This window comes from Engystomops pustulosus, chromosome 3, assembly GCF_040894005.1.
Source record: "Engystomops pustulosus chromosome 3, aEngPut4.maternal, whole genome shotgun sequence".
Classification (NCBI taxonomy): Eukaryota; Metazoa; Chordata; class Amphibia; order Anura; family Leptodactylidae; genus Engystomops; species Engystomops pustulosus.
This window is the reverse complement of record NC_092413.1, coordinates 42,359,384-42,632,993: the sequence shown is the minus strand read 5'-3', so window position 1 is coordinate 42,632,993 and position 273,610 is coordinate 42,359,384. Positions and strand designations below refer to the sequence as shown.

The window sequence follows — 273,610 nt, the reverse complement described above, 5'->3', positions numbered from 1 at the left end:
ATGAGGATGAGGAGATGACACAAGAGCTTACAGTCTATGAGGATGATGGGGGTGACACAAGAGCTTACAGTCTATGAGGATGAGGGGGTGACACAAGAGCTTACAGTCTATGAGGATGAGGGGTAACACAAGTGCTTACAGTCTATGAGGATGAGGGGGTGACACAAGAGCTTACAGTCTATGAAGATGAGGGGATTACACAAGAGTTTACAGTCTATGAGGATGAGGGGGGTGACACAAGAGCTTACAGTCTATGAGGATGAGAGGATGACACAAGAGCTTACAGTCTATGAGGATGAGGGGGTGACACAAGAGCTTACAGTCTATGAAGATGAGGGGATTACACAAGAGTTTACAGTCTATGAGGATGAGGGGGGTGACACAAGAGCTTACAGTCTATGAGGATGAGGGGTGATACAAGAGCTTACAGTCTATGAGGATGAGGGGGTGACACAAGAGCTTACAGTCTATGAGGATAAGGGGGTGACAAGAGCTTACAGTCTATGAGGATGAGGGGGTAACACAAGAGCTTACAGTCTATGAGGATGAGGGGGAGACACAAGAGCTTACAGTCTATGAGGATGAGGGGGTGACACAAGAGCTTACAGTCTATGAAGATGAGGGGATTACACAAGAGTTTACAGTCTATGAGGATGAGGGGGGTGACACAAGAGCTTACAGTCTATGAGGATGAGGGGGTGACACAAGAGCTTACAGTCTATGAGGATAAGGGGGTGACAAGAGCTTACAGTCTATGAGGATGTGGGGGTAACACAAGAGCTTACAGTCTATGAGGATGAGGGGGTGACACAAGAGCTTACAGTCTATGCGGATGATGAGAGACAAAAGAGCTTACAGTCTATGAGGATGAGAGGATGACACAAGAGCTTACAGTCTATGAGGATGAGGAGGTGACACAAGAGCTTACAGTCTATGAGGATGATGGGGGTAACACAAGAGCTGACAGTCTATGAGGATGAGGGGGTGACACAAGAGCGTAAAGTCTATGAGCATGAGGCGGATGACACAAGAGCTTACAGTCTATGAGGATGAGGGTGATGACACAAGAGCTTACAGTCTATGAGGATGAGGGGGTGACACAAGAGCTTACAGTCTATGAGAATGAGGGGGTAACACAAGAGCTTACAGTCTATGAGGATGATGGGGGTGACACAAGAGCTTACAGTCTATGAGGATGATGGGAGACACAAGAGCTTACAGTCTATGAGGATGAGAGGATGACATAAGAGCTTACAGTCTATGAGGATGAGGAAGTGACACAAGAGCTTACAGTCTATGAGGATGACGGGGTGACACAAGAGAGTAAAGTCTATGAGGATGAGGCGGACGACACAAGAGCTTACAATCTATGAGGATGAGGGTGATGAAACAAGAGCTTACAGTCTAGGAGGATGAGGGGGTGACACAAGAGCTTACAGTCTATGAGGATGAGGGGGTAACACAAGAGCTTACAGTCTATGAGGATGAGGGAGTGACACAAGAGCTTACAGTCTATGAGGATGAGGGGGTGACACAATAGCTTACAATCTATAAGGATATGGGGGAAACACAAGAGCTTACAGTCCATGAGGATGAGGGGGTGACACAAGAGCTTAAAGTCTATGAGGACGAGGGGGGTCACACAAGAGCTTACAGTCTATGAGGATGAGGGAGTGACACAAGAGATTACAGTCTATGAGGATGAGAGGGTGACACAAGAGCTTACAGTCTATGAGGATGAGAAGGTGACACAAGAGCTTACAGTCTATGAGGATGAGGGGGTAACACAAGAGCTTACAGTCTATGAGGATGAGGGGGTGACACAAGAGCGTTAAGTCTATGAGGATGAGGCGGATGACACAAGAGCTTACAGTCTATGAGGATGAGGGTGATGACACAAGAGCTTACAGTCTATGAGGATGAGGGGGTGACACAAGAGCTTACAGTCTATGAGGATGAGGGGGTGACACAAGAGCTTACAGTCTATGAGGATGAGGGGGTGACACAAGAGCTTACAGTCTATGAGGATGAGGGGGTGACACAAGAGCTTACAGTCTATGAGGATGAGGGGGTGACACAAGAGCTTGCAGTCTATGAGAATGAGGGGGTAACACAAGAGCTTACAGTCTATGAGGATGATGGGAGACAAAAGAACTTACAGTCTATGAGGATGAGAGGATGACACAAGAGCTTACAGTCTATGAGGATGAGGAAGTGACACAAGAGCTTACAGTCTATGAGGATGAGGGGGTGACACAATAGCTTACAATCTATAAGGATAAGGGGGGAACACAAGAGCTTACAGTCCATGAGGATGAGGGGGTGACACAAGAGCTTACAGTCTATGAGGATGAGGGGGGTCACACAAGAGCTTACAGTCTAGGAGGATGAGGGGCTGACACAAGAGCTTACAGTCTATGAGGATGAGGGGGGTGACACAAGAGCTTACAGTCTATGAGGATGAGGGGGTGACACAAGAGCTTACAGTCTATGAGGATGAGGGGGTGACACAAGAGCTTACAGTCTATGAGGATGAGGGGGTGACACAAGAGCTTACAGTCTATGAGGATGAGGGGGTGACACAAGAGCTTACAGTCTATGAGGATGAGGGGGTGACACAAGAGCTTGCAGTCTATGAGAATGAGGGGGTAACACAAGAGCTTACAGTCTATGAGGATGATGGGAGACAAAAGAGCTTACAGTCTATGAGGATGAGAGGATGACACAAGAGCTTACAGTCTATGAGGATGAGGAAGTGACACAAGAGCTTACAGTCTATGAGGATGAGGGGGTGACACAATAGCTTACAATCTATAAGGATAAGGGGGGAACACAAGAGCTTACAGTCCATGAGGATGAGGGGGTGACACAAGAGCTTACAGTCTATGAGGATGAGGGGGGTCACACAAGAGCTTACAGTCTAGGAGGATGAGGGGCTGACACAAGAGCTTACAGTCTATGAGGATGAGGGGGGTGACACAAGAGCTTACAGTCTATGAGGATGAGGGAGTGACACAAGAGCTTACAGTCTATGAGGATGAGGGGCTGACACAAAAGCTTACAATCTATAAGGATGAGGGGGAAACACAAGAGCTTACAGTCCATGAGGATGAGGGGATGATACAAGAGCTTAAAGTCTATGAGGATGAGGGGGAGACACAAGAGCTTACAGTCTATGAGGATGAGAGGGTGACACAAGAGCTTACAGTCTATAAGGATGAGGGGTAACACAAGAGATTACAGTCTATGAGGATGAGGGGGTGACACAAGAGCTTACAGTCTATGAGGATGAGGGGGTGACACAAGAGCTAACAGTCTATAAGGATGAGGGGGTAACACAAGAGCTTACAGTCTATGAGGATGAGACACAAGAGCTTACAGTTTATGAGGATGAGGGGGTGACACAAGAGCTTACAGTCTATTAGGATGAGGGGTTGACACAAGAGCTTACAGTCTATGGGGTTGAGGGGGTGACACAAGAGGTATAAGAGCTATATTGGTCCAGCCATTCTTTATAATGGAACAGAATAAAATAATTTAATAAATAAAAATTCTACTGCTTGAACCAGCCATCAGCCGTTATCTTATATACAGAGTACAAAGTCAGTGGGACTGCAGAGAAGTCTGGAGCTTGGTATCTATGTGTTGTTTGTAGGATAACAGGAGGAGGACACAGGATGGGTTAGTAAAGAGAGTAAAATTTTTTTCATTTAGCGAGTGTCATAGATGTGCCTAAAGAGATGGGTTTTAAGGTTTTAAGAGCATGTTTGACACTTTGGAGGTTGGGTATTAGTGTGGGAAGAATTGTTGCAGCCCGAGATAAGTCCTGGAGATGTGCGTGAGAGGTTCGAGATTAATATAACATCACTGGTATTTGTATGGATACATTTAATATAGATACCAACAGTGCTACGTGGAATGTGATTTTCATTCATTCATATCAAAATAGGCTTTTGCAAAAATATAATATGTTATATTGAGAAAACATTTGGCAAAATTTTATATTTATTCAGCATTTAGCTGAAAAAAATCAAAACACAGAAAAATGGCTGTAGTCACATCTGACATCAGATGCATAATGGGGTACTCATAACTGTACATCATGGTAGGCCTATTGTTACAGGGGTCATCCACTTTCAGAAAATAATTGATTTTATTTGTGTAATGAAAGTGTATACAATTTTCCAGAATATATTTCTGCATCAATTCCTCATGGTTTTCTAGATCCCTGCTTGTTGTCATTCAACAGGAAGCTTCACTGTTTACTTCCTGTGGATAAATACTATTTTCAGTATTTTGTTCTCTTAACTCTTAACTCAAAATGCTATTCATATATTACTTTATAATTAGAGATGAGCGAGTATACTCGTCCGAGCTTGATGCTCGTTCGAGTATTAAGGTACTCGAAATGGCTCGTTGCTTGGACGAGTATTTCCCCTGCTCAAGATCGAGCATTTAATTAAAAAAACACAGTGAAGAACAGTGAAGAATAGAATAAAAACAGTGAACACAGGATCATTTAAGTGAAAAACACAGTGAACAATAGATTACAGAAGTTCGGCACATCTGCTTACTTGTCGGAAGATACACGCGAAACGGTGCGAACAAAATAGTATGTGGAGAACAATATATATGTGTGAAGAACACATTGAAGAACACGGTGAGCAGGACAGAGACACAGTGGAGCAGCACAGAGACATCGGGGCAGCGGCAGCATGGAGACATCGGGGCAGCGACAGCACGGAGACATCGGGGCAGCGACAGCACGGAGACATCGGGGCAGCGACAGCATGGAGACATCGGGGCAGCGGCAGCATGGAGGCATCGGGGCAGCAGGGGCACAGAGACATCGGGGAAGCGGCAGCACGGAGGCATCGGGGCAGCGGCAGCACGGAGGCATCAGGGCAGCGGCAGCATGGAGACATCGGGGCAGCTGGAGCGCGGAGACATCGGGGCAGCGGCAGCATGGAGACATCGGGGCAGCGGCAGCATGGAGACATTGGGACAGCGGCAGCACGGAGACATCGGGGCAGCTGGAGTGCGGAGACATCGGGGCAGCGGCAGCATGGAGGCATCAGGGCAGCGGCAACACGGAGCCATCGGGCCAGCGGCAACACGGAGACATCGGGGCAGCGGGAGCACGGAGACATCGGGGCAGCGCCAGCACGGAAGCATCGGGACAGGGGAGCAGCACAGAGACATCGGGGCAGCAGGAGCACGGAGACATCCGGGCAGCGGCAGCATGGAGACATCGGGACAGCGGCAGCATGGAGACATCGGGACAGCGGCAGCACGAAGACATCTGGGCAGCTGGAGTGCGGAGACATCGGGGCAGCGGCAGCATGGAGGCATCGGGGCAGCGGCAGCACGGAGACATCGGGGCAGCGGCAGCACGGAGGCATCAGGGCAGCAGGAGCACGGAGACATCGGGGCAGCGGCAGCACGGAGGCATCAGGGCAGCGGCAGCACGGAGGCATCGGGCCAGCGGCAGCACGGGGGCATCGGGCCAGCGGCAGCACGGAGGCATCGGGCCAGCGGCAGCACGCTGGCATCGGGGCAGCGGGAGCACAGAGACATCGGGGCAGCGCCAGCAAGGACGCATCGGGACAGGGGAGCAGCACAGAGACATCGGGGCAGCGGCAGTACGGAGACATCGGGGCAGCAGGAGCACGGAGACATCGGGGCAGCAGCAGCACGGAGGCATCGGGGCAGCAGGAGCACGGAGACATCGGGGCAGCAGGAGCACAGAGGCAACGGGGCAGCGACAGCACGGAGGCATCGGGGCCGCGGCAGCACGGAGACATCGGGGCAGCAGGAGCGCAGAGACATCGGGGCAGCGGCAGCACGGAGGCATCAGGACAGCAGGAGCACGGAGACATCGGGGCAGCGGCAGCACGGAGGCATCAGGGCAGCGGCAGCACGGAGGCATCGGGCCAGCGGCAGCACGGAGACATCGGGGCAGCAGGAGCACGGAGACATCGGGGCAGCGCCAGCACGGAAGCATCGGGGCAGCGGCAGCACGGAGGCATCGGGGCAGCGGCAGCACGGAGACATCGGGGCAGCAGGAGCACGGAGACATCGGGGCAGCGGTAGCACGGAGACATCGGGACAGCTGCACAGAGACATCGGGACAGCTGCACAGAGACATCGGGAAGGGCAGAGAGATCGGGGAGACTTCAGTGGAAGAAGAGAAGCGGATCCAGGGGTATCTCCCGACAAGTAAGCAGATGTGCCGAACATCTGCAATCTATTCTTCACTGTGTTTTTCACTTCGATTTTTACTTAAATGATCTTGTGTTCACTGTGTTCACTGTTTTTATTCTATTCTTCACTGTTCTTCACATCTGCTAACTTGTCGGGAGATAATATACGCGCGGAACAGTGAAGAATAGATTGCAGATGTTGCATACATCTGCTAACTTATCAGAAGACATTCTTTTTCAATTAAATAAAACATTTTATTCCCGAACCATGGTCCCTTTGAAAAATGCTTGAGTCTCCCATTGACTTCAATGGGGCTCGTTATTCGGTACGAGCACTCGAGCATCGGGAAAAGTTTGTCTCGAATAATGAGCACCCGAGCATTTTAGTGCTTGCTCATCTCTATTTATAATCTATGTATGGAGATCTACAGGCTGATGCCATTGGGGTGTAGTGTCCATCAGTTGCTGTGACAGCCTGGAGCCCCTGAGAGGCTTTTTTGGCTATTATATGGCTATCACTATAAATTTCTTCCACCTACTGCTAGTAACATCCAGCAAAGGAAAAGCACAAAATGAAGAAGTGAAGAAAAGAAGAAGAGAGGAAAAGAACTGCTAAATATATCCCATAGAAAGTCTATTTCTCCATTACTATGCTCCGTCCTTCCCTCTTCATCTGCTTTTCACTCAGAAATCTCTACTGAATTCCCTCTTGCTATTAAGACAGACAGAGGCTCCCTAAATTGTTAGAATACAGTTCATAAAAGTGTAAGGAGAAGGAGGGTGTAGGAGTGAATGGGATCTGAACCCCAGGAGAGACAATTTGGTGCAGACAGCAGAGAGAAAAGCTGTATATTTATGAAGCTAATACTCTTTTAATGACTGCAGTATCGATTTTTTTATGGTGATCATTAAGGAGACTTAATGTCAGTAGCAGAATAATGTTCTGCACTACATACTATGCATTATAATAGAGATCAAGTATAGGATAGGTTCTGTAGGTTTGTTCTTAAGTTGAATTTGTATGTAAGTCAGAACTGTAGATTTTATAATTGTAGCTCCAGGCAGAATTTTTTTGGTCTCTGTGACAGTTTGATTTAAAAAAAGTTGAATTCTCATAAGAACCAGGATTAACACTAAAGCTTCATTGCAGACACCTTTGATAACTGTTATAGCTGATCATTGTAGCCTAAGGCTAAATGACAGTAAATTACCAACATCCAGAGGGCCGTTTGTAACTAGGGGTCATCTGTAAGTCCGGTGTTCTTAAGTAGGGGACCGCCTGTAATCTCTTGTTAGTGCCCCCTTGTGGGGCAATGAAATAAAAAAAATGTTAAAAAAAAAAAAGTTATATAAAAAAAGGAAAAAAAAACACCAGCACACAAAAATCCTGCATAGAAAAAACACCATCAAATCACACAAATTTTGTACTACCACAACCGTTCCAACCAATGCAAAAAACTAGAATATTATTTCTTCCTTATGACAAAAAACTTTTATAAAAAAATGAATGAAAAAATGTAGCCTAAATTTTTTAATCATCCAACAAACAAAAAAATTACATTAAATGCAATCAAACAGCAAATGCAAAATTTTGCAAAGTTATGGCACTTGAAAGGCAATGATGGAAAAATCACAGTTTCTATTAATTATTTGCATTCCCTTATCTCCGCGCCTATTTCCTATTTTAATGCCCAAGCTAAAATTTTGGTTGTTTTTTTTTAAATAAAGTCTAGCTATAAACTAGCTATACCTTTTAATTTAGTGGTCACCATAGCTATAGGGGTTCTTGATTTTTTGGGGCCGAAAAGTAGTTATATACACTCACCGGCCACTTTATTAGGTACACCTGTCCAACTGCTCGTCAACACTTAATTTCTAATCAGCCAATCACATGGCGGCAACTCAGTGCATTTAGGCATGTAGATATGGTCAAGATAATCTCCTGCAGTTCAAACCGAGCATCAGTATGTGGAAGAAAGGTGATTTGAGTGCCTTTGAACGTGGCATGGTTGTTGGTGCCAGAAGGGCTGGTCTGAGTATTTCTGAAACCGCTGATTTACTGGGATTTTCACGCACAACCATCTCTAGGGTTTACAGAGAATGGTCCGAAAAAGAAAAAACATCCAGTGAGCGGCAGTTCTGTGGGCGGAAATGCCTTGTTGATGCCAGAGGTCAGAGGAGAATGGGCAGACTGGTTCGAGCTGATAGAAAGGTAACAGTGACTCAAATCGCCACCTGTTACAACCAAGGTATGCAGAAGAGCATCTCTGAACGCACAGTACGTCGAACTTTGAGGCAGATGGGCTACAGCAGCAGAAGACCACACCGGGTGCCACTCCTTTCAGCTAAGAACAGGAAACTGAGGCTACAATTTGCACAAGCTCATCGAAATTGGACAGTAGAAGATTGGAAAAACGTTGCCTGGTCTGATGAGTCTCGATTTCTGCTGCGACATTCGGATGGTAGGGTCAGAATTTGGCGTCAACAACATGAAAGCATGGATCCATCCTGCCTTGTATCAACGGTTCAGGCTGGTGGTGGTGGTGTCATGGTGTGGGGAATATTTTCTTGGCACTCTTTGGGCCCCTTGGTACCAATTGAGCATCGTTGCAATGCCACAGCCTACCTGAGTATTGTTGCTGACCATGTCCATCCCTTTATGACCACAATGTACCCAACATCTGATGGCTACTTTCAGCAGTATAATGCGCCATGTCATAAAGCTGGAATCATCTCAGACTGGTTTCTTGAACATGACAATGAGTTCACTGTACTCAAATGGCCTCCACAGTCACCAGATCTCAATCCAATAGAGCATCTTTGGGATGTGGTGGAACGGGAGATTCGCATCATGGATGTTCAGCCGACAAATCTGCGGCAACTGTGTGATGCCATCATGTCAATATGGACCAAAATCTCTGAGGAATGCTTCCAGCACCTTGTTGAATCTATGCCACGAAGAATTGAGGCAGTTCTGAAGGCAAAAGGGGTCCAACCCGTTACTAGCATGGTGTACTTAATAAAGTGGCCAGTGAGTGTATATCCCACTGTTTAACTTTTACTAACCCTTTCTGTGCAGTATATTTTAAAACAGAACTCAAATCTGTCATTGTTTTTACTAATAAAAATTTTAGCGCTTATTCTGTAACCTAAATATTTTCTCTGGATCAATATGCAAGCAGCAATATCAAATCTATATACAGGCTTAAGTAGGGAACCTACTTAAGAACACCTGACTTACATACGACCCCTTGTTACAAACGGACCTCTGGATTTTGGTAATTTACTGTACTTTAGTCCTAGGCTATAATAAACAGCTATAACAGTTATCAATGGTGCCTGTAATTAAGATTTATTATTAATCCTGGTTCTTATGACAATCTAACATTTTTAAAATGCCTGTATATATATTTTATAAAGTGCCTTCATTTGCATAATGAAATCCTATTGGGGAAATACAACCTTTCCTCATGTACATACTCTCAACTTCTAATCAAACTGTTCAAGTTTGTTGAAAATTAAGAAAGCCTTTAAGAAAAAACTGGCCAAGAAAAGATAATCCAGCTTTTGACAATTTCTATAAATCTCTATAACATTTTTTACTTACCGTATTGATTTTCTCAGAAATCAAAGGAGCGCCTTATAGTCCCCAGCGCCTTATATATGAACCGTACTTACAGACGACAGCTGCCTTGAACTGTGCACAGGTCTGCCACCTGCTGGTCATTCATCCTTATTATCCGGTGCGCCTTATAATCAGGAGCACCTTATATATGAACCTAGATATTTTAGCAGGCATTTATTGATGGTGCACCTTATTATCCGGTGTGCCTTATAGTCCGAAAAATACTGTAACTAAGATACAATAATAAGTAAAAGAAAAGAAATACAAGCAACGCGTTTCAAATCAAACATGGTTCTTAGTCGTAGCATAAAAGAACATGGCATGTAATAACAATGTATAACAATGTGGTCACATGGAATACCTTAAAAAGGAGACATATACCTCTGCACAAAACCACATATGAATACATAATGAGAAACATAATAAGGACTACCTATGTATACACAGAAATCAATAGAATAACATGAGGTGATATTTGTGATTCATACCAATTGGATTGTTGATGCAAAGTGTCAAAATCCAATATGCTTCATGATTACAGACCTTTCTGGTCCAATCCCCACTGCAAGGGGCTGACATACACTCTCTATGGGAATTAAGGTCAGACATGGCGTGTTACCTCACTGTACATACCATAAGTATCTGAAAACTTCTGAGATGTTACATAGTTACATAGTTTATATGGTTGAAAAAAGACACATGCCCATTAAGTTCAACAAAGGAAGGGAAGAGATTGGATGAAGAAGGGATTTAAGGGAAACAATTCTATATAACATAACCATCAATGTTATTTAGCAGTAAAAAGGCATCTAGACCCTTCTTGAAGCTTTCTGCTGTCCCTGCTGTGACCAGCGCCTGAGGCAGACTATTCCAAAGATTGACAGTTCTCATAGTAAAAAAAAGTCCTGGTACCTCTAGTGATTAAACCTTGTTCTCTCCAGAGGGAGACAGTGTCCCCTTGACTTTTGATTTGATTTAACCTGCAACAACTTTCCACCATATTTTTGAATGGACCATTCATATATTTATATACATTAATGTCCCCTCTCAGTCCTCTTTTTTCCAGACTAAGACAGATTAATCATTCCTCATAACTGAGACCCTCTATGTCCCTTATCTTTTTTTGGCTTTTCATTGCATCCTCCCCAGCTCCAGGGCATCCTTTTTATGGACTGGTGCCCAGAACTGGATGGCATATTCCAGGTGAGGCGAACCAATGCCTGTACAGTGGTAATATGTACAGGCATTGCAAAGTCGAAGAACATCCACAGCAGCTCCTCCATCCAGGCATCTGCTTGCCTCTTCATAGGAGCAGATCAGGTTAGTCTGACAACTTCTATCCTTAATAATCCAATGATGGCTGTCACTTATTATGCTACGTGATGTCACATATTCCTGCATGCAATCTTTTAGTAACCCTTCAAATATTTTCCTCACATTTAAAGTTAAGCTTACAGACCAGTAATTGCCTGGCAAAATTCTAGACAAAATGCTAACTTTGGGTGTATAGGTGTGGAGATCCACGGTTGTGCACCAATATTGCCAAAAAGAGAGAGGAGACAAAAAGCGCAAGAGATTCAAGTGTATTCTACTGGGAGTGAGATATGTGTAAAAGAGTGACTCTCACCTTATCCACTAGAAAATGGAGCATGTCATAGGTTAATTAAAGAAGAGGAGCTGCTGCCGACGGGTGCCGAAGATCCACGAGGTACTCGAGGTACTGTCCCGCTCCTGTGGGCGCTGCTACACTCAGTGAGTAGATAGACTTATAGTCATAAATAGAGATGAGCGAGCACTAAAATGCTCGGGTACTCGTTATTCGAGACGAACTTTTCCCGATGCTCGAGTGCTCGTTTCGAGTAACGAGCCCCATTGAAGTCAATGGGAGACTCGAGCATTTTTCAAGGGGACCAAGGCTCTGCACAGGGAAGCTTGGCCAAACTCCTGGGAACCTCAGAAAAGGATGGAAACACCACGGAAATGGACAGGAAACATCAGGGGCAGCATGCATGGATGCCTCTGAGGCTGCTTAATCGCACCATTATGCCAAAATTATGGGCAACAGCATGGCCATGACAGAGTGACCGAATGAGGCTAGATAGCATCTAAAACATCCAATAATTGACCCTGACACTATAGGGGATGGCATGCAGAGGCAGCGGCAGCGGCAGCAGCGGCAGGCTAGAGAGTGTCATGGCAACATACCTTAAATGGACTCAGGCTTCAAACCAATGGGAACCAAAGGAACCAAAGGAACCAAAGGAGGTGAGCAAGAAGCGCTCAAATAATATCGGTACATGATAAAAGTTTGCCAGTATATTTTGTGGATTACACAGCAGGGTGGCGACAAAGTTAACATGGAAGCCATGAAAACAATCCAAAATTCTGCCTGACACAGCTCGTTTGATAAGGGGACCATGTATGGAGGCAGTGAACTAGTAGTAGATTAAAGGTGCTGCAGTTAAAACTATGTTAGTTGGACCTTGGCATGGAGCTGGCGCTCCGCTGCCAGGCAAGCTTTCGCCAATCCAAGCCCCTGTCTCTAGGCTACTCCCCAAACAGCACTTCTAAGAACCTTTTGTATAAGATCAAGTGTAGTAGCGTTCTTATAAGTTTGGGATATGGCGGGTGAGGGGAATGTAAACAGATGCGCAAGAAGCGCTGAAATAATATCCGTAAATGATAAAAGTTTGCCAGTATATTTTGTGGATTACACAGCAGGGTGGCGACAAAGTTAACAAGTTTGATGTGGAATGCCCTGTAATAGCTCTTGGGCGGTGTGCCTTTTATCGCCTAGGCTCAGCAGTTTGAGCACCGCCTGCTGTCGCTTAGCGACGGCACTGCTGCTGTGCCTAGAGCTACCGACTGATGGCGCCATGCCCACGGATGGTAATTCGGAGGAGGAGGTGGAGGAGGGGTGGGAGGAGGAAGAGGTATAGTAGGCCTTTTTTAGACCTGGACCGAGGTAGGCCCCGCAATCCTCTGCGTCGGCAGTATATGACCAGCCCCAGGGTCAGACTCGGTCCCAGCCTGCACCAAGTTAAGTGTAGTAGCGTTCTTATAAGTTTGGGATATGGCGGGTGAAGGGAATGTAAACAGATGCGCAAGAAGCGCATGATGCGCATGGAGCTGGCGCTCCGCTGCCAGGCGAGCTTTCGCCAATCCAAGCCCCTGTCTCTAGGCTACTCCCCAAACAGCACTCCTAAGAACCTTTTGTATAAGATCAAGTGTAGTAGCGTTCTTATAAGTTTGGGATATGGCGGGTGAGGGGAATGTAAACAGATGCGCAAGAAGCGCATGATGCGCATGGAGCTGGCGCTCCGCTGCCAGGCGAGCTTTCGCCAATCCAAGCCCCTGTCTCTAGGCCACTCCCCAAACAGCACTTCTAAGAACCTTTTGTATAAGATCAAGTGTAGTAGCGTTCTTATAAGTTTGGGATATGGCGGGTGAGGGGAATGTAAACAGATGCGCAAGAAGCGCATGATGCGCATGGAGCTGGCGCTCCGCTGCCAGGCGAGCTTTCGCCAATCCAAGCCCCTGTCTCTAGGCTACTCCCCAAACAGCACTTCTAAGAACCTTTTGTATAAGATCAAGTGTAGTAGCGTTCTTATAAGTTTAGGATATGGCGGGTGAGGGGAATGTAAACAGATGCGCAAGAAGCGCTGAAATAATATCCGTAAATGGTAAAAGTTTGCCAGTGTATTTTGTGGATAACACAGCAGGGTGGCGACAAGGTTAACAACTTTGATGTGGAATCCATGAAAACAACCCAAATTTCGGCCTGACACACCTCGTTTGATAAAGGGACGATGTATGGAGGCAGCTATATAAACGACTTTTGGAGGTAGCAATGGAGACAACGTGTGGAGGCTGCTATGGAGACAATTCAATTTGGATAGTGCCTGTATGTGGCAGTCCAAAAAAGTTTTCAAACCAGAGGAGCAGGTAGGTGGCCCTCCAGAAAAATGGAATAGATTGAGTGCCTGTATGTGGCAGTCCAAAAAAGTTTTCAAACCAGAGGAGCAGGTAGGTGGCCCTCCAGAAAAATGGAATAGATTGAGTGCCTGTATGTGGCAGTCCAAAAAAGTTTTCAAACCAGAGGAGCAGGTAGGTGGCCCTCCAGAAAAATGGAATAGATTGAGTGCCTGTATGTGGCAGTCCAAAAAAGTTTTCAAACCAGAGGAGCAGGTAGGTGGCCCTCCAGAAAAATGGAATAGATTGAGTGCCTGTATGTGGCAGTCCAAAAAAGTTTTCAAACCAGAGGAGCAGGTAGGTGGCCCTCCAGAAAAATGGAATAGATTGAGTGCCTGTATGTGGCAGTCCAAAAAAGTTTTCAAACCAGAGGAGCAGGTAGGTGGCCCTCCAGAAAAATGGAATAGATTGAGTGCCTGTATGTGGCAGTCCAAAAAAGTTTTCAAACCAGAGGAGCAGGTAGGTGGTCCTCCAGAAAAATTGAATAGATTGAGTGCCTGTATGTGGCACTCCCAAAAATTGTTGAAAACAGAGGACCGGGTCGGTGGCCCTCCAGAAAAATTACATGCATAAAGTACTATAGCTAGAGCCAGTGGGCCCTGTCAAAAAATAGCCAGTTTCCTCTGCTTTACTGTACAAAGAGGAGGAGAAGGAGGAAAATGAGGAGGAGGAGGAGTGGATAAATTATTCAGGTTGAGCTTCCTTCACCTGGTGGAGATTGGAAATTATGAGAAATCCAGGCTTTATTCATTTTGATAAGCGTCAGCCTGTCAGCGCTGTCAGTCGACAGGCGTGTACGCTTATCGGTGATGATGCCACCAGCTGCACTGAAAACCCGCTCGGACAAGACGCTAGCGGCAGGGCAGGCAAGAACCTCCAAGGCGTACAGCGCCAGTTCGTGCCACATGTCCAGCTTTGAAACCCAGTAGTTGTAGGGAGCTGTGTGATCATTTAGGACGATGGTATGGTCAGCTACGTACTCCCTCACCATCTTTCTGTAAAGATCAGCCCTACTCTGCCGAGACTGGGGACAGGTGACAGTGTCTTGCTGGGGTGACATAAAGCTGGCAAAAGCCTTGTAAAGCGTACCCTTGCCAGTGCTGGACAAGCTGCCTGCTCGCCTACTCTCCCTCGCTACTTGTCCCGCAGAACTACGCACTCTGCCGCTAGCGCTGTCAGAAGGGAAATACTGTTTCAGCTTGTGCACCAGGGCCTGCTGGTATTCATGCATTCTCACACTCCTTTCCTCTCCAGGGATGAGAGTGGAAAGATTTTGCTTGTACCGTGGGTCCAGGAGAGTGAACACCCAGTAATCGGTGCTGGAATAAATTCTTTGAACGCGAGGGTCACGGGATAGGCAGCCTAGCATGAAATCTGCCATATGCGCCAGAGTCCCAACTCTCAAGAATTCACTCCCCTCACTGGCCTGACTGTCCATCTCCTCCTCCTCCAACTCCTCCAACTCCTCTTCTTCTGCCCATACACGCTGAACAGTGAAGGTCTGAGCAATGGTCCCCTCTTGTGTCTCGCCAACATTCTCCTCCTCTTCCTCCTCATCCTCCTCCACCTCCTCCGATATGCGCTGAGAAACAGACCTAAGGGTGCTTTGGCTATCAACAAGGGAATCTTCTTCCCCCGTCTCTTGTGAGGAGCGCAAAGCTTCCGACTTCATGCTGACCAGAGAGTTTTTCAACAGGCCAAGCAGCGGGATGGTGAGGCTGATGATGGCGGCATCGCCACTGACCATCTGTGTTGACTCCTCAAAGTTACTCAGCACCTGACAGATATCAGACATCCACGTCCACTCCTCATTGTAGACTTGAGGAAGCTGACTGACCTGACTACCAGTTCTGGTGGAAGTTGACATCTGGCAGTCTACAATCGCTCGGCGCTGCTGGTAAACTCTGGATAACATGGTCAGTGTTGAATTCCACCTCGTGGGCACGTCGCACAACAGTCGGTGAGCGGGCAGTTGGAGGCGGCGCTGCGCTGCCCTGAGAGTGGCAGCATCTGTGCTGGACTTCCTGAAATGCGCACAGATGCGGCGCACCTTCGTGAGCAAATCAGACAGATTGGGGTATGTCTTGAGGAAACGCTGAACTATCAGATTTAACACATGGGCCAGGCATGGCACATGTGTCAGTCTGCCGAGTTGCAGAGCCGCCACCAGGTTACGGCCGTTGTCACACACAACCATGCCTGGCTTCAGGTTCAGCGGTGCCAGCCACAGATCAGTCTGCGCCGTGATGCCCTGTAATAGTTCTTGGGCGGTGTGCCTTTTATCGCCTAGGCTCAGCAGTTTCAGCACCGCCTGCTGTCGCTTAGCGACGGCACTGCTGCTGTGCCTAGAGCTAGCGACTGATGGCGCCATGCCCACGGATGGTCGTTCGGAGGAGGAGGTGGAGGAGGGGTGGGAGGAGGAGGAGGCATAGTAGGCCTGAAACACCTGGACCGAGGTAGGCCCCGCAATCCTCGGCGTCGGCAGTATATGACCAGCCGCAGGGTCAGACTCGGTCCCAGCCTCCACCAAGTTAACCCAATGTGCCGTCAGCGATATATAGTGGCCCTGCCCGGCAGCACTCGTCCACGTGTCCGTGGTCAGGTGGACCTTGTCAGAAACGGCGTTGGTCAGGGCACGGATTATGTTGTCTGACACGTGCTGGTGCAGGGCTGGGACGGCACATCGGGAAAAGTAGTGGCGGCTGGGGACCGAATACCGAGGGGCGGCCGCCGCCATGAGGCTGCGAAAGGCCTCGGTCTCTACTAGCCTATAGGGCAGCATCTCCAGGCTTAGCAATCTTGAGATGTGCACATTAAGGGCTTGGGCGTGCGGGTGGGTTGCACTATATTTGCGTTTCCGCTCCAGCGTCTGGGGTATGGAGAGCTGAACGCTGGTGGATGCTGTGGAGGATCGTGGAGGCGACGATGGGGTTTTTGTGGCAGGGTCCTGGGCAGGGGGCTGACTATCAGCTGACACAGGGGAAGGAGCAGTGGTGTGCACGGCCGGAGGTGAACGCGCTTGTTGCCACTGAGTGGGGTGTTTAGCATTCATATGCCTGCGCATACTGGTGGTAGTTAAGCTATTAGTGGTGGAACCCCTGCTGATCCTGGTTTGGCAAATTTGGCACACCACAGTCCGTCGGTCATCCGGTGTTTCCTTAAAGAACCTCCAGACTTCTGAAAATCTAGCCCTCGCCGCAGGAGCCCTCGCCACGGGAGCTTCACTAGTTGACACATTTGGCGCTGATGCACCAGCTCTGGCCCTGCCTCTCCGTCTGGCCCCACCACTGCCTCTTCCAACCTGTTCTGGTCGAGGACTCTCCTCCGTCTCAGAAGCACTGTGTTCACCCGGCCTCTCAACCCAGCTTGGGTCTGTCACCTCATCATCCTCCGATCCCTCAGTCTGCTCCCCCCTCGGACTTCCTGCCCTGACAACAACTTCCCCACTGTCTGACAACCGTGTCTCATCATCGTCGGACACCTCTTTACACACTTCTTCCACTACGTCAAGAAGGTCATCATCACCCACAGACTGCGACTGGTGGAAAACCTGGGCATCGGAAAATTGCTCAGCAGCAGCAGGACAAGTGGTTTGTGACTGTGGGAAGGGTCCAGAAAACAGTTCCTCAGAGTATGCCGGTTCAAATGGCAAATTTTGCTGGGAGGGGGCAGACTGGGGGGGAGGAGGCTGAGGTGCAGGAGCTGGAGGAGTGCCGATTTCGGTGACATGGGTGGACTGCGTGGAAGACTGACTGGTGGACAAATTGCTCGAAGCATTGTCGGCAATCCACGACATCACCTGTTCGCACTGTTCTGGCCTCAACAGTGCTCTACCACGAGTCCCAGTAACTTCAGACATGAACCTAGGGAGTGTAGCTCTGCGGCGTTCCCCTGCTCCTTCATCATCAGCAGGTGGTGTCTCACCCCGCCCAGGACCACGGCCTCTGACCCCTGCAGTAGTTGGACGCCCACGTCCCCGCCCTCGTCCTCTACCCCTAGCCCTCGGGTTAAACATTTTGAAAATGAGAGTTATAACTTTAATTTTTTTTTTAACGTTTTTTTGTTTTTGTTTTTTTTTATTTGTGTGTTTTTTAGTTTTTAAAACCAAACGATGCTATCCTATTGCTATGGCTATTTTCTAGCCAAGTATAAAAGCACACTGCTATGCCAGATGAGATGACGCTGAGTTATGAAAAAAATAAACGTAAAATAAAAAAGGAAATGGCAGACTGTGCCTAATTGAAATCCAACCCCGGGCCCTAATAAATTTTCCCACTTCGGTCTTTGCGATGGATATGTGCGTCACTAAGCGCAAAACACAGTGGTCGCAAGTCTCACTCCAAATTGCTCACAATTTGCTAGTAGATGCACTGCAACAACTACAGCCACCAGCAGATCAACCAGAAATCAAATATATGTAACGCTATTGTAGACGTAAGTAAGCCTTTTGGATTCTCCTATGGCTATTTTCTAGCCAAGTATGAAAGCACACTACTATGCCAGATGAGATGACGCTGAGTTATGAAAAAAATAAACGTAAAATAAAAAAGGAAATGGCAGACTGTGCCTAATTGAAATCCAACCCCGGGCCCTAATAAATTTTCCCACTTCGGTCTTTGCGATGGATATGTGCGTCACTAAGCGCAAAACACAGTGGTCGCAAGTCTCACTCCAAATTGCTCACAATTTGCTAGTAGATGCACTGCAACAACTACAGCCACCAGCAGATCAACCAGAAATCAAATATATGTAACGCTATTGTAGACGTAAGTAAGCCTTTTGGATTCTCCTATGGCTATTTTCTAGCCAAGTATGAAAGCACACTACTATGCCAGATGAGATGACGCTGAGTTATGAAAAAAATAAACGTAAAATAAAAAAGGAAATGGCAGACTGTGCCTAATTGAAATACAACCCCGGGCCCTAATAAATTTTCCCACTTCGGTCTTTGCGATGGATATGTGCGTCACTAAGCGCAAAACACAGTGGTCGCAAGTCTCACTCCAAATTGCTCACAATTTGCTAGTAGATGCACTGCAACAACTACAGCCACCAGCAGATCAACCAGAAATCAAATATATGTAACGCTATTGTAGACGTAAGTAAGCCTATTGGATTCTCCTATGGCTATTTTCTAGCCAAGTATTACAGCACACTACTATGCCAGATGAGATGACGCTGAGTTATGAAAAAAATAAACGTAAAATAAAAAAGGAAATGGCAGACTGTGCCTAATTGAAATACAACCCCGGGCCCTAATAAATTTTCCCACTTCGGTCTTTGCGATGGATATGTGCGTCACTAAGCGCAAAACACAGTGGTCGCAAGTCTCACTCCAAATTGCTCACAATTTGCTAGTAGATGCACTGCAACAACTACAGCCACCAGCAGATCAACCAGAAATCAAATATATGTAACGCTATTGTAGACGTAAGTAAGCCTTTTGGATTCTCCTATGGCTATTTTCTAGCCAAGTATGAAAGCACACTACTATGCCAGATGAGATGACGCTGAGTTATGAAAAAAATAAACGTAAAATAAAAAAGGAAATGGCAGACTGTGCCTAATTGAAATACAACCCCGGGCCCTAATAAATTTTCCCACTTCGGTCTTTGCGATGGATATGTGCGTCACTAAGCGCAAAACACAGTGGTCGCAAGTCTCACTCCAAATTGCTCACAATTTGCTAGTAGATGCACTGCAACAACTACAGCCACCAGCAGATCAACCAGAAATCAAATATATGTAACGCTATTGTAGACGTAAGTAAGCCTTTTGGATTCTCCTATGGCTATTTTCTAGCCAAGTATGAAAGCACACTACTATGCCAGATGAGATGACGCTGAGTTATGAAAAAAATAAACGTAAAATAAAAAAGGAAATGGCAGACTGTGCCTAATTGAAATACAACCCCGGGCCCTAATAAATTTTCCCACTTCGGTCTTTGCGATGGATATGTGCGTCACTAAGCGCAAAACACAGTGGTCGCAAGTCTCACTCCAAATTGCTCACAATTTGCTAGTAGATGCACTGCAACAACTACAGCCACCAGCAGATCAACCAGAAATCAAATATATATAACGCTATTGTAGACGTAAGTAAGCCTTTTGGATTCTCCTATGGCTATTTTCTAGCCAAGTATGAAAGCACACTACTATGCCAGATGAGATGACGCTGAGTTATGAAAAAATAAATGTAAAATAAAAAGAAACTGCCAGACTGTGCCTAATTGAAATCAAACCCCTAATAAATTTTCCCACTTTGGTGTTTGAGGTGGATATGTGTGTCACTAAGAGCTAAACACAACGGTAGCAAGTCCCCCTGCTAATTCCTCACAATATGGTACTAGCTGCACTACTAGTGCCAGCAAGCCCAGCCACAAGCAAATAAAAAAAAAAGGATAACGTTATTGTAGCCCTAAGAAGGGCTGTTGGGTTGTTGTAGAATCACTCCTGCCTAACAGTAAGCTAATAGAACACCCTAACGCTTTCCCTGACCAGCAGCAGCTCTCTCCCTAGCGGCATCCAGACAGAGAATGATCCGAGCAGCGCGGGCAGCGGCTAGTCTATCCCAGGGTCACCTGATCTGGCCAGCCAACCACTGCTATCGACGTGTGAGGGTACCACGTCATGCTGGGTGGAGTGCAGAGTCTCCTGGCTTGTGATTGGCTCTGTTTCTGGCCGCCAAAAAGCAAAACGGCGGGAGCTGCCATTTTCTCGAGCAGGCGAAATACTCGTCCGAGCAACGAGCAGTTTCGAGTACGCTAATGCTCGAACGAGCATCAAGCTCGGACGAGTATGTTCGCTCATCTCTAGTCATAAAATATTTTTTAATAGGAAACACTACGCGTTTCGGCTCCGGTCCGGAGCCTTCGTCAGCACCCTTCTCAAGAAATCCCTCTGTTCTGCACCAGGATCTGAGCCATGCATTTCTTCAGGCTTCTCCACCTACCATCTATTATGTCATTGGTTCCAACATGGATCACGACAGCTGGGTCATCCACAGCCCCTCCCAGTAATTTATGGTTGAGGCAGTCTTGACGACAAATAGAGTCCCTACAACCACTAGCTGTCTTAGCTTTCCCTTATTACCCCCCCCCCACACACACACACACTAAACCAACAAAAGAAACAAAAATGAGGTAATTCCCGTAAAAAATCTGACAATCTTTATTAAATACAAAATAAAATTTTTTATTTACAATTTACAAGTGAAATCACAATATATTAATAATAAAAACATTCAAGGTGAATAACCACATGAAGGACAACTATAGCAGCTGGACAATAATACATATACCCGGTAAGCTATTTTGTCCTGTACTAAAGTGCTGTTGTATATCAAATGACTATGTAGTGTAAGTACATTGGGTAAGTACCCACCAGCAAAGTCACAGCAGCCCCACATCCACCCCAACACATGTTTCAGCAAACAAACCTTTCTCAAGAGGTTTCTTGCATGCATGATAATGGAGGATGTTGTCAAGGCGGTGTTGCAAGCCATTGCATCTCAACAGGAGGCTACCAGAGTGCATCAGGAGGCTACCAGAGTGCAGCAAATGGCGCTGGAGGAAACAAGCAGCAGGCTGTTGGCCCAACTTCAGGCTACACAGATGAAGCAAAGAAAAGACCGGGTGGTCTTAAAGGATGTTATGCAACCACTGACCAGGGTTGCTGGATGGGTCCCTGTGCTTATGCTACTCACACCTCCACAAGGGCTAGCCATTTTCTCCGAAAGATGACAGTGGCAGATGATGTGGAAGCCATTTAAAAGAACGGCTGAGCGAGAGGAATGGCCAAAAAAAGTGGGCAGGACTTTTGGCACTTTTTCTTGCAGGTAAACCTCAAAAGGCATACTTTGACCTGGAGAATCAGGATTCAATGGACTATATTAAGCTCAAAATAGAGATCCTAACTCATCTCAGAGTTACCGCCTCTGTCCGTGCACAATGTGTACCAAGAAGTAGTTACAGCTGGAGATTCTGACAGGCCCTCAGATTGTGGAGTGGGTTGTAATGGACCAATACTTGAAGTCCTTGCCCATTTTCTTGCTCAGTTGCTGGCAGTTATGGGAACACAAACTTTCTAATGCCAAGCCTGCAGGTGATAACCTAAAGCCTGATATTGAAGGGTGAATGCCTTTAATGGAAGCTGCTGATGATTTTCATGGCTGGGGACTCTGAGGACACTGACCATAGTGGGGTCTTAGACGAGGGTCACAGTAGTCCGGAGGGAGGAGACTTTCGCAGTGACAATTGGCCTGATCTTGAAATAAGGAAAGATGAGTTTGTTGCTGAACAATGAAAAGATCCCACCCTTACTAAAGCCAGTGAAAATGTGAAGATTATTGATGGTACACTGGTTGAGCCTGACACCAGACTCTGCTTTTCTCACCTGGCAATAAAACAGGACTTGTATCAAGTGGTAAAAAGGGGTGAGGATCTTGTGGGACAATTAGTGGCACCTAAGGTGTATAGGAGAACAGTACTGGACCTTGCTCATGGTCATCTTATGGTTAGACATTTGGGAGTTGAAAAGACTATAGACAGAGTTATTATTGTTATTCCTGTACAGAGTGCCAGTTGTCGGCACCCAGATGTTCCTATCGAAGTCCCCTGGTACCCCATCCTATAATTGAGGTACTGTTTGAAAGAATAGCTATGGATCTGGTGGGGCCTGTTGTAAAGTCTGCTCGAGGCCACCCGCATATACTTGTAATCTTAGATTTTGCTACACCTTACCCTGAAGCCATACCCTTGCGAAATACCTCATCCAAGACAATAGCTAAAGAGTAAGTCCATACGTTCAGTCGTGTGGGACTACCAAAAGAGATCCTTACAGATCAGGGTACTCCCTTTATGGTAAGAGTCATGAAGGAAATGTGTAAATTGTTTCAGGTAAAACAGCTGCGTACATCTGTCTACCATCCACAGACTGATGGACTGGTATTATTTGATTGGCCGTCACTTTGAATTATTGACCGACCATGCTCCCCTGAAGTAGATGTGTGAATAGAGACAGACGAATAGTAGGATGACAAGATGGTTCCTAGCCATATAGGAATAAAGGTTTACAGTAAAGCACAGACCCAAATGGGAAATACAGATGCATTATCCCGAGTGCATTGTCTTCTGTCCAGATGTGATCCAGCCCCCAGTCTGAAACAGGGGGGGGGGGATGTGACAGAGTGTCTGGAGAAGTGGTAGATAGGGTGTTTACCCAAGGTATATCAATTCTACATGTTACTAAAAGCAACCAGAAAGTCTTTGTTCTTTTGCAGACACCTCTGCATTGGTTTTCTGAGACCTACTAGGGACCTGTGGGGAAGTGAGGGTGGGCCCCACTCCATCTGGACAGTATGGGTTTTGGGTTGTCCGTACTATCAGTCTACAGTTGTGCTGGGCTGATATAAGCTGAGCAGTGCTGACCCACAGGGCTCACTCTGCACCTGGGGAATACAACTGTGAGTTTGCTGCTGTGTGTTGTTTGGAATATTTTGTTTATACTTTGTTTTGCTGCCTTTAAGTTTTTTTTTAAATAAAACTGGTTGCGGCCAGTTGAATCAAACAAACTGTGTCATTGCTGTGTCTCGCAAGAGTGCCTGTCTACCCCAGAAGATGACTACCCAGCTACCTAATCCCTTACACTACCTTTGAAGTTAAGCCATGTTTGCTGCGGACTAGTGAATGTGAAGAGATTCGGAGAGAGAATCATGCCCAAAGAAGAAGAAATCTTTGTTAGAAAGTGACACATGTCGCCCTACAACCTATTTTTTCAATTCACTACATATTTTAGATGATATTTTGTGGTCTGCACCTTTATGTTTATCAGTAAATATTTTTTTTTACTATACATCATGTTTTTCATTTTTCCCGCCAACCGTGTTTGGTCTAAAATCTACTTTCTACTTAAAAGAAACCTACCACCAAGGATCTACTATTAAAAGTGCCTCTAATGTATGTAAAGATAGCTCTTTTAAGGGCAAATCCTTCAGTCCCCTTCATCTTTTTTAATCTATAATTGATGTAATATGCTAATTTACCAAAGAAGCTAATGGGGCGTGGAGTAGCCGGATCTGAGGCTACATGGCGCGACTACTCCATGCCCCAGTAGCCTCCTTGATCCTCCTACCTAGACATCTTCCTCGTAGCTGCGCTCCCTCGTCTGCAAAGCCAGCATTCTGCGCATGTGCAGAATGCAGGCGTCCGGGTGTGTGGCGTGAGGAAATTTGCCTGTTTAAAGGACACTTTACAAGGGTACATGTCAGAAATGAAAGAATCTTTACTCTGGTATCCTTTTCAAAACACTTTTCCACTTTCCAACACAATTTCCATCTGGACATTCTTCAATTGGACATTATTAAAAAATGTTCCTGTGGGAAGGCAATTTCCCATAAATGTAGCCATGTTGTCTACAATTCTTAACACACCATATCCAAGTACTGAAAAATAACTTTTAATTCATCATTTTAAAATGGACTACATTAGCTGTGAAATACACAAACTTTAAAAGCACAGAAACATCAATGTTGTGCATTGCCTATTATATCCATCCCCAGGAAACACCCCCATTGGGAGGATTGTATCTAATGGTAAGTAACTATGCGGGATAATGAAGATACAGTGATATGGAGATAACAGTGGGGTCGCAGTGGCAGGATTTCACAATACAGGACTTTATTGATCACAGCGTGTAATGATAGATCAATGTCTTCATTAGTAGGGGTAACACGGTAGTGGTAGTGTGAGCTTGATCAGAATATATGATACTAGACTGTAAAAATGGTGTCATGTTTTCCAATCTTATGCAAATACACTGTTGGTCTTTAGCCTCTGAATGCTAAGTTTAGCTCAAAATTACAATGAGAATTGGGCTTTACAAATGTCCTCATAATGATGAACTAAATGGAGCAACAGGAGTGTAACTAGTAGAGGCAGGGCCCTATAGCAGACTTCTAAATGGGGACCCCTTTCCTCTTAAAAAATATACATATTTTTATATTCACAAATGTGAGTTACAATCACACAGTATATACACAACATATATACATACATACAGAATATACACCTCACATATACACACATCAAATACACACGTACATACAATACCACTGCGTAAACACACATATACAAATACCGTATATACACACCTCACATACATCATATTCCCACCCAATACCCTTGATGCCGTGGGCCCCCTGACACTGTGGGTCCCATAGCAGCTGCTATAGTTATGCGCATGTGGAGCAATTACACTCATTAGATGCCCTCCTAAACCATATTACACAATTGAATATATGTCATAGTCGTTGCTGTCTGTTTGTTTATTCCAGTTTCTTCCAGAAAAATATCTTCATCGAGAGGAATTCTAAATATAATTCTGCATCAACACCCAAAAGCTTCATGTCAACCGATTTAACGAACAATGTCATCTTGTGTAATGAATAGCACAAACTCGACTTTTCTATTGCTTTCACAGTGCAACTTATCTGAACATTGCTTAGCAACCAATATTCTGCCTCTCTATAATTATTTTCTGCTAGTTACCTAGTAACTGTCTATAAAAATTACCACTGAGATAGTCCACAAATCCATGCACCCATTTCCAGGAGGTTGATGAAAGATGCACATGTTACATGACAGATAAAGACTGGCGACAAATGTCTATATTTTATTCAGCAGCTGAAGGATATTACAGATGTAAGTGTCACATGTAAGACTAACCATTGATCCCCGGTGACATCCACAGGATAAATGCCAGCAGTGGAATAGCTTACAAACCTCTGATAAATAATACAAGCTTGTACATAGCTCCAGGAAAAATAACTATATGTTGTTTATTATGACATTTATTATATTTCTTTAGGAAATGTGTTGTTTTCAATCCCACATTATTCTTGTATTCATTATAGGGTGTCATTTCCCTTCACTGCTTCTCTCTGGTGCAAGAATCTATTGTATGAAAATTAAGGATGCACATGTACATGAGATACCCAGAAGTGCAGGGCTCCATATTACACTGATTCCTCTAACCCAGTAATGGCTGCTCGCAAATTGTAATGAAATGGTTAAAATGAGATCGCGACCGATCGCCGATCCCCGATGACCATTAACTTAAAGCTGAAAGGCCCCTGTGCAAAGTCTGTGCCAGGCCCCCTGACTATTGTATGTTTTATAGTACTAGTCTTCCGTGACACCTTATGGGCCCCTAAGAATCCTGGGCCCGGTTGCAATCACAACCTCTGCACCCCCTCAAGTTACGCCCCTGCCGATGACCTGTGTAAAACACAGGACCTTCATAATTTCCAACTCGTTGCAACTCCTAATAGGCTCCACACCACTAATTCAGGCTTAGAAGTCTTTTTCTCTCCAGTCCCAACTAATTAATGGTCATCATTTATAAAAAGTTTTAAATGACTCCCTGCTTCCCTCTTTTAATCCCTTAATGATGTGTGCCGTAAAAGTACTGGCTGAGCCCTCTCGATAGCCGGTATGTCTTTGCTACATATTACGATCGTCGCTCCCAGTGATGTCATCGGCAGGCGCGTAACTTGAGGGGGTGCAGAGGTTGCGATTGCAACCGGGCCCAGGATGCTTAGGGGCCCATAAGGTGTCACTGAAGACTAGTACTATAAAACATACAATATAGTCAGGGGGCCTGGCACAGACTTTGCACTGGGGCCCATCAGCTTCAAGTTACTGGTCATCGGGGAGCGGCGATCGGTCGCAATCTCGTTTTAACTATTTCATTACAATTTGCGAGTTGCACATTGTAATGAATTAGGAGGAAAATCCCCATATACTGCCATACTGTAGTATGGAGAACATTTTTGGAGATCATCTATCCCTTACGTCTCCAGGAGTGGTGAGAAAAGACCTCTAACGGAACCGACAGCTGCTTTTAAGCTTGAAGGAGTTGAACATTGTTTGTTTTTCATGCCTTTATTGGTTTTAGAGCAGTTTTGAGAGCAGGCTCCTCCGAAAAATACCACTTCCTTTGAGGACTAAATTTTGAATGAATCAGATCTCTAGTACCTACTAAATAGCATTAGATTCACTCTATATTAATCTGGTGGAATCTAAAGATCTTGTTGGATCTATGTGGGTGCGGAAAAATGTGGATTTAGATTTGCAAAACTGAATCAGCTTTACATTGCACATAATAAACTCGCTCAAAAGCAAATAAACTAAATGCACATATAAAAAATACTGCTATTAAAAAACATAAACAAAATGAAAACCCTCCCGCCGCTCCTCCAGAGTTAATAACAATAAAATCATTAGTTGATCGTAATATTCTGTTTAATTTTAGTTTAAATTAGCGGGAAAATAAATCCTTACCATCTGCTGTAAGAGGTGGATTTTATTGGAGAGGGTTTCAAATGTGCCGCATGAAAACTGTAAGCTAAGTCAGTGAAAATTAGATTGGACCCCTGCAGACTAATCCCTCGTAACCCATCATTTCTTCCTGCTTTTTTGTAAGATTGATTAGTCCTAGTGTAATTAGAGAACTTGCTAAACAGACAGAATCCATCTGGGTGGACTTTGATTAAGATATTTTGCACAGTATATACTTTTCTTACATAAAATATGATTATGAATGCACTGTGCTAGAGTAAAACAAAAAGTATATACACATATAATTTATGCTAGTAATTTTATTCCAATTTAGAACAGTTTCTAATTTATTTAGTCACTCATAAATTAGAGGTAGAAATGCAATAACAAAGTCATGCAGAATGGAAAAATGTAATTAAAACTATATTTCTTGTATAAAAACTAGTGCAAAAGAATCATTATACAATCTCCTTAAGTTTCTTTGTAAAAAAGAGTACTTTTTTAATAATTACATCTGACTGTAGTTATATTTAAATTTTGCCCAATTATGCAAGGATAAAACTAACCAAAAATCCTTGATATACTAGTTAAAACATTTCCAGTCCAAAGTAAAACTTGGCTATACTGTAAAGACAGGGAAGAGGTTTGAGCACCAAGCTTCCCAAAGTCCCTGTGCTAAACTGCAGGGGACCACTTGCCAGCAGTCCCTACTATAGATAATTGTATAGTACAGAAGGACAAACAGATAAGAGAAAGACAACTAGACAGAGTCAGACAAACAGGTTTAAACCAACATGGTGAGGAGGTACAAAATTGTAAGACAGGTGAATAGTCAATGCTAGTGGAAAAGGTCAGGATTATAGCAAATAGCAGCAGAATAACAAAGAAACAAATGCAATTGCCGGCCTTGAGTGAACACAATGGGGGTCATTTACAAAGGGCCCGATTCGCATTTTACCGACGTGTTACCCGAATATTTCCGATTTGCGCCGATTTCCCCTGAATTGCCCCGGGATTTTGGTGCACGTGGTGATGGAAATCGGGGGGCGTGGCCGAACTGAAACACGACGAATTCGGAAAAACCGTGCATTTAAAAAAAAATGTGTTGCGAAGCCTGCACTTACCTTCACTAGGAATAGGCCGGTGAACTTGAGTGCGTTCCGATGCTCTTCAACGCAACAGCGCCACCTGGTGGACGTTGGAGGAACTGCCTTGATGAATCCCGGCCGGACCCGAATCCACCGCAGAGAACGCGCCGCTGGATCGCGAATGGACCGGGTAAGTAAATCTGCCCCACTGAGTATTTATGGAGTGCCTGGAGGCCACCCCTGCAACTGATTCATTTGACTGAATGTTACTCCAAAAGGCACCTGTGAAACATTAATGGCTCAGATAGGAATATAGCTGACAATCATAGCCTCGAGCACTGCATGGCCCAGGGTGTGGTCACTAATAGAACACCACAGAGAGAATCGGTTCAGAGAGTTCTGACATACACATAAAAAATATTTGCTGTTCTGATATTTTTTTTTTAAAGTTGCCCTTCATTCTGAGATTTATTAGATTTGAAGGTCAAAGACACTCCCTCTTGATAGATGCAATATCTTTTGATGATATCATGAGTATTTTGTCAATCTCATGTGTTGGAGGCTCATCAAATATTAGGACATCGTTAAAGGTTTTTAGTAAAAAAAAAATCTAGCATCCAGAGTGTCTAGAACTTTCACACCGAGCATATTCTGAAATGGTGGCAGCCCGTTTGTGACATGTAAACAGGACTTGTTAAAGTGAACCTATTTAAAATTATTCTTGACTTTCTACCAAAGATGAGGCCAAGTCTTGGGGTGGTGCACTGGCAATGTGAGTCATGCTCTTCTCTCCTAGTAGCCGCTCCCTCTTCTCCCCCTCCCTTCCAATGATGCTCTCAGCAAACACAGTACAAATTGCCGGGCAGACGCAGTGTGCAATGCAGGCTATACCTTCTCACCTGCACACAGAGACAGTGAAGTCAACATCAGTGGAAGGGACACTGGGTATGTTCAATTTAGACTTAAGGACCATGAGCCATCGTCTATGCCTCTTTTAGTAGTGTTCATGCCACTCCTTACAGTTAGCTGTAGTGAATTGCTTTTGAAGCCTTCTCAAAATGTAACCAGCAAGATGCTTTGCCCTGTGGCCACCAAGTTCTCCATGTTGTGGTTCACTCAAATGAATTCTTGTTAGAAAGTAACACAATAACATTACCTGTAAATTGTAGTGCAGGTAATGTTATTGATGCTTGTTTTTTTTGGAGGGGGTTTATCCCCTTCCTTCTGGTCCTCTACTGTGTCTACTGTGTGAGAAACCAACCACAGCACAGCTTTAATTTCTTTTGAGGCTTTGGAGAAATGAAAGCAGTTTTGGTATTGGTTGCTATGTACAGGTTAACTTTTAGTCAATTACCATATGTTGGTTTATAAAGAATGAACATATTATAGTTGTCACTGTTTTTAATTTAGCTCACAATCTAAATTCCATTATCAAAGCAAACACGCATGTAAAATTTCAAGGGATGTAAACCTAACCTAAAAACCTTACACATTCAATAGTAGTTCACATAGTAATCTAAATAGATCTAATCTATATATTCCCAGGTGAAGTTTAGGAACAAATATAAAAATGATTTCACACTCAAACCTTTAGGAACCTTTATGGGCACCATTTTGTACATACATCATGTTACCCTATAGTAGGGCACCATCTTGTGGTAGTAGAGGAATGACTGCGTTCGGTTTGAGGCATCTATCTCTCATCTTGAAAAGTAAAACAATTGTACTGTGGAGATCAAGCAACAAACATAAATATGATAAATGTTTATATTCACACACTGTGGTTTCCCATGGTAACGAGTTAGATGTGGAAATAGCAGATAATACAATTTATTCAGATTTGTTTTTGTCTTTGCTGATATTTAATGATCTAGAAAGCAGATAAAGAATAGGGGGCAGCACACTAGACATGTCAGAATCAATCATGCACTAGACTCCGTGAACATTACTAGATATTTTTTGAGTGGTAATAAATGCTAAATAAATTCAATGTAATGTTACATGTCTATAGCAAAAACACCATCTGCTCATAAAAGATAGATATAAATTAAGTAATGGGCTTCTGCTTGTACTTATTGTTAAATAAGTTAATACAAACTTAAGTAAGTAGAACAAATAGACATAAATGTAAATATTAAGTTGACATATTTGATATAAGTAACATACTTGATTTTCTTCAAGTGATCACCCATAGCAAGTCCCTGATTTATGTTTAAAGGACCTTATGGCACAGATTGTTTGGTGTTTTATTCACTGTGTAAATGAGTTGTCATTATTTATTCACCTTTTATACTGTAACATGACTGAGTTTTACTGGAAGTATTAAAGACTGTTGACATGTTATGTACTTGGTTTGCAAGGCAGAACTACACATAATGGTTGACAATTAATGCTTCCCCCTATGAAATCACAACACATCCCCATGGTTGGGGTCAAGCATCTCATAGTCACTGATCAAAATGGGAAGAACTCCATCTCCCCCACATGTAACGCCCGGGCCTACAAGCATGGATCCTTGCTCCAGCCAATGGGATATCAGCATATACTTCCAAAAGATCCAGCTACAGACCTCTCGGATGACAATTCTTAATAAAAAACTCAGCTTTTATTCAGCCATATTGAAAACAGCAACATCCTTATAGTATATTTCCAACGCGTTTCAGACACAATACCGTCCTTACTCATGGATATAACGCACAGGTAACATCATTAAATAAAAACATGTATGTCACGTAATCATTGTGGAGTCAGATTGAAGGTAAGCATAATTAACCCTCGATTAGCCCTCAAGGTACATAGCGTGTTTGAAACAGACACAAATATTTTCCAAATCTATATTTGACGTACCACTTACCTTCAATATGATTCCACCTGCTGTATGACGTAATTAACACTTGGCATGCTCATTTTTATGTAATCATGTTACCTGTGTGTTATGTTAATGTTATATAAACGAGTAAGGACAGTATTGTGTCTGAAATGCATTGGAAATAAACTGTAATGATGTTTCTGTTTTAAATATGACTGAATAAAAGCTGAGATTTTTTTATCAAGCGTAATCATCTGAGAGGTCTGTAGCTGTTTGGAAAGGGATTAGCCCATGAGCCCTCGTGATAGACCTTTTATGGCTCCATAATGTACAGTTACATCATTGTGTGTTAAAGGGAGCCCGTCATTAAGAACAGGCACAATGACCCTTACTCACCCCTACTGTGCCCTTGTTGAAAAGTGCAGCGCCGACAATCCCAGCATACATCTGCCTCCCCCCACCAAATAATTTCCCAAATGTTTTCTGAATTTGTCTATGTTGGCTCCATCTACAGGTAGTTTCCCATACAGTGCTCATTGCTTAACAAAACATGCAGTGAGACGGACAGCATTCTGGTAAGTAAAGGAAGGGGACTTCCTGTCTGCTCAGGCTGAGATTTGAAGACAGAAAGAGCTGTCAATCAAAAGAAGGAGGCATGGTTCACTAGCAGCCTTGAGAAACCCGACTCTTCTCTTCAGAAGGTTACTCATATCATAAAAATGGCTGTAATTAAGGGACAGTGCTTCAGTGGCAGACAATTTAAGGTGATATGAGGAGGACTTTTAACCTTTTACCAGCTGATATTACTGTTGTGAGGGGTAAAATTCTGCTGACAGTTCTTCTTTGAGGGGTTTCACACATGAAGTAGAATGAGGTTGTCAATTGGGCTGCCTCCATCTTCGAATCATCGAAGCTGTGGGCTTTCTTTTTGGATTACCTCTACTAAATCTCCTGCTCATAATTCTTAACATAATAGGCTACTACAGAGACTACAGCATAAAATCTGGCCAAAGGGTATCCATCAATCCTAAAGCCAACACAAGCAGTTCATAGCAACAAAGAACTGGACCTACCTGCTGACCATAGTGAAACTATAGCTAGTATTTTCAGCAGCTCAGAAATGTCCCCAGTTGAAAGCCCCCTCGTTCTCTTTGGGCCACAACATCATCCTTTAACCTTCTCATGGGTTTCAGCCTGCTGTCTCAGTTCAAGTTGTTTTTTGCACTTTGATAACACAGAGGAGCATTTCTTTTTACACTACATTCTCAGGTGCTTTTATGGCTCTTCAATTTTAAAATGTGTGAATATTTTAAAAAAAAAATAGTTATGACAATCCAATTATTATTTATGACAATTATTTATTTATAATTTTTTCATTATGAAATATTGATATCCCTTTTAATTCTTAAACCTGCACATAGAGTCATTTTTAATTATTTTGTTTTCACACTAATTAAAATGATCACTTCTGATACACCAAAGCCAGCATGAACAGCCAGGTAATGCTGTGAGAAGTATCATCTGCTAATACAGTATTTTTTTGAAGTTTTAGGAACAGATACCTTACCTGAATGCAAGACTCACCAGGGGTGTAACTACCACTGCAGCTTCTATGGGACCTGCAGTGTTACGGATCCAAATCACCGACCTTTCACACAAGCTAAAGAATGGAGGATGTGCAGCATTATATACATATTCCACTGCACATCCTCCAAAGTTGACAATCATACTGTCAACCCCTAGGAGACTGTTTAGCCAAGTGGGCATGACAGGGTGAGGCATAGGGTGGGCTGATGATGCCCTGACCCACCCAATTTACTGTAGCCAGACTCCTGGAATGGGTAGGACCTTGTGTACAATTCAACTGGATCGTTTTTGTTTATCCAATGTGTCACAGCAGTGGGAAGGTCAAGACTGGTGCACGATGTGCCTAGTCTTCATAAAATTCCTCCTTTGAATACCTTCCTAACCATTGGTAAGTGGAGTGGTGCACTTTCACAAACTTTCAAGTATCATAGTTGCTAGAAACCCTGCAAAGAATCACAACTTCCGTTGCATGGGGACATGCAACCAGGCTCGGACTAGGTCCTGACACCTTTTGATCCCACCTCCGCTTTCACTGACCTCACCCCTGCCCCAATTGTACTAGGGCTTCAATTCTATCTGCATTCTCCGGACACAGATAAAGTCGAATAAGATGATGGTGCAGAGAGCTGCTTCAGCTGTGTAGAGAGGCCTGCACACAGCAGCAGAGGAAGAAGAGAAGAGGAAAGCTTTTGGGGAACAGGGAAAGATCATTTGGTTTTTATTATTAAGTTATTATTATATTATTATTATTATTATTATCATCGAAAGTTGAAGTTGAAACTAGGAAAGGATGAAGAGACGGTGCACATAGAATATGGAAAGATGAGGGACCACAATAGGGAGGGTAAAGGTAACACAATATTGGGTGATAAGGGTGGCCTAATATGAGGGGAAGATGATGGGCCACACTATGAGGTGGAAAAAAGGGTGAGGGGAGATAAGAGGCCACAATATAAGGGGGTGAGAGGCCTACAATATGGGTGGAGATGAGAGGGCACATTACAACAGGCAGGGACAACAGGGCCAAAATATGAGGAGGAGATGAAGGGTTTCAGAATATGAGCGGGAGCCACAATATGAGGGGGAAATGAGGGGACACAATATGAGGGATAGATGATGTGGACCACAGGATGAGAAGGAGATGAGAGGTAACAATATAAAAGGGAAATGAGAGGTTACAATATAAGGAAGAGATGAGAGGTCACAATATAATAGGGAGATGAGGGGCCACAATATGAGGGGGAGATAAGAAGCCACAATATTAGGGGCACTGGCACAGATGGATTTTATTAACAGGTCCTACCTATGTTCACACCATGTGATTGAAATGTTTATTAAAATGCATTTCGAGTGCAACAAATGATTTTTTTCATACCTCAAAACACATGTTACCATTTACCAAAAGCAAGTACCCGAATATTGGCTCCAGTCAACACTAGTCCTGCAATAAACATAAACAATATAATTTTTGGATAATCCATCACAAAAGAAGGCAGGCATGGGGCGGGAACGTGCTCATTGTGTCATGTATGTTATTTTAGATTTTAGTTACATGTGTCCTATAATTACGATCAAGCCTATTAAAGTAAGCAGTTTCTAATTTAACACTTCAAAAAAATGAACAGATCTATTACACTTTAATTAGTACTGATTTCATTCACTGGATATTTACAAGAGATTCTTATTCTTTAAGAACTATCAGCACAATGACTGACTCCGATGCCAGTAATAACATTTTAATCTAATGAAAAACCCATTGTACCTTTAGCCCTCAATTGCTTAATAGTTTCATTTCTTTAAAGATGTGATATTGCATCGAGCTAATTCTTCCATTACAGATTTGCCCTCTACATTTTAATGTTTTATTAAAATTTTCCTGTACCTCTCAGATAATGATAAAATAGCACAGCTTGAGGTACATATGTTTCAACGCCATGAAATTAGGACTTAAAGCAAGTGTCTACTTTGCAAAATATTTTATAGTTACATAAAAATTAATCTACATAAAAACTTGAATATGCTTGCAAATTCACAGCATGTAGTCCATTGAATTATGCTCAGTCAGTATTTCTGATAGGCAGCCTATCAGACCCTGCCTTTGTCTTGGTGTAATAGGATAATTATGAGGACAGAGCTGGAATCCTTTCTTAGGCTCACAGCTCTACTCAAGCTCTAGACTTAAGCTAAGGTAGATCTGTCTCAAGTTTAACTAATTTAGCATCTCATTTTAAGACATCTTTAGAGTAAACCACTGTCGTGGGCGGTTTTCCAACCCAGCTCGCTGAGGTCAGTACTAGCAGTGGGCATGGAACTGATTTGGAGATGATTCAGTCCAGGATTGTGATCTTGGCATGAATCCTGCACTGCCTATTGTGCCAACATATTAGGATGTGGTTAGGCAAAGCAGTGGGGGCAAAGCAGTAAAGCAGGTAGGACCTCTATGGGTAAACAACTTTTTAAATTTTACATTTATAATAATTGTATCTTATGACCATTAAAATCCAACATGGTAAATCCTGTTTGTCCACGCCTGTCATTTTTTCACAAAACTCATTGGGGGGAATTCATCATTGTCTTTTTTGTCTATGTTTGGCGCTGTTTTGGCTTGCGACATTGTGCCAAATGAACATAGGACAGTGCAAAGTCACCCCTTCAGGTCTAAGCCATTTAGGGCCTTAGGACCAGGCCTGATTTTTAAAATTTTCCCCCGTGTCATTATAGGAGGCTATAACTTTCTAATGCTTTAACATATCCAGGGGATTTTGAGATTGTTTTCTCATCACAAATTGTACTTCAAAGTAATAGAAAAATTTTAATGATATCTTTTGTGTTTAGTTTATAAACATTTCTAAAAAATATTCAATTTCAAAGTTCAAAATGTTCTGTTTTTCAGGCAGATAGTCATAGCCCCCAAGTAACTTTATAACTAACTTTTTATGCACCCTTTCTCTATTTTAGGTTGTTAGGAGGTTCAGAATTTTAGGTGCAATTTTTCTCATTTTTATGAAAATTGCAAAAACCCTTTTTTATGCCGGGCATAGAAGGGAAGGATCACCATTAAGAGCAGATATCTCATCTGAGATGTTCACTGTTCTTACTTTATTGGACCTGCACGTAATTATAGGACACATGTAACTATAATCATGGCAAAGCGGGTGCGACTTTGTCCACAGTGGCAGCCAAGGTGAGATACAGAAATGGAAGGCAGGTTCATGGTCGGGGACAGGCAGCAGGTCAGGAAAGGCGGCACAGGATCAATGTCAGAGGCTAAGCAGAAGGTCAGGGCAGGCAGTGGAGGAGCGTAAACAGTAACAGGTCTGAGGGTCACAATGGGAAATCAATACATGAGTACAGGGCAACAATACCAGCTTTCTACAAGGTATATAGAACAAAGATCTGGCAGGGAATGCTAACAATTTTCTGGCAATGGGCAGCACCAATCAGCGCTGTGCTGTCCCTTTAAATCTTTGATAGGTGGAGCGTGCATGCCCTAGGAATTGGGGACGCTCGAACAAAGCCAAGGGAGCCGGAATGCGGACAGGTGAGTGGCGCACGCACTGGGGGGCACAAGGGGCACGGGTGAGCCTGCGACCAGCAGTATGGGTCGCGGGAGCACCCGTGACATTGGCTATAGAGTTCTTTCTATTTGGCTTCATACTTTGCTTGTTGATCTGTTCATTGTTTTCTGGTATCTTTGACTGTTGTCCAGACTACTCTACCATTTAGTAAATTTGTACTTGTTTTATCAGTTTGTACTATTTTGAGTATGTCTCCCTGTTTTGCACTTTGATACAGGGAAAGATCATTGATCAGTTAATGGTCAACCCAAAGGGTGGTTTCATCTACAGGTAGGGTGACATTTGTGGATTCAGAATTAAGGCTCATTGTCCATTTTCTGTACCTAGTCTCCGCATTACACCCTATACACATAGTGAATATGAATTAATAAAGTATTTATGTACATATAATCAGAAGCAAAGCATTTCATGGTCCAGAGGAAGACAAAATAATTCTAGCATTTGTTTCATGATTCACAATGTCATATATCTGAAAAATGGATGCTCATAAAAAAGGAAGAAAACAATGACTAATAGTTATGACTATACTTATTATTAGAGATGAGCGAACACTAAAATGCTCGGGTACTCGTTATTCGAGACGAACTTTTCCCGATGCTCGAGTGCTCGTCTCGAATAACGAACCCCATTGAAGTCAATGGGAGACTCGAGCATTTTTCAAGGGGACCAAGGCTCTGCACAGGGAAGCTTGGCCAAACACCTGGGAACCTCAGAAAAGGATGGAAACACCACGGAAATGGACAGGAAACAGCAGGGGCAGCATGCATGGATGCCTCTGAGGCTGCATAATCGCACCATTATGCCAAAATTATGGGCAACAGCATGGCCATGACAGAGTGACAGAATGAAGCTAGATAGCATCTAAAACATCCAATAATTGACCCTGACACTATAGGGGACGGCATGCAGAGGCAGCGGCAGCAGCGGCAGGCATGGCAACATACCCTAAATGGACTCAGGCTTCAAACCAATGGGTAGCAGAGAGGAACCAAAGGAGGTGAGCAAGAAGCGCTCAAATAATATCGGTACATGATAAAAGTTTGCCAGTATATTTTGTGGATTACACAGCAGGGTGGCGACAAAGTTAACATGGAAGCCATGAAAACAACCCAAAATTCTGCCTGACACAGCTCGTTTGATAAGGGGACCATGTATGGAGGCAGTGAACTAGTAGTAGATTAAAGGTGCTGCAGTTAAAACTATGTTAGTTGGATCTTGGCATGGAGCTGGCGCTCCGCTGCCAGGCGAGCTTTCGCCAATCCAAGCCCCTGTCTCTAGGCTACTCCCCAAACAGCACTTCTAAGAACCTTTTGTATAAGATCAAGTGTAGTAGCGTTCTTATAAGTTTAGGATATGCCGGGTGAGGGGAATGTAAACAGATGCGCAAGAAGCGCTGAAATAATATCCCTAAATGGTAAAAGTTTGCAAGTATATTTTGGGGATTACACAGCAGGGTGGCGACAAAGTTAACAACTTTGATGTGGAATGCCCTGTAATAGCTCTTGGGCGGTGTGCCTTTTATCGCCTAGGCTCAGCAGTTTCAGCACCGCCTGCTGTCGCTTAGCGATGGCACTGCTGCTGTGCCTAGAGCTACCGACTGATGGCGCCATGCCCACGGATGGTAATTCGGAGGAGGAGGAGGGGTGGGAGGAGGTATAGTAGGCCTTTGAGACCTGGACCGAGGTAGGCCCCGCAATTCTCTGCGTCGGCAGTATATGACCAGCCCCAGGGTCAGACTCGGTCCCAGCCTGCACCAAGTTAAGTGTAGTAGCGTTCTTATAAGTTTGGGATATGGCGGGTGAGGGGAATGTAAACAGATGCGCAAGAAGCGCATGATGCGCATGGAGCTGGCGTTCCGCTGCCAGGCGAGCTTTCGCCAATCCAAGCCCCTGTCTCTAGGCTACTCCCCAAACAGCACTTCTAAGAACCTTTTGTATAAGATCAAGTGTAGTAGCGTTCTTATAAGTTTAGGATATGCCGGGTGAGGGGAATGTAAACAGATGCGCAAGAAGCGCTGAAATAATATCCCTAAATGGTAAAAGTTTGCAAGTATATTTTGGGGATTACACAGCAGGGTGGCGACAAAGTTAACAACTTTGATGTGGAATGCCCTGTAATAGCTCTTGGGCGGTGTGCCTTTTATCGCCTAGGCTCAGCAGTTTCAGCACCGCCTGCTGTCGCTTAGCGATGGCACTGCTGCTGTGCCTAGAGCTACCGACTGATGGCGCCATGCCCACGGATGGTAATTCGGAGGAGGAGGAGGGGTGGGAGGAGGTATAGTAGGCCTTTGAGACCTGGACCGAGGTAGGCCCCGCAATTCTCTGCGTCGGCAGTATATGACCAGCCCCAGGGTCAGACTCGGTCCCAGCCTGCACCAAGTTAAGTGTAGTAGCGTTCTTATAAGTTTGGGATATGGCGGGTGAGGGGAATGTAAACAGATGCGCAAGAAGCGCATGATGCGCATGGAGCTGGCGTTCCGCTGCCAGGCGAGCTTTCGCCAATCCAAGCCCCTGTCTCTAGGCTACTCCCCAAACAGCACTTCTAAGAACCTTTTGTATAAGATCAAGTGTAGTAGCGTTCTTATAAGTTTAGGATATGCCGGGTGAGGGGAATGTAAACAGATGCGCAAGAAGCGCTGAAATAATATCCCTAAATGGTAAAAGTTTGCAAGTATATTTTGGGGATTACACAGCAGGGTGGCGACAAAGTTAACAACTTTGATGTGGAATGCCCTGTAATAGCTCTTGGGCGGTGTGCCTTTTATCGCCTAGGCTCAGCAGTTTCAGCACCGCCTGCTGTCGCTTAGCGATGGCACTGCTGCTGTGCCTAGAGCTACCGACTGATGGCGCCATGCCCACGGATGGTAATTCGGAGGAGGAGGAGGGGTGGGAGGAGGTATAGTAGGCCTTTGAGACCTGGACCGAGGTAGGCCCCGCAATTCTCTGCGTCGGCAGTATATGACCAGCCCCAGGGTCAGACTCGGTCCCAGCCTGCACCAAGTTAAGTGTAGTAGCGTTCTTATAAGTTTGGGATATGGCGGGTGAGGGGAATGTAAACAGATGCGCAAGAAGCGCATGATGCGCATGGAGCTGGCGTTCCGCTGCCAGGCGAGCTTTCGCCAATCCAAGCCCCTGTCTCTAGGCTACTCCCCAAACAGCACTTCTAAGAACCTTTTGTATAAGATCAAGTGTAGTAGCGTTCTTATAAGTTTAGGATATGCCGGGTGAGGGGAATGTAAACAGATGCGCAAGAAGCGCTGAAATAATATCCCTAAATGGTAAAAGTTTGCCAGTATATTTTGGGGATTACACAGCAGGGTGGCGACAAAGTTAACAACTTTGATGTGGAATCCATGAAAACAACCCAAATTTCTGCCTGACACACCTCGTTTGATAAAGGGACGATGTATGGAGGCAGCTATATGGACGACTTTTGGAGGTAGCAATGGAGACAACGTGTGGAGGCTGCTATGGAGACAATTTAATTTGGATAGTGCCTGTATGTGGCAGTCCCAAACATTTTTCAAACCAGAGGAGCAGGTAGGTGGCCCTCCAGTAAAATGGGATAGATTGAGTGCCTGTATGTGGCAGTCCCAAAAATGTTTCAAACCAGAGGAGCAGGTAGGTGGCCCTCCAGTAAAATGGAATAGATTGAGTGCCTGTATGTGGCAGTCCCAAAAATTGTTCAAACCAGAGGAGCAGGTAGGTGGCCCTCCAGTAAAATGGAATAGATTGAGTGCCTGTATGTGGCAGTCCCAAAAATTGTTCAAACCAGAGGAGCAGGTAGGTGGCCCTGCAGTAAAATGGAATAGATTGAGTGCCTGTATGTGGCAGTCCCAAAAATTGTTCAAACCAGAGGAGCAGGTAGGTGGCCCTGCAGTAAAATGGAATAGATTGAGTGCCTGTATGTGGCAGTCCCAAAAATGTTTCAAACCAGAGGAGCAGGTAGGTGGCCCTCCAGTAAAATGGAATAGATTGAGTGCCTGTATGTGGCAGTCCCAAAAATGTTTCAAACCAGAGGAGCAGGTAGGTGGCCCTGCAGTAAAATGGAATAGATTGAGTGCCTGTATGTGGCAGTCCCAAAAATGTTTCAAACCAGAGGAGCAGGTAGGTGGCCCTCCAGTAAAATGGAATAGATTGAGTGCCTGTATGTGGCAGTCCCAAAAATTGTTCAAACCAGAGGAGCAGGTAGGTGGCCCTGCAGTAAAATGGAATAGATTGAGTGCCTGTATGTGGCAGTCCCAAAAATGTTTCAAACCAGAGGAGCAGGTAGGTGGCCCTCCAGTAAAATGGAATAGATTGAGTGCCTGTATGTGGCAGTCCCAAAAATGTTTCAAACCAGAGGAGCAGGTAGGTGGCCCTGCAGTAAAATGGAATAGATTGAGTGCCTGTATGTGGCAGTCCCAAAAATGTTTCAAACCAGAGGAGCAGGTAGGTGGCCCTCCAGTAAAATGGAATAGATTGAGTGCCTGTATGTGGCAGTCCCAAAAATTGTTCAAACCAGAGGAGCAGGTAGGTGGCCCTGCAGTAAAATGGAATAGATTGAGTGCCTGTATGTGGCAGTCCCAAAAATTTTTTAAAACAGAGGACCGGGTAGGTGGCCCTCCAGAAAAATGGAATAGATTGAGTGCCTGTATGTGGCACTCACAAAAATTGTTTCAAACAGAGGACCGGGTAGGTGGCCCTCCAGAAAAATTAAATGCATGAAGTACTATAGCAAGAGCCAGTGGGCCCTGTCAAAAAATAGCCATTTTCCTCTGCTTTACTGTACAAAGAGGAGGAGAAGGAGGAAAATGAGGAGGAGGAGGAGGAGTGGATCAATTATTCAGGTTGAGCTTCCTTCACCTGGTGGAGATTGGAAATTCTGAGAAATCCAGCCTTTATTCATTTTAATAAGCGTCAGCCTGTCAGCGCTGTCAGTCGACAGGCGTGTACGCTTATCGGTGATGATGCCACCAGCTGCACTGAAAACCCGCTCGGACAAGACGCTAGCGGCAGGGCAGGCAAGAACCTCCAAGGCGTACAGCGCCAGTTCGTGCCACATGTCCAGCTTTGAAACCCAGTAGTTGTAGGGAGCTGTGTGATCATTTAGGACGATGGTATGGTCAGCTACGTACTCCCTCACCATCTTTCTGTAAAGATCAGCCCTACTCTGCCGAGACTGGGGACAGGTGACAGTGTCTTGCTGGGGTGACATAAAGCTGGCAAAAGCCTTGTAAAGCGTACCCTTGCCAGTGCTGGACAAGCTGCCTGCTCGCCTACTCTCCCTCGCTACTTGTCCCGCAGAACTACGCACTCTGCCGCTAGCGCTGTCAGAAGGGAAATACTGTTTCAGCTTGTGCACCAGGGCCTGCTGGTATTCATGCATTCTCACACTCCTTTCCTCTCCAGGGATGAGAGTGGGAAGATTTTGCTTGTACCGTGGGTCCAGGAGAGTGAACACCCAGTAATCGGTGCTGGAATAAATTCTTTGAACGCGAGGGTCACGGGATAGGCAGCCTAGCATGAAATCTGCCATATGCGCCAGAGTACCAACGCGTAAGAATTCACTCCCCTCACTGGCCTGACTGTCCATTTCCTCCTCCTCCAACTCCTCCAACTCCTCTTCTTCTGCCCATACACGCTGAACAGTGAAGGACTCAACAATGGTCCCCTCTTGTGTCTCGCCAACATTCTCCTCCTCATCCTCCTCCACCTCCACCTCCTCCGATATGCGCTGAGAAACAGACCTCAGGGTGCTTTGGCTATCAACAAGGGAATATTCTTCCCCCGTCTCTTGTGACGAGCGCAAAGCTTCCGACTTCATGCTGACCAGAGAGTTTTTCAACAGGCCAAGCAGCGGGATGGTGAGGCTGATGATGGCGGCATCGCCACTGACCATCTGTGTTGACTCCTCAAAGTTACTCAGCACCTGACAGATATCAGACATCCACGTCCACTCCTCATTGTAGACTTGAGGAAGCTGACTGACCTGACTACCAGTTCTGGTGGAAGTTGACATCTGGCAGTCTACAATCGCTCTGCGCTGCTGGTAAACTCTGGATAACATGGTCAGTGTTGAATTCCACCTCGTGGGCACGTCGCACAACAGTCGGTGAGCGGGCAGTTGGAGGCGGCGCTGCGCTGCCCTGAGAGTGGCAGCATCTGGGCTGGACTTCCTGAAATGCGCACAGATGCGGCGCACCTTCGTGAGCAAATCAGACAGATTGGGGTATGTCTTGAGGAAACGCTGCACTATCAGATTTAACACATGGGCCAGGCATGGCACATGTGTCAGTCTGCCGAGTTGCAGAGCCGCCACCAGGTTACGGCCGTTGTCACACACAACCATTCCCGGCTTGAGGTTCAGCGGTGCCAGCCACAGATCAGTCTGCGCCGTGATGCCCTGTAATAGCTCTTGGGCGGTGTGCCTTTTGTCGCCTAGGCTCAGCAGTTTGAGCACCGCCTGCTGTCGCTTAGCGACGGCACTGCTGCTGTGCCTAGAGCTACCGACTGATGGCGCCGTGCCCACGGATGGTAGTTCGGAGGAGGAGGTGGAGGAGGGGTGGGAGGAGGAGGAGGCATAGTAGGCCTGAAACACCTGGACCGAGGTAGGCCCCGCAATCCTCGGCGTCGGCAGTATATGAGCAGCCCCAGGGTCAGACTCGGTCCCAGCCTCCACCAAGTTAACCCAATGTGCCGTCAGCGATATATAGTGGCCCTGCCCGGCAGCACTCGTCCACGTGTCCGTGGTCAGGTGGACCTTGTCAGAAACGGCGTTGGTCAGGGCACGGATGATGTTGTCTGACACGTGCTGGTGCAGGGCTGGGACGGCACATCGGGAAAAGTAGTGGCGGCTGGGGACCGAATACCGAGGGGCGGCCGCCGCCATGAGGTTGCGAAAGGCCTCGGTCTCTACTAGCCTATAGGGCAGCATCTCCAGGCTAAGCAATCTGGAGATGTGCACATTAAGGGCTTGGGCGTGCGGGTGGGTTGCACTATATTTGCGTTTCCGCTCCAGCGTCTGGGGTATGGAGAGCTGAACGCTGGTGGATGCTGTGGAGGATCGTGGAGGCGACGATGGGGTTTTTGTGGCAGGGTCCTGGGCAGGGGGCTGACTAGCAGCTGACACAGGGGAAGGAGCAGTGGTGTGCACGGCCGGAGGTGAACGGGCTTGTTGCCACTGAGTGGTGTGCTTAGCATTCATATGCCTGCGCATACTGGTGGTAGTTAAGCTAGTAGTGGTGGAACCCCTGCTGAGCCTGGTTTGGCAAATGTTGCACACCACAGTCCGTCGGTCATCCGGTGTTTCCTTAAAGAACCTCCACACTTCTGAAGATCTAGCCCTCGCCGCAAGAGCCCTCACCACGGGAGCTTCACTAGTTGACAGTGGCGCTGATGCACCAGCTCTGGCCCTGCCTCTCCGTCTGGCCCCACCACTGCCTCTTCCAACCTGTTCAGGTCGAGGACTCTCCTCCGTCTCAGAAGCACTGTGTTCACCCGGCCTCTCAACCCAGCTTGGGTCTGTCACCTCATCATCCTCCGATCCCTCAGTCTGCTCCCCCCTCGGACTTCCTGCCCTGACAACAACTTCCCCACTGTCTGACAACCGTGTCTCCTCATCGTCGGACACCTCTTTACACACTTCCACTACGTCAAGAAGGTCATCATCACCCACAGACTGTGACTGGTGGAAAACCTGGGCATCGGAAAATTGCTCAGCAGCAACCGGACAAGTGGTTTGTGACTGTGGGAAGGGTCCAGAAAACAGTTCCTCAGAGTATGCCGGTTCAAATGCCAAATTTTCCTGGGAGGGGGCAGACTGGGGGGGAGGAGGCTGAGGTGCAGGAGCTGGAGGAGTGGCGATTTCGGTGACATGGGTGGACTGCGTGGAAGACTGACTGGTGGTGGACAAATTGCTCGAAGCATTGTCAGCAATCCACGACATCACCTGTTCGCACTGTTCTGGCCTCAACAGTGCTCTACCACGAGTCCCAGTAACTTCAGACATGAACCTAGGGAGTGTAGCTCTGCGGCGTTCCCCTGCTCCCTCATCAGCAGGTGGTGTCTCACCCCGCCCAGGACCACGGCCTCTGACCCCTGCAGTAGTTGGACGCCCACGTCCCCGCCCTCGTCCTCTACCCCTAGCCCTCGGGTTAAACATTTTTAAAATGAGAGTTATAACTTTATTTTTTTTTTTACTTTTTTTTGTTTTTTTTTGTGTTTTTTTTTTTTTTTTTGTGTTTTTTGTTTTTTTTTGAGTTTTTAAAACCAAACAATGCTATCCTATTGCTATGGCTATTTTCTAGCCAAGTATCAAAGGAAGCACAGTACTATGCCAGATGAGATGACACTGAGTTATTGCCTAATAGAAATCCAACCCCTACTGAATTTTGCCACTTCAGCCTTTGCTATGGATATGTGCGCCACTAAGCGCAGAACACAGCGGTCGCAAGTCTCACTACAAATTGCTCAGAATTGGCAAGTACATGCACTGCAGAAACTACAGTCACCAGCAGATCAACCAGAAATCAAATATATAGAACGCTACTGTAGGCTTCAAGAAGCTGTTTGTATTCTCCTATGGCTATTTTCTAGCCAAGTATCAAAGGAAGCACAGTACTATGCCAGATGAGATGACACTGAGTTATTGCCTAATAGAAATCCAACCCCTACTGAATTTTGCCACTTCAGCCTTTGCTATGGATATGTGCGCCACTAAGCGCAGAACACAGCGGTCGCAAGTCCCACTACAAATTGCTCAGAATTGGCAAGTACATGCACTGCAGAAACTACAGTCACCAGCAGATCAACCAGAAATCAAATATATAGAACGCTACTGTAGGCTTCAAGAAGCTGTTTGTAACTATTCTCCTATGGCTATTTTCTAGCCAAGTATCAAAGGAAGCACAGTACTATGCCAGATGAGATGACACTGAGTTATTGCCTAATAGAAATCCAACCCCTACTGAATTTTCCCACTTCGGTCTTTGCTATGGATATGTGTGCCACTAAGAGCTAAACACAACGGTAGCAAGTCCCCCTGCTAATTCCTCACAAAATGGTAAAAGATGCAAATTAAAATAAAAAAAGTAGAACGTTATTGTAGCCCTAAGAAGGGCTGTTGGGTTCTTTGAGAATCACTCCTGCCTAACAGTAAGCTAATAGAACACCCTAACGCTTTCCCTGAGCAGCAGCAGCTCTCTCCCTAGCGGCATCCAGAGACAGAATGATCCGAGCAGCGCGGCCAGCGGCTAGTCTATCCCAGGGTCACCTGATCTGGCCAGCCAACCACTGCTATCGACGTGTAAGGGTACCACGTCATGCTGGGTGGAGTGCAGAGTCTCCTGGCTTGTGATTGGCTCTGTTTCTGGCCGCCAAAAAGCAAAACGGCGGGAGCTGCCATTTTCTCGAGCGGGCGAAGTATTCGTCCGAGTAACGAGCAGTTTCGAGTACCCTAATGCTCGACCGAGCATCAAGCTCGGACGAGCATGTTCGCTCATCTCTACTTATTATACATTTTGGGGGATTAGTTAATTCAATATTTATTTAGTGGTGAAATTATTTGTCATACTGCACCTATTCTGCAAATATCTGGTGGATAAGAAGCTTTTATGTAAAGTTCATGTTCTTGTTTTTTTTTAGTTTTTCCTGCTTGCTTTTTGGTTCTGTATTTCTGATCCTGAAACATTCAAACCTCCTGTAATCATAACTTTTCCTTGCAAATACAGAACATATAATCCCCCAAGGGTGACCAGTAAACTAAATTAACCTAAAAAATAAGAGCACCACAGTCTGATCAATGTGTGTTTTTTCAGGCCTATTCCTGGAGCTTTGCAGATAAAAACAAATTGGAAAAGATAGTTTTGTGTCTGGAGAATAGAGTTTCAGTTTAATTAATTTTCTTTAAGTAGTTTACTTCGTAGACTTTTCCAGTATTATTTTTATTTAAATAATTGGATAGCAATAGGGGAATTTAATGGGGTGTTATACGACGTAAATAAACCCGCAAATAAAAGACTCTGGAAAGCAAGAGATGTTTTAAGGGAATTTGCTTACGATGGAAGGATCTCTCGGGTGATTGCTGAATGCAACAAGGCTCAATTTTCTACAATTATGTTGTACTACTCTATCAGGATACTGTCAATCAGGCCTGATTTACATGCTGGCGTGTATATAAAGTAAAAAGTAGAGAATGTAAAAGGCACCTGAAAAGACAAGTTGATGTGGGAAACCTATACATTCTCGCTCACAGATAATTATGGTGTAGAAGACATAACTTTCAGCAACTGGAGTGTTATCATTTCTGCTTCTGTTAATGTCTTTTTTGCACGTTGAAAAATATTTTCTTTTTTACACAAATTTCCCTTATTAAAGTTGTAGAATAAATGACAAAACTAAGAAATTATTTGTAGCAACAAGTATAGCAAAAGTACTAATTAGGATGCAAAGCAGTTTCGGTGTCTAAATCAACTACCCATGTGCCGTTTTCTGACCACACACCTCCCAATAATGACATCTGGTTATCGTCAGATGTAAAGTTGTGAACATGACCGGCTTAACACATTAATCAGGCATAAAACTCAGTCTGTTGTGTTAGATAATACAGGGGATAGTCCTTTGTGTGAGTTGCCTTACATGATAACCACTACTGTATCTATAGATGAAAGGTTGAGAGAGGTAAATTGTGCAGTACTTATTTGTTGGGTACCATTAACTCCTCACAGACGTGAGACGTAGCTGTACATAACACGTTAGCTGCGGCTATACGGAGACAGCTCAAGGGCTGAGTCCTCTCCATACAAGGTGGGTGTTTTCCATCTTGGCTGAGATCAACGCTCCCAGTTACAATCTGTTGCCATGACAGCCTTGAGTCTTTATAACACCAGAGGCTGTATATTTTCTGAGGATCTGTTACGATGTATTATGTAATGTCTTTGAGACAGTGAATGCACAATGACCACTGTACATCCTGGAAAACGTATTTTCATATTTCTCGGAATCCCCTAATAGAGCATCAATTTCTATAAATCTACCTATGCCTACAAGGTGGCCTAAAATGGCAAAGTCTCTTTAAGGAGAGCTCTTACTTCCTGATCCTAGTCAATAGCCTCTCTCTCACCCAAACCAGTTCCCTACGCTGTACTGAAGAGACACAACCACATTGAAACATTGCTGTCTACAGCTGGGAATCTGTTCTTTCTGGAATAGATATACTGGTTTGGCTTTAATCCCACGTCATGTCATTAGGTAGCAAAAAAAGGCATTGTTTTCCTTGTCCCATCCTAGAAAACATATTTGCACATTACCCAGAACCCTGTAGTGTCCACATGCATACAAGGCGGCCTTAATTGGCAAAGTCTCCATAAGTAGAACTTTTACTTCTTAACACTGTACAACCTGAATTCATGACGGCTGGTAACTACAAAATACCTGGAATACTTTTGGACAACACCTTACAGTAGTGAATACAAAAATATTTGTGAAATAATTAATAAGTACATCCCAATATTAAACAAGGACAGTGTTCTAAGAAATATCTTAAGCGAAGGTTTTCAGTGTGTGGCAAGAAGAGGAAGATCTTTGGGGTCTATTTTGTCTCCTAGCTATTATAGCGATAAAAACTACCAGAAAAACAAAACCTGGCTATCAACCAAGGGCTTTCATGCTTGTGGAGGTAGCCGGTGTAATATATGCCAATACACAGAGAAAAAGAAAAACTTCCCTAGCGAGGAAAAAACATACAACATTAAGTCTTTCATTAATTGTGACACCTGCTATATTGTCTATATCATAGAGTGTACAAGCTGCAATAAAATATATGTTGGCAGCAGCATTCGAAAAATGAAAGCAAGAATAGCAGAGCATTTGTCTGATATTGATAAAAAAAACTACTGGTATATCAGGTGCTGCAAAGCATTTTATTGAAGTCCACAACAGACAGGTAAATTCCTTCTCCTGCTATGGCATTGAAAAGGTGTATTTCCCGAGGAGGGGGGGGGGGGACTGGGAGAGCATTCTCAGAAAGAGAGAAGCTTTCTGGATTTTGGAATGAAAAACTCGATTTCCCCTTGGTTTAAATAAAAAATACGATTCTTGATGTTAACAGATTTGCACGTAATTTAACTATAAAAAAACACTTTGCTGATAAAGATATCGTGTGTGATGTTGATAAGAATTGTTTAGATGAAAGAGAGGAGCAATTAGATTCTGCTATTCGATTAGACAATTTTTGTGATAACTATAATGAACAGCGTTCACTGCTAACTCTTAGACAGCTAGAAACTGAATCTAAACCAGTTTCCAACCAGGCCCCCAAGCCTTTCCAGCTGGTCAATCCTGAATATTATCCATTAATGTCTAGAACATCCGAGCTGGATAGGTTCCAGGAGCTGGTGGAACATGAACTTACATCTCTAAAAAATTCCATACATAATACCTCTAAATATTCCAACTTATCACACAAGGAACAAAGAGCACTCTTAGCTCTGAAGGAAAATAAAGACCTATTAATAAGGCCTGCAGATAAGGGGGGCTCCATTATAGCAATGAATGCCACACTCTATAGAACACTCAATCAGAAATTATTAGATGATACCTCTACTTATTGCAAACTTCCCAATGATCCCACCTCTGACTATAAAGTCGCATTAAAACAACTTCTGGAAGAAGGTTTCCAGACAGGAGCAATTAGTATGAAGCTTAGGGATTCACTATATGTAGAACATCCAATAGTCCCCATTTTTCATTCCTTCCCAAAAATCCATAAGGGCTGTTTCCCCCCACCCCTACGACCTATAGTAGCAGGAATTGGATCTTTAGGGGAAAAATTAGGAGAGTGGTTAGATTCATACTTGCAGCCTCTGACAAAAATTACTCCCAGTTTTCTTAGAGACACACCCCACCTTTTACAAATCCTCAACAACATGAAAAGTCTTGAGGAGTGTAGCTTGGCTACAAGTGATGTTGTGGCCCTCTATCCCTCCCTTCCCCACCACCTCAGTATTAGGATATTAGAAAAACATTTAGAAACGTACAGTACCTATAGTACACCACTGATAACATTTATCATTATGGTTACTGCATTTCTTCTGAATAACAATTATTTCCTATTCGATGGTGAGTTCTATTTGCAAGTGAGGGGGGCCCCTATGGGAGCCAGATTTTCCCCCTCACTTGCAAATATTTACATGATAACTTGGGAAGAACGTTTTGTGTTTTCTTCGTCAAACCCCTATAAGGACAATATCAGATGGATGGGCAGATTTATTGACGATCTCATATGGCTATGGCAGGGTACCCCAGAAACATTTCGAGATATGCTAACCTGGATTAATTCAAACAACATGAACCTCAAATTTACTTTTGATATGGGGAATCCATGCATCGCCTTTCTTGATGTAAAACTATGTATAGATGAAGGTAATATTGTTGTATCACCATATAGGAAACCTACAGCGGGCAACTCAATCTTATTGTCTTCGTCTAGTCATCCAAAACATGTTACTAATAACATCCCATATGGCGAATTTGTCAGACTCAAAAGAAATTGCTCTAACGATGACATCTTCACAAGGGAAGCAGCCCTTGTTGTAGAGAGATTGAAGGAGAGAGGATATAGTAATCACTTGATTACAACATCTCTCAATAGAGTAAAGAATAAACCCAGATCCCAACTTTTACATAAAAAACATGATAATTCTGTAACAGATTCGAAACCGCAACAAATTACCTTCTCCACACAATATAGTAACCAATTTCATAAGATCAAACAGATAGTTAAAAAGTACTTACCTGTACTCCTTTCTGAAAAGGACCATCATGATACTATTAGTCGGGGAGTTAGATTTGTAGCCAAAAAGGGCAAAACTATAGGTTCCACTCTATCTCCTAGCCTGTTCATCAGTGACAAAATAGAGAAAGATAGAAGAACTTGGCTAGACTATCCAGGGTGCCACAAATGTGGACATAAACGCTGCAAAGCATGTGAATTTATCATGAAAGGGGACTCTTTTACCTCCTATAGAACTCTGCATATCTACCCTATAAAAACCTACATTAATTGTAATACCTCTAATATCATCTATTTGGCTTCCTGCACTTTGTGCAGAATACAATATGTAGGCTGCACAACCTGTCCGGCAAAAGTTCGCATCAGACGACATATGTCAGATGTAACAAATAACTCATTTAATGTCTCTTCTCTTACCAAGCACTTTAGAGATGTGCATGAAGGGGACTTATCCAGTTTCAAATGGACAGGCATCGAAAAAGTCTCCAAGCCCGCTAGAGGCGGAGATTTACAAAAGAAACTTTTGAACAGAGAATCGTACTGGATTTTCGTTTTAGAAACCAGACAACCAAAAGGAATTAATCATAGACATGATCTGATAACAGTTTATTAATAGAAATATGTACCTTTTAATATGTATTTTGTCACCTATGTTTCTCCTAATGGTATATATTCATTTAGACCATGGATTACATCTAGCCTAGCATTTGCAGTATGTCTCTTTTTCTGTGAGAAGGGTTAAATTTATTTTCCCCTCCCTCCTTGTTTGCGAATTTGGTCATGTGACCGTCTTCGCTAGTTTTATATAAAGAGTCACAAGTTTATGTGTTATATGAGATCAGGACTAAGGCTGCACAGCCGAAACGCGTCGATCACTTATTTCTTCATTGTGAACATATCCGATGTTTTGTTGCACCAATAAAGCAAGATTTTAACCGGACAAGAGTGTGCGCTGGAAATCCTTTCTTCAAATAAAAAAGATGATCTATTTTACATTTACTAGAGACAGAAAAAAATCTATACTGAATACAAGTGTGTGTTTTTTCTATCTGTGACATCATCAGCCTCTCTTTGGTTCCAATTTTGTTTTAAATACGACATTAGCAATAGTACATGTTAGCCATGATGAAGAGTTTTTTTTACTCGAAACGCGTAGCTGTTTGTGGATACCACTATGTGCTGATCGATTTTATATGATGATTCAATAAAGAAGCAAGAATTTTTTCATAAAAAAGTGCTGGATCGTTTGAACCTTTTTCAATGTCTGCAAAAACCTGCAACCAGAGAGTGTATCCTTTTGCACTTTCAAGAGGACGGGGAGGATCAACAAATGCTCACAGGTGTAAGGATTTGCTTCAAAACACACTTGCCGCATGGACTTTTCTTATGTTAAAACAGGGTCCATCCTTCCTCTGCACCTGCCCTGGACAAGGTGCAGATTTGCGCTTAAAAAGTCGCAAAGATAAGCAAAAAAAAAAAAGGTAATACATAAGTGAAAAGTCGCACACAACGAAAATAAGATACTGCACAAGGTGCAGACCGAGAGACGACAGCAAAAGTCGCAGTGAAAAGTCGCAAAAAATGAGACAATTTAAATAAAGATACGTGCCCCCATTATGTTTTTACAAACTAATTTTAACTATGTTTAAAAATGCAGGTACATGAACAATTGCTGCACAGCACATGTTGCACTTGGAGCAGCCAAGGCCACACAGCTGAGGAAATGTAGTATCATCTTTATTCTCTACATCCAAATGCCCTGACATAGAATACTTACACAACCTTTTCTTTTTGTAGTTTTGTAGTTTTTGTATGTATATAGTATTGTACTGCTGCACTACTATACTCCCTGTATTATCACCAAATGTACCTTCAAGTGATTTGGGGAAAATTTAACTAGTAACTTTATATTTTTTATATTAGTTTGCTGCAATATTTAAAGGTGTTGTCCACCTTCAGTAAATAATGGCTATTATTTATGTAATGAAATGTTACCCAATTTTCTAATTTGTTTTCTGTATCAATTCCTCACGGCTTTCTAGATCTCTGATTGCTGTCATTTAACAGGAAGCTTCATTGTTTGCTTCCTGTAGATGAATACTGGTCCAAGGTCATGTGATGTCGCACAGGTGTACGGCTCAATAGTGTCAGAGAGTAATCAGAGCCGTAAATATGTGTGACATCACATGACCATAGAACGTTTTTTATCAACAGGAAGTAAACATTGAAGCTTCCTGTAGAATGACAGCAAGCAGAGATCTAGAAAACCATGACTAAATGATACAGAAAGTATATTGGGAAATTGTATAACTTTTCATTACACAAACAATATCAATTATGTTCTGAAAGTGGACAAAAGTACGGCTATGCCCATTAATTGGTTAAATGACTGGCTGTAACATTTTAACGGCCACTGAAGGCCTTTGATGTTTGTCTAGAAAATACAGTATAATGAATGCATTTGATGAATTAATATGGAGGAACAAATGTACCTTACTTGAGAGTTCACAAATGATATTAAAGTAAAGTAACATTCCAAAAATAAAATAATAGAAAGCAATGCATAAATGCGCTGCCTAAGAACGCTCCTGGCGCTAATCTGAAATAGTCCTGACCCTATTTGGCTGGAAAACTGAAAGGCAGCATATTTCTGAATACTGCAGTAGTCGGTGTCTTTGAAGTGACTCAGTCACTGGAGGATCAATGAAGACTATGGAGGGAGTAGTGTGGAGCATTACTCCGCATGGCATTATCATGGAAATACTGGGGCCTTATATCAGATGCTGCCAGATATTAAACTAACACTTTGCAGAAGAGTAGAAATATTCCAGTTTTTATCTTACAGGCAGTGGTGTAACTAGAGTCCACTGGGCCCCATGTCAAAAGTCCTAATGGGGCCCCCCTCATAACAAACCGTGACCACCGCCATTACTACTACAGCTTTGTCCTCCGTCAGCGATAATGAAATACAGATGGCATTTTTATTGTGCAGGGACAAGGATGAAAAGGTTGGTAATATTATTTTTACCGTTTTTCTTCCTCAACACAATAAAAATGCCCACCTTAGAGCTGATGTAGGTAAAACATTATATGTATAGTGTAAAAATCCTCTGCTACTGTCAGTCCCTTCACTTTTTTAGATGTACCCCCTGGCTATGCAAAATTTGACAGATGCTGGTACACATGCCACATACAAATGCCTGGGGTGGGGCTCGGCCCGATCGCAACTGCGAATTCAGTAAAATGCATGCAATCGGCAACAAGCACCTGGTGTGCATGCGAATTCACCGGAAATGCATATATATACGATTAGGCCAAGCCCATCACTGAGTGTTTGCATTGCTTTTCTACACAATGCAAATGCCACATATGAATGTACCCTCAATATCCTGATTGTTGCCTCTTCCTAATTATGTCTACTAAAACAAGCCCCACCCAAAAATTCCACCATACTAGATAATATCCCCACAGTAATAATATATCCACACCCACTCAGATCACGTGAGTTAATCCCTGAACACTAAATAATTTCCCCAAAAATCAGTATTAGTCTTTCCCCTGCACAAACACACTTAGATAGAGTACACACTCTTAAGAGTCCCCCAACACTTACTTTACCCCCTTCACTCAATTATAGCCTAAATACTCAATAATAGGCCCCAATACACACTAATAACCCCCAACACTCACTAATAGCCCCCCAATACTCACTAATTACCCACTGCACTCACTAATAGCCATCTCTCCGTACCCACACACATTGTATATAAACATAATTATTATTATAATTATTATTATTAATACTTACCTGCTTCCCTCCTAATTTTCCTCTTCTTCTCCGTCTGCAGGGTGAGCTGTGATGATGTCACTGCATAGCGTCTGAAAGCAGGAGATGCGATTTAGAGATGTCATCGCCTCTTGATGCTTCGGCTTTGTAGTGGAGCATCATACTAACTGCACGGTGCTCCACCACAGTAATCTGAAGGACATAAAGAAAAATTGTTCTGACTGGAGCTCCAAATCTTCCAACTATTTCCTTTTTTCTTTTTGGTATAATGTTCCACAAACTTCCTTTCAATATACTTCTCTCCACAAACTGGCACAATCCTGTAGATCCTCCAATAAGAATAAGCCCCTATTCAGACCAGGATCTTGCATTTTTATCTTCTCTCATTGCTACCATTCACCATAGAAGTTCGCTGGAAGAAACATGCACACAGAATAGCATTGTATGTTCTTTAAATTGAGATTTTAATGTAAGATATATTCACAAAACATGTAGTTAAAATGTGCATATAAAATTATAATTGGGATGCCAGCTTCACATGTTCGCCCGAACCTGGGTTTGGCAAACCACAGCACTTCCAGCACCGAATATGCAGCAAACGCCCACCTCGTATGGATAGGGCTCAGCCTGTGAGCCCTCTACATACACTCGCAGCCGGCATGTGATGTACTAGCAAGTCACATGTCGGTAAGGGGTTAAGACTACCATGGGCCCTGGGCTGTAATGAATATTATAGTCTCTACAAGTCTGGAATCACTTCCTAAATATAGTAGTAGAAACAAGCTTCAACTGCTGTTCAGTTGAACAGGGTCCTGTTCAGGACCTTCAAGGGTCTTGAAATGGCTCTTGTGTACATGTGTACATGAAGGTCCTTCTCAGTATAAAATTTGGTGCAGAGTTTGGGTGGCCATGGGCCCCCTAGAAGCCTTGGGCCCCGGTCTACCGCCCAAACCGCCTAAATTACAGTATAAACCACTACTGACTTTCGTGAACAACCCTCATAGCATTAGAATACTGCCAGCAGATTTATCAAGAGCCAAAGCCACTTCAATCAACAGTGGAGCTCCAAAGACAGACATAGAGGGGCTCATTTACTATAGGTCGCTGATCGCACTTTCTTCGGACAGTTCGCCTTTTCAGGATTTGCACAGATGTGACAGGCATTTAACAGGAGTTTGCACTGGGATTGTGTTGCACACAATCGGATATTGACGCAGCTGCGGTGGTTTCCATGAGACAGAAATCTGGGGGCGGATAAATTATATAAATATATAAAATTATATCGGATAAATTACCCAATTGTTTCTGATCTCATCTTGTGCTATCAAAAACTATAAAGTTTTAGTCATTTTTAATGTATCCTGTCCCTCTTTGTTGTCTTTTTATATGATTCTTTTTGTAATTGGTTATAACTAAAAAATCTTTATGCACATGATTATTTCGCTCTTCATTGCCCTGTTATAGCTCAATTCAACATTGCTTTATCTGTTGCTTTTACAGTAAGTTGTTAAGTTTGTCGAGTTAACGCTTGTGTCAGTCGGATTGGTAAAGAATTCAGAAAAAACACATATTTTACACAAATACAATTTTAAGTACTTACTGAAAGTTCTATGCGCATTTCTACTATACATAAAAATGACAGGGGCAAATTTACTTGCTTAAAATGGAAAAAGTAATTTCTGGCAAATGTATTTTTCTTTTCACAAAAATATGTAGTTGTTTGTTTCTCCCATATAATTACATAACGCCTTAGAAATTGTGTCTAGCTGTAATTGCATCCCTTAAAAATTTGTAATGGCCATATTATTACGGTATATCTAAAGCAATCATATATCAATATTGTAAATCAATGGTCTAAATGGATCAATCTAGAAGAATTTGTACATAAGAGTCAGGCGGGGGATGTGTTCTGTGTATTGATGCCTGTCTTCTCCTATTCTGCAGAGCACTACTACTGCAAGGCTATATGTATTCCGCATATACGTCCCCCAGAGACGGCAATGAGCACACGGCGCAATACAGGAGCGGTACAGTGCCGTACAAGTGCAGCACCGTCCCATGGCTGGGAGAAAGATAGGACAATAGGAGTTGTGCTTATACATCGCTATGGAGAGGGGTGGGGGCGAGCAGCGCTCACTCCGTCATTCCTCTCTCCTCGCTGATATGTGCCTGTCATGCTACGACACAGCGGGCACACGTTGTGTGAATGTAGCCTCATCCTGTATGCATGGGTACTGGTACTCCTATTCTGCACATATTTGAAATGCACACTACTACTCCTATAATATGTATATGGACACAGCACATTACTATATCTCTTCTGTATATACACAGTAGTACTGATCTTATCCTCTCTAGATACTCCTATAATGCATATGAAAATAAAGCACAGTTCTGTTGCTCATAGCATGCACTGTACATATATGGCAAAGCAAAGTACAACTATTCTTATTTTGTATCTTTCAGCACAGCATAATACCATTTATCATATTTTGTACATAATTGAACTGCACAGAACTACTCCTAACATATCAGGGCCGCATCTGCCATGAAGTGGGATTTAGTTCTGCCTCAGGCGGCAAATGACGGACCCTTTTTAGGGGTGGCAGATTGCCAATATCTGGCAAGTCCTAATATCTGAAACATCACCTGTGTGCACTGCTCTGCTGGACACAGGCCGGCATGTGTGATGATGGTGTGAGGGGAGCGCTGGGGCTGGAGCCCAAAGGTGAATACAAGATTATTTGTTTTTTTGGAGTGTCATGGCTGTGTATACAAGGGAGGATGTGCATACAGGGGAGGCTGTGCATACTGGGGAGGCTGTGCATACTGGGGAGGCTGTATATACTGGGGAGGCTGTGTATACTGGGGAGGCTGTGTATACTTGGGAGGTTGTTTATACTGGGGGAGGCTGTGTATACAGGGGGAAGCTATGCATACTGGGGGAGGGCTGTGTATACAGGGGGAAGAAGAAGAGTGAAGAAACCAGGCGATACCTTTTAGAGGCTAGCTGAGTATATTTGATGGTGAGCTTTCAAAGATACTGGTTCCCTTCTTCAGTCATGATGTTATGCATGAAACAGAAAATTCACAGCATTTTATACACACTAAACAGTGATCATCAAAGGAAATTAATAAAACTCAACAGTTACAAATACAAATACAGCGATATCTTATTTACGACGGCAATAAAAACATTAAAAACCTGTGAGGCAAGACATAAGAGCCCTGGCTCTTATCTGCTTGTGGCCTCCAGGTCAAATCTACACTACTATACAGGGGGGAGCCTGTGTATACTGGGGGGAGGCTGTGTATGCTGGGAAGGCTGTGTATACAGGGGGGGTTGTGTATATTGGGGGAGGCTGTGTATACTGGGGAGACTGTGCATACAGGGAGAGGCTGTGTATACTGGGGAAGGCTGTGTATACTGGGGAAGATGTGTATACTGGGGGAGGCCATGTATACAGGGGGAGGCTGTGTATAAAGGGGGAGGTTAAGTACTACTGGGGGAGGCTGTATAGATGTCAATAATGTCAGTGTCACTGACTGACCACTAGTGTGAAAGTAAGGTAGCATCACCGGGTGCGCGTGGGGTGGAGTGCAACATTTTCATGTTTTGCCTCAGACAGCAAAAAGGCTAGAATTGGCCCTGTATCATAAATATATATATATATATATATATATATATATGGGCACTGCACTGTTCTACTCCTCTCCTGCATATTGTACAAAGGCACTCCAATGTTGCATATATGAATAAAGCACAGTTCAACTGCTCCTAGCCTGCTCTGTATATATGGGCACAGCAAAGTACAACTATTCTAATTTTGCCTCTCTCAGCTCGGCACAGTATGAGTACTCTTATATACAGCATAGGTTGACATAGCACAGTACTTATCTGTTATATTTGGTCACAGCATTGCACTACTACTGTTCTCCTGTATATATATTTTTTCTTTAAAGTGTCTCTTCACAGTCCCCATCCCTCAAAATCCCAACATTTACTCTATGGGGTTTTCAAGAGAACTTTCACTCGTGGGATATAGAGAAAATTCTATTTAGTATATTCTTTGTAGAAAATCAAGTTTTTGACAAATAAATGTCAGCACAGAGTCTGAAGAAAGAGGCAATAGCTTCCAAAGAAGTGGACAAGAAACAAAAGATAATGAACCAGCTACAGCTAAAGATAAGTCCAAGATTTGTCTACAATTTTTCTTAGATTGTCTTAGATTTGTCTTCAGATTTCTATGTCTACAAAGACAGATCGTAGTGCAGTAGATATTGTGGAAAAGACAGAGAATGAGTGTGTGTTCATATAAATGGTGTAAAGTGCAGGTTATTCATTCGTCAGTGTTAGGAAAATAGCAGAAAACACGTTAACTGCAATATGTGATATCACATTCTTCAGTTTCTTGTGTGTCCATCCCATCCCTTTATTAAAAGCTTCAATTATGTTTTGGTAAAAATTCTTTTAGTTTTATAAGAAACTGACTGTAGCCCCCATGGTTGCCCGGGAGGGTAAATAACCGTTTATAGCAATAACAAAGTAGAATAAGTTAACAAAAAATATGATATACCGTATATACTCATGTATGAGCCGAGTGTTTCAGTACAAAATATGTGCTGAAAAACTGCACTTCGGCTTATACACGAGTCAATGAAAAAAATAAACGTAATACTCACCCTTTGTCGTCCCCGTCGTCCATGCGATCTGCCAGACGGCGCACAGTATGATGCGGCGTTGTCGCAGTTGATGACGCTATCAGCGGCGACACTGCTGCAACATAGTGTGGATCCACCGGGAGCCGGGGGCCGCGACAGGGATCGAGAGCCGCGATGAACATCGGGGACGATGGAGGGTGAGCATTAAGTTTATTTGTTTTATCTGTTTGGCAAACTGCGGGGGGCAGGCTGTATGCTATGTGGGGCAGGCTGTATACTACATGGGGTAGGCTGTATACTACGTGGGGCAGGCTGTATACTACATGGGGGCTGGCTGTAAACAACATGGGGGCAGGCTGGCTGTAAACTACATGGGGGCTGGCTATAAACTATATGGGACTGGCTGTAAACTACATGGGGGCTGGCTGTATACTACATGGGGACTGTCTGTATACTACATGGGGGCTGACTGTATACTACATGGGGGCTGGCTGTATACTACAGGGGGCTGGCTGTATACTACTGGGGGCTGGCTGTATACTACATGGGGGCTGGCTGTATACTACATGGGGCTGGCTGTATACTAATGGGGGCTGGCTGGCTGTATACTACATGGGGGCTGGCTGGCTGTATACTACTGACCAATGCATTTCCCACCCTCAGCTTATACTTGAGTCAATAGGTTTTCCCAGTTTTTGGTGGTAAAATTAGGGGTCTCGGCTTCAGTGAAGAGATCACACAGGAGTGCACCCCACTGCTGCAAGTCCAGCTACTATCCTGGAATATAAATGCATTTTTCAAAGTCCTGCTGTTATTAACAACAACAGTTTTGCTTGGTGATGTGATTGCATATCTCTATGTATATGTATGTATCTCATATATATCTATCTCTATATCTATCTTTCTGTCTCTCTCTATCTTACTCTCTCTTTCTCTCGATTTCTGTCTGTCTCGCGCTATATGTCTATTTCTGTATGTATGTCTGCCTCTTTTTGTCTACCTCTCTTTGTCTTTCTGTCTCTCTGCCAGTCTCTTTATCTCTCTCTGTTGTATCTATCTATCTATCTATCTATCTATCTATCTGTATATCTATCTATCTATCTATCTCTCTCTCTCTGTCTCTCTCTGTCTTTCTCTCTGTCTGTCTCGGGCTATCTGTCTATTTCTGTCTGTCACTCTGTGTCTGTCTCTCCATCTCTGTCTACCTCTCTCTCTCTGGGTATCTCTCTCTCTCTCTCTGCCTGTCTGTCTCTCTGTATGGTTCTCTCTGTCTTTCTCTCTCTGTCTAGATAGATTTGGAGGTGCCGTGCACTCTGTTATTGGTGGTGCTCGTGTAGGATTCTTGGTCCAGTCTAACAAGGTATAGGAGATGGCACATACAACTTTAAGCATTAGGTATTAGGTAGAGATGAGCGAGCACTAAAATGCTCGGGTACTCGTTACTCGAGACGAACTTTTCCCGATGCTCGAGTGCTCGTTTCGAGTAACGAGCCCCATTGAAGTCAATGGGAGACTCGAGCATTTTTTAAGGGGACCAAGGCTCTGCACAGGGAAGCTTGGCCAAACACCTGGGAACCTCAGAAAAGGATGGAAACACCACGGAAATGGACAGGAAACAGCAGGGGCAGCATGCATGGATGCCTCTGAGGCTGCTTAATCGCACCATTATGCCAAAATTATGGGCAACAGCATGGCCATGACAGAGTGACAGAATGAAGCTAGATAGCATGTAAAACATCCAATAATTGACCCTGACACTATAGGGGACGGCATGCAGAGGCAGAGGCAGCGGCAGCAGGCTAGAGAGTGGCATGGCGACATACCCTAATTGGACTCAGGCTTCAAACCAATGGGTGTCAGAGAGGAACCAAAGGAGGTGAGCAAGAAGCGCTCAAATAATATCGGTACATGATAAAAGTTTGCCAGTATATTTTGTGGATTACACAGCAGGGTGGCGACAAAGTTAACATGGAAGCCATGAAAACAACCCAAAATTCTGCCTGACACAGCTCGTTTGATAAGGGGACCATGTATGCTTACAGTTCATGCCAGTCGCTGCACTGGCTGCCAGTCTCCTTTCGAATACAGTTTAAAATAATAATAACCCTCATCCATAAAGCTCTGTATAATGCTGCACCCCCCTACCTCTCCTCTCTTATCTCAGTCTATCGGCCAACCCGTGCTCTTAGATCCACCAGTGATCTTAGATTAACCTCTACCCTAGTGCGGACCTCCCACTCGCGTCTCCAAGACTTCTCTAGAGCTGCACCAATTCTATGGAATGCTCTGCCCTGGACTATCAGACTAATACCTAACCTCCAAAGTTTCAAACGTGCTCTTAAAACCCATTTCTTTAGGCAAGCCTATAACACTCATTAACTGCATGAAGTTTTAACTCTTCTACTAACCCGTCCTGTGTCGTCCTCCCATCTGTTATCCAGCAACCAACAGGCACCAGACTTCTCTGCAGTCCCATTCACCCTGGACCTGGTATATAAGATGACGGCTGAGTGGTTCAAGCGACAGCAATTCCATTTATTATATTTTTTTCTATTCCCTAAGAAGAATGGCTTGACCATTAAATATTCTTTTACCTCGTGTTACCCCATCATCTTCATAAACCGTAAGCTCTGGCGAGCAGGGACCTCACTCCTGTTGTTCCATACAAATGTTGTGCTCTGTTACATTACATTTGTATTTGTTTCCTATGATTTGTAAAGCGCTACAGAATATGATGACGCTATATAAATAAAGATTATTATTATTATTATTATGGAGGCAGTGAACTAGTAGTAGATTAAAGGTGCTGCAACTATGTTAGTTGGATCTTGGGATGGAGCTGGCGCTCTGCAGCCAGGCGAGCTTTTGCCAATCCAAGCCCCTGTCTCTAGGCTACTCCCCAAACAGCACTTCTAAGAACCTTTTGTATAAGATCAAGTGTAGTAGCGTTCTTATAAGTTTGGGATATGGCGGGTGAGGGGAATGTAAACAGATGCGCAAGAAGCGCTGAAATAATATCCCTAAATGGTAAAAGTTTGCAAGTATATTTTGTGGATTACACAGCAGGGTGGCGACAAAGTTAACAACTTTGATGTGGAATGCCCTGTAATAGCTCTTGGGCGGTGTGCCTTTTATCGCCTAGGCTCAGCAGTTTCAGCACCGCCTGCTGTCGCTTAGCGACGGCACTGCTGCTGTGCCTAGAGCTACCGACTGATGGCGCCATGCCCACGGATGGTAATTCGGAGGAGGAGGAGGTGGAGGAGGGGTGGGAGGAGGTATAGTAGGCCTTTGAGACCTGGACCGAGGTAGGCCCCGCAATTCTCTGCGTCGGCAGTATATGACCAGCCCCAGGGTCAGACTCGGTCCCAGCCTGCACCAAGTTAAGTGTAGTAGCGTTCTTATAAGTTTGGGATATGGCGGGTGAGGGGAATGTAAACAGATGCGCAAGAAGCGCATGATGCGCATGGAGCTGGCGCTCCGCTGCCAGGCGAGCTTTCGCCAATTCAAGCCCCTGTCTCTAGGCTACTCCCCAAACAGCACTTCTAAGAACCTTTTGTATAAGATCAAGTGTAGTAGCGTTCTTATAAGTTTAGGATATGCCGGGTGAGGGGAATGTAAACAGATGCGCAAGAAGCGCATGATGCGCATGGAGCTGGCGCTCCGCTGCCAGGCGAGCTTTCGCCAATTCAAGCCCCTGTCTCTAGGCTACTCCCCAAACAGCACTTCTAAGAACCTTTGGTATAAGATCAAGTGTAGTAGCGTTCTTATAAGTTTAGGATATGCCGGGTGAGGGGAATGTAAACAGATGCGCAAGAAGCGCATGATGCGCATGGAGCTGGCGCTCCGCTGCCAGGCGAGCTTTCGCCAATTCAAGCCCCTGTCTCTAGGCTACTCCCCAAACAGCACTTCTAAGAACCTTTTGTATAAGATCAAGTGTAGTAGCGTTCTTATAAGTTTAGGATATGCCGGGTGAGGGGAATGTAAACAGATGCGCAAGAAGCGCATGATGCGCATGGAGCTGGCGCTCCGCTGCCAGGCGAGCTTTCGCCAATTCAAGCCCCTGTCTCTAGGCTACTCCCCAAACAGCACTTCTAAGAACCTTTTGTATAAGATCAAGTGTAGTAGCGTTCTTATAAGTTTAGGATATGCCGGGTGAGGGGAATGTAAACAGATGCGCAAGAAGCGCATGATGCGCATGGAGCTGGCGCTCCGCTGCCAGGCGAGCTTTCGCCAATTCAAGCCCCTGTCTCTAGGCTACTCCCCAAACAGCACTTCTAAGAACCTTTTGTATAAGATCAAGTGTAGTAGCGTTCTTATAAGTTTAGGATATGCCGGGTGAGGGGAATGTAAACAGATGCGCAAGAAGCGCTGAAATAATATCCCTAAATGGTAAAAGTTTGCCAGTATATTTTGTGGATAACACAGCAGGGTGGCGACAAAGTTAACAACTTTGATGTGGAATCCATGAAAACAACCCAAATTTCTGCCTGACACACCTCGTTTGATAAAGGGACGATGTATGGAGGCAGCTATATGGACGACTTTTGGAGGTAGCAATGGAGACAACGTGTGGAGGCTGCTATGGAGACAATTTAATTTGGATAGTGCCTGTATGTGGCAGTCCCAAACATTTTTCAAACCAGAGGAGCAGGTAGGTGGCCCTCCAGTAAAATGGAATAGATTGAGTGCCTGTATGTGGCAGTCCCAAAAATGTTTCAAACCAGAGGAGCAGGTAGGTGGCCCTGCAGTAAAATGGAATAGATTGAGTGCCTGTATGTGGCAGTCCCAAAAATTTTTCAAACCAGAGGAGCAGGTAGGTGGCCCTCCAGTAAAATGGAATAGATTGAGTGCCTGTATGTGGCAGTCCCAAAAATGTTTCAAACCAGAGGAGCAGGTAGGTGGCCCTGCAGTAAAATGGAATAGATTGAGTGCCTGTATGTGGCACTCACAAAAATTGTTTCAAACAGAGGACCGGGTAGGTGGCCCTCCAGAAAAATTAAATGCATGAAGTACTATAGCAAGAGCCAGTGGGCCCTGTCAAAAAATAGCCATTTTCCTCTGCTTTACTGTACAAAGAGGAGGAGAAGGAGGAAAATGAGGAGGAGGAGGAGTGGATCAATTATTCAGGTTGAGCTTCCTTCACCTGGTGGAGATTGGAAATTCTGAGAAATCCAGCCTTTATTCATTTTAATAAGCGTCAGCCTGTCAGCGCTGTCAGTCGACAGGCGTGTACGCTTATCGGTGATGATGCCACCAGCTGCACTGAAAACCCGCTCGGACAAGACGCTAGCGGCAGGGCAGGCAAGAACCTCCAAGGCGTACAGCGCCAGTTCGTGCCACATGTCCAGCTTTGAAACCCAGTAGTTGTAGGGAGCTGTGTGATCATTTAGGACGATGGTATGGTCAGCTACGTACTCCCTCACCATCTTTCTGTAAAGATCAGCCCTACTCTGCCGAGACTGGGGACAGGTGACAGTGTCTTGCTGGGGTGACATAAAGCTGGCAAAAGCCTTGTAAAGCGTACCCTTGCCAGTGCTGGACAAGCTGCCTGCTCGCCTACTCTCCCTCGCTACTTGTCCCGCAGAACTACGCACTCTGCCGCTAGCGCTGTCAGAAGGGAAATACTGTTTCAGCTTGTGCACCAGGGCCTGCTGGTATTCATGCATTCTCACACTCCTTTCCTCTGCAGGGATGAGAGTGGAAAGATTTTGCTTGTACCGTGGGTCCAGGAGAGTGAACACCCAGTAATCGGTGCTGGAATAAATTCTTTGAACGCGAGGGTCACGGGATAGGCAGCCTAGCATGAAATCTGCCATATGCGCCAGAGTACCAACGCGTAAGAATTCACTCCCCTCACTGGCCTGACTGTCCATTTCCTCCTCCTCCAACTCCTCCAACTCCTCTTCTTCTGCCCATACACGCTGAACAGTAAAGGACTCAACAATGGTCCCCTCTTGTGTCTCGCCAACATTCTCCTCCTCTTCCTCCTCATCCTCCTCCACCTCCTCCGATATGCGCTGAGAAACAGACCTGAGGGTGCTTTGGCTATCAACAAGGGAATATTCTTCCCCTGTCTCATGTGACGAGCGCAAAGCTTCCGACTTCATGCTGACCAGAGAGTTTTTCAACAGGCCAAGCAGCGGGATGGTGAGGCTGATGATGGCGGCATCGCCACTGACCATCTGTGTTGACTCCTCAAAGTTACTCAGCACCTGACAGATATCAGACATCCACGTCCACTCCTCATTGTAGACTTGAGGAAGCTGACTGACCTGACTACCAGTTCTGGTGGAAGTTGACATCTGGCAGTCTACAATCGCTCTGCGCTGCTGGTAAACTCTGGATAACATGGTCAGTGTTGAATTCCACCTCGTGGGCACGTCGCACAACAGTCGGTGAGCGGGCAGTTGGAGACGGCGCTGCGCTGCCCTGAGAGTGGCAGCATCTGGGCTGGACTTCCTGAAATGCGCACAGATGCGGCGCACCTTCGTGAGCAAATCAGACAGATTGGGGTATGTCTTGAGGAAACGCTGAACTATCAGATTTAACACATGGGCCAGGCATGGCACATGTGTCAGTCTGCCGAGTTGCAGAGCCGCCACCAGGTTACGGCCGTTGTCACACACAACCATTCCCGGCTTGAGGTTCAGCGGTGCCAGCCACAGATCAGTCTGCGCCGTGATGCCCTGTAATAGCTCTTGGGCGGTGTGCCTTTTGTCGCCTAGGCTCAGCAGTTTGAGCACCGCCTGCTGTCGCTTAGCGACGGCACTGCTGCTGTGCCTAGAGCTACCGACTGATGGCGCCGTGCCCACGGATGGTAGTTCGGAGGAGGAGGTGGAGGAGGGGTGGGAGGAGGAGGAGGCATAGTAGGCCTGAAACACCTGGACCGAGGTAGGCCCCGCAATCCTCGGCGTCGGCAGTATATGAGCAGCCCCAGGGTCAGACTCGGTCCCAGCCTCCACCAAGTTAACCCAATGTGCCGTCAGCGATATATAGTGGCCCTGCCCGGCAGCACTCGTCCACGTGTCCGTGGTCAGGTGGACCTTGTCAGAAACGGCGTTGGTCAGGGCACGGATGATGTTGTCTGACACGTGCTGGTGCAGGGCTGGGACGGCACATCGGGAAAAGTAGTGGCGGCTGGGGACCGAATACCGAGGGGCGGCCGCCGCCATGAGGTTGCGAAAGGCCTCGGTCTCTACTAGCCTATAGGGCAGCATCTCCAGGCTAAGCAATCTGGAGATGTGCACATTAAGGGCTTGGGCGTGCGGGTGGGTTGCACTATATTTGCGTTTCCGCTCCAGCGTCTGGGGTATGGAGAGCTGAACGCTGGTGGATGCTGTGGAGGATCGTGGAGGCGACGATGGGGTTTTTGTGGCAGGGTCCTGGGCAGGGGGCTGACTATCAGCTGACACAGGGGAAGGAGCAGTGGTGTGCACGGCCGGAGGTGAACGGGCTTGGTGCCACTGATTCGGGTGTTTAGCATTCATATGCCTGCGCATACTGGTGGTAGTTAAGCTATTAGTGGTGGAACCCCTGCTGATCCTGGTTTGGCAAATGTGGCACACCACAGTCCGTCGGTCATCCGGTGTTTCCTTAAAGAACCTCCAGACGTCTGAAAATCTAGCCCTCGCCGCAGGAGCCCTCGCCACGGGAGCTTCACTAGTTGACACATTTGGCGCTGATGCACCAGCTCTGGCCCTGCCTCTCCGTCTGGCCCCACCACTGCCTCTTCCAACCTGTTCTGGTCGAGGACTCTCCTCCGTCTCAGAAGCACTGTGTTCACCCGGCCTCTCAACCCAGCTTGGGTCTGTCACCTCATCATCCTCCGATCCCTCAGTCTGCTCCCCCCTCGGACTTCCTGCCCTGACAACAACTTCCCCACTGTCTGACAACCGTGTCTCCTCATCGTCGGACACCTCTTTACACACTTCCACTACGTCAAGAAGGTCATCATCACCCACAGACTGTGACTGGTGGAAAACCTGGGCATCGGAAAATTGCTCAGCAGCAACCGGACAAGTGGTTTGTGACTGTGGGAAGGGTCCAGAAAACAGTTCCTCAGAGTATGCCGGTTCAAATGCCAAATTTTCCTGGGAGGGGGCAGACTGGGGGGGAGGAGGCTGAGGTGCAGGAGCTGGAGGAGTGGCGATTTCGGTGACATGGGTGGACTGCGTGGAAGACTGACTGGTGGTGGACAAATTGCTCGAAGCATTGTCAGCAATCCACGACATCACCTGTTCGCACTGTTCTGGCCTCAACAGTGCTCTACCACGAGTCCCAGTAACTTCAGACATGAACCTAGGGAGTGTAGCTCTGCGGCGTTCCCCTGCTCCCTCATCAGCAGGTGGTGTCTCACCCCGCCCAGGACCACGGCCTCTGACCCCTGCAGTAGTTGGACGCCCACGTCCCCGCCCTCGTCCTCTACCCCTAGCCCTCGGGTTAAACATTTTTAAAATGAGAGTTATAACTTTATTTTTTTTTTAACTTTTTTTTGTTTTTTTTTGTGTTTTTTTTTTTTTTTGTGTTTTTTGTTTTTTTTTGAGTTTTTAAAACCAAACAATGCTATTCTATTGCTATGGCTATTTTCTAGCCAAGTATCAAAGCACACTACTATGCCAGATGAGATGACACTGAGTTAGTGCCTAATTGAAATCCAACCCCTACTAAATTTTCCCACTTCGGTCTTTGCTATGGATATGTGCGTCACTAAGCGCAGAACACAGCGGTCGCAAGTCTCACTACAAATTGCTCAGAATTGGCTAGTACATGCACTGCAGAAAGTACAGCCACCAGCAGATCAACCAGAAATCAAATATATAGAACGCTACTGTATGCGTAAGTAAGCTCTTTGTATTCTCCTATGGCTATTTTCTAGCCAAGTATCAAAGCACACTACTATGCCAGATGAGATGACACTGAGTTAGTGCCTAATTGAAATCCAACCCCTACTAAATTTTCCCACTTCGGTCTTTGCTATGGATATGTGCGTCACTAAGCGCAGAACACAGCGGTCGCAAGTCTCACTACAAATTGCTCAGAATTGGCTAGTACATGCACTGCAGAAAGTACAGCCACCAGCAGATCAACCAGAAATCAAATATATAGAACGCTACTGTATGCGTAAGTAAGCTCTTTGTATTCTCCTATGGCTATTTTCTAGCCAAGTATCAAAGCACACTACTATGCCAGATGAGATGACACTGAGTTAGTGCCTAATTGAAATCCAACCCCTACTAAATTTTCCCACTTCGGTCTTTGCTATGGATATGTGCGTCACTAAGCGCAGAACACAGCGGTCGCAAGTCTCACTACAAATTGCTCAGAATTGGCTAGTACATGCACTGCAGAAAGTACAGCCACCAGCAGATCAACCAGAAATCAAATATATAGAACGCTACTGTATGCGTAAGTAAGCTCTTTGTATTCTCCTATGGCTATTTTCTAGCCAAGTATCAAAGCACACTACTATGCCAGATGAGATGACACTGAGTTAGTGCCTAATTGAAATCCAACCCCTACTAAATTTTCCCACTTCGGTCTTTGCTATGGATATGTGCGTCACTAAGCGCAGAACACAGCGGTCGCAAGTCTCACTACAAATTGCTCAGAATTGGCTAGTACATGCACTGCAGAAAGTACAGCCACCAGCAGATCAACCAGAAATCAAATATATAGAACGCTACTGTATGCGTAAGTAAGCTCTTTGTATTCTCCTATGGCTATTTTCTAGCCAAGTATCAAAGCACACTACTATGCCAGATGAGATGACACTGAGTTAGTGCCTAATTGAAATCCAACCCCTACTAAATTTTCCCACTTCGGTCTTTGCTATGGATATGTGCGTCACTAAGCGCAGAACACAGCGGTCGCAAGTCTCACTACAAATTGCTCAGAATTGGCAAGTACATGCACTGCAGAAAGTACAGCCACCAGCAGATCAACCAGAAATCAAATATATAGAACGCTACTGTATGCGTAAGTAAGCTCTTTGTATTCTCCTATGGCTATTTTCTAGCCAAGTATCAAAGCACACTACTATGCCAGATGAGATGACACTGAGTTAGTGCCTAATTGAAATCCAACCCCTACTAAATTTTCCCACTTCGGTCTTTGCTATGGATATGTGCGTCACTAAGCGCAGAACACAGCGGTCGCAAGTCTCACTACAAATTGCTCAGAATTGGCTAGTACATGCACTGCAGAAAGTACAGCCACCAGCAGATCAACCAGAAATCAAATATATAGAACGCTACTGTATGCGTAAGTAAGCTCTTTGTATTCTCCTATGGCTATTTTCTAGCCAAGTATCAAAGCACACTACTATGCCAGATGAGATGACACTGAGTTAGTGCCTAATTGAAATCCAACCCCTACTAAATTTTCCCACTTCGGTCTTTGCTATGGATATGTGTGCCACAACGGTAGCAAGTCCCCCTGCTAATTCCTCACAAAATGGTACTAGATGCAAATTAAAATAAAAAAAGTAGAACGTTATTGTAGCCCTAAGAAGGGCTGTTGGGTTCTTTGAGAATCACTCCTGCCTAACAGTAAGCTAATAGAACAGCCTAACGCTTTCCCTGACCAGCAGCAGCTCTCTCCCTAGCGGCATCCAGACACAGAATGATCCGAGCAGCGCGGGCAGCGGCTAGTCTATCCCAGGGTCACCTGATCTGGCCAGCCAACCACTGCTATCGACGTGTAAGGGTACCACGTCATGCTGGGTGGAGTGCAGAGTCTCCTGGCTTGTGATTGGCTCTGTTTCTGGCCGCCAAAAAGCAAAACGGCGGGAGCTGCCATTTTCTCGAGCGGGCGAAGTATTCGTCCGAGCAACGAGCAGTTTCGAGTACCCTAATGCTCGACCGAGCATCAAGCTCGGACGAGCATGTTCGCTCATCTCTAGTATTAGGCCATCACCAAAATAAACTCATAACATTTGAACAATGTTGTACAGATCATGGAGATGACATTTCATTCAGCACAACCTTTGTCAGGCGGATTTGACTCTAGGAAATAAAATAAGAAAAAGGCCTAACAACAGCAACAACTATTTTACAAACAAAAAAATATGGGATACGGAATTAAAGAAAGAGTGATTATGTCAAGAGGAGAATAAATGAGGTAAAGAATGAGGTAAAAATATTGGAGTATAACATGATGTCATAAGGGGACAGGGGAAGGCCAGAGAGAAGAAAGGGAACTGGGAGGGGGAGCTATGTGTGGGGTATAAATCCGGCAAGAGGAAACCCGAACATCTGTATGCTTACATTGCAAATGGAGTCTTAGTGGATGTGGGGAGTACTGGGTAAGCTGGTATATTTATGCTGAGGGCGTCTAATATTGAATTTTCTACTATTCATCATGGCTTGCATTTAACATTCAGTATGCATATGATTTCACACATAGCTCTATATATCAACGGTTTACATACATAACATACATATTGGTCATCATTTATGTACTGCTATCTTATGCTAATTGTGAAGAAACACAAGGTCAACTAATTACCATTCATAGACACTACCAAACCGCTCGTGTTCAGAGAGGCGCAGGAAGTGCTTTAGAGATGTCCACACAACATCCGGATATGGCACAACAATTACAACCCTTATTATCAAACCAATAAGCTGCCACCAGCTCTCCTTTAATATAAGCCCGGTCTTTAATATAAGCCCAGTCTTTAATATAAGCCCGGTCTTTAATTATATAGGGTAAGGAACACAGGTTAAATTTTATATTTATTTACACACAATACTATATATACAGTTAAACAGAGTACAAATACACGTGAATGACTACAAGTATCAGAATGCAGTATGTTAGGTTACCTTGTGTGGGCCTATTGGGGCTCATATGCCACACTTAAAGGGAACCTGTCATCAGAAGTTCCCCATAAAGAAACACTATCAGAATATTGCCAAGCAGCATGACACCTTCTAGATTTTGTTGATCCAATGTGATGGCATCATCCTGAAAATTAACTTTGAAGTGAGATGTAAATTGCTTGTATAAAGTCAAGGAGGAGGAGAGTTTAACACTGAAATCAAGGTGGGGAGCTGTGAACCCCTCCTCCTTTGTGATTTACATCATGCATTGGACTTCAGGAGATCTGGTTATTGGTGTCTCTATATGCAGGACCACCAATTATAGTGTTCGGGGCTTTCTGAGGAAGAGAGACCTTGATTTCCACTTTAAAATCCCCACCTCCTTGACTTTATACAACCAACTAGCATCTCACTTCAAAGTAGATTTTCTGGATGCTGCCACCATCCTGCGTCATAAAAGAAACATTGTCTAGAAGGTGTTGAGCTGCTTGACAACATACTGGTAGTGGTTTATGTAGCTCAATTTCTGCTGACAGGTTCCCTTTAATGATCCTTCTTGCCATGGTGATGGAAACAGATTTCCTAAGAAAGACATTGGGGCACATTTACTTACCCGGTCCTTGCGCGATCCCCAATTCGGACTGTCCGACGAGGATGCACCCTGTCGCGATTCATGAAGAACGATATCCTGAATGTGTCGCTTCCCCCCTCAGGTCCGCCGGAGTTCACCTTATTCTTCCCAGTACATGTAAGTGCTTTGCTTGCCACACAGTTTTTAAGCTAAATCCCGCGGTTTGTCCGAATCCGTCGGATCGTTCGTCAACCCACCCACCGACTCGCGTCGAATGAAAGCCAGTGCGATTGCGCCAAATTCCAATCATGTGCGCCAGAAACCCCTTTTAAATCCCTGTCCCAGCAGCGCAAAACGGAAATCGTTTTGTAAATAAGTCCCATTATATTAGGTGCAGACACACCCCTGCACACTCACAGGAGGGCTTTGTGGACCCTCCTACCTGGTAATAAATCCAGAACCTTGGAGAAGGTTGTCAAGGGGAAGTCATTGGGTTAGGGTTCTGGTATCATTGCATCCAGGTGAATGCCTGGATCACATTGATACCAAACCTGACCCATTTGTTATGGTTCCATTCAGAGATATTTGTATCTTGGTGTACAAGAATGCTAGAATCTAGAGAGACATAGCTATGTAATAGCCTGGCGATAAATATTCAAAAAAATATATTTGGAATTTGGAAGAATTCCATTATTATCATGAATACAAGATTACAAATGTAGAGTCTTGTGATGCTTAATAGCTGTGATTGTAATAACTAACCCCCTTGTCTGTTTCCTTATAAGTTTCTTACAACTTCCTTGTTATATGATTTAACCCTAACAACTTCCATCGTCTCATTCTCCTGTCATATGGTCCAGATCATCTTATATTCTCTGGAGCAAAACAATGTTGATGTTTTGACCTCCAACATCCCCGCCAGGAGGCAGACAGTATAGGGAAGTTGTTAAGAGTGGCTGTTTTGATGGCAGGTAGGCTGCAAGTGTCATGGTAGCCTTGCCGTAGCGGAGTCCTCTCCCACACCAGTCAGGGGCAGCAGGTCGGGAGGGGGAGGCTGAAGAGGGGGAGGCTGCATGACAGTTAAGTTTCTTCATGGGGCCTCACGGTATAGGTGGCAGATCTCCATCAGATGGTAAGTTGGAGGCCCATAGTGGCAGCAGATGGTCAGGGACACACACAAAGAAGAGATCTTGTAAACTTATAGTTTCTTTATTAGAAGAACTCCAACATCAGCAAATAACAGCCTGGTAACAATTTCAGTCAGTCAGTCAGTTACACAGTTACATAGTTTATATGGTTGAAAAAACCTAGGAAGGGAAGCAAATGGATGGGGAAGGGATTTAAGGGAGAAAAAATCTATATAACATAACCATCAATGTTATTTCGATGTAAAAAGGCATCTAGACCCTTCTTGAAGCTCTCTGCTGTCCCTGCTGTGACCAGCGCCTGAGGCAGGCTATTCCACAGATTGACAGTTCTCATGGTAAAAATGCCCTGTTGTCTCTGGTAATTAAACCTTGTTTTGTAAAGATGGAGACTGTGTCCTCTCTTTTCTTTTCTTTTGATTTGATTTAACCTGGAACAACTTTACACATTTTAATATTGCATGTGAAAGGTTTCAAACAACAGCATCGGGGGGCAGGGAGGCGACGGAGATCCAGGAGGCAGGGCAGGTATCGGCTGGACGGAGGGAAGGAAGCAGAGTTTACATGATAATGTGGCCTGGAGGGTGGGTGAGCGCTTGGCTCCTATACCCTGAACCCCAGCCCCCGACTGGTACCTCTCTATGCATATAACTTTATTTTTCAGGATAATGGCAGGTTTGGACTGGTTTAAGCATATGCCTAGGGAACACTTAACAGCCACCATAAGGTATGTTTGTGAATTTAAGAGCCGTGCGGCTGGTGACAGGTTCCCTTTAATTTGGTGCACTAAAGAAATGAGTAAGGACCCCCCTGTGGGTCCTTACAGATGTAGCGTGCGCAGTGAATGCAGGATTTATCTTAACCTAATGTTGGACACCTTCCTAGATACAAGGCTATGGATGTGAGGCCATTCATATAGTGCTTAGGGAGAAAAGTACACTTTGCCTGCATTCAGCGACTTCTAATGGAGATGAAAAGACAGAAGACAAGTTATGTACAGGGTACAGAAAGAGACGTTTTTTGGGGGAAAATACTTCAAAGAGATATTTGAAAGAAAGATAATAAGAAAAAATGGAAGCCGAGTCACAGTGGTAATGTGACAGGACGGCGTGGAGTAAGTGTATAGCTCCGGCTGCTGGGACATTGCTCCGCAACATTGTAATTAAAGTAAAGATTGAGTTCCTGCTTGGACTCATTGAAGCCAATTTGCAGAGATTTGTTACAGTAGCATCTACTTTCTGTCCTTCACTAACCTTAAGAAGTTGATTTCCAAGGTTGGCATAAACTACCTCATAAAGAATCAAGTTAGTGTCAACATTTTCATCTATCAGCAAATTTGTTTGATATTTTGCCATCTTGTCCCAAATGAATGCTGACAAATGAATGTTTATTTGGCCGAAGATATTGGCAAGAACAAATGTGTATTTTAATGTTATCCTCCACAGTAAATCCTGTCCATAAATTGTAACATTGTTTAATGGCTGGAGAGTAATTTATTTTTGGGTTGCAGCAATGTTATATAACATATAAGGGATAAATGAAGTTGACAGTTAAAGTGAAGATATGATATTCTTATTACATTTATAGCATAGTCTCACATCCATGACAACAAGGAGCGCATCATACAATGTTGTTTTCACATGAAAACAATTAATGGATCATGGTATCTTATGTTAGGATTGATATTAATTATTTTTTGTGGCTCCAATTGTACTGATTTTCAGTAAATTTTTACTTAAAAGTAACTTGTCATCACAAAATTGCAATCCTACCTGCATGCAATATGTTACAGAGCAGGAGGAGCTGAGAATATTTTACTCACTCACTTTTAGGCACTCGCTATTTTAGAGAGTGGGAGATGATGAGCATATTGTAAGTTGTGTCCAATTTGCAGACAGCATGTTATAGAGCAGGAGAAGTTAAGCAAATTGTATATAGTGTCCTATTTGAAGGCAGCATGTAATAGAGCAGTAGGAGCTTAGCACATTGTAGACAGTGTCCTATCTGCAGGCAGCATGTTATAGAGTGGGAGGAGCTGAGCAGATTGGACATGATGGGGCACATTAACTAAGGGTCCAAACACCGCATTTTCATCGGGTATCCCGATTTTTTACCGTTTTACCCTGAATTGCCCCGGGTTATTGGCGCACGAGATCGGATTGTGCCGCATCGGCGACAGCTTGCATGCAACACAAATCGGGGGGCGTGGACGTCTGACAACCCGACTGATTCGGACAAACCGAGGAATTTAAAAACGAAATTGTGATCGCAAGATCAGCACTCACATACACCAGGAAGAAGAAGGTAAATTCCAGAGGACCTCAGCGGGGGAAGGAAGACACGCAGGAAATTGGACGCACGATCTTATTTAGTTGTGGCAGCTCCAAATCCTCGTTGGACAATGTACCTCGGCGATAGCGACGGGACGGGTAATTATATGTGCCCCACTATGCACAATCTGCTCATCTCTTTCTTCTTTATAACATACTGCCTGCAGATAGGACACTGGGGCACATTTACTTACCCGGTCCATGGGAGTTCCCGAAAGTGCATTGTCCGACGATAAAGCACTGTGCCGCGATTCACTAAGATCATGCGCCCGATTTCCTGAATGTGTCGGACCCTTTGTAAATGTGCACAGTGTCTTATTTGCATGCAGTATGTTATAGAGCAGGAAGAGCTATCTAGATTGATACTGTAAATAGTTTAGTGGGAAATATTCAGTATAACTTGTCATATATTCATTTATATCTTTTTTTATGACTCTTTTTATGACTGGGAACAACAATTGAGTCAGGGGGGAAGTACCAGCTTTGATTGACAGCCCTCCATAAATGACTGCATACTGGAAGAACTGTTACACCTGCCTCTTAACTCTGCTTCTAACCATGGAAAGAACAGAGGCATACATGGAAAAATAACAAGTTATATTGAATTTACTTTCACAAAACCATTTATCAGTCTACTCATTTCCTGCTGCTGAGGATATGTAATATGTAAATATATAAATGCATTTATATTCCAGCATTGTAACTTGTAACCTTGTTATGGTACATTTATTATTTATTAGAAAGATAAATTAAAGAAGAATTTGCGCTCCCCACTGCCATATACAGTGGACATTATTGTCATAAAAGTTCAAGAGGGATAACAATGATGTGATATTATAAGAAGTTCTATGATACTAGATTTTGTTACCAGGATTCAATTATACTCAGAATCAGAAAGGGATTATAAGGGATTATATATCAGAAAGGGATATATTTACTAATATGTGATAATTGGCAATTTTGTCATATATTTGTCATGGTTTTTCTCTTCCAAGGGATATATATATAGGGAGTGGTTGTGCTAAAAAATATTTTATATCTATCTTTATATTTACCTAAAAAAACGAAAGATGAGCAGCACTCCAGATGTCAAACGTGGAAAATTGTGGTCTCTTTAATTTCATGTGTAGCAGGTGCTAGTTGTACACATGAAATAAAAAAGACCACAATTTTTCACGTTTGACGTCTGGAGTGCTGCTCATCTTTCGTTTTTTCCCTATGGAGGATCTTTGACCCAATCCTACACAGCGTGCACCCATTCTACTTGATTACAGCGTGCTGCCTGGACTGTATGTTTCTATCTATCTTTCTATCTTCTATCTATCACCGTCTGTCTCTCTTTCTGTTCGCCTCTTTGTCTCTGTCTCTCTGTCTCTGTCTGTCTGTCTCTTTCTCTGTGTCTGTCTCCCTTTCTGTGTCTGTCGCTGCCTGCCTCTCTCTGTCTGTCTGTCTTTCTCTAACTGTCTGTCTCTCTGTTTGTTTCTCTGTCTGTCTGTATCCCTGTCTGTCTGTCTGTCTCTCTCTGTCTGCCTCTCTCTCACTGTCTACCAGTCTCTGTCTTCCTGTCTGTTTTTGTCTCTGTCTGTTTCTCTCTCTGTGTCTGCCCCTCCTCCTTTCTGTCTCTCAGTCTGTCTTTCCCTCTCTCTGTCTTTCTGTCTCTCTTTATCTTTCTGTCTCTCCCTCTGTCTGTCTCTGTCTGTCTCTGTCTCACTGTCTTTCCCTTTCTCTGTCTGTCTGTCTCTGTTTGTTTGTCTGTCTGTCTCTGTTTGTCTGTCTCTCCCTATCTACATGTCTCTCTCTGTCTGCCCCCCCCCCCTCTCCATCTGTCTCTCCTTGTCTGGTTCTCTCTGTTTGTATCTGTCTGTCTCCCTGTCTATCTCTCTCTGTCTGGCTTTGTCTCACTGTCTATCTCTATATGACTATTTGTCTGTCTGTCTCTCTGTCTGTCTCTTTCTGTCTTTCTCTATCTGTCTGTCTGTCAGTATGTCTCTCTGCCTGCCACAGCAGCTGGCAGACGATCGCTTCTGTAGATGGTGGTTAACCCCTTTGTGTTTCAGCATTTTTTTTTTTGCTACCCACATTCAAAAATCCATAACTTTTTCAAATTTCTCTGTATAGAGCTGTGTGAGAGATTATTTTCTGCGAAACAAATTTTACTTCTCAGTGATGCTATCTATTATTCCAGGCTGTGTATTGGGAAGCTGGAAAAAAATCCAAATGTGGTGAAATTAGCAAAAAAAAAAACACATTTATGTCACGAAGATACCTTAATACACTTTAAAAAATGAGAACAATGTCGATGAAAAAAAAATTAGGTACGCCATCTTCCAACGCTAATAACTGTTTCATATTCATGAAATATGTGTATGGAGCTGTGCAAGATGTTATTTTTTGCAAGATGAACTGACGTTTTCACTGATGCCATTTTGAGGACTGTGCAACCCTTTGATCACTTTTGATCACATTTTTTATGTGATGTAAAATGGTGTAAAAGTGGCGTTTGCGATATTTTGGTGCTATTTTCTGTTATGTGGTTCACTGTTGGGAAGAACTGTTTTCATATTTTTATAGATCGGGCATTTTGGGATGTGGAGATATCTTACATGATATGATTTTTACTGTTTATTTAGATTTATGTCAGTTCTAGGGAAAAGGGGGTGATCAAAATGTTTAGTTTTTTAACTTTTTTTTATATGGGCTGATTGTTCCTACCACAGTATATTGTTCCTACCACAGTATATGGGGTTTTTAAACAGCATCCATTACAATGTGCCACTGGTAGTAGCCGTGGGTGTTTGCTGCATTATGCAGCAAACCCCACCTCTGTATGACGAGGACTCCCTCTATGAGCCATTCTCATACACTACAGTACTAGCAGCTCTGCGTTAAGGAGTCAATAAATGTTTTTTTGGAAAGAGCAGAGTTAAAAATTCTATTCAAAACCTAGTCTATGACATTCCCTGAGTCACAGAGAACGGCTGTGCAAAATTTAGTGATTGTAAACACAATGCTACAGATTCCTTTATCGGACATACATACATACACACGTACACTCATACATACACTAAGCTTTATATATTGGATATATATGATATGGGATAATTAGTTAGACTTAACGTTATGATATTCTCTTAACCTTCTATCAATATGCAATGACCAATTTCCCAATCTGACATTGCTAAAAATGTACAAATGTTGCAAATTCCAGACAAAAAAATAATCCCCAAACTTTTAATCCTTTTCAAGAGATGAAATTACACTTTTTATTATTGAAACCAGAAACACATCAGAGAAAATATAACGTTAATAAAAGTGACTATGTTTTAATGCTGTTTTTAATTTGATTGTCTTAGTCTATGATAATTTCCCTCGAGTCAAATTCATTGAATTTTCAGAGAAATGCGCAAAAGCTGCCAGCAGGTGGCGCAAATCAACCTATATCCGGGAATAGTCTGCACATTTGTCAGCAAAGAAGAAGAAAGGGAAAGGGTCAGCTCACTTGGGCTGTATTATCAGCATCAGCAACAGCAGCCAGAGTGTCTTGTGTCTGCTGCAGGAAATGGAACTCTTTTCCAAGTCCAGAGCATTCCCACTGCATCCCGGCGGAGAGGATCCACACAGACATGCCGGTAGCTGCCTCTGCATGCCCTCATTCATTCTACTGCATTAAAGCTATAGCCATGAGGACATGAGAGGAGCCTGCAGATGCTTTGAAGTAGAGTAATTGATTCCTACAAGCTGCTTTTCAGATCACTATGGTGTTTTTAATATAGGATTTCCCTCCGCTGGTTCACGGATTTATCTTTTTTCCCAGGAGAAGAATTATTGATGGCCGACAAACATCGGATGAATAGAATGGCTTGGAAAAAGGTTGACTTTCTAAAGGGGATCCTTTATTTCTTGCAAGATCTAGAAGTCGCCCAGGGATCAGCTTGTATTTGTTGAGGGACAATCTTTGGTTCTTTTAGTAGCACAGGATTGGGAGATTGTGTCAGAGCGTAGGGATTGTTCCAAAAAGTGGAGAAAAAGTGCAACGCCAAAATGTCCAAGGTTGTTGGGGAAAGTTCGGTGGAAGACCTTGCGAAGGTTTCTGATGAGGAGCTGATGAAGTGGACTAAGGAGGAGCTGATTGTCCGGCTCCGAAGAGCAGAGGCTGATAAGATGAGTGCTATGCTGGACCACAGCAATTTAATCCGGGAGGTGAATAGGAGACTGCAGCTACATCTAGGGGAGATCAGAGGGCTCAAGGTAAGGGCTGTCCCCTAAAATCCCTTATATGTGTACATTTGGTACAACGCCACTAATAATGTTGGTGTTACTGAGCGCCGGATATAATCTTGGATAGAATTGAAACACCGGGTTTGAGATTCACAGCCAAAGGTCAAAGCTGTCTCTTTAAGAATCAATTGAATAATTTTTTTTCAAGGTTCCAATGAGTCTTTTGACATCTATGAGATTTCAGTCTTAAAATACTTCAAAGCAATCTCCTTTCTATATAAGGCATCTTTGCTTTAAGCAGCCAGAAATTCAATTCTCTAAAGCCTCTAAAGAGTTAAAAGGATTTACTTGCAGTCTAAAAATACAGCATCTCAGTGACTCTCACACCTTGCAGTCCAGTCTAATCATTACGTCATGTGCCAGGAGCTGCACATAGGTACAGTACAGTGTGGAAGGGTGATGGGGCTTTCTTCTGAAACCAATGACATCTGTGGCTGAATGTAAGAATTATTCCGAGTTACTGGTGTGAAGGTGTTTGTGCTGCCAGAGAATCCTCACAGCAAACAAATAAGATGCTATAGAAGCCCGCCGCAAAGTGAAATGTTCACCTCTTATCTTCAGAGAATAAAATAAATCTATATCCTTGGGTGGCAGGCTGTCATTGCTAACCTCTGATGTGGATTTACTGTATATTGGCTCAATCAGATTAGTTTCATGATGGTAACATTAGCCAGGGTTGAGTGGTAGCTTCCTAGCAGCTATTGCAGTGATGTAATGAGTCACAGTGTAACTGTTTCAGTGCTACAATGTGCTCCACTATCTTCTATCAGTATCTCTGGGTGATTTGGTTTTAACTGAAACGAGGTCATCTGAATAATTGGGGTATTCATTTATATTTAGAATTGTTATGAAAACGCGGAAACAATGTATTCAAATGGAATATAAAACAAATATGATAATAATAATAAACAATGATAAAAACAGATACATGGCAAGACAACATCATCTTTAGAACTATTAAAATATGTCATAAAAAAAAGCTTCAGAAAAAACAGCGCTGGCTAAATCTCTGCCATCTAATGATATCCTTCACCTACCACACCTCTCCGAGGTGATAACCCAGATTAAGTAGATATCATGTATTCTACAATACTCTGGAGATCAGGGGTTACGTCCACCACAAAGATACAGGATTTCATGTTTAGCCAAGTTCACTTATTAGATCTTGGCCAATTATTCCATATATCACTGTATGTCAGATTGGACTTGGTAGTGGTAAGGCATCTACACAACGTATTTTTCTACACTATATAAACCCATTGTATAGGATAAAGTGAGCAGTAATATATGATATGAATATATTGTTGGAATGAATTCAGCAAAGCGCATGAAAGCTACTCAGGGATTTCTTTTGGGCAATGCACTATGACTCTGAAGATGTTCTGCCAGTTAGGAACAGCTGGAGAGCAGCAGGTTGCCCACTGGTACTCATCATCGGCTCAGACTGTACGGCACGTTGCGATGAGTGGAACCGGCTTGCCTGTAGTAATTACAAAGAGGAGGTTTCGACATTTGATTCTGTAGAAGATAAAGATAAGGGGGTGTCAGATTTATGTAGGTCATGTACAATATCTAATAGCTTAGAGCCATATTTCCTTTTTAATCCCAATCCAAGTGCTTCCTACTAAAACAAATTAGTTTCAAGTACTCCCTAGGCTATTATACACTGTGTTGCATGAAAAACGTAGAATGGCTACAGAGTAAGTACCTCCTAGAGACGTGATATAGTTTGCATGTAAAAACAGGTTGCTGTTTGCGGATCAGTTATATTTCAATTACAAATTAACAGTGGTGTTATCTGGTTCAGAAAAGTTACATTAGCTTTCCTTGTTAATTAAGAGTTAAAAGATGTGGGTAACCCTTTTTAGTATTCTCCTCTGATTTTTGAAGGATCTCGATGACTCTGCATTTATGGATTTCCCACCAATTTTGATTTCAGCCCAGTGCAGTGCCTTATCTCCCCAGTGGTGGCGCTGTATAGGTATAAAACACTTGCTACTTCAGATACATGATGAAGAACATCCAGTGATTATTTTCAGGAGATTCTTCTAACAAGAGATAATGCCCATAATTTTACCAATTGCTAAAGTGTAAATAAACTTCATATATGAAAAACCTCCTTAAGTTTATGATATACCAGTTGTTTTTGTATTATTTACAATCTTTATCTCAATAGTTCTTCTGTCTATAATACCTTGTATATTTATGGATCCATGCTGGACTATTATTGCCGATCAACTGAAATGTAAAATATTCAACCCATTATTTGGTTGACACTTTCCTAATACTTTTAAGTTTTTATAATTTATATTTATATTTTAATCATGTATACTGAAATCATGAATATTCAGTCATAATGGTCAAAAGCGCCATAATAAAAATGAAAAATTGAAAAAAAAGACATTAAAATAATAAAGAGGTTGTCCACTTACATTGTTTGTATAATAAAAAGTTTTAACAATTTCCAATATACTTTCTGCATTAATTCTTCAATTTTTTCTAGACCTCTGCTTGCTGTCATGCAACAGGAAGCTTCATTGTTAACTCTCTGTAGTTGTGTGATGCCAAATAGGTGCACGGCTTGCTATAACACACAGGGGCTTATTTACTAAGGGACCGTGCAAAGACTTTTGTCAGGCTTTCATACAACAGAAATCGGTGGGGGGGGGCTGGAGTGGGGAGTTAAATGGGGTGCCATCAGACGATCAAACTGATTCGGACTGAGTGCAGGATTTAACTTTCAAATTGTGTCGCAAGACAATGCACTTACATGCACCAGGAAGAAGAAGATGAACTCCGGTGGACCTGAGCGGGGAAGCGACACATGCAGGATATCGGGCGCATGATCTTCGTGAATCGTGGCACAGCGCATTATTGGCGGAAAAATGCACTTTCGGTGAACTCCGCGGACGGGAAAGTAAATGTGTCCCACAGTGTAATCAGAGCTGTGTGATACTAACAATCCGTGCACCTGTGTGACATCACATGACCATGAACCCATGTTTATCTACAGGAAGTTAACAATAAAGCTTCCTGTTTCATGGCGGCAAGAAGAGATCTAGAAAACTGTGTGTTATTGATATAGAACGTACACTGGAAAATTTTAGAACTTTTGTTACACAAACCATATAAATTATTGGCTGTACTGTGCTAAAAGTGGGAAATTTATTCTGATTACATTTTACAATAAACATTTGTTGATTTCAATATATGTTCTTTTTTAGATAAAGATGCTTGTTTAGCCATGTCATATTTCCTATCAGTGATTGGCTAGTCTAGAAATGGGCCATTTGCTTGCATTACTATATGGGTTTTGTAAAAACTTAGGTACTACAAACTTGAGCTCCTAAAAGTCTACAAGTAAAGTAGAGAACCAAAATGTCCTATGCAGACTCCAGTAGGATGATACCTTTTATTGTTGCACTTGCTGTAAGGTGCATGTAAGGTGAAACGCGTACAGCTTGAAAATAACCATAAATCCGCTCCAGCTTGTGGGTTGTGGCATTTTATTGATTGGGAATATCAATGACTGCACAATAATATGGACATTCCTTATCCTATGCAAATCCATCCGTAATATGCCATATCAATGGTGACCAATGGCTTTATTGACTTGAGAACATGACTAGATTAAAGGGGTTGGCCACTTGTCAATAAATCACTTCTATTAGACATGTCTCTGAAAACTGCAGCTACCTTGTCTTAGCATGTTGGCCTCTGCATACACACACAGCTACAGTCTCTCTCACTGCTCCAGGATGTCTATGTGGCACCGACCTCTCTTTCTCAGTCCACCCACACTCATAGAGACTGGGAGAAACAGGGTAGAGGAGGAGCAGGATGAGTGATAACTCTGCTGCTGCAGCTCTTCCTATTCAGCAAATCTCAGAGGTGTAGGAAAAGAAGCATGGGGGGTCTGCACACAGTACGGTAGCAAGTATTTGCAGTATTTGCAGCTTTGCTGCTGTAAAACTGTGTAAATAAAATAATACAGTTATTGTAGCAAATGTTTCACTTTTTCTTGGTTTGACTGTAAAATAGGTGACAGTTCTTTAGAACTGAGTATGTGAAACCTTAAATTCGTAAGACATAATAGTTGACTGCTTTTTGACCTTCACTATTTGCTTTATTAGATGAAGCCTTCTTTAGAAAAACAAATTCTGAAAGAAATATCTAAGAGATATCTAACCGTACACTGAAGAGGTAGCAATGGAGCTTTCAACTACAGTATAGTGTTCTTCAAGTAGTATACTCCTACACCCAAATAAGTTTACCAAACTGATAAGCATCAAGATCATTGACAAAGAATATGTTTAAATACCCAAAAATGGTAATTAAAGTTTCCTGTAATCAAAAAGATATCACATAGATGCACATACTGTGAAGAACTATAAAAACGCTCAAATTCTACTGCCTTGTCTAACAGTCTTCCACACTAATATGTTCTACAAAAACAGCAAAGACACATAGAAAGCAGGTCAGATGAGTCTAAGGTTTAATCTCCTGGACTCATTTGCCTCATTAAAATAATTGGATCCGCTGCAGGACCCTTTGAATACTATTTTTGGGAATTCTCAGCAGAAACATAGACATTGTGAACTCATCCACATTTATCTCTGTACCAAAGACTCTGTAGATGCAGGAACAAAACATTTCCTTTTCTAAATTGCTGAATAAATAAAGATTTGATTATATTAAAGGGAACCTGTCACCACATTTTTAACAAATGCAGTGACAAGTTCCCATAAAGCCCTATTAACTAAATGCCCCCCCTTTTTTTTGCTATATTTTCCCCCCACAATCCCATAAAATCAACTTTGCTAACTTAGCTGGCATACATTCAGATCCTCAGCGAGTCATAGAGGGTGCCTCCTCTAGTACTTATTCATTTCTACTTCTCCCAGTACCTTACCATGCATCACTTTATGTCATGTGACCAGAGTGATTTTATCTTAGGTCCTTCTCCCACTAAAACCTACCCCATGTGTGTATCTCATCACATGAAAATGCAGCTTGCTACCATGGACTTCTGCTTCTTCCTATCCTCGTTGGAGGCATGCTATGATTTCATGTGATCAAATATAAACATGGGGTATATTTTGGAAATGTTACTAAGCGTAGGACGTTAGATGACATCACCCTAGTAACATGAAATGAAGTCTCAGAATCTGGATGATGCCAGCTAAGATGACAAAGTTTGTGAGGGAAACAATTTTTTGCTAAAAGGATAATAACAACCTTTATTTATATAAGGCCATCATATTCCATAGCGCTTTAAATATCATAGAGGACATATACAAATAAAATAAAACATGACAGAGCACAAACGTTCATGTAGAACAATAGGAGTGAGGGCCCTGCTCACAAGAGCTTATAGTCTATGAGAATGAGGGGGTGACAAAAGAGGTACAAAGCTTATACAATGGTCCAGCCATTCTTTATAAGGGAAAAGAACAAAATAAAATAATATAATATAATAAATAAAGGTGCTGCTTGAACCAGCCATCAACCATCTTATATACAAAGTCCTAGGTCAATAGGACTGCAGAGAAGCCGGCACTGCTGTTTGCCAGATAACAGCCATAAGGAGGATGCAGGATGGGTTAGTGAAGAGAATTGAAAATTCATGCAGTTAGAGGGTGTGATAGGCCTGCCGAAAGAGATGTGTTTTAAGAACACGTTTTAAACTTTGGAGATTGGGTGTCCATCAGTTGATAGGGCTCTATGGGAACCTGTCACTAGCTGTGTTTGTGAAAAATGTGCTGACAGGTTCCCATTAATTTCTTGAGATAATAATTATTATTAATGATATTCATGTACTGTAGCATTGTATCATACAACAGTTTATAATATTAACTCATACAAGTATAACATTGGTAATGTGAATATAAAATTGAACTTACACAGTAGTTATATATATGGGGGGGGGGGGGCATTTATTTCCAAAGCTTTACATTGCATGTCACAAATCTCTGTATTTCTTTAGTCAAGGGACGAAACATCTGAACTTTATATTTTAAGGAGATATTCAGCTGTGTCACCATCAGGAAACATTTGAAATGTAAGTAAGGGCAATATTTGAGGGCGAATGACTGTGCACACCATGAATTTTAATAGGATAAAATAAATGCTTTGCAGGACCAAGTTTTTTAAAGTTATATTTGTACAAGGCATAATTTAAGCAGAAAATGTTGAGCAGCATAAAGCAAGATACTTTATGAAGGAAAGAAAGACCCAGCACTTCCAAGTCTAGTCGAACCATGAATAAGGTGAATAGCTGAAGCATGTTGGTCTCTGAGACTGTGTCCCTCTAATATACCTTCATTTTAATATGACTTGAGAAATAAAGTTTTCATGTTTAAATTCCCAAGACTTGGAAGTGCCAGTTGATCTTTGTCTGCATATGCTACCTGGTCCCTGATCTTCGGACTTGCCTCCACCAAACCCGTAGCAGATTGCTATAAGCTGCAAGTGGTAAGCTGGCCATCCATCCATTTTCTAACATATTTTATGGTTATGAAGGCCATATATGACAGTCCATGCATATGCTCAGCTGTTATATCCATGTTCCTTTACCGCCTTAATAATAATCCCTGAATGTTCATCAAGTTATTCAGCAGTCCTGCTACTTACTTTTGTGCTGTATGCAGACTCCCCATGATTATTTGTTACATTGTCTGATCTCTGGTGAATAGGAAGAGCTGCAACAGCAGAACATGTCTGTCAGTGAGACGGACTGCGAGAGAAATACACACAGTGTATAATGTCGGCTTAGAGCAGTGAGAGACATTTCTGTATATATGCAGAGGGCAGCATGGAGAGCACAGGAAAAGGCTGAAGCTCTCAATGAAGGCAAAGACACAGGTGCCTATATATGCAGAGACATGTGTCATGGCACAGATTTATTGATAATTGACCAACCTCTTTAAAGTCTTGAGTATTGCTCGCCTAGATAGTGTAACCCATTCTCCCTATCAGCCTCCTATATTCATCTTCAAATGTTGAACCACGATCAATAGAAAATTCTATAAATGACATGAAATCGCAAATCAGCTTATCTTGTGGTATGATGGTGCAATGCTTCCTGTACTTCCTGATGTGCCAATTATCGACATGAGTCGTAAAATGAGAACAAATTATAGAAAGCCTTGAGAGACCTTGGTTTAACACTGTATCATTTCAAACACCTACCCAAGATGGTCAATCCCAGTTTTCGGGAGAATACCAATGTACTCAAAGAACAGAACGAAGGGCACAGAAATTTAAAAGAATGGTGCACAATAATTCATTCCATTAGGCAGAGGTCCCACAGTGATAATCGGACATTGGTCTGCAGATCACATGGGCAATGCTATATATGAGGCTCATGGAAAAAAATAGGTGACTGCTCAAGACTTTAACCCTTTAAAAGCAGCTTTGACAACAGGGAAAGTGACACTAGTCCTGCCGCCCCATAATATTAATGATTAATCCAAAGCATTAGAACATTTGTGGTATGCACCTACATAACCCTATGAATTTTAAAGGGGTTGACCAATCAACAAAAAAAAATAGTAATTGCTATCAACATCCCTGAATTCACTGATGCAACCAGTGATCTGGCACATGTTAGATCCCATGCACATGACCATATCGGGGCCGTGATCTAGTCGCTTAAATTGTGCGAAAGGTCATGACCCCCATAGAGGTCTTTAGTACCCAGTGAGAGTGAGCACACAGGGTCTCACCATACCATTGCTTCAGGTGCGCTGTAAAAGATAGAGCATATCCTATTTTTGGGCGGATTGGCACAGCCTCTCAGCTTCCTATGGAGCTTCTTCACTTCTCCACATGACCTTGTGCTTCATCCAGGTGTCGGCAAGGGTGAAGCACAAGGATGTGCACATGAGGCCTTATAGTGAGAAGTCCTCTCTGGAGACCAAGATACAAACTGGGAAAACCTAATTGTGTAAGTCATACATCTGGAAATACATATACTATAATACTTTCTCACCTCTGCATTCTTCTTTTCTCAGCTAACCCCAAATATATGCCATGTGTACAAATTCAGAATACAAACCTAAACCCTGTTAGCATATTCATATACTCATTTTTGAAGCTTGTACAGTATCAAGTGAGAAATTCAAATTGTGGTTGGTTTATTATAGATCCAGAACTCTCACCTTTAACATTAATATAGCGATTTCTACTAAAACAGACATAAAATGTCAAATCCTACCATACTATTCTTCATGTAGGCAATAGCATTTTTAACTAATAAATATATCAAGCCAACCTTTAAATCCGTCATCCTGACATTTTCCAGATATCAATAAATCTGGTGGACTTGGCTAGAACCACAGAACCGAGGCAGTAAAACCTTTAATATGACCCAGAGAATAGAGAAATGATAAAAAATCATCCTTGGAACAGGTTGTACCTTGTAAACCTTAGGTTAGTAATCACGATATATGGCGAAACAAGAAATAGCATTAAACTAAAGAGGTCTATTTTCAGGGCACCATAAAAACGACACTCGCCTTGTGTTGCTTGTATCTGTACTAGTAAATTCATTTAGCGATTTAGAATATCAGAAGACATTAATGCAGCTGAATAATTCATAATGATAGTTTGAATAACATTATATTTCGCTCTCAGTGCATTATTGTATACGAAAATGCTTCCTTAATGTAGCCAAATTTTAAATAGCAGCTACCCGCTCCCACATAAGCAGGCGGTCATATTGCCCAAATAGGCTGGTGTTATGAATGCAGGTGAATTGGAACATGCAATCATAGAACATTACTGAACCAATTTACAATACAATGCCGCTTCTAGGGAAAATGTACTTCTAGAATGGAAAGGCGAACAAACAATTGTCAACAGCTTTCGTGCCCTTTTCTGCATTAGATTGAAAGCGCCTAAATATGATAATTTCTTCTCGAAAGATGTTTCTGATAGAGCATATGCAAGTGTTTTCTTCTCTTTACTGCCCCGTGTTTGATCCTCAATCACTCCGTGAGGCATCGTCTCATGTCACATAAATAAGAGGCTGCAAACAGAAGGAGACGCATTAAATGGGCCGCTTGTTTTGTTTGGTCCGGCCTTCTTTAAATTCCTCCCTGGTGCTGTGAAAGGTTTACTGAAAGGCACTTAAATAAATCAAGTGTGAAAAGCCTATGGAATGATCATATATGTGGCAGCGCTGTCTTCTGCAGCTAAAGAGTCAAGCTCGGTTAGGTCTCAAACAGAACAGTTGGAACTGGGTGAAGCGACTTTGTCTGAGATGTATCTAATTCTGGGAGGAAATAATGCCAGAATTTCTAATACTTATAGGGGTTTTCCAAGATAATATAATATTAGTGACCCATCAATAGAATCGGTCATGAATATCAGATTGGAGGAGAACAATTAGGGGGATATTGCTCATGCGCTGGCGTATGATATGCCTGCAGCTGCATTTTTGCAGCAGGATACATCAAGAGGCTTTCGCCTGCTGATGTATTGGGTACGCTGCCACGCAGCGTTTATTTTACACCAGGCAGGGCCTGGTGTAGAAATAAACACAGCCGCCGACTTTTCACATGTGAAAAGTCACCAGTGGCAGCAAATGTGCCCGCACAGGGACACTCCTGCTAAACAGCTAAGACATCAGAGTCCATCCTATAGTCCAACCTACACAGGATTTTGCGTTGGTCCACAAGAAGGCAAGAAGCTGATGCCAATCGAATAACTCCCTGAATCAACAGAAACTACTAACAAAAAGTTTTATTCCCATAAGATGTGATATTATTGCTCTCCAGAAAGGCATCCAGACCTCTCTTGAACATGTTCAATAAATCATGGCATTGGAGATCTAAGCCAAGGGCCTATCTCCACATTCTGGCCAACATCAGGCACATCTGGCATCAGCCAAAAAGTGGAAGAAGAGGTTAAAATTCTGACTTTGGTCTCTGTTGAGAGCTAATTGGTAGGGATCCTAAATCTATGTATATTGGTAAATTACCTAATATCCTGTCCCCCCTACACTTATACACACATTACAAAAACATGAGGTAAAGTGGTTCACCCATTTAACTCATTACTATGCCTACTAACAGTACTGAGTTTGCCAATTTCTTCTTTCCAGTATTAGATTTACCAGACTTAATTGTAAATCTGGCATTATGTTCCTAGTGGAGTAAACAATATTACAAAAATTGTCCAGTTTTTCTAGTTTAAAGGACATCTACCATCAGGAATTCTGATGCCTACTATTCCCCCATCCCCCGTACCATGCAGATTTTTAGTAAGCTTATTTTAGTATATACGGTATAAGTGCAGTGTTTGCTAGAAATAAAGCATTTAAAAATATGTAAATTAGCCAAGTACCTCTTGGCTCCTCCGATTAGTAGTTATCTAACTCCTTGACAACAAGAATTGCAGAGGGAGAGACGTTGGCGTCACATCGGCTCTCTGACCGCTGTGTAGGTGGAGCCAGCTGGCCCAGGAGCCATTAATAATTACTAATCGGGGGAGCAAAGAGGCACTCGGCAGAGCACCTCAGGTTAATTTACATATTTTTCAAAGTTTTATTTCTAGCAAATACTGCACTTCTAAGATGGGATGGAGGGTGAGTAGTAGAATTTCTGATGGTAGATTGATGTCCTTTGACTTCCCAATTCTATGAATTAAACAGAACTTTACTTTGCACTTCTCCACTGACATCAGTGGGAACTCCATAGGCTCTATTTTTAGCTGGAGAAGTTGGTTAGAGCAGATAATAGATTACAGATACTGCTTGAAAATAAAATTTCAACAACCATTTCTCCTGGGTATCATTTTAGTCAAACACAACGTAGCCTTACTTATTTGGTTCATCCATTTGTCAAAATGAAATGATGCCATGGATGAAAAGTTATCTATGTATCCGTGGTAATACAGTAGACATGTATAGAACATGGACACATTTGTAAGAGTAGATTTCCTCTCTGCTTGTAACATCGAAAAACGTACCCATTTCTTCTGAATTGTTTTCTTTACCGAAAAACTCCATCATTATTGTGTTACTATAAAACTATCATGGGAGAGTCTCTGGTAAGTAGTCATTAGCATATGATTCCCAGGACATATTGCCTTGTTTAGCTACCTTCATCCTTAAAGAAGTCCCTAGGGAGGTTTGTGTTCAGTGTATGGACAGAAAAAAGAAATGCCTTGGGATTCTGCCATTCACAAGGAATGAATACAATGAATAGTTTCTTTATGTAAAGATGAATAACATTACAGAAGAAAGACAAATTGTAACATGTTTTTATGGGGGGGAACAAGATTATGTTTTCGTTGATACACTTTTTGGGACTGTAAAACATTTTGTAGGGGCATGGACAGCAGTGCATTTGGCTGACCTGGTGGATTCCTGCCCCACATCTGCGCATGTGCCATAGCCTGCAAACATTTAGGCCTGAAAAATCGAATGCTGAAGCACAATTCTACTCCAGGCAGGACCTGGCGCAGAATTTTTCCCCGCTGCAGCTGCTGGTAAATAGATCAGGAGGCCACAGCGTTCTCATGTATCTGGTGGTGACAGAGGGACGGGAACCTCATCATTTTTATGAGCGCTATTGTATTATGTAATGTCCCCCAATGACTGTGGGATACCTAGGTCCCGTCATAGCAAAACAAGATAAAAGGAAAAAATGTTTGCAGCTCACCATGTACAGGCAGTCCCAGGGTTACATACAAGATAGGTTCTGGAGGTTTGTTCTTAAGTTGAATTTGTATGTAAGTCGGAACTGTATACTTTATAATTGTAGCCCCAGCCAAATTTTTTTCGGTCTCTGTGACAATTGGATTTTAAAAATATTAGATTGTCATCAGAACCAGGATTAACTATAAAGCATAATAGCAGACACTTTTAATAACTGTTATAGCTGTTTATTATAGCCTAAGGCTAAAGTACAGTAAATTCGGGTGTTCTTAAGTAGGGGACCGCCTGATTTGTATAGCTGGTGCACGGACATGCTGTGTGGGGGCCAATCCTAACTCCAGAAATCCAATAGGTGAAAAGTCCAGCATCCAGGCAAAAAAGATGTTTAAATCAGATAAAAATCCACTTTATTTAGAAAAATAAGTTAAAAACAATAAGTTAAATAAATAAATAAAGTGGATTTTTATCTGATTTAAACATCTTTTTTGTCTGGATGCTGGACATTTCACCTATTTCACCTGGATTCATAGCAAAACAAGCCCTGAGCATTACACACCTACCACTCTGCTCAACAGTTGCTATGAGATGCTTGTGCTGATATGCTGAGATGGCTTTCACCAAATGGGACTGGTCACATCATGACCAGACTTCTTTTGTGCCCAACTCTGCAAACGTAAGCTATACTGCCATATTCTTATGTGAAAGACAATACTTTCTACTACCAATTCTTCCAAATAACCCATACAGTACTTGTTTGGCTTATTGTAATGTCATGAACTTGAACATTTAGCATTTAGCTGGACCTCCTGAGTTGAAATGTTTTCATCTTAAGAATAATCTTTCTTGCTCTAGAATGGTGAACTTCAGTAGCTTGGAAAATACCTTTTAAATCTTCCCACATTGACAGGCAGCATTAATTTTTTTCTGTAAATTATTACTGGTATATTTTTCTCCTTGCCATTTTGGAAAACTTGGCTAGATGGTTCAGTTGACATGAAAATGTCAATGGGGGTCATTTACTAAGGGCCCAATTCGCGTTTTCCCGACGTGTTACCCGAATATTTCCGATTTGCGCCGATTTTCCCTGTATCGCCCCGGGTTTTTGGCGCACGCGATTGTATTTTGGCACATCAGCGCTGGCATGCACGTGACGGAAATCGGGGGCGTTGCCGAACAAAAACCCGACGGATTTAAAAAAACGAAAGTGTCGCAGAGCTTGCACTTACCTTCATCCTGGATAGGCCGGTGTATTTGAGTGCGTTCCGATGCTCTTCAACGCAGCAGCGCCACCTGGTGGACGTCAGAGGAACTACCTTAATGAATCCCGGCCTGACCCGAATCCACCGCAGAGAACGCGCAGCTGGATCGCGAACGGACCGGGTAAGTAAATCTGCCCCAATATGTCTGCTTTTATTAAGGTGGTTCCACTTGCTGTTGATTAATGTAACAACTTCACTAGCTTAGCTGCACCTTCCTGCCGCCACTGCTGCTACTTACTCAATTATTCTGGAAGCAGAAATGGTGGACTTAATTTTTGTTCCCTTCTCCTGCATTTTGAGTATATAGGAAATGTCCCACAATAATGACAATAAATTATTATTGAAAAGGCAACTAATAGATCTATTCACCTGAAAAAGCGAATAACTCATATGAAAATTTATGAATAGAAAGTGACTAATCTATATCTCTCTACAGTCTACAGTTTTCAGTCTACAATTTGATCTTCAGTGTACAATAAGTATTCACTCTTCAGTCTACTATTTGATCAATTTTCAGATAAGGCATTTTCCTCATATATGTACCTACAAGTATGCTAGATTTTTATAGATATAGTTGCCTCATGTCCGTGTTTGGATCTGAGCCTTTTGAATCCATTGGGATTTCACTGGCAAAGGTTCATCAGCTTCTTATCGATCGCAAAGAGGATCTTGTAAACAAGAAATTAACTGGTGTCTGATACTCGGCTCAAACTGCATTGCACGGATGATGGTCAGGGATTTCCTGTTGGAGAGTGTATGTATCTAGGGACTGAACGAGATGCAGAATCGTTATCTGGATGATGAATTCACATAGGTTCAAAAAGTTCATTACAAGTTTTTTTCTCGCAGAATTATATTATATTTATCAGTCTTTTTAGTGTCTCCTGCTCTATAATAAGTATTGTTTGCTTTATAATAGATTCTATCTTCTGTATATTTACCTGGCATTTATGGGTAGTATGTGTAAACAATTACCCTCTATCATAAAAAAACATTTTTTTTTTCATTTCTTTAATTGATCTCTGATTTCCACAGTTAGACAGTCACAATGGACTACACAAAATTATAACTATATAAAACATACATCTTCATACCTGCTTTATACAAGTGTATACATAATTATACAATCACATTGACTCGTTTCACATGTACAAAATATACACATACAATAAATAGTTGAAAATATTGATTTGTATGAGGATAAGAAAAAAATCGGTTCCAGCACCGGCAAAGACAGTCTGACGAGCTGTAGGAGTTTTTTCTTTTTGAAAATATGGATGTCCGGTGTACTTAATTTCAGGTTTATAGAAGTCAAAATCCCAGCAAAATCCAGCATCAAGATCAACTAAAACAGACAGCTTATCTGCAGTAACCTTCCTCCTAAACATGTATAGGCTGCTGGAAAACATTTCGAAGGAGTCAGTAGAATCACCATGGCCATCAATTAAGTTTTAACTTCTTGTTCATGTAGCTTATTATCCGCATTGATACTTTTTAATTTTCTTCCAAAGAGCCATCATTTAGAACTGTGTTTTCTGAGATATGTCAAAAAAGTGAATGTTAACAAAAGCTATAAAATATTTAATAAAGATAAAAGGCTGTCAACAAAATAAGATGAATTGAGTCCCTAGGCATTGTGTGTTAGGTTAATAGATTGAGGCTAGAAGTTGGGCCCACAGCATAGATAAGGTTTGAAGGGTTAAAAAAAGTTGTGTACCTTGCCTTTTTAAAATAAAGATTTACCTGTTTTGATCAACCCTTCCATCCTGTCCTATGGTGTGTGGCCTACTCCTATTACATCAATTCTGACTATTGTGGCAACCGGGGTTCAAGGATTATCCAGTAGACACCACCCTCAAAGGTTCTCACACATATTAAATTTGTACAACCCCTCCGGTGAATTCCTTTACTTATGCTCCTTCTGAACCTTATCTTAGGGTTCATTCACTTGCGGTCACATATTCAAAGCCAGCACATGTAAATTATAATGACATACAAAAGGAGAAGAAAGACGCTTAAAAAGCCAGCTAAATATAAACAACTTATCCAAATTAATTATCCAAAATGTATCAATCACAAACAACCTAAACCATAATAAAAACACTTAAAAGTTAAAAAAAATTGAAAACAAATAAACTGTTGTTTGTAGGGGTAAAGTGGCCTCACCAACATGGTAACAAATACTACATGGTGTAGAAGAATCATAAAGCAGTAACAAACAATAAAGAAAAGTCACCTCAAAATCTACCCCTGGGGAAGTCACCCATAAGCAACAAAAAAAACATTTTTAGCTCCCCATCTGCAAAGATCCACACGTTTTTTTTTTCTGTGTACAAAGCTATATGAGGGCTGGATTTCTGTATCAGTACTTCCTAGTGACAGTATTTAATATTCCATGCTATGTATTGGGAAGTTGAAATTCCCAAAAAATATTCCAAATGTTGCGAAATTGATGAACATATAATATAATATGTTAGATTATGTTTTAATAGGTTTTAAAAAATCATTATTTATGTGCGTTTGCAGTGGGTTTTTGCTGCATAATGCAGCAAACACCCACCATGCATGTACAGGGCTTAGCCTGTGAGCTTTCATTTTATGCCTTTAATGGCACTGTGATGTACACCTAATCACATGTCATTATGGAGCTGTTTTATTCCTAAGTGTCTCCATAGACCACCAGGTTGTACCTGTAATTCAGGAGTGGGCATTTAATTCCTCCATGGGGCCAAATGAGAAATTGGAATAGTTTTAGAAGGCCAGACTAATATACCTAATTCCATTCTACTCGATACCTAATGCCCCCTGTCATTACACCCACATTCGTAATGTCCCCTTCATAATGCCCTCTTTTAAAATGCTCCCTGCATTATGCCCCTATTTATAATGTCCCACCTCCTAATACCCACTTTTTTAAAATGCTCCCTCCATTATGTCCCCATTTATAGTGCCCCCTTGCATTATGTCCCTTTTTATAATGCCCCCTCTCATTATGCCCCCTTTATAGTATCCCCTTTTAAAGTTCACCCTCTCATTATGCCCTTTCTCATTATGCCTCCCCCTATACCATCCTCCCCTTCCCTGAAAGTAAAAAAAAAGACAATACTCACCTTTTCCTGGTTAGTAAGGTGCTCAGTGCCAGTGACACAGGGACTCCATTACATTACTGGCACTGGGTTCCGTGCTGTGCATAGTGGCTGAACAAGGAGTGTATTACTCCCTGCTCTGCCACTGTACAAGCAGTGAGTGGTAGCAGCGTGTGAGCCAGCAGCGTGACTCCTGTATCTGGCTCCTGGACTGCCCTGGCCACGCTCTGCTGGAGTGCCAGCTAAGTATCTTTGACTGGCCCCCATGACGGCCAAACGTGATCTGCCAGGTGCTCATGTGGGCAGGATGTGGCATGCTGGACATACAAGTATAATACCCAACCCTGCTGTAATTGATTTGTTGCACCTGTAAGTAACAATAATGACATGAGTTTAAATGGCTGGTTTGGACTTTGTGAGCTAAAAGGTTCAGCCATGGGTTGAAACATATGGGTACTATCTTCCATAAACACATGGGTACTATCTTCCATAAACACATGGGTACTATCTTCCATAAACACATGGGTACTATCTTCCATAAACACATGGGTACTATCTTCCATAAACACATGGGTACTATCTTCCATAAACACATGGGTACTGTCTTCCTATAATTTGTGCCAGTATTGCTCCTCAGCTGCATAGAAATTGATGTAGGTTGCAATTGCATGAAATTCAGATGTTTTTTTTTTACTGCTCTTCATCCTAAAACGCTAAGAACATGGCTGCTGACTTTTCTTTATAAGCCAGCCACATGATAAAGCACATAACAAGATATCAACACATCAAATTGTTTTATGTGCAATTATTTGCATTTCACTCAAAAGTGAAAAGGAGGTCTAGCTCTGTTATGAATATCCAGAACAATGTCCCCTTCCGCAGTGTTATTGCTATATGCAAGGTTATACTTACATTTTCCCCATTTTCCTGCCAAGGTATTTTGAGTCTACTGTTTGGTATTCAGGTCCTTGTTACATCTGTTGCATATTCATTTTACCCCTTCCTGCATTTGGACATGTTTGCTGCATAATGTAGATTGTAGGCCCTAATGTGCCAATTCCTCCTTCCTTTTGTTTAACATCTGTGTAGATTTGATATTTGCATTTGTTCTTGTCTTAATGCATGTGAACCCCTTTTGATAGTACAGTATTATTATGATAATAATAGAAAGTGGCCAACAGAAGAGGGGTGAGGCTTTGCTTAAAGTCAACATGTTCCTAGTTCCTTTGCCTTGCAAATCCAGTAACAAACTAAACCAACTAAAAGTGTAAACCTTGTAAAACTTTTAATTAAACTTATCAGCTACTGGGGTAATGTTCAGGCATTCAGTGCTTTTTAGAAAAGTTTTAGGCTCTTTAAGATTCTGCTTTACTCTGCTGTGTTTTCCCCCCTGCTATATGGATCTTGAGCCTATAGCAAAACGATTCTTCTGCCTCAAAATTCTGTACCTCGCCTTCACCTTGGTTTGACACAGCTTGTCTGACTTTGCATAGTTGTATGCTTTGTGTCTCTTTCCTTGTGTGTCTTGCTGTTTTCTGCATGAACCCATGATAGGGACTGTCGCCCAGTTGTCACTTACAGTTTAGCACATGAATGGCAGCTGCACATGATTTTGAGTATGATTTTGTCATTATTAGTGCAGCCTGTTGATTTTATTAGCTGCTTTGTAATACTCTGTATGCAGATATGTACTTTATGTGCAAACTTTTACTCACGAAATGGTTACACACTGTTACATAGCGATTGATAATAAACAGTCATCATCATAGAAGTAAAGAAAAATAAAATATAATAAATAGAAATAAAGTAATTAGCAAGGACATAATAGCTCCCACTTATAATTATATGCAAAGCTTTGAATAGTATCATAGAAACGCACTGAGATATCTCCTCATGCATTAACTCATTATAAATGACTGATAATTCGGATCCCTCTTGATAATTAGTCACTTTCTTGTGAACAGAGCTGATAGTCAAGTAAGTTTTGAAAGATAATTATTTGCAATGGATATTTTAGAATGTGAACATTTTAATCTAGTGAATTCCTTTGAGCGGTTTAACGTGCTTTCATTTGTTTCAGAAAGAATATAAAGATAAAAATAAAATATTATTCCCACTGAATCGTTTAATATAAATCTGTCTGTGCCTCAATGTATGGTATTACCCTTTCATCTAAATTTATATTCTTTTTTTTGTGTCTTTCAGTGTTGGAAGTTTTCCATCAGTATTATTAAAGCCCTTAAGTCTTTTATGATGCAGCTCATTCACTCCTGAAAAATGTTTTCCAACTGTGTTTTTTATTATATGCAGTAAATTTGTGCAAAGCAACCATCTTCTTAGTATTTTTCTTATACCCACTGAACCATTGAGTCTAAACATATTGTGGTCTGCAGTTTAGCTGATGTTATTTATACGAATGGCATTCAAGTTACAGTTTGCTATTATTCTCTGTTTGTATCTACATTTCAGGTGTTTTTTTTAAATTTTGGTATGCATTTAAGGTACCTAAATAAATTACTCTATATCAGATTGGTGATACACCCTACACCCACAAAGATCAGATCTTCTCAGCAGCTTATTAAAAGAACAGGAAGCAGAGAGCACTGTTCTCTGTTTAGTGGTCACACAATGTTACTGCACATCAGCTCTGATTCAATTGAATGGTAGCTAATCTGCAGTGATTCAATTCAGCCACTACAATGACAATGACCCTCTCTTCTTCTCAAAACAGCTAATCTATGTGGGGGATGGATGTGGAATCTGCATCATTATCAAATAGATGACCAATCCTTTGGACGCTGTGGTCATTAACCAGTTATTTACTTCAATGCAATGTATATGGAATGTACAGCAGTAAGGGCTGTATTCAGTGGGCTCACGGGCTGAGCACTCCCCATATGCAATGGGTGTTATATGTATTATACAGCTGACACTTGCTTCTGACTGGCGTGGTTAGTGCTAGAACCTAACATGGCTTTATGTTTGTGCTGCTGTCTTGGGTGTCCAATTGGTGCCCCTGTGACATCATTGGAGTGCTCCAGTTGCCATGACATCTGGAAGCCTGTCCCATAGCTGTCATTTGGAATTCTGTATTACATTCTACTGAGGGAAGCATATTGTAAGAGCGGTCAGAACCCCTTGGGTTAAAGTACCTTAGGGGAACCTTAAATTATGGTAAAAAGATTATTAGAAAATATTAAAAAGTGTATAAAAATTCAAATCAACCTTCTTTCTCTAGAACACATATAAAATAAATATCTAAAATCATAAACAAGTTAGATTTTGCTGCATCCCAAAATGACCAATCTATAAAAAATATAAAAACGATTTGTGGTGGTGAACTCCATGACAGTAAATAGCACCCAAATAGCCACTTTCTTGTAATTCTTGTCATAAAAATCCCCAGAATATGCCAAAATTAGGAATTTTTTTCCTACAAAAGATTTGTTAAATCTGTGTCAGGCTTTTGCAGTTTCTTCTGTAAGGCTGAGAAGACAACAAATTTCATATGATTCAGTTTGCAGTCTAACAAGTGCTCTAGTGTCTGACTGCTGGTTAAAACTACCTCACCTGGGGGCTCTGAGAACCTTTCATCAACCCTGAACCAGAAACGCTTAACATGCTCGCATTCTCAGAGCTTTGTCCATCTTACCTGGAGCATATCATATTTTAATAAAAATGCTGTGTGTTCTATACTCTTTGCTGTGTTGCTACTTTTTTATTTCTGTGTCTCCAATATTTGGCACTTGACTATGGTACCTGACTATTCTTTGTATCTGTGATTTTGTGTCTGATTAGCTACCTCTGCTGTTACCCGGATTGGTGACCTCCCCTTTGTGTTATTTGCTTGTCTATTTTATTTCATGTCCAAACTACCATCTTTGTAGTTGTCCCATATGACATAGGATACACTGAGACAAGCAGGGAGGGCTGTTAGTGGCAGACGTTTTAGGATGAACCCACATTTTAAAATCCTGTTTGGGTCCATGTTCAGTTACTTCATTGGCAGTGAAAATCCTCCCCAACCTGTGGCACTCTGCCACAGGTTGGTTAGTGCTGGCACATACCCACTATGATTTATATTTTGGCCAGAGGCACTTAAAGAGTTGACGCTGGCATTAATGGTGGTGTGTGTGTGTGTGGTGGGGGGGATTGTTGAATTGAGATTTTGAATTGAGAGTTATAACCATTGTGGACTTCTGTTTTCATACTCAATCTATGGAGCAGTCTAATGCACAGAGAAATGTAACAGTATTAAGAATTGACCCCAGTGATCTTGGAACTATTATCCTGGGATTAAAAATATCACAGTCCTGCAACTACCAACTACCATAAGGTGTGGATACATAGCTATCCAGGGCTGTTTACTCACACTGTTTGAGGTTTGCACAGTAAAAACAGTGGAACAATGCTGAAGTGAATGTTTGTCAAGTTTAAAATTAACAACATGTGGGCATCTTAAAATCAAACTAAAAATGGTGATATTTTAATTTATTAAACTGTTTATACAAACAAATAGCAACCTTAATTCTAATAATTCTCTATTCAGTAAGCTGTTATCTATGGATCCCATAAAGACATTGGGGCATATTTATCAGGACCTTTGCGCCACGCCAGCTAGCTTATTGATAGCTCTTGCGATTATTTGCCAGAGGGGCGTGAAGGGGGGCGCGGCCGGCCGAGCAGAGGGCGCGGCCGGTTGGGAGTGGGCCGGTGCTGGGCGTTACTGTCCATGCGACACTCACTGCCTCACTGCATACGTGAAAAGTCGCCTGGCATACTATAAACGCTGCGCTGCCGGCAGCCCCGATACATCAAGAGGCGGAAGCGCCAGCGTATCATAAATATCCCCCATACTGTTTTCCATTAAAATATTTTTGTATAAGGTATTGTTATACTGGTTATACAGGTTATAGTATGCAATGCCAAATCAGGAAACATGTACTAAAGAGCAAATCGAAACGTGTAACAAGCCAGAAGCAGATAGCCCCCTTAGTCCCTGTGTAGTGACGATTGCTTAGCTTCTGTTAAAGTGAATGAGAAATGTGTTGCAACACATCTTTATGGCCAGTATGAAGTGTATGGCTACAAAGCATCTGATCAGTGTGATAGTTGGTTGTCAGACCTCTATTGGTCTCATATTCATGATTTATTTTAATGATAAACCATGAAGGGATGGATGAAAAAACAAGAGCTATTACTATTCTTAAAAGTTTCTTGTCCTTGATATCAATATTTAATAGGAACAGCAAAGTAAACAAATACGGCAATCAAAAATGAAGATGATATCCTATGGGTAAAATAACTTTAATGGTGAATATTAATTTTAAAATAAGTAACCAACTTGCATAGTAAATATTTAGTGGTTGAGTCATGTTCCTTTGCCATAATTTCTTCGCTCAAGAGCTTTACGTCCCAATGACATGAGTAGTGTTGAGAAGACCTTTACAGGTATGTACAGGGCAAATAGACGGTGTACATAGAGAGCTGGGAAGAGTCATAGTCCATGGGGGAGGAAGGGGGGCTGGAATGAGATTGGGGAATAAGGACAAAAGGAATACGGACAGGGAAAATCATATAAAGTGTATGTACACAAATGCCAGAAGCCTCACAAACAAAATGGAGGAACTGGAACTCTTGATGTTGGAACGGAAATATGATATAGTGGGTATCAGCGAGACATGGCTGGACAGTAGCTATGACTGGGCTGTTGCTATAGATGGTTATAGTCTTTTTAGAAAGGATCGTATAAATAAAAAAGGGGGAGGGGTTTGTTTATATGTGAATTCTTGCCTCAAGCCTGTCCTGCGAGATGACATCAGTAACGCAAATGTGGAGTCCCTATGGGTGGAGATAAGAGGAGGGAAAAAGAATAATAAAATATTACTAGGGGTTTGTTATAAGGCTCCAAATGTAATGGAGGCAGCAGAGGAAATGCTGATAAGAGAAATGGATGCGGCTTCAAAGCATGGTGAAGTTCTTATCATGGGGGACTTCAATTACCCAGATATTGACTGGGGGGCAGAAACCTGCAGGTCCTTCAAAGGTAGCAGGTTCTTGTCAACAACAAAAGACAATTACCTGTCGCAACTAGTCCTGGAGCCAACAAGAGGGGGGGCACTGCTGGACCTTATCCTTACCAACAGACCTGATAGGGTATCAAAACTACAGGTTGGGGGGAACCTGGGGAATAGTGATCATAATATCATTGATTTTGTATTACGCTTTACTAAGCATGTTAGTGAAGGGACAACCAACACTCTAAACTTCAGGAGGGCAAATTTTCATCAACTAAGGGAAGACCTTAAAGGCATAGACTGGGATAATGCTCTCATGGACAAAAGCCCCCCCCCCAAAAATGGGACTTTTTCTCATATATTCTGAAAAAGTCCTGTGAGAAACACATACCTTATGGGAAAAAGCATAAAAGGAACAAGAAAAACCCTATGTGGCTAACTAGTCTTGTAAGGAAAGCAATAAGCGAGAAAGATAACGCGTTTAAGGTGCTAAAACGTGAAGGGAGCGATGAGGCATTACAGGATTATAGAGAGAAAAATAAATCCTGTAAAAAGCAGATAAAGGCCGCAAAAATAGAGACTGAGAAAAATATTGCCAGGGAGAGCAAAAATAATCCCAAATTATTTTTCAAGTATATAAATGATAAGAAACTAAAAACAGAGAGCGTGGGTCCCCTTAGAAATAACATGGGGGTCATGGTGGAAGGAGATGAGGAAAGGGCCAATCTACTGAATGTCGCCTTCTCAACTGTCTTTACCCAGGAAAATCCCCTGGTGGAAGACACAATGAGGAATAATGTAAATTCTTTTTATAATGTCAACAGTTTAACCCAGGAAGAGGTACGGCGCCGCCTCGCAACCACTAAGATAGATAAATCACCTGGGCCAGATGGCATACACCCCCGGGTTCTGCATGAATTATGTACCGTGATAGACAGACCGTTATTTTTAATATTTGAAGATTCACTGAGGACTGGTTATGTTCCACAGGAATGGCGCATAGCAAATGTGGTACCAATATACAAAAAAGGATTAAATAGCGATCCTGGAAACTACAGACCCGTAAGTCTAACTGCTGTGGTGGGGAAAATATTTGAGGGGTTTATTAGAGATGCTATCCTGGAGTATCTCACTGTGCACAACCTTATAACCCAGCGTCAGCATGGGTTTATGAGAGATCGGTCCTGTCAGACTAATCTGATTGGTTTCTACGAGGAGGTAAGTTCAAGACTGGGTCTGGGGGACACTGTGGATGTTGTATATCTGGACTTCTCAAAGGCATTTGACACCGTGCCACATAAAAGGTTGGTATATAAAATGAGACTGCTGGGAATAGGAGAAAATCTGTGTATCTGGGTAAGTAATTGGCTTAGTGATAGAAAACAGAGGGTGGTCATTAATGGCACATTCTCAGATTGGGTTGATGTTACCAGTGGAGTGCCACAGGGGTCAGTATTGGGGCCACTTGTTTTTAATATTTTTATTAATATCCTTGTAGTGGGTTTACACAGTCAAGTTTCAATATTTGCAGATGATACTAAGCTGTGTAAAGTAATAAATACTGAGGTCGATAGTTTAGCATTACAGAGGGATTTGTGGAAGCTTGAGGGATGGGCAGAGAAATGGTTGATGAGGTTTAATGTAGATAAATGTAAAGTTATGCACTTGGGCCATGGAAACAAAAAGTATAATTATGTTCTAAACGGTCAATTACTTAGTAAAACTGAAGCTGAAAAGGACTTGGGCGTATTGGTGGAAGATAAACTTAATTTTAGTGACCAGAGCCAGTCGGCTGCTGCTAAAGCAAATAAAATAATGGGATGTATCAAGAGAGGAATAGATTCTCATGATAAAGACATAGTTTTGCCCTTATACAAATCCCTGGTCAGACCACACATGGAATATTGTGTACAGTTTTGGGCACCAGTGTATAAAAAGGATATAGTAGAGCTGGAACGGGTGCAGAGGAGAGCAACCAGGATTATTAGGGGAATGGGGGGATTAGAGTACACTGACAGATTACAAAATTTGGGATTATTCAGTTTAGAAAAAAGACGACTGAGGGGAGACCTCATTACAATGTACAAATACCTGAACGGACAGTACAAGGATCTCTCCAAAGATCTTTTTATACCTAGGCCTGTGACCAGGTCAAGGGGGCATCCTCTACGCCTAGAGGAGAGGCGATTCTACCATCACCATAGACAAAGGTTCTTTACTGTAAGAGCAGTGAGACTATGGAACTCTCTGCCGCAGGAGGTTGTTATGGACGACTCTATGTACATGTTCAAGAGAGGCCTGGATGACTTTCTGGAGAGGAAAAATATCACGGGTTATGGGGATAAAACATTTATTTAATTCTTGAAGGTTGGACTTGATGGACTTGCGTCTCCTTCCAGCCTTATATACTATGATAGGTTGGGGTTTATCGATATCTGGCTGAAGTCAAGGTTCAGGTTTGGGGGATCCAACCCACAATGTTCAACATGGACCCAAACATTCAGGATAGCTCCATGCTAGACATGAGTAAATTTGGTCTATTGAGGGCTGGGTGACCCTCTATTTTTTAAAGGATTAAGTCAAAATTAAGAAATAATATTTTTCATCTGCAGTATAGACATGTAAGTATTAGTTAATTAACAGGTTGTATTATGTGTTGTAATAGAGGTAGTTGGGTAGTTGGCTTAGAATGTGGATTCAATAGGTAATTTGCCACTTTGGTTTATTTTCTAATCTATTCCTACCGATCTTTGCATGCATTGCTATAGTGGCTGAGGGTACAATTAATTGTGTCATGTATAAGTGTTAGGACAACCCAATACAGCTTGAGAAACTAGCAGCATAAAAGATAGAAACAGAGATAGACAGATAGATAGAAGATATATAGATTAGTTTGACTTTTTGTAAGTGATTGGTGATAACTTTTAATCTTATATTCTACTTAAAATACAACTATGAAAAACAGGCTGCCACTACTGATTCCAAATCAGGGGCCGAATTCAATATTAGGTTTTAATTTATTTAATGCAAATTGGTGTGATTTGGATCTCCAGTATTCTAGAACAATGTCAAATTAAAGCTGCCGATTTCTGCCAGTACCCCCAACTATTTAATGTGTATGGTGATGTCTTCCAAAATCAGAAATTTTGTATTTAACATGTCTGATCCTTTAGTTATCATATAATTTAAGCCACAGAAGTGTTCTGCAGATTGTACCCTTTCCCTGTTGAGAGGGACACCCAAGAGCCGAGTGGGATTACAGATGTCAGCTATGTAAATCTATGGTTCAGATTGCTAAAGCGTGTGCTAACCTATCTTGGATTTTACATTTTGCACATTATACTGGTGTTATAAATGGAGATGACATATTTCATATTGATTTAATTTCAGATTTATACGTCAAGTTATAAAATATTATATCTGATTAAACGTGTGGGCATTTATTTTCACATCGCTGATGATACTGGAAGTTTTATTTCATCCAAGTGTTAGAGCAGCTGGCAGATTGTCATCTAAATAATATGCAAGTAATATTCTATGCATGACTCTTAACTCAATCACATACTAATACAAAATATCCTTTTGTTTAAGGATGTAAATCAGAAGCTGCAAGAAGACAACCAAGAACTCCGAGACCTATGTTGCTTCTTGGATGATGACAGACAAAAGGGAAAACGGATTTCAAGAGAATGGCAGAGATTGGGAAGATTTACTTCTGGCATAATGCAAAAAGAAGTTACTATATACCTGCAAAAATTAAAGGAGCTTGAAGTTAGACAAGAAGAAGTGGTAAAAGAAAACCTTGAATTGAAAGAACTTTGTTTTTTGTTAGATGATGACAAAATTGTAGTTGCTGGTAGTCGCAGTTCTATCGACAGTCAAAATAGCCTCTGTCAGTTGCATACAACAACCAGTACTTTCCTACGAGATGTTGGTGATGGAAGCAGCACATCCAGTGCAGGTAGTACGGATAGTCCAGACCATCATAAGCAAAACTCTACCAACAGTCCGGAACACCTTCAAAAAGGCAAAAGTGAAGGAAGTCCTGAACACCAGAAACATGGAAGTGCCAGCCCGGAACATCTTCAAAAGCCTAGGAGTTCAGCAAGCCCTGACCATCAGAAACATCTGAAAAGTGCCAGTCCAGAGCATCATAAAAGTGTGGGTAAAAGTAGTCCTGAGCCACAAAGGCATTCTTGTAGTAGCCCAGAAAATCTACAAAAACAAATATTAAGTAGTAGTCCTGAACATTTTAAAAAGCATAGGCCTGGTGGTAGTCCAGATTACCAAAAGCTCAGTGGCAGCCCAGAACATCTCCAAAAACATACATTAAGTGGAAACTCAGAACATCTTCAAAAAGCAAGGGGCAGTAGCCCTGAGCATCTCAGACATTTTGGAGGTAGCCCAGAACATCTCAAACTTTTGAGTGGGAGCAGCAGGGAAGGCACCTTAAGGAGACAAGTAGCAGATGAAATGTCATCTCATCACAGAAGTGTGTACAATGGAATGAATGGTGGGTGGACAAGCCTACTGAAATCCCCATTTTCTTAAATGGAGCTTTCTGCATGTGTTATAAAACCAGAATATACATGATACATACATGTGAACATTTCATGAATGCATGTCTTAGCTTAAATAAAACTGTATACTAATAATGGCCAGGCATATCAGAATTGGACATGTACTGTACAAAAAACTATGTACACCTTTTCTAGACTTTGGTAAACTCGTATTAGGACAATTCTGAACATATCTGGCCACTATGAAATCTGAACATCTACACTTGTCACTAAATTATTGCTTTTAATACAAACATACACGATTAGTATAACTCATTGAATCCCTCGTTACAATAACTTGAAACCTCTTTGACGTACAAATGTATGTTTTTTTTTACAATATATTGTTTTTATGTATGTGGATATAAACAGTATCTATGAATGTATGCTTTACGTAAAGTAAGAACAGCCGTTGTTTTATGTTATTGAATTTTTTGCATACTTATTAATATTTCAATTATATTTTATATGTTTTCATTATTTTCAATATTTAAAATAAGATGCAGATATTGTCTATAGACCACGTTCATATACATTTTACAAATTGTGGCAGATGATGTTGTTTATGCTAAGATTAGAGCACATTTTCCCTATATTTTTCAATACCGGCTTGGCAGGTGCCTTTACACAGATCATCTGTATCATTAATTACCTACGGCTTAATGGGCTTAGAGAGTTTCATTGCAAATGAGCTCATATTTGAAGGCATTTTCATTTAAAATAGAAAAATCACCTATAAATTTAAGATAAAACCATGTACATGTTGCCTAATAGATGCAGAATATCAAATTTAGAGTTTCGGGTGGGTTTATCCTTGTACTACTTTTTGAAACTTTTTTGTCTCAGTTGAGACAAAAAAAGTCTTAACCAAGACAAAAAGGCTCAAAAAGTAGTACAAGAAACCCAGACAATGTGGTGAAAAATCCCCCCTTGTTTGATCCCACCTTAACATTCTTTGAATTGTACACATTCTCCCCAGAAAACCAATACTAATAATTCCCTGTCACTATAAAAAAATGAAGGCAGAAATAACATTTGACTGTTTCCTTGAAATAGAGAAAAATACATTTTACCACTTTTACAAGAAAAGGTCATCCAAATGGCTTTTATTTGGTGCTGATTTTATTTTCAGGAGGAATGCTTTTTTAAAAGTTTAATTGCCCACATCCCCAAATGAATGTTTAATAAGATTCCAAATATTATTTGCAATTATCATTAATATCAAAATCTTGATTATTAATTTTGTTTGGTATTAGAAAAACAAGCACTTTGGAGGAGATTTATCAATCTGTCTACGACAAACTGGAGAAATTTGCACCTGGATTGCTAAGCGCCACATTTACTAAAGGTTTTAAATCAAATCAATAGGCTGTTTTTTATCTGGGCATGTCCTTGGTAAAAGGGGGTGTGTCTGCGCCAGAATATTCAATATTATGGCACAGCAAACTAGACCAACTAATAGGAGGTGTAAAGTATAATTCTCAAGTATTTTACTGCACCAGATTATTCATCCAGCATTAAACACAGGGATCAATCTGGCGCAGCAGAAAACTGTACTTCTACTCTGCACTGGTCTAAAGACCCACACATTAATAAATTTGTTAATAAATGCTGTTTATAGTAGTGATGTGTCGTTCACGAATGAGCCGACTCTTTTTCATGAATGACGGGAGCCGGCTCCGCTCAGTGAGCCGAAGGCTAAATTAACAACGCCCCTTACAGGCTCACCACGCCCCTCCAGAAGAGCCTTCTCTTCTTAGTGAGCGGAGTCTAATGAGCCAGCTCACTAAGAAGAGCAGTAATTCTCATCACTGGTCTATAGCTCTATTTGCTGAACTCCAATACCAAAGTCTAAGCTATTAAAAGGTATGACAAAGTTTTTAAAAGAAGAAACTGTAAATTGTAGGTAATTTTTTTTACATTTCTAAAACTATTAATTTTAGAAAACATGGAAGTTGTGTTTGATTTGACCTCATTAGTGACAGTCACTTTGATGTAAGAGTTACATTTGGAAAAATCTGTGGGCCATAGAGTAGGCATGTGTTCACACACTCCCTATACTGGTGGAAAATCAAGCAAGAAAGCCAAGAAACAATTCTTATCCAGGGTAGTGGCAGACAAAGAACACTCTTATGTTCACAGCTCTATGTGGATTGTCCATACACTTAGAATTCCAATTATGTAACTCACCCAAATCCACTAGGTAGATGATGCCCCAGAAGAAACCGAAAGTGGGCAAAACCCTGGGTCGTGCTAGGATCGTTTGGTGTGTTGAACACATGTTTTAATTATAGGCCTTTTTTTAAAAAAAATACGTTTGTGACTATCATTTTAAAGAATGATATTAAAATACCCTTGGATAATCTACACCAGGGGTCCCCAAACTTTTTACATAGGGGGCCGTTCACTCCCCCCTCAGACCGTTGGAGGGCCGGACTAAAGCTAAAAATAAATAGCGGTACATGTGACCGCATCCATAATACACCCCCTCAATTAATTAGTTCACAAGGGGGTGCAGTATATTAAATATTTTATATATTGGCCCAATTAATTAATTAATTGGGCTAATTAATTATTAAATATACTGGGACCCCTCTCCATTAATTATTGAATATGCCTCCCCCATTAATTACTAGACTGCCCCTCATAATTATTTCCTATACCCCCACCATTAATTATTTCCTATGCTGCCCCCCACCATTAATTATTTCCTGTGCTGCCCCTCATAATTAATTATTTCCTGTGCTGCCCCTCATAATTAATTATTTCCTGTGCTGCCCCTCATAATTAATTATTTCCTATGCTGCCCCTCATAATTAATTATTTCCTATGCTGCCCCTCATGATTAATTATTTCCTAAGCTGCCCCTCATGATTAATTATTTCCTATGCTGCCCCTCATAATTCATTATTTCCTATGCTGCCCCTCATAATTAATTATTTCCTATGCTGCCCCTCATAATTAATTATTTCCTATGCTGCCCCTCATGATTAATTATTTCCTGTGCTGCCCCTCATAATTAATTATTTCCTGTGCTGCCCCTCATAATTAATTATTTCCTAAGCTGCCCCTCATAATTAATTATTTCCTAAGCTGCCCCTCATAATTAATTATTTCCTATGCTGCCCCTCATAATTAATTATTTCCTATGCTGCCCCTCATGATTAATTAATTCCTATCCTGCCCCTCATAATTAATTATTTCCTATGCTGCCCCTTATAATTAAATATTTCCTAAGCTGCCCCTCATAATTAATTATTTCCTAAGCTGCCCCTTATAATTAATTATTCCCTATACTGCCCCTCATAACTAACTATTGGCCCCGGCCACCACAATCTTTTTACTGCCCTTTTTGATGACGTCATCGCGCGGCCGCGCAGCCTAGTTCATGGAGCGATGTGCGCCGGGGTTGTATTCCGGCCACATCGCTCCAGTAATAGTGCTCGAGCGGCCGTTTCCGGCCGCAACGAGCACTATACAGTGACGGGCAGGAGCTTCCTGTCCAGACGGACAGAGGCTCCTGCCCGACTGTGGAGCGCCGTGGGGGCCCAGGATTGGCGCGGCAAGCGTCGGGGGCCGGATCAAAACGGTCCGCGGGCCGCATGTGCCCCGCGGGCCGTAGTTTGGGGAACCCTGATCTACACTATGGTGTTGCCTATGTTCTCTACCTAGTGGATTTTGGCGAGTTACATGATTGGAACATCTAAGTGTATAAACAATCCACACAGAGGTGTGAACATAGAAGTGTTCTTTGTCTGCCACTTCCCTGGATTAGGAATTGTTTCCTGGCTTTCTCGTTTGATTTTCCACCTGTGCAGCGAGTGAAGGAGTTCTACGAGCGCAACAACCAATAGAAGGATCTACAGAAAAGAGTTTTACCGGGGCGCTCTTGCGGGATGCTGCTCCTCTTGTGAGTAAGATTGTGAAAAATTTTTAATGGGTTCACACACGCTTGTATTTAAATGGAGTGACAACCTTATGGAGGGGCTTACAACTTTATTATTTTGTGGGCATTGCTCACAGAAACAGTTTGAAATCAGTTTACCCTACCTATAGTAAAATAGACAGCTCCTGCTGTTCCCCGCAACGATTATTTTCCAGGGACTCTCATTGTTACAGTTGACCAATGTCTGCAATAATCACTAATCTAATACATACCAGCCATAAGATTTATGCTGTGTAGGTCCCTGTAGGACTGACTCGAAGTTATCAAGGCATTGACTCCATAAGAATTCTGATCTCTCCTGTTGTAAAATATCAGGCACCAAAAGTTAGAGGCAAATCCTTAAAAATCTGTAAGGAATGAGTATGAGCCATCTTGTATCAGATTTGTTTTCCTTTGAGACTTGATGGAGAATTTTAGTTTGTATTTTTCTATATTTATTTATTTGAATTTGCACTGAATTGGTTTTCGGGTTGCAAGTCTCATGCACATAACAAAGACTAGAAGCCAACTGGAGTGTAAGTTCTTTGTTATTTTATGAAATTTGAGGCAAAAAATAATGAATAATTATATAATTATAACCTGACAAACCCCTTGAACTTGATTGTGATTAAATTTAAATTTTTATCAAGTTCATTAAATAATTTCTGAGCAGTTTTTGCAAACTAGCAAGGTGCATTATCCTGTTGCTAAAGGCCGTTAGTCAATACTCTAGTCATGTATTATAGGAGTGTACTTGCTACCATGTTCAGCTGTGTGGTACATCCCAAAGTAACATACACTTTTAGGTCAGGAACCAACATATTGCAGCAGGACACTATCCAGAGAATCACAATCAGTAACCCATTTGTTTTCCAAGCATTTAAATGTTCAAAAATTATGAAAATATGATTCTCCAGATCAGGTCAACATATAACATTTCCCCATTTCTTCTTTTCACTTTCCCACAGTTGGAATTTTTGTTGGTGGACATAAGTCAGCATTACATTTTAAAGGGAACCTGTCATCAGAAGCTGATCTAATAAACCACTACCAGTATGTTGCCAAACAGATGAACACATTCCAGATGATGTTCTTTTCATGGCCATGTGTGGTGGTCTCATCCATAGAATCAACTTTGTGAGATCTAATCTGGTTGTATAAAGTCAAGGAGGAGATTTTAACACTGAAGTCAAGCTATTCTCTCTATTCTTCAGAATGCCCCCTTCAACCCTAACCAGATCTCCTGAAGTCTAATGCATGATGTCAATCACAGAAAAGGAGGCATTCACAGCTCCCCACCTTGACTTCAGTGTTAAACACTCTGCCTCCTTGACTTTATACAAGCAATTTACATCTCAGTTCAAAGTTGATTTTCTTGATGATGCCATCATACTGGACCATGAATGAAACAAAAACTAGAAGGAGTTTACTAGTAGAGGTTTATTAGGACAATTGATGATGACAGTTTCCCTTTAACCAGGCAGTGTTGATTGAAACGGCTGTAATAGGAATGGTGATAGTTCTATAGAGAAGTCTACCTTGTCTACGCTTCTCGTGGCATCAAAATAGCTCTGGATCTGAAGAAGGAGACAGTGGGGGAGATTTATTAATCTGTCCATGACAACAAAAGAGTTTTAGACAGTTTTCTGTCTCTCCTATGACTAGTTTGACAAAAGGGCCGTGGCCTAAGAAAAAGGGGCATGGCCTCATGCCAAAAAAGCGCTGTACAGTGTTGAGCCCCAAGATTGGATTTTACTGGGGCTCCAGTCGGACAAAACTCTTGCTGGTAACCTAGTTAACCACACAACATCTGCAATTTTGGAAATGGCTCAGTAGTAATATTTTTCAGCTTACATATCAACTTCAAGAACTAATGCTGTAGGTCACTTGCTGCCCAATGTATCCCAGCTCTTTGTCAGAAAATATAGTAATAGGATAATTAGTCAGTGGTTATAAATTGAGCCTTATATATCGGTGTATATTAATACCATTACATGTGTGTCACTTTGGTATCATCTCTTGTAAAACCAGGGCTGCCAACTACCTTTAGACTACTGGACAGTCTGTAAAACTGTGTTTTATCTAGTAATAACAATGAAGAATACAATAGAGAACTTTCACTGTCTGTGGGACAAGATTGATGCGTGTTTGACTCTGGAAATGCATTTATGGGTGATTATAATTGTAAATAATGAGCTGAACTGGATCAATGTGTCTATTTTTAGGCTAAAAAACTGTGTTACTGTAAATATAGTCGGTAAACGCTGCTAATGTGTTCATATAAGTATCCTGGACTATAGTTGTATGTCACGTATTATCTTCATCATGGTTTCCTAATATTCTATAAAAAGGTAACCTAGCTGTTATTTATGGATTTGTTGACTAAAAAAAATGGGAAAATTTTACTCGGCAACTCTGTATGAAAGGAACGGAAGCAGAGATGTCAGCATGCCGTCTAGAGTAGATTTTATTCTGCCATTTCACAGAGACGCTCTGGCTCTAATATTTGTAAGAGACTCACTGTCGGAAGCCAGTGTTGCCTCTGTGAACGGTGTGGCACAATAAAAGCCACATTGGATGGCGTGTTTTTATTCCTTTCTTTTGATTGTAATTGAAGATTTTGGACTGTCCTCTACCGATTGTCTGAGATGAAACTTGACAGTTAATATTCTACTTTGTTAAGGAGCGGTGATGTCTTGTTTCCCGGTTGGTGTTTATCATGTAATATGATATCATGGTATTAGTCATCTTTGTCCAATATCACATTTGCTTCATGTTAAGGCTTTTGTTACACGTCCAGCTCTGATACATGATTTACAGTATATTACAATTATTCCCAGCAATGCGTTTCATAATAGGTATGAATACTTTCTTACATTTGGATGTGTAAATTAAGAACAGTCCTTGGTATCGCTTCTTTCACACTTTCCTTGGCTCTCTCATACAATTAGCAGGTATTTTCTGCAGTTTGGTATCTCCTTCATGGGGTGAGGTTTTTCAAAGTGTTATGTTTCTCTATTGGTGAAAGATTTCTTTATTCTAATTTTACCTAGTTCATGCAAAAAATGTGATAATAAACTGTTTAGAGGTCTGTTTATTGTGTAGGAACAGGAACCTAAACATTTTATTCCCTTCGAGCCATTTTATTGAACCTATCAATGTAACATGTGTGGAGTAGTACATGTATGCAGTGAAAAAGAATAGTTAAAGAGATGTAAAATTGAAACAAGAATTATTCCTTGGCTCGAGGATCCCTGATCACAACAATAAGGGGCCTTACTCTACGCATTTAAAGTATAACTAAACCTTTGAAGCTATTTTTTAGTGTGCAAGATAATAGTAAACTATAAAATAAAGTAATATATTTCATTAAGTAACATAGCTGCTCTGCACCTTTATTCTTCTTCTTTCTCCTGCAGTGGACAGTGTATCTGAAAGCCTTTTGAGGTCATTTCACTTGAGACAGATAAGGAGGCTAATGGTTAACTCTTTCCATAGCTAATGATTAATTTGTGGTCATGCATATCTATTGTCTCTCCATTGAACTGTATTAGTCTGTTTTAGTAAATGGATAATATACATTATTTGAGGGTAGATTTTTTTTTTGTTAAAAATTAACATTTAATTGTATAAGATTTAAAATATCTGGCATATATTAATTTTTTTCCTGTGTTTAAATTGACATGCATTGTAGATTTTGAACCTGAGCATAACCATATGCTTGAGGAGTTGTTTGAAGAATCCACTTCAGAATGGCAGTTGGTCTTAGTTTTTCTTGCTAATAATTTAGATACTATAACAAATCATAACAGATAGCATTATAAGTCAGTTTGTTGGCGAATGTTATTATTGATGGTTATGGTTATTGACTGTGATTACTCATGGATTCGACAGAATTAGTAAATGTATATGATAGAAAGTAATAGATATGCTCTTTTCTTTGTACAAGGGGAAGAAGGGCTGATGTGTCCCCATCACCTAAAATTATTAATATCATTATAATTATTAAATATATGGTGCTATACTTAGTAAGGGGTTTACATGTAAAATTGCATATGTGGTTAATGAATGATGTGTAATCTTATATCATGAGTTGACCTTTTTCTTTTATAATAATATTTATTAGTCCACAAGTCTGTATACTACAGTTTGCCAGTGGCTTACATTCCTCTCCCTATACAGAACACATGCACGCCCAGTCCAGGGTGCGTGTGTAAGTGTGAGAGGTCGGAAACTGAACAAACAAAGCACTTGTGACAGTGTGGGATCACCCCCAGCCTATATTTAGTTTAAGCTACAATTCAGTTGGACAGGAACAAGAATATTGATCACTAACAGCTCAGTGATTGGACCAATGCCAAACTTCAATATCAATATCTCAGCATCCAACATTATACCCTAGAAACAGAGGATTGTATGGGATATTAGAAATAACTACTGTTTATTTTTATTCTTTGACCTTTCATTTAGTTAATTCGTGCTGCCCCTTTAATGTCTGAATTTAGCATATTTCCACTTAAAGGCCATTTTTAGATCAATACAGAAAAGTAATTTGCTTTCTTAGAATTATCTGAAATTTCTCTTCTTCCTAAGAAGCTTCTTTATGAAAATATGCAAATGCGATTCATATTCAAATTTTCCAGTATGATGTGCGTGACAACCGTGTGAGATAACCGTGTATCTTTACACCTTGCTGTGCTGGAGAGCCGTGTTTTATCCAAGTGGTTTATTATAAATCGTGTGTTTCTTATCTCTGGTTTCACGGTAAGCTTTGATATCTCTGTCATAGTGTGATATCAAAGTGTTTTAGATCAACTTGTCATTCCCAGCTGGAATTATTAGAGAGAAAGGAAAGAAACAAAATTGGTGACTAATGCTACCTGCCAGACAGATGTGAATGTGAGGTTTATAGGAAGAATCATAAGAAATAAAAATGATTTGTTTTACTGGTGGAGCAGCTCATACATTATAGCTCCCAGTAGGGTTGAGGGTTATTATATATTTAAAGGTTTATGGGGTTGCATTCTATTCTGCATTCTATTCTATACCTATATTCAGTGTTGGCTATCCACAAACAATATAAGAATTAAAGGGAACCTGTCACCTCAGGGCGCTTTTTAAATTATGACAATAGACAGTAAACAGTACTTCGGAAACATATTTTTCATATATGAATTGATTCCAGAAATATTGTATGGTAAAGTTTACCTGGCTCCCTGCCAGATCACCCACAGAAGTCCTGGGGGTTGTGCTTTTCAAAAGAATAACGTCTGAAAACGTCTAGTTTGAATCCAGGACTGGCCCGTCCCCCCACTCATAACCCCCCTCCCCAAACCCTTATCCCACAACTTTAGCATCCGTGGTTGATCCAGCTCACAGAGGGTGATTATTATCCTCACCTGGTGCACAGGAAAAGTATGAGGCTACTACAGGCTGCTACAGCAACTTCAAATGGAAAGAGGATCCAAGACTCACGATTTAGGTGAAGGAATCCTTTTCTTTATTGGTTAAAATCCGACATAGCCATCACAAATTCTGGTACATTGTAATATAAGCGATCAACGCGTTTCGATGTTTAGCCTTATGGCTATAATTATAATTATCGCTAATATTATGTCGGATTTTAACCAATAAAGAAAAGGATTTTGTCACCTAAATCATGAGTGCCGGATCCTCTTTCCACTAATCCTACAACCTCCATCTATTCCAGCTTCCAATCGTGATGTAGGGTTAATCCTGACACGCACAACGAGCTGTGAGGCGTCTCGCTTTGCCTCTATGCTAACTGCACATGTGTCCCTTTGATACGCTGTTTTAGTAGGCAGTGTGGATGTACACTTACCAATACAATATTTTTGTAACCAATTTATATAGGGAGTATTTAAAAACATGTTTCCTTAGTACTGTTAATTGAAAGCTGTCTCCATATAAAAAGAGCCCTGTGGTGACAGGCTGCCTCTAAACATTTGCACTTATAGAACCTTTACTCTTGGTTGGACATGTATGCGTGTCAAAAGATGACTAGCTTTTCACACCAAGCCATTCACGTTATCCCAATCCCATGAGAATGATGTCAATGCTATGTTTTTTTGGGATACACTGTTTGGACTATTTAATGTTGTAACATATGCTGTCTGTTGTGCATGCGTGCTATTCCAGAGACTTCCTCCTTTTGCAGAGCTATTTCATGAATTATATCAGCAATTGTGCAGAGTTTGGAAAAATAAATGTCCAGAGTTTATATTCGAGATAGAATATGTATGTTTATTAATTTCCTCTTTACTTGGCTGACCCGTTGATACTTCATTAAACGGGTTGGCCACTTTACCTCATGTTTATTGTAATGTGTGTGTAAGTGTGGGGGGGCAGGATATTATATAATTTATCAATATGCATCTATTAATAGTTCTATGATATGTAAAGTGAAGCCTCCTGTCTTTTACCTTATCAGCCAGTCATTTCTGTCCATAAAATGGTCGCAGATGGAGGGTCATGTGATCTCTAACTGGTGATTGTTCATAGGCAGTTAGAGATCACATGACCCTCCATCTGCGGCCATTTTATGGACAGGAATGTCTGGCTGATAAGGTATCCCTGGCAGAGCTATTAGGGCCTAAGTTAATGGCAAAGACCAATCAGCAGGTTACTGACAGCTCCTAGGAACTCTAAGGAAATGGCTAGCTATTAGTCAGCTATGTTTAAGGAACTTGCCAATGGAAAGCAGGAAATATTTGCATGTAGCAGTACAGTAGTGGGCCCCATGAAAAGATTTTACTGTTAGGCCCTAGGTACTGTAGTGTACCACTGCCCAACATATTCTAAAAGGTGTAACATGCTAAAACTTGCTCTTTAAAAAACTGAATTTTGTGATCCACAATGATAATAATGTGTTTGACCTATATGTATACATGCGCACCCATCAGAGGTTTTGTAATGAGGATTTTCATCTGCAAAGGGTTTTTTTCAGAAATCATGGAAAACTCATTGGGGGATAAGCAGGAGTGGAAAAAAAAACACATGAAAAGAGTATTAGGAAACCTGATCTAACTCCTGTTTCCCGCATTGTTCTGCTACTTCCAGTCTTTGGTCTAGACTTCCACAGGAAAAGAAAACAGCCATAAAATTAGCATAGGTATATAGAGCCTTGAAGTGCTTTCCGGGAATATGGAAATCCCCTAGCGGGCCAGCTATCCACATTGCATCATTAGTTCTGCACCATTTGTCTTTGACACTATGGCTGACCAAAATTTCTGTGGAGTTATTGGGGCCCGTACTAGCCAATAAGTGGCCACCTTGAAACTCAGTACATTCCTTTATTACTTCCTTTATTATCTCCTGGTCTGGGGAGGCCACTCTTTGGTTGTAGTGGGCTGAGTTACCCTCTATAACTTATGTTCAAGCACAGTGCTGAAAAGTGAAGCACTGGAGTGATGTGGGAACAGGTATTGATTTAGCTTTTTTCCACCCCTGCCCAGACCCCAAATAAAAAAAAACTTTAAATTTTGCCCCATTAAAGAAAACGTTAGAGTTCTGCTTTATACACCAAATCCATGTAGTCCTAGAACACATTTGATATGCTTTTAATACTGAAAAATCATGTTATAATCCCATCATTCACACCCAAGTCGGGCTATGAACCCACCCTATTAACTTTGCCTTTTTGTATTCGTTTTGACTATAAATAGAAACTGATGTCTGTAAGAACTTTATTATAACACAATGAGGATTAAGAATATGCAAACTAGTTGTCGTAGAATATTTACAGCACCCTCACAGAATGCTATGTCAGCAATTTTAAGCAACTATATCCACATAGATCCCCACTAATTGGCAATTACCAGTCATATACCCTTATTGCATTAGTGCTCACCTGCTGCTATATGGAACGTTTCCCCTCCTGGACCTAATGACGCATGTACTGCAGACATAAACAGAAACACACTCCACAATTTTTTAAGTCGTTTTTATTTTCTTACTGTGGAAAGATCAATCGTTGTGCCATATTTTGAAAGTGATTTCTGTTTAAAGGCCAACGCTTGCCTGACCTTTCCATTTTTATCATTTGTATTCATTTTACTTTTCACCCAGTCACTGTTCTTCAGTACAGTTGCTTTTATGTGACAAAACTGCTACAACAGAACATTTTATTGCTATTCCAGCTGAATATGAAACCTTAACGCTGCCGGCTTGTCCTATAAAGACAAGGAAACTTCCTGAATACATACCCTTGGCGGATCATAAAAGGTCATAGAGTATTTAATTACTTATTATTCGTACTCTATGTATGACAAATGAGTGATAACTCCCAAGTTATTTCTTTATGTCATTTTTGTATTGTGGTTTTTGCAATTCTGCTGATGGTGCCAACTAATTTTAGGTTATTTTTGTTTTCATGGTTTTTTTTATTCCTAACTAGAGATGAAAAATTTGAGTTCAAGGAATGATAAAACTACTTCATTAAATATTTCAGATTTGTCCTTCTTTATCTTTCATCAGTGTATACTAAGATTATACCCTATATACTCTCTCTCCACATAAAGGCAGTCTCTGGTTACATACAAGATAGGTTCTGTAAGTTTGTTCTTAAGCTGAATTTGTATGCAAGTCGGAACTGTATATTTTGTATGTAAAACTCCAGTAAAAAAAAATCAATTAAATTATCAATTAAAACTCATTGTAGACACCTCTGATAATTCTTACAGTTGATCATTGCAGCCAGGAGGTAACGATGAGTAAATCATCTGAATCCAGAGGTCCGTACAGTTTGGTGTACTTACCAGGGTCGGCTCCAGGTTGCAGTAGGCTCTAGGGCGACAGAGCCTCAGGGAACCCCTTTGCAGTGAACTCACATAACGATATTAAAAATTCTGAAACTAAAACAGTCTCCTGTTCCCTAAAATATTCCCTAGTTTATCATCCCAAACAGTCCCCTGATGTTTTTTTTTATATAAAGCCCCCTCATCAACTATGCATCCATTAGATACAGCCCCCCTCACCACAATGGATTACTTATGTACAGCCTTTTGTGGGACCCCCTAGTACAGTGATGGCGAACCTTTTAGAGACCCAGTGCGCAAACTACACCCAAAAGCCACTTATTTACCATGAAGTGCCAACACAACATTTTAAGCAGTAACTTATTGCTACCTGTTCTTCCACATCTTTCAATCGTATCAGTCCCCTGAGGCCGCCAATACAGTTGAAAAAAGGAGGGCAAATGCAGACTCTCGTTGTAGCTTCTCTCCAGGGTCTCACTGTAGAGAAGAATGGTGGCTCCAGCAGGAGGACCTCCAAAGACTTTGCACCCCTGTCAACACATTCTCACTTTTCCTGCAGTTTCAAAAAGCCAATGAAATGTCACTTTAAAACATCTCTTAATTTTCTTAGGACTGCAGGTGGATTTGGTCCTATTTGGTGAAATCTGACCTGGAGCGATGGTCTGAGTGCCCACAGAAAGGGCTCCGAGTGCCACCTCTGGCACCCGTGCCATAGGTTCGCCACCACTGCCCTAGTAGTTCTGGGTTCCGGTACTTGCCCTGGTATGCCCAGTGCTGGCAATCCTACCATAGATATAAATCAGAATGTTTAATAGCAAGTTGAGCAAGAGGGCAAATAGTGGCGGCAAGGGGACTCATGAATAGCTGTCCAGCACCTTTACTTTATTCTGTTATATGGCCTAAAACCCACAGCCTGCTATATTAAAATTCCAATATGCTTGGACCAAACAGTCTATCACGATCTATCATTCTGTAGGGACATCTTTGAACGAACACACATGGGGGGAATATAATCTCTCTTTTTGCACTTCTTTTTGTGACTTTTTTGGTCACATTGATGGATTTGCACTAGAGATGAGCGAGCACTAAAATGCTCGAGTGCTCTTTATTCGAGTCGAACTTTTTCCGATGCTCGAGTGCTCGTTTCGAATAACAAACCCCATTGAAATCAATGGGAGACTCAAGTATTTTTCAAGGGGACCAAGGGTCTGCACAGGGAAGCTTGGCCAAACACCTGGGAACCTCAGAAAAGGATGGAAACACCACGGAAATGGACAGGAAACAGCAGGGGCAGCATGCATGGATGCCTCTGAGGCTGCTTAATCGTACCATTATGCCAAAATTATGGGCAACAGCGTGGCCATGACAGAGTGACCGAATGAGGCTAGATAGCATCTAAAACATCCAATAATTGACCCTGACACTATAGAAGACTGCATGCAGCGGCAGCAGTGACAGGATAGAGAGTGGCATGGCGACATACCCCAAATGGACTCAGGCTTCAAACCAATTTTAAAAAATTCCTTTTGGCGAGGATAACGTGTAGCACTGTATGTATCAGTATTTTGCCTGGTTAAGGCGGCAGAGAGGAACCAAAGGAGGTGAGCAAGAAGCGCTGAAATGATTTCCTATGTGAACAAAAGGTTGACGGTATATTTAGTTGATAACACAGCATCGTGGCGACATAGTGACCAAGTTCCATAATGTATCTGGTGAAACACCCGAAAAATGAGCCTGACACAGCTCGTTTGATAAGGGGACGACATGTGGAGGCAGCCATGGAGACGACTTCCATGATTTAGAGTGACAGTATGGGGCATTCATATTGCGCTGCTATGATTGCAACTTCAGGTCTCCAGCATGGCGGCGACAGATGGGCCGAGTTCCACTATGTATCTGGTGAAACACCTGAAAATTCTGCCTGACACAGCTTGTTTGCTAAGGGGATGATGTGCTGTATATCCTCTCGCGCTCCAGCGTCTGGGGTAAATCACACCATTATGCTAAAATTATGGGCAACAGCATGGCACTAATGTGAACAAAAAACCGTATTAGATTACGCCACACACTACAGTATGCTTCACCGGCAGCGAGAATGTGGATTGGGATTTCTGGAGACTAGCTTGCTAAACAGTAGCAGGCAGACTAAGCTAGATGAAATTGTATTTGCACCACTGAGAGCACACAAAAGGATTTTGTGCTGAGACTTTAACTTTCACTTCTGAAAAAAAATAAATAAATAAAAAATCGGCAGACTGTGCCTAATTCAATCAAACCCCCAATAAATTGTCCCACTTAGGTGTTTGAGATGGATATGTGTGTCACTAAGAGCCAAAAATAACGTTTGCAAGTCTCCCTGCAAATTCGTCACAATATGGTACTAGCTGCACTACTAGTGCCAGCAAGGCCAGCCACAAGCAAATAAATAATAAAAAAAAAATAACTCTATTGTAGCCCTAACAAGGGCTGTTGGGTTCTTGTAGAATCACTCCTGCCTAACAGTAAGGTTCTTGGTGTACCGCATGATGATGGGTGTACTGCAGAGTCTCCTGGCTTGTGATTGGCTCTGTTTCTGGACGCCAAAAATCAAAACGGTGGGAGATGCCATTTTCTCGAGCTGGCGAAATATTGGTCCGAACAACAAGCAGTTGCGATTACGCTAATGCTCGAACGAGCATCAAGCTTGGACGAGTATGTTCACTCATCTCTAATTTGCACCTTTTTTTGCAACTTTTTCAACTGCAGCAAAGTTCACCACGACCAAGTTTTCCAGTGCTGCACCAGATTTATCTTTGGAATTCAGATGTTGATGTAGCCTGGATTGCAAAAAGTCACAATTTTTGTGTAGAAACACTCTAATCCTCTATTGGCATACAACGAAGATTTGGGGTTGCATAGGACAAAGATTTGAAGAGGTTGCTTCAAAGTTGCAACTTTTTCAACTGCAGCAAAGTTCACCACAAACAAGTTTTCCAGTGCAGCACCAGATTTATCTCTGAAATCCAGATGTTGATGTTTTACGGATGGCAAAAAGTCACATTTTTTTAGGCCAAAATACTCTAACCCCCTATTGGCATTTGGGGTTGCTTTAAAGTTCTAAGCTGATGACCCCCATGAACTTATAATGTACTGATCCAGTAGTCAATATGAGGATTATTTATGTATGATAGCCCCACAGCTGCTCCTGCTGCTTCGGCCCTTGATGTATCCGTTAGAGTCCTTGGTACTTATTTCTATGTCAGGTCATGCGAAAATTATATAAAAATCTGCTGGCTGCAGAGAGTTTACAGTAGTGCACAGTAATCAGATGGATGAGTTACAATGAGCCATGCGTCGCTGTGTCCATTACATAACCACGGAAAGAAATTTATGAAGGTTCCAATTGAATGAAATCTATAAAACCATAAGGTACTGATAAAGGAAGTATGTTGGGAAATGAAAAAACATATATGTGACGGTTAATATAACAGAAGTATAAGATACAAGTCACAGAACAATATGTCATTTTAGGAACCAATAACTATTATGATTATGTTACAAAAAGGTGATGGAATTATTTACAGTATTTACAAAAGTATAAAAGTAATCTCCCTTCTGTGTTTGAAACCCTCATTTGCTTTTTTATTTCTTGAGTGAATAATTTATGATAGGCAGCTATACTCCTTATGGCTAAAGTAGCGCACTTCAGTTTTTTTCCTTTGTTCTAAGTATTTTGTCTCCTTGGTGACACTAATTCTTTCTGTACCATTTCACAGTCACATCAGTTGGCAACCTATGTTGTCCTAGATTTTATATCAGTGCATCCCCAAAGGCAGCTATGGAGGGATATGATGCATAACCTAGAGAGACGTAACCTAGAGAGACAGTTTTATCTGACATGTTTTATACTAATAATATCTGTCAAAGCCACCAAATCCACTTTTTTATTATAAAAATGAAATGCCCTTTGTGTACTGCTATTGAATGCATTAACGTTGAATTTAACTACTTCAGAACCTGGTTGTCTACTTTGACAGACAGACTTTGTTATTCAGACATTTTTTTGTCAATCATACTAAATTTGATAATGATTCTATTTTTTTGTGTCACGGCATGACACATTTCAGTTTTCAATTACCTCCAAAGTGGCTCCAAACTGGCTGCTCCTCTAAAAGAATATTCCATTCCTTCCCTACAAAATAGGGTCTTATAGTTCCCCTGAAAGATTGTGGATAGTAAGGAATTCGAGTTAAGTGGTCATATGTTGGATGAACTGGTTGTACTTGACTACTAGTGGTGTAGATTTTGGATTTATTTGGCTTTTCATACCTGGGGTTTGCCGTTTTGGTAATTTGGTTCAACCCACACTGATTATGCATCTTACATTTATGTCATAAACTTGTGTTTATCTCGATAAATTAGTTAATATGATTTAGGGTAACTGGAAATGAGTATGAGCTAAGGCCATGCCTTGTAAGGATAGTAAATTCTATTGGAAAACACAATGTACAGATGGACACCCTTAACATAGCTCTGGTTAGAGGGGTTGTTTGATTTTGGTTATTTTACACTATTGGCTCTAGGTAGTATAAAAATACTAAAGATTTAATGCTTACTGTGACCTGTATCTCCAGTCAGGGGCGCACCTACCATGAGGCGAGTTGAGAAATTCGCCTCAGGCGGCAGCGCCTCCTGGTGGACGGTGGGGGCGGCATCAGGCAGGTCACTCACCAGTCACTCACCGGCAAGTCACTGTAACCGGCAAGATGGCTCCGTCCCCGGCCACCTGGGACGCCCCTTCTGTCAGCGGCCGCCTCCCGACACGCCTCTCCAGGACCCGGCCCGCATCTCCAAGTCGCGGCCCACGTCTTCAATCCGCGGCCCGCCTCTGCCGGCCGAGACAGGCCCGCCTCTCCCATCCGCGGCCCGCCTCTTTCCCGTCCGCGCCCGGCCCACATCTTCAATCCGCCACCCGACTCCCCCTGTCCGCGCCCCCCTATCTCTCCCGCCCTCGGCCTGCCCGCCTCTCCCGTCCGCGGCCCGCCCGCCTCTCCTGTCCGCGGCCCGGCAGCCTCTCCTGTCCGCGGCCCGCCCGCCTCTCCCGTCCGCGGCCCGCCCGTCTCACCCGTCCGCGGCCCGCCCGTCTCACCCGTCCGCAGCCAGCCTCACCCGTCATGGTAAGTATGTACCTATTATATCTGAGATGCATATAAATATACATTTGTGTGTATCTATATGCATGTATACATATATATATATATATATATATATATATATATATATATATATATATACACACGTGTATTTATATGCATCTCTGTATACATGTATATACTGTGTGTGTGTGTTTGTGTCTATACTGTATGACTGTATATAAGTGTGTGCATACTGTATGTGTGTGGTGAGTGTGTGTATATGAATGCTATATGAGTATATATGCTGTATATATGTGTACATGCTGTATGAGTGTGTGTATACTGTATATGTATATATATATATATGGCAGCACGCTGTATGTATTATATGGTATATGGGGGCACGCTGTATGTATTATATGGTATATGGGGGCACGCTGTATGTATTATATGGTATATGGCGGCACAGTGTATGTATTATATGGTATAAGGCGGCACGCTGTATGTATTATATGGTATATGGGGGCACGCTGTATGTATCATATGGTATATGGCTGCACACTGTATGTATTATATTGTATATGGCTGCACACTGTATGTATTATATGGTATATGGCGGCACCCTGTATGTATTATATGGTATATGGCGGCACACTGTATGTATTATATGGTATATGGGGGCACGCTGTATGTATTATATGGTATATGGCGGCACAGTGTATGTATTATATGGTATATGGCGGCATGCTGTATGTATTATATGGTATATGGCGGCACAGTGTATGTATTATATGGTATATGGGGGCACGCTGTATGTATTATATGGTATATGGCGGCACAGTGTATGTATTATATGGTATATGGCGGCATGCTGTATGTATTATATGGTACATGGCGGCACGCTGTATGTATTATATGGTATATGGCGGCACGCTGTATGTATTATATGGTATATGGGGGCACGCTGTATGTATTATATGGTATATGGCGGCACACTGTATGTATTATATGGTATATGGCGGCATGCTGTATGTATTATATGGTATATGGCAGCACACTGTATGTATTATATGGTATATGGCTGCACACTGTATGTATTATATGGTATATGGGGGCATGCTGTATGTATTATATGGTATATGGCGGCACAGTGTATGTATTATATGGTATATGGCGGCATGCTGTATGTATTGTATGGTATATGGCAGCACGCTGTATGTATTATATGGTATATGGCAGCACGCTGTATGTATTATATGGTATATGGTGGCACGCTGTATGTATTATATGGTATATGGCGGCACGCTGTATGTATTATGTGGTATATGGCAGCATGCTGTATGTATTATATGGTATATGGCGGCACACTGTATGTATTATATGGTATATGGGGGCACACTGTATGTATTATATGGTATATGGGGGCACGCTGTATGTATTATATGGTATATGGCAGCACGCTGTATGTATTATATGGTATATGGCGGCAAGCTGTATGTATTATATGGTATATGGCGGCACAGTGTATGTATTATATGGTATATGGCGGCACGCTGTATGTATTGTATGGTATATGGGGGCACGCTGTATGTATTATATGGTATATGGCAGCACGCTGTATGTATTATATGGTATATGGCGGCACGCTGTATGTATTATATGGTATATGGCGGCACGCTGTATGTATTATATGGTATATGGCGGCACAGTGTATGTATTATATGGTATATGGCAGCACGCTGTATGTATTATATGGTATATGGGGGCACACTGTATGTATTATATGGTATATGGTGGCACAGTGTATGTATTATATGGTATATGGCGGCACGCTGTATGTATTATATGGTATATGGCTGCACACTGTATGTATTATATTGTATATGGCTGCACACTGTATGTATTATATGGTATATGGGGGCACACTGTATGTAATATATGGTATATGGCGGTACGCTGTATGTATTATATGGTATATGGCGGCACACTGAATGTATTATATGGTATATGGCAGCACGCTGTATGTATTATATGGTATATGGGGGCACGCTGTATGTATTATATGGTATATGGCGGCACAGTGTATGTATTATATACTATATGGGGGCACGCTGTATGTATTATATGGTATATGGAGGCACGCTGTATGTATTATATGGTATATGGAGGCACGCTGTATGTATTATATGGTATATGGGGGCACGCTGTATGTATTATATGGTATATGGGGGCACGCTGTATGTATTATATGGTATATGGAGGCACGCTGTATGTATTATATGGTATATGGGGGCACGCTGTATGTATTATATGGTATATGGGGGCACAGTGTATGTATTATATGGTATATGGTGGCACACTGGATCTATTATATATTACATGGAGGATGCTGGATGTATTTTATAATATATGGTGGCATGATATACAGGCAGTCCCCGGGTTACATACAAGATAGGGTCTGGAGGTTTGTTCTTAAGTTGAATTTGTATGTAAGTCGAAACTGTATATTTTATAATGGAAGTTCTAGACAATTTTTTTTCTTTTGCCCCAGTGACAATTGGAGTTTCAAAATTTTTGGTGTAATTGGACCAAGAATTATCAATAAAGCTTCATTACAGACACCTTACAGCTGATCATTGCTGTCTGGGACTATAGTAAAGCATCCAGAGAGCTTCACCAGAGGTCACAGTGGGCAGAGGTGTCCGTCTGTAACTATGGGTTGTCTGTAAGTCGGGTGTCCTTAAGTAGGGGACCCCCTGTATTGATTTTATATTATATGGCGGATTGTTGTATGTATTTTGTTCTTTGTGGTAGCTCGCTGTGTTTACTATTACCGTATTTATTATTTATTGTTTATTATTATATAGTACATGGGAATCTCTGTGTATTTTGCATTGCTTCATTTTCGAATTAAACCAATATGATCGGGTCTGTTCCTGACACTCCATGATATATTACATATATGGGTTCGGGGGGGGGGGGGGTTGCGTCTTTTTATAGCTCGCCTCAGGCAGCAGAAAGGCTAGGTTCACCCCTGTCTCCAGTCCATCACTGACCTCTGTTGCTATACAGCGGTAATGTACACCTGCTACCTCCTTTTATCATTAACCAAAAGCCTTGGCCAGACATATACAGGCAGTTCTCGTGTTACGTACAAGATTGGTTCCTTGAATTTGTACGTAAGTTGGAACTGTATATTTTATCATTGTAGCTCCAGACAAACTTTTTTTGTGTCCCAGTGACAATTGAATTCTCAAATTTTTGTGCTGTAATGGGAACAAGGATTATAAATAAAGCTTCATTACAGACACCTTACAGCTGATCAGTGAAGCCTGGGACTAAAGTAAAGCATTCAGAGACCTTCATCGTGGGCAGAGGAGTCCATCTGTAACTAGGGTTCGTCTGTTAGTCGGGTGTCCTTGAGTAGGGGTCCATCTGTATGTCTAAATACAATATCACTAAACAATTGTCATGGGGTCACGGGCACTGCATTTCACAGAAATCTACTTAAATGGGTATTCCCACTTCACCTACTACAGTTAATTTACTCTTCAGCAGCAGTGACCATGCAGGCGATTAGAATGAGGCTTCTATGAACCTACCGGGAGTGTGTGAACGCGCATAGCTAGCACATGTGCAGTTCACATATACCTCTCTCGCTAGATCAGGATGGCTGCCGGGCATGCGCAGTAGTTTACCATGGGACAGCTGTGTACCGCAGCATACCAGCACTACTAGATGAAGAGAACTTACCAGTGCCGGCTTGCTGCAGTACACAGCTGTCCCATGGTAAGGCTTGATTGACCAGGGCTGCTGTGAAACTACTGCGCATGCCCGGCAACCATCATGGTCAAGTGAGGTATATGTGAACTGCCCATGCACTAGCTATGCGTGTCCACACACTCCTGGCAGGTTCAGAGAAGCCTCATTCTAAGCGCCTGCGCGGCCACCGCTGCTGTCGATCGGTGGTGGCCACATCTAGTGATAACAGAGGGCCGTTACTAGGGGGCAGGTAATCCCTATTTCCACTGTTATGGGAATAAAGGTAATTTAAAAAAAAATTAACAATGCATTGAAGAAATGCTTTTGGGGGGGTAAGGGATTAAATTAACTGTAGTAGCTGAGGTGGGAATACCCCTTTAAACCTGCCTCTCCCTGCACACCCTGCGAGATCTTTGTGCTCATGCCTAAAAGAAAGCTGTTTCCAGTGAGTTGTTCCCATGTATTGACCTCCCGTTGTGACCCTGGTCCTGTTCCTGATTATGCTTCTTCGCTGCCAGCCCTGACCTCTTGCTCCGTCTCCGACTTTGAACCTTTGCGTCTGTCTTGACCTCCTGCCTCTTCTCGACCACGAGATCCTGCCGACTTTGTACCTTGACCTTGGCTGCCACCGCGGACAAGTCGCACCTTTGGAACGACCTAGTGGTACCACGCTGCAGCAACACCAACCTGCTTTCATGCAGGCTCTGGTGAAGACCAGGTGCCACTTAGATTCCGGTCCCAGGTGTCGGCTTGTGTCATCGTCCGCGGTGGTCCATGGTAATCTAAAATACTACATTTATATTAATAAGTATAGATTGTTTTAAAAAAATGTAGTAGTAAGATTTTCATTTAATCATAAGTTGCTAAATTTGATATGTGAATATTATCCATCATTTACTAAATATGACATAGAATAGTATCGGGGAAGATTAGCATAATGAAATGTTCAATCTGCCTAAGCAGGGCATTAGTCTACATTTACGTGAAAACAATGACTAGAATGGACCTGGCTTGGAGAAATGCAGAATAAAATTCACAATTAATTTTGTTTAAAAGTAGCGGCTTGTGCTATATTTCATTGTCTGGAGGGCTTGGTACTTTCAGGACACTGGTGATAAATTGCTCTCTCCATGCCTTTTCTGTTCAAATTTTTCATTTTATAGGGATTTGGAGGCTTTAAAAATAATTAATTGTGGAATACCCAAGTTGATTCCCTTCCCATCTGTCTTTATAGCAAACTATTATAGAGCCTTCATTAGAAAGCTCCAGTCTGGAGGCAAAGCTGAAAACATAATTAAAAAATTCTATTTCCGCTGGACATTTGTTGTTAAAGTAATAATTGCACTTTATTATATGTTATTGCTTTGTTATTATATGCTTTTGTTGGATGTCACTGGTTTCGCATAGCATAAGTAGGTTACTGGGGCACATTTACTTACCCTGTCCACGGAGTTCACCGAACGATCCTGCACTGTGCCGCGATTCACTAAGATTGTGCGGCTGATATCCTGCATGTGCTGCTTCCCCGCTCAGGTCAGGTTCTTTTTCCAGCTGTATAATAGTGCATTGTCTTGTGACACAATTTGAAACTTAAATCCCGCGCTCAGTCCGAATCAGTTGGATCGTTCGACGGCATGCCCCCCCCCCATCTTTGTCGCATGAAAGCCAGCGCAGCCCCACCACAATCCCAGCGCAAACACCTGTTAAATACCTGTCAAAGCTGCGCAAATCTAGAAAACGGTGAACAATCCGATGAAACTGCGATCCACAACCCGTAGTAAATAAGCCCCACTGTGTCACGGTATATGTTGACTGATTTGCTTCTACTTTACTTCTCTTCCCTACTCAGTATTTGTACCATGATTTGTAATCATGCACACTAGTATCCTATGTTAATAGAAATAATATAAAGTGGGTAAGGAAAGTATTCAGATCACTTTAAATGTTTCACTCTTTGTTTCATTGCAGCCAATTAGTAAGATCAAAAAAGTTCTTTTTATTTGCTCATACACACTGACCCCCTTGACAGAATCTTGCATCTTGACAGAGAAAAAGTGAAATTTAGATATGTTTGGTCATACGTATTCCAACCCTTTGCTCAGTATTGAGTAGAAGCAGCATTTGAGCTAGTACAGCCATGAGTCTTATTGGGAAGATGTAACAAGTTTTTTACACCTGGATTTGGGGATCCTCTGCTTTCTTCCTTGCAGATCCTCTCCAGTTCCCTCAGGTGGCATGGTGAACATTGGTGGAAGCCATTTTAAAGTCTCTCTATAGATGCTCAATTGGGTTTAGGTCAGGGCTCTGGCTGGGCCAGTCAGGAATGGTCACAGAGTTGTTCTGAAACCCCTGCTTTGTTATTTTAGCTGTGTGTCTTCTTGACAGTTGGACCCAGTCAGAGCACTCTAGAAGAGGTTTTCATCCAGGATATATCTGTACTTGTCCGCATTCAACTTTCCTTCAATTGCAACCAGTCCTCCTGTCCCTGCAAAAATATCTACATTTCAGTTTTTTCCTGTCCAGATGGGGTGCAGAGAGTACATTAATGAGCAAAAAAAATTATCTTTATTGATCTTATCAATTGGCTGCAATGAAACAAATTAATAAAGTTTGCTTAGGCTGCCACAAGGGTCTCAATAATGTTGTTTTTGTGTATTCTAACATAAGTACTTTACAAAATAGGGTCATGCTGACTGTACTGATGGAGCTTTTAACATCCCTATTTGGTTTTAGCTTCTTACAGTTTTCAAATAGAGGAGTTTTCTTTCATTATCAGGCTACATTTGCATCTCGTCTTTTGAACATGTTCCATGTGTACTTAAGGAAAGCTCCTGATGTACTCACTAAATGATTCCATAGAGTAATACTGGCAGGCAAAGGAAAACTTTATGTCTCTGCCTGCTCAGAGTGCATTGCATGGAGCTAAAATTACTGCATGAAAAAACTTTTCATCTGGCTTCATTCCGCCATTAGAAGCTACTGGGGATGGATGCAACTGAATGGCATTCTTCCCTGGCCTCCACTGAACCTATATTATGGGTGTTTCCCTAGCGATGTTACTGTAACGGACCATTACATCATTCTGGAGACACCCAGAACATTGGCAGCAGCAGTGAGAAGGTATCTCACTATATGAAATGTTGTAGCCCACTGTTATAAGTGAAATATCCTTGCAACAGAAAATGTGAGATGTGAATTGAGCCTTATCCTGTCTGTGATAATAAGTTGTCTCTATAGAGCAGGAACAATCATGCTGGTATAATAGTCAGCAAGCCGAATGCAAGATTCAATTTTTCTATATCTTTATTGATCAGGGAATTAAAACAACTCAATGTTTAAAATACAAACCTTTGCACTGCATTTTATACGTTTTTAACACAATTTTTGGGGCATTTTTCTGATTAGTATCAAAAGGGGTTTGGTTCATTAAGACTGATGGGTTCCGATTGTCTGATCTAATAATGCACAGACTATTCTTCTGCGAAGCATGACCATGCACGGCCAAAGACAAAGATCTGAAAATAAAATTAATATCAAGAGCATTTTAATTTATATGACAGTCCCATCAGATACAGGAAATCTATGAGAAGCAACAAAAAAATAAAATAAAATTATATATTTTAAAATAATTGGTCAGCTTCTAACAATACATTCCATTAAAAATAAAAAAAAATGTTATGTGCCGCAGGTCACTCTTCTTACAAAGTGTTGTGATCAATGGTAGAGCTCACATTCGTTTTAGTTTATTTAGAAGCATAAAATATGGAGATCAGGATGGATATAATTGCTGTTTACAAACTCTCCTAATGGTGGTTCTAGTGTTGATGTTTAGGTGCAGAAAATGTCAGATCGGGCTGGAAGCTAATGAGATCTGAAATGTTCTAGAGACAGAATAATAACAATGTGAAAGGTCCAATTTCAACAAGCGCCTGAGAAATTCTGCTGCAATTGTGTCAATAGCAATTAACATTCAATAAAAGTCCTTACTGCACAAACCATAAAACACAAAATAAAGTTCAGACCATATGTGTTTCTATCTGAAGCCATTATGCTGAATTGATTAGAAATAGTAAGTGGAGGAGTTATCCATTGAAACCAATTAGAATCTATTTTTCAGAAATGTTCCTCATGTGTGGGTAGTCCCTTGTGCATCAGTTTTAAAAAATGTAAATTATGGTTCTGAGAAGCCACACCAATGTATGTTAAACTGAATAAATATATATAATAAATTATAGGTTACAGACGGCCCCCTACTTTAGGACACCCAACTTACAGATGACCCCTAGTTACAGATGCACCTCGCTGCATACTGTGACCTCTGGTGAACCTCTCTAGATACGCACAATATGGTGGGGGCCCCCATTGAATGTAGTACAGACCGGGAACAGCAATTGCTATATACCGCCCCCCAGCAATCACTGTAATCAGCCCCAAGTAATCACTATATACAGCCCCCCCAGCAGTCACTGTATACAGCTCCCCAGCAACCACAGTATACAGCTTTATCAGCAACCACTATATACGGCTCCCCCAACAACCACTGTATACAGCTCCCCCAGCAATCACTGTATACAGCTCCCCCAGCAATCACTATATACAGCTCCCCCAGCAATCACTATATACAGCTCCCCCAGCAATCACTGTATACAGCTCCCCCAACAATCACTATATACAGCTCCCCCAGCAATCACTGTATACAGCTCCCCCAGCAATCACTATATACAGCTCTGCCAACGATCACTGTATGCAGACACCAGTAATAAATATACACAGCCCCCAATAATAACTATATACAGTCCCCCTATAATAACTAAATACAGTCCCCCTATAATTATATACAGTCCCCCTATAACTATATACAGCCCCCCTATAATTATATACAATTCCCCTATAACTACATACAGTCCCCCTATAATAACTACATACAGTCCCCCTATAATAACTATATACAGTCCCCCTACAATAACTAAATACAGTCCCCCTATAACTACATACAGCCCCCCTATAACTACATACAGTCCCCCTATAATAAATATATACAATCCCCCTATCATAACTATATACAGGTCTTAGGTAAAATTATAAAATTGTTCTCACCGTCCATTGTTCCCCAGATGCGCAGCGTCCTCATCCTCCCTCGTGGTGTCCGGGTGGATGTAAACAAAGATGGTGGCACCCTGCTACAGGCGGCGCCATGATGTCACAGCATTGTGATGTCATATGCTACCCCCTCACACTGTGCGCTGCCAGCGGGAGGACGTCGCCATCTTTGTTCAGACCCAATCATCTATGGAAGAGCAGGGAACTTATTGTTTCCTCGCTCTGCCATAGACTAAAGTAAGGACACCTGCGGGATTCGGCATGCCTTCCGGGGCCAAATAAACTGTTGGCAATTCGGGCGATTGGGGGGGCAAAGTGGTGGGGGCCCTGGGGCTCGTGCCCCTGCAGCCCCCCTTATGATCCGGCCCTGGTAATAGACACCACTATTTTATTTGTCTAGGACACTTGAATAGTAGTCATACATCCAGCCCAGGACATTTGCACCCCTACAACCATTAATGACTGCAAAGTGCCATCATCTGCCGGATTCCAGCATGACACAGGATTACACAGGAAGTCACAATTGTTGCTGCCTTCGGATCTTGACTTGCGTGACTCTATTAGGGTCTCATACTTATGCTGTTAAAGTTTAGTACACGTGGCTCTCTCACTTAATTTGTGTTAATCTCTAATGTAAGAAAATTAATTTCTAAGTAAAATCACATACCGCTGATTGTGACCACAATCAGATTGCGACCGGTGTCTACTTTCAGAAATTATTGCTGTGAAAGGTTTGGATGAGGACTGGGATGAAGTTCAGTAGAGGGTATGCACTGGTGGTGGGGCAGTCTGGCTGCTAAATGGGGCATAAATGAAATGAAACCTGTGTATATTTAAAATGGATGCTGTAAAAAAGAGATGGGTGGGGGGCATGGAGGTGCTGGTATTCAGCAAACCCCCTTAATCATGTACAGCCAGTCCTCGACTTAAGAACACCCAACTTACATATGAACCCTAGTTAAAAACGGGTCTCGAGATTTTGGTAATTTACTGAACTTTAACCCCAGATTACAATGATCAACTGTCAAAGTTATCAGGTGTCTGCAATGAATCTTTATTGTTAATCCTGGTTCTTATGACAGTCCAAAAGTTTTAAAATCCAATTGTCGCAGAGACCAAAAAATTTTGTTGGGGTTACAATAATAAAATATAAAGTTCCCACTTAAATTCAAATTCAACTTAACCAACCTAAAGAACTTGTCTTGTACATAGCCCAGGGACTGCCTGTATCGGAAAAAAAACAGCAAAAGCCCAATCCAGCATTCCATGTGGGCAACAATCAGTTCATACCTGTTGAATCTCAGTGATTGCAGAGGATCCCAATCCCTCTGGGAAATTAGAAATTTTGCTAAATAAAATAAAAGGAATCCATCAAGGTAGAAAATTCTTCACTCTTTTATTGTATTAAATTATTAAATTAAAGTGCTTGATACAAGGTGCTAGTATCCATAAAAAACCACTACACGTTTAAGTGACACACATTCTTCATCCTGGATTCCTTCTATATTATTGTGCAAAACCCCCTTAATGGGTCTCCTATGATAGGTTTCCTGCAAAAGAATAAGAAAAGGTTGAAGGATCTCATCTTTTTTGTGCATAATAAGATACCTAACCATCATGCTTGCCCGGGCAAGGAGAAGCCATACAGAGGCCCTACCACAAAGTCTTTTTCCTAAACCATGAAGACTTTTCTCCACATACTGGGCTGTTGTAAATCTATGTTTGACAATGGAGCAGTCAAATCCATCTTTGTTCTAATACATATCTGATCCTGTAATATTATTTTCACTACTTGCCTACCTTACATCATTATGTTAGTGTAATTCTCCATAGTCTTATTTCCTGGTAGTGTAACATCTGTGTCATCTTCATCCTCAGTCTGTGGTGTACGACTGAAGAGTTGCCAGTTTTATCTCTTCTTGTGCTCCTCTAGTGTGACCTCTTTGGGTTTAGCTGACTATGCTGTTTTGATTGATCAGCACATCCTGTCTCTTTCCAGCTACAATTAACCTGGGTGATTGACAAGCTTTATACTCTTTATCTGCTCTGTGCTATCTGTTTCTCTGAGCTATGGCCCATTCACTATTGAGGCTAGGGCTTTGAGATAACATAGTAGTCCCACCTACCCTTTTTTCACTTCTGGGTATAGAAGCAATTCTTGGCTAGCGTTATACTTTGTCAGGGACTTAGTTCATTAGATCTCTGGTTTCCTGATCTTTGCTCGTGTTCAGACTTTCCTTTTGTATAAGTAATCTAGTAATTTGTTTAATCTCTCTGTTGTGACCCGCCTTATAGACCTTTCTTATTTGTTTGTATTGTTTTGCCATTGTCTATGTGTTTAACTTATTGTGGGGGGATGGAATTGTCACCAAAGTTGTTCTGCACTTCCTACTTTACGCAAAGCAAGTTGGTAGGGTATTTGGGAAGGTTTAGTTTTAGGACTCACTGGGGGTCATTTACTAAGGGCCCGAATCGCTATTTTTCGTCGGGTTACCCGAATATTACCGATTTGCGCTATTTTTCCCTGAATTGCCCCAGGTCTTTGGCGCACGCGATTCGATTGTGGCACATCCGGCATGCTTACGACGGATATCGGGGGCGTGGCCGTCGTAAAAACCTGATGGATTCGGAAAAACCGTTTTTTTTTTTTTTTTTAATGTGTCGCTTGACACGCACTTACCTGCACCCAGGATAGGATAGTGAACTCCGCGAACCTCAGCGCAGGAGCGACACCTGGTGGACATCGGGCACACTACCTTAGTGAATCGCCGGAAGACCCGAATCCTCAATGAAGAACGCGCCGCTGGATCGCGACAGGACCGGGTAAGTAAATGTGCCCCATTGTCTTGTCTGTGTTTCTCTATTTGGTCCCTACATTACCAGTAGGTTTTGATTGCTTCGTTCAACTCTTTTCCAATAAAATTTGTCAATATTATTTGTCAAGGTGAAGAATAGAGAATTAGTTAATCCTGCTCTGGTTGACTTTGCTCAAGGATTATGCTCTTATGCTCTTTGTCGTTTAATAAATGGCTACAATATAATTGTATGCTGTCATCCTGCATGCGGTCTTTCAATATTTCTGAATGATGTTTTGTTTCATAAAGAGAAAAGATAAGCCAGGAGCAGTTTTAAAAGCAGCATCTAGACAAAACATTGTGTATCCACCTTGAAGTTCTGTCTGTCTGTGATCAGAAATTTAAGAGTTTACTAAAGAGAGGTCAAGTGTATGTTTGTTTTTCTACTGATACTGTTAATATTTTAGAATCTGTTTTTTTTTAATATTTGTAATATTTGTTATTGTATAAATGATTCCCTTTAAGGAAGAATGGGTAAATGCCCAATGGGGGAAGATACTGCTTTTGCCCTGCCAATACTCCATGGATGGAAATGCCTACTTCATAGAGGAGACCAACAGTAAGGACAGTAACGCAGCGACCATACCTGAAAGAGTAGGTAAAACTGCAGTGGGCACGGACCACCACTATAACACTATGGATAGGACATTACTAGTGAAGAAACCCAGTAAGACCCCTTTAATCTGTGCCAGATTTACAAAAACCTTTAGTGACTGACTGAATGATAAATCTGGAGTATCAGGTCTCTTGTCTTTGAACCATCTATTCGTTGGCTTAGCGTACACCGATAATAATGTGGCAACATTTTTGTAAATTTGCATTATTAGCTCATGTCCATTTCCATGAGGCCACGCCTATTTTTTTAGACGAGTCGTTAAAGTGTCTAAAATGTCTGTCTGTAGCCCTTGACAAATAAAGGAGCAAACCATTTTGATAGTCTTATGGCACAAGTTACACTAGAAGTCTGTGATAAGCAGGTTAAAACACCAAATACTATTTTTCAGCGATATTACGGTTTGGTGATTTTCATGGTTTGGAAAATCATTGAAGAGGAACATTGTGCTGCAACTTACACTTGGGGTGATACTTCACCAGAATCAAGTTACCATGTGGCCAAATCTACTAGGTACAGAAATCCAGGGTAAATGAACTGAGGATTGTGATATTTTACCATTTTTATTTGTGTTTGGTTGAAAGAACCTGTAATGTATTGAAAGTCTTTTATGTTAATTTAATATGCATTACAGTACTAAGAAATCAATATACTCAATAGTGTTATATGGCCAAGAGAGGAAGAAAAAATGCCAAAGGCATGACAAGTAACTTAAGTTAATGATTTATGTGTCTAAATATAGGTATCCTAAAAATAATGTACCGTAGCTTGAATCTCATGTAATTTTAGGTTAAATAATGCTTTATTTTTATCTTTTAGTCACTATATGATATTGCTATCTACAGTATAATTGATGATGAAATATTAATGTGCATTAGCTAATATAAATAACCTAATAATATACACAGTAGAATAATTAAAAGGGCATCACATATGATTAAATATTCTATAATATTGGACCTATATAGGGAAATATGTTAAACATCATACAGAATGATTCATGAATTAACCCCTGCTGAAACAGTCAAATGGAGTTTCTTGGTTTCTTTGTTTTATGATTTGTCTTTGTTTTTACATTTCCCCCTTCTTATTCTTCTACCCTGGTTTGTTAATATCCCATGATATTTCCGATCGACTACAAATGACCAAACTAAACAAAGCCATCTCTGCTATTCCTGGAATGCAATTGAATTATCCTGATCTTTATTATCCTGAATATGTTGACATATCATAAATACACAGTCATGTAAGCTGAGCTTAGTTGTGATTGAAGTTTCTGCCCCCCCATGTGAAGACCCCATATGGTCAATATACAGAAAGATCGGATACTTGGGCTTAAAGGAATTGATCGCAGTCACAAAACTTTACCCTATTAAGGTCCCTCAAATAATTCTTACCCTGGTAAAGTTTCTATAAAGTTGCTGGGACCTGTGGGTCACGTGACCCCCACGGAACAGGACTCAGGACTTCCTGTAATGCCCTTTATCCTGCTGATTATGGTGGATGTTGGGGTTGTACAGGCAAAAATACTTAGTTTTCCAGCTGAGAAGTTATCCAGGTGAATTCAAGCTTTCTTAGTGTCTTAGCATCTTAGAGATACAAGCACGTCAAAGCATTTCTGGCAGAAAACTGCCCTTAATCATGACTCAAAATCATTACTATAGAAAAGTTCCCTCCATTATGAATGCACATACACAACCATCATAATGGAGTAATGCCTGTCCCTGGTAGACTGCGGTCCCAGTGGCTTCACCAAAACTTTATCACGGTAAGAACGATATGCTTGACCCTATTAAGGTCTTGTTATAACCATGGTAAAGTGTAGTAATAGTGGCCAACCCCTTTAAGTATATATAACATGTCAATGAAAGCAGACTAACACTTCTACTGAGCATCAATCCCAATATGATATGTATGGAGAAAGAAAACAACAATAGAATACGATTGTGGAGGGACTTTTTGCTTTGGCAAAAGTATCCCTTTAATATCAGAAAATCAAGTGATTAGTTTATCTTTAAATTGGGTCGACAACCTAATAAAACTAGAACTTACTGCTTTACAAAGAAAACAGAATGAAAAAAATCTCTAAAAACTGTTTGCAAAATATCTCACATATAAAACTATGAAACATATGTGAGCTGATGCAACTTCTATCAAGTGAACTTAAAGAGGTTGTCCGAGTTTTGAAAAAAAAACTATAGGTGGCCGGAAGCGGGCTGCTTAAAACAATAAAGATGTACTTACCATGTAAACAAACATGGCTGCCGGAGCAGCGCTGCATTCAGCTTCCGGCCGGACCCGACAACCTTCCGGCCCCCATACACAATGCTGTGTATAGGGACGGATAGGCGTACCCGGCCACGGCCGGCCCGAAGCTGAATGCAGCGCTGCTCCGGCGGCCATGTTTGTTTACATGGCGCCCTGTTTGGAGTGACAGCAGCGCTGGATACCGGAGGGCACCGGAAGGTAAGTACATCTTTATTGTTTTAAGCAGCCCGCTCCCGGCCACCTACAGTTTTTTTTCGGAACTCTCGGACAACCCCTTTAATACATGACCTTATTGTTGATTATATTTTGTAGTCACTATTGTTTTTTTGTTTGCCTTTTTATCTTTGTGGTTAATTATTGTAATATCCAACAATAATGTGACATTTATAAAGGACAGTTGTAAGAACTCTGTCTCTAGAAAGTGGCTATAAGCCTACAGCAATGTGGTGGCAGCTTATCAGGGAATAAACTACCCTTCATCTACAGAGTAAAATATTGTTTATATTAGGGGAAACAATCTGAAATGTAGTCATTCTGGCAGACAATGTCCGAAAGTCAAATCCATTTTGAGAAGCAGTGAAACATCAAGAAAGACTAATCAAACCTTCAGTGCAATTTCATCATTCGCTACCAGGAGGTCGAAAGAGAAGTAAAGGTCATTTAGAAAATTGAAATCAGTGTTGTTTATAAAAGTTGTGAGTCGGCTAATTTTCCCTTTTTTCCTTTTTTTTTTTTGAGGATACTAAATGTGACATGAAAGTCCATAATGGCCAATTTTGCAGTCTTATCTTTCGTGACTTTGGGATGCTGTTACTACATTTTACAAACTAGGTCATGTCTCTTATCCACACAAAATACCTTAGAAATGTATAAATGTCTTACATTTTTATATTTAGGTATATATAGTAGATATTCATGTTTCCTTAAAATTTGGATGAATTCCAATGATCCTTAAGATATCCTCTAAAAAATATTGCATAAATCAGTCATGTCTTATATTGTTTAAATAACCATTTAAAGGGTTATCCAAAAAAAAAATTTCTATGGACCCAAACTTATTTCCATTATCTAGAGACCTACAGTAGTTTATGGAAATCTACAATCAAAATGAAACATTTTACTCATACACTTACTCATAGATCCATACACTCTGACTGTGGTAAACTTCTTATATTTGCTATCCATGGCCCCTTTCCTCAACTTTGAAATTGATGCTAATGAGCCTGAGGGGCTACATTGGCCCCTCTGTGATCTGCCATTACTAGCTGTCACACTGTGGCACATTTACTAAGTGTCCGTGGACCGCATTTCCGCCGGGTTTCCCTACTATCTCCGTTTTGCGCCGCATTTAACAGGGGTTTTTGGTGCACGCGATCGGATTTTGGCGCAAACATGGCTAGTTTCATGTGACACAAATCGGGGGCCAAGGCCGGACAACCCGACTGATTCGGACTGAGCGCGGGATTTAAAATTCAAATTGTGTTGCAAGACAATGCACTCACATACACTGGGAAGAAGTTGGTGAACTCTGGCGGACCTGAGCGGGGAAGCGACACATGCAGGATCTCGGGAGCACGATCTTGTTGAATTGCGGCAGACTTCATCTTTGTCGGACAACGCACTTCGGGGATCGCGCAGGGACTAGTTAAGTAAATAAGCCCCATTTTCTCACTTTCCCCCTTGCTCCATCAGCACTTGCGTTGATCAGGAAGTAGGGCAATGGATAACAAACATAAGAAGATTACCACAGTCTCAGTGTCTGGATCTATGACTCCCTGGTAGATTTTCTTTAAGGGTTAATAGCTTATTTTCCTGTTCATTTGAGAGTGAAGCAATAATAAATTGTTACAATAAGAACAGTATAAATTCCAATGAAAACTTCCAGCAGAATGTTATAGTGTGACTACCCCTATTTATTAATTATTAACAGATTAATTCTTTTTTTTTTAAGTTTGGAGTTGATACATTTTAAAAAGATAAATGTCATTTGTGACAATTATCACTTCTGGAATATAGATGTGTCTTACCAACGATAAACTAATGTCCGGCGGACTTCAGTGCATTTAAAAAGTCCTCAAAAATTCACAAAAAGACAGAACAAAAGGATAAATGATCCCTATGAACTCTATAGGGCACATTTACTTACCTGTCCCGTTGACGACGCCGATCCGGAATGTCCGATGAGGATTCGGAGCTGCCGTGATTCACTAAGATCGTGCGTCCAATTTCCTGCATGTGTCGCTTCCCCACTGAGGTCCGCCAGAGTTCACCTTCTTCTTCCCGGTGTATGTGAGTGCTGATCTTGCGACACAATTTCATTTTTAAATCCTGCGGTTTGTCCCAATCAGTCCTGTTGTTCGACGGCCACAACCCCGATTTGTGTCGCATGAAAGCCGGCGCCGATGCGACACAATCCGACCACGTATGCCAAAAACCCGGGGCAATTCTGTGCAAAATGGAAAAATTCTGGAAACCTGGCGGAAATGTGTCCGACGGACCCTTAGTAAATGTGCCCATATGTCTTTAACACCCTGCTAGGGCAGTTTTAATATTGTGCTTCTAGAAGTTCTTAGTTACTTAAGTCCATTAATTTCCCCTGCCTAAAATATTAGGATAGGATCGAGTTAATAGAAAGAAATAAACATACTTGAACTTGTCAAGTCATCACCATTTTGGAGGTAGCGAGAATAATTAATTATGTTTTTCTGTAACGAGCTAATTTAATTTATTTGGTATTTATGAGTTTGTTCAATCAATCAAGTGCAGAAGTGTGTATCCATTCTAGCTGGGTTCTAAGTACCCTGAACAGAATCTTTCTATGAAACTATATGAATTCTTTACTTATCATTACACACAAGTCTCCAGATAAATTATTTCATCAGTAAAACTAATTTGCTTTAGCCAGTCTGCTGCCTCTCTTCCAGAGGTGTAACTTGAACATTAGGAAGATAACAAGTAGATCATTTACTGTTCACTAAGAAGTCATATCCCCAGCTAATTTATGTATTTCCCACCTAATGCCTTGGATGAGAAGTAACCTTACCTGAAATAAGTGAAAATCACAGCTGATGACTAAGATTAACAATCCTTAGCTTAATGGTTTCCCGTTTCCACTATAAGCTCCAGTGGGGACATCTCTATCACGTTACTTATCTTCTCTTTAATGGGTTTTATAACTCAGTGCTGAAGATATTCAGTTTAGTTATTGCATCGTTATACCTCAACAGCTTTGATGACTGTAGTTTACATAACATTGGTCTTTTCCACTCTGTATGTCTATTTCGCTACAGTAGAAATAGTTTTGAGTATGTCATTTAACATTGTGCCTACATAATGTGGGGGATTTAAATATTGCTGGCACATAGTGCACCAGCTCTTGATGTAAATCCCACCCGTTCTGCCGCACCAGATATATTTAGAGGCTTTGCCACCTCATATATATCTGGTGGCAAGTGTGTGGCATAGAATTGCGCTATAACCTGCAATAGTTTGTGGCGCTGGCTATAGTTAGCACCCAGATGCAGGAACAGGAATGCCCTGTGCTAGCCCACTCCATTATGTGGGGCAGCCCCCATCACGCTTCTCCATGATTACTTGGCATGGAGGTGGTATATGCAGGTAAGGAATCGCAACTATGTCACGGTGTACAATAAAGCTGTTAAACAAGCTTTGATGAATCCCCCAATGTGTTTTTTTTTAAATATAAATTGATGGAGAATTAGGAGATTGTGTAAATAAAAAACAATGCTTCAATTGCTATCTATAGGCTGTAAGTGTCCAATACTTAAGTATCTGATCCCCAGGTCCCTAGAAATTAGAAAATCAAAAAAGTCTGCCAAATCTATCATCGCTCTACAGAAGTCAATAGAGTGAAAGTCTTGCATGCACGCTGGTGCATTATTCACCAATTTCATCCAAGAACACTTTGCTGGTTTAGAAGTTTGTTATGCTGAAATCTCCTAAAAAACTTTCTCTAAATGAGACCCTAGAATTGATTGGGTTTATAATGGGGGTTAGCAATGTTTTTAGCTTTTGAAGTACTAGTTATATCACTTGCTTTAAAAGTGCACTAATGGTATAATGAACAAGCAAGGGAATGCCCAGATCAGAGCAGGAATTACTGTAGAAATGGGTATTTAGGCATCATAAGAAGCAGTAGAGAATTTGGGTGGCGAGTGTATTTTTTTTTTCTTTTAAAACTCAACCACCGACTAAGCTATGATGCTATTAAGCTGAAACCTGTAAAAATTATCAATAGAATAACAATAGTTATGCTTCCCTTTATTTACTAAAGTGCTGAATTTGGTGTAAAACACTGTAAAAATCTTAAATCTAAGAAAAATAATAAACCCATTTCAAATATAGATGGAAAAATACAGTTGAGGGATTAACATAGGTTGAATTCTAAAACTAAGTACAATAATCTCAAGGGAAGGTAAGAGCTAGGTGCAATTGATGCGGTAAATTTTTCTAATTGTAAAGTGAAGTATATACAGTATGAAGAGTTATGATACAACATCTATCTATATTTAGCTATATATTGCGCCAGTATATGCATTTAATACTTGCACATGTATTTATTAAATCTTTAAAACTTAATAAGTCTCTATTTGTATTTGAAAAAAAAAACTTCTATATATGCTACTGGTATTATTGTTAAGTATCTTATAGCTAATTTGGATTGATTGCATTTTGGGTTTCCAAATTGTTAGGGGTTTTATGTAGACAAGCACCTATTTGCCTTCTTATTATAAGTTAATAATGAAAATATTGGTGTTGGCTGCAAAGGTTCAGTTGGTGGGTGGTAGGATGGTAGAATTTAGCATATTTAGTGCTCCCCTTGACATGATCTAAGAGAGGGGTTGAGACTTGAAAACCCTCAATCTAGGTTTTTCCAGTACATTGTTTTATTATATAAAGTTTAGATTGTAAGAAATTGAAAGCTTAACAAAATAGCTTCATATGTCCCAAAAATGTGACACTAATATGAAAGTGGCCCAATATTATATCATATAAAAAAAAACAATAAAAACAAACACAACAACCCATCACGAATAAAGGTTTTAGCTACAGTTTAATGCAGTTCTTTTATCCCACAACAGAATCGTAGATTGTTCACCTAAGGACCAAAGGAACTCTTCACAAAAACTCCAATTATTATTGTCACAAATGTAACAGTAACAACAGTATATCATTAAATTATAGCCATCTAAGCCATACTGCTACCCAATTTTTTCTATTGTATATCTTTTTCAGGGCCTTTTGAAATCTGGGTAACTGATCGCCTCAAAATCCACTCCACAACCCTTAGTTCATGAGTAAATATGGACTAAGGTTGGACAAATCTGCATTTGTATATGACTATTAAAATTAGGATACAAATTTTTCTCCAAACAATAATCTGAAGTGTCGATTTGCAAGTCAAGAGGAGTGGATTTCTTAAAAATTATGTTATAAAGTTTTCATTATCAGTTTTGCTACAAGTAATAATATTTATTCTTAAGTTTATTCTGAAGTCACTTTATTTTTCAATACAGATGGTGCAAAAACTTCATTTTCTTCACCATTTCATGAGGTGGAACAGACAAGGAAGGTTTCGCTCATCATTTCAATTCTTTTTTTTCTCTCTCTAAGGCTTTAACAGCAAGTTGAAGTCACACGCACTGCCTGGAAAAATTGCTATAATTTGCTGCTTAGATTAACATCTATTTTCCTGTTGAGAACTGATGTAGAATAAGGAGTTGCAAATAGTAACTTCACCTGGGAAAAATACCATATATTGACATTAGCCTAGAGATGTATCTTTCAAAACATGTGTTGGCGGGTGAAGAATACAGCAGTTTAGTTAGCGGAGGTGTTATGTATTAGAATAAATCAAGTACAGAAATAAAGTCTAACCATGGGGCGTATATGTTATTATCTAAAACTCATACTTGTTTAAAAGAAAGATAACTAGGGAAGTGAACTGTAACATTTTCATTATAGACAGAGATTACATACTAATAAATATGCCAGCAGTATCTTACCCAAGGCTATGAAAGCACTTATGTCCACACTCTAATGGGTATGTTTTAAGGCCACAATTTAACCCTGTAGCGTGCTAGACATGTAGTCATGCCCCTTTTCACCTGTAAATCTGCACTTGCTTTGTCCATAACAACATCCCCACCAGGGCAGACAGTATGCGGGGGCAGCTGGGTCTGGAGTGACTAGCTCGATGCTCGTGGGTTGTTGATGTCACAGTAGCTTTTGTCCCAGGTTATTCCTCATCCACACTCGTTCAGGCGGGCAAGGTGAAGCAAGAAGAGGTGGGGGGCTGCGTGACAATAAAAGTTTCCTCCTGGAACACTCCTGGTGTAGGTGGCAATTCCCTGGCAGATATGTGGGCGGCCAGTGATGATAACGGCAGGCTAGGGGCACACAAGCGGAGATCTTGCAAAACTAATGGTTCCTTTATTGGAAGAACTGTACCTGCAGCAGGTAACATACTGATGACCAATCCCATCCTCTGAGGACTAGCAGAGTTGTAGGTTGGCTGACTATGTAGTAAAAGTCCTTGTCTAGCAGGAACCTCAGCCTGGATCGACCTCAACTTGGTCGACTAGGCTGGCAAGAATCTATAGTGTGCTGAGTCAGCTCTGCTGCACATCAGCTGCACGACAATGAGCAGTAGTTCTCAGCACTGTTCGAAACACAGCACTTAATTATGCCAAGTACAACTTTTATTCCGTCTACGTCTTAAGTGCGTTGCCCTTGTTAGAGTTTTATAAAGAAACTTCTTTTGGATAAATGAAGGTAAAGATGCTGGATTTCCATATATTCCCTTGCTGTTTTCCTGATGACCAGCAGGTTTATCTGTTTATTAAAATCTAATGTCACACCAGGCGAACAATGCGTGGGTGAGGGTTCCACAGGAACTATTCCTTTTCTTTTGATTCCTAATGCAGATGTTCTAGTGCAGAATGTGTTGCTTTCCTGTAGGCCACCTTTCATGTGTCATTTACTTTGTCCTTAAACACCAATCTTAACTGCTGATTAGAGGGAATAATGGCTAGAGAAGAACATGAGTAAAACCATGTCCCACCTTATCCATTACCCCTATCTATTGTTCTGGGGAGAATGGAGTGCACTGGTGTTTCTATTTATTTTAGACACAAACGAAATGTGAGTATACTTTACAATAATAGACTGTGGGGTATGGGGGAGGGGTTGGGGATTTTCTGTTACTTGCACTGCGACCATCCAGTCCCAGTCCCATAAGCAATAATGATAAGAAAAGAATGAGAGAATAGAATGATAATAAAATACATATATAGAGATATTACAGAAATGGCCGGCGTATAAGAACTGTCACTTCACAAACCCAGATGACTTATTACAGTATTGGGAAAACTTGGTCGCCTTTAACTTGGCACAAATATGTTCTCTTTATTAAAACTTTTTAGTTTCTATGAGTCATCATAGTTCAAACCCCATCTGGATTAATGCCTACGATGCATTATGGGGTATGGTCTGGCCACTACCCATAATTATATCATCCATCCTTTCTAATTGTAGCACTTGTCATTTTGACTCACTCCAATTACTTGGGGCCAAAATGTCCTCACTTTCCCCCACAATCTAAGATTTTACCACAAGCAAATGTAGCTGGGTAGTGGGTAGATATATCTACAGTGTAAAAAAATATTATTTTCTCTATTTCTTCTTTGATAACACCAAACTATTTATGGCTTCTTTCAATGGCTCCATTGTTTTAAACCTCAGCAAGCATCTACTTCCATAAAGGGGTCATTTTTAACTTGTTAGAAATTTATTAGACAGTAACTGTAAAGTAACTTGACAAAAAATGTTATTGCACAGCTACATAGAGCCTTTGACAACAATTCCAACAATATCTATATCATGCTTCTGGCTTCTTCCTAACCCGAAATAAAGCCTAATATATCTATCAGACCTATCTGTAAAATCCTCGCAGCTTCTCCTGTAGCGGGCGGGTACTTCCTGGTTGTGACATCAGCTAAGGGCCCTGCGGCCACATCACTACGGGCATTTTCATGAATGTGCAGAAACAGCAAAGCCAATCAGGACACAGAATCAGTGTTACTGATTACACCTAAATAGGAATAAAAATATGAGCACAGGGCAACATCAGAGTATGTGTACATAAAAAAAAACATATATATTTTTAAATTCAATGTCTGATTTTAAATTTTTATTTTTTTCCCATTATACCCTATGTAAACTGCCCTCTATCTGCAGATAACCCCTTTCCAGTGCAAAGAGGTAGAACTGTATATATACACTGTGCGGTGTGTGCAGAATTTGATGCCATTCATTAGAATTGATGGGCTCTGGCTTTATTTGTGCATTCAAACTTTCACACATACACAATTTTCTGCATTCAAACACCACAAGCTCTGATACCTACCCTTCATGTGGCCATTATTAAGAGACTGCCTCCTTGTGATTGGAAGACTTAAAGCATGTGATCAATCAAGGCGTTCATAGCCAATAACCAAGCCTACAATTAAGCTTGTCGTCAAAATGGTGTTTTGATGTGGTATATATCACAGATGATGGAGTATATTTCATGTAATTACAATGGTCACTTCTTAAGATTTTTGTCCGCTCTCCCCTATATCTGAGGTGGTATGTTTTACAAGATGATTTGTTCACACTATTTTAATATCCAAAAAAGTTATAGGGGCATTTGTTATGGCTTGTAGACCATTATTCTGGCATACAATAAAATACAATACATGAGAAAGTTACAATTGCTGGTGCACAGCCAGGAATTTAGACTTTTTTTTTTTTACCCCTATGCCTCCTGCAACCCAAGTTGGTGAGGGGTAGAGATCATAAAGGGGTGCGTAGGGGGGAGGCCAAACGAAGATGCACCAGCCTGACACATTAGCTACAGCCATCGCCAGGTATTTAGCGCAGGCAAAATTCTGCCTCCAATTGTATGTTAGAATAGTATAGAGGAATTCCATGATTTATTTTATTGACCATCTGGCGTTGTCTTGATCATCTCAGCTATGTCATAGCATGACAAATCAAATATATAAGATCCATCAAACTCAGTGATAAGCTTTTATGAGGTCACACTTCGTAAAGGTTGATCACTGAGCTTTTATTTCTGTTCAATATAAACCAGGCAGGAATAAATAGCTCTAATAGAAAATCCAATAAACACAAATTTGGCAATTATCTCTTAATTAAAGTTTTTTTTTAAAGATTATGCCAGGAAATAAAGAAGAAGAAAGAGCAACACCTCAACACCGGGTACATAAGAAGGTTTTCAAATGCGGGTTTACAACTCCAATATTTTTATTTTTTTGCATACATTATTGTGAGCCAAAGCTACATGTAAAGACTACAAAGAGATAAAGTAATAATAAAAAGATTTATACCTGTTCTGTGTGTTCAACCACTTTTGGTTTTGGCACACAATAACTGATACAAAAAACTTATAAAGCAACAGATATTGTAACTGGCCCTTATTGGTAAACCTTTGTCTCTCATTAGGGACCTCTGATATGTATCCCTATGCACAGAGTTGTCTCCTTTTGTTCCACAATAATAAAAATCCCACATTTTTGTGAATTGAGATGATGATTATAAGGCTACATTCACATCTTATTTTAAGTTCTATATTGTAAGGATATGTTGCACGGATTCTCATCGTATTCTTGCAATGGAGGTCTAGGATGTATCCAAACAATGGGATACATTCTTCTGCTCCATCCCGCCCCATGCTGCCAACATTCAGAGTGTTTCTCGAGGGAGGTTATTATCCTTATGTGGACAGTTACATCACTAGGGACTTCCCAGAGTTTATGCTCAACAGAGGGTATGGATGCAATATAGTTGCACCCATTCCATAAAGGCTGTTATGGCCTCCACTGAAAGTAAACTTTGCTCTGGAGCAGGATGGAAAAACATAGTGGTGGAGATTAATCCTTTTTTTCTTACTAATTTTAGTGCATAAAAGTTTTAAATTTTTGAGCAGTTTGCCTTTTTTTATTTTTATGTGACTATTTCATAGTTTTTGGATAGATTCACTTAATTTATTTAATTAATCCAGCTGTTTGGGAAGTTCATTTGGAAAGTTTGGAAAAAGTAGTGAAAAAGTACACAACAGCTCGTCTGGCCTCAGGTGGCAAACTTGGCAGGAAGAAGTAGGACAACCAACTTAGCAACTGGCGCATCCTCCACACCAGGCCGCAATTGATTTATCAATCTGTCTGTGCCAGAAACTGGAGTAATTTGCACCTGAAATGCAGTGCATCACACTTACTGCAGGTTTAAGTCCAATTTTAGACTGTTTTCCAACTCCTATGAAAAAGTGGTGTGTCCTCTGAAATAACCTGTGTGCCAGAAAGTATTCAATATTGTGGTGCAGCAAACTGGATCACCTGAAAGGAGGTGCAAAGTAGAACTCACCAGTCTTATACTGCACCAAATTAATCATCCAGAATAACTGAAGCCAGACTGGGCTGAAGATTGACCTTCCAACAAGATAATGACCCTAAGCACACAGCTAAAATAACAAAGCAGTGGCTTCAGAACAACTTTGTGACCATTCTCTGGTCTAGCCAAAACCCTGACCTAAATCCCATTAAGCATCTCTGGAAAGACTTGAAAATGGCTTCCACCAATGTTCACCATCCAACCTGAGGGAACTGGAGAGGATCTGCAAGGAAGAGGCAGAGGATCCCCAAATCCAGGCGTGAAAAACGTATTGCATCATTCCAAAGAAGACACATGGCTGTACTAGCTCAAAAGATGTTTCTACTCAATACTGAGCAAAGGGTGTAAATACCTGTGACCATGTGATATTTCAGTTTTTCTTGTTAAATAAATTAGCAAAAATATCTACATTTCTGTTTTTTTCTTTTAAGATGGGGTGCAGAGTGTACATTAATGATAAAAGAAAAGATCTTTTTTGATCTTACTAATTGGCTGCATTGAAACAAAGAGTGAAAATTTAAAGGGGTCTGAATACTTACCGTACCAACTGAAGGTAACTGACTAGAAAACTAGAACTCTTATGGGAGTTCTACTTTTCAGCTCAGCCATTTTTGCTGCGGACCTCTCCATTTTTTTCAAAGCACAAGAAATTTGCTCTAGCTGTTTGCCATCTTATAGCTACAGCAAAATTGCTGCCTGGTGATTGATTCCACAGACCTGCAATCTCCCATTGCAATTTGGTTTTAAGGTCCCTCTGAACATATTACTGAAAGCTTTATATAAAATATAAATAAAGTTATACATTTATTACAACTACAACTTTATTTTAATCAGTTACTTCACAGTTGTGCTCTGATTCACTTTTAAGCAGAGCTCAACCGTAGACCTCATGCGGCTGTAGTACATTTTGTCATCGGCTAATTAGATGCCATTCAGTGTCTCAGATGCCAATAGCAGGAGAAATGTCAAGCCACCGAAACAGTGAGATTGGTGAAGTACTGTCAAAAGTGGCGCACACAATGATTCGGAATGACTCGTCGGATGGGATAAAGGAGAATGTTTATTACTTGTCTCGGAACACAACATGTTTCGGAGTATTAGGAACTCCTTTCTCAAGTGATAAGAGTCTAAAACAAAATATATATAAAAGGCTAAGTATAACTAAAAACAGTAGTAATATATGAAAATAAGAGCAGTAAAATCTGCTAGGGTGATACTAGTCAGATAATGGCAGTAAACGCATATGTCAGTGGTTAGATGTACACGAAGGTACACAAGACATCAAATATAAATGTCAAAACAAAGACATGTTAAATTAGACATAATTGGTAGGGAATACAATTAATGAGCATAATAAATACATAAAAAAATGTATGGACAAATAAAAAGGGGGGCTCAGTGAGTTCGAATCAGCTCAGTTTGATTGTGGTAGATATGAGGATATCTAGTATTAAGATTAGGCGATGATGCTTAGTTAGTGCTTTATTAATGTGAGTGACCATAAGGAATTAGAGTAATTAAATAGTTAATAAATAAGTATATAAAATAAGTAATTAATAAATAATTAATAAATAATTGATAAATAGGTAAATTCATTAGTATGTGGATAAATCAATGGTAGGGATTTCATCTAAGAATAAAAATATGGGAATGCATATGAAGAATCTAGAAATGCAGGTATACAATTATCAGAGTTAAATTTATCAAAATCAGAGGTATCCATAATCGCCACTGTAAAGTTGATATAGCTATTTCTTACCTGCCGTGCGGGGAGTAGAATGTTTGTCCCAGCGGCTGGACTGGAGGCTCTGGCAGATGAGGTTAATAATGATGTGGCGGGGAGCGGGTTCGCGCCATAATGCGTGAGTGGTGCATGTGCATTGTGTCTGTAAACCTATCTGATGTCGGCCGAGGTGAGCGTCGACAAGTATGAACGGCGCATGCGTGGTGCGGCGTTCTGAGATAGCGGGGATCGTGGAAAGTGATGGACCCGATGCAGATTACTAGGGTCAAACACAAAAGGAGGGTAGAGGTTTGGTGGGGATGGTGGAGAAGGGGGGATTATTGATTGAGTTAGAGAAAGGTGGATAATATGAATGCCATAGATGTTGGGGATGACAGAAGGGTGATGCATATGGAAGGGACATATAATATAAGATGGGGAATGACAAGAAAAGGGAGGGGGGATGTATAGGTGATGCCAAAATAAACCGGGATAAGGGGTTGGTTGTATGCTGATTACATGGTGTTGATTGGAGGAGTTTTAAAGGTGGTTCTCTAGAGTTTTTAAAGTGGTTCTCTAGAGATTCATTGATGCCATGAGGGGTCAGGCAGTTAGTCTTGAAAATCCAGAACATCTCTCCTTGGCAGAGCTTCTTAAAACGATTGTTTCCTTCCGGGATGTGTTCAATAGGTGTTATAGAATAAGCAGTAAAATCCTTTTGATGGTGAGTGAGCCCGTGTCTCGAGATGCTGTGTTTGGTAGAGACATTTACGGTATTACTTCTATGGCTGTTCATACGGGATTTGAGTTGTTGAATGGTCCGACCAACATATTGGAGGCCACATGGGCCCTCCAATAGGTAGATAACGTGTGTCGAAGAACAATTCATGAAGCTTTTTATTGGAAAAATCTCATTAGTGGTGTTGCTTTTGAATGTCCTTAGTTTATTAGTGATGTTTGGACAACATTTGCATCCTGGTTGCCCGCATCTAAAGCTGCCAGTAAGGTCGGGAAGGATGGAACTCCTATTTGTTGAGTTGGACCTCGAGTTTCATAATTTAGAGGGGGCCAGATGGTTTTTAAGTGTTTGGGCCCGTCTATAAATTATGCTGGGTCTTTTTGATAGACTTTGGGATAAATACGGGTCGTTAAGTAGAATTGTCTATCAAAAAGACCCAGCATAATTTATAGACAGGCCCAAACACTTAAAAACCATCTGGCCCCCTCTAAATTACTAAACTCGAGGTCCAACTCAAAAAATAGGAGTTCCATCCTTCCCGACCTTACTGGCAGATTTAGATGCGGGCAACCAGGATGCAAATGTTGTCCAAACAGAACATGGGTAAGCCATTCCGTACAATGTAAAAAAAAGGCATATAACACTTAAAACGCTGGTCACATATTTATGTCGGGTTGTACTGCCATTTATTGTTGCACTGGCACTTTACAGTATTTTTTGTGATAAATCTATGTATGGATATTGGTGTACTGGCACTTTACTTTTTTGACTAATTTACATGTGGACAGTAACCTGGATATATTCCTGTGTTTCTGTGGAGTGTGGACGCTTCAGTGGAACTCCGGAGGGTAACTAATTTTTTGTTTGTATTTTACAAATTACATTGTCATACTGTTGTTTTTAAATAAATGTAATGATTAAATAAAAGGAATTAAATTTTAATCAAATGGTATAATAAGATTTCTATGAACCATATTTCACTCACATGTTCTTCTAAGGTTTTGTTAAGGTATAATAGAGTGGGTTCACATAAATTTACGAACAAATGACACGACTGAATTTTGTGCTAACTTCTTGGTTTGATGTTTTTCTTCTTGTTGTTTTTCCCAAAACATAAATATAAGAGATGAGCGAGTATACTCGTCCGAGCTTGATGCTCGTTCGAGTATTAAGGTACTTGAAACGGCTTGTTGCTCAGACGAGTATTTCCCCTGCTCGAGATCGAGCATTTAATTAAAAAAACAGTGAAGAACAATGAAGAATAGAATAAAAACAGTGTACACAGTGAATACAGGATCATTTAAGTGAAAAACACAGTGAACACAGGATTATTTAAGTGAAAAACACAGTGAAGAACACAGTGAAGAATAGATTACAGATGTTCGGCACATCTGCTTACTTTTCGGAAGTTACGCGCGGAACGGTGCGAACAAAATAGCATGTGAAGAACAATATATATGTGTGAAGAACACATTGAAGAACACGGTGAGCAGGACGGAGACACCGGGGAGCAGCACAGAGACACCGGGGAGCAGCAGCACGGAGACACCGGGGGAACAGCAGCACAGAGACATCGGGGCAGCACGGAGACATCGGGGAAGCACGGAGACATCGGGGCAGCGCGGAGACATCGGGGCAGCACGGAGACATCGGGCAGCACGGAGACATCGGGGCAGCACGGAGACATCGGGCAGCACGGAGACATCGGGGCAGCACGGAGACATTGGGGCAGCACGGAGACATTGGGGCAGCACGGAGACATTGGGGCAGCATGGAGACATTGGGGCAGCATGGAGACATCGGGGCAGCATGGAGACATCGGGGCAGCACGGAGACACTGGGGCAGCACGGAGACACCGGGGAACAGCAGCACGGAGACACCGGGGAGCATAGATTGCAGATGTTTGCATACATCTGCTAACTTATCAGAAGACATTCTTTTTCAATTAAATAACACATTTTATTACCGAAACCATGGTCCCTTTGAAAAATGCTCGAGTCTCCCTTGACTTCAATGGGGTTCGTTATTCGAGACGAGCACTCAAGCATCAGGAAAAGTTTGTCTCGAATAACGAGCACTCTCGCTCATCTCTAATAAATATACAATGGAAACCTCAACCAACCCTCAACATATAACACTTAAGGCCTATCAAAATTGTTATTGGCCCAATACATAAATATACAATGGAAACCTCAACCAACCCTCAACATATAACACTTGTGGCCTATCAAAATTGTTATTGGCCCAAGGAAAACTACTATTGCTATATTTTGTATGGAATATTTAAGAGGTTTAGAGGGAGATTTATGAAGCTGTCTAAGAGTAAGAATGTTCTTAGTTGCCCATGGCAACCAATTACAGCCCAGCTTTCATTTTACCAGTGCTCATGAATATTTTAAAGGGGAGCTGTAATTGGTTGCCTTTGGAAAGGTTTGCCTCTTAGAAAGCTTAATAAATCTGCCCCATAGTGTACATGTGACTATAGGAGAACTGTAATGGTACAAAAGAAGAACTCTGTGGGAGCATGGGAATCTAAACATAAAAATATACAGTAGTTGCCCTCACTGTGTGTGTCTACTTCAGACAGGGCAGTGTGAGGAGCTCCTCCTCCAGCCAATTGTCTTACAGCATTGCACATAGAGGATATCCTGGGACAGTGAGAATATTTCTTTATATATTGAAATTACTTAATTCTAATATAATACAGAATAGGATGAAAGTAAAGGGAAAAAGGAAGTGCTGTGATTTTTTTCTCTATTTTTCATGTTTAGTATTTCTTTAATGTTTGCTTAAGATGACCTGGATGAGCCGGAAGGTTTTCCTTTGAACTGAAGAGTTATAAATATAATAAAGAGTTTAATGAGAATCATTGCAATTTTTTTGCATGTAAATATTACAACCTTACTCTAACCCCCATAGATATGATTTTAAGCATTCTAATTTTACAATGGTTAACAAGATATTTATAAGGTCAAGGAGGGTTGCAGTAAAAAAAAGGCGAAACTTTTTTTTAGCAAAAACTGTTTAAAAAAAACAGAAAAACAGAAACACAATAAATAAAGCATTGGTTCTAGTAATTAGTTTTTTTATGTGTTTTGTTATAATATAACTACAGATAGTGTTGGTATTGGCCCCTGAGAGCTGTGCGACCATTGTGTGTGTTGTTAGTAGCAGCAGGACTGTGAAAAATGAATTCATATTCCAGGATTTTGAGCAGAACTTGTGAGTGATATCTCTTATATAAACACATTAAAGCCCCCCCCCCCATCTCTTCTGTGAGTCACTACTTTAAAAGAAGCAGTTACTGGAGGTGGAGTAGCTGTTCTGTATTTAGTAAGGGGGGTACAGTGAAGTAAAGGATTAAGATCCAAATGGGTGCAGACTCATGGGGAACCGGTTCAAGACAACAGGAATCCAATATATCGAATAGACGAGCAGCACTCCATGCCGTTGAATTATTTATTCACAAGTGGAGATTGCAACGTTTCGGCTAACTCAATGTAGCCATTCTCTGGCTTGAGAATGGCTACATTGAGTTAGCTGAAACGTTGCAATTTCCATTTGTGAATAAATAATTCAATGACATGGAATGCTGCTCATCTGTTCGATTAACCACACACACACAGATATTGTTACATAGATATCCAGAACCACTAGACACCATGGTCATAACTGATGAAAGATTTCATAAGTTGTCAGCAGCACGGTGCCTCCGAGGGTATCATTACTGCCCTGCAGAACTGGGGTCCTGGGTTCAAGTCCCACCCAGGTCAACATCTGCAAAGAGTTTGTATGTTCTCTCCATGTTTGCGTGGGTTTCCTCCCATACTCCAAAACATACTGATAGGGTGATTAGATTGTGAGCCCCATGGGGACAGGGACTGATCTGGCAAGCTCTGTGCAGTGCCGCATAAGCTGTGTGCGCTATATAAATAGAATTATTATTAAAAGTTCACTTTTTTGTAGCTATTTTAATAATGAGTATATTATACATGGGTTGAGTTTTTTTGAAAGTGTGAATATTTAAAAAAAACACCTCTGCTTTAGAACTGGAAACCCATTAATGTTAATAGGGATCCCTTCTCTATTTGCACTAGCTTTGCCAAATATTTTTTGGACTGTGGTACTAATTTTAGAAATGATAAAGTATTTTTGCAACGACAAGATAAAGATATATTGTCCTAGACACTGGTTAAGGGTTTATTGTAAAATATATTCCTGTGCCAAGACATTTATTTTCACAAGGACATAAAAGTCAATATGAATTAGTGAACACTGAAAGGAAGCGACCAAATTGTAAAAGAGCCGGATTGAAATTTACAAATAGGTCATTTAGGACTTACAGAGATGGTCAACACAGCACGACAAATTCTAAAGAAACAGTAAACAATCGACTGATCAAGGGCAAATCTAGAAAAGCAGAACAAATTGACACAAAATGACTTTGATCATAGTCATATTTTCTCACTGACTGGTTAAAAGGATTTGTTTTCAAGTTGACTAGTTTTATGGAGGTATTCAGTGACTGTATGATAGTACTGAGCATCTTATTGCCACATGTCCACCCTTAACTTTGCTTAAATTTAGAGTTAATTTCTCAATGTATTTTAATACATTGTGATAAATCACCAACTATTTAGTATCAAGCCCAGACATATACAGTCATAAGGAAAGATATGATTAAGTCACAATTTCAGGCACATTCCCAGGAAGAGGGGAAGTCGTGCTGTGTAGTAAGCCGGTGTGGGGTGTTGCTACCCCATGCCTGTGTACTGCCTATATCCTGTACCCATTTAAACGCAGGCTTTGGTGCAATTCTACGCCAGGACTAACTTCATCGTAGAAGAGCCATGGTGGCGTGGCATATTGCTGAACGGCTGAACTGCCTCATGATAAATCCAGAACGTGCTGCAGAGGGGGCAGGGGTAGCATCATAAAGCCATTTAACAGGGTCCAGATTTACTTACCCGGTCCATTCGCGATCCAGCAGCGTGTTCTCTGCGGTGGATTCGGGTCCGGCCGAGATTCATTAAGGCAGTTCCTCCGACGTCCACCAGGTGGCGCTGCTGTGCTGAAGTTCCCTGGAATGCACTCAAGTTCTCTAGCATATTCCTAGTGAAGGTAAGTGCAAGCTCCACAACACTTTTATTTTTTTTAAATGCGGCGGTTTTTACGAATCCGTCGGGTTTTCGTTCGGCCACGCCCCCCGATTTCCATTGCGTGCATGCCAGCGCCAATGCTTCACAATCCGATCGCGTGCGCCAAAATCCCAGGGCAATTCAGGGAAAATTGCCGCAAATCGGAAATATTCGGGTAACACGTCGGGAAAACACGAATCGGGCCCTTAGTAAATTACCCCCAATATTTGCACTGTACCCGTTGTACATTTCATCATTTCATCCAGAAGTGCATTTGTGAGATCATAGCAAGTGTTTTCTTTAGAGAATAGCAGACCCATTTGGGTTCCAGGTTGGCGAGCTTGGCCAGACCTTTAACAAAAGTTTGGTTTGAATACCTGAATCCAAAAACACAGCTAACACCTGTGATTGGGGCTGGTAGGGAACCTCAATCATAGGGAAAATGGAGACACACATGCACTGAATGCATTTCAAAGTGTTTAATCTGAAACTTCTGTACTAGTGACCTTCAATTACTGTTTTCGTTCATCAAATATTCATATGAGGTTGAGGTCAATGACATATGTTGACTGAACATTAGAAATGTGTTACCTACAGCTACTGGTTTGTGGATAGGTCAACCATACCTTCATAATGGAAAGCCCCTTTTCGCATGTAGTCTGTCTTTTCATTGACATTTGTCAGAGGAGATAAGATTGGTGAGCTGAATGAAGCCTTTGTTCTTGGCTAGATAAGAGTGTGGTCACTCATAATTCTGTTAAGAAGCAGAATCAAATTGTTCGGGTGCATGCCACGGCCAAAACAAATATGCATTTCTGTGCAAATGTAAGTGATCAGTAACCAACACCCAGTGTCTTGTACTGTTTAAATGCAAGACACTGGGTGCTGGTCACCGATCACATGCATTTGCACAGAAATGCTTATGCGATCAGGCTGTGGCACGCACCCGTGTGCTTTGAATTTGCTTCTAAACTGAATCAAAGCGGTATGTTTGACCACATCCTATTGTGCCTCCAGCCCTATTAAGAATGATTTTTTTTTGGTTATTCCCAACCTAGTTGTATTGTACTTCAAAATATACCAATTGACAGGGGAAGAATTTTCATATAAGGAAAATGTGTAGTTCAAAACTGTTCATCATCATTGTTATTGTAGCGATGATATATAAAAAAGTTGTTGATTTAGCAATATAGCTTCAAACTGTTCCCATGTTGTGATCTCTTCTTGTTGGGTCAATACATTTTTCTCAGATGGAAACTTCAACTTTTGATTAAATGTCATGGAGAAAAGATGAACATTCTGCTAAGCCTTAAATAATCTCTCTAGGTACTTAATCCATTCAAGGGTGAGCTAAAGATATAGCATAGTGGATCGGAAGAGAGAAAAATTTCCAAATCTGTCTTTCCTGTGAATTACCAGAAGTGCAGATCTCACTACTTTACCATATGCTTCACCAAGGTCACTGATAATATATCACTTGTTACCAGCACTTTCTGCATGGAATTGTTACTAGGTTTATAAATAACTATGCTTACTTTCACCGTTTTATCAGTGCTGGTAATTTATTCCGTCACTGCCCCTGACATGTCAATTTTAGTAAAAAATTATAATCCAACAAAATAATCTTTATGCATACTGTATGCTCTTAGAATGATGCACTATTGTGTACCTTTGTTATTGCTCTTGAATATTTTTAAATAAATTGACAAAATGGTGTGGATGAGCCAGAAAGGGACATTTATCAAGCCGTTGTACTAGAATTATGGCTTAATAAAGCAGCAAATAATTTCAATATGTTGAGCCAAATAAAAATGGAGAATTTTTTTATGTTCACACCACTAGCTGCAGTTTTAAAAAGTGAATTGAAAAATGGGCATGGTTATCCTTGTAGGCCACATTAATCGACTGAGTTGCAAAAATTGTCTTAGTCTCCCACCAATGAAGGATTAGTGTAGTAACATCTCAAGTAGTAAATGCCTCAAAACAGAATTGAGAGGTGTGTTATAAAGCAAAATTGGTGTATCATAATAAATTTCATCCCAGTTTCCTCCAAGATGACTAATAAAGTGTAAAATTTTTATTTAAAAAAGAATTCAAATGGAGATGCCAGCAGACAAGTCAACATTCCTGTTTTAATTTTCTCTATTTTGTCTTGATATAGGACCCTGTAGCGATAGACCCTATAAAATAATTACATTAAAGAGAACCTGTCATCAGAAATTAGCCTAATAAACAATTACCAGTATGTTGTCTATCAGATTTACACCTACCAAACTGTTTCTTTCATGGCCCACTTCAAATTCAGCTTTGAAGTGGGATGTAAATTAATTGTATAAAGTCAAGGAAGTGGAAAGTTTAACACTCAAGTCAAGCTCTCCCTGCTTCAGAAGGGGATCATTCGCATGTGATTGACGTCATGCACAGGACTTCTGTAGATCTGGTTATTGATATCTCCAGTTGCAGGACCATCAATTACAGTGCAGGGAGACAGAGAGAGCTGTCCTTGCCTCCTTGACTTTACACAACCAATTTATATTCAATTCAAAGTTGATTTTCTGGATGACGCCACCACACTGGGTCATGAAAGAAACATGATCTAGAAGGTGTTCAGCTGCTTGACAACATACTGGCAGTGGTATGTTAGGTTCATTTCTGCTGACAGGTTCACTTTAATTACATAATAAGTAGCAAACTGAAATTGAAGTATGCCTCTTGTTTGAGAACAGTATTTGGAATTATGCAATAGGTCTAAATATTGATCTTCATCTTTTTGAACTACTTTAGATTATATGCAGAAAAAATTATTGTGCGGAATGTCTTCATTCATGACTATGCTTGACCTGTGTTTGTTGGTAAACCTTTTAACATAAGAGGAGCTAAAAACTTACTATAATCAACTGAGTTCACCTTCTTCTTCCTGGTGTATGTAAGTGCATTTTCTTGCGGCACAAATTGAATCTTAAATCCCGCGCTCAGTCTGAATCAGCCCCACCCCCCGATTTCTGTCGCATTAAAGCTACAATCCGATAGCATACGACACAATCCCCAGTTAAGAACCTGTCACAGTGGCGCAAATACCGAAAATTCAAAAAAAAAGACGAAAGTGCGAACCGCATTATGTGTTTACCTTCACTACAGTCAAGACTTTTTTGGATTTAGGTTTAGGTATACATATATTTATATATATATATATATGGATGGATAGACACAAAGAATTCTGCAGCACTCCAAGTAGTGAATGAAAAAACAAGTGGATTTCTTCCAAACACATCACAACGTTTGAGCTTCTGCATGGAGCCTTTGTCAAGCTTCATGTAAAAGCTGAAACATTGAGATGTGTTTAAAATAAATCTACTTGCTTTTTTCATCCACTACTTGGAGTTTTGCTGAATTCTTTGTATCTATTCACATGGAGGATCGCCATACTCCGTTGGCTTGCCCCAGGATTAAGTATATCAAGCTATTTTTGAGGTGCTTCTCTTGGACAATGGTAAAATGGCTTCTGCTTGGTTTTGATGCCATGAGTAGGGTCTTTAATGAAGCATGTGAATGCCAACAAGCACTGATATATTGAGGTCCATTGGGTCATCTCAACAATAGCTTTACATACTGCATTCTTCTTGCTATCAAAAGTGACAAAACTCTCTATACAGCCTCTTAACACCAATGATAATAAGAAGAAGAACCCCCCCTTCAGGCTACAAGGTTTGAAGTAGTCTTTTCATTTCCAACACAGGTGACAATGCTATTTAAATATCATTCCAACTCCTTTGTTCATTTGTGAAAATCAGTTCCTGAGGTTAAGTGGTCCTTTAAAATGAACAAACATGTCTATTTGATCTGTTTAACACGGCTAGTGAAGCTTTATCTCATAATACAGGGCCATGCATGAGAAAATGTAATAACGCATGGAGCGACATCAGCCAGATATCTTTGTTTGAAATGTTAATTGGAATTGCATAGCAGATGCCTGGGGAAGCACCGGTTATGTCACAGGATTTCCCTGCATTGCAGAGCCAACATGAGTTATTTGCAGCTCTAAGCGATCCTGCTTCTCCATCACTTATGTCTACTTTTAAAAAAAGAACTGCGAAGATGACAAGATCACAGACTCGTGGGCAGATTACAAATCACATTAGTTCTCAATTAATGCTGAACTCAAAATGTACAAAATCTATCATTACACAATAATATATGCATTCAGCTTTTAGAAACAAATTTGAAATGAAATAATTCTCTGTGCAGTATATATTTATATTTAGCCTTTATTTTATGATTATACATACAGTAAGAATAAAAATACAATTTTGGTCTTGCCCAAAATAAAATGAAGGGTTTACTGAAACACCTAGTCTACATAAACTTTCTTCAAGACACATTAATAATAAAAATGCAACTTTTCAAAGATAAATATTTCCATACTTTAACAAAGTTGGAATAATGTTTGACTAAGATTCCTGCTGGTTGGTTTTTGAGAAATCACATTTCGAAAAGTAACCTCTCTCTATTCAACTTGTGGAGCCACGGAGTCACCGTTGAAAACATGACTCAATCTCCAGAAGTTTGCTAGATCCTTAATATCAAACGATGTGAGCTGTAACTTAGCACTCAATGTGCGATATCTCGGAAGCAGAGCTGTAGCCAATAGCTGACACCCCAGTGTAACACCCGCGGTCGGAGTGGGGTAAGATCATGGCTGTTTAACCCATTAAATGCCACAATCAGTGCGACTGCGGCATTTAATTCCCCCCCCCCCCCTGGAGTAAAAAAATCCAGTACAGAATTGATGCTTTTCTACTCCAGCCCTCAACAAAAGTTCTTAATTTTTCAACAATATGGCATACCAACCCCAAACTGGAAACACTGGAAAATGCATCTCATCCCGCAAAAAAATGCCATCACATGGCCCCAATAACAAAAAAAAGATTTTATATCCTACAAAAGGGACCAATGAGGAAACTAAAATCCTGGCAGCTGCAGGGCTCTCCTTCCCTTCTGCGCCTCGCTGTGCACCCATAAAACAAGTAACGGCCACATGTGGGGGGTCTCTGCACTCGGGAGAAATTGTCAGAACAAATTTTATGATGGTTTTCTCTTTTTATCTTTTGTAAACGTGTAGTTTAGAAGTAGAAAATAAATTCTGGCTCTGGTGCTACAAAAACTTGTGCTACAAAAACTATAGAAACACAAAACTATAGAAACCAAATGTAGGAAGTTAAATTGCGATACTAAACAGGATAGATTGGTGAGAAATATTTTCTAAGGTAGCCGTTCAAATACCTACATACAGTCTTCCCAGTGTACCCTTCCGGTTTTCTTTGCGATACGATATTGAATTGTGAAGCTTATACATGAAGGTTGGCATTTCTTCATCTGTCAGTTGTGTTACTACAAAACACCTCCATTTACGAAAAAAATATTGCCACATTGCCTCTACTCTCCACCTTAATCTTAATCATTCAATTTCTCCCAAATGCTAGTTTTTGAGTAGACATAGATGTTTGGTTTCCGTCAAGTTCCCTTAATGATGTCAACCACTAGCAAAAGTAGGATGTAAGCAAGCAGTGGATGGAGGCAGATATAATACAAAAAAAGGAGACAGGTCTAACTGCACATAAGGCAATGATTGTATATAATGATTGTATATAATGAATAAGGTATATAAAGTTTGACAGGCTACTTATATAAAAGGACAAATACAACCTTAAAGGGAACCTGTCATAAGAAACTGGCCTAAAAAACTACCAGCAGTATGTTGTGTAGCAGATTTGCACCTTACATGTTTCTTTCATAGCCCAGCCTGGATCCATCACCCAAAAAAATCAACTTTGAAGTGAAATGCAAACTGGTTGTATAAAGTCAAAGAGGCGGAGACTTTAAAACTGAAGCTCTCCCTGCCTCGGAACGACTCCTCCCATGACTTCAGGAGATCTGGTTAGTGATTTCTCTGGGTGCAGCACCATCAATTTCTGTGATGGGGGCTTTCTGACACAGAGAATGCTTGGATTCAATCTCCGCCTCCTTGACTTTATAAAAGCAATTTACATCTCACTTCAAAGTTGATTTTCTGGATGATGCCTCCACACTGGGCCATGAAAGAAACATGATCTGGAAAGTGTTCAGTTGCTTGACAACATGGTATTGGTTTATTAGGTGTATTTCTGCTGTCAGGTGCCCTTTAAGGTCTATGTAAAGTTTTAAGTGCTTTCCATTGCAACTTTACTTGTATTCTGCTGATGTAATTTCAGCCAGGACTGCAGTGTCAGATCATTTCAGTACATAAAAGCAGCATTTACATTATTTTCTGCTATTATATGTATGGAATGTAACATTCAAAGGTTCTTCCGACACAGTATTTTATTTTAAAATATTGTAGTGGCTTGGTGAATAAAGGGTTAGTAAAATCCAATTAATATGATATTTCTAATGAACCAAAGGCAGGAAAGTTCACATAAACAACTTACAGTTATGCAGAAATGGAAAAATGTAATGACTTAATAATACATAAGCACAAAGCTAATGAAATGACACATTGAGCAAGTCATTATATCGTGAAAATATTAACAGAATAAAATATTAAGTGAGCCTTAGGGTATGTTATACTTGGTGAAACTAAATGGCTTATAAAGATTCATGATTGTATAATTTAACAATCACAGAAGTGAATATATTTGCATTCAGTAACATTTGCATGTGAGAAACATACATGTTCTACATTTTTTGTACGTAACAATAAAATAGAATACAGGACTTTTTCAGGTTTGGGTGACCTCTTTTTAGACCATTATTCTCCCAGAGGAGATGAAGGCATATTTTAATGTAATGTATGCATTTAGCTGCTGCTGCTAATTTCATTTTTACTGGTGGGGGCGGGGGTGGGGGGGGGTGGGGTTAAGAAAATAAGAAAAAGCTTATACTCACCCTCTCCAGCGTTTCAGTTCAGCCACTGCACTGCCCGTTACTGCCGGTCTTTGTTTGTATACACTTGATGTCACATCCACAGGATTGTGCCTGGTACAGCCTGATACTGCTGCTGTAGCAGGCACACAGGTGTCCATGCTACATCAGACCCAGCCTCTGTATACAGATACCGGCAGTGATAGTTGGAGGCGTGGCCTAATAAGAGCGCTGAGCGAGGCGAGTATATAATCTCATTATTATTTTACTACCCACACAAAGCATTTATAAAAAAGTTTTAATGCCAGAGAACCCCTGCAATAACCTATCCATAAGATTAAATGATTGTAGGGGGGCCTTATCTGGCTGCACTGTGGGCACCTATATTATCCACTTCAATAAGAGCTGCTCCTGTAATGAAGTTATTTAGCCAAGTAGCTGTGTTCTTCTTGCTTTGACTGTAGTGTATAACAGCTTAGCAGCGGGGGTGCTTTGTGTGACGATCACACCAGAAATATATTGCCGACAATAGGTCAGGAGTAATATTGGGTATTTTAGTAATAGTAAGTTTTCACTAATCAGTTAGGTGTTAAATATTATACAAGTGGTCATATGTCCCTAAAAGGACATCTACCATCAAATTTACTCATGACAGATGTCCCAAACTTACTTGCTTGTCCCGTCTTTGAGGGGATGATCTCACTTTTATGAAGACCTGGGACATCAGCATTGTTCTAAAAAAGACTTTGTAAGATATTCAAATGAGCCAGGGGTGCTCAGGGTTACGTCACCCAAGCGTCTCAAGGCTCCACCTCCTGCTAATATATGCAGGTTCCCCTCTGTGTTCATGGCACCTGGCCCAAGGCATATATTAGGAGGATGACATAGGCCTGAGTGCGTCCGGCTTATTTGAATGTCTTTATTAAGTCTTTTTTAGGACAATAATCTTTTTTAAACCGATGTCTCAGGTCTTCATAAAAGCAATGTCAACCCCTGAAAGATGAGGCGAGCAAGTAAGTTTGGGACATCTTCCATTAGTAAATCTAAATGTAGATTTCCTTTAAGCTTATCTCTTATGTGCATGGGGGCAATATACGAAGTACGAAGTACGAAGACCATGGCCTGGTAGTGATGAAGAGAGCAGTGGTCAATCACATGGACTGTCATCTATTTAAAGATTTTGGCATGGAGGACAGAGGCCAAGTGATGTACTAAGCTACTGTATGTTCATCAAGATTTAAAGAGCAGCTGTCACTCATTCAATTTAGCTTCTTCAGGTATGTTCAGTCCTGAAGCTTTAGGGGTAAGAAAATCTGTTGTGATGGATTTGTGCCTCAGTGGTTCGACAAGTGAGTAGGGGATACATTATTATTATTATTGAAATACCCCTAATAATGACTAATCTGTAAAGATGAAAAACTACAAATGTAAAACAAATGTCAAACCTATAATCATGCAGTGCTTATCCAGGAGAGGCAACCCATACTCCGCTTACTCAAAATTACAGAAACATGATCAACTATTGACCCCTTAAGGTCGCAGCCAGTTTATAGCGTAAGGCTCAGCCCAATTTTTTGGATTCTGACATGCTTTATATGGTTATAACTTTTAAACACTGTTACTTATCAAAATGATTCTGATATAGTTTTTCCTTCACATGTTGTACTTCATTTTAGTGGTAAATTTTGGTTGATAAGTTTTGCATTTATTTACAAAAAAAAAGAAAAAATTATGATTTTTTTTTTTAATTTGCCATTTTCGAAATTCAAAATCATTGCGTTTTCAGGCAGATAGATTTACCACCTAAATAAATTGCTCAATAACATTTCCCATATGTGTACTTTACATTTTCATAATTTTTGAAATGTCTGGATAATTTATTTTGATGTCACGTGACTTACAAAAATCGAATATCGCTGAGAAAACTCACCATACAATTTGTTCTATAATTTCTCCAGAGTACAGAGACCCCCCACATTTGGCCGTTACTTGTGTTATGGGCGCACAGCGAGGCACAGAATGGAAGGACCACCCTGCAGCTGCCAAGATTTAATTGGCCCCTTTTTTAGGCTATAAAATTTTAGCTTTTGCATTATTAGGACCATATGACGACATTTTTTTTTGCGGGATGAGATGCTTTTCTGGTGTTAGCAATTTGGGGTTGGTATCCCCTATTGTTGAAAATTTAGGACATTTTTTGAGGGCAGGAGTAGAAAAGCATTGATTCTGTACTGGATTTTTTACTTTTTTTTTTTGGCGTTCACCGTATAGCCTAATAATCCTGTTATCTTTATTTTATGGGTTGATAAAATTATGGGGATACCATACATGAATATTTTTTTCTTACGTTTTACTAAATTTGTCAAATAAAACCCTAATGTGGGAAAAATCTATAATTTTTATATTGCCGTCTTCCAAGTGGCATAACATTGTTACTTTTTTGGCTACAGAGCTGGTTGATGGCTTGTTTTTTGCAGGACATGTTGTATTTAGCAACAGTATCATTCTGGAGTACATATGTTTTTGATCACTTTTTATAGCATTTTTTGTGGGATTGAGTAGGTAAAAATCATAATTTTTGGAGGGTTAATAACAGTTTTTTTTATGGCATTTATCGTGTGGGTTCAATAATTATTTATTATTTATTGTTATTCTACGGGTTGTTACAGATGCGGTGATACTATATGTGTGGGGTTTGTGTTATGATTTAGACTTTTTTGCGTTATATGTCTCTTTATATGTTTTGGGGCTTTTGGGAATTTTTATTGATTTCTTTCTTTATTTTCTATTGAATAACTTTTTTTTAAAACTTTTTTACTTCTTCCACCATGGGACATGAACAAGCAATCATCTGATTACTTGTTCATGATAATACTGACACTCTGCCTGTAAGATGACTCCATAGTCATAGACTCCATCTTACTGGCACTGCCTGCAGGCACCTCTGGGGCCCCATAGCAATAATTAGTGCCCCCCGAAAACGCTTCTGGGGGGGCCGATCTTGGGGGAAAGACCCCCCAGAGGCATGTTAAATGCAGCTGTTGCGCAGACCGCGGCATTTAACGGGTTAAACACCTGCAATAGGAGCCCACACTGGGGTGTCAGGTACATGTTTCAGCCAGCACCCCATGTTTTCCGATACTGGTTCGGCTCAGATCTTGATATATCGGACACAGAGCGGGAAGGGGTTAATAGCCTAACATGAAGATAGACCATTGATAGCAATACCTATAAAACCCCTTTAAAGGATTACAAAATCATGGATTGCTCTATGCTCTACTACCTATTTAGGGGTATTCTAATATGAAAGGAAAGGTAAGGAAGTAGACAATACAATTCAATTGAGAAATATTCTCCCATTAGAATGTACGTATATAAAAAAAAATGTAGGACTTCTTTCTGTTGAAAAAAAAAATCTGTAGGAGAAAGAATTTCGTTTTGGGTAAAGTGTATGATTTATTAAAAAAATGATATTTGAATGCAGGCAAGCATGTGGAACTTGTATTAGCCGAGGCTAATATAATATATGAAATAAATTGTCATGACAGAGTACAGGTTTATGAAAGCATAATGCAAATATAGGTTAGCAGTGACAGCTATATTCTTACTGATACTTTGCATGTGTCAAACAGTCGGAAAGTTTTATCTATATCTACATTACTCTGGAGACTGAAATGTTCCGGAGGGACTTATTGTCACTTGAAATTTGTATTTTTCTGTTCGTCTTTATATGACATTGTATATTTCTAGTAAATACGTACTGGGACTTATTCCCAATTTTGCCTCTGGTCTTTTTGTGGCATAGCTGATTTAAATTTGACTGAGCACTGTTCATTCTCTTAAAGGAAATTACAAGTGATATGTATTGCTCAGTGAGTACATGCTGCTTTTTTCTTTTTTTTTTAGTTTGGCTACAAAATGTAATAAATGTTTTGACAAAAAGTTATATTTTTAATAAATTTCAACATAAGAGACCCCCAAAGAAAAACTAAGGCATACATTAACATTACCATAAGGGGTCCTATGCATGGCTGCATGCTTGCAGCCCTACATACGTCCCCATAGACGGCAATGGCCGCATGGAGCAATACAGTGTACAGCTCACGGTAAAAAGATAGGACATGTCCTATTTTTCCTCTTGTTATGGCCCGTACCTTGTGCAATTCCATGGAAAGGAGAAGGGTCACCCATCCTCCTCTCCATCACGGCGGTCGTATTTGTCCGATCATAGCTGTGCGGGCAGACTTCACTGTAAATGCAGCCAACTCCTTCTTCTTAATCCAATATTGATAAATAGTTACTACTGCATTGCTGCAAAGGACAAAACAAGCATTAATTGGCGGCATTGAAGTCAACAAGGGTAGACTGATATTCATAATCAGGCTAAGTACACACGATGGCATAAACAAGAGAGAAGAAAATCTGCAGTAGTAAATCCTACATTTTGGTGCCAGAATTTGATATGGAATGATTTGGTTACAGTTAGCGATGAGCAAATGATCCAAAATTTGATTTGTAGAAGCTTTGTAGAATTTTCAAAAGACTTAGGGTCTCAATCGAATTCATCCAAACCATAATTGCACCAAATGTCCTGGAAATTGGTATATAACTTATTTTAGTCCTCTAAAAGACAGATTTTAATCTTATTTTGTGAATTCTTTACACATGTTTTCATTTTACCTGATTTATTATGAAACATGGCAATTTTGCCAATTTTACTGCAAGGTTTAAACTGATGTATGGAACACCAGTCTTTTCCAGTGAGCGTGCTTTTCTTGAGGCATCTTCTTTAGAAGAACTATGCATTCTTGCAATGTATACTAAGAAAACTGTTCAATAATGTTACATAGTAATGTGGTAAGAAATAAGCAGGGTCAATACAGCAGTATATATTTGCATCTTAAAAAGACAGTTAAAGTCAGAATAGATAGTGGGCCTACTGATGGATTTTATTGATCCTTCAGAGGTAGGGCTCAGGTGATGCATAGTTTTGCATATAATTATTTTAGATATATCGTAAATACTCAAGTATAAGTTGACCCGCTTCTAAACCGAGGCCCCTAATTTTACCACAGATAACTGTGAAAACTTGACTCAAGTATAAGCCTAGGGTAGAAAATTTATTAGCTTCTCTGAGTAATGAAATGCCCAGCATCTATAATTAAATGTCCCAGCCCCTATAATTAAATTACCAGCATCAGCCCCCCCCCCTAGTAATAAAATGCCCGGCAGCCTCTGCATACTCTTGGATACTCACCTTCCGATGCTCCCCACGATGCTCTCTGCGACTCCTCTTCCATTTCTCTTCCTTTTTCCTGCTGGCACACATTATAATGCAGTGGCTGACGCCATAGTGTGCTGGTCTATTATGAGTGAAGAGAAGAAGAAAGAGGAGCCACACAGAGCATTGGGGAGCATCGGCAGGTAAGTATGCAAGTTTCTTTTTTTATAAACTCGTTTCTAAGCTAAGGTGAGGTTTTTCAATATATTTTTTTTTTGCTGAAAAACTCAGCTTATACACAAGTCTATACAGTACTTTTAGTACTATTAAATAAATTGGTATACCAACAATGAGGGAATTTCTTCATTTCATTGAGGACCTACGCTTTCAATTTAGCTCTGTACTGTTGAGGAGTGTTTTCAGGTTATATATTGCTCTTAAAATAAAATGAAGCTGACTGAGATAGATATCAAATTACCAAATAAGTATCGACATACAAGTAACAACATTTTTCACCACTAAAAATACACTTCATCAACCACTTTGTGATAAAATCACATAATACTATACACTGTAAAACTAAAATACGATAACTATAAAACAAGTATAAAAAGGCACGTATAAGAAGTTAATACAAATATCATATAAATTGTTGAAAAAAAAAAGTTTTCTCAGAAAACCTTCCAAATATATTACCTAAAGCATAAAGGTGCTAACAAACTATTTTATATCCAACCATCCATGTGGGCTTATGGGGAGGATTTCTTCTGCCTGGCTTAGAATTATGCTACAACTTTCAACTTTTAATGCTGTGTGTAAGGGAGGAGAAGTTTCAATTCCTGGCCTTGACTTAGGAGTTTTTACTTTTTCATGGCTTCTACTTCAGTGCAAGTCATAATAAATCCACCTCCATAGAGCTGTATGTCTTCTAACTTCATGATAAGTTGACTGTCAAAATTATTTTGTAATTTAAAGGAAACCTACCACTTGTAGTGGCAGGTTTCCGATGGCAATACCGGGCACCAGCTCAGGGTGAGCTGGTGCCGGAGCTTATTTTAGTTAGTGTTTTAAACCGCGGTATCGCGGTTTAAAACACTTTTTAAACTTTATAGCCGGCGCAGGCAGGTACGCGCTCGGCGCTTACCGTGCACGCGGCTACATAGGAAGTGAAGGAGAGCCGCGCGCATGGTAAGCGCCGAGCGCGTACCTCCCTGCGCCGGCTATAAAGTTTAAAAAGTGTTTTAAACCGCGATACCGCGGTTTAAAACACTAACTAAAATAAGCTCCGGCACCAGCTCACCCTGAGCTGGTGCTCGGTATTGCAATCGGAAACCTGCCACTTCAAGTGGTAGGTTTCCTTTAAAGGATAAGGAATGAGCATGTAAAGTAAATCCTATTCATTTGTACCTCCATTTAATAAAATGGTATGTTACCTGAAAGGTTTGACCTTTGGCACAAAGTACTCCTATGAAATAAATACGGATCACTGTGAATGCAGAACACCTTAGGAAAAACTGATTGATTCATACCTTTAGGAACAGTTTTATTCTCTAAAACCATTAAAACAAATAAAAGGCTTCACTTTGTCAAATGTGCCAGCAGGGGATCTATGTGGCAAAGAATTTGACAAACAGTGGAAAGATTTCCTCCCCACACATTGTATTGTAACTTTAGAAATGATTAGAGCTCGATAATTAGACACATTAAATGGCCAAACTGTGAAAATAATGGAGATGAAGGACATTTTGTCTAAATATCTGAAACATAAGTACAATTGAGAGTAAAATGACAAAAAGATATATACATGTCTGATTTTATCTTTTTTCACTTTCTACAAAAGAAATATTATATAATTTCTCTGTAGTGCTTATTGCTGTAATTGACTATTCTTTGCCATTTTGGTTTTTACCCAATTTATCAGACTTTAGTTCCATCTTTTTGTCATCTGTTCTGTGCACATACCAAAAGTAGGGACTGTCACCCAGTTTCCACCCGTGGTTTAGCGCAGGACCTGGAAAGTAGACAGGGATAGATGTTCTGAATACGCTCAGGGCCTGTACATCTTTCATGTCTTGAGAGAGACCTTTCTGACAGTGCACCTTATTAAGAGGAATACCACTTTACCTGATCAGAGTTTTAATTCCATGATACAAAGTACATACTGCGCTTCCTTTTTGATATGACCTCTCATCCTAACATAACATGTTTCTGACCATGTACTTTATAACTAATATGTTCATTAAATAACACTGAAGTGTTCATATTTTTATTGTGCTTACTAACAATTTTTGTACACTCAAAAATATATATCACAGGAATAAAGCAGAGGGATATGGAGCAGCACTCTTTTCAGCTGCTATGGCCAGACGGGAATACATCAGCAGTGATGGAGAGGAGGAGATATGACCCCTCCCCTCTCCATTGCAATGCATTGTGTACAGCCAGTAACATGGGGGAAAGATAGGACATGTCCTTTTCCTCATCTACAGAGCTCCGTGTGGCCATTGCTGGCCTATGGGGGACGTATGTATGGCTGCACTAAGCAAGGTTCTGAAGAAGTTGCTAGGTCTCTGTATTTTTAAATAGGGGTATCTATAGTCCCAAAAGAGGTTGGTTTTCCTGAGAACAATGCTTTTCATTATTAAATAAAGTGTTCCTGATACAACACTTTAACATTTTTTGTTTTTTTAAGCCTATATTATACCTAATCTTAACTTATCCAAACTGGCCTGGCAACCATGCAATATGTTGGATTTGGATTGAATGGCTGCAACCTACCTAAAGCTATCTCAACCATCCAAGTTGAAAACACCTTAATCCAAAACAATACCTATTTGTGAAAAAAATGTTTTACCCTATGTTAAAATGTTGTATGAGACACAATGAGGCGCATGTAGCTTAAGTCTGGCATTGTGTGTCTGCATTTTTGCATTTGCTTGGCTTTTCAGATGGTGAAATCTTAGTGGTTTTCTTTATAAATACATCTGGCATTTCAGGAGTCGAGGGAATTTACAACTTTTTACACAAAAGTCGCAAAGAAAATCTGCAACACCTCTAAGCTATTTCCTAGGGGGCATGTGTGGATGTGAATCAAAATTAGCCACTTAAAAAAATGTGCAACTTCCACATCTGGAATCAGGCCCTAACTCTGGGAACACTGCAAAGAGCTCAACCATGCCATAATTTTCTTAAGCGCAAAAAAGTAGCAAAAAAGTGCACATGGGCCATGAAAAGTCAGTTATAAAGCTAACCGTCTTTATTGTATAGCCAGCCAGCCCCCTTTAGTATATATCCAGCACACTGTGGTATATAGCCTGCCCCCTGTAGTATATGGCCATTCCCTTTAGTATATAGCCAGACCCCTTTAGTATATACCCTGCCAGCCCCTTTTAGTTTATTGTTGCCATCCCCCTTAAGTATATAGCATGCCAGCCCCCTTTAGTATATAGCCTGCCTGACCCCTTTAGTATATAGCCAGCCCCTTTTAGTATATAGCCTGTCAGTCCACTTTAGTATATAGCTTTCCAGTCGCCTTAAGTATATAGCCAGCCCCCTTTACTATATAGCCATCCATCCCCCTTTAGTATATAGCCAGCCACCATTATAAAATAGCCAGCCCTTGTAGTATATAGCCAGCCATGTGTAGTATATGGACAGTTTGCACAGTGGTGGCTGACATCATAACTGTGCACCCGCTGCGCACGAACTGCGGGGGAGGGGGGGTGCCGTAAAGGTGAGTTTTGACTTTTATATATATGATATATAAATATATATTAGGGCATTAGCATGGAAAACAGGTGCAGAAATAAATGGTTAAAGGCATTTTCCCACAAAGCAAGTTCACTTACTGATCAGTGGGGGTCTTAGTGATCCCCATGGATCACAAGAACAGGTGTCCAATGTACCCCCGCTGCACACCTCGTAGCAGCACGGAGTTGGCCGCAGCAGGCAGTCGCTAACCTGTGGATAGGGCCTAACTTGCTTCATGTGAAAACCCCTTTAAGCTTTTAAACTATTCTATTGATCACAAGAAGAATTACACTTATACTATAACTTTAAACAATAAATCAAATCTTTATCCTTCCCAATAATATCCAAACATTTTTTTGATGTGACAGACACAGTTTAACCACGATATGAATCGGCTGAAAATATTTTTCACATACGTTACAGCAAGTTTAAGGTTTGAGTCATGGATAAACCTATGTCCTTGTTACTGAAAATGCACATTTCATGCTGTGAAAATTTTAATTATACAGCATCTTAATAATTATTTCCTGCTATATTTTCCCAGTACTTCCAGGGCTCTTAATATTCTTGTAGAGGTTCAGCGTGTGTCCACTATCTTGAAGTGTGTCTACTTAGGGTAAGGGCACTAGGCTTTGTAAAATTCTCTAAGGATCTTTTGAATTACTGATAGAGATGATTAAATCACTAATTTATATCAAATATATTTTCAGAAAGAATAAAGTAGAAAATGGCTTGAGTTGAAGTGATGTCTAAGGGATTTCCTTGGGGAATAATTATTTTCTTTGTGTGTTCCGTATAAATGCACTTGTCATCACTTGGAATCAGATATGATGACATATATTGTAAATGCATGCACTCTGGTTAAACAGTTTCGTGAAGTAATTAGACTGCGCCTTCAGATTTCTGTTCACGACTTCTGTTACTGACACCATCAGCCCATTTTGTTTAAGAGAAAACTAAAAAACACGGATAGAAATCTGTTATGGACAAGTCGATTGATATACAATCGTCTGTTCATATAAATTCATAACTTCTTAATTTTTCTAGGCTTTTAATGTTTCAGAAATATTGATTTTCGGGTAAAAAATCACCCAAAATGTGAACTACTGAAAATTTGGAAACCTTTGTTTTAGACAGAGTTGAGGTTCTCAAATAACAGTTACCTGCAGACAATGGAGAATTGCTGCATTGTCCCCGAAACGTCCTGGATTTACTAGGACAGCGATGGCAAACCTTTTACACACTGAGTGCCCAAACTACAACCAAAACCCATGTATTTTTCGCAAAGTGCTGATGGGACAATTTAAGCAGTAACTTATTACTCCCTTCTCTGTCACAGGTGCCCATTGAGAGAGCTCTGAGTACCACCTCTGGCACCCGTGCCATAGGTTTGCCACCACTGTACTAGGAGGTTCCAACTACTGATGTAAATTTCAGTAATAACCTTTTTTCAGCTACTCTGGAGTTGGTTATAAATTTGACTGGTAAGACTATCCCCAGCCCGTCCTGTGCCTCAGAATGCCACTTTTCCATAAAGCATGGCATGCAGGGTAGAAAACCATGGGGCACATCTTTGATAAGCTGGCGCTAATTGGGCCAGAGTATGATGCTGGCTTTGCCCTCCAGAACTATGATGAGGCTCCGGCTTGCTGATAAATCCAGCCGGCTGGTAACACAGCAATGTGCTTCCCAAACAAAGCTCTTCTATGCCAGGTTTGACCTGGTGTGGAATAGCACCATAGTCTGGGCGGCAACACCCCCTCCAGGAGGTAGAAGTCACAATTCCTGGCATTTGCGCTGGGGATTGTGCAAAACATCTTATACTGTTTTCAGGCATTCAAGCTGTGATAAATGTGCCATTTGTCTATTCCGTGTACGCCAAACGCCAGGCCTCATTTTCTTGTACCATGTATTTCTAGTAAAGCTACAAGCTACTTCAGAAATGTAAAAGAAAACTGGTTTAGCAAAAATACAAAAAAAACACCCACATCTTCAGTGAAAATCTACACTGAGTAATAAACAGCTTAGTTTTGTACTTTATTTGCAGTGAATATGATACAGATTCAGCAATATGATGTTTTCTCATAAAAATCCCACAATACAATTTTCTGCTTCTAGAGTGATTTGCAGACAATTAGTTAGAGTCGGGTCATAAATGACCTTCAGCCTGTTTCCAAGGACAACCAGCAAAATCTGAAAAGCCACTGCTGATATGAAAGGGTCAGAAGACAAGATATTACTCTATATCAGTGCAAGCTATGGTAGCAGAACTGTTTGCAAATTTATGAAAAAAATTATAAGGAATATTATTATGTATAACATCTCTTATGTCTTTTCTTTCCTGCTACTTTTACATTTCAATAACAAGGAAACACGTTGTTCTTGCTTGGTATTTATTGCAGAATTATTTCGGCATAGTTGGAATAAATAAGCTATTCAATCAATAGAGAGAGAACATTGCGTTGTTATAAAATGAGAATTGTGACATGTCCGTAAGCTGTAACATATGAGAACACCAGAAGTATTTCCTAAATTAAGCTTCACAAATGTTATAATGAAGCCCATCTGCAGTCCATAGAGAGGACATAGAAACTAAATGTTCTCAACTACTCAATATATTAAAAAGAAGCATTCTTCAGGTGGATTATTCTGTTATCAGCCAGAATAGCTGATTAACTCTATAAGGTAATGCCTGATGAAATGATTAATAATTTTTAGAACTGTTCTTCAAGAGCAACTCTGCAGAACTTCTTATGCCTAGTACCCCACCCAGGTGTTTAGCTATGTATTCATCTGGCTATATCTCAGAGCGGCGGTGTCTCAAATGTATTGGATAACCACAACAATCAGCTGCCATGGCGGCAGCTATTCACTCTGTTTACACTCACCTCTCACTGTATTCAGTGCTGGTTAGACTATTATCTTGGTGCTTGTATTTCTACATTATCTATTAACCTTTTGCTGTGTTTTGTGACCCTTGCTTGGACCTTTTTGCCTATTCTATTTGTCTCTCCCTTCTGTATCTCACCGCCATCTTAGTTTAAGCCTGACCTTGCTTTCTTCTTTTTGTTTCTTTGTTTGTTCATCCTTTCTGTACATGTACTAAGGGTAGGGACTGTCATCCAGTTGTCACTTACAGTTTGGCAAGGAGACAGGGACAGATGCAGTGGGAAGTCCAAGGCTTGCACCTCTGGCTTGTCTGATAACAAGTTTTTGTATCTTTTTACCAAGATTTAAATGGTTACACTTGTAAATGTAGAAATTTATTTTAAAAAACTGTATTGGTTAACAGTATTATACTGTAGTATTAAAAAAGAATTAAAAAAGTAAATAAATTAGGAAGGTAGACCTAGCCCCAGCTTTACCACAGTAAAAAAAAATATGTATAATGATGCACATATTGAAAATCTTAAGCCCTAGTGCATAATAAAGCCACTGAAAGTTTTAACAATTAAGGCCTAGTTCACAAATTTGACAAATCTAAAAAGTTTTCTGATATGGTGAAGATTATCTTGGAGGAAACTAATTTGAGACAGGATCCCTTTGTTCTCTTTTGGGATTCTTCTGAATGCCCGGCGTCACTTTATGATGGATAGAAAAACATAGCAGACTCAACCTACTGTATATTCTCTCAATGGTGTGAGATGAGTGTATATGGTATATATGTATATGGACCGGAAAACACAGCATATTGTATCTTACTATCTGGCAATACTCTTATTGCAGACCTTCGATGGGTGAAGTATGTAAACCCAAATGTCTCAATTGTATCATGAAACTGCTGCCCTAAACACAAGTGACATTTGTGAACACACCCTAAAAGCCACTGTCAAAAATCTTTTTAGAAATGTCTGATGCTTTTTTTTTTTGCTAAGATCACTAAAGGGTACCGGTAATTGGTGCTAAATATTCAGGCACTATAACCTCAGGAAAAAATAGGTACAACATACTACTCTTTTTAGAGAATCTGCCACCAGGTTTTACCCACTCCTCATATAGGGTATGGAATGCCCTTTCTAGAATTCCCTCTTTTAATGGAAATCTCACCCAGGTTTATTGGCCAGGCTAGTGTCACTGCAGAACCCCCTATCTTCTGTTCTATAGCACCTAGAAACATGATACTGATGTCATTTTAAAGATAAGTGTCACGGTTACACCCGCGATTCTCGGTATGGATTGAGGGTGCACCCGTGCCTGCTGCCGTGGTCCCCGCTCTCCCAGCCCTCACTTACCTCTCCTGGCTCCGGCCTGCACTCTGGCTCCTAGCGTTTAGGCCGCATGCTTCTTTCCTGCAGTCGTGCTCTCCCGCCACTAGGGAGGGGGGGGGGGCGCGAGGACTTCTCCCAACCTTAAAGGGCCAGCGTCCTCTTTATTGGATCTGGCATTCCCGGCTCGGCTATATAGCCTGGCGACTCCCAGCATCCCCTGCCGGATCTTCATGTCCTGTTACTGAAGAGAAAGCCCTCTGTGTTCCTGAGCGTTTCCAGACGCCTCCGTGTATTCTGTGATTCCCGTGTTCTTGTGTATTCTGTGATTGCTGTGTTTCTGTGGTGATTCCCATGTTCCTGTGGTGATTACCGTGTTCCCGTGTTCCTGAATCCTGTGGCGGTCCTGCAATCCTGTGGCGGTCCTGCATTCCTGTGGCGGTCGTGCAATCCTGTGGCGGTCCTGCAATCCTGTGGTGGTCCTGCAATCCTGTGGTGGTCCTGCAAGCCTGTGGCATTCCAGTATCCTAGTGGTCTTCTGAGGTCCTGCCAGCTGTCCTTCCAAGGTCCTGCCAGTCGTCCTTCCGAGGTCCTGCCATCCCGAGGTCCTGCCATCCTGAGGTCCTGCCTTCCCGTGGTCCTGCCTGCCCTGTGTCCCTACCTTGGCTGCCACCGTGGGCCTAGTCGCACCCGCTTTGCGGCGGGCTCTGGCGAAGACCAGGAGTTCACTTAGACTCCGCTCTCGGGTTGCGGCTAGTGTTGTTATCCCCCGCGGTGGTCCAGGGAGTCCACTGACTATCCCCAGAGACTGTGACAATAAGAACCTCATCTTTCAGATGGCGTTGTGAGCTACAGAATCAGAAGTACAGACAGCTAAAGACCTAGTTGGAATTACAAGCTGAAAATAGAATCCAGTTCCTGTCTGTTTTTTTTTTTTTTTACCAGCTTATATGCACAGTTCTGTAGCTCACAACTGATGGAATCTAAAAGATGAGATCCTTATTATTATTATGGTACAACAAGCCTGTTTCTAGGAATTATGGAACTAAAGATAGGAGTTTCTGAATGGACATACCACTAAACTTGACTCATCTTGTGTACAAATGGAATGAGAAGAGTCATATTTGCCTGACTTTAGGGGAGATTTTGTATAGGTATTAACTCCTCTGGGACCCCTCTATAGACGTCAGTGAGCACAGAAACAGAAACAGTCCAGCTCTGATCAGAATCTCCAGTCTAGAAAACAGGGGTACCGCACTCCTGAAAAAATGTGTGGGTGGTGCTTACGTCGGGTCCTCAGTCCCAATATGCAGGAAAAGAAAACGTAGCACACATCCTATTTTGATTTTTATGCTTTCATTTTTTATTTCTTATGCATTTGTTTAGTATTTGCAGCTCCACCAAAAACGGTTTTACAAAAGTCATATGATGCGATAACAGATCATAGGTTATTTCTAGCGACGTTTCGGTCTCAAACGACCTTTGTCAAGCGTGATCTGGGTTGAAAACTGTATGGGCTCAGGTGGAGAGAGGGCCCTCTCTCCACCTGAGCCCATACAGTTTTCAACCCAGATCACGCTTGACAAAGGTCGTTTGAGACCGAAACGTCGCTAGAAATAACCTATGATCTGTTATCGCATCATATGACTTTTGTAAAACCGTTTTTGGTGGAGCTGCAAATACTAAACAAATGCATAAGAAATAAAAAATGAAAGCATAAAAATCAAAATAGGATGTGTGCTACGTTTTCTTTTCCTGATCAGAATCTCCAGTCACAGGTGGTCATTTCCTATGTAACTAGGGCTCTTATAGATGCCTCACTTACATGGGAAAACTTTGCCCTAGACTATACATAAAGGGGCACAATTACCTACCCGTCCAGAGGAGTTCACCTAAAGTGCATTGTCCTATGAAAATGCACTGTGCCGCGCTTCACTGAGATCGTGCGCCCGTTATCCTGCACAAGTTGCTTCCCCGCTCAAGTTCATCTTGTTCCTGGTGCATGTAAGTGCTCTGGATTGCGACACAATTTGAATGTTAAATTCCGTGCTCAGTCTGAGTCAGTCGGATCGTCAAATGGCACGCCTCCCGATTTCTGTTGCATGAAAGCCGGTGCATCTGCACCAGAATCCAATTGCATGCGACACAATCCCCTGCTAAATACCTATCACAGCCATACAACCCCCGAAAATGTTGGAAAATCTGACCTAAGTGCAGCCGCAGGACCCTTAGTAAATAAACCCCATTATATATAAAGACAAACTATAACATTTAGCCCCCACCCCCAAAAAAAATAAAATTGAAAAGAAATTTATTATGTTTTTAATCAGCTCTATGTGTCCCGAAGTAAACACCATAAAATATTTTAAGGTAGCATGCAAAAAAAAATTATGGCCTTCAAACCGACGCATACGAAAATTCCTTAAAAATGCCTGGTCACTAGAGCCTTTTCTGTCCGCGTCACTAAGGGGTTAGAATGGGATTTCAAATTAAAAAGGGAATTCTAGAAAGGACACATCATGTCCTAAAAGAAGGGGCTAGTAGGTGAGTGGAGTAAATCCTGGTGACAGGTTCCCTTCGAAAAGAAAATCTGTTTGTGTAAGTGTGGTCATTTAGGAGGAGTCATTTGGAAATGTTGTATAAATTTCCTTTTGTTATATTGGGTTGTATAAACAGGACGATTAAGTGAATTGCATTATTGATTTGTATTTGGTATATATCTAAGAACATTTAATCAGTGATACATGATTGTATGCAGTTGGTTGGATGTCAAAGGACATTTACACATCATATGGAAGATTTATCAAGCAGTCAAAGCCATTATGATAAATCTGACAAACAGAATGGCCCAAGATTTCAAGACACCCAATAATCCAAGAGTAGATGCACATTATAATTTAATTCATTATTAGAGGAAATAGAGAAAACCCTTGTGAATAAACCAATATAAATTGTATTGCCTGATAAAGAAATACAGATTGTAAGCGCAATAAATCCTAAATATTTTATAGTTCATAAATAGGATAGCAATAAATGTCATCATATTTTACTTTATGCTGGAATGATGTATAATGCATTGGAGACTATCATTGATTATTATTTGTATTTTACTCTTCATAGTAATGAATCATCTCAGTCGGGAGACTGCTAAGATTATATATTAATATCATACAATTTATTTGTTTTTCATTGTAGAAGACTTACGGTTGTCAGAAGATGACATTTAATCCCAATTACACAAAGATGTTACTTTTTTATGTTCTATATATGCATTAAAATATCCCATATTATGTCTCCAGAACTGGCAGAATCGCTCATTAATAATGGGAATATTTCCAGCATTGTAATTTTATTAATATAAATGATAAAAATAACTGTTTCCTTTATGCGGTTCATTGTGCAATATGCAGATGGGTTCAATATTTCTAATTACTTTATAAACCCCATAGCATCATCCATTAATTTGCAATTAAATATTGTCTCTATGGTTATGGTATAAATCAAAATAAATGATTTCTACAAATCAAATTACAGTAGGAAATCCCCTGAAAAAATACAATATACGATGTAAAAACGATCATACATTACAGTATTTATGAATATAGTTCATAAAAAAAAGAAGAGAAAGAGGAAGTAAGAAAGGAGAGAAGAGAAAAAGATAGAGTCCATAGTACATGAATGTGTTCAAATGGGGCAGAATTACTTACTCGGTCCTGTTGCGATCCCGCAGTGCGTTGTCCGACGAGGATTCGGGTCTGCCGCCGGATTTCACCTTCTTCTTCCTGGTGCTTGTAAGTCCATGTCTTGTGACACATTTCTAAATGTTAAATCCTGCGTGTTGTCCGAATCCGTCGGGTTGTCCAATGGCCACACCCCCCGTTTTCTATTGCGTGCAAGCCGGCACCGATGCTCCAAAATCCGATCGCATGCAAAAAATTTATGGTTTAAGGTAAATTAAACCAAAAAATTGTCACCTTCCTAATGTTTTTCCATCACTCAGAACGGGTAAAAGAATTGGGTATTGCCTTACTTATATGGGTATGGGTATGGGCTTCTCACAGTTGACTGATTTTATTTTACAATGTGGTAGAAGTAAATTATACCTGAAATACTAGCAGATAAGGTAAATAGTAGTCTCTGACAAAACGGGTGGTCCAATTACATTAACACCATTAATATCAAGCGAGTGTCTCTTTTTTAATTTATACATACAGGAGCAGACAAAAATAGATTTAGACGGGTATTTAAAACACCAGTGTTACTAAGTTCCATTGAGCTTTCACGACAAATAAGACTTTATATCCATCTTTTATAGCTGAATTGTGGGACAAATATACCCTGGATCCAATGTAGCTCAGCACTTAAAGGGCATTTACCACCAGGATGAAGACCTGTATGCAAATGAACCTGACTCCAGACTCCATAGGTGTTAATGGAGCCTGGAGCCCCTCAGGCTCATTTACATACAGTCTGGTGGTAGATGCCCTTTAAAACACCAAATAGTAACCTATTTGGATACTAGCATGAGCAATACCCTCTCTCTCTATTGAGAGATTTACTAAGGTCTTTGTGCCAGTTTTCTGTTGGACTTTGCACATCATTTTATGTGCAAACTGGTTGCACATGTATTTAAGAAGTGTCCGCTCCATATTTTGTCACTGAAAGGGGCGATCTATTGCACAGTCAGAGCGTGCGCCTTATTTATCATGCAGAGTCCAACAGAAGTGTGCATACCCCATGCTAAAGGTGCACCAAAAAAAAGTTGGTGCACTCTGTCGGAAATGCCAGATTCATAAAGAACGGGCAGCAGAAATCCCCCGCACACTACACAGGCAACTACACATAGTAAAGACTGAACTGTTCTTAGTAAATGTGCCCCATTGTATCATTTTAAGCTAAGTGAACAACATGTCCCACAGCCACAGTAACCAAGAAACATGACACGCAAACCAATATCAACGTAATGTATCTCAAAGAATTTCTAATATTGTGCATTTTATCAGGGAGCAAAGAATAGGTCCTGTTTACTTCAGTGGCTATCATGTGCATCTAAGGGTATGGAAGAAATGGAAGATTGTATTTGTGTTTGTTTTTTAATTGTATCGATCCTGGTTGTAGATATCTGTTCTTTTCTCAAGAACCGCTATGTTTCCACCCATGACAAAATTACAACACTTTAGTTGTTACTCTGAGATCTTTCATAATCAATTCTGCGAGTGAGTCTTGAATCAATTCTGACTGAAGGTAATTCTCAGCAGTGATTAATGATAACTGGCCACCTACTGTTCTCGCTTCAAGCTGTAGAACGGGTACGATTGGGAGTTTAGACAAGTGTGTGAAAATAACAATTAACCAGGGTAACGGACGAAAAGCCTGTATTATTAAAAAAAAGCCAAAAACATTCTGAAAACTGTAGACATGAGTATTTATTATTATTATTATTATTATTATTTGTATTGTTTGTATTATTTGTAAATGATCAATCTAAAACAATATATGTGGTTAGTCAGTACAGATGGCAGACGATATCCTAGGGCAGTTGTCTATAGCATGTACAAGTTTAGAGCATGTTAATGGACGGGTGTAAGAAAGGGGGGACAGGGTTAGTTTGCAGTCGGTTGTGTGGGTGTGGTATGGGAGGAGGATGAGGCAGGAGCAGATTGAAGGTGTGGTGAATGTGCTCAGGTGCCTTACACCTCCCACTGCTCATAGTGCTAGTACAGCTGTAAAGGTAGTGTGAACAGATCCAAGCAGAGAAAAGCACTGCAAGTAATGAAATAGCGCATGAGCTGATGCACGCCACCTGTTGATCCTGGGTTATAGATGTAGGAGTACTCCATTTGAACAAAGGTCATAGTACTTCAAGGTTTCTGGTCAGGGGCGGATTAAGACAGCCATGGGCCCTATGCAATATGCAACAGGGTACCAAACGATGGAGTGGATCAATCGATGTGACATAAACCATGTTTTTATTCAAAAACAGCACAATGTGCTTCTGCTCAGGACTTGAGCCTTCATCAGATGCAAAGTGATTACCAAATTTGTAATTGTTAACTAAGCGTACCAACATGGATTATTTTTTATTTACTGACCTTTTTTATACTTATGAATGATTAATGAATGCTGACACTGAAAGTCCTGTTTTGTTAGCAACATTCTCTCCCAAAATCATCCCTTGCTCTTGATGAACATCACTGCTTTATTTACCATCCTTTCCGGAGACATCAATCAAGATCAGAGGGAAGAGGTTGCCTTAGCAATTCTTCTAAATATTACAAAAAAACAGCTTCAATGTACTTAAATGGAGTGGTATTTGACTCAAAACGATTTCATTCAGATTTTTTAACAAATTGTCACATGTGATTTTTCCTTTAAAACAACCATAAAGATACTCATCTAATATTGCTTGCCCATTTCTTTCCAGAGTTTTTGCATTTTCTGTTCTGAAGATACTTGTCAAAATACTTTTCAGCAGCAGTGAAGTGGGCAGATGCTAACCTCTTCCTGTATTTGCCCTGAAGCTGATTAAATTTAGTCTTCCCACAATTGACCATTTCATTAATTAATTTGGCATTAAATCCAGTGAGATTCCTACAAGTAAATCTACCGAACACAACATAATTTATACATATGGTGACAAGCCTGGTAGCCAGTGGTGTAACTAGGAGAGGCAGGGCCCCAGTGCAGACTTCTGAACAGTATAGATCAGCATTAGAATATTTACATGAAGTTTATGGTTGTAGCTCTAGGGGTTAACAACTTCTCTCTTGTGCAGTAAGTGTGGAACGCAGAAGGCGGGGAGGGTAGCTGCAGAGGAATTTATAACATAGCTTGTGGTGCAGAGAGAAAAAATTCTGTAAAATCAAACTGTGATGGAAGGACAGGTAGGGAACAGGGGAAATACTTTATCTCACTATTTTGTTTAGGAGACTTTGGTAAACTCTCAGCTGCACATGGAGAGCACTATTACATTACCGCCCTTTCTCCTCCCTCCAGAGAGAGCCCCTCCCCACCTTTAAATAAGTGGAGTTTTTCCAAGGTGGTTTCACAGGGCTTATTAGCTTAGCCAGGGAAAACAGCTACTTCATTATTGGGCTAAACTGAGCAAGATATTAAAAAACTTCTTTGTATAGGTAATCAAGACGCATAGTGTATTTAGCAGCGAGCACTGTGTGGGGAACTGCAGATCTTCTCACCATTTCACACACCTGGCGATGGGAGTGGTCATGTGGCGGTAGGAAAAGCAATGGGTGGAGCCAACATAGACAAAAGCAAAAAAATGTTTGGGGAAAGATTTTACTGGTCTGAGGAGTCAAATTTAAGCTTGGACACCTGAGCTGCACTTTGTAACAAAGGCAACAAAGGCACAGCAAGTAAGGTTTATTGTGCATGTTCCTTATGACAGGTTCCCTTTAAGAGCATCTTTGGCAGGACTTACTAGTGTGAGCAATAAACTCTCCTAATTTATCAGCATTATACGTTCCACATTAAATGTATACATTATTCAAGTCTTTTTGCTGCCAGTTTAAAACATTTTCCTATTCCTAAAAGAGACATCAAGGTTTGCCATTTAAGTCTTCAGAAATTCATCTATATTGAAGTCAATTTAAAATAAATCAGGTAATCCTATTCTTCTCTGTAGAAGCTTTGAAACATCTTGTTGAAAAATGATATTTTTTTAATATAGTAACTTATTTTGAAATAAAAGAGATTACTAAAACCTTTATGTCCCTGTGGAACTAGATACTGTATGTGGCTTATAGTATAATCATGAAGCCATTTTAGATGACCTTTATTTGTGTGTTATTCTCTGCTTTTACTACAATGCTTTACCCTGTGTGTTGACACGATGACCTTGGATTGGACAAATTAACCTTCTTAAGACTTAACAGTGTTTGACATGCCAGTACTCACCGTGTCCTTGTAGCCTTAATTAAAGCTGAAATCATAAACCCTGTTTCTTAGGTTATTCTTAATTGAAACCTTTAAAATAAGAACCACAATAGACCAAAGTCAATAGACTCGACAGAGCATCCCATCAGTGTTTCTTCTTGTTCTTACTGACCCGTTGTGGTGACCTACTAGTCGAAAACGCTACTGCCATTGATGGCCTAGCAGTCTCATTACACCAATCCGTATAATTAAAAACCTTAACAATCACACTAAAACTCTTCATTTGACTTATTCCTTGGTGAGTTTTGAGAATGATTCTGTTTCTTATCCCTGGTGCCGGCAAAATAACACAGGAAATGTTATGACAACTATTTCAAAACCATTGCATGTTCCGGTTGCTTGCAGGCTATAGTAGTGTTATATTAGTAGGTGCTATGGGTTCTTTTAACTCCAACAAATTAAATTATTTACATGTTATATGATGCAACTAAAGAAGTAGGTAGATGGTTGAACATCCGTTGAAAGAATAATTGTTGGTTTGCAGATGCAGCCATATGCAATTTAGTCCATGTTATACTTGTTCAATGGGGACATACATTTATAACAACATTGAGCATAGGTTCTGGGAAAATTGTTTCAAAGAAATATTGTTCAAGAACCAAAATCAAAGGGGCACATTTACTAAGGGCTTTGTGACAGTTTTCCATCAGGCTTTGCACATTATTTTAGGTGCAAACGGCTTGCGCAGGTATTTAAGAAGTATCTGCCCCACAATTGGGTCGCACACAACCATTTTCTGGGCCAGCTGCACTAGGCACCATGTGACACAAATTAGAGGCGTTCCAGTGCTCAGTCAGACCGTGCGCCAGACTAATCATGCAAAGTCAGACATAAGTGTGTTGCAAGCCCTATATTAAAGGTGCACCACAAAAAAGTTGGTGCACTCTGTAGGGGCAGTGCAGGGAGCACCAGAATAACTGTAAATGTGCCCCAAAGTATTTTGTTCTTAAGAATGTATCATCTTTGTATTTCTTTCTTTTACTTTTTATGGTCAATTGTATCCAGTAAATGCTTGTTATACACAGTCAAGGAATTTACTTATATCTATATGAACACCATTTGATTTTGGATTTAATCTAAGGAAAAGCTTGGTCTGCTATAATGTCCAATACCCCCACTAATACACAAGAATCTGTCACATTGTAATATTCCTCCTACTGGTGTACAATGTGCTCAATACACTTAGATATAGACCAGGCCCAGCCCACTTCCTGTCCCATCATGGCCACTTGGCGCAGGGGTCGAATGGGGAGGAGGGAGAAACTAGTGTACAAGCCATGAGAAATTTCCCTCATAGTCTCTTTGTCCAGTAAATACTGCTCATCCTCGATTGACAGAGCTCTGCTTTTCCAGTGAAACCGGACAGGATAGTGCACTTAAGTTAAGCTTATGATTCAAGGTACTTCACCTACAAGGCCATATATTTATTTTATTTGTGACTCAAGAGCTGACAGAGTCTTGGCTGGGTTATTTCTTCAAGAGCAGTGGAGGTTACTGTGCATCTTGAAGATGGAAGATAAACAGTAGCTTTACTTGATGCATTTGTTTTCTTTCATGTCTTTAATATATTTACAGAAACTGTTCATGAAAGAAGCAGGAATCAAGATGTTTTCCCGACCTACAACGCAATACAAAAACATTACAACAAAACAGATCTTTAACCACATTTTCTACAGGACACTTCTCACAATTTCCATGACAACTGTGACAATTATTTTTAATTGAAGAACAATGTAACCAAATAACACTTCATGTACAAAATTTCCCTTTTGTTTTAACCTGATACTATATTTAGTGATCACATTAGAGTGGCTAAAAAGGGAGGCTCGAAGCACTTTAGGATAATGCTGCTGAGTGGGAGCAATTCTGTGTCTGAAGGTCACTCTTGCATCATGGTCACGGATGTTCAGACCCAAGTGAAAAAATATGTAGTCTTGTCAGTAGTACTTGGATGAAAGTTCGATCAATACGTACACAACACGAAATTGGTTCAAATTGAATCGGATCACAAACCAGTGAAGTGCATTTTCAAGAAGCTTCTACTTAAAGATATTTTCTAGAACGCATGATGCAGCAACTGCAGAAAATACAATCCCAGTGTGACCTATAAGAACGGGTCAAGAATACATCATGTGGTTTTTCTTCTGTAGGCTAGCGATTTTCAACTTAAATTATACGAGATATGTACTATGATGAAGTATGTTGCCAAAAGGCCTGAAACTAGAAGTGCAGTGTGTGAAACCTTGGCTCATAATATTTATGCTCATAATACATGATATTCTGCCCGGCTCTCCCACCCTGAGGATAACACACTAGGGATTATTTATCCTTCCTTTTTTTTCTCTTTATCTTTTTTTAGTTATATATGAATTTTTTGGGCACATTGATTGCCCACATTGATTGGGCAGATTTGAGGAAAAACTTGTAACTTTTTCATCTGCCCAGCAAAATTAGCTGTGACCGAGATTTTCAAAGCTGTGCTTGGTTTATCTTAAGAAAAATCCAGATTTTGTTGATGTTAATATTATAATTTTGTCCAAAGTGGCAGCAAAAAGTAGCAACTTTTTGGTGCAAGAATACTCCACTAGCTAAATTGAGATTTGTGCAACTTTTTAAAAAAGTCCCAAATATTCATTGCTAGATTTATTACCTTCTAGGACAGTGATGGCGAACCTTTCGGAGACCGAGTGCCCAAACTTCAACCCAGGACCCACTTATTAGTGCCAACACAGCAATTCTAGACTTAACTTATTAAAATCTTCTTGCTCCGTGCTGCAGCTTTCAACAGTCCCGGGGACACCAATATCGTTGACAGAAGGAGGGTAAATTCAGATTGCCATTGGAGTTCCCTTGACAACCCACTAACCAGGAAGAATTGTGGAGCTAAGAGCAGGAGCTTCAATGGTGCCAATGATAATCCGCCCATGTCCACACCTTCTCTTCCTGCAGTCTAAGTGAAGACCCAGATGCTTCACTTAAAAAATAATTCACACCCTGGGCTACCTGGGCCTGCAGGTGGATCTCTTAAGTCCTGTCTGGTGAATTCTGTGCTGGGGCAATAGCCCAAGTGCCCACTGAGAGGGCTCAGAGTGCCACCTCTGGCACCCGTGCCATAGGTTCGCCACCACTGCTCTAGGATAAGAGCCCCTCAAAAAAAATTGGACTCAAAGGCAACCCCCCTTACAGAATGTAAAATATTTTAACAATTCAAGATATTGGAGAATAAAATGCAATTGCTTTTAGTATAAACATAGCAAGAAGCAATTTTACCTGTTGGGGCCAAGAGAAGATGTGTTGCCTCTGTACATTCATTAAGTCAAACTTTTTAAAGTTTTCTTTAAAGTCTACAGTATGTGAGATGTTGTTTTTGCTGAATGTATAATTTAGGCATTGTTTTCAAGTACATATACATTTATATGATTGCCTTATAATAAATCAATACATTCCCTTTATTGTGAAGTCCACCAATACAGATTGTTATTTGAAGGCTATGGTTAGCCATCACCATAATTCCTATTCAAAGTAAATGCACACAGTCTGGGTTACACATGGTTTAAAAGTGATGAAAATCTGCTGCTTAACACAATACAAGTCAAGTAAATGAGATTGAAAAAATACATTGCAATTTTCACAACGTCAAAATTCAGGAGGTGTAGATTTTGAAACTTGCACTGTCTGCTATGAATTAAATCTGGATTACTTTAAAAATAACTGAAGGTTCAACTGGGCTCTTAAATCTCCAAGCAAATAATTATAAATAAATAAATAATTACCCTTAAGTTAAACATTTTGACAAACTTTAGAAACATTCATCATGTCAATGTTCTCCCAGCTGTCAGACTCCCAGTGATCAGACATTTATCCTCTATTCTGTAATTTGAAAACATGGAATTTCTCTTGTAAGTTAGTTGAACTATGAGAAATGCTAAATGTCCTTATACCCCTGAACAAGACTGCATGTTCCTTTGGGTCAATGTTACCATAGCACCACTAGACCTTTTAGCAATCAGTCATAATCAGGTTTTCATATTTTTAGTACATTTCTATGGTAACACTGTACAGGAATAGTTAAATGCTAGAAACAGAGTTCTAGAAAGATTTTTAGTGCTACCTGTAACTTTTAGATGTTTAAGTTTTTTCATATATGAAAAATAAATGTAACCATCTTGTCAGGCTCCAGAGGTAGTGGACCCATTGGACCACTGCGGATGAATTAAGCCGACACTTGGGACCAGAGTCTAAGTGGCACACGGTTTTCACCAGAGGCCGCTGCAAAGTGGGTTGGACTTGTTGCGGCGTGGTACCACCAGGTTGTTCCACAGGTGCGACTTTGTGTGCAATGGCAGCCAAGGCGAGGTACAGAAACGAAAGGCAAGTTTGTGGTTGGGGACAGCCAGGAGGTCAGGACAGGTGACACTGGATCAACATCAGATGCAAAGCAGAATGTCAGGCAGCGAAGAAGCATAAATGGGAAAAGGTCCGGGGTCACAACAAGAAGTCAATACACAAGCACAGGGTAACAATACAGGCTTTCTCAGGCATATAGCACATAGATATGGCAGGTTGTGTAGGGAGAGGCAGGCTTAAACAGCATTCTGGGAGATGGCAAGCGCCAATTAAGAGCTCGCTGGCCCTTTAAATCCTCTGAAGCGGGCACGTGCGCGCCCGAGGAGTTAGGGACACGCGCGCACAGCCAAGGAAGCAGAGACAAGAGCGGGGATAGGTAAGTTGATGCCGCTGGAGACCAAGACACATGTAGGACCATTGGTGGGCCCACGACCCAAGACGTGAGAGCACCCGTAGCACATCTGTAATGTGTATTTCAACAAAAGTATTTGGTGAGTATTCCTCACTTCTACTTTTTGTCTCTTTTCATTTTTTCATAGAAAAAAGATAACTATCATTAAGAACTCTATTGCAATTTTTTTTTAAATTTCCATTTTTTACTTTATATTTCATTTTTTAATTTATATTTAAGGGATTTAGTTAGTTTGATTTGGTGGCTGCTATCGGTTCTAATGTAATCCTGAACAGTCGAGACATTGATAACTATTTTTGTGGGAATGTAGATATGCCCAAGTTACAGTGTGAAATTGTAAAAAAAAAAATGTAAAAAAAAAAATTAAATACACACATAAAAGTCTCAAGTGTAGATATAAAAGTAAAAATAAAATTAAAAAATTGACTATAAAAACTCATTTGCCCTACAAGTTGTTTAATTAATAAAAACCAACAAAAAATTGCGTGGTGCTGCACCTTCCCTCTTGTGAGCTGTCCTTAACGGTCCTAGATGGATCCAGCAAACATCCACTATTCAATAATCCAGTAAAAGAAACTCTTTTGTGACCGGAGCTCAAAAACGAAAAAGACGATCCATACACGTTTCCTCCTTATTTGTGCACCAAACACAAGGGATCACTTTCAGGGATAAGTCTTGTGGCTGACCGAGCACACCGTTGAAGTGGTATAGTGAGTGGTGAGTTGTTGTACGTATCTAAATTCATGGTACATAGATGATGACAAACACTGTTTAAAAAGGGTTTTAAAACGTTTAAATTAAGATAATAAAAATATTTAAATGGTGAAAAAAACTATATTTTGGTAGACATGCAAAAGTCTACAAATGATTCATTCCTTGTACACTAGTTTTTTGGAAAAAGTTATAATTTCTGTCACACACACAATGGCAATTGCAACTTTTTGGCCCCATTGCACCACATAATATTTATGAAAAGTTAACCTGATGTGGCAGGGGACAAGAAAAGCCAAGCCAAGGACACCACGGACTGCATAAATTTACTATAACTTGTGCTAGAAAACTGGTGCAGGCTATAGCTGAAATCTGGGCCAATCAGATTTAAGTTCTGACACAAAGCACCGGTCTCAGTACATCGGCCCCATTATATCTAGTCCTGAAGATGTTAAATATTGTGATCCTACTCAATTGGAAGGTACATCATTTGACTTATTGGGGCACATTTACTTACTTGTCCTGCGCGTTCAACAAAAGTGCATTGTCCAAACAGAATGCACATCTTCCGTGATTCACTATGATTGTGCGCCCGATATCCTGCATGTGTTGCTTCTCCAACGCAGTTCACCATCTTCTTCCTGGTGTATGTAAGTGCATTGTTTTGTGACACAAATTGAATCTTAAATCCCGCGCTCAGTCCGAATCAATCGGTTCGTTCAAAGGCAAGCCCCCAATTGCTATCGCATGAAAGCCAGCACAGCTGCACCACAATCCGATCGCATGAGACACAATCCCCAGTTAAATACCTGTCACAGCGGCACAAATCCCGAAAATTTCGAAAATCCGACGATGTGTGCAAAGTTATATCATGTAATTCTGTGCCCTGTCTAAAATGTATAACAGGGTTCCAACTATCACATGATATTGTGCTACTGCTTTTTTCTTATTTTTACAGAAAATAGTTCAGCTGCCTCCAGGACTCAGGTGTGACTGCTGAGTCTACACTTCAGTATTCCTCTGCCTGTATGTCTTCATTGTCATTGCAGTCCTAATTTTGCGGTATTATAAAACCAAACAGCATAATTGTATATGGAATCGACAGCACAATAACCCAAGCTGCATCTTGCATGTACATATTAATGGAAAAACTTTCATGACATTGTAGAAGCCGGAATTAATATTGCTAAAAGGAACTGTAGTTTTCCGTAGTAATAGATCTATCTCTCAGCACTTAAATTGATTTTTCTCATCTTGGCATAAAGTGTGTCTCTGTCACAAAGCCAAGAGATGAGAACTGGCACCATGGCAGTAGATGCATAAGCAGCAGCTGCTTCAGCATTAAAAATGGAAGTGTCAGTATCTATTCTTCAACATGAGAAAGATATGTTGAAACACTTACACAATGTTGTGCTATAAACAAACCAACTCACATTGACAGCAGGGATTTTTCTGTGCATTTTTTTTTTTTAAAAACCTTATAAAATATAGATGGACCTCATTTCCAGAAGCACTAAGTAGTATGTTGAAATTTTGGGGACATAGTAGTCAGACAAATTGGCACCAGACGTTTTCAGAGAAAATAGATTTTGTACTGTTACTGTGTGTGCAGTTCCGACACCAAACTAAATTTAGAATGAAGACTGAAAGGAAAAAATGGAAACTGACTTGTGTGTGAATATGAGATGGATAATAACAAGGCAGACAATGTTTGGTGAGATAATAATTTCTAGCGAGTGATATCGGCTTGCAAATGCATTATTAAAGACTTGAACCTGCGTATATGTACTCGACAGTACCAGATATTTTTTGTATTTTTTTCATAAGTTGTCAAATATTGTGAAAAAAAAAACAGATACAGATATAGAACAAATATTGAAAAATATCTACTACCAGGATGAAGGAATGTAAACCAAGCACACTGACATACTGGTGTTTGCCCCTTCTGGCAGAAGCAACTCATCTTGTAGCTTTGTATGATTTTTCCAAAAAAAAAGAGGTTTTTAAAACTATACAAATGAGCCCTTGGGGCTCCAAGCTCCATTGACAAGCTCCATTGAAATCTATAGAGTCTGGAGCCCCTGAGGCTCATTTGTATGATCTGTGAAACCTTTTTATTGTAAAAACAAGGTCCTAGGAAGCTAAAAGAAAAGCAATTCTTTATACTGGTGGTAGATAACCTTTAAGCAAAGTAGTAAAAATGTGGTCTGGTGGGTCTTACCCATCCAATAAGGCGGACATGCCCAAATTTGTAAATCACAAGTGGCATCAGGTGTTGTGGAGAGGGCTCATAGGCTGAAACTTCTTCATGTAATGCTGGTTTTGGCTGCATTTGGCTGGTTTTAGTTGGACTAGTGGGAGCCACCTTAGGCCTCTTTCACAATCGGTTTTCAGTCAGAGTTTGTTCAGTGTCTCAGTTTTTTACGCTTGTTTACACTCGTGAAAAAGATTCAGTTCTCTGGTCTATCTTTTCTATGGCAATTGATCAGTAAAAATGCATTGCACTTGCATGTGTCTCAGAGTGCAATGCATTTTTGATGCATCTCCATAGACTTGTATGGTGGGTTTTTCACCCTCGTGACTTGCAAAAGTATAGAACTCTGAGATTTGAATGCACATTTTTTTGTGCGTGAAAAAAATGCAAGTCTGAAAAAAAAACATTGACTACAATGGGTCAAAGTGCAATTAATGCAAGTAATGCACTTCAAAAGCCTGCGCAGAACACACATGTGAAAAATGCAATTGTTAAATAGACCTTAGGAACTCTTATGAAAAATGCCAGTTTTTTACTAACCAAACCCTGATTACATTCTGATCGGACTCTGATGTGATCTGTGATGCAAGAGGCCAAACACAGCTCTGCTGCTTAGGTAATAATGGCCACTGCTCAGTACTGCCTAGGCCACAGGAAGTGGTGAGCGAAACGGGATTACAAAAATGCAAAATGGCCAGGTTCTTCATTAAGCAGCCTAATTAAATAGCAATATAATACTTTGATGTATTATCAGGAAAACCTATACTCGATATTAATAGCAAAAAACAAAAAAATGAAGTGTAGGGGATCCAGCAATAGAGAAATGTAAAAAAAGCTGTTAAAACATCATCAACAGTTTAATCTTCATAGTTAAAAAAATACACACATGGTGGAAAATCATTATGGATACAAAAAAACACGAGACAAAAACAGGGGAAAAAAAGTAGCGGTAACGCGTTTCAGACTGTCACATCTTAACTATCCCATGTGTCAATGCGAAAATCTGCAGGCGTGCATTGTAGATTTTTCCTCGTTAGTAATTTTCATAAACCCTTTCAGAAGTTGACTAAAAATTCAGAAGTCTGTAATTTCTATGTCCATGTGCTGCCGGTAGAGATATAAGTTGCAGCTCAGTTTAAATTGTTTATAACAAAGAAGAAGGCAATAAATGCATGTCATCATAGTGTAATGTTTCTTAAAGGATTTTTGCCATCTTCTTAACATTGATGATCTGTTCCAGCAGCACCTAGAGTCTGCTCATAGAACTGAATCCTGAGCATTGGACACCTACATGTATCATATTTATGGCCAATAACAGTGATGGCAAACCTTTTGTACACCAAGTGCCCAAACTACAACCAAAACCCAGGTTTTTTCCGCAAAGTGCCAATGCGATAATTTATGCAGTAACTTATTACTCACTGCTCTTTCACAGGTTTAAATTGTATAGGCACCTGAGGTCCCCAATACAGTAGAAATAAGGAGAAGAAGTTTGGATTACCATTGTACCATTTTAGGGTCTTGGGCTGCCTGGGACTGCAAAAGACCTTGAGTCCTGTCTGGCGAACCCTGCCCTGGTATGATGGCGCGGGTGCCCATATAAAGGGCTCTGAGTGCCACCTAAGGCACCTGTGCTATAGGTTCTTCACAACTGGCCTATAATATGGATTGTTCAACAATATTAAGTTGTTGGTTTAGAAAGGAAAAATATGTTTGTATCAATTGTAGTGTGTATACTAGTACTGAATCTGCTTTACATTTCTGTTAGGTCTTCAAACAGTTATTTTGAGCCAAAACCATGTGAGACACCTACAACTAGGCAAGGTATAATCACCTTTTCAGCTATAATCGACAACACCTAGCTTTGGCTCACAATAACTGATGCAAAAAAACGGAAGACCTAACGGAAATGTGAACTGACCTTAAGAGCGGTAGATTTGCTCATGCTGTTTGTTTTATTCTTCTACAATTTACAAAGTGCAATGGCCTATTCACTTTATGTTCTATTGACCATCCAATGTAAATACTGTTTTAAAGACGTCCCTTCTGAATTGTCTAGAAAGTACTAGTAGTCCCATTTAAATAAGTATATATCTTGAAAAATCTTTTTGGACAATTCTGTGTTGTGCTATTTCTTTCGTAAGAACTGAATTAAGTTTCCGCTATGCTCTCTATTTTGGAAGAGTGTAATGGAAACTAAGAGTGGCAAGTGAATGGAAAGTCTCTGTTAACCATCTGTTCCCCATTGACTTTAATGTGTGGAAGATTGCCTTCCATTACAATTCCATTATAATAATGGAAAAAAAATATGCTTTTCCACTATTTCACAGCAGAAAGGAACAAAACCTGAAGAATTCAGGAGTGAACTGAGCCACAGTATGCATAGGGTTGAGTTGACATGAGTTGCTAGGTTTGTGTCCATGCTGAACATTATGGGTTCAGGTCCCTGGACTTCAGCCAGTACTTCCGATTCAACAGTTGGGCTCTACCCCCATCAACCTTGTGTGCTAACCCTTTAAATGCAGCAGCCAAAGCTGGTTCAGCCATTATCCCTAGGACCATCACTCCTCAATGACATCAAAAGGAGTGGCAATCATAGGGAAAAATAACTTGCCGATCGGTGGGGGTTCAGTGATGAGACCCCCACAGATCATGAAAGCGAGGGGTATGACTGGGTTCCACATACCTCAGTCGGACCCCTCGTTGCTCCATGAGTAATGGAGCAGATGGCAGTGCTTGACTGTTCTGCTCCATTTATCTCAATGGTGCCGAGTGGAAATTGTGGGAAAACCCCTTTAAGGGTGATATTCAGATGCTTAGCTATGAGCATTCTAGCATTCTACGTTTTTTATTCAGAATGAACAGATCTTATTTTTTTTTCTATTGAAAGTTTTAGCTGAGATTTTTATCCTTTTGAGCGTCCACTTTGTATGCATTAACATGTATTTGGAGCAGAATATATCTCTAAACACATTATAATTGCGTTAGATGTGAGAGTCACAGCCAGCTATATATGTAAATTGGTGTTATTTATGGAAACAATCTTTACAGCTCCACCCCTGACAATGCATAGATGCAAATATATAACACAGTCGCTGCTTCATTCATCTTTGTATTAATGATAGCTGATCATAAGCCATACCCAGGTTTATATTTAGAACAGTTTACGTACAGAATAATATATAGTTAAGTCACCGGATGATAAATGTTCCCAAACACGTTTGCTTTAACTCCCACAACAAGCAACAAAATAGTCGGCGACAAAGAGGAAGCAACCACATACTGTAAAGCAATTTATGTAATAATCTACGACTCCTATCGGGAAAATACTCAATGTAAATGTGATTGATGGGTTCCCCTCAGCAGATAAAGAGCTTATGTCGTCAACTAATATTGTAATGCAAATTAAATTCCACATTATATTTTATTGTATGTTTTACCAAATTGGTGAAAAGTTAAGGGGAGATAAATATTTCGGGAACATGACAGCTTTATGTTCAATGTAAATTTTATGATGATATACTGTGTGCAGCCATAAAAGACTTCATCACACTGAATATATTACTTTCCTTGTAATGGTAAAGCTCAAAATTTGTACATTATTCTCTGTAGGGTTGTTTTTTTACACCACTGTAAAAATATCATTATTTAACTGGAAACACCTGCTGTAAGAGTTGTCATTGTTCATGTGACATCTTTTCTATTCCAAAAAAATGAGGCCAAGGGGCCAGATAATCTATTGTGTGCAATGTGCTTCAAATTTATTTTTGTTGAATCCTTTTTATTCTTCTTGCATTATCCTAGTTTTGATACTTTAAGCGTCTGCCTCACCATCAGACCCCTGGGCTGTGACACTCCCTGCAAACACATAAAAAGCCATCCACGAAACACATGTACAGATATAAAATTTGTCATCTTGACTGCGGCGGTGCACTATGCCGCTATCTGTTCTTGCACCTGTGCTCTTTACACAATATTCATTTATTTTGCATGAGAACGGCCTTGATATGCTAATAGTGTTGAGCGCTGTGATACTTTAAATTGAAAAATTTTACCTTATTTTGCCTTAGGCGAAATAATGAATGCTACATCTGTATCATCAGCTAAGAAACCATTCTTACAGGTTGTCTTCTCTGAGCGGGCTTAGACTTTTATGACATCCATCTGTGTAGAGGGTGTGCAGCATTACTGCAACTGAGCTTTTAACTTGAATAAAAGCTGAGCTGCAGCACTAAGAACTTTTCCTTGTCCCATTCTGGAAAATGTATCTGCATATTTCCCAGATTCCCCTAGTGGAGCATCAATGGCTATAAGTCACCACACGCCTGCAAGGCGGCCTTAATTGGAAAAGTCTCTGTAAGGAGAGCTCTTACTTCCTGACGCTATTCAATAGCATCTCACTCAGCCAAACATGTTCTCTACAATGTGTTAAATAGATGCAGCCATGTTGAGATACCACTATCCAAAGGTGGAAATCTGTTCCTTCTGGAATAGATATACTAGTTTGGTTTTATACCCACATCATGTCTTTAGGCTTCTTGAAAGTCAAGCTTGACAGTAAGGGGACTGCCTTTCAACATAGCAAAAAGATGCATTGTTTTCCTTGTTCTATCTTGGAAAGCATATTTGCATATTTCCCAGGATATCCACAAAGACTCTTCTGAGTATCTCCACACGCCTTCAAGGCAGCCTTAATTGGCAACGTCTCCGTAAGAAGCGCTCTTCCTGTACCAAGGACTAAGCTTTATGCTTCCCATTAGGGGACTTGATCATCCTTTAGTATTGCATTGAATTGTTCTTATATCATCTTCATATTAAAGTCCATCGAAAGATGGTCATATATTATGAAAGAATCATGTAATTATGTCCTAGTTGGAAGGAACCCCTGTGTCTGACTGTTCAGAGACTGCAAAGATGGCAGTCAGACAAAAGTTATCTTGCCTTTTATGGCATGGGCTAAAAAGCTCTGCTAGGTCCTTAGTACCACCTAAGAAGAGGTCTTCAATAGATTATTGACAGCAATGTGACACCCATCCAGAAGAACACAGATTTATGTGCAATCATATTGACTGAACTGAGTAGAAACAACACCTATAAGCCTGGAAGAAAGTATAGAGGGTTAATCATCAGATTGTCAGTTGAGTCTCAAAAAAAAGTTTCAACTGCAACAAAAAATGTCTCAAAAACTAGCAACCAGAGTAGAAACCAGAAAACAAGCTGATACCCCCCCCCCCCCCCCCATGGTGCTCTTCTGGCTCCATCTGTTTAGATGCTCTGAGCTGCAGGGTTATCAGGTGTCACAACCCTACCACACATCTAATAATGACTTATACCTGTGATCCCCTGAAAACCCCATTAATATGCCTTCAGAAAGCAATTCTTTGCTAAAAATAGATTCAAGAGAAAATTCATGCTAGAAAAGTATCTCATAGATTTACACAACTGGCTAAAGCAGCACTCTCCCCTTTCTGCCCTGTTTACAGTAGAACATAAAATATCGTTCAGCCAAGCCCATTTTATTAAGATCCACTCTCAGAAATTCCATATTTAAATCTAGACTTGGTCAGCAGTACATTTTCCCCAAGATTTCTACAAGGCTATTTGTTTCCAAAATATGCAGTAATGACTCAGACTGACAAACGATAAAGACAAGATTACAGAATCTCATCTTTAACCTTTATTTCTAAGTGTAGTCTTCCTGTTCCTTTCACCATATTTTTTTATAAAGAATGACTTGCACTTTCAGACCTGTGAGCTAACATTTGGCAATGAAAATGCATGAGAGCATATATGATGCAATTTCATTGACACTTTCCATAGCTTTAGAATATATAGTACAGTTTTTGGATTTTGTAGATTCCCATCACACAGGGTTTTATGAGAGATACATTTAGAACGTTATTTATATATAAATACAGTACAGACCAAATACAGTACAGGACATACCTTCTCATACCTTCTAGAGTTTTCTAGGTTTTCATGACTACAAAAATTGTAGATTCCCACTGAAGGCAGCAACACTATGAATTAACACATGTGGAATTATATACATAACAAAAAAGTGTGAAATAAATGAAAGTATGTTTAAAATAGGTTCTTTAGTGTAGCTACCTTTTGCTTTTGATTACTGCTTTAAGCTTCAAGAGGTAGTCACCAGAAAAGGTTTTCACATCACAGGTGTACCCTGTAAGGTTTCATTTCTTGCCTTATAAATGGGGTTTGGACCATCAGTTGTGTTGTGCAGAAGTCCTACTGAATAGAGTGTTAGAATTTGTGTTATGGCTAGAAAAAAGCAGTAGGTAAAAAAAAATGAGTACACATCATTACTTTAAGAAATCAAGGTCAGTCAGTCCAAAACATGAGGACTGCCCCAAGAAATGAAGACTAACACTCACCTCTGCCGCGGAGGATAAGTTCATCCGAGTCACCAGCCTCAGATATCGTAGGTTAACAGCAGCTCAGATTAGAGACCAGGTCAATACCACACAGAGTTCTAGCAGCAGACATATCTCTACAACAACTGTTAAGAGGAGACTGTGTGCAGCAGCATTTATGATAAAATAGCTGCTAGGAAACCACTGCTAAGGACAGGCGACAAGCACAAGGGACTTGTTTGGGCTAAAGAACACAAGGAATGGTCATTAGACTAGTGGAAATCTGTGCTTTGGTCTGATGAGTACAAATTTGAGATCTTTGTGTGACACAGAATAGGTGAATGAATGGACTCAACATGTCTGGTTCCCGCTGTGAAGCAAGGAGGAGGAGGTGTGATGGTGTGATTTATTCAATTCAAATTGAAGGTATACTGAACCAGCATGGTCACCACAGCATCTTGCAGCAGCATGCTATTCCATATGGTTTGCATTCAGTTGGACCATCATTTATTTTTCAACAGAACAATGACCACAAACACACCTCAAGGGTATGTAAGGGCTATTTGACCAAGAAGGAGAGTGATGGGGCGCAACACCAGATGACCTGGCCTCCGCAGTCACCAAACCTGAACCCAATTGAGTTGGTTTGGGTGAGCTGGACCACAGAGTGACGATGAAAGGGCCAATAAGTGCCAAGCATCTGTGGGAACTCCTTCAAGACTATTGGAAGACCATTTCAGGTGACTACCTCTTGAAGCTCATCAGTAATCAAAGAAAAAGGTGGCTACTTTGAAGAACCTAGCATATAAGACATATTTTCAGTTGTTTCATACTTTTTTGTTAAGTACATAATTCATAGTTTTGATGCCTTCAGTGTGAATCTACAATATTTATACTTATGAAAATACAGAAAACTCTTTGAATGAGAAACTTTTTGTTTGTACTGTATATTATATTATATTTAGTAAAGATAAAATATAAAAGGTGTATTTTTGTTATAGATTATATAAATCAACTCCAGTTGAAGAAATGGAAAGTAAAATTGAATGTTTATGGGCAAATCAGCGAGTTTAAGCATGAATAATTTACACCCCTCCAGGGCAGGATGAGCATACCGGATACATTTAAAAAGCTTAAAAAATGCTAAAATTCCACTTATATATTTATGTGGAGAAACTATAACCTTTTTCATACTCTATGCATAATTTAGTTTATGCTGAAGATACTTCTTTGTGTCTATTTTTCTAAAACTTTATGTTTCCATTTTATGAGAATGGGTCAAGGTATAGTGGATATCAACAGTTCAGTCCGACAATTCATATATCTTTTTTTTTAATTACTTCTGGGTAGGATCAGTGCCAGACACTTGGACAGGGTCATGGAGCTCTCAGCAAGAAATAGATGACTTTGACTTTGACAAGTGCTTAATTAGCCTCAAGATGCTTCATGTGCAGAAGTAATTAGAAATGTAATTAAATAAAAGAACGTTAGTGATCACTGATAAAGTCCTGCTGGCCCCTGATCTCCTCTTGTTCTCCGAGAGCACTACTTGTATTTGACACTGTTACATTGTAACACAATGTGTATGCTATGGATATAGTGCAAGGCGATTACATTGTAACACAATGAGGCAAATTTGCTTACCTGGTCCAACGAAGATGAAGTCCGGCACGATTCACGTAGATCGTACGCCCGAGTTCCTGCATCTGTCGCTTTCACGCTGAGGTCTGCCGGATTTCACCTTCTTCTTCCTGGTGCTTTTAAGTGTATGTCTTGCAACACAAATTGCGTTGTCCAAATCCGGATTGTAGGACTGCCCGCCCCTCCATTTGTGTCGCTTGAAAGTTGGCCCCGATGCGCCAAAATCCGATCGCGTGCGCTAGCAACTCGGAAATCATCAGGTATTCCGCCAATAGTGCAGACCCTTAGTAAATGTATGCTATGGATATAGTGCAAGGCGATTTAGCAATATTATGAATAGGAGATGAGTTGCAGTAACTCCTTTGGCCACTACACACATACTCACACACACTGTACTTCCGCAGGCTAGGGGAAATAACTGATGAGTTCTGGGCATTGGGACTCCCACAATCTATCATTGCTTTTAAAAACTGTAAAAAAATTCTTAACTCACATAAAAAGTTGGAAGATTCCCATGAAGAAGGATATATTTCCAGGACTCTTTTAGGCAGTCCAACTACTTTCCTCCATATTTTTTGTTCCCCCTCACCATATAGTGTAGTGGAACCCATTGTCCATGATTTTACACATCTATCAGCTAGTGCAGTTATTGCAATTTGCATATGCAGTAAGCTGAACATACATGTTTCTTAACAAAACTTGACTACTTTAAGTATAGGTTAGCAGGATCCTTTGTGTGCTGTGGTATCTGTTGTTTGATGTATTATTGTGTCATTGGGTCATGATGTGTTGGTTCCAGCATCTGTATGCAGACATGACCATATTGGGAGCCATGATCTGGACCCAAAAAAAGTGTCGGGATCACAGCCCCCATAGTGGTCTATTGCACTTGATCAAGGTGCGATGACCATACTGTGTTTTACCCCACCGTGACAGAGCTGGGGAGTCATGCGGTAAAATATAAAGCAGGCCCTATATTAGGCCTGATTTGTGGAGCAGCTGCTCAACTTCCTATGTAGAGGAAAGGGGTAGGAATGCTCACCCACTCCCTTCTCCACCAGGCCGTGTGCTTCTCCCAGGTTCCAGACATGTGCATGAGGTCTAAGTCTGTATTGGTGCCTGATTTTCTTCTATATGGGCATGTGGGTGATTGCACTAGCACATTGTTCATCAGACAGGCATCAGATTGAACAACTGTATAGGTAATAAAAATAGTATCGTAAGTTTTTCATGTGGGTAAATTAAATGGGCATTCTGGGCTTTGAGACGGGATCACATATCCATGGAATGCCATTGATGCCATGGGATGATCAGTTAATTGATTTGGTGGCAGAGACAACCATTCATTGGCCGGGCTGCAACTCATTTGCATGCATGTGGGGCTAAGCTGCAATATCCAAGCATAATCGCAATATATTGAGCCTACTAGATTATCACAGTTAATTGAAAAAAAGAATTAAAATCAATCAGGGCTTTTAAAGAGGGATCACAAAAATACAATGGGGTAAGTCTATTGAAGTGGTAAAATCCCCCTCCCCCCTTTATTCCGCTTTCTGACTGTTCACATTTTGTGCTAGGAGAAGAGAAGAGTGGACCTGTAATTTCTGTTTAGGTTTCTCGTCAGCGTGCGACCTGGACATATTACCTGGGCAAATTGATACCCCTTGCTACTAGCCATCGTTATGAAGTGTCCCCCTTGCCAATCATGGCCGTGGCTAGTAGTAAGGGGCTTCAGTTTGTAGGAAAAACATTCAATTTGCAGGCACTACATCCAGGTCACGTGGCTAACCCTGAATGCAAACCTGAACTGAAAAAATGGTTTCACTCATCTCTAGTCAGGGGTTAAGAATAGGATATTTGTGATTTTTCTAGTTTTTGCATTTCTTGTCATTTGGAATATATCAGCTAAAAATCATGAAAAAATTTATAATAAGCATATTTTACCATATATACTATTAAAAATTAAAACATGTTGGACATACATTGTTATAAAGGTTAGCTGAGCAACTGCACCTTGAAATTTGACTAACGTTAAAAGGGTAGTGCTTAGCTTTATATTTACGTCATTGAACGGACTGGGCCACATTTATTAAAGCCCCTGCGCTCGTTTTTTAATGACTCTGCATATTCTTTTTAGTGAAAACTGCTTGCACATGTATTTATAATTGTGCACGTAAAGGGGCGTTCCGGTGCACCGTCTGACCATGTGCCTAATTTATTACCGCAACTCGACAGAATTGTGCCACACGCTCTATGTTAAAGGTGCACCAAAAAAAAGTTGGTGACCTCTGATGGAGTAGTGCAGGGTGCGCTAGATTCATGAAGAATGTGCGCCTCAATTCATGAATCTTGGGCCCCCGAACACTACACAGGCACACTGCACCTAATGCAGTTTACACTAGTTTAGTAGGCCACTGTGTTTCATAGATTTTATTATTTGACCTAGAGCCATTACTGCAGGAACAGACTGTTCTAGCCCTGGTTTTGACCTTTACTGTATATTGTATACTATTCAGCTCAGCAATGTACTGTACCCATTTGATATTTATTAATGACCAAAAATGTCTTTCTTGCTCTTTAAAATAACCTTTAATACATTGTTTAAGAGTTGGCATAAAAAACCCAAGCCTTATTTTATAATAATACCTATTTTATGGGTAATGTGAAATTAAGTTTTTTTATTTGATAGTTTTTTTTATATGATTTTATTTCTGGTATAGCTTTTGAAGTTTTTTGTTGTTGTTGTTTTTTGAAACCAACGATTGAAGGGGATTCAGGGAATCCAAATAGTTCCAAATAGTCATAAAATACACAGTTCCTCTTAAATTGAAATCGTATTGAGTGACACCTTCAATATTTATATTACACACAGCACATCTGGAATTAATATTATACACACAGCACCCCATAATTATATTTTAAATAGTACCCTACAATTAATAACATTATATGGCCTTTTTGGGCTGTACCACATACAAGGTAAAGAATTGCCAGTGGTCTTCTGCATGAAGGGGCCCACAGCCAATGCAACATTAGTAGCAAGGACAGCCTGCTGGCCCTCATAGATTGGGGCCCTGTTGTGATTCAAACCGTTCAACTCCTATAGCTATGGCAATATTTTAGTATTAATAAAATATTTTCTATTTTTATATTTCACTATTGGCTTTGACTCAAAATTTGTAGCAAAATTTGCACCAAAAAGCATCAAAAATTAAATTATCCAAACCTGTGAAGCAGACACATGAGGGTAGTTGTAGTTAATGGCGCTCTGCATCTTCTTCTATAAGTACATCATTTGAGCACCACTCCAGTTAAACAGTATTTGGCCATATTCATAGTTCCGTAGACTGTGATTAGATTGGCAGTGTGTATGATCTATCATTGTTCTACTATTAAAGGCAACCTAACATCACGGATCTACCTTACAAGGTAAATCCACTGGTAGTTTATGCTTACCTCTTCCCCATGGTAAATTTTTCTAAACAATCAAATAAGTCTAATTGGATAAAAAGCTTATTTTAGTTTTATGTAAATTAGCGGCAGAGGCTACTGGGGAATGGAGTAGCCGCGCCAAGGAGCAGGAGTAAAGGCAACTCCACGACCAAGTAGAGTCAATGTCGACTACCAGTTTCTCTTCAGCTTGCAGCTTACTGCAGCTGTGTTCACTTGTCCACGAAGTTGGAGCTACTGCTCATGTTCAGAAGAGAAACCGGTAGGCAGCTACTAGGGTGTGGAGTAGCCATAACTTCCGCTCCACGGTGCGGATACTCCACACTCCAGTAGCCTCTGCCACTGATTTATATAACATAAAGATAAGATTTTTAGAAAATTAGACTTATTTGATTGTTCAAAATATACTATGGGGAAAAGGGTTTCAGGATGAACCTACCAGTGGATCTACATTATTAGGTAGATCTCTGATGGTAGGTTTCATTTAGCTTACAGAAGACCAGTGTTCTAATGACATTCAGACCAATCCAAAACTTGAAAGATGTTTTAAAGTGAGGAAATGTGCCTTTAAATGCTCTAGCATGGGATATGACTGCACTATTATTTTCCATTGGTTTGCCTTGTTGCTCATTGTGACCCTTTGTGGCTGTAGCGGTGAAATGCTCATTTAATAGAATAGTTAAATTGCATCTACTAATGGTAAGTTACACATAGACACATGTTATCTTGAATTTACCATTGTTATATTCTTTTCCGCAGTCATACTAACACACTAATGGCTCTCTCTGAGACCTATATCAATTTCACCGAGCACAAGAAAGCCAAGGCCGAGCAATCAAAACCCACCGAGCCTCGTATCACCAGCATTTATGTTGCCTGCTGATGCATTAGAACATAATATTCTCTGGCACTGAAATACTGAACCCCTCATCTGGAAGGCAGCACATACTGTAGTGCCTATGTTTCCCTGTCGGCCCAAATGTACTTAATGATTTTATTATGCATAGTGCATAAGGGATCCAGCAGCAGCAGTTTACGAAAAAATAAAACACCTAAAGGCAAAGCTGTATTTTTATACATGTAACTCAATAAATCTAGATTTGGTTTCCTTCAATTTTTAATGTAGAGCACTGCAACATTTATTGATAAAACATAAAAAATGCAAAGTTATTTTACTATAATACTAGATACTTACAAAATGCAAATGAAACTGTCGTTCATTATCTTGGAAGAAAATAAGATTTATTTTGACCTAATACATAGATATCTGAGCACAGTCCCAGAAGGCCTTGTTTCTTCTGGGAAGTTGTACAGCTGCATATCCAATAACACGATGCTGGTGCTCAGTAGTAAGGTTCCCGCCCCCTGTAGAATTTATGTAAATTAATGTGTACTCCTTTTATGTTTGCAGTAAGAAAAAACAATAATTTTTGTTCTGTAAAAAAATACTTTTTATTGAAAAGCTCTTTGTTCAGGCGTCAGTGCCATCCTTTGTCCAAAAAATAAGGCTGATGAGTGTAATTTTGTTCTTGTGTTACATTCTGTACTTTCTAGTCTGAACACTATTTTCATTCCAGGCTGACTTAAATGAATTCTACCACACGTGTTTCCTGTTGATTTTGCTCTGGGTGGCTTATAGTTAAATATGCTGAGATGGACAAATTCTTCCTCCACTCACACTTGATTTCTGTATTGTAGATTCCTTGACCCTTTGCCCATTTACTAACCATCTATTTGACCTTTCAATTTTGTATTGTTCTTTTGGTTCTGACCCATATCTGTCGACAACACTTTTATATTGGTGTTATCCAGTTTTGTCTTTGTGTATGCGCTTTGGCACAGGAAGGGAACATCAACTAGTTGTCAGCTACTGTATACCTGTGTTACCGACGTGGGTTCAAGTTTGAGTTCAAGTACAGAACAGATTTTTCAAATGTAAAATTTCCCGGGTCTGCTCATCACTAGTTGTGACTTAATTTAATAGATTTTTATTGACATATTTATTTACCGTACATTTTATGAGTTGAGGCTCCAGTTGCCCAAAATGAGTAGTGAAGGGATGAATATGTCTGATGAAATGGGATGAAAATGCTTTAAATTTTTTGCAGATTTTTGTTGTCTGTTATAGATTGTTTACAGATATATTTTAATACCATTTTATTTTTAACCTTTAATCCAAAATTTTGGACACCTGTAACAAAACTGTTAAGGCCCCATTTTTTTCTGGGGCCATCTGATGTTTTTATTGATACCATTTGGGGAACAATGACACTTTTTGATCACTTTTTTCTCTAACTTTTCTGGGTGGAGAAATCTGGGCAAAAAGTTACAATTCTGACACTGTAGTTCAAGTATGTGTAAGTGTTCACTGTATGTGATAATATCTTTTTTTAATATATAGAGCAATTTGGGATGCGAGTATATATAACATGTTTATCATTTTGCTTATACTTCTGTATTTTATGCATTCTAGGGAGAGGATTCATTTTTCATAATTTATTTTTTCATAGGGTATTTCGGATCCATCATACAATGCAATGCATTGCAAATGTATAATGTGAATATATTGGTCTTTTATTAAAGTGTTTCTTTTGACAGGCTGTAATAGAGATTACTGAGCATGGCTGTCATGGCATCTATCCACCAGCTATGGCCCCTGGGCTCGGTACGGTGAGCACAACGAGTGCTCTCCTTTCTGAGCTGTGGCCGCAGAAAAGATAGGACATGCTCTATTTTGGGCCGTGAGAAGCTTATTTTGGCCGTGCAGCATTATTTTCTATGGAGAGGGAAGGGTGCAAGCCTCCTCCTCTCCAGCGCTCCAGCATTTTCCCATCCAGGCTATGGCCAGTTGAGCACATGCCAAGCTACATGTGAATGCGGCCTAACAGTGACTCTACCCAAAAATTATTGCAACAGTTAACAGCAGTCGTCTACTGTATAAAACTCCCAGAATTCTCTTTAAAACATGGAGTCATTTTTCTTAATTAGAAAAAAAAAATAGTACAAACCTTTTTTTATCAACATAATCTACAACCTATTATTTAGAAAATGAGAGGATTGTACAGAATCCTAAGCCATTGTAGGACTTAAGGTATAATTTTATTGTATTATTTCATAATTCAATAAGTTCACAATGCATCGGTGCGGATCCTACTGTGAAGCTTTTCACAAATCCAGTGGTTTGTCTTTCCCCTCATTTATGTCAGGAAACAGTGTTAGTAAATGTTAAAAAAAATCATTGAAGTGAATTGATGTTACACATCGATCATAGAAGTAACACTTGAGTGGATAGAGCCCATAAACCTCTAACCCCCTGTGCAGAGAACATCTCCAAGACGTGCTATTTCTTTTCAGCTCTCTATGAGTCCTGTTCATTAAACCACTCAGTGATCTTGAAAGCAGGTGTTTTTATCTGAAAGTCACAATATGTCTGCATTCAGTAAATGTTTTCCGCCTTTATAACTGGCGGGTAATGTGTTTTTTGACTAACAATGTTGTTAACGCCGGCAAGTAATTTGTAATCACCAAATAATTGTGCATTAAAATATTATCCATTTAATAGAAGTGAATCACTGGATTAATAGGGACACATTTGTCAGATGAAGCAGCAAAGTGGCAGATGGAATTCCTTTTACTCACACCAGTATATTGTGCGCTGTATATTCTCGTAATTTATAGCGTGACTCTTGCGGTTAATGGTAATGGCTGCCTACTTATTGACTGAACTACTCCAGAACACATTTATAGAGTATATAATTGGCATCACTGGATGGAAGAGAATAACTCTAGCTCTATTTTTATATGACTTTTACATGGCATTAAGTAAATGTACACCCTTGCGTCCTTTTGTTGCTTTCTTTCATTTTTTTTTTTCATCCTTAAATGTAATTGTAGAAAGTCTGGTGTTTTATTACTGTGGCGCTGCTTAGGGCTAACAAGATGATCGTTTTGGTATTTTGAGATTCCTAATATCATTGGGCTTGTCCTTTTACTCTGTGGCACTGACACAGTTGGACAGACCATGTTCGATCAATTGATCCAAACCAATTTTTGGATTTTGGAAGGGCGTGGCATAAGCCAAAGTATCAGCATACACCATGGGATTAGTGTCTCATCAATCAAAACACTAGTGTTACTGCACTTCTAATCCCTCTAAGGTCTTGATATTTATTTTTGCAGAATAACTAAATATCTAAAGAACACTTTAATAGTGTTAGATTTATTTTGTTTTAGGATTTGTTTTAATGATAAAAGAAAAAAACCAAAAGAATCCATGAGTGGTACCGTAATGTAAAACTTAACTTAAAGGGGTATTCTCGTCTCGGCATTCACATTCAGTTTCATTAATCTTCCATATATAAACATTTCTTCAATTGGATGTTATTAAAAAAAATGATCCTGTGTGAAGATAATTTCCCATAAATGTAGTCATATGGTCCCTTAGAAACGAGATGGCTTCCTCGGATACGACCACGTCACACTCTGGCAGCGGTGGCCAGACTTTCGCTAAAGGGTCCTGCCGGACTACCAGGATTCAGCAATCATTACCACAGGACGGCTGTGCGACATGTAGTAACTCCAGGACATTTCATATACAATAACCTTTTGTTTATTTGTGCAATCACTCTTAACAGAGGTGGCCGTATCCGAGGAAACTATATCGTTTCTAAGGGACCACATGACTACATTTATGAGAAATTATCTTCACACAGGAACATTTTTTTTAATAACATCCAATTGAAGAAATGTTTATTAATGGCAGATTAATGAAACTGAATGTGAGTGCCCAGACGAGAATACCCCTTTAACTCAATTGTAAATTTAAAATAAACACCACCAAAACACATCAGTGAAGGTACTACCTTGGTCAGTATAAGTAAACCCTGCAGAGACCAGTTAAAACCGTAACTCAGTACAGGCAGTACGGGTTACGTACAAGATAGGTTCTGTAGGTTTCTTCTTAAGTTGAATTTGTATGTAAGTCGGAACTGTATATTTATAATTGTAATCCCAGACAGAATTTTTTTGGTCTCTGCAACAATTGGATTTTAAAAATGTTGGATTGTCATAACAACCAGGATTAACAAGAAAGCTTCATTGCAGACACCAGTGATAACTGTTACAGCTGTTTATTGTAGTCTAAGGCAAAAGGACAGTAAATTACCAATATCCCGAGGTCCGTTTGTAACTAGGGGTTGTCTGTAATTTGGGTGTTCTTAAGTAGGGGACCGCCTGTACAAACAATTCCCAGTACCTTACTGTGATTCAGGAGCATGTGTAGACTCTGAGAGGGAGAGGGATAATAGTGAGGATAATACCGAATAAATGCATAATTCCTAATGAGTGTTGTGCCTCCTTGGGGCAGGCTACTCATTGGAGCAGCCTACAGCGTGAGTCTAAGGAGTGTCATCCTTCTGGGCATGCTCAGTAAATGCAGGACCTGTATGTGACTCCTCCCCATAGACAAACATTTCACTTGTAGCAATCCCAAGCAGATAAATCACATACTGCAAGAAAGGGATTTTCAGCAGTGGGATAACCCCTATCATACAGTTTATGATTTTTCCGCTCGCTATGAGGCTTGCTATGAGGCTTGCTATGACCGATATGCGTGTCTATGGAGACAAGTCACATATGAACATGCGCAGAATGATGACGCTCCTTAGACTTACACTGTAGTGATGCGGAACCAGTAGCTGTATCCAAAAACACAGTAACAGGGTGCAAACTGGCCGCCTTACTTCTGTTGGTCCACAAACCGGAACACCACAGGCTTATTGTTCCAATATGTAGCTTGCCTCAAAGAGACACAACAGTCATTGGGAGTTATTTATGAATCCATTGCCCCAGAAATAGTATCCTCACCATTATCCCTCTGATGAATTTGTGAAGAGAGTAAATGTGTCAGGGAAGGGTGGTGTGGGGGCGAAAGCAATTGAAGGACAGTTATTGGTACTGCCCTTGGAAGGGCGGGTATCAACCCAATGGGTCTATACATATCCACAGCTCTGTGGTCTCACCCATAACACAATTCTATCATCCTTCCGAATCACAGTAAGACTATAAATTCTTGTGCTTTTTCCGCATTATGAACGCAGGTACTGTGAATTGTTTGTACTGAATTACAGTTTGAACTGGTCTCTGGAAGGTTCAGTTATACTGAGTAATGAAGCACCATCATTCACATTTTTTGGTGGTGTTTATTTTAAATTGACAATTAAAAGTTATGTTTTACATTATGTTACCACTCAGGGATTCTTCTGGCTTTTTTTCTAGATTATTGAGTGAGACAATTATCTTTGTCATTTGATCCCAGTTGTGCTGCTTATAATGATAAAAGAGTTAAAAAGGCTACTCTCATCTTCAAAATGTATGGCAGATCCAGAACTGTATATTTTATCATTGTAACCCCAGCCATAATGTTTTGGTCTCTGTGACAATTGGATTTCAAAAATATTGGATTGTCATAAGAACAAGGATTAACTATAAAACTTAATTGCAGAAACCTTTGATAACTATTGATAGCTGATCATTGTAGCAGAGGGCTAAAGAACAGTAAATTAGCAACATCCAGAGGTTCGTTTGTAACTAAGGGTCGTCTGTATGTCGGGTGTTCTTAAGTAGGGGACTGCCTGTATGTACTTTTATTCATATCAAGTCTGTAGGCCATTAATGTCTGAGATGGGAATATCCCTTTAGGCTACATGCCCACTGCTGTGTTCTGTGTCATGACCTGGCCACATGATTTGCGGCAAAACACGGCCGCCATTGTAGTCTATGGATACGGGGAAGTGAGCACATTGGCCTACTATTAGGCCAATGTTAAAACCCTTAAACCAGTCTGACTTTGCACATTTTCTTTAATGAAAACTGCTTGCACATGTATTTATAAAGTGTCCATGACACATTTGTGTCATGGCTTCACTATACCCATCGCCACACAAAATTCTGCAATGAAAGGGGCGTTCCAGTGAACAGTTGGACTGTGTGCCACATTTATCCCGCAGTGTCTGACATAATTGTGTTGCATGCCCCCTGCTAAATGTGCACTCTGTTGGAACAGTGCAGGGGTTTGCCAGATTCATGAAAATGGCACAACAAATCCTGAATCAGGAGCACCCTGCACACTAAACAGGAGCACCCTACACCGTTTTTGATAAATGTGGACCAATGTGTTTCACCACAACAGGTGGCCGTGTTGAAAAGGATAAAGCAGCGCTCACCCTTCCCTTCTCCTCCTAGCTTGTGGATCACAGCACACTGCTGCTACTATGGCATTGTGCATATAACCTTAGGAACAGAGAGATGCAAGACATGTCTATTCTACTATTTATATAGGGAATATCTTGGAATTGGCTGGTTAGCAATTTCCAACTTTCAATATAAGAAATTTATGGTTCAACAACGTATTTTATTAGATCTTGTATTATAATAAAGCATTTTACATAACAGTACATGGTGTGCACTTTTCAAAAGTCTATGCATATAAGACTACTTTAGGTACATGTTTTCATATCATGTGATATGCATCTAGTTTAGCAAAAAAGATAAACAGCCACAGAATAATGGCATAACCTGCCAACAATAAACAATGTACATTAAAGGAGTACTCCCTAATGTTATTGTTTCTATGATGAAAAAAATATTAAATTTTCCAATATACTTTCTGTATCAATTCCACACAGTTTTCTAGATCTCTGCTTGCTATCTTTCTATAGAAAGCTTCTATGTTTTGTTCCAGTGGATAGAAATCTGACCATGGTCACACAGGTGCACGGCTGGTTAGACCATAGAGAGTAATCAGAGCTGTGTGATATAACGAGCCGTGCACCTGTGTGACCATGGTCAGATTTCTGTCCACTGGAAATAAACAATGAAGCTTTCTATATAATAACATCAAGCAGAGATCTAGAAAACCGTGAGGAATTGATACAGAAAGTATGTAAAATTTGTATAACTTTTTATTATTCAAACTAAATCAATTACTTGTTGAAATGGGAATACGACTTTAACAAACAACAGGACAAAATAGGTAGAGGGATCAATATGAGAAATGTATTAATCCATTTGTACCAGAAAACTGGCAATCGTTGACATAAACTATCTAAAATGCCTTGCAAGACACTTGCTTTTAAAACTGACACTTTTGAATCCTCACATTTGCTTTTAAATCTGACACTTTCCTGACTCGTACAACTAAGTGGCATGGCCTGTGACACAGGCATTGTCTTGCAGGAAAATACTGTTTTATGAATAAAAATTGGAGACAGTGTGACATGTGTTCGTTATTTTTGATATAATTCTGTAACATCTTTTGTTATAACTATAAACGTATGAATAATCATTTATCGCCGGCGATTCCATTGTCCTTCTCAAACAGGTGTGTCCTTACAATTTCGAACTCTTACTGTAATTGGACAGTGTCAGAGTTTGCTAGACAACAAACCTTAATTGGTAACACCCAGTTGTCAATTTATTCATAAATTCTATTTCAATTAACTAATAAGGATCATAGAGTGGAAACGTAAAGTCGCCTGTGACAGCATGTATGCTGGCACTAACATGCCATCAGTGCTGCATGCCCCTATTTTGGGGAGGATCAATGCTCCATTTAAAGAGTTAACGCCTCCCAACATCGTGGACGTTATACTCAAGCGGGTTTGACCCGTACCATTCCCTGAACTTCTAATGAAGTTCATATCCGCTCATCGCTACCCATAACAGATGATATTGGCAAGGATAATGGCAAGGCCATTAAACAAAAAAGCTAAAAATTTCTGCCATGAAGGCACAGTTCCAAAGTCTCGCTGCACTTACAGTAAAGAATCCCTGTCTACGAAGATGGTAGAACTGCCTCTCCTCTAGGCGTAGAGGAAACCCCCTGTCTATGGGGATAATAGAACCACCTATACTCTAGGTGTAGAGGAAACCCCCTGTCTATGGGGATAATAGAACCACCTATACTCTAGGTGTAGAGGAAACCCCCTGTCTATGGTGATGATAGAACCACCTATACTCTAGGTGTAGAGGAAACCCCCTGTCTATGGGGATGATAGAACCTCCTCTCCTCTAGGTGTAGAGGAAACCCCCTGTCTATGGGGATGATAGAACCTCCTCTCCTCTAGGTGTAGAGGAAACCCCCTGTCTATGGTGATGATAGAACCACCTATACTCTAGGTGTAGAGGAAATCCCCTGTCTATGGGGATGATAGAACCACCTATACTCTAGGTGTAGAGGAAACCCCCTGTCTATGGGATGATAGAACCTCCTCTCCTCTAGGCGTAGAGGAAACCCCCTGTCTATGGGATGATAGAACCTCCTCTCCTCTAGGCGTAGAGGAAACCCCCTGTCTATGGAGATGGTAGAACCTCTTCTCCTCGAGGTGTAGAGGATGACCCATGTCTATGGAGATGGTAAAACTGTCTCTCCTCTAGGTGTAGAAGATGCCCCCTGTCTATGGAGATGGTAGATCCTTCTCTCATTTAGGTGTATAGGATGCCCCCTGTCTATGGTGATGGTAGAACCGCCTCTTCTCTAGGTTTAGAGGAAACTCCCTGTCTATGGTGATGGTAGAACCACCTATTCTCTAGGTGTGGAGGATACCCCCTGTCTATGGAGATGGTAGAACCACCTCTCCTCTAGGTGTAGAGGTTGCCCCCTGTCTATGGTGATGGTAGAACTGCCTCTCCTCTAGGTGTAGAGGAAACCCCCTGTCTATGGTGATGGTAGAACCACCTATCCTCTACGTGTAGAGGATGCCCCTGTCTATGGTGATGGTAGAACTGCCTCTCCTCTAGGTGTAGAGGATGCCCACTGTCTATGGTGATGGTAGAACCGCCTCTCCTCTAGTTGTAGAAGATGCCCACTGTCTATTGTGATGGTAGAACCACCTCTCCTCTAGGTGTAGAGGATGCCCCCTGTCTATGGTGATGGTAGAACCACCTATCCTCTACGTGTAGAGGATGCCCCTGTCTATGGGGATGGTAGAACTGCCTCTCCTCTAGGTGTAGAGGATGCCCACTGTCTATGGTGATGGTAGAACTGCCTATCCTCTAGGTGTAGAGGATGCCCCTGTCTATGGTGATGGTAGAACCGCCTCTCCTCTAGGTGTAGAGGATGCCCCCTGTCTATGGTGATGGTAGAACCGCCTATCCTCTAGGTGTAGAGGATCCCCCTGTCTATGGTGATGGTAGAAACGCCTCTCCTCTAGGTGTAGAGGATGCCCCCCGTCTATGGTGATGGTAGAACCGCCTCTCCTCTAGTTGTAGAAGATGCCCCCTGTCTATGGTGATGGTAGAACCGCCTCTCCTCTAGTTGTAGAAGATGCCCACTGTCTATTGTGATGGTAGAACTGCCTCTCCTCTAGGTGTAGAGAATACCCCCTGTCTATGGTGATGGTAGAACCGCCTCTCCTCTAGGTGTAGAGGATGCCCACTGTCTATGGTGATGGTAGAACTGCCTCTCCTCTAGGTGTAGAGGATGCCCCCTGTCTATGGAGATGGTAGAATCGCCTCTCCTCTAGACGTAGAGGATGTCCCCTGGTCCTGGCCACAGGGTATAAAAACAATCTTTGTAGAGATCCCTGTACTGAACTTTCAGATATTTGTACATAGCAATGAATTCTCCCCTCATCTAAGCTGAATAACCCCAAGTTTTATGGACATTTATTTTACATTCACCATATCAAAGTTGCTATTTTAAAACAGAAGGCTATCCAATGACCATAGAAAAATTTGTGCTAAAATAAATTGTGCAAAACATTAAATATATCAGATGTTTACAATAATTTGATACTTGATGCAAGTTACTATCAGCAATGTAATATGTGATGCTTTTCTTATTTTCTTGTGCTTGAGTCCTTTGCTTTTAACAGGAACAGTTCCAAATGCCAGTAATTGAAAGGTTGAATATAACAATTTGTAAATTGTAAATTTCCTCCCATATAAAGTTAACAGCCAGACGATGTACACAGAGCAGAAGTACACTAACACTTCTCCGAGTAGAAAATGACACCAAGTTCATTATCACCACTTGATGCTTATTGAAGTTCACAGAAAGGGGAACAGAAGTCACGCTAAGTGTAATAGAGTGTTATTTTAAATCTACAGTGATGCTGTATATGAGAAATCCATCAGGATCAGCATGAAGCATAATATAAAGCCAGTGGTATTATACCAATAGTCATTGACAGCTGTGGTGATGGTAGCAGAGTGTGACCACTGAAATGCTAATGTCTAAAATGCCTATAGATGCAAGTGACATAGCCGTCTAGATAACAAGAGCGCACTGAAGGACAAGCCACAAACCTACTGCTAGGGTCAATAGGGATCATTGAGAGGTATTTACAAGGTTTAGTTATACATCCCTGTATCCAGAACTGATCTAATTCAGCTATACGTGAGGCTAAAGTGTTACATATGCATTTAGGGATAGAAGCACAAGTATGTCAAGGTTGTAAATTTCCATGCAGACAACCTTTAAGGGGTTGTCCACTTTCATCCAATGATATGGTATGTGTAAGGAAAAGTTATACAATTTTCTAATACACTTTCTGTTTAAATCCTTGAGGTTTTCTAGATCTCTGCTTGCTGTTCTTCTATGGTTACTTCCACTGGATAGAAATCTGTCCATGATCATGTGATGTCACATAGGTGCAGGAGCCGTTATTATCACAGAGTAATCACAGCCGCGTGATACTAACATCACGTGTACATCACAAGACCATGGACAGATTTCTTTCCACTAGAAGTTAGCATAGAAGGACAGCAAGCAGAGATCTAGAAAACCACAAGGAATTGATACAGAGGAGCATATTCATCAGTGCTTCTGCGCCACGTCAGTTTGTGGCTAGCACTTAAAGTGGTATTCCCATTTCAACAAGTAATTGCTATTGTTTGAATAATGAAAAGTTATACAAATTTGCAATATACTTTCTGTGTCAATTCATCACAGTTTTCTAGATCTATGCTTGCTGTCCTGCTATAGAAAGCTTCTATGTTTGCTTCCAGTTGACAGAAATCTGACCATGGTCACACAGGTGCACGGCTCGTTATATCACAGAGAGTAATCAGAGCTGTGTGATATAGCGAGCCATGCACCTGTGTGACCATGGTTCTGTCCACTGGAAGCAAACATAGAAGCTTCCTATAGAAGGACAGCAAGCAGAGATCTAAAAAAAAATATATTGGAAACTTTTCATTATTTAAACAATAGCAATTACTTGTTGAAATGGGAATACCCCTTCAAGATTATTTACCCAAAACTAACACCTTCACGCTAGTGGGGTGTGAAGAGGTGTGAACGGGGGGGCACGGCCAGCCGGGAGTGGGCCTGCACATGGCGTTACCATCCCCGCACCAGCACACTAGCCGGCAGCATTTATTTCTATGGCAGGCAGAGCCTGGCGTAGGATAAACACTGTGCAGCACCCTGCTAAATATATATCAAGAGTCTAAAGCATCTTGATGTGTGCTCTGAAAAAATGCCGCAGCGGGGCTATGATAGATATGTGTTAGCATGTAGAATATAACATTTCTTTGGGGACAGTTCTAGAGATTTATATGTGCTCCTTAAATTAATATTTCTTTTCTAATTTGATGTTACATCATTCTTAAAACGGACTAATAATTCTCATATTTAATATCTAATAATTTGACCAAACCCGAATTTTAAAACTCTGTTCTGGTCTGGTTTATCCATTTAAATCCACTAACAAAGTCTCCAGTGGCATTTAAATTACTGTGGCTATGCGCATAACATGACAATGCATGATCCTCCCCAAAGTTGTGGCACTCTTGTCTTGTCGTCAGCGTGCTGTTACATGCATGCCCGTTGCCAATTAAATGCCACAGGTGACTTTGCTAGTGGCATTTAAAGAATGAAAGTCTCGGATCATCCAAATGTGGGAATTAATGGTAGGGGGATTGAGTTGAACCCAGACCCGGTCTGGGAAGGGAGGGGAAAAGGGGGGGGGGGCTAAAATTTGGTACGAACCGGAACTTTGAGGTTCAGGTCCGCTCAACACTATTAGGATGTTTATAACAAACAAGCTGGTTGACTGTTTCAAATATAAAACAAGTTTACATTTTTTTTTATATAATGAAATGGAAACTTAAAATTTAATTCAAGAGTTGAGCTAGCATTATAGCTGTATTACACAGCAGGGATCTAGGAATGGAACCCAGGATCAGAGTAAGTTCCAATCATGGCCCATTAACCCCTCAGATGCTTCGGAGAGTTTGTTCTGCAATGTGATGGCTCTATTGCATTGATCCTTGAGCCAACTCCAGCATTTTGCTTTGGGATTTTGTTTGTTGTAAGAATTGTATGGACAATACCAGAAAACACACATTTTCACTTGTTTTTTCATTCTGAAATCCCATATACTCCATTAAACAAAAATATATTCTATATAAAATTGGAGGTACAAAGAAGTTATATTTTTCAATTCTATTAAACCCTACAATATGGAAGGCTACCAAATCCAACAAAACAGTTTGGGCTGTGACCAAACGCTGTCCACATGGACTGCTACTTTCCAAATGTTTTTTTTTCTCCGAGTAGTAATGTACAAGTATAAATGGACATGGAATACAATTAAAGATCTATCTTACATATATGTACATCCATATAGTAATGTTCCTTTTGCATCAGACATGGTGGTATATAACATATATCCATGGTCGGCTTCTGTGCCTCAACTTTTTGGGAAAAAAGGGAAGGGGGGTGGGTTGAGAGACACTTCAAGACTGTTTTTAACTTTGCATGGCCAATAAATGGGCTGGTATTGGGTTTTTAGGTCCTGTGTAAGGTCTCACATACTGGAATGGCTCTCTGTATTATAAAAGTTCATTGTAGGCGAAGTGTCCAATGAGAAAACAACATGGGAGGGGCAACATAATCATATAACTGCAACAAAAGTAACAGGAATAAAGAATATACATAAACCCAGTAAAGGGGAATTCCAACTAATACATGGACTGCTATATACATGAAAGAACTTCCACCTGAGAGAAAAGTAGAACTCTATTCTTCACTGTGTGGACAAAGAGCGGTTTTCAGGATTCATTTATCATAAATACGGAAAACTATGAGTTGATTTTAGGAAGCTCATTGTCATTTTATACATTTTCACTCTACTAAGTTGCTTTATAAAACAAACATAGACATTTTGCCTAAAAGTTTTCTTTTTGCAGTCTCTGCAAAATACTTTTTGTGCCGAATCATCATGTAGGATCCGAATATGTCTATAATTGAGCATTGTGGAGCTGCACAGTAACAACGGGATTATGCTCAAAAGCAGTGGGATATTTTTCTGCATATTGAGATATGGAGTGTAGATTCATATTCCACAGCACCTGTTCTTGTCCGATCAATATAAAAAAAAGTTCTCAGTCTTTTTTGTTCTAGTCTTCAAATTTGATTATTGTAAAAAACAAAAAACAAGTGAAGTGATTAGAAATCTACAGTACTTCTTAAAATTCTAGCTATGCACAAATGTATTATTTTTCATCCATTTTTATAAAAGAAAAAAGATAGCATATCTTAGAAAGTCTCGCTCTCTGACTCGCACTTAGCGAAATTATGGAATAATAAGTTATTATGGAATTATGGTATATGAGTCTGTGCCAACCCTGTAACGAGGGATGCAATAAAGGTTAGAAAGCAGCTAATGCTGGATAGGAATCTGCTAGAAGCGCCGTCTCCCTCAATGCCAGCTAGCCTTACACCTCTCCTATTTATTCCCTAATAGAGGTCACACACCTCAACTGCGGAACCGATGGTCAGGCACAACACTAAAGTCCCTTCATAGGACCGCAGTTGCCAATCTTGAGAGTCACATGGAGTATACCGATATTCCATTACACTTCCTACAACAGGAAGATAACCATGCTACAACCATGCTGTACTCCGTAAGTGCTAATCCATTCTAGCTGACCAAACATGGTTGCTTCTTAAGGAAGCGCTCCCAAAAGGAGTTATTTTGCTTCTGAATGATTTTATAATCAATATGAACATAGCAGCTAAACCACATATATATTGGGGTGGGAAGAGCTCAAAACAACCTTTACAGAAGCACAGATAGTAGTCAGGGGTTCAGGGGAATTCCTATTAAAAGGTGGTACAATACGCCACCATAATGAAAAAGAAAGGGTTAGCTACCTCTGGTTGCTGTTGGCGCTGTGGGAGTGGTCAAAGGACATTAGGGCACATACTGTGGTCTTGCTCTTCTATTCATAATTATCGGGCTATAGTGAAGGATAAAATATCCCTAATCCTGGGGAAGAAAATTAGTCTCACACCTGAATCCGTACTTCTGTAATTACGCAAGAAAACATGGAAACCCCATAGAAAGGATTTGGTCACACATTTAATCCATGCTGCAAAACTAGTAATTTTGTCAAAATGGCTTTAAAAGGAACCACCAAACGAAGGAATAGGTTGAGAGAATGGACCAAATCCATAGAAAGGTGGAGTTGGTGAGCTGGAAATCTAGGACATATCACCAATTTGTTTTAATCTGGGAACCATGGAAAACTTTAAAAAAAAAGTTATTTCAAATGATAATCCAGCAAGAAGGTCATTTCTGGACAAAAGGCTTTATGTGAATTTGAATGTCCCCTAGGCGTTGCATGTGGAAGTGCAAGATACTAAACGGAACATGATGGCTTATTGTTCTAGTTGTTTGAAATGGTTTTCAATTCCCCAAGCACCCCTTCCACTTGAGCCTTCCCCTTTCCCCCAACCTCCCTGTTTTATAATCAGCGCAAAGTTTATGAGAAGGCATTATATAATCAGGAAGTTAACTCTCCCTTTTGTAGTTTTGGAATGTGGAATATAAAGCAATGTTTGTAGTTCATTGATATAAATAGGACTGAGCTATAATGCTAGGTAAACCTTTACAAGATACAGCACTCTGTGTCGTAGAACATTTTTTAATGTTGCATTTTTTAGCTGATTGTCAGGGTTGCCAAGAAGTCAGGTTGGGCACAAGAGAAAAGCAGGATAGCCGGCCACTGAGAATGCTGTTGATATAGAAGAAGATGCCTCATTTAAGGTAGCACTGAAGTCATAGTTTTACGTTTCCCACCCTTTATATTCTTTATCCGGAATCGGCAGTGGAGGATGCAGGGCCTTAAAGACTAACCTGAAAAGATGACCTGTAAAGGCAATCTTGATCAAGAAACCGATTTCCTTTCTAACCTTTATCATTGGCCTCTTACCTAGCCAAACAAATCCAATACAATATACTGATGAGAAGTAATGACATTAAGAAAGCGTGGTCTACAGTTGGTTGTCTATTAGTTTAGTAAGAGCCTATTATCCCATATTATGACACTAAGGTCATTGAAAGTCAAATATTAAAGTTGCTTTAGTGACACTGGAGACATGGTGAAGATTAATTAAATAATTCTCCCGCTACTCTTTAGCTTTCATCTTTTTCCATGCGCCAAGCCATTTTGGGCAGGGCGGGTGGTATTCAAGAATGGGCATGATCATCTAACCCACTGGATTTACTAGAGTCTCTGTATAGCAGAAATCTCCAGAGCTAGACACTAGAACATGGGCGGGATGGAGAGGGGGGGATTTTAAGACTGCTATGGAAAACCCTAGTCTTAATAAATTCCTCTCCATAGTTTTATTATGTAAGATTTAGTAGAATGACAAGTTGGACCAACACCAATGAAAGTAATGTGAATTATGTGTTATAATTTGGAACACTGGAAGTTACATAAGAAGAGTGAAATCATGTAAAATTATCCAATTAATGTTTTCCCACCAATTATCTTTTCTATTGAACTTTGCAATTGATTCTTAATCCATTTACTTTAGAAAAAAAAAGTTACATAACAAAGTTGTACAAAATTTGTCTTTGTATTTGGAATTTTAACTAAAAAAAATAGGTGGGAATTGTGAGGCAGAAATCATAATGTAGCGCTCGCCTAAAGAAATGCTCCTGATGCCTGATTTACTGTCATCAGTGTTTTTTTCCACTAGACCTTCATTAATAACACACTCAAAAGAGCCACATCATAGTCTAATCAGCAGTTTAGAGTGGGCTTTTAGCATTTTCTGGATGCAACAGGCACATAACAGCATATCACAAATCAACCAAGCGGATTATCTGAATGTCACAGACCAGTAACTGCATCAAATTATACAGCGCACAGACTGAGATGTGAAATCTTACAGGTATTGAAGTGTTTGGATGGATGAAAATAAAACACAAATCATTAGGCATGAAAAGGGAAGATACAGGTTACTCGTGTTTTTTGTTTTAACTAGGAAACAACAATAAAAAAAAAAACAAAGCCCAGTAATCGTTGGTGTTTTACACGAGATGGAAAAAAAAATACAAATTGTTGTAGCAAAATAATCACATTGCTGATGCATATTTCTTAGAATCCCTGCTTTTATATCTTCCATTTATTATTTGATTGAATGGATTTTTAGGGGAAGTCAATTTTTGCAACCAATTTATGTTATCGTCCCAAAGCCTCTAAATTTACAATGAAAGTAAAGCCACTACAAATCGAGCCAATTAAAAATCCCCTGTTCATTCATATTTATATGTAAGGTTATAGAAAGTCTCCCCTCCTTCAGATCGGCTCACTGTTAGATATGTTCCTAGATTCATATAAGCATATTCTGGCGCAATGAGCACAAGCATATGATGTACCCCTTACCCTCCTGCATGCCAGATAGTATGAGGGAGCTCTGGCCTCTGATGTAGCCAGCAGGTGGCCGCATTCATTGGTAATTATAAGCCAGGCAGGGAGCTTTAACCAGTGCCCGTTTCAGACTAAATGGGTGCAGGCTATGGTTCGTGTGCTGGCGTGGGGGCAAGAACGTTTATATAACTACCCCGCCTTTTTCCTTTTGTTTACATATCCTTCTCTGGATTTTCATCCAGCTCGGAGTCAGTTGCTGCAACAATTTCTTCCTATACACATTTTCTGTAGGTTTTTTTGCACAACCTCAGGCTCGGCTATCTCTCTTAAAACATTTTTCCCCTACTATAATCAAACTTAAATATCTGGGACACATAATGTGTTTGGGACGTATAATATTTAGGACTCAAACATTGAGGTTCAGTTCTGCTGGGTCTAAATTGTGGGTGTGGTGCTCGAGTTTACCCACAATGGTATCACCCAACATTGGTGTTGGCACTGGTGTTAATCGTTTTAAATGCCATTAACAATGATGTCATGGGGAGCGACAATACTAGGGAAAATGGTGGTGGATACCCAAAAAATGTTGCCAGCAAAGCCACTGGTGGCATTTAATTTGTGTGCACCAAATTAAATCATCGCTCCCTCAATGAATGCGGGTGTTCACGCTGGCTGTTCCGGTGGTTGTTTTTATGTGTGGTTTGGAATTTTTATTCAAAGTTCCACCTAACTCGATGAACCCAGATGGGTCTGCTCCTCACTAGTGTGATAGTGGATATCTAGTACACAAGAATTAGCTCTGATGTGGGCACTGAACAGAATGAATAAGTATATTGTAGTTTATTGAGTTTTCCCATTAGAAGTATAATTGAGCTTATTTATAAATCATGGAAAGTAGCTAAAGGGAATAAGAAATTCTGCTTTGCTTTGTAACTGTACAATTAAGGAGTATGGGGACCGATTGTGCTTAAATATAGTGAATGTTTTATTTAAATTGAGTTTTTCCTGCTAAACATGGAGAATGTTCATTAAATGCGTTTCTGTTGATAATTCACTCTTGGCTTATAACATTGATCCGTAAATTATTTATTCTTAAGGTGTTTCTCTTGTATTTTCAGCTAAAGTAAATGAATCAAGTTGACGGTCGTCTGAGTCATTTTCATGAACTCGCTAATTATTTTATTTATGACAGGAATAGATTATTATTGAAAAAGAAAAATAATCCAAAGGGAAACCTTAGACAGCCAGTCCTTAGTCATACTTATCGGAGGAGAGCAGCAGACTGGCTCAGGAGGATAATAATGCACAAAGAGAGAACAGGGAAGGGGAAGCGTTAAGGTAATTTGCAGGCTGTAAAATCCTGTTATATTACCTACATAAACATATGTAGGTCTCTATTGTACATGTATATCAGCCAAATATCCGTTCCTGCTTGGTGAGAAGAATGACAATGTTGGCTGCGTTATTGAAATACCTTGTACCTTATGTACATCAGGAACAATATTTCTGACCATTGATAAGTCTTTATTCTGCTTTTTTTTTGCAGTTTCTCTGTAAACTCTGCCTCTGGAGGGTAGAAAGTAGATGCTATGAAGTTTCCCATAAATACAGTAGCGTAAAATGAGATATCAGTGAATCGTTCTTTAGCTCACTCACTCAGAGGTACCAGCCAGATTAAACTATAGATGGACTATAAAATATAGACATTACAGAGAAGTAATGAACAGTATTAGACTAAAGTACTGTACTAATAAACTCATTATTAGCTCCACCAGGCTTTTCCAAGTCCAGCTTCAATCCTGGAATATAAGTGAATGCTACTGCTGCTACTAACAACACAAACAAAGGAATAGACCTCCAGTATTGCTACCAAACATTATCTACAGCTTAGTATGAACAAAAGTATAGGCAGTTACTGAGTTACGTAATTTATGTAATTTATCAGCATACAGAAAGCTTCACCAGAGGTCATAGTGGACAGAAAGGTCCATTTGTAACTAGTGGTCAACTGTAAATCGAGTGTCCTTAAATCGGAGACTGTCTATGCTGGTAACAATAAATCTTAATTGCAGATACCTTTGATAACTGTTATAGCTCTTTATTTGTAGCCTAAGGCTAAAGTACAGTAAATTACCACAACAAATAGTAACTAGAGGTCATCTGTAAGTCGGGTGTTCTTAAGTAGGGGACCGCCTATACTTGAACCAAAATTTTTTACTTTTTTTCAGTGTTGCGCCTGATATGTCTTTAAAATCCAGGTGTGAAAGTATGAAAAAGTCACAATTTTGCAGCAAATCTTGGTTCAAAAGTTGCAAATAAACTCCAGTCTCGATAAGGCAAAGAAAAAAAAATAGATGGGGTGTGAGAAAAGTTCGAAACTTCTGTGTGAATTTTGTAAAACTTTTTAATAAAAAGTTGCAAAGACCACATAGACGTAGCTGCCTGATAAGATAAATTAAACAAGTCCAAAACCGGGAAAAAAACAAGAAAAGACATGCACAAATGTGCTGACTAAAGATAAATGACCCCCCACAACTTTTACCTACATGTATTAATGGTTACTGTACATGCATTATTACCTAGTGATCCGTGGACCCATCAGTATTTGTTTCCGGTGGGTTGAACCAAACCCGAATATGAATACCCATGATCATTTCTTGCACCAATTGCGGTTGTTAACCTTTAAAATGGATCTGTTCACCCACAAGTAACACCCATAATCAGTTGTTGCACCGATCAAAGGTGTCAACCCTTCAAATGGGACTGTTCACCCACCAGTAACACCCGCGACTGGTTCTTGCACCGATCACAGCTGTGCTGCTTGCCCACCAATGTTATCCTTTACAAGCCATGGATGGCTTTGCCAATTTCCAGCACCACTTTTCTGGGTTCCTGTTCTGCGCATCCGAACCCACAATGTTCAGTATGAACCTGAACAATGTGTTCCGGGTCCACTCTTCACTATTATTAACCTCTTAAATACATTATGGTGCCATACAAACTTATACAAGTTAGAAGGAGCATAAATATTTTCTCTCATTCAATAACTTATAATCCTGCAATGTTTAATGGGGTGTGAGAAAAGTTCGAAACTTCTGTGTGAATTTTGTAAAACTTTTTAATAAAAAGTTGCAAAGACCACATAGACGTAGCTGCCTGATAAGATAAATTAAACAAGTCCAAAACCGGGAAAAAAACAAGAAAAGACATGCACAAATGTGCTGACTAAAGATAAATGACCCCCCACAACTTTTACCTACATGTATTAATGGTTACTGTACATGCATTATTACCTAGTGATCCGTGGACCCATCAGTATTTGTTTCCGGTGGGTTGAACCAAACCCGAATATGAATACCCATGATCATTTCTTGCACCAATTGCGGTTGTTAACCTTTAAAATGGATCTGTTCACCCACAAGTAACACCCATAATCAGTTGTTGCACCGATCAAAGGTGTCAACCCTTCAAATGGGACTGTTCACCCACCAGTAACACCCGCGACTGGTTCTTGCACCGATCACAGCTGTGCTGCTTGCCCACCAATGTTATCCTTTACAAGCCATGGATGGCTTTGCCAATTTCCAGCACCACTTTTCTGGGTTCCTGTTCTGCGCATCCGAACCCACAATGTTCAGTATGAACCTGAACAATGTGTTCCGGGTCCACTCTTCACTATTATTAACCTCTTAAATACATTATGGTGCCATACAAACTTATACAAGTTAGAAGGAGCATAAATATTTTCTCTCATTCAATAACTTATAATCCTGCAATGTTTAATGGCATTTCAATGATAAAGAACCATTATAGAATTAGCGATAAAATTTGGCCAACAGTGAAGTACTGTAATTAAAATGATATACCGTATATACCGGCGTATAAGACGACTTTTGAAGACAGAAAAATCTTCTGTCTTCTCTGGGGTCGTCTTATACACCGGTCATCGTCTTATACGGGGCGGTCGGGTCCCGGTGCATGGAGAGGGCTCACGGGCTGAGCCCTCTCCATAGCCGGTAAGTCTTTGCTGCATATTGCAGCAAAGGCTTACCGGTAGCACCGATCGCGGTACCTCAAAAAGCTGTCGGCAGCCTCAAAAAGACATCGGGGCGCATACTCACCCTCCGTTGGCCCCGATGTCCGCGCGGCTCGTCTTCAGTCTTCCACGCCGTCTTCTTTCTTCTGCTGGGCGCTGCCATGCTTTTCCCCGGGGCGGCGCCTAGTATGACGTCAGCAGCGGCGCGTCATACTAGGCGCCGTCCAGGGAAAGATCAATGGCGGCGCCCGGCAGAAGACGGCGCGGAACACTGAAGACGAGCCGCGCGGACATCGGGGGAGCAGCGCAGCACATCAGGGCCACCGGAGGGTGAGTATATAAGTTTATTTTTTTTTTAATGCTGGGCTGTATACTACTGGGGGCTGTGCTGTATACTACTGGGGGCTGTGCTGTATACTACTGGGGGCAGTGCTGTATACTACTGGGGGCAGTGCTGTATACTACTGGGGGCTGTGCTGTATACTACTGGGGGCTGTGCTGTTTACTACTGGGGGCAGTGCTGTATACTACTGGGGGCTGTGCTGTATACTACTGGGGGCTGTGCTGTATACTACTGGGGGCTGTGCTGTAATGTTGTTGTTGTATGCCTTATGTTTATGAGCGACAGTTTTCCTGCTATATACCTGCATGTCATAAGAATTTACATTAAAAAAGGACCATGTTAAATTCAAATCTGTTTTTTTTTTTAATTTTTACCGGTGTTTTGTATGCGTTGGAAAAGGGGTAATCTTATACGGCGAATATATCTTAAACTCTATATTTTAAACAGGAAAGTAGGGGGGTCGTCTTATACACCAGGTCGTCTTATACGCCGTAATATACGGTGCGTTATTAACAAAAAAAATAAACCATGAATCTCAGAGCTGACACTTAGCCTTTATGGCAACCTCAGCCATGAAAGGTAAGAACTTCTTCGCTAATTGCTTTCTCTTTGGCAAAGTTCAATGAAGGTCAATTTTGATTATAAATACAATGCGAGGAGTGGAATGCGCTACTGGATATTTACTGCGCTGTATGACACTAAATATGGTAATAAATTGTAGTCTCTACCAGGAACACTAATGAGCAAAACAACCCTATCTTTAGGGATAAAAACCAAAGAGACATTGCTATAATAGAGCGCGTGTTGCTGATTCTGGAACTTCTAACAGCGAATATAAAAATTTGTGCGCAAGAGGTAATGATAGTAATTATTCAAATAAAATTGTGGAAAGTGTCAGACCCTGGAGGATACTATTCATTTTATACTGCATATGCAAGGAATGTTTGGCTTTGCTTATAGAAAAGTTTGTACAAACACAAATATCTTCCTATAAAAAATTGGTTTTTACATTTTTAAATACCGTAAGTAACTTAAAAAAACAATTTAAAATATGTTGATCAAAAAAAAAATCATGAAAATATGAATACATTTTTTTCTATAGTTTTCAATCATAGAAATGGAGAAGATGCAAATAAAAGGAAGATCTGAAATCAGATAGATAGCTGTATAAGAGCCAAGAAAATATAATTATTGACCATCAATGAGAAGAAGTGCAGGGAAAGGAAATTGTTAACTGAAGTTATTACCAAGGATTATTATCACAAAGAATATAAACAGCATTAAATTAAAATGAAATTATGATAAAATGATTAGATTCAGTGTTTAGTCCTCATACTCCCAATGGGGGGCATTTAACAGTGGTTCTGCGCCAGTTTTTAGCGTAGAAGCACTTAAATAATCAACATTTTTTGCATGCTGCAATTATTTTCATGGCTACGCCACCTATACACCATGTAGTCTTAGAGGGGCGCGGCCTCTTGCGTTCTTTTTAAAAACCTACCTATGCGTCTTGATGTATCCGCATAATGGGAGTGTGTGGTCTTTATCATGCACCGGTGCATGATACATTCCTCCCATATTTACCGTGGAAGGATAATGAATGGGTTTTACCAGTAATTTAAACGTTTTCTAGGCTGAGTAAAATCTCCTAATATGGTCACCCACTTTGTAGCTACCCTAGAAAACCATGACTTTTTGCCACAGCAAATGGGGGTCACATGATCCACCAGCAGCCACTTTGAGGATTTCTGGTAATGTCCTGTGGTGCTTCCCTTAGTTTGTGGGCTGAGGGATAACCTGCATTCATTACTGAGAGCATGCCTTCTCCATTAACTGGTGTCACCGGTGGTAGGAGCATGACAAGCACCTTCTACCAGTGTCATGGGAGTGATATTCATGGATAAGGTGTGGTTTTTAATGAGTACAGCTCAGCCCACTGACCCACTGAAAGTTCTGCAGGGCATAGGACTTCACCAGAAATCTTGAAAACAGCTGCCAGAAGGTTGCACGACCTTTGCGTTTGTATTGGACTTTGTTTGTACCAGGAACTCTATTAGAAGTTCAGGCACAGGTTTATCTCAACCTCCAAGGAGCGCATCAAGGGGAGAGATATTGGGGCACATGTACCATAGTTTTTCAGCTGCCACTTTTTCAAGTTTCCTGAAGTTGGCCTACTTAATCATTGCAATATATGTTAACTTTATTTTTCCTTTGTAATACGTGTCATGAGTTGCCTGTTTAGTCTCACTTTTGGGACTTTTTTTGGTGTGCAATTTTTTAGTCCCTAATAGTAGTTTACCAAAAGAAAGTCTCTGTAGCGACTTATTAGGTGCAAGAATGGGACAATTCCGAGTTCAAAAGTCGCACAAGTTGCACAAACATCTGGGATACAAAGATAAATGTGGCACCCTGCATTATATCATTGAGGCAGCCTATTTTGGTACGCTGCTTGATTCTGCACCTAAAAAGTCACAAACTGCAAAAAGTCGCACAAAATAAAGAAGGCAATAGGAGTGATACATGTCCCCAATTGAGGACAAACCCCTTTAACAACCAAACTTTCTTCAAAGAAAAATATGGGATCTAATGGATTCTTTTCAGTTTTTTGCTACTAAAGCAGAAGAAAATTGTTTGTAGGATAAAGTATATATTAATAGGAAAATTACAAAAACTGTATGCTGTATAATGTTGAAATACATTAGCTATGCTGACATTTAGGCAAAATGAATCACATATAAAACAGTACAATAAAGCAATCAAAGTCACATATTTGCAGTTAGCTATGTCGTGCATTACTTACTAATAAATATGAACCGAAAAGCTTTTACTGTTAATAATACAATAACTGATACGTGTAGGAGGAAATGTAATGTCATATGACATATGAGCATTCAGAAATGTATTAGTCATGATATTTCTTTTTAAACAAGGAACTGCAGAATAATTGTTATATATTTTTTTATTCTACATTTATATTGATTTTCTTTGCCCTGGACATGTGTGAAATATTTTTCTTATAGTCATTCTGCAACATAGAGAAACACATTAAGGCACGCAGAGAATGGAAAAAATATAATACTTGATGCTTACATTAAAATTGTGATTTTCTTTTTTTTGCCTTTTGTGCTCTTCTTGTTACTTCAAAAAAATCTGTCAACAGGAGATTGATTTTTAGCTAATGATAGGCCCCAATAGCATATGCTATGCTGATTTTAAAAAACACCCTTGTCAGATTTATGAATCATTTAATAATTTTAGTAGTTTATATAAGTTTCATTTACATCACTGGCTCCCTGCCAGCAGCATGTGGCTAGCCCTGGGGAAGGTTGGCAGCTGCAACCTGTGTGTGCCTGTGTCAGTCTCTTCTATTCCACACTGATGGAGCTCCCATCCCATCAGGTGTAGAAGAGAAAAAATACATGATGATACATAAAATCACTCACTGCCCGTTCCACGGAACTCAACACATGCTGCTGGCTGGGAGCCAGGTAATGTAAATTAAACTTTTATTAAGTGTTTGAAATTATTCTAATTGCTTACAAAAGCATTTTTTATATCAGCATAGCAAAGGGTATTGAAACTCCTCATCGGCTAAAAATGACATTTTTGATGACAGGTTCGCTTTAAGGGTGATGACCCCTTGGAATGCCAGATCTACTATAACCTACACCAGAAAATATTTCAATTCTGCCACTGCAAGTAATGCACCAGAATTAGCAAGAGGTCAGAACTAGGGTTGAGTGGATCTAAACTGCAATGCCTGGGAACTGAACCAGGACCTTATCTGGAAGTTTGAGTTCTGTGTTTGAGCTCACCTCCACTGGTAATACCAAAGCTCGGTGCTCTCACCAATCACGGTTGTTAATCATTTAAATGCCACTGTCAAAACATCAATGATCCATGAGTAGGTGCTCCCGTTAGGGTTCGGATAACCCAACCATACTTTTGTTTTGTTGCTGAACCCAAACCTGTACCAGTCCTCTCATCACTAGTCAGAACCTCTTAATAATTCTGGAACAACTGGCAGCGGCAGAGCTGAAATTCAAGACATGGGTCTTAATTTATCAGAGTAAAAAGAGAACATCCATTTTATTTCACATGTACTTTGTATTGGGATAACTTTGCTGCAATGAAGTTTCTAGAAATGAGAACCTAATGTTTCATTTTTCTTTTTTCAGGTTGTGTGGAGGAAACTTGGAGATGCTGCAGGTTCATGTCCTGGAATTAGACATCTCTCCGGCAATCAGTACAAAGGACCAATGTAGAGCAAAATGGATATGGTCATTGTCCAACTCCTTTGGAAAAAGTACAACCTCAAAATGATAATGTTCCTATCGACAAAATAGAAAACTTAATTACAAATGCCTATCCCCAGACACAACATGTCTGAACCTATCACTGTATAGACTGACTATATGGCACAACTATTATAAATATATGTTAAGCGCAATTATGTTCTTTAGGATAAAAGGAATATACACCTCTTATTAGCACAAAATAAGAAAAATCTTCTGATAACACAGTTGTCGAAAACCAAAAAACAAGCTTAAACTTTATTTATCAAAATATGTTTCAGTCCAGTAAATGAAACATATTGATAATAACGGTAAAGGTAAAGAAAAAAAGTTATACTAGCACAACAATGTTTTAAATATTCTATATAGTAACGGTAATTGGTAATTTTGACGTAATGAAAATATGAGATAAAAGTATTGGTTTCTTATTTATACTGTACAATATAGACTATTATCACAACAGGCATCCAGGGTTCATCTCCTATAATATTACCTATAATAAAATTTAATATATTACATCCTTATATCATTACAAAAGCTTTCAAAATTGTATAATAAAGAGACTTCCGTTTTGTTCCTACCTATAGCCTCATTCTAAAAATGGTGCTGCACAATCATAATGTGGGCATGCCAAAGTGCTCTAGCTACTATTATTTTTATTTTATCAATTCATTCTTTATTTTATATATTTATTTATTTATATATTTTATTTATGTATTTATTTTAGTTATATATTTAAAGGGGCATTCCAGGAATATGAACGTCTGATACAAAAACCCAGAATGCTATAAAATAAATTTTATGATTTACAAAATGGGTTTTCTAAAGTAGGCGGAGTTACCACCAAGATGGCCGCCACTGGAAACTACAAGTCCTATGCTTTCGTTTAAGTAACTACTCTTCCCTCTTATGCTCTGCTCCCAATTATATGTGTAACTGCCATCACTGCCCATTACCTCACTGAGATGATGTCTCACCATAAAACTGGCCATACTGGATGTACTGCAACCAACCCACTACAGCCAAACTTGGTAGACACATGACCTGCCCAGGCAGCTGCAGGACATGTGATATGACCATCTTCTGTCCTGTGTCTGCTCCACATGGAGAAAATCAATGAATTTCTTAAAGGGCCAGTAGCATTTTAATTCATCATTACAGCATATGTCCACAGCATTTTCCTACTAAGGGGAGCAAAATTTACAACAACTACAATTACATATTAGCTTATATTTTAAGGACCCATTTGTATATGAATTATGCTTATTCCTGGAATACCCCTTGAATTATTTTGTAGCTGGTGAATTTCCTGATTAGTTGTGTTTTAGAGGTGCTACAATCACACTGATTTTTTTCAGGGAATAAGATAAAATAAAAGTAGAAATGAAAATAAATCTGATAACAAAATAAATATTGTTTTTGATATAATTTACACAATTTCAGACCAATGGGACCACTCTTAACTTTCAGAAGTATATTATTACAATTTAAATTTCAAAATTCAAAATTGAGTTAGTAATTTATATGTTTTTAAAGACAAAGTTTGTTTTTATAAGTTGGAAAAAAATTTAAATTGCACTGCGTTTATGAAACTCAAGCTTTTCTTGCCTATCATTCATCGAAAGAAAGATTTTCAAGTTATCAAAGCATGACTTTCCATTATTGAACTGCTAGATGCTTTTAATCAGATTGCCTGAATATTGACCAAAAGGTGCCATAGATGTGTGTAGTTGAATTTCTTCATATGTTAAAATCATTAGGTTGTGTGTAGTTAAATGCTTTGATAGATGTTTGATGTGTTCAAACTGCTATGATAGTTTCTTGTATGAATGTGCAACAGGCTTGTGAAATATATAGTTGCTTATTTTTTCACTTTAAGTATATTATAGGAATGCAACAATCTTCTATTTTGTAGAATATGATATTAAAATATATTGACATATTTGAAAACATGTTTCAGTATCCACTGTTTTTTATTAAATTAAATTACAGCACAACTATTAAGTATAATTAAAATATAATGCCAGATTATATATATTCTATATGGCACTAATGTGTATATGGGAACAGAAAAATAACAACTTACAACAACTTACATAATAACAACTCACCAGATACTTCATAGGCACAGGTGAACACAACACCGGATCGACAACCAAAGTAATCCACGAGAAAGTATTTTAGACTATTAAAATGCATAAGAAGCCTGGATATGCAGTGGATCCAGCCCAGCGTGTGGTGGAGCAGTTCTATTGATAATCCAAAAAGGAATGAGGGTCATAAAAGTTTCCAAAGTTTATTCTTCAAATATTGTTATTCCAAAAAGTCTTTTTGGAATATCGATAGAACTGCTCCACCAGACACTGGGCTGGATCATCTGCATATATTCAGGCTTACTATGCCTTTTAGTAGTCTAAAATACATTTCAATTTTATTGTGTACTTTGGAAGAGTACTAGAATTAAACTCTCTCGTGGATTACTTTGGTTGTAGAATGCTACGACTAAGGTCCCTGTAAAGGCTTGAAACGCATCAGCACAATGCGCTTGACTGTTTGGAAAAGATTTTAATATTTGATTAATAAAGTTTGGAAAAATTTAATACAGTGCAGGATTACCCTCATTTCATTTTGGATTATCGGTAAATACTCTAGAGTCCACCAGCAATCATCCTTTCATAGTGACATAGTTCATCTCTCACGTGAGCATGGCTGCAAGACTTTGAGTCTGTCTGACTTTGCAAGTCCTTTTTAGTGCAAACTGCTTGCTAATGTATTGAAGAAAAGTCCACAACACAAATGTGTTACAGCTGCACTATTCCTGATGCAACACAAAATGCTGCACTGAAAGGAGCGTCAGTTGGACAGAGCGACACATTAATCATGCAGTGTCTGACAGAATTGTGTCACATACCCTATGTTAAAGGTGCACCAAAAAAAAGTTGGTGCGTTCAGTCGAAGCAGTGCAGGGGGCACCAGATTCATGAAGAACGTGCACCACAATTCATGAATCCGACGCCTTCTGCACTATACACAGGCAAACTGCACATAGTACAGAGTTCCCTCCCATACTGCTCAGTGACTTGTGTGCTACACCACTATGGGCAGGTCCATACAATTTCCTATATAAGTCAAATCCTCACTTTCTGATTAATTGGAGTAACCTTTTATACATGTGCAGGTTCTGCCTACTCTACCAATTTTTAAAGGGCATATCTCCATTAAACAATACATCACAGTAGAACAAAGAGGTATGTGTGGACCTTATAGATTTAAAGTAGAGAGAGAAATAATCTCCTAAAATAGATAGTTATATTTCTGCTGAAATAGCAATAATATAACTGTAATCGGTAGTGAAACCCATTAGTGCTGCTCAAATATATATATATATATATATATATATATATATATATATATATATTATATATATATATAGAAAACAAATGTAAAAATATGTTTAAATCTAATCAATTGCTCCAACTTTTTTCAATGTTGCTGTTTGTCATGATACATCCTCTTTAAGGACAACTGCATTTAATGCTTATCTTTATAAAAGGAAACTACATGAAGATCCACGTTAACCAACCTCATGGAAAATTAGGAAAAGTTTTTAGGGGGTTTTCATGTTAAGTACCTGGATCCCAATGAGATTTTGAAAATCTACCATTTTTAAATTAAAGGGAACCTGTCATCACAGATTTCCACATTACAGTTGCTTATGGAGTATGTACTCTTGTTTCTAACTATGTTCTTCTTGTTGGCCGACAAGGCTCCAAGGAGCAAAACCGGAATTTGAATTCTTTATGAAAATGCACATTGGGGCAAAATTTATCTACCCGGTGCATTATCCAAAGTACATTATCCAATGATATATCCCTATATTGCTCCTCTCCATGCCTCTAAAGCTCCAAAGTCAATCCATAAAGTCGACTAATCATTTTGCATATTCATGTTCTTAAAACTCAGCCACACCTCCGGCTTCCTGATTGACAAGGAGCCTTCTTTCTCTTCAGCTCTGCTGGAATGAGAGAGATGCTAGCTGTGACTTATTCACTGAAAAGAAATCAGCTTCCTCATTACCCCTTCCTCAAGAATTCTCTTCAGAAATTTACATCTCTGTAATTACTAAGGGAGGGGGGATTGAGCTGGACGCACAGTAGGAGTAGGAATGACATGGATATACTGGACCCAGTTCAAAGGAAAGACAATTATTTGCATAAATACTGAGTCAACTTTTTGAATGGACCGTGCAACTTTGCAGGCATGGGGAAGAACAATATAGGGATAGCCTTATGTTTAGTTTCCCTTTAACTTATGTATTTTATTTCACAAAAGAGTCATAAACATCATGTTTCATTATTTTGTTACAAATATAAAAACAAATAGTTATGTGGAATTTTGCACTTTAGATCTATGTCTAGGATGTTAGACTATTATCCAGTTATTTTTAAAGCACAATATGCAAACTATAAAATGCAAAAAAAAAAAAAATTTACAAATGACATCCTTATTTTCGCAATGCAATCCAAAACAGATATAACTGTAGAAATTGCTCCTCGATAAAATAACTAGTCTGAATATGGTGTCTCTTCTCTGAAGTACTCGGAAATTGTTGCATTCCTATCAAATATCAGTATAAAGATTTCAATTTCAGGCCTGGAGCACTAATCTGGAGTGCCTAATATACCAGACAGTGATGTTTAAATTAGAAACAATTATGTACATTTTGATACTGTATTGAGATTATTTTTTTACAGTTCTGCATATAAAATAGCATTGAGTATATGTATTCATTAGAGCAACAATATTAAACGATATAATCTCACTTCATCGACTTCGCATTTTTTTTCTGAGGAAGATTCTATTTTTATTAAAGGGATTTTCCCTCCACAGAATGTAATGTAATTTTACGGAGATGAGCCATCTCGTTCTTATCAGTGTAGGTCCTACTATTGGAACTCAGGCAGCTCCTTACCGCTAGATCATGAATAAAACCTTTTATTATTGGGCTTCTACCATTTGTTTTTATGCATTGTGAACCAAACATACTTTTAGAATGCTGTAACTACAGTGATGCAGAAACATAACTTGTTTAATCCCTGATCCGAGTGGTTTTGCTTTAATCCCTGATCCGAGCTACCTGAACTGTCCAGACAGGACTAATCAATCTGAGCTGGATGACTCATACACAGCAGCTGGGGGATAGTGGAGCGATTGACTATTTCTGCTTGTCAGGGACAGCACATTGAATACATCATTCTCTGGAGCAGTGCATAATTAGGGGAAGAGGAGAAGCGACGGGCAGCCACAGGAGCCACAGAGGCTCATTATCATAATTATATAATTGCTTTTTCAACAAAACCACTTAGTTAGGAGATTAAATAAAATATGTTTCTGCATCAGTGTAGCTACAGCATTCTCAAGGTATGTTTGGTTCACAATGCATAAAAACAAATGTAGATTTCCTTTAAGGGGTATTTCCATTTCAGCAGATGAATATTATTGCTTGTATAAAGAAAAGTTATACAATTTTCCAATATACTTTCTATATCGATTCCTCACAATTTTCTAGATCTCAGCTTGCTGTCATTTTAAGGAAATGACAGGTGCACTGTTCGTTTATGTCATCACATGGCCAGGGAACATTTTTCCTCCACATAGTAAAAATGTCTTTCTATAGAAGGACTGCAAGCAGAGATCTAGAAAACCACAAGGAATTGATACAGAAAGTATATTGGAAATTTGTACAACTTTTCATTATACAAACAATAATACTAATTTGCTGAAATGGGAATACGCCTTGAAATGTATAATAGTGTATAGCGAACATTATTGTTATATGTTTTTTGCGTTCAGCTCACCACCTGTTCACTTCAGTACAAAGTGACGATGCACGGATCTGTAAGTAGGGCCAAAACTTCAACAATTTGATACAAAAATGGTGATCCAGCTTCCAGGATGTGTAAAAAAAGGCTTCTGTTAAAACATCTTAATTTATTAAATTTAGAGTAAAATCACAGTAGTGCCACTAAAGGCACTTGATATGATGCGTTTCGGACAATTCACCCCTTACTCGTAGACTCAAAGGGGGACATTAATCATAGGGGGTCTCAGCTTCGCCTATTTTTGCACCTGGTTTGTTCTTTTTTTTTAGGCTTGTGATCTATGATGAATCTAGTTCTGCCTTAGTAAATGTGTTTTGGAATTGTCGCATGTCCGATTCATTAGCGCCTAATTTTGCGCCAAATTTGTCTCTAATTTTTACCCTACCAAGTTGAGACTAATAATCGAACCATATAGAAAAAATATGACAGAACATTCAGGGCTTCATTTTTGCAAAAAAAAAAGTCTCATTGCGATGCAAATGCAGGGACTAAAAATTACAGATATGTAAAAAAAAAAATTCTTGGTCAAATGAGTCTTTGCCTTTTTTATTATAATATACAGTAAATGGAGACTGGTAATATTCTCACATCTGTACAATAAGACAATAATCACTCACAGAGATGATCCTATAGAAAGTGATGAAGTCGTTACTGGAGAAATTTCACATTTTAAAACTGCGCTGAAGTATTTTCCATGTTGCATAGAGGTAATTCTTCATTTGGCAAATGAAAACCTTTGTTTTTAGTAATGAAAAGTGAATTTTTTTTGGTGCACCTGCCCAGAGTAAGTGCATTTTTGCGGCTTTTTTGCGGCTTTTTAGGCGCAAATTTGTGATAGAAGCCATGCAAACATCTGTATAGGAGGCACTCACTAACATAAGGTACAGGGACTCAAAACCACTGAGTGCCGGACTTTGCCATGCGCCAGAAAATGTCGCAAAAAAGCACCAAATTAACGAACTGCACCAGATTATTGCGCAAAAAAACACTAGAAACTAGTGTTTAGACTAGAAGTCTAAAAAACTATGATTAATGTCCCCCGAAGTGTAATAAATTATTGTTATCTGCCTTATTGAAGAATCGGATTTAAAACTTTATGTGCAGTTTCCTTTGCAAACTGATAACGCTGCCGTCTAGTTAATGGACATGCTGAGCAAAGAGATGACAAATGAGCTGTTAGTGATCAGCACTAACAGCAAGTAAGATTTAGAACAAATGAAATACATGTTATATTAGTCATAAAAATGAATATTAAAGAGGTATGTAAGCCAGGGAGAGGAGAGGATGACTGAGAAGCCGCCTGCTGAAGTGTATATGTAAGTTTATGTAGAGTATTTGCTATGTAAGCTAGAGACTTCACCATAGTAATTAATAAAAGGGAACATAATTAAATGGGTGTTCCAGTTTCAGCAAATAAATGATGTTGTTTGTATGATCTCTGCTTGCTGTCCTTCTATAGAAAGCTTTATTGTTTACTACAGTGGATATAAATCTGTAAATGGTCATGTGATGTCACACAGGTGCATATTATATTGCATATTACAAAAATGTCCAAAAAAGTAAATTATATGAATATTTTTACATTGGTCTAAGAAACATACGTATTGTGATCAACGAAGAGTTATAATTTTTCAGGTTTTTTTGGCACACTTGAAAAATTAAGTTGCAATTCATTTTAAAGGAAATCTTTTTTTTTTATCTCCTCCTCCCTGATTTGAATAGCTGCTGTAGTGTCCAACCAGAAGCTCGCTGCAGCCATTGCAGCACAGGAGAAAATTCAGTGCCAAAATCTCACCAGAGAGTGCACCAAGTTTTCCAAGTCCAGCTACAATCCTGCTGTATGGTTAAAACTGCTGATAGACTCCCTTTAATTTTAATTTCTGCTATGGTCAGCACTTTTTTCCCTTTATTGGCATGTTTGATTAATAGGTGTCAAAGAAATTCTGCAAAGATTAATTACAGTAATATATTATATGGTTTTCAAGATCTATTCCTCTCTGATTTCAGGCAACACATTGACAGATTTGCACCATTATGCTCATCTAAATACCTATCAATCATGGCTCATATTACTTATATAAGGAGATGGACCTAAGAATCACAATAGTTTTCTATGATGAAACATCTCTATGAAATACCTTTAATGAGCCTCGTCCTTTGCTGATTGATTACCAAACATATCCATTGCTGTCACTTCACTGGGAACAGTGGCTATTAGAGAACATCCGGCCCGGATAGTAAAGTAGAATGAGAGAATCAATTCGCCAGGTTTGAGATTTACATCAAATGGGATTGATTCACATCTTAAATACTCATTTGTAACAGAATATTTAAGCAGGTAATTATAGAGGCTCTCAACAAATCAGGATTTTTTCCATAATGTAAAACGTGTTAGTGTTAATCTGTTAATCCGCAAATTGCTTAAAATAGGGTATGAATTAATATGTTGTTTTGCCATTATCAATGACTTTTCACACCAGTAATATGAGCAGATAGAAACAGGGGTGAATCAAAACTCCCATGGGCCCTGGGCTGTATGAATATTATAGTTGTCAGGATCAGTGGATCCTCTGGACCACGAGGGAGGTGGAACTAGCCAACACCTGGGACCGGAGTCTAGCGGCACCTGGTATTCACCAGAGCCCGCCGCAAAGTGGGTTGGACTTGCTGCGGCAGGATACCACCAGGTCGTTCCACAGGTGCGACTAGCCCGCGGTGGCAGCCGAGGTCGAGGTACCTTAGCGGATGACAATCACGTAGTCAGGTCCAGGCACAGGGTCAGGGCAGGCGGCAGAGATGAAACGTCAAGTCCAAGTCCGAGGTCAGCAACAGGAGGTCCAAGCAGGTGGGAACGGGAACACAGGCACACAGAACACAGCAACACGGAGGAATTTGGGTAACACGGCAACACAGGACTTGCGGGGATCGGGTACACACAGGAATACACAGGAACGCAGGAATACACAGGAATACTCGCTTGGAAGCTTTCTCTAAGTCTATGAGGCACAGAGATCCGGCAGTGAATGATGGGAGTCATAGGGTTAAAGACAAAACAGGAAATGACCAGCGCCAATCCCCTGCTCGCTGGCCCTTTAAATCTGGAGACACTGCCGCGCGCGCGCCCTAGGAAGCGGGGCCGCGCGCGGGACCAAGTCCGGACGGGAGTGGGAGCCAGGAGAGGTGAGTGCACGGGAGCGGGACCGGGGCAGCGGAGAGAGGCACGGGTGCACCCGTGATCCGTGGTATGGATCGCGGGGATGCCCGTGACAATAGTCCCTATAAGTCTGGAATTCACTTGCTATATATAATACTAGAATCAATCTTCTTGAAGAATGGAGGATGTGTTCCTTCTGCCTACCTTTAATCTGCTGCTTCAGGACCTTTAGAGGACCTATAAAAAGTCTGGACTGGCTCTTGTGTACATGTGTATTGAAAGAATCAACAGATGCACGAGTATTTAATGGGTGAAGGTCTTTCTCAGTATAAAATTAATTGGGTTATTTGGGGGGCCATGGGTCCCCTAGAAGGCTTAGGTCCCAGGCTAGAGCAAAAAACACATATATTAAGATCCTCTAATGGATGGAGGAATAATGTCAAACACATCTGGAAACATAACAACTAAAATCCAGGAACAAGGCACTGAGCAGCCTCACTAATGATCTCCCTAACTTATTGTCACCTCATTAAAAGTTTACCTCAGTCTAAATGAGGATCAAGCTCACATCTCGGCAGTGGACTGGTGTTACTCTACCTTTCTTGTTTTGTGCTTCTGTCTGTGGGTGGACATTGGGGAGGGCAGCTGGGTTTGAATACTGTCCTGGCACTGATGGAGGAGCTGGAGGAGAAATGGTGGACAAAGTGAGACTTTAAGAGATCTTTAGGAACAGCGATGTTCAGGGGAGAAGAGTGGTCAATGAAAAGATTAAGTAAAAATTTAGCAAAACAAGATAGGAGCTTTTTATTTAAAAAAAAATCAGCATTTTAGAATAGTAGAGGGAGATATGTACCAATTTCCAGGACAATTGGAGCAACATAGATTTGGATACACTAGATCTGAATCATTTTAAAAATTTGAGGAATAGTATAGAAAAAGTCAATTGGTTAAGATTAGAGATGGGTGAAAATTTGATTTGGCGAACTCGCCGAACTTTCTGTCAAAATTTGATTTGGCCCAAATCGAACCATGGAGAATCACGTTAAAAAACAGGTATTTCCTGGCTGCAGAGAGCCTGTAGGGTGTTGTAGAACATTGTGCAATGCTCAAATATGCATAGGGAGCATGGTTTGGTCTTCAAATCGCACATTGTAATAGATAGCCTAAAACATGATAGCCTTGGATCACACATATTCTTCTCTTTGTCTATAAAGACTATCATACACATTTTTTTCTTACTTGCATCTGACTGGGACTATACCTATTGTAAGGGATTAGCTCCGGGGATCGTCGTCTCCTAAGCAGACGACCAGCACACACAGGGAATTCACACAATGTGAGTAAGGTTAAAACTGGCCTCAGCCAGCTTTATTTGGCAGTACACAAACTCAAAACATAAAAATAATACCTAAGCCTCTCCGGCACTAACTAAACATCGAGGTTCCCTACCTCACCAGGTGCTGGCCTACTGCCAGCCACCCCAAAAACACAGTAACAGTTCACTGCCACCGCTCCACAGGCCTTTGCCGTAGCCTGTCTCTTCCCCAGGGTGGAGCCCAGTGTGAAGTCTGCCCCATGTATTAGTGCAGCCCCTCCAGCTGAAAACTAATCAACTTAATTAGACAAACCCAACTTTTCCAGGTCTGTCTTCTACTCAGCTTTTCATAAGGCAAAATGCACATTTTATGCCCAAAAGCTTCTCTAGTGGCAGCCACCCTGCCACACTATAGATTAGGTCCATTAACAAGGCCAGCTATCTAGTGTAAGATTCTGGTCGGGGCCGTGGCCATCTAGGGCCAAAACTCCGAGGTTAGGTCATCAGGGTGTATTAGACCTTGGATATAGGGCATAAACAGGGAGAGTGAGAGCCATTCTGACCCTTCCCTCTAACGGCAACAGTCACATCACCCTGATTTTTTATGTCTTTCTGCACGTAAACATTTTACTGACACATTGGCATCGTAACGGATGAATATCCGGAGACCGGAGTGTAGATATTGAATCGTGACAGTACAAGATGTGTAGCCCTATAAGGTGAGCTTTCTCTTCTCCTTGTAGATGCATAATTGCTTTAGAACCTCGCAAGGAGGCCACCAGGTTCACACTTGCATTGTGTCTCTTTATTTTTCAGATGGGTACCATGCGTTCACACAGTTGCCTTGAAGCCATAATACTGATTGTTCGATTTTAATATATTTCAGTAAAAGCTAAGTTTTAAATGACAATTTGTATTCTTCTTGTATATTTTATAGTGATTTGGGCCCTTTCACCAATCACTTTTTTGAGGATAAAAACTTTTGTATTTAATTAAATTGTGAAGCAAGCAACCGGTGAGTATGAAGAGGGCTCAGCCCGTGAGCCCTATTCATACTCCCCCATGCGCGATAAAATATACAGGTACGTCTTATTGCGCTAAGGGGTTAAGAGCTCCAGACTTAAGCTGCTGCTGCTCCTACCAACCCATCTCCCCACAGCACCCGTGGCAGTAGTACGTGAGCGATGACTGCCAGGAATCCCCTGGTCAGACCTGACACAGGATGGACAATGGCACACTATGTGGATTTGACACGGATTTCTTGATATCAACTTTAGCAACAAAAAAGATTTGAAATTTGGGTAATACAGATCCCCCAAAATGGACACCCTGGACTTTGAGCAAAAATCACTCCATCAGCTACTCCGTACAAGCAGCTAGATTCTAAAGACAGCACATGCAGTGTGAAAATACGGGATTGCAAATGGCTGTCTGTTTTTATAGGGCTGTGTGACATCACATAAACCTGCCAGTAGCTGATCGGCTTGCAAGTCCGCACATGTGATTAAGGGTGTTCTTTCCTTCTTCCCAGAGTTCTCTGCCCCATGAAACACGTTGTGCTTGCAACCAATTTGCTAGTAAAGGGGGAAAAAAACTATTTGTTCCCACGAATCACCGCAAACTTCGGATTCGTGCCGAGCCAAAGTTTTCCTGAAATTCTAAACGAATTCCACTTCATTAGAATCGCTTCGCCCATCTCTAGTTATTTTGCATGATCAGAAATCACTTTAAATATTAGAGAAAATCCAAAATTAGTGGTTTAAAGCATAACTTTTACTTTTATGTTAAAAGTGTAAAAACATAAATGTGAAATACTAATGAAGTGAAAATCTTCTGCACATGGTACCATTCTAAAAAAGAAATATATGAGCATATAAGAACCTAGTGACCTCCTATAACAGTGGTGGCGAACCTATGGCACGGGTGCAAAGGTGGCACTCAGAGCCCCTTCTGTGGGCACCCAGGCCTTCACCCCAGCACAGAGTTTGCCAGATAGGACTGAAGGCTTCCTCCTGTGATACAATACAGCTCAGAATGTGCCACGCTCAGCGCTATTTGGCTGCCAGGACTACAGGAGGAGCGAGAAGGTGCGGATAGAAATGGATTGTCATTGGAGCTCCAGCTCTGGGTCCCCTGATTCTTCCTCTTCAGGGCACCCTGGAGGGAAACTACAATACAAATTTCTCCATCATCTTTATATTATATTGGTGATCTCAGGACGCCAATACGATTACAACCTGTGATCCAGCAGGGATCAGTAAGTTACTGCTTACATTGTCATGATGGCACTTTGATGGGTTTTTCGATGATGACACTTTGCGACATACAAGTAGATTTTGGTTGTAGCTCGGGCACTCTGTCTCCAAAAGGTTCGCCATCACTGTCCTATAATGTGTAGAACTGTAATCATTTCCAGTTCTTCACCTTTTTCAAGTATATGGAATCTTTGTATTTTTTGATTGTCTTTGATAGGGTGTCCCTGGCAAACATATATTTCCCCTGATGAGCCCAAGAAGGGTGAAACAGGCCCTGTCAGAATTTGGCTGTTTAACCCTCTAATTGACACTCGTCCCTATATATGTTCTACTGGAACCATACCTGTTTAATAGTTCATTACTAGGGCCAGCTACTCGCAGGGAGAGGTTCCAGCCGGGGCTGTGGTCATTTAGGGCCACAGCTCCGAAGTTAGGCAAATATGGTTTGATATTTGCTGACAATATGGCACTATAGGGAGAGTGACTTGGTTATCTAGACCCCTGTCCATATCAACAATTTCTAACACCCGTATTGTACACCTGTACCCTTCACGTGGATGTAGTCCAACTTCACTTATACTGGACTATCACACGGACATTTACCCTCTAGGATGACAGTAACCTATTCCTCTATACATTCAAATGAAGCAACATGGACGTTTGATTCTTGACTGACTTCTAGCCTGAAGGTAAGCCCTCCATTTAGCAAATAAGAGCATGATTACAGTTCTGCACATTATAGGAGGTCACTAGGTTCCTATAGGCTCATTATTTTCTTTTGTAGACTGGTACCAAGTGCAGAAGATTTATTTAATTAATCAGTACAGGCAGTCCCCGGGTTACGTACAAGATAGATTCTGTAGGTTTGTTCTTAAGTTGAATCTGTATGTAAGTCGGAACTGTATACTTTATAATTGTAACCCCAGTCAAAAAGTTTTTTTGGTCTCTGTGACAATTGGATTTTAAAAATGTTGGATTGTCATAAGAACCAGGATTATCAATAAAGATTAATTGCAGACACCGCAGATAACTGTTACAGCTGTTTATAGTAGCCAAAGGCTAAAGTTAAGTAAATTACCAAAATCCAGTGGTCCGTTTGTAACTAGGGGTCGTCTGTAAGTCGGGTGTTCTTAAGTAGGGGACCTCCTGTACTTTAAGCTTTAACATAGAAGTGAAAGTTATGTTTTAAATCACTATGTTGTAGTTTTTTCCATTATTTTAAAAATTTGGCAAAGCTTCAGCAAGGTGATTGTCTTTTTTACTGGCTGTTTTTTTGTGACTGGCTGTCAATGCATTGATGTGCAGCTTTTCAAGTGCAAGAACCTGCCGTGCAACTTTTTAGGGTCCAGTTTGACTAGAAAAAAAGTTTTTACAGTGACTCATTGACAATGCCTTGAATATTGTTTTTCGTTGATTTCAATAAAGCTTATTGAACAGAAAAAAAGAGTGGCACCATAGTGCACATGAAAAGTATGAAAAGTCACAAAAAGCCAGCAATCAGTGAAATATTACCCTGTAATGTTCAATATATCCTTTATTTGATAGTTAGAAGTTAGCATTAACAGACAGTCCAGCTCCTGCTTAGGCAGAACTATCTAGCTAAAATAGTTTGAAAGTGAAACTCCAAAATTTCTATTTACTGATACGATCTACAGTAGCTAAGTGGTTGCATAAATGTACCGTGTGATACAGCCAAGAGCTACAGTTATCCTCTTTAGTTTCTGTAGGCTGAAAGAAGAACATTTTGCCTTCTAGCTGGATTATTTCCCTTAATCTTGGCTGGGCATCTGGAATATCATTGACTAGCAGCCATATCCTGCAATGAAGAACCATTATTCAGCCAAGTGTCGCTTCTTCTATTTTTCCTTACTTGTGCTGTAGAATAAGTTATGCCTCTTCTCTTCATCCATCAGTAAATGAAGAAATACTTTTTTAAAGAAATCTACCATTTTCTTTTATGCATTATAAACCAAACATACCTTGAGAATGCTGTAGCTACACTGATGCAGAAACATATCTTGTTTAATCCCTGAACTGAGGGGTTTTGCTGAAAAAATAATTATAAAATTATGATAATGAAGCTCTGTTGCTCCTGTGACTGCACCCGGATCTTCTGCTCTTACCCTAATAATGCAGTGCTTCAGAGAACGCTGTATTCACTGTGATGTCCGTGAAAGGCAGCAGTAATCGATCGCTGCACCATCCACTAGTATGAGACATCCAGCTCCAGTTAATTAGTCCTATCTAGACAGTTCAGGAAGCTCCATGCAATGTGTTTATGTGCGTCGGCCAGTCTGCACCCAGTTTTCCCAAGGTCCTGAATTTAAAAAAAAAAAATTTGAGTAAAACCACTCAGCTCCATAGGTGTTAATGGCACTTAGAGGCCCTCAGGCTCATTTGAATAATTGTGTCTTTTTTTCTTAAAAACAAGGGTATAGGAAGCTTAAAGAAGAGCAGATCCTGCCAGTGGAGGTATACACCGGCATGTAAGTGTGCTTGGTTTGCAATCTGTGATCCTGGTAGTAGATTTACTTCAGGAACACCCAAAGGCACTCTCTGGATGCTTGTATTTTACTGAAATTTATCTCCAGGCTGCAATGCTCAATATTATCAAAGGAGTATGTAATAAAGATTTATTATTAATCCATGTTCCCATGACAGACCGCATTTTTTAAATTTCTATTGTCATAGGGACAGAAATTACATTCCAATTTACATACAAATTCAACTTAAGAACAAACCTAAAGCAATTATCTTGTACAGCTCGTTATATCACACAGCTCTGATTACTCTCTATTACACTAACGAGCCGTGCACCTGTGTGACCATGGTCAGATTTCTGTCCACTGGAAGTAAACATTGAATATTTCTATAGCAGGACAGCAAGCAGAGATCTAGAAAACTGCAAGGAATTGATACAGAAAATATATTGGAAAATTGTATAATTTTCTATAATGCAGGATCATATCTTGGTTAATCCCTGGGCTGAGTGGTTTTGCTGATAAAAGAGATATAACATTATGATAATGAAGCTCCATCGCTTCTATGGCTCCTTCAGCGCTTGGTTCAGCGCTTGTCCTAGCAAGTGAGTTTTTCTCTGCAGGAGAGGATGATGTAATCCCTGGCTTGTGCCTGAAGGCAGAATAATCAATTACTGCACAAGTGATCCAGCTAAGGTTGAATAGTCATGCTTGACTAAACTCCATTTGTAATTACAAACTCTGTGTGTAATGTGTTTATGTCAGCCAGCCTGACCCAGCTTTCCCAAGGTCCTGAATATTATAATTGTTTTTTTCAGCAAAACCACTCAGCTCAGGGATTAACCAAGATATGATCCTGCATCAGTGTAGCTACAGCATTCTCAAGGTATGTTTGCTTTATACTGCATCAAATCAAATGGAGGGTTTCCTTTAAATGGTTATTCATCATACTTGTATGATGAAAAATTATACAATTTTCCAATATATTTTCTATTTTCTAGATCCTGCTATAGAAATCTTCAATGTTTACTTCCAGTAGACAAAAATCTGACCATGGTCACACAGGTGCACGGCTTGTTAGTATCACAGAGTAATCAGAGCCGTGTCATATAACGAGCCGTGCACCTGTGTGACCATGGTCAGATTTCTGTCCACTGGAAATAAACAATAAAGCTTCCTATATAATGACAGCAAGCAGAGATCTAGAAAACCATGAGGAATTGAAAAAAAAATTGTATTGGAAATTTGTATAACTCTTCATTATTCAAACAATATTCATTACTTGTTGAAATGGGAATACACCTTTAACCCAGGGACTGCCTCTGTTACCATCCACGCCAAATCCAGTTGGCCGTTCATTCTTTACATTGGGGACAATGGGGATTATTTACTAAGGGTCACAGATCGCACTTTCATCAGACTTTGTACCGTTGTTGGAATTTGCAGGGCTTTGACAAGTATTTAACAGGTGTCTGCACTGGGATTGTGTTCGCGAACGTTTTTTGGAGCAGCTGCGCTGGCTTCCATGCAGCACAAATTGGGGGGGTGCTGTCAGATGATCCGACTGATTCAGACTGAGCGCAGATTTTAAATTTCAAATTGTGTCGCAAGACAATGCACTTACATGCACCAGGAAGAAGATGGTGAACTCCGGCAGACCTGAGCGGGGAAGCGATACATGCAGGATATCGCGTGCACGATCTTAATGAATCACGGCAGCATGCATTATCGTCGGACAATGCACTTTCGGTGAACTCCACGGACAGGTAAATAAATGTGCCCCAATGTGTCCTTTTATTCTTTAATGTCCTTCAAAGCATTCTGATATTTACACATGAAAGCTCTGAGACCACAAACTAATCCTTGTGACATGACAAGCTGGGTAAGAAGCGAGGAGGCTTTTTATTTGGATAAACGTAACTTAATATCTTAGAGAATAAATGCACTTACCCGCTTAGAATATTTCTCTACTGATTCATTGACGACAAGTGTTCTTTGATATTCTGCCATTCTGTGCTGGATAATTTATATCTTTTGTTTGTTTATGACTTGCTACAAGAAAAGCCTTTATCAAGTATGAAGACTGCATGATCCTACATAAAATATTCCATAGATGAAATCATTTAAGACAATGAAAACAGCTGGAAGGCAGCTGATGGCAGTACAGGAGATGGAAAGCGATATTTGTATTTAAAGGGAACCTGTCACCAGGAGACCCATTTTTAGCACTTCCCCAGTCCCCACAGAGCATAGTACATACACTGTCAAAGTGTTTTTGTATTAAAAATTGGTTTTACAGAAAAAAAGATATGTTATATTGTACCTTTCATTAGCATGTGCTGTGTGACTAGGCAGTTGCCCACTGGGAGGGGCTGTAAAGGAGCAGTTCCCCCCCACCCTTGGGGAACATGTGACCTTTTCAAATATATGAAATCACCCATCACTGGGCTTAGCGACGCCCCCTGCTCCTCTACAGCCAATTCCGAGTGTGGGGACTTATTCATATATTTGAAAAGGTCACATGTTTCCCAAGGGTGGGGGGAACTGCTCCTTTCTAGCCCCTCCCAATTGGCAACTGCCTAGTCACACAGCAGAAGCTAATGAAAGGTACAATATAACATATCTTTTTTTCTGTAAACCAATTTTTAATACAAAAACACTTTGGCAGTGTATGTACTATGCTCTGTGGGAACTGGGGAGTGCTAAAAATGGGTCTCCTGGTGACAGGTTCCCTTTAAGGTACTTATTATGCCACAATTTTTGGATAAATGATGAAAAATACTGTAATTTCTCTAACATGTTCCATATTTTTTGGCAGACATACATACAAGTAAACAGGGTTGTAACCAGTGGCGTAAAAATTGCGGTCGCAGCAGGTGAGACTGCAACCAGGGGGCCTCTGCTGACATTTCATTAATTGTGTATACTCAAGCATACACAAGTACATACAGGGAGAATATTCTTCTTCAAAATTCATATATCCTTGAAATATACAGGTGTAGTCAAAGTTCAGATATGACATTCATCAAGGACTGTTACAAAACATTATTGTTGACTAGCAATGATATACAGGATCAATCCTATTTTTCTCAACATTCAGTAAGAATTCTTCCTAGAAAGGAAGCCTTGGTGTTGTGACATCACTAGTCCAAAGCTCATGGATATCTTTTCAACTTTTTATGTATAAATCACAAGGTTCTCACTGTATGCTGTATGGAGATTCAAGGTCCAAACAATACTAGGATGTGGAAAATAATGTATCAGTATTATGAGGAACAGTTCTTCATTCAAATCCATTTAGACATTCTGACCTCCTTGATATATTGTGCCATTGTCTTAAAGTCCTGGCATTAAACATATTTTTTTTTTTCAAAATATTTATCTATACTACAGGCAGTCCGTTACGTCCAGGATAGGTTCTGTAGGTTTGTTCTTAAGTTGAATTTGTATGTAAGTCGGAACTGTATATTTTATAATTATGGCCTGAGCCACATTTTTTTGTTGTTGTAAGAACCAGGATTAACTATAACGCTTAGACAAGCGCAGACACCTTTGATAACTGTTATAGCTGTTTATTGTAGCCTAAGGTAAAAGTATAGTAAATTACCAACATCCAGAGGTCCGTTTGTAACTAGGGTTCATCTGTAGGTCGGGTGTCCTTAAGTAGGAAACCGCCTGTATCTAAAAAATAAATAATATTATTAGAAGGTTGAAAAGAATGGACAAAAAAATGCATTTCATGCAAAAAAATGTACTCAAAAATTGTTCTGGAATTCTTTGATCTGTGCTAACCTGCTACTAAGAACTCAATTAAAGTTGTGAAGCTGAAAGCAAAGCATTACTAGTAGATTTCCAACAAAGCAAAAATTATGAATGACTTTATATTCTACAAAATGAAAATTGGGTTATTTTCTAGAAGAAAGGATGGCTGGAAAAATATTTATGCCTGCTAAAACATCTAGGTTCATATATAAGGCTCACCGGATTATAAGGTGCACCTGATTATAAGGATAAATGACCAGCAGGTGACAGACCTGTGCACAGTTCAAGGCAGCTGTTGTCTGTAAGTATGGTTCATATATAAGGCGCACTGTATTATAAGGCGCACCTGATTCTATGGATGAATGACCAGCAGGTGGCAGACCTGTGCATAGTTCAAAGCAGCTGTTGTCTGTAAGTATGGTTCATAAAGGCGCACTGGACAATAAGGCGCACCTTTGATTGCTGAGAAAATCAAAGGATTTTTAGTGTGCCTTATAGTCCAAAAAATATGGTACCGGTCCAGTTGTATTCTGTGCTTTGAAAACAAAAATCAGGTAGCAAGAAGTTTACATTTCTGTATGTATACATCTGATAAAGGAGATATTTTGTAACATGTATGTCAGAACCGTTCAGTGTGAATTGTGCCTCTGGAGTCTGGACACACCCGATGACTATGGTCCAGCAGTTAATGAGTTACCTGGTCTTTGCTGGACTGATGCAGCTGATTTCAGCTCCAATCAGCACTAGTCCTATCAGCTTCTTGTCTGTCTCTCCAGCTTTACTTATAAGGCTGCCAGTGGCTCAATTGCTTGCTGGCTATTGTCTAGTTCTTACCTGGATATCCCAGCTCCCCATATTTCCCTGTGACCTCTTTGTACCTTCTGTTATCGTTGCCGAACCTTTGCCTGACTTTGACTACCGTTTTTTGCCTACTGAATTTGTACTGCGATTCTTCTGGTTTTTGATTCTGGCTTGTCGACTACCCCTTATTGTGTTGTCTGTCTTGTCCAGTTACGTGTGTCACTTACATAGTATAGGGACCGCCACCGAGGTTGTCCGCAGTTGCTAGAGCTGTCTTGAGGCAAGCAGGTAGGGACAGTGGGAGGGGGTTCAGCCTCAGGGCTCACTGTCTGGTTGTCTTTCCCCCCACCTACTGACAGAATAGCCAGCCAAAAAATATACTGTCGCTGTCATGGACAGCAGAACTACGTTGACAAATATTGTGGAACAGATGCAGCAAATCAACACCATGGTGCAGGAACTAGCTGTTCGGCTTCATGAGCAGGAGACGGCCCCACGTCAGTTTACCATGGCTTCCCCAGCACCACCTGAGCCACCTGTACAACTCCCAGATAAGTTCAGTGGGGATAGAAAGAGATTCTGTGCCTTTCGGGAGGGGTGTAAATTGTTTTTTAGATTGCGCCCCCGCTCTTCTGGGGATGAGGTCCAGAAGGTGGGCATAGTTATGTCTCTACTCCAGGGGTCACCACAGGAATGGGCTTTCTCGTTACCTCCTAGTTCTCCTGAGTTGCAGACGGTGGATGGGTTTTTTCAGGCCCTAGGGCTACTGTATGAAGACCCGGATAGTGCAGCTAATGCTGAACGTCACTTGACAGGTCTGAGGCAGGGTAGGCGTCCTGTGGAGGAATATTGCTCGGAGTTTAGGCAGTGGAGTGGTCCCTCCACTTGGAATGACTCGGCACTCCGATTTCAGTTTCGTGTCGGACTGAATGATCGGTTGAAGGATCTGTTGGTAGCTTATCCCACTCCTAGTTCACTTGAGGATAGCATGACATTAGCTATCCGAGTTGACAGACGCTTGAGAGACAGGCTAAAGGAGAGAGGTACATCAGACGCTTTTAAACCTTCACCTATTCGTGTTACCAACCCTAGTCCTTCCCCTCCTGCTATACCCCCATCAGAGGAACCTATGCAAGTGGATTCTACTGATGCCAAGACCAGACGTGCATATCGTGTGTTGAACAACTTATGTTTCTACTGTGGGAAAGCAGGACATCGAGTCCGGCAATGTCCATCCCTTCCTGGACCACCGCCGGAAAACTTCTACGCCTGAGTGACTATCGAGGGGGTCACTCAGGCGAACAGGTAACCTTCACCAATAAGAATAAGTTATTATTGCCTATTTCATTGTCTTTGGGAGGGAGAAACATCTCTGGTTATGCTCAGATTGACTCGGGGTCTTCTGCTAATTTTGTTAACCCTATGTTCTTTTCCGGTCTAGAGGTGTGTCCCCTTCTGCTCCAATCTCCTGTTAATGTCACAGGAGCAGACTCAGCCCCCTTCGCTCAGGGGGATATACGTTACATCACTCCCTGCCTTGAGGTTAAGGTGGGGGCAGTTCATGTGGAACGTATGAAGTTTTTGTGTCTGCATAACCTGTCGTCTGATGTGATCTTAGGTTTGCCTTGGTTGGAGAAGCACAATCCTGTTTTTAATTGGGCAAACCGGGAACTGGTGAAATGGGGTACTGAATGTGACTCCCATTGTGAGGTGGTTTCTTTTGCTGAGTGCTCTTCCATGGAAGAGGATATTCCGAGTTTTTTGTCCGATTATGCGGATGTATTTGATGAAAAAACTGTGGACGGATTGCCGCCACACAGATCATACGACTGTGCCATTGAATTAATTCCCGGCGCCAAGTTTCCTCGAGGTCGTATTTTTAACTCGTCTTGTCCGGAAAGGGAGGCTATGCGGGAGTATATTAAGGAAAGTCTCCAGAAGGGTCACATTCGCCCATCTTCATCCCCATTGGGAGCAGGGTTCTTTTTTGTGGGAAAGAAGGATGGGGGATTACGACCCTGTATAGATTATCGACAACTTAACAGAATCACTGTTAAGAATCAACACCCTCTACCCCTGATTCCTGACTTATTTAACCAAATTGTGGGGGCCAAATGGTTTTCCAAGATAGACTTGCGAGGGGCTTACAATTTGATTAGAATCAGAGAGGGTGATGAATGGAAGACCGCTTTCAATACACCAGAGGGTCATTTTGAATATCTAGTGATGCCTTTCGGTCTATGTAATGCCCCGGCGGTCTTTCAACATTTTGTGAATGATATATTTCGTCAGCATCTAGGTCGTTTTCTTGTGGTCTACTTAGATGACATTTTGATTTTTTCTCCCGACTGGGCTTCACACATAAAACATGTTCGTATAGTGATGGAACTGCTTAGACAAAACAGTCTGTTTGCTAAGTTGTCTAAATGTCAGTTTGGTATCCAGGAGGTCTCTTTTTTAGGTTACTACATCACCCCTAATTCCTTCCGTATGGATCCCCTTAAGGTGGTGGCCATCGAAAAGTGGGAACGTCCCAATAATTTGAAGGCCTTACAAAGATTTCTGGGGTTCGCTAATTATTATAGGAAATTTATTAAGGGGTTTTCTGTTATAGCCAAACCACTTACTGATCTCACCAGGAAGGGGGCAGATCTTGTCAACTGGTCTCATGAGGCTATCCGAGCTTTTGACAAGCTCCGTAAGTGTTTTTCAGAGGCCCCAGTATTGACTCAACCTAATTTTGAACGTCCATTTATTGTGGAGGTGGACGCATCAGAGGTAGGGGTAGGAGCGGTGTTGTCCCAAGGATCGGACACTCTTACTAACCTGCGACCTATTGCGTTCTTCTCAAAGAAGTTCTCTCAAGCTGAATGTAACTATGATATCGGTAATAGAGAACTATTGGCCATCAAGTTGGCATTTGATGAATGGAGGCATTTCCTTGAAGGTGCCAAACATAAGGTGGTGGTACTCACTGATCATAAGAATCTGGTTTACCTAGACAATGCTAAACGTCTCTCGCCACGTCAAGCCCGATGGGCTTTGTTTTTTACCAGATTCGATTTTGAAGTCACTTACCGACCTGGTCCCCGTAATATCAAGGCTGACGCCTTGTCTCGTAGCTTTGATATAGAAAGTTCCCCCAGGACTCAATCTGATACTGTTTTAAGACCCGGGGTAGTAGTGTCTGTTTTGCAACCTGACTTGGTGACCCTGATTGCAGAATCTCAGGGTCAAGCACCTCATAACACTCCAGACTCTTTGTTGTATGTACCGCCTAACCTTCGACTCCGAGTTCTTGAAGAGATTCATAGTTCAGTTTTGTCTGGTCATCCAGGTGTGGCAGGTACTAAGTATCTGCTCTCACGCCATTACTGGTGGCCATCTTGGGCTCGAGATGTCAAGGCTTTTGTCGAAGCTTGTGAGGTTTGTGCTAGGTCCAAGGTCCCTCGTAGACCACCCGAGGGTCTGTTACATCCTCTACCGGTTCCTACGAGACCTTGGACGCATCTTTCTATGGATTTTATTACCGACTTGCCACTATCTAAGGGTAAGACAGTCATTTGGGTAGTGGTGGATAGATTTTCTAAGATGTGTCATCTCATCCCACTACGCAAACTGCCTAACGCTCGCACACTCGCCACACTTTTTATTAATCATATTCTACGTCTTCATGGGGTGCCTGAGAATGTTGTTTCCGACAGGGGTGTCCAGTTTGTGGCTAGGTTTTGGAGGGAGTTCTGTGGCAAATTAGGTATCTCTCTGTCCTTCTCGTCTGCATTCCATCCTCAGACCAATGGACAGACAGAGAGGACCAATCAATCGTTAGAGCAATTTCTAAGATGTTTTGTGGCTGATACTCAGAATAAGTGGAAAGACTTCATTTCTCTAGCAGAGTTTGCTATAAACAATCATGAACAACGTTCTATTAAGATGTCACCTTTCTTCTGTAATTATGGTTTTAACCCCAGGTACTCGTCTGTTCATTCTGCAGAATCTATTAATCCCTCAGCCGAGGTCATTTTCTCTAAACTGTGCACAGTTTGGGCCCAAGCTCATCAGAACTTGGTAAAAGCCCAAGAGGCTTATCAAAGACATGCTAATAAAAGACGTATATCTGGTCAGCAATATGTACTAGGTGAGAAGGTCTGGCTTTCAGCTAAAAATCTGAAACTTAGGGTGCAGTCAGGGAAACTGGCACCCAAATATATTGGACCTTATACCATTGTGGAAATCATTAATCCGGTAACCTTTAGGTTGAAACTACCCAATGCTCTTCGTATCCATCCTGTGTTTCATAAGTCTCTTCTTAAAAGATATGTGCCATCGGTGTTGCCTTCACCTCCTCCGGCTCCACTCATCGTCCAGGGGGAATTGGAGTATGAGGTGGAGAAAATTTTGAATTCCCGCTGGGTACAGGACTCCTTACAGTATCTGGTCCACTGGAAGGGTTTCGGACCAGAGGAGCGCACGTGGATCTCTGCTAAAGACATGCATGCGCCCCGTCTGGTCCGGCGATACCATTTACATAATCCTTCTAAGCCTGGTCCAATGATTAAGGGTCCTGAGGCCCCTCATAAGAGGGGGGGTACTGTCAGAACCGTTCAGTGTGAATTGTGCCTCTGGAGTCTGGACACACCCGATGACTATGGTCCAGCAGTTAATGAGTTACCTGGTCTTTGCTGGACTGATGCAGCTGATTTCAGCTCCAATCAGCACTAGTCCTATCAGCTTCTTGTCTGTCTCTCCAGCTTTACTTATAAGGCTGCCAGTGGCTCAATTGCGTGCTGGCTATTGTCTAGTTCTTACCTGGATATCCCAGCTCCCCATATTTCCCTGTGACCTCTTTGTACCTTCTGTTATCGTTGCCGAACCTTTGCCTGACTTTGACTACCGTTTTTTGCCTACTGAATTTGTACTGCGATTCTTCTGGTTTTTGATTCTGGCTTGTCGACTACCCCTTATTGTGTTGTCTGTCTTGTCCAGTTACGTGTGTCACTTACATAGTATAGGGACCGCCACCGAGGTTGTCCGCAGTTGCTAGAGCTGTCTTGAGGCAAGCAGGTAGGGACAGTGGGAGGGGGTTCAGCCTCAGGGCTCACTGTCTGGTTGTCTTTCCCCCCACCTACTGACAATGAGGTTGAGTTGAATGAATACAGTTATTCATGAATAGATGGGAAATAAATATGATGTGTAGCCAATGGATGTCAACAAATCACAGAAGAGCGCTACAGAAAAACTTAGAAATTAGGTGATCAAAAACAAATTAAGGATATTGTTGTCAGGGTATGTTAATAACCACTTGACACTAATAATAATAACCACTTAACATTGTGATATTTGTGAAATATTATTTACCTAAAGCTACAATAAGTGTTTTTTCTTAAACAAAAATAGGCGATGAGGTAGTAGGACAGAGGGGAATCGTCAACTTAATTAACAGAAAATGTTTAAATTATACAATGTTCAGCAACTGTATGTACATTCATTGACATTAATAGGTAAGAATAGAGTTCTAGAAGTGAAGCTAAGGTAAAAGTTGATGCTCAAAAACTTTTCCTCCCCTCTTAGTGTCATGACTTGTTTAAAGGTAATACGGAGAAGAAAGCTGACTTGATTAATAAAATGACCCAGACACCAATCCTCATTCATCATTACACTGACATTGAGAAGAAAGAATCACTCATCCTTTCAGAATGTCAACATAGGCGGAAACTCATCTTCTGGGACCACATGACGGGGTTAAAAGCATATTTTTCCATTTACAATAAGGAAAGTAGTATTCAGGTCTTTACTTTAATTGAAACACAATGGGGCACATGTATCATTTGTTTTCTTTTGCTTCTTTTTAAATTTTTTAAAAAGTGTACAAATACTCCAAAAAAGTCTTTAAAAGAATCACAAAATGTGCAAAAGAAAAGAAAAAAACAAGTCAAAATAAAGATACATGTCCCTCACTTAATATCTTTTCCGTTATTATTTACCGTATTCCCCTTTAACCATAGCCTTCAATATTAAATAACTGAAAGTTATTAACTACATTTATTAATTTAAAGGGAAATTTATATTTATTTTTAGAGGCTAAACAAATTTTGGAATGGGTTTTATTAAAAACTTTGGTCTATTAGTCTTCTACAATTTGTAAATAGCACAGCACATTGTAAGCTACAATATGTAATTCAATGCTAAGCTCTCTAATGGTTTGGCCCGGAGCTCTTCTCTCTCTTCTACTAAACGGATGTATAAGATAAGACTTTTACAGACATATGAAGTTCATATTAAACGAAAAGATTATATAGAAAGGGGAGGAAACAGAATCAAATTATTAAAAAGGAAAGAACCCAAATGGATTTGTAGATTAGACACCCTGAAACCTAGGGGCCTCAACGTTGAATTTAAAATGAATCAGGTTTTTTAGATTGGGTTTGCCGGTCACCCATCCCTGGTTGTTCTTGACTCCATAATATAAGCACATGGTTATTCTGTAACATTGCATTTCTTTTACTCAATCATGAATGTTTTTTTCCTTTTTACCTACACTATACTACTTAATATTGCCTATGACTCTGGAATGCATACCACAGAGAAGATCCAACTAGAAGTTTTTCATTTCTTTTTTGTATTTTTCAAAATATCTTTGTAAATTGTTCTTCAAGTATTTTTTTGTGAGTATAGAGTGAGCCCTGAACAAGCAATTAAAACAATGTTACCCTGCCCCTCTTTTCTTCCAATTAAGTGGCTGTCCAGAATACCAGTGTGACAATATGGGGTATTCTGATTGTGGCAACCTATGTTGTATTTTGGGACTTAGTGAGGCTTCCCTTTTGCCTGGACAGCATATGCTGTTGAGAGGGGTGCTAGGGCAGCAACAGTGACAAACTGAGCATTACTCCTGATATAGGGAGTGTGTATCTATAGTCATTTGCAGTTTTATGGTTGCCATGTGACTCAGGCCGACTCACATGGGCTGAGATCGGTCCGCTGTTTAATGGCCACATATTACCCTCAAGGGATTATATTCAGCATAAGGTTGCTTGACCATAAGAAAAATGGCTGCCGATTGTTCTTGGGACACTTACAAGCAGGTGTAGTCAGCATGGGCCTACTCTTAGTCTATATCTAGGAGCAGTCTTACATATACACTTTCTCCCCTCAACCTAATGACATTCCCAGTTAGCGCTTACACACGTGGGAATCTGCACTGTTATATAGTCTGGACCTTGCCTGGTAGGAACACATTCCTATATAGCCCTGCAAGGGTTAATTCACTGTCTAAGTGATAAATATGGATTTTTTCTCAAATGTAATCATGGACCCCTTGCAAATTACACTGACCATGTATTTGATATAATCATATGTATGTTTTTTATGTTTTCTATACTTTTGCATGTATCATGTATGATAATGAGCTAATGAATTGTTACCCATTTTTATATAAACCTCCATGTTACACTTGAATACTGTATTGCTTAATAAAGGCTTTATGTAGCTGCATGGGTGAATAAAGCCACTTTGTTTCACCATATCTATTGGAGTATGGCTTGCTTTCTGCTGTAATGCATACAAGATATTGAAGACAAATATTGCATACAATTCTATAAAAAGAAAAGGAATTAAAATTAAAATTATATTACAATAAATGTGCAAAATTTTAACAAAAATTAAAAAAAAAAAGCTTGTGTAGTCAAACTTAATATTTGTTTTAGACTTATTTACCAAAAGCGGGGTGAGCTGTCACCTATTTTATTACAACATTGTGACAGGAGTCTGTCTATTCATCAGTAATAATCGTGACTAATGTTTGTTTCCCCATTATCAAAAGTCTGTGTTGTACAGTTCTGACAGTTTCATTTTTTAAGAAGTCAAGTGCCTGAGATGTCCCCCTTTAGATAGAAAATCAGGTAATTACAGGGAGTTCACCAGGAAATCCTTGGAACCAACTATTAAGATATAGAGTAAAACCTAAATAATGTCATAATCCTAATAATGATAATAGGGACATAATAATAGAAATAAAGAACGTTCCTGGAGTTCTTCTGTAATGCTGTTGTTAGGAAAAGAAGGATAAGATGGAAAGGTAGGACAGATAGAGACAGGGAGCCCTAAAACCAAACCCACCCAGCTATCTCTACCTAAAAGCCCATCCTACCCTAAATGGCAGCTGACAACTCATAAAAATTCCCTTTCTACACCAAAATGAAAACACAGAGACAAAAGCAGGAAAAAGAACCCACAAAAAATAATAGTCAATACAAATACAGGTCAAAACCAAGAGGACAATTCAGTACAGAGTCAAGAGACAAACGGATGGTCAGAAGACCAGAAAAAAATAGCAAACTTCAAGGAAAACTTTAGCAAGCACTGGAAGTGGGCAGACAATCCTCTTATGAAATAGTCCTAGTCAAGAGAGTGATTGGACCGCTCACCTAACATCCTAAAAATCAAACTAACAGGGGGGAATGAAGGCATATGTTCATCACAGATGGATTAGCCACCTTCTACCCAGAGCAAAGTAAACAGGAGACAGATGAGTTTGGTGGATATAAATTAAGATAGCCAAGGATTAAATAAGGCAGTGTTCAGACTGGTGACGGACAATATGCAAAATCACAATCAGCAGCAAATCGTCATCATTTTCAGGCAGAGGAATCGGCTGAAGCCCGATTGGGGACAGATGTTAGAGCATAAATTACTGGCACAAATGTAAGACTGTTAATACCAAATATTACATGAAATTCAACAAGACTATTCCAAATGTACCAGGTGCTTTTTATTAAGCTAGACAAAGTTGCCTTTCCAATAATTTAAATAGTTGCAAAACTGTGCGGTTATTAATGAATCTCATCAGTGGGTCTGCTACTAGTCCGTACTGATATATTATAATCCTTCTACCAGAAATGTACGTTTATATTTTCAAATTTGTGTATGGGCAGTACTGACAACATAAGAGGTTAATACACAGTATCAATATACACTCATTATCTTGCTGGACAGAAATAATAATTGCCTTATTTCTCATTATTATTGATGCTAAGTGGTTCACTGTTCGTTGTCAAGCAAGTTCGGAAGCCATGGTAACACCAGTCTCAGTTGAGCATGAAGAAGCATTTAATCGACATTTCGGTCAAATATGTTCAAGATCATTATAACAATGAGTACTTGATCTGAAAGCTTTTAATTTATCGCTTTTATTTTTTAAGGATTTAGAGAATTACAGAATTACAGATTGCAGCTAATAAATGTGCATCTTGCAGGTAAAGCACTGACTCACATTTCCACATGTGGGGACAAATAATTGAAGTTCAATCTGCACACATAGTATAAGAGATAAAATAGTCAAAATTGAGCCACGTGCTGCTCATACTCTCATCAAGGAGCGGAATAGCCAACCTTCCTTGAGTTTAAAATGAACTTTTTCATGTACTGTATATACTCGAGTATAAGCCAACCCGAGTATAAGCCGAGAACCCCAATTTTACCATCAAAAACTGGGAAAACCTATTGACTCAAGTATAAGCCGAGGGTGGGAAATACATTGGTCACAGACCCCCCCCCAGTATGCAGCCAGCCTGCCCCCAGTAGTATACAGCCAGTCCCCAGTAGTATACAGCCAGTCCCCAGTAGTATACAGCACAGCCCCCAGTAGTATACAGCACAGCCCCCAGTAGTATACAGCACTGCCACCAGTAGTATACAGCACTGCCCCCAGTAGTATACAGCACTGCCCTCAGTAGTATGCAGCACTGCCCTCAGTAGTATACAGCACTGCCCCCAGTAGTATACAGCCTGCCCCCAGTAGTATACAGCACTGCCCCCAGTAGTATACAGCACAGGCCCCAGTAGTATACAGCACAGCCCCCAGTAGTATACAGCACAGCCCCCAGTAGTATACAGCACAGCCCCCAGTAGTATACAGCACTGCCCTCAGTAGTATACATTTTTTGTGCTGAAAAACTCTTATACACAAGTATATATGGTATTTATATTTTTGTAGACCCTGTAATGTGTTTGTGTCCTAGAGGGTCTCATAGGTCAATATGGTGCATCTGTATTGAAGCTGTTACTAAAGGGTGTTTGCTGTATAATGCAGCAGTCACCCACCCTGTATAAAGTGGTCTTAGCCTGTGATCCCTCTTCTTACAGCATTAGCAATGCTGCACCAAGCTATTGTAGTGCTTCCCATGATAGGAGTTAAAATTTGAAGACAGGTTACACAGAATCATAGCGATGATCAAAGAAGAAGGACACATTTTACCTTCTCCCGTTTTTACATAGTGAATTCTTCAAATCTTAATGAGACTTCAACAGAATGCTCATCCTACGTTTCTGGTAAATGTCTGTATTCTAGATAAACACAATGGGGCACATTTACTTACCCGGTCCTGTCGCGATCCCATGAGGTGCATTGTCCGACGAGGATAAAGTCCGGTGCGATTCACTAAGATTGCGCAACCCATATCCTGCATGTGTCGATTCCCCGCTCAGGTCCGCTGGAGTTCACCTTTTTCGTGACACAATTTGAATTTTAAAACCCGAATCAGTCGGGATGTCTGACGGCCATGCCCCCTGATTTCTGTCGCATGAAAGTCTGGCGCCAAAATCTGATCACATGCGCCAAAAACCCCTGTTAAATGCGGCGCTAATCAGAAATAGCCGGGAAACCCGATGGAAATGCGGTGTGCAGACCCTTAGTAAATGTGCACCAATAGGTTGTTGAGGATTCCAAACATTTACCATTTTAAATATCTACCATCTGTATCCTTAACCTACAGAATCACCATATTCTTGAGACCATGAAGTACACAAAAATCTGGATTCCTGGCCTATGATTGACTTAAGTCATTGGTCCATAAATGAGACTCTCTTAATTTGTCTCATTGTAAACCAAGCACACTTACATGCTGGTATGTGCCCCTTTTGGCAGCATCTGCTCTTCTTTTAGGTTCTTATATCATTGTTTTTACAAAAAAAAAGGCTTTAAAGGGAGCTTCTCAGGCTCATTTGCAAAAATGTTAAAATCTTTTTTGTAATAAAAAAACTGACTTAAGAAACTATACGAAGAACGGGTCCTGCCCAAGGGGGAACTTGCATGTCAGTGTACTTGGTTTACAATCTTTGACCCTTGGGGTAGTTTTCCTTTAAAATCAATGAAGCCATATGCTAGCCATGAAAAAAATGGCCAAGAAATACGGTAATGTGTAGGGATGAGCGAGTATACTCGTCCGAGCTTGATGCTCGTTCAAGTATTAAGGTACTCGAAACGGCTCGTTGCTCGGACGAGTATTTCCCCTGCTCGAGATCGAGTATTTAATTTAAAAAACACAGTGAAGAACAATGAAGAGTAGAATAAAAACAGTGAACACAGTGAACACAGGATCATTTAAGTGAAAAACACAGTGAAAAAAAACACAGTGAAGACTAGATTACAGATGTTCGGCACATCTGCTTACTTGTCAGAAGATACGCGCGGAACGGTGCGAACAAAATAGTATGTGAAGAACAATATATATGTGTGAAGAACACATTGAAGAACACGGTGAGCAGGACAGAGACACCGGGGAGCAGCACAGAGACACCGGGGAGCAGCACAGAGACACCGGGGAAGTGGCAGCACGGAGACATCGGGGAGCAGCACGGAGACATGGGGCAGCAGCAGCAAGGAGACATCGGGAAGCAGGGAGACATCGGGCAGCGGCAACACGGAGAGATCGGGCAGCACGAAGAGATCGGGCAGCAGGGAGACATCGGGCAGCAGGGAGACATCGGGCAGCAGGGAGACATCGGGCAGCAGGGAGACACGGGGCAGCAGGGAGACACGGGGCAGCAGGGAGACATGGGGCAGCAGGGAGACACGGGGCAGCACGGAGACATGGGGCAGCACGGAGACATCGGGCAGCACGGAGACATCGGGCAGCAGGGAGACATCGGGCAGCACGGAGACATCGGGCAGCACGGAGACATCGGGCATCACGGAGACATCGGGCAGCGGCATCACGGAGACATCGGGCAGCGGCATCACGGAGACATCGGGCAGCAGGGAGACATCGGGCAGCAGGGAGACATGGGGCAGCACGGAGACATCGGGCAGCGGCAGCATGGAGAGATCGGGCTGCACGGAGAGATCGGGCAGCACGAAGAGATCGGGCAGCAGGGAGACATTGGGCAGCAGGGAGACATCGGGCAGCAGGGAGACATCGGGCAGCAGGGAGACATTGGGCAGCATGGAGAGATCGGGCAGCAGGGAGACATCGGGCAGCAGGGAGACATGGGGCATCAGGGAGACATCGGGCAGCAGGGAGACATGGGGCAGCACGGAGACATCGGGCAGCACGGAGACATCGGGCCGCACGAAGAGTTCGGGGAGACTTCAGTGGAAGAAGAGCAGCAGATCCCGGGACAGCGTATCTCCCGACAAGTAAGCAGATGTGCCGAACATCTGCAATCTATTCTTCACAGTGTTTTTCACTTAACTGATCCTGTGGTCACTGTTTTTATTCTATTCTTCACTGTTCTTCACATCTGCTAACTTGTCGGGAGATAATATACGCGCGGAACAGTGAAGAATAGATTGCAGATGTTTGCATACATCTGCCAACTTATCAGAAGACATTCTTTTTCAATTAATTAACACATTTTATTCCCGAACCATGGTCCCTTCGAAAAATGCTCGAGTCTCCCATTGACTTCAATGGGGCTCGTTATTCGAGACGAGCACTCGAGCATCTGGAAAAGTTTGTCTCGAATAACAAGCACTCGAGCATTTTAGTGCTTGCTCATCTCTAATCATGTACATGAGGCCTAATGCATCAACATAGTGAAAACCGGTAGTGTTAAAAAATTAAATCAATATCTTCACCATTTACTCACCAGGACATAATACATCAACTAGAAACAAAAATTGATAAATTGTACAGTAAAAATGTCTCAGAGTGCACCTTTAACATTAAAACTTTGATCAATACTTCATAATTTATTAACTTTCACTTTAGGTTTACACTCATGGAACCACATATTCATTAACACGAATCACTAGTGATTTTGTGTGTTATATCTTCATTTAAAGGGGTATTCCGGGAATATGAACGTCTGACACAAAAACCCATGATGATATAAATAAATGAATACAACAATACTCAATGTCATTAGTTACAAAACGGAGCTAAAATAATATGATTTAATGATTTACAAAATGTATGGCCTCTCTAAAGTAGGTGGAGTTATCACTAAGATGGCCGCCACTATAAACTACAAGTTCCATGATCCTTTATTTCTCAGTAACTCCTCCTACCACTTATGCTCTGCTAACAGTGATGATGTAACAGGTTTTCTTGCTTTGTTACCATAGTAATGATGTGTAACTGCCATCACCACAACACTGGCCATACTGGATGCACTTCAACCAACCGACTACAGCCAAACGTAGTGGTGATCACATGACCCTGCCCAGGCAGGTACAGGACATGTGATGTGGACATGTGACCAGCGGCCATCTTCTTTTCTGCGACGGACCGCGCGGAGGAAATTAACGGACTGATTAAAGGGCCAGTAGCATTTTAATTCATCATCACAGTCTATGTCATCAGCATTTTCTGCTAAGGGGAGCAAAATTTTAAATAACAACTAATTACACATTAGCTTATATTTTGAGTGCCCACTTGTATATGAATTATGCTGATTCCTGGAATACCCCTTTAAGGAATGTAAAGTTGAATGTGAACGAGGCCATCACTTTGCACAGTGTAGGTGATTTATCATGATGCTGCTCATTCACGCTCCGATCGCTTACTCTTCATTTACATGTCACACAGGTTTGCATATTCATTTTTTAAACTATAATAGTGATTCAGTCTAATATATGTACATACGATGGCTGCCATCATCCTATTAGCTGGAAACAAAGCAAAAATGATAAATCAATAGTTAGTCCCTATGGTTTCATGTTGTACATACGCACATTAATTACAAGTCTGAATATGTCACAAGAACATGGCTTTATGCACCTGACATTTAATCTTTATTGTCTACCTTCCCTAATCCATCTGTCCTTTCAATAATTTAACTAATGCTAAGCATTGAAAATACCAAGAGACTAATTGTAACATTCACATATAAAATTCTACTTAACCCCTTAACGACCTGGCCCTTTTTAGTTTTTTCACTTCCATTTTTCACTCACCATCTTCAAAAATCTATAACTTTTTTAATTTTTCCACATAAAGAGCTGTGTTATGGCTTATTTTCTGCGCAACAAATTGTACTTCATAATGACAGTATTTAATATTCCATGCCGTGTACTGGGAAGCGGGAAAAAAATCCAAATGCAGTGAAAATGGTGAAAAACCGCATTTGCAAAATGCAAAATGCGTTGGCTTGGATTTAACGGCTTTCACTGTGGGCCCCAAATGACATTTTTTATATTTTTCAAAATGGAAAAAAGTGCCATTTTTAACTTTGGGCTCTATTTGCCATTACGGGGTTAAACGCAGTTAAAAATTATTTTGATAGATCAGCATTTTCAGACGCGGTGATTCCATACTACAGTACGGCAGTATAAGGGTATTTCCTCCTCATACATTACAATGTGCACAGATCGCGGGTGTTACTGCTAAGCCTTTGCTACAATATGCAGCAAAGACTTACCGGCTATGAAAAGGGCTCCGCCCGCGAGCCCTCTCCATGCACCGGGAACCCCCGGTCAGCGCCACCAATTCTGGCTATACAGGCAGTCCCCGGGTTACATACAAGATAGGGTCTGGAGGTTTGTTCTTAAGTTGAATTTGTATGTAAGTCGAAACTGTATATTTTATAATGGAAGTTCTAGACATTTTTTTTTCTTTTGCCCCAGTGACAATTGGAGTTTAAAAATTTTTGGTGTAATTGGACCAAGAATTATCAATAAAGCTTCATTACAGGCACCTTACAGCTGATCATTACAGTCTGGGACTATAGTAAAGCATCCAGAGAGCTTCACCAGAGGTCACAGTGGGCAGAGGGGTCCGTCTGTAACTATGGGTCGTCTGTAAGTCGGGTGTCCTTAAGTAGGGGACCGCCTGTATAGATATTTTTCTTTACCCTATCGTCGTAACAATTCCACACCAGCCCTGTATAGGGGAAAATAATCACTATGCCTGATGTTTTGCAATGAATTGTGATTATTTCAGAGCTAGTACATCAGAAATCTGCCAATATGTCAATCACTGACTACAATTATCACATGCTCATCATAGAAAAACGGATATCCAGAAGCCAGTCTAAAGTGCATTGCAATAATCAAAATGAAAACCACTGATTGGCTGCCATGCCTACCTTATCAGTACAGCAAATTATTAATGAGGCCTAAAACCCCTTTAAATTGCCATTGTAATACTTCTCATTTTTCATTAATTGCTTTTCTTTAATTACAGAAATAAAACTAATTACATGCAATCCATTCATTGATTAAAATGAAACTGAGGTATTCAGAAGATGATATTCGTTATGCAAATCCAAATATTATATGTTCAAGGCACGCGTCATAGTCTTGTTTAATTAGTGGAAACCTAACATTATCATCTGTTAAAGCACAACATAGACAAAACCACCTGGAGTGTTAATCTCCACAATCTGTCATTTTACATAAATATGTCCATCTGCACATCAAGCATTATATATGTGTATGTATAAATATATATATACACATAAGCCTGTTGCGATCTAACAGATTAGATTCTTATCTATAATAATAATACTTTAATAATAATAATAATTATATGATACACTGCATGTTTCTAGGTACTATAGAAATCGAGACGGTGGCATTTTAAGTTACCCTCCACCTGCAGCCTCTAAACTTGACTCATCTCCTGCTAAATCTCTGCTCATATTTTCATGCGTTTGGAGGAGACTTTTATAGTTAAACAGATGAGATATCACATAAAAGAGGGGATTCTAGAAAGAACATTTCATTCCATACCTAATGGGCCTAGTAGTTGAACCCCAACTACTAATGGTGGGAGCACACTTCTGTTTTATACTGGACAAACAGTTCAGTAATTACAGTGGTGGCAAAAATGTATCAAAAATGCTCTATTGTGGATTGGGTTCTAGCATATGACTAGGACCAGCTCTAAGCTCTAAGTTGATGTTGGAAAAATCCTACAACAGTATTCTCACTGTTTAGTTTCATTTTATGCTTCATCACAGGTCAGAAGGACGACATTGCATTGGTGCGGGGCATGCCTGTGCCCACACACTATATATGCCCATCACTGGTATGGCTGTATGCATCCAGACCATTGTTGAGAGTAAAAATTGTTGCCCCCAGTACTGCCCTGATAGTGGTCCTGGATAGTCATACATGCATAGCCATTTATTAATTAATATGTAAGGAAATCAGTGTGAATACATATACTCACCGGTCACTTTATTAGGTACACCTGTCCAACTGCTCATTAACACTTAATTTCTAATCAGCCAATCACATGGCGGCAACTCAGTGCATTTAGGCATGTAGACATGGTCAAGACAATCTCCTGCAGTTCAAACCGAGCATCAGTATGGGGAAGAAAGGTGATTTGAGTGCCTTTGAACGTGGCATGGTTGTTGGTGCCAGAAGGGCTGGTCTGAGTATTTCAGAAACTGCTGATCTACTGGGATTTTCACGCACAACCATCTCTAGGGTTTACAGAGCATGGTCCGAAAAAGAAAAAACATCCAGTGAGCGGCAGTTCTGTGGGCAGAAATGCCTTGTTGATGCCAGAGGTCAGAGGAGAATGGGCAGACTGGTTCGAGCTGATAGAAAGGCAACAGTGACTCAAATCGCCACCCGTTACAACCAAGGTAGGCAGAAGAGCATCTCTGAACGCACAGTACGTCGAACTTTGAGGCAGATGGGCTACAGCAGCAGAAGACCACACCGGGTGCCACTCCTCTCAGCTAAGAACAACAACATGAAAGCATGGATCCATCCTGCCTTGTATCAACGGTTCAGGCTGGTGGTGGTGGTGTTATGGTGTGGGGAATATTTTCTCGGCACTCTTTGGGCCCCTTGGTACCAATTGAGCATCGTTGCAACGCCACAGCCTACCTGAGTATTGTTGCTGACCATGTCCATCCTTTTATGACCACAATGTACCCAACATCTGATGGCTACTTTCAGCAGGATAATGCGCCATGTCATAAAGCTGGAATCATCTCAGACTGGTTTCTTGAACATGACAATGAGTTCACTGTACTCAAATGGCCTCCACAGTCACCAGATCTCAATCCAATAGAGCGTCTTTGGGATGTGGTGGAACGGGAGATTCGCATCAAGGATGTGCAGCCGACAAATCTGCGGCAACTGTTTGATGCCATCATGTCAATATGGACCAAAATCTCTGAGGAATGCTTCCAGCACCTTGTTGAATCTATGCCATGAAGAATTGAGGCAGTTCTGAAGGCAAAAGGGGGTTCAACCCGTTACTAGCATGGTGTACCTAATAAAGTGTCCGGTGAGTGTATATTTCTTAACTTTATGGCTGAATGTGTATATGCACTGAAACAAAAGCATCAGTACAATACCACCTAAGTGGCCTCCAAATAGCACAGCACTTCCTTTGTGACACACCACCATGTATAATTTTCCATTTTCCTGTGGATCTCACTGTGTTATGCCACTTTCCTGTGGTCCGACTAAATAATAAATTCTGTCCTATGGCTATCCCCTAAAACTTTACAATGTTCCCCCGTAGACTTCATATATATCCCCTATGGCGAACCACCAATAAACAATGCACATCCTCTCTTTAGCACTTTCACATATAATGCCCCATTTTATCTAAAATGCCACTCATATTACCTCCTCACCTTTCAGTAGGCCTCCACCTATATTCCATTCCCTGTGCCCCCACCGACTTAATACTCCTATTCTGTTGCCTCTTCAGATACAATGCAGCCTTGGTCCCTCGTTAAGTGAGACAACTTCTTTAACCCCCCACTACCCACTCATAATGCCCTTTGTGGTCCCCCTGCCTCACATTATGGCCCTTACATTGTTGACCATCGTCCTTTACATTGTGTCCACCTCACATTGTTGGACCCACTTCCTTATACTGTGGTCACTTCAAAGAATTGACATTTTAATGTGTGCAAACATGACCCCGTATCACTTAATAGCAGCCACACTATAAATACTCAAAGTACATCGTTAAAAATACCACTAAGCAGCCGCAGTGGATTGTAAACACATACTGGGGCACATTTACTTACCTGTCCCTTTGATGCCGCCGTTCCGGAATGTCCGATGAGAATTCGGAGCTGCCGTGATTCACTAAGATCGTGCGTTCAATTTCCTGCATGTGCCGCTTCCCCCGCTGCGGTCTGCCGGAGTTCACCTTCTTCTTCCCGGCCGGTGCATGTGAGTGCTGATCTTGCAACACAATTTCATTTTTAAATTACCGAGATTTGTCCGAATCAGTAGGGTTGTCCAACAGCCACGCTCCCAGATTTGTGTCGCATGAAAGTTGGCGCCAATGCGCCACAATCATATTGTGTGCACCAAAAACCCAGGCAATTCAGCACAAAATGGAAAAATTTGGGAAACTCGACTGAAATGCGTCCGACGGACCCTTAGTAAATGTGCCCCATAGTGTGTGAATACATTGAACTGGACCCTGTAGCCTTATGGCGCCAACATTCTCTGAACATTCTCTCACACTGATGAGCTTGTTATAACTAGTGATGATTGGACCTGAACCGCAATGACCAACATATTGGCTGGGATCAACATTCCCCGTGACATCACAGGGAGGGGCAAGACTGCTGCCAAAAAGGATAACATGTGACATTGGTGCCAACAACGATAGGTGGTGTTCAGATTTGGGTCCGGTTTCACAAACCCATACTTTTGGCCTGGTTTTGACTGAAGCGCCAGACCTGAATACTGATGAGTCCACTCATAACCAGTTATAACCTGCAAACTTGGTAAAACTCCTTTAAGTTTTCTCAACCCTTATTCTATTGTTCGAATAATGTATTACTATTAAGTAATTATTTTTATACATTTGTAGTACCCAAAGATTTTGACACTATATAAATAAAACTATTAAATGTTTAAACATTTTTATGGATGTTTTTTAAAAAAAACTAGTTTTGCAACCTACAATTGCTTGAGAGTCTATTAATTTCTTATGAAAAACATTGCAATTATTCATCATTTTCATGATAATACGGAGAATAATAATAACAACATTGACTAATGAAATATTATTCTAGAACTCAAACGCAGAAGACAATTGCATTCACAAATTTTCAACTTAACTTGATTTCATGGTCTCACAGGATATTACACATTTACAGGCAATTAGGTGAAACCTACCATAGCCGGGGTCATAAATCATAATAATCACATGATTGAAGCATAATTGATCTAATTAGTCCTTTCATACTGTAATATAACTGCAAATAGGTGAGATAAATTGATTAATCTTTTTAGGAAGCACTTGGTGGTAAATGTTATTTACAGCTGCAGAAGATTAAGATATAACTAAATGAACTTTCCTTAATCATATCTCAAGTGTGTTTCATTTGCAGCTATGTAATGAAATATTCTGTACTTTGATGGGCTGTATGGCCTAACAGATATTTAAAGAGCAGCATAATAATGGAGAACAGAACTTCATCTCCACAAATCATTTACAATGTTGCTGCTTGCTTCAAAATGTCAAGAAAATAAAGAGTTTCTGCAAAAATCCATTTATTCTATCAGTTCTATTTTGTGTATCTTCAATATTTGCAAAATTCGATTATTTGATCTTTCATTTATATGATATGTAAAGTGCATTCTACATTATTGCAGTGAAAAATAATATATATGCATTTTTGGTACATTTTACTAACGGAAAATATTCCCTTCTGCTCCATGCCCTCTACCAGTATGGGTCTATTCAGTGTCTTAAACATTTTTTAAGCCATGGAAAAAGATTAATGAATAAATTTACCCAAGAGTGTAAACTGACAAGAAGTGTTTAGTGCACCCAAACTTCAAAGCTGCATGTCCATCAAGTCAAACCTATCATTTTGGATTGAAAAAAAAGTTTTTTTTTCATAACATGTAATATTTTTGGTCTCCAGAAAGGCATCCAAGCCTCTCATGAACATGCACAAAGTATCCACCATAACAACCTCCTGCGGTAGAGAGTTCACCAGTCTCACTGCTATGGTGATGGAAGAACTGCCTCTCCCCTAGGCATAGAGGATGCCCCCTATCTATGGTGATGGTAGAACTGCCTATAAAGGTATAAAAAGATCTTTAGAGAGAGCTCTGTACTGACCATTTAGATATTTTCTATAGTATTGAGGTCTCAGTTAGCCGACTTTTTTCTAAAAAGCATAATCACCAAGTTTTGTAATCTATTATTATATTCTAGTCCTCCCCATCCCCCTAATAATCTTGGTTTCTCTCCTTGGAATCTGTCCCATTTCTACTATGTCCTTTTTATACACTGGTGCCCAAAACTGTACACAATATTCCATGTGTGGTCTGACCAGGGATTTGTATAAGGGCAAAGCTATGTCTTTATTATGAGAATCTATTAATCTCTTGATACAACCCATAATTTAATTTGCCTTATTAGCAGCTACCTGGCACTGATCACGGTGTGAGATGGTGTGAGACAGAGACACTCGTAGACAGAGACAATAGTAAACAGGAACATTGTTGCAGTTTATGTTATTAAGGTACTGCTTTAGCCGCTGAAAATTTGCCCTCCTGAAGGGTAATTCAAAATCAGTATCTGTTACCCAGGTGCTCCCCAACTTGTAATTTTGATTTCTGCCAGGTATGTTGGTTAAAATAAAGTCCAGAAGTCTCTCTACTCTTGTTACTACTTGTGACAGGTAATTGTCTTGAGATCCCCCACAATAAGTACTTCACTGTATTTTGAGGCTGCATTTATTTGACTTATTAACAGTTCTTCTGCAGCCTAAAAAAAACCTGTAAAAATTATTTTATTATTCATTTCTCTACTTCTTTCCACTCATAGGGACTCAACATTTTCATTTTCCTCACCAATGTGATCTTGCAGGATGGGCTTTTGGCAAGTTTTTACATATAAACAAAGTCCTCCTTTTTATTTATATGATCAAAAAAAACTGAAATCGTGTATACTAACAGCCAAGTCATAGTTATTGTCCAGTCATGTTTCACTAATACTCGGCAATATCAAATTTGCCATCTAACATTAACAATTCCAGTTCCTCCATTTTGTTTGTGAGGGCTCCGGCATTAGTGGTATTAGAGAATGTAAGAACAGGTTGCAATTTGTAATATACTGTACAACAGAGTCGGACTGGCCCACCAGAGTACTAGAGGATCCTCCGGTGGGCCCTAGCTCAACCAAATACTGAACCCCGGAGGTCCATCAGAAAACACCACAATTTGGAGGCTGCTAGAGTATATTTCCTGGAGGATAATGAAGAGTGGGCCCCTAAATTGATTTTCTCTGGTGGGTCTAAGGAAACCCAGTCCGACACTGTTGTACAGTACTAGAAGAAAAAGATTGTTCCACCAGTAGGAGCAAAACAGTTACTGGTTTTTAGTTATAGATTTTGTTGCAGAGCAAGGAGCTTCTACATCTACACATTCAACCTCTTACACACTTGGCCCGTTTTTTTGTTTTTCTGTTTTCATTTTTTCAGTACCCACCTTTACAGGGTACTTCCTTGTCTTTAAGGAGGCCATTGACATTGACTGGGCCGCTTAATGATGCACAAATCAATCGGTGAATACCATATATACACGAGTGTATAAAAAAAATTAACTTCCATACTCACCTTTCAATTTTCCGAATGCTCTCCACGACTCCTCCTTCTTTCTCTTTTCACTCATCGGAGCAAATATTAAAGAGGCGGTGTTGCCACTGCTGATGTCATGGTGTGCGCAGGTGGGCAGAGCACATGGACGCATCTCTGCTAGCTCTGTTACTAGAGAAGAGAAAAAGCAAAAGAAGCCAACGAAGAGAATCAGTAGGTGAATATGTAAGTTTATATTTTTTACACACTGCAGGGCATTTCTTTAATAGGGGGGCTGAAGGGCAATTCATTAAAAGGGGGACTGCCGATCATTTAATTAATAGAGGACTGCAGGTAATTTCCTTGATAGGGGTTGCAGGGCATTTCATTAATAGGGGGATGCAGGGTATTTCCTTAATGGGGGGGGGGGCGGCAGGGCATTTCCTTAATAGGGGGGCTGCAGGGCATTTTCTTGATATGGGACTGTAGAGCATTTCATTGATAGGGGAACTGCAGGTCAATTTTTTATAGGGGGGCTGCAGAGCATTTAATTAATAGGGGGACTGCTGGGCATTTCCTTAATGGAGGGCTGCAGGACATTTCATTAGGGAGAGGTGCATGGCATATAATTAAAAGGGGGACTGCAGAGTATTTCATTAATAGGGGGCTACAGAGCATTTAATAATACATTTTATTAAGAGGGCTACAGGGAATTTTATTACTGAGGGAGGCTGTGACCAATGCATATCCCACCTCAGGCTTATACTCAAATCAGTGTGTTTTTCCAGTTATTTGTAGTAAAATTAGGAGCTTCGGCTTATATTAGAGTATATATGGTACATTCATTTACTTTTAAGTACAGTATGTCTTTGAAAGTTTGTTGAAGTACACAGAGCCTATTGTATCGATAGAAATTAAATTATGCTCCCTTTGCCGGAGTCTTTGCTTGTGTCTTCCTTTCGCAGATAAGACAGCTGTCCCTTGGATTAAATTAAAATAATAATTCATTGGTGGTTTAATAATGTAATTGTAATAAATAATGCATTGGTACGAATGTCAGCAGATGCCAGTGACATGAATTAGGCAAAGTTTAATTCTTAACACATTTTGAGTCTTCCACACTTTAAAGGGAGGAGATGTACAGTGAATATAATTTTTGGTAGTTAATATTAATACAAGTTTTAATATTGTTGAATTTTAATCTAAGATCAAAGAGAATACTTATATTATATGCAAAGTGTATGCCTGCTCCATCAGTATACTGTAGTTAGGCTTTCCCACCAAAAAACACATTGGGGCAGATTTACTTACCTGGCCCATTCGCGATCCAGCGGTGCGTTCTCTGCGCTTGATTCGGGTCCTGCCGGGATTTATGATGGTAGTTCCTCCGCCATCCACCAGGTGGCGCTGCTGTGCTGAAGGACGCTGGAATGCCTCGAAATACACCGGCCTATCCTGGATGAAGGTGAGTGAAATTTTCGCGACACAATTTTTTTTTAAATGCAGCGGTTTTTCCGAATCCGTCGGGTTTTCATTCGGCCACACCCCCCAATTTCCGTCGCGTGCATGCCGGCGCCGATGCGCCACAATCCCATCGCGTGCGCCAAAATCCCGGGGCAATTCAGGTACAATCGGTGCAAATCGGAAATATTCGGGTAACACGTCGGGAAAACGCGAATCGGGCCCTTAGTAAATGACCCCCATTAATTCATTGGAATTCAAAGTATAGGACTGTGCACACTTATCTTATCTGTTTGCCAATTAAATTTTCTTGATAAATGAATTTACATTATTATATGATTAAGTCAAATGACCTGTAAAAATGGGAAAATATATATGAAGATTTAGGCATCTAACATCACAGAACAGAAGCTTGGAATTAGATGGGGTCTTCACATTAACATCATTGCAGAGATGTAGAGGGAATACAATTATGATCATTGTTTAAAATGTTGGCACAAGAAAGGGAAACCGGTTGTTGCTGATGCCAACATCGATCGCAGGTGTTAACAGCGAGTGGTTGAGCCGAGCACTCAATGTTCGGCACAAACCTGAACTTTGCAGGTTCGGTTCCGCTCAATACAGTTAGGTAATGTATGTGTTTATAAGCAGAAGTGAATACAATATACAGTATAGCAACTATACAGATGCAGCCATTGCCAGTATAAGTGCAGACCCGATGTTCATGAGATTTTCCGCACTCCTGTAGTCACTTCTCACCGGCAGTCAATTTTATTCCTTTGAATTGATAGAATTACTCAGTCATCAGAGTTTATAGAGAAAGGGGATCATTTATCTTAAGTCTGGAAATTTGTGCCTGTCCTTTTTCTCAGGGTTTTGGGCTTGGTTGATTTATGTTAGAGGGAGATATATCTGGCATCTGAGTTTGTTGGTTCTTCTAAACTTTTTTCACAAATTCTTCTGCAACCCTGTATAATCTTTTTCCTATGCCAGCATGGGGGAAAAGTTTTTTTTCACAACCACCATTGTGAACCACCATTGCACAAAAAATTGTAGGTAAATCAGGCGTAACGTTGGAAAACTGTCGCAGTGAATTATGCTGGGTGAGTGAAAATGTCATACATTTATATAAATGAAAGAGAAAAATAAGAAAATAATAAATGACCAGTAATGACTATAAAATACCCTTGTAGAATAATGGGGCTCATTTACTAGGGGCCCAGCGGACAGCACTTTCGTAGGACATCCCGAAGATTTCCGTTTTCCTAGGACAGGGATTTAAAAGGGGTTTTTGGTGCATGCGATCAGATTTTGGCGTAATTGCAGCGGCTTTCATACATAATAAATCGGGTGGGAGGGGGCGTCGGACAAACGTGAATTTTAACTTAACACCGGGAACTAGAAGGTGAACTCCGGCGGATCTGATCGGGGAAGCGACACATGCAGGATACCGGGTGCACAATCTTCATGAATCGCGGCAGAGTTCATCCTCGTCGGACAGTCCGGATTGGGGATTGCGCAGGGACCGGGTAAGTAAGTGTGCCCCAATGT

At 40.7% G+C, this 273,610-nt stretch overlaps 1 protein-coding gene across 1 annotated transcript; it reads left to right on the top strand.

Moving 5' to 3' along the window:
- The first annotated feature begins 77,744 nt into the window (after window positions 1-77,744).
- Window positions 77,745-234,006, top strand: CCDC85A (coiled-coil domain containing 85A). The gene is made up of 3 exons (XM_072140598.1): window positions 77,745-78,533; window positions 104,182-105,103; window positions 229,083-234,006. The coding sequence occupies exons 1-3, from the start codon at window positions 78,327-78,329 to the stop codon at window positions 229,130-229,132; spliced, it is 1,179 nt and encodes a 392-aa protein (XP_071996699.1). The 5' UTR covers window positions 77,745-78,326; the 3' UTR covers window positions 229,133-234,006.
- The last annotated feature ends 39,604 nt before the right edge of the window (window positions 234,007-273,610 follow it).

Bases quoted from the DNA above. Each gene is read 5' to 3' on its own strand.
- CCDC85A (XM_072140598.1), top strand. From the start codon at position 78,327: ATGTCCAAGGTTGTTGGGGAAAGTTCGGTGGAAGACCTTGCGAAGGTT. The intron at 78,534-104,181 runs GTAAGGGCTGTC...CTTTTGTTTAAG, and splicing joins GGGAGATCAGAGGGCTCAAG to GATGTAAATCAGAAGCTGCA. The intron at 105,104-229,082 runs GTGGGTGGACAA...TTCTTTTTTCAG, and splicing joins TGTGTACAATGGAATGAATG to GTTGTGTGGAGGAAACTTGG.